The sequence below is a fragment of the Mus caroli genome, unplaced genomic scaffold (assembly GCF_978045245.1).
Source record: "Mus caroli unplaced genomic scaffold, Mus_caroli_1 scaffold_16, whole genome shotgun sequence".
In the NCBI taxonomy this organism is placed as follows: domain Eukaryota; kingdom Metazoa; phylum Chordata; class Mammalia; order Rodentia; family Muridae; genus Mus; species Mus caroli.
This window is the reverse complement of record NW_028227271.1, coordinates 64,498,228-64,772,500: the sequence shown is the minus strand read 5'-3', so window position 1 is coordinate 64,772,500 and position 274,273 is coordinate 64,498,228. Positions and strand designations below refer to the sequence as shown.

General features: G+C 42.1%; 4 protein-coding genes across 9 annotated transcripts in view; 2 read left to right on the top strand and 2 right to left on the bottom strand.

Moving 5' to 3' along the window:
• Dcstamp (dendrocyte expressed seven transmembrane protein) overlaps window positions 1-7,054 on the top strand; it is a 28,215-nt gene extending 21,161 nt beyond the window's left edge. Inside the window, exons 2-4 of one of the 4 annotated variants that reach the window (XM_085831686.1) lie at window positions 26-1,067; window positions 5,786-6,094; window positions 6,814-7,054. In XM_085831686.1, coding sequence (XP_085687812.1) covers window positions 26-1,067; window positions 5,786-6,094; window positions 6,814-6,888 — 1,426 coding nt within the window. In that variant the 3' untranslated portion in view covers window positions 6,889-7,054. Of the gene's footprint in view, window positions 1-25; window positions 1,068-5,785; window positions 6,095-6,813 lie in introns of those variants that run through there. The other 3 variants (XM_021183984.2, XM_021183983.2, XM_021183985.2) reach the window with 3 other exon arrangements.
• A 24,855-nt stretch (window positions 7,055-31,909) lies between these two features.
• Dpys (dihydropyrimidinase) lies at window positions 31,910-103,076 on the bottom strand. 2 transcript variants are annotated; one of them, XM_021184350.3, is made up of 10 exons: window positions 102,680-103,076; window positions 92,261-92,419; window positions 89,500-89,679; window positions 87,572-87,761; window positions 76,782-76,938; window positions 75,657-75,798; window positions 72,910-73,052; window positions 42,110-42,317; window positions 33,775-33,920; window positions 31,910-32,326 (listed from the first exon to the last, which is right to left on the bottom strand). In XM_021184350.3, the coding sequence occupies exons 1-9, from the start codon at window positions 102,941-102,943 to the stop codon at window positions 33,804-33,806; spliced, it is 1,560 nt and encodes a 519-aa protein (XP_021040009.1). In that variant the 5' UTR covers window positions 102,944-103,076; the 3' UTR covers window positions 31,910-32,326; window positions 33,775-33,803. The 2 variants fall into 2 exon arrangements, with proteins under 2 accessions (XP_021040009.1, XP_021040010.1); XM_021184351.3 differs by having other exon boundaries at window positions 31,910-32,187.
• Window positions 103,077-116,575: 13,499 nt separating this feature from the next.
• On the bottom strand, window positions 116,576-201,656 carry Lrp12 (LDL receptor related protein 12). 2 transcript variants are annotated; one of them, XM_029469889.2, is made up of 7 exons: window positions 201,437-201,656; window positions 162,937-162,993; window positions 136,971-137,106; window positions 132,524-132,726; window positions 130,231-131,335; window positions 128,511-128,643; window positions 116,576-118,874 (listed from the first exon to the last, which is right to left on the bottom strand). In XM_029469889.2, the coding sequence occupies exons 1-7, from the start codon at window positions 201,513-201,515 to the stop codon at window positions 118,011-118,013; spliced, it is 2,577 nt and encodes an 858-aa protein (XP_029325749.1). In that variant the 5' UTR covers window positions 201,516-201,656; the 3' UTR covers window positions 116,576-118,010. The 2 variants fall into 2 exon arrangements, with proteins under 2 accessions (XP_029325749.1, XP_021038971.1); XM_021183312.3 differs by lacking the exon at window positions 162,937-162,993 and having other exon boundaries at window positions 201,437-201,612.
• On the top strand, window positions 201,527-204,828 carry LOC115029413 (uncharacterized). The gene is made up of 2 exons (XM_085831551.1): window positions 201,527-201,967; window positions 204,640-204,828. Exons 1-2 carry the CDS (start codon window positions 201,527-201,529, stop codon window positions 204,685-204,687), a joined length of 489 nt encoding a protein of 162 aa, XP_085687677.1. The 3' UTR covers window positions 204,688-204,828.
• Window positions 204,829-274,273: the final 69,445 nt, after the last annotated feature.

The window sequence follows — 274,273 nt, the reverse complement described above, 5'->3', positions numbered from 1 at the left end:
AACTCGGTTTCTTTTTTATCTCTAGAGACACAGGGAGGATGAGGCTCTGGACCTTGGGCACCAGTATTTTCCTAAGGCTTTGGGGGAGTTATGTGTTCCCACGAAGCCCTAGCTGGGTGGACTTCATCCAACATTTGGGAGTTTGTTGCTTTGTGGCTTTCCTTTCGGTGAGCCTCTTCTCTGCAGCCTTTTACTGGATCCTGCCATCCGTTGCCCTGCTCACTTCTGTCTGGATGATCACCTGTGTTTTTCTATGCTGTTCCAAGCGCGCACGATGCTTCATTCTTCTGGCCGTTCTGTCGTGTGGCCTCCGTGAAGGTAGGAACGCTTTGATTGCGGCTGGCACTGGAGTAGTGATCTTTGGACATGTGGAAAATATTTTTTATAACTTCAGAGGTCTCCTAGACAGCATGACTTGCAACCTAAGGGCAAAGAGCTTTTCAGTACATTTCCCACTTTTAAAACGGTATACTGAAGCCATCCAGTGGATTTACGGCCTTGCCACTCCACTGAATCTATTTGATGACCTTGTTTCTTGGAACCAGACTCTGGTGGTCTCTCTTTTTAGTCCCAGCCATGCCCTGGAGGCTCATATGAATGACACTAGAGGAGAAGTTCTGGGAGTCCTGCACCATATGGTGGTCACGACGGAGCTGTTGACTTCCGTGGGCCAGACGTTGCTTGCCCTCGCCGGGCTTCTGCTCATCCTAGTCAGCACTGGCCTCTTCCTGAAGCGATTCCTGGGCCCTTGTGGCTGGAAGTATGAGAATGTCTACATCACCAGACAATTTGTTCGGTTTGATGAAAAGGAGAGGCACCAACAGCGGCCCTGTGTCCTCCCGCTGAATAAGAAGGAAAGGAAGAAATATGTCACCATCCCATCTTTGCAGCTGACTCCTAAGGAGAAGAAAGCCCTTGGGCTGTTCTTCCTTCCTGTCCTGACCTATCTCTACATGTGGGCGCTATTTGCTGCTGTGGACTATCTGCTGTATCGGCTCATCTCCTCCATGAACAAACAGTTCCAAAGCTTGCCAGGGCTGGAAGTTCACTTGAAACTACATGGAGAGGTAGGGGCTCACAAGCACTTCCCATAGGGTAATGGGGCTTTTTATTGGTGTGCCTTGCAAAAAACGCTGGGACTAAGCCAGCCAGTGTCTTCAGATTCAAGGTGCCTGGCATCCAGAAGGATTCCAATATTATGGGCTAAATTAGGTCCCAGAGTTAAAATATAATGCTATATTATTTTTCTATGGTATTATAACTAATGGACATAAGGTGGGTGTCTTAAAACAGCATACCTTATTCTCTTTCAGTTCAAAAACAAGAAGTCTAGATCAGTATCATTGGGCTGCAGTCCAAACCCTTTGGCATGGGCATCTCCTTCCAGAAAGCCATTCACGCTGCATCATCTGGTTTTATTTGGCCAGCAGTGTTACTTGGCTTGTGGTGGCAACACACGTATCTCTCTGTGTGTGGAAAAATAGCTATGTCCCTCTCAAAACAGGCTCATGGTCACATTAGGGTGCACCAAGACAATTTCTCCATCTCGAAGAGTCTGATGTAAAGTTATTGCTGAGACTTTTCTCTCAGGCAGTGACACAGGCTCCGGGAACTAGGACATTATATTGTTGGAGTCTTAGAATCAGCGAACCCTGGAGGGTAGGAACAAATTTGCTTTGATTTCACTTTGGTTGAGTCTCGAGGGGTATATATGGACATACAAAGCAGAGTTTGGGGCTTGAGTTTCTCTCACTGTTGAGACTTGAACAGACACACTCCAAACTCTTCTGACTGAGACCTTTGTTTTGTAGCCTGAGTCCTTACCAACAGGAAGGGCTTCATCCACAGCAGTGGGATGCGAAGGAGCCCATTAAAATGTTGTCCATATATACCTTAGCTTCTCCTTTTACACAACGTCTGTCAACAACATGTGTTTCTGTGGGGAGTGTGTGTGTGTGTGTGTGTTTGTGTGTGTGTGTCTGCATGTCTGTGTCTGTGTGTCTGTCTGTATGTGTATGTGTTTGTGTGTGTGTGTGTGCATGTCTGTGTGTCTGTCTGTCTTTGTGTGTGTGAGTGTATGTGTATGTCAGTGAAACTGGAGAGACAGGAATTGATGCCCCCCCCCCCCCCCCCGGCTAGAATCCTCAGAGAATCCACTTTGCTTGGATTAGAGTGAATTTTTCAGCTCCCATTCCACTGCAATGCCACTGTGCAGCCAAGGCTGAGAACCTCTTTCTAATCCTACCACCCAAAGAGCATCCAGAACTCTATCCTCAGTATCCCCCAGAAGCTTTTGTGAGACTCTTAATCACCCAAAGACTTTGTTTTCCTCGGACCCGACACTCCTGATTCCTGTGTGAGAACTCTGTCTTCCCTTTAGCTTCTCTCCCTCCCCTTGGCGGCCATGATGCTGGGATTACATCATATCTTTTCTCTTTGTCCCATTTTTGCCTGTAACATTTCACAGGATCTGGAAAATATCAGACACTTGCCTGTTTTTATAACATTGATAATTATAGAGCTGAACCAGGTGAAAGGAGGGGGAGGGGTACTTGCTGCGGTTAAGTACCTACAGGCCACTGCCGCCACATGTCTGACTTGTCTCCTCTTTATCAAGATGCTGCGGAGATGGGCCACTCTGAACCCCTCTCCCTTTCTCTGCTTCTGGGAGCCTCAAGTTCCTCTGCCCTTCCCCTTCCTCTGGTTCGGCACACCAAGTCTCAGGGCTCTTGCCCTCCAAATCCTGAGCTGCTTCTTAGAGTTGATTACTCTGAGCTCTCTGCTGCCCCTGAAGAATTCACTTAATTATCAGGTTCCCTGTTGCTCTAGATATTTGGAATGGGCAGATAATAGAAGACATGCTTCAGATGACGCTAAATAAGAAGCCCAGAAGCAAAAGGCCTCTCTCCACCTCGCTCTCCTCCCCCCTCCCCCTCACTCCCCTTCCCTCACTTCAACCCCCCCCCCATTTTAACTCTTCCCCCTCAGTCTTCCTGTTTTCTCACTCACTTGTCCCCATTTCTCTTCTCTCATGTATTTCTGTCTCTGCCAGTATAAAACATCCATGCCTGTTTGGTGAATTTTCACTGATTTAAACTGGAGTGTGCATGTGTGTGTGTGTGTGTGTGTTTATATTCATGTGTACATGTGTGTTTCTCTGTGTGTGTCTCTGTGTCTGTATATGTGTGTCTATGTATCTGTGTGTACCTGTGCATATGTGTGTGTGTGTCTATCTGTGTTTCTGTATGCACATGTGCATGTGTATGTGTCCATATGGGTGTCTGTGTGTGTGTGTGTGTGTGTGTGTGTCTGTGTCTGTGTCTCTGTGTCTGTATATATGTCTAAGTTCTATCTTCCTATAAAACTAATCTTTAAACATTGTTGAGTACCAGGGATATAATAATGTCTAGACCATGATAGTTCCACTGTAGAACTCACACACCAATGGAAGAGACCTCTGTGTACACACATAACAGCAGCTGGATGTTGAGTGCTGGGTCAGGTATGAGTCCAAGGTTTCTGTGACATCTCCTAAGTTTTCTTCTGTGGTACCCGGGAGACTGTGCCAGCAGCTCACCTCCCCCCTCCCCACGTGACTGGCAATGCCCTGCCCTTATCCCAGGATGCCCTTGAAGGCTCTTCACCTTCTCTGCTATGGCAGATTTGCGAAAAAGAAATCAGACAGGAAGAGACACAGTGGTACAAGGTTTTACCAATATTTCTAGTTTAATATTTTCCACTATTGTATAGTTTTAGACAAATGTTTTAAATAAAGAGAGTGGGAAGTGATCCAAGTTGAGTTTGGATGGATGGCAGTGTAAGTAGAAGCAGCCATAGTCCTGATTTAGTGAGGGCACCCCATGGGCCAGGTACTGGGCTGCATTTGCTTTCCAGGACAATCTGGTAGCAGAGCCTCCCACCCACTGCAAGCAATACCATCTCAGCAAGTTGTTTACTTAAGAGAGGTAAACATATTCTAAACCATTGGGTCTCATTTCGGATATTGCTTGGCATTTTGAAGGAGCAAATATGTCTTCTACATTGCCCCGAAGCAAGCCCATACAAAAGTGTTGACTCAATCTTTCTGAAGCTCTGACTCCCAGTTGCAAATCCCCAGTTAGATTTCTAGACTAAATAGCTTCTTCCCAGACCGAACACCCGCTGCTTTCTCATTGCAGGCTCGCTCATCACTGACTCGATCGATGTGTTTGTTTCTCCCACCGTATTAAAACGAGTGCATGCCTCTGCTCTAGGGACTGAAGTCTCCATGTAACTGCAGATTGAGACTGTCTTTTTAATAAAAGGAGAAGAGAGGCTGCCCAAATGTTTCCCACTGCTCTGGTACACATGTGACTTGGCATTTGCACAGAGGTCCAGGTTTGGTGGTAGGTCTAAGATGTAAGATATTCACTGGGTGTGGTTACTTCATTAATTAATTAATTAATTAATTAGATAAGTCATTTACTTCTTGGTCCTGGGGCTCTGTGGCACTAGGGTGATAATAACTTACTGAGTATTCTAGTCTGTAAGGTTAATGTCCCATCCCCAAGGTGTTTAATTTTCACTGGGAGTAGTTTATTCATGGGCAGGATCTGGTCCATTAATTCCTGCTTTACCAAATTAGAAAACAAATCCACTGGGAGATTAAATGACTTTTCCAGGTCAGAGGAGAGAAAGAGCTGAATCAGCATTCACTCTCCACCCGGGTGGCTGAGCTGGGTGGTTCAATGTCATCTTCTGTCTTTTGTCCCATTGGCTGAACAACTGGTTTGCTCTCTAGCCTTCAAACCCCTTCTAACACCCGGAGAGACCAGAAAACGCCGCCTCCAACCTCCTCTAACAAGACCATTGAGTCTCCCTCAATGATGTGGGTCAACACGTCATCCTAAAAGGAGGTATCATATTCTAAAGAGGAAAGAATTCCCCCTAACTCTAAAGATTGAGTCTATGACTCGGTGTCTTAATATCTTTTAACTTTGTGGTCTGATGAAGGGAGTTTGTCCTTACTTGAAGGCTTGAATGGCTATGTAACAAGCCAATTCTCTCTTTCATTTGAGCTGACTCCCCATCTTTCATTACCTCTGTGTGCCCTATGTAAAAAAACAACATAAAAAAATCCATTAAAAATGGGTATATGGGCCGGGTGTGGTGGCGCACGCCTTTAATCCCAGCACTCGGGAGGCAGAGGCAGGTGGATTTCTGAGTTCGAGGCCAGCCTGGTCTACAAAGTGAGTTCCAGGACAGCCAGGACTATACAGAGAAACCCTGTCTCGAAAAAAAAAAATGGGTATATGGTTACACTTGTTAAAGCATAGTTCTCTGTCTTCATGGAACCTCAGATTTCCACCAGCATCTGAACCACCAAGAAGAGACAGAGAAACTGACTCTGCTTGATAGAGTTTCTTCACAAGCCTACTTTGGACAACACTGTCACCTTTCCAGATAAAAGTCATTCTTTCTTCTCTGTTCTAATCACAGTGTATACAGGAATATTTGACGGATAGCTGCTGCTGCTGCTGCTGCTGCTGCTCCTCCTCCTCCTCCTCCTCCTTCACTGGTTTTTTTGAGACAGGTTTCTCCATGTAGCCCCGGCTGTCCTGGAAGTTACTGTGTGACTCACTACTCACAGAATTCATCACCACTGCCTGGCTACAGACAGCTACTTTAGACAAAGCTCCCTGAATATTTTCAGGAAAATAGCGTGATTCAAAGAAGTAGAAAGACAGTCAGATGAGACAGAGTAGAAGATGGCGTACATAGTGATTATTTTATTCTTTCATTTTAGAAGCAAGGAACCCAAGGAGTCGTCCATGATTCTGCGTTTAATATATCTATGTTCGAACCGAGCTGCATTACTAAACCACGTCTCAGTGTGTCTGAGACTTGGGTTCCTCTCAGTATTATTCTCTTAACACTAATAATACTAGGATTGTTGTCTTCTATGCTGATGCAGCTTAAAATTCTCGTGTCAGTCTCCTTCTACCCCAAAGTGGAGAGGGAGAGAATTGAATACCTCCATGCGAAGCTCCTTGAGAAACGATCAAAGCAGCCATTGGGAGAGGCTGATGGGAAACCGAGCCTGTACTTTAAAAAGGTAAGGCCAAGGTAGTGCTGTACTTCTAATTAAGCCAAATAAAGCTCTGTTTGAAATCAAACAACACTAGATTGCAAAGCACTCCACGACTTTACATTAGGAGCTCAAGTGCAGTATGACAGTTTACCTTTCTACACCAAAGATAAAGTAAAAACATGGAAGGAAATGGCACTTAATAAGTCTTAAAGAATTCTGTCTATCATCTATCTATCATCTATCTATCTATCTATCTATCTATCTATCTATCTATCTATCTATCATCTATCTATCATCTATCTATCTATCATCTATCTATCATCTATCTATCTATCTATCTATCTATCTATCTATCTATCTATCTATCTGCCTCTTACACACATTACTGGTTTTATTTGACTTATTAATGAGAGAAAAGTAAGAATCAGTGAGCAATTCAACGAATAGTTCAAAGCACTCTCATATTCAGATCACCAGGACAATAGCAAAGTTGCTTTATAAATGCCAAACTAAATGTCTCCTCAAGGATGCATAGGGGGAAGCACTTGTGTCTAGAGGGAGAAATTCAACTTTGTGTCAAGCACAAGAATCTTTCACATTGCCCCTTTCAGGTAACATACGCAGCTAGAAAGCAGTTCAGTCAATGAAAGACCGGGAAGGCACTAAGGATATTTTCTGTGTTTTTCGGAGTTTGTAGCAGTGGCATTTAAAGTGATTCCAGTGTTCATTTACCTAATTTTCAGATTGACTTCTGGCTTCCAGTCCTGAAAATGATTAGGAAGAAGCAGACAATCCCTGCAAATGAAGATGATCTATGAGCAACACAGTCCCTCTTTCTGGGTCAACTGCTGTTTCTGTCTACTCAACAAGAGGGGACTAACTGAGAAGGTCTACAGATGTTTGAGTTTGCAAGGCTGCCTTTCTCTCTGGTGATCCTTCAAGATACTTGTCGATCATAATGCCAGATAGCCCCTAGGTAAATAGTTTCAGAGTCTCTTCCAAACAAAACACAGTATCTAGACTGTGTCATAATTAAAGCTATGGTGATGGCGGGCATGAAAATGTCCTCCAAAGGCTTAGATGTTTGAAAACTTGGTCCCCAGTTAGTGCAACTTGGAGGAGGCTTACAAGGTGTCACGTTGCTGGACAAAGTGTGACCCCAGAGGAGTGTTTTGCAGTTTTAAAAGTCATGTTCTATTCCTGTTCACTCTACTCAGCCTGTGGCTGGAGATGTGGGCTCTCCGCTGTCCCTGCCTCCATGTCTGTCTGTAATAGAGTTCCCAACTGTGATGTTGATGGAGTCTCTCTGGAACCTTAAACCCAAATAAACCCTTCCTTCTATATGTTGCCTTGATCATGTGACTTTATCAGCGCAGTAGAAGGTAAGTAATTAGTTATGTTTGGACCCCTTCCCAAGGAGTCCCAGCACAGAGCAAATACCACTCAGAAAAATAGCATTCAGAGAAAAATTTCAAAACACAACTGTGAAGGGTCTATTTCAGTGTCATCAGCAGCTGTCAAGAGCTCATGTATATAAAGTTAGCAGTGGGTCTATTAATCTCCTGGTCTCTTTCTGCCCCCAGAATTCTTATATATAATGCCCTTCATGATGTCACCTCACAGTTGCCTCTCTCCCCATGTGCCCCTCAGTCAGAAACCCTGAAGCCTGTTTGCAGGAGCATCCAGTTTCTTCTCATTGCCTGCCCCTCCCTCACATCCCTCCAGCCTTTGACTCTTTTGTTTGTCTTTTCCAGCCCAAGTTTTAGGATGCAGATGCATACTGCACTAGCATCGTAGGACACGCTTATTAAAATACACATTTTGGACCTCTTTCACCTTTCTTATCGCAAAATACCAAGAAGGGGGAAATCTTCTTGAATAATGATCCTGTTATCTCTAAGTACCAGAATACAAAAATCTTTTTTTTTTTTTTTTTTTTTTTTTAGCTTTTTATTTTGAAAATCGTCAGGGTTAGAAAAGTTGAGGAAGTAGTATACAGTTGTGTGTGCTTGCCCTTCACCTTCATGGCCAAACATTCACAGCTTACAAAACAACCTCAAGAGCAGAACAATGACTTAGACAGAATCAGGGACTCCAATTCCAGTCTTACCAACCAAAGGATTAGCACTCCCTTCAGAGCACTCCATCCAAGCCAGAATCCCCAGTGCTGCTAATTCTTTTGTTTCTCCATCCAGGAAGATTTCCTCAATATTTCCTTTGTCCCAGGATCTTGACAGCTTTCAAGAATCATGGCCAGTTACTTTATAAAATCTCCTTCAGTTTGGATTTGCCAAGGTTCTCTCTCGGTTAAACCGAGGTGATGCATTTTCATTGAAAATATACAAAAGTGAGACTGTGTGTTTCCTGCACCACAGCAGGAGGCCTGGGTTGCTGACAAGCCACTTTTGATCGTAGGGTTAAGGCGGCATCTGGTGAATTCTTCCATCGTAATTATTGTTTTCCTTTGTAATTAATAAGCATCTGTGGAGAGATACTGTGAGACTATGCAGGCATCCCTGTTTAACGTGTTTACTCTCTGATTTTAGCATCTGTTGATGTAAAAATTATTCCTGTGGTGATAAAATAGTGTTTTTTTCTAGTTTAATAACTTCTTACCTGTATCTTACTTATAGTGCTATCACAAGTTATAATCATTCCCTCTAAGGCATGCTTTTGTGAAAGAGTAAATTTTGAGTGAGGTAGGTATTGTGCAGACAAGGAGATGACCAGCAGAGAACAGGCAAGGTAGAACACTGGTTTTCCTCTGCCTCTCAAAGGCTTTGGATCTGAATGTCTGCACATGTCTGAAGATCTGCACATGTCTGTTCTTTCATAGATGCGCCCGTCTACCTCCACCCCCACCCTCACACCTACTAGGGAGGGGTGGGAACTCTCTCAGCATTTCAATAGAAAAATGACTCTGACCTCTCTGCATGATCCAAGAGCTTCATGAGATTCCAGGAGTTGGAACAGTCAACCAATGCTTGTTGGCACTTTCCAAGGTGGTGGACGGGATCTGGTTAGGACTTCTCCACACAGCCTGTGCTGTTTGCAGGCTTTTCTGGCTATACCTCTTTCTTCTCTGTCTAAGCCAGCATTTTATCCCTGGTAGACTTTTAATGGCTCGGCAAAGCAGGTATGTTATAGAAATGGGTAAAAAGATGGTCCTCTTGGGTTGACTTTGTAGGTTATTTGTTCACCACAGGCTAAAACCCTGTATTAGTAATAGCCTGGCCATCCGTGCTAGTAGTGTTCTACGTGTTCAAACAGCTGTCTACCACTTAGAGCAGTGTTCTCAATGGACCTAGTAATGCAGCCCTTTAATACACTTCCTTATGCTCCTTTGAACCCTACCCATAAAATTATTTCTCTGTTACTTCACAGCTGTAACTTTGCTACTGTTATGAAACATAATGTAAATATCTGATATGCAGGATGCCTGGTATGTAACCCACAGAGGGGTCATGCCCCACAGGTTGAGAACTGCTCATCTAGAGGTTACCTACTTTGCATATCCATGGAAACCTCTTTCACTTCTTGCTGTCCACCAGCCAGGTACTAAGACCAGCCCTAAGACAACAGGTCCTACAAGCTTTCAAGCTGTTGACCTATACGCTCCTAGCCATGTCACCTACACGTGTAGCTGGCTCCTACTGTCCCTTCCTCTCTCCTGGGAGTGCTCAAAACTTCCCTCCTCCGGCTGGAGGCTCCCTCACTGCTCCTGTTGGTTTTGTTCTCTGAAGGACACTTGAATAAGGCTTTCTGTGTTAGTGCCTCTTAAGCTCTTATCATTTTCCCTCCTCGGCCCCAAATCTTCTATAAAATATTGTCCCTATTTTTTCTGTATTCTTTACTTCTATTTATTTATTTTACAAATATGACTTTGGTCCAACTTAGTCTAGTAGTATTGGTCTTTAGAAGTGTCATTTTCCCAGTGGCAGATGAGGTTGCATTTCTTTTCAAGGGCGTATTCACTATCTGTAAGAACTTCACATAAGCCTATTAAAATGTTTTGTCTTGTTTTTGTTTGTTTGTTTGTTTATTTGGTTGTTTTTGAGACAAGGTCCCTTCATTTAGCCATGGCTGTCCTGGAGGAGTGTGTGTGTGTGTGTGTGTGTGTGTGTGTGTGTGTGTGTGTATCAGGCTGGCCTTGAACTCACAGTGATCTACCTGCCTCAGCCTCCTGAGTGCTGGGATTAAAGGCATGCATCACAAGTCTGCTTAAAGACTTGGTCTTACTAAGTAAGGGATTGGGACACACTCTGCAGAACAGACCTAGAACTCACATCCACTTGTATCTGCCTCCAGAATGATGAATTTAAAGGCATACACAATCAGGCTTGACCTATCTCTGTTTTACAGCTATGTAAATGAGGCCTCCTAACACTGTTGGTGTTTGGTAGGCTGGGGAGGCAGATTCCATGGAGTTCACGCACTTGCATTCACCGTTTAAGAAGAGTTCACATTGTTGGTCCATGGTTCCCAGGCTGGTGGGGAGGAATAATTCCTAGGATGTGTAGCTCTAAAGCTTACGACTTCAATCCATCCTCCAAGGACCTGACTTTGCTGCCAGGGCAGGGACTCCCACACTGGCCTGTTTGAAGCTGCTTAGGGATTCTTCCAGGCAGCTGCCATTCAGAACCACACCCCATGGAATCTTACAGAATTACAACTCCTCAGTGGTGAGATTTCTTTAACAGAAGAGACCTACATTAGAAACGTATCTGATTAAGAATTTCTCCAATCAAATTACAAACACCACTAGCTCCATGGTTGCTTCATAAAAAGGGGGCTGTGGGGAATGAGCATCACGCAAAGCCTATTGGGGTAGTGAAAACACCGTGAAACTCCACAATAAAAACATTCCTGTTAACACTGGTCACCCCGAATTTCCCCTAAACTGTTAGACCACAGAACAATTATATCTCTGATTATCATAAACACAATGCACCAGTGCTATAGAGTGTGTTCTAGTGAAAGTGCCCATAATCACACACGATTGTCAGCCATAGAAGGACTTGGGAAGGCACGGATGCATTTGCAATTTTGACTTGTTTAAAACTGAAGGTTTTATGTGCTTTCATGTGCCTGTGTATAGGGATTTTTGTTTGATTTTGTTGCAAAAAGGATTGAACCTTAGATTCTTGTGGCCTTATGAATGATAGGAAAATGTTCTCTCAATGAGTCATATCTCCAAACTTGCTGTGTTTTCTAAACAAATGCATATATTAACAAATTTCTATAATGAATGATTTTATGCATATATTTTTTAGTTTATTCTCTCTACACAATAAGGATCTCACTCACATTAGCCCAGACAAAGGATCAAATGGACAGGTTTTAGAGAGAGCATGTTGCTTTTAAATATCTCCTTTCTGGTAATTATCTAGCCTATTTATATGCCTCACCGTCAGCGTCACTGATATCCGGGGCAAGCATTTGACCCAGCTACTCTCAAGGGAAGGGTGATGGTCACCTGGTCCCTTTGGTATTTTTTCAACTTAGTGAGGAAGTTTCACATATACTTATCCAAAAATAAAAGTGTGCAGTAGATTTAGGTAAGTGCTATGAGCACAGGAAACAATGTTAGACTGCCATGCTGGGTACCTCTGTCCTCCTTACCACAAATGCACAGGTCAGCTTCTTCTATGTGGGGAGGGCATCACATGCAAAAAATGTCTTAATTTCATAGAAATCAAATCCACTCCTCTTGTCTCTAGCAAGAGTCATAGGAATTGGGACTTGCTATTTCACTCTGTTGGACACAGTTATCCTGTGACTGAAGGAAGCATCTCCTGGGAAGGAGATGCTGTCACAGGAACAATTCTGATGTTGAAAACAGACTTTGGCCTGCTCATTACAGTCTAAGTTAGACATCTGATTTTTTTTTGGTTTTGTTTGTTTTTGTTTGTTTGTTTGTTTGTTTGTTTTTCAAGACAGGCTTTCTCTGTATAGCCCTGACTGTCCTGGAACTCACTTTATAGGCCAGGCTGGCCTCGAACTCAGAAATCCACCTGCCTCTGCCTTCCAAGTGCTGGGATTAAAGGCGTGCACCACCACTGCCCGGCTAAAATGTGTAGCCCAGGCTGGCCTCAAACTCGTGATCCTCCTGCCTCTGTCTCCTTCAGCAAATCCTACCGGCATGTGACACCACTACCGGCATGATTATTTAACTGTAGCTGGACCACTTTAAATGGAAATGAAGAGTGGGTTGAATTCTTGGAGGTATCTATTGTGAAATGTGCTTTCTTAATCTTGTAGAGGCAGAAAGATGCTTGTGAAGGTGACTTCACACAGTTGCCTTTCTTCCCTAGTTCTGATGGCTTATAACGTCTACTGCATCAAAGATAACATCATCCTTTCTCATGTCAAATCCCAGTTTGGTGGCAGTGCTGCATTGGAATCTTTTTGATGTCCTCACTGACGCCATATTTACTATTGTTATAGATTTATATGCAGATATAGTGATTTTAACCAATTCATAGGAATAGCCTCATCATGATTCTTCCTGTGATGTTAGACATTTTTTTTTCTTTCTCAGATTCTGGGTCTGCTGCTTTTCTCATTAGGACCTAATCAATCAAGATCACCATGCAGGATGTTTTGAAGCTCTCAGATCACCATGCAGGATGTTTGAAGCTCTCAGGTAGTTTTTGGTTTTAATTCCCCTATGACAAAGTGTCTCACATAGTTCATTCATTCTTGTTAAGAACTAGCTGTCTCACCCAAAGATAAGTAATGTGAATAATTGAGGTCAATTATTCACATTACAGAGGACAGAGGTGTTGGCTGGTAAAATGAATGGTGGGTGAATGTAGGTCCATACCATATTTGAAAATCTGTTATCTTAGCCTTAAATAGCCCTACACTGCACAGATAAGATTCAAATCAACAGTAGACTAAGCTTCCACATGTTCAGAGGTCAATTTCCCTTTTGACTCCTATATATAATAGTTTTAGTGACATTTTCAAAAGCTAGACATGAAGGAAAGATGGTAACACGATACAGGAGACAACTGCATTTTTTTAAATCTAAATTCTGAATGTCTGTGAACCTCACTTTATACTTAGAGAACAAATCAAAGTTAAGTTGGCCAGTAGACCAGTTTGTACAAATGCAAACAAGTTAAAAATCCAATGGCATAAATAAACTACAGCTAGTCACACAGTCAGTGAAGTTAGAAGAGACTCTCTGCCTTTGTGGATGATGAAGTATACAGTGTGGTGTGTGCTGCCTCAAAATCTTCCAGGCTCATTAGCAAAGGCTAGGAATGATGCTTCCTACATACATTTATTTATGGAAAAGGATAGATTCAGAGAAACCAGGGAGGTCTCTGGGGGACAGAGACAAACATGCAGCCCTTGCTGACTTGCTCTTCCATCTTAGAGTTGGCTCAGTGTCAAAGTTGCCAGCATAGGATCAGAGGCGACAGCCATGTCACCTAAGTTTGATCTCCTAAGTCCATAAAAGCCAGATGTGGTGGCTTGCATTTGCAACCCCCATACTCCTTAGGCCAGAGGGGAGACAGAGACAGGAGAATGACTGGAAGCTTGCAGGCCAGCTATCATGGAGTGTGCAAGGCTACCAAAACAAGAGAGGCAGTGCCTTGACAAGGTACAAGGAGAAAACTAACTCCTAAAAGCTGTCCTCTGACCTTTACATGTGTGTGTGTGTGTGTACATGTGCACACACACATACACACCACCACCACCACCACCAACAACAACAACAACAACAACAGCAGCAACAAAAAAGAATGAGTGCATATGCAAAAAAGGAAAAGGAAATTCCAAATTTCCCAACCTGCATTCAGGTATACTGACTTGTACTTGTGGAATACATGCCCTGGGAACATATGTGCTAAAGAAGTGAGTAATTGAGATGATTAAGCAGCCTCAGTACACACTCATCTGGAGAATTTTAGTAAGCCTTGGAGAAGAGGGATTGTTGATTAAGTAAAAGCGCATCTATGTGGTGTCTATGTAATTAACTGTGTAACTGGTTATACACATAGGACTTCCACCTACTATTGATGAGCCATTGAATTTCTTCATTAACACAAAATGCTAATTGCCTGCCAACCAATACACTGCCTCCCTCTCTGTGGTCCAATTACTTACTTGTGTGAATTCGTGAGGATAGACAGTTTTGTCTATTCTTATCTATTTTTTTTTCTTTTTTTGATTTTTTTTGAGACAGGGTTTCTCTGTGTAGCCCTGGCTGTCCTGGCACTCACTTTGTAGACCAGGCTGGCCTCGAACTCAGAAATCCGCCTGCCTCTGCCTCCCGAGTGCTGGGATTAAAGGCGTGCGCCACCACGCCCGGCCTATTCTTATCTATTTAATAAACATGACTTGCTGTATTTTGTTTAGATGATTAAACTTGATTATATTTTTTTGTTAAATTTAGGGGATGATAGATAAATTTGCTGTAAAGGTGAAGACAACCCTGTAAAACTACACAGAATGATAGAATGAACAGATTTTTAGACTGGGGAAAGCTGGATCCAAATCCCTGTGCTAAGCATTAGTGATATAAATGTAAGCAGCTTAGTGCTTGTCTCTCTGAGCCTGCTTCCATATGTATAGCTGAGACATTGCAACCCACCCCATAGACGCTGAATGAGATGACATGTGTAAAAGCTGGTGAACATCTCCCCTCCAAATTAAATAAATAAATGCAGGCCCCTCTGGTTTTCTTCTCTCTAGTTGTTACCCTCTTTTTTTCAACTTCTGGCAATAAGTCTGATACACAGAGGAAAAACAGTGGAGAAGGACTTTTGACTAGGCCTGAGAGACAGCAGACCTCTGTGACGGTCCAGGTGGCAGATAGTTGAGGCTTTGCCTTCATACAGTCTCTGGTGCAATGACTTGACTTTGTCATCATAATCACAATGGCTGCATGAGCAAGTTTGCCTTCCAGTAAACATTTACTGGAAGAGCAAGCAGTAGGCTGTGTTGAGCTCCCATGATGTAACTGAACACCTGATAGTGCAGAAAGGCATTTGAGAAGTCCCTGGATGACACAGGACATGGTATCATGGAGAGTCTTTTAAGTTAGAAACAGAGATGCTCCCAGATCCTCCTCAACATCCTGTTTTAAATGCCAGTTAGCTGGCTGACTTTACAAGTGACTCTCCCATCGCCCCCACACCCCCTACCCCCACCCCCGCTCAGAGATCAGCTCTCAAAGGGCCAAGCTCAATAATCTCCAAGGAAACTGCTACTTCTTCAAACCTAGGATCCTAGGGAGACAGCAGTCCGCTGGAGAGAACCTCAAAGGTGGCCTGAGTCTTGGCATTTGATTGGCTTCCTCTTTCATGGTTGGTCAGTGAAACGTAAAGAACAACAGGAGCTCTTGGGGCATTAGTGTGATTTATTTGCTGAAAGGGGGAAGATAACATTAGGTCAAAAGAAATGTTCTTTTTCAGAGGCAATTGGAACCGTTATTCAGTTCTAAATGTCATGTGTAATTTCATACAGTTTAAAGCCAGACTGTGGTGTCAGTGGCTGACGACCTGAAAATTGAAGTCTTGCTTTTCCACAGCAAGCGGTGCACTGGCTGTAAATGTGATATATTAATTAGAGGAGAAAGAAATCAGTCGAAATTGTTTTGAAAAGGAAAGCGTCGTAGAAAAGTGTTTATATGGGAGTAATAAGGCCCCATGTGTTGCAAATGGAGGCATTAATATGTTGAAGAAAATACATATTCTTTCAAAACGCTTGATGTAATGAATTTAAAAAAAAATGCTGAACTCAGAATTTAGAGAATGAGTCTATTATTCAGGTGCTGTTGTGATGTGGCCCAAGTACTTCTCCCTCCTGGCTCAAATCAGCTCTTCCCAGAAAACACAGTAAGTATTAGTATCCTTGCTGGGTGCCGGGCACATTACTGAGTGTAACATCTCACCAAATTTCTGATGGTATTGCAGTTTTAGGAATGAGGACACTGAAGCACAGAGAAGCTTGTTCCAGAAGCAGATTTGAACCCAGTCTTTGCTGCTATGTGACCTCCTAAAGCACAGGACATCAGCATGTTTTCTCTACTGGGCTCTTTGGATCAACCATTCTAAAGAGCTTGAAGCAGAGCTGGGTGCCTAACCCTTCCTTTCCTCCTACTATATCTTGGCTGTCTTTCAGAAACCCGAGTGATCAAAACACAAAGAGAGAAAGAGAGAGAGAGCACGACAGCTATAGATGTTTTTCCTATCTCTGAAAAGCAAATGAATGGAGACTTCCCAGATTATCCCAATTTCTGATAATGACTCATTCCTCTGTATTCAGATGTGTGGTTTTAATAATACATCACACATGGGTGAATAATTTACCTTGGCTTTCCAGCTAGATTTTTAACATTCTTATGAATAGAGAACATATGTCTTACGCCTTTGCTTATCTACCACAGTAATTAGTACAGTCAGCCTGTCAATAGCCCACAGCTTCCTGAAGAACACATCATCCCAGCTGGGTGCGCTAGGGTGTGTCTGTGATTCCTGCACTTGGAAACAAAGGCAGGAAGATGGCTGCAGGTTCAAGGCCAGCCTGGTCTACACAGGCTAGCAAGGGTTAAAGAATGAGACCTCATCATATGTGTGTGTACAAATATGCATATGTACATATGAGTGTATGTGTATACATATGTGTGTGTGCACGCGTCTGTGTGTGCATATTGAATGAGGAGATGAAGGACCTAGACCAGGAATTCCTCAAGACTAATCCAAGGCAGAACATCACAAGAGTCTCTATAGCTTCTTTGGATGAAATAATTTGCTTTCAAAGTAGAGCCAACAAACTCCGTGCGTGATGTTCCTGGTTCATTTGGGTGTCGCCTAGGTGAGTCCCTTGCAATGCCACACTTCTCCAGCTTCACTAACTTGTGTGTGACCACTGTTCTTTCTATCCTATTTACATAGGCTCTGCTGTGTCATTTACTTAAACATTCTCTGAATGAACTCAGCACTTTTACTTAGAGGATTTATTTAAATTGCTAATAATAATATCTCATGCAATACAAGCAGTGTGTATGGTGCTTGTGTCTCTGAATATTATTCAGGAAGTTAATAACAGCAACAGCAATAACAACAAAACAAATAGATGCACTGTGTTTTTTTCTGAACGCTTTCAGTCTTTGATTGCCTGTGTGGAACAGGTGAGAGAGTCAGCTACACACACACACACACACACACACACACACAAAACAAACCCCACTTTCACTTATAAGTCCTCGTTTGGCAGAACTTGCCCCCCCCCATTCTGTGTTGAAGAGCTTATGGAACTGCACTAAAGGGTCAAGGCATTTATTTATACACCAACTCCAGTGAGTGGGTAGCTGTGGGCAGCTGAGTTTGGGCACTGTCTCTTCCCTGGCACTTGAGGCTGCACCAAGAGCTTTCCCTATCTGTGAGCTTGAGTATTGGGATGGAATGGGGATGCAGTAGAGCCTCACAATATCACAATGTCCCCCCCATCAGAGAACTGTGATAGGGTACAGCCCGTAACCACCTAGCACACCGCTGTCACTAAAGTCTTGGTGTTGGCTGGGATGTAACTCCTGCCATAAAGCTCTTTGCAACCATTCTTGACTGCTTTCCTCCAATGAAATGCCTACCACTAGTGAAGGGGTATACAAGTAGAAAAATAATTTTGCCGCAAAATCTGCATACATTTTTCTATCATCTACACTAAAAAGGCAGCCCTCGTTGAATGAGGGTGGGGGTGGGGGGACCCACTGGCCATTAATTCAGCTTAAACCAATGAATGACTTCTCCTTGCATGTCTGTGTGGCTCAACCATGAAATCCTAGAGAACTTCCAGAGAGCCATGACCCGGAACACCCTGCTCCTCTTCAGAACACTATTTATAGTGTGTCCCGTGTGCAGCCGACTTTACAGTTTTCTTCTCCAATGTTCTTCAGCCTGTGTAGATGGCATTTATGCAATTCAGAAAAAGACGCTTTGACAAGATTAGTCAGCAGCAAGGTCCTCTGACGCAGCTCCATCTAGTTAAAAATAGGAAGAGGATGCTTTGCCTAAGTCATCGTGCTGTGTGGCATTAGAGAACTGACCACGGTCTTGGTTCCCACATCCTGTTCTTTTATCCAGAAATAGATGAAAACTCTGTCCCTGGATTTTCGACAAGACCTTTTGCTTCTGTGACCTTGGCTTTCTTCTCATTCTTCTTGTTCTGTGTTCTTCTGCCCACTTTCCTCCCTGCACTCTGTAATATAAAATCTCAACTGTCAGCCAGGGGCTCTAGAGTCTGTTTTGTCCTCTACCCTGTCTCCCCCACCCAACCCCTGATCCCAGGGGTTGCAAACTCTAGGCCAAATAGACAGTGTGACCTAAAGTCTGGCAGGTGTGTGAGGCAGCCCACTTATATCTCATCTGCAGGATGAGAAAGCTCTTACCGCATTTCCTACAGAGCCATTGGCTTTTTCCAGAACATTCAAAGACGCAGGTTATTATGGGAACTCATCTAATTCTTAATTTTAGAAATAAAATTGTATTTTACTGTGTTTTAAAATAAAGTAGAGCCCAGAACATGAACTTTAGTTTGTAGATTCTGCTCCACTGTTTTTGGGAGATTTTGTATGTTGAGAAAATGGGACTCTACAAAATCTAGAAGTTCTAGGTGAAACTGTCTGCCTTTTCTCATTTTTGATTTATGATACTAAAAGGGTATGAGTCTATAACAGAAGTCCTGGAATCCGATTTACCACTGGCTCTGTGTTAGCTATAGAACTTCATACTAATTGCTTCAGTGGCAATGACCTTCAGACATCTACAAACCTCCATCGGCCTGTCTTTCTCATCTTAGAGACTGACTCCCCACAGCAGTTGGTGGTCCGTTTTCTCAGATTATATGCCAGCTTAGCAGTGACGTCGACGGGGCACTCAGAAAGTCTCCTTCCCTTGGGGCAACTATCATCATCCCTAGCGACTGCTACTTCCTGTTTCCCTCTCTGCTGCAGCATCTCAGTCCTCTGACCCTTTTCTCTATAAACAAAACAACAACAACTGTAGGACTACGAAAGGCAGCCTGATTCCTGGTTGAGCTAGGTTGGAAACCTGGAGACCCTGCAGTGGATAGCCCTGCCACACACCTGGACACCAGGCTCCTGACACATGGTTGCGGCCCTCCATAATTCTGTGGCCATCAGTCACATAAGGGCAACGCCCCAAGCCTCTCCACAGGTAGAGGATGTGACCACAGATCATATAGCCTGAAGACAGATCTCCATTTTAATGAAGTACCTAAAGGCCTGGAGGCTTAGCCAATGATACTAAAACATTCCTCCCTGCAAAAAGTATTGAACCTCAAGCCTGCCCTGAGAAAGTGGGGTACAGTTTTATTCTTGGCCACTCTCAGCCAGGACAATAAATGCCTTAGACCCATGGACTGTCTCTTTTCATCAGGACTTGTTGTGAGGAAGCAATGGAACAGGCCTTGGTCTAAAGAGCTGGCCGCTAATCTATCCCAGAAGGCCTCTCAGGGCTCCCAGCCATGGCCTCCACCAAGCTAAGCCGCCCACTGACCAAGCCAAGGACTCTGCTCCCCATGGAACCTAACCGGAGCTCCCTTCTTTTCCCCTTCGGCCCTGGGCTAGATCCAGCCCACCGGGGGCCCCCACTCTGTTTTCAGCTCTTCTGTGGCTCCCAACAGCATCTAGGTGTTCAAGAGCATGAGAACCAGATGCCCGCAGCCTCCTAGCAGGTCCGGGACCCCCTCCCCCCCCCCTCCCCGCCCAGAGAAGTGTCCAGCAGCTTCTCATAGTCCAACACCTGCCCCTTACCAAAGTGAGATCAGCATAGTCAACTTCCCTAGTCCCACCTCCCGAGCAGGCGCAGGGTGGCGTTGCGGGGGGGGGGGGGGGGGGGTAACACTAACTCCAAGCAACCATATTGAAGTCATGTGGGGAAGGGTAGAGCCTCACAGCAGGACTAGGTTGGCTCTCCAGTAGCCCCTGCATTGGATGCCAGGCTTTCATACCCCAGTGGTGCTGCAAATATCCAGCTAGCCCCTAAAATACTGTGTTGAACGTCTTATGGCCAATTCTAGCACTCATTGTTGGGCATGAAAATAAACCATTCAGAAGAATAAAAGCAATGTAGCACATTCCCATCTGTCCTTTGGAGGATTTGAATGCTTAAGTTAGGAGAGTCTGGAGAATTCACACCTCTCACACTCACTCAGTGTCTCCACCTCCCTGGCCCTGCTGTAACCAGTGACCAGACACGGAATGGTTTCCCATGACTATATAGAAATCTCTGCCCTCAGAAATGTGAAGTCTAGGGCTGGTGAGATGGCTCAGTGGGTAAGAGCACCCGACTGCTCTTCCGAAGGTCAGGAGTTCAAATCCCAGCAACCACATGGTGGCTCACAACCATCTGTAACGAGATCTGGCGCCCTCTTCTGGAGTGTCTGAAGACAGCTACAGTGTACTTACATATAATAAATAAATAAATCTTAAAAAGAAAAAGAAATGTGAAGTCTAAAAGCGCAAATTAATAGGTCAGCAGGGCTGTGCTCCCTTCAAAATTTCTAGAAGCTTTTTTACCTGCCCCTTCCAACCTTTGGGTGGTTTCCAAAAGTCTTTGGCATTCTATGGTTATAGCATTGTGATTTCAATTTTTGCCCCTGTCTTGGGGAGCTTAGGAGGCAATGACTTTGTAGGAAGTGTGTCACTGGAGGTGAGCTTTGAGAGTGAAAAACCTCATCTGCTGCTACTTTGCTCTCTGAGCCCCCAGTCTCCTGCCCCTATGCCTGTCGCTTGCTGCCATGATCCACTCTGCTACCATGGACTCTTATTCCATTAGAACCATAAGCCTAAATAATCTTTCTTTCTATAAGTTGCCTTTGGTCATGGTGTTTTATCACAATAACCACAATAAGAAAGCATCTACTACAGAGCTTTACCGAGATGCAACTCTGGCCCGAATAATATTTTGAAAGGACACTTGTGCTCCTTATTGTAGCTTACAAACTATTGACACAACAAATCCCAAGAAACTGGGATTCCTCCTGGAATCTCATACTGGGGAAGAAGTAATAAAGACTGGTGCCCTCCAAAGGAGAAACTTCACCTAGGAAGGAGATTTCATACAGCATAGAGAACTTGTCAAACCATCTTGCTGGGATAGTGGGAACTCCTTAGAGATGTATATCCCTTACTTAAACTTCAATTTCAGTTCAGAACCCCAAAAATGAACTTGAAAAGTGTGATTGAATCTCTTTATCATTTTTCCAAATGTGGCCACACTGAGTAAACCCCATAGCTTTGGTTTTTACTATTTACCTGTCCATTCTAATTGTATTATTGAGGCCAGGTGGCCAAATCTGGCTTTTCAGGACATAGACTAGGAACACAAGGTCATTTATCCGCACTAATGGCCAAGGGCAAACGGTGCACAGTTCGGCTAGAAAATATGGAAATTCATTCTGAAAAGGCCAGTTGATTGTCAACCAGCATTTGTGGGCTCACATCCAAGCATCTCTTAAAAGTCTTACAGTTTTATAGCTAAAAAGCCAGAAACAAATCAAATAAAACTCAATGCAAACCTTAGTCTAGAACAATAAGATAAAGGCGAACGGCTCAGCCGATTTAGCCTCACTAAAGTGGGAAATGATGTCAGGGGACTTAGAAAACACAGAGATGGTCTGGGAAGACAACTCAGCACTTAAAGTGCTTGCCATGTGTGAAGAGAACCGGGGTTTGGATCCCTAGAAGCCAAATAAATGCCAGGTGGATGGGGCAGCTCTCCTGCAATTTTAGTTCTGGAAGTCAGAGACAGGAAGTCAAGCTGACTAATGAAACTAGTCATGTTGACAAGCCCTGGGATTGATCGACAGCTCTTGTTTCAAAGAGTAAGTGGAAAGAGCCGTGGAGGTAGGCTCCCAACACCAACCTCGGGCTTTCAAGTGTACGCACATACATGGGGAAAAAGAAACAAACTAGAAGGATTTGTTAGTCAGAAAACATACTGATGAGACAAAAATGAATTTTCCCCATGACTCTTGTTCTTGCGTGTGCTTGAGGTCAAGTCCCAGCTCGCACCACTAAGGAGGGGACACTAACAGAGTCTAATCACCGCCGAAGGTGTCAAGAAACTCTGAGAGCCAGACATTATGTTTGGAGTCTAGTGTCTCCTGGAGACGTTCTTTATGGTTGTCTTTGAAGGTCTTAGATACTGTTCTATTCTGAAGAGACACCAGACCAAAGCATTTTATGAAATAGAGCATTTAGTTGGAAGTCTGCTTACAGCTTTGTAAGGTTAGTCCATTACCACCATGTTGTGCAGTGTGGCAGCAGATGCTGGAGTAATAATGAGAGGTTGTATGTACAGACAACAACTCTGAAGCAGAGAGAAAGCAAACTAGGGCAAGGCATGGGCTTTTGAAACCTCAAAGCCCACCCCCCCAGTGACCACTTCCTCCAACAAGGCCACACCTCCTCATTCTATTCTAAGAGATCTATCCCATGGGGATCAAGCATTCCCATATATGAATCTACAAGGGCCATCCTTATTCAGACCATCACATTTGATATATCTGTAGCAAACAGCTTTGAATAAGTCAATAAAAATGACTGATAAGGCAAGTTATTCCTTGACTAGGGAGTGTGAAGAAATTATATATTTCTACTTTAAAAAAAGTCTTGCCTTCATATGTTAAATGTGCTTTAAATGAATTGTTTTAGAAGACAGTGTTCTTTTAAAAACATGTTGCATCAGGACAGGATGTTGCTGTGGTTAGAAGCTGGAATCAAGCACAGCACTATAGGCAGATTGAGAATGGCAAGATGCAGAAACAAGTTGCCATGGCAACAAGACACTAAATGGAGCGTGGCAGTTCTAAACCTCTGTATCGTATAAAGAGAAGGAGATGGGTGAGGCAGGACTTGATGACATAATCCTACAATTATAACCCTTGGGAAGCTGAGGTAGGATTGTCCCAGGTTTGAAGCTACACAGAGAGAGAGAGAGACAGAGACAGAGACAGAGACAGAGACAGAGACAGAGACAGAAACAGAAACAAACAGAAAGAGAGACAGAAAGAGAAAGAGAGACAGAAACAGAGAGAGACAGAAACAGACAGACAGAAACAGAGAGAGACAGAGACAGAGATAAAGACATAGAGAGAGATAATAATTTTCCGGAAAGAAGTTACATCTACAAAGAGGTTGGATTGTTGTGGGTCCAGAGGCTACTTCCCTACCTCAGGCTAGCTTTAGTCCCATTTCTTGCCTTTTAGAATATGTAAACATAGCAGACCACAGGCTTCCACCAACCCCAAAGCTAAGATAGTCATCAGGTAGTTTCAGAGGCCAATAGGAAACCACTTCTCTCATGTATTTTTTTTAAATCTTCATTTATGACTTTCTCTGTTCTATAAAAGTATAAGATTTCATGAAACTGCTTCTAGGTTGGAACATGGAATTTGGGTAAGCTAAATCTGGGTTCCAGGCCCATGGACAAACAAATTTGGCTCTAGTATAAACTATCTCTTACTCTGTTTTAGGTGAGAGCTGTTATTGTTTTGTTTCCAGTCAATAGTACAAAACAAAGAACAAGACAGATGACCCATTGATAACGACTGAGAAGTGTTCCCTGTTAATTATCTGCTACCAGAAAGAAATCTAACAGTTGCCTAAGCCACAAAAAGGGTTCAAATTCAGAGCCTATCAATACTTTTCAAGTTGTTAGTTTACTTCTCTTGCAGTGTTACAGTTGAACCCAGGGCCTGCCACATGCCAGGCAAGCATTTTACAGCTGAGCTACCTTTCCAAGCTAAATGACTTACATTTTTATTTTGAGATAATGGTTTCAGTAAGTTACAATCCTCCTGCCTCAGCTTTCTGAATAACTAGGGTCTCAGGCTTGGTTTGCTGAACACTTTCAATTCACCTGTTCTCTCTCCTCTGACAGTTCACTCTGACATGACTAAGGGTGCCCTCTGAATGACAGACCCTGGCACAAAGGCTACAGAGGAGCTAATATCCCAAGCAGAGTTTATCTTACTCCAGAGAACCAGCCTCACTTTACCCAGTAGTCCTGGTCCTATGGATGGTCCCTTCTAGACTTCCTTCCTTCCTACCCAACAAACTCCACTGTCACCTTGCCTAGAACTCTCATCTTCTTGGCCTTCACCCCCAGCCCAGTGGTACAACACCTTCTTTGGGGTCACCCTCCGAGTGTTCTAGCCTTGTCCTATAGAACTCCCCTATACCGCCTGTCTTACTCACCGTTCTGGTCCACCCACCTGCAGCCTCTTCTTTCTCATTTCTATGCTCAGCCCGACCTTGGCTTTGTTGTGCTTGCATCTGGCTCTGGATTGAGCATGTGACTGTTAGTATGGATTGACTCAGAAAGTGCCACATCCTGAGTTGTCACCCCAGCCCCAAGCCTCTGTAGGAATAAACAGAAGCTCTGGCTTCCTGGAGCCACCGCTCACCTTCTGGTTTTGCCCACGTTTTTCTCTCCAGCCCTTGGCATTCTCCCCGCAGAAGAGCCTCTCTGTGTGGCTGTGAGCTCATTCATCTATTTTACCACCCCCCCCACTCCTCCCCCACTGCTTTCTAATTGCTCTCATTCTATGTCTGCTCTTACTAGCAATTTCCAGAGCAGCTGACTGAGCATGACGTTCAGGTTGTCCTTCTATTGCACTCGCATTACAGTTATTGTTGTTCACAAATGTCTCCTCTTTGGGTTCTTTTAACAATGCAGTCAAGGAAGCAGAGGAAATGTTACTGTCTCCAGTTCATAGATCAAGAAACTGAGGTTCATAAAGGGGAAGTGAAGTGACATTCCCCAGACTGCATACATCCTGAGAAGTGTAGACTCCAAGTCCTCTCCAAATGGTCACCTTGCCCATGTTGTACACTCTTATTTTAGGAGGCTGTCTCGGAGTCATCACCATCCACTCTTCCTGAGTCTTTTCTTGACAGGTATTCCAGCACCCAGTAAAGAACTGCGGTACACATTAACACCAGGCCTTGTCTGTCCTCTCTCCTTAGCCTTCAGATCCAGGGCCATAACGGCACATTCTAAAGAGTCTTCAGTTGTCCTTTGTTGTCTACAATCAAAATGAAACAAGGCAACAGGCCTGTCTTTGGAGCTGTCCCTCCTTCCCTCCTCTCCGAAAGACCCTGAAGTCCCAGCCCCAAGGTCCTGCTGCACTCCGAGAGCCCTGCCAGGCATTCCCAGATACTTCCACTGCACTGTTTTGCTCCCCCAGACTCATTTTCCTGTCTCCTTAATGTGCTGTAAACTTCTCTTGTCTCCACAGACCTGTGCCGAGACGGAAATATTGATCAGAGGGGGGCATATGCGGGGTTTCTTAAGAATGGAAAACAAGCCTTCCTGCAACAAGGGTTCCCAAGACAACTGAATTATTTATAGTGAGATTGGCCCCAAGGAGTGAGGCCTCACAGAGTACTGCAAGCCACTCAAGAAAGCAGAACTTAGGGAGGTGGGGACCAGGAGTGTGAAAAACTCATAAGTCATTTATCTGAGGTGCAGAGGGACATGTGTAAGAATGGCTACAGGGACAGGGTTGAGGGAGGAGACAGGCTGAGGGTTTGGCAGTCAAGTCTGCAACAGGTCCAGCTGGAATGGCTTGGTAGCCAGGAGGTTGTGGTGATGCCTGCTTTCCTGCATTCCCTTCCCAGGGCTTTGCAGTGACAAGGGACTGGCACAGGCTGTATAATGTGCCAGGTGCTCGCTCACTCACTCCCTTCCGGCTCTGTGCATTCGCCTCTGCCTCACCACATCCCTTCGACTCTACTGCTGACTGCATCTCCACAGTGACTCAGTTCCCTGGCCATCGTCCCTGCTGATCAGTGCAGGCTATTGGAACCTAAACCACCATAAAACATGGTGTCCAGAGCTATCAGTAGCTGGACAGATATTCTCTTTCGGGTGAAAAGGATTCTGACCTCTCTGAGAATGTGGGTTCTTTGTGTGTCCTGTTTGGGCCATGGAGAACCTTCTGACTCACAACATTTGCATCACAACATTTGCATCACAACAGTTATTTACAAATAGACTGGGGTTTACATCTTGAGTCACCAAATGCCAACATGTTGGGCAATTACTAAACCTCTCTGAGTTTTGGCTTTCTCATTGTAACTAGCAGCAGTGCCTTCTCAGAAGCTTGTAGGCAGAATAAGGTGATAGAGTCCACACAGAGCTTATAACCCTGGTACAGGCACATAATATCCTAAAGGCCTAATAGAGGTTTACCATTTAGGAACTATTGAGCACATTTAAGGTTTCATTAGAGAAAAACCCAGAGGTCCTGTGTTCTTCTGGAGACTACATTCTGTTATAAGGCCAAAATAACAAAACAAACAAATAAAAACACAGTTTGAAAACACCGAGCTAATATGCTCTACCCCTCTGGCTTTTATACAAACACCCTTGTCTCAAGAGTCCTAAGGGCCTGACCCCATGCACTTTGTAGGTTTACAGGCCCCACTGATTCACCATGGATGGCTCTTACAACAGACGCAGCCCCGACCATGAACACAGATCAAGATCCTTGGTTGTGTTCACTTTCATTACGCAGCACAGCCCTCTTCTCCTTGTTCACTAAATCGTATGCCCAAGACATCTAATGCAGAGTTCCCAAGCTGCTTCCTGAAACTGCTTGGGAACTGCTCTGTGCACCTGTTCAGGGCCAAAGGGTCTGGTTCCATGCCCTGCAAACAGCAGGTGCTCAATAAACGATGGCAGGGTCTCTCTGTTTATAAGACTTGTCCACAGATTTTTTTTCCGGAAAGAAGGAAAAGGAGAGAATTGGTTTGACAAAAAGAAATCTGATTATTGTGTGCCTTCTTTGGGACCCAGCGGAGGAATTTGGAAAGGAGGAGGGGGAAAGCCAGGTGGAGGAAGGACAGGAGGGGATGCCTCTGGACTAACCCAAAGAGCTATGGCATTATACATAGTGCCTGAGTTGTGTCAACTTGACAGATGGACATTAGAGTCATCAGAGAGGAAGGAGCCTCAGGTGAGAAAATGCCTCCATGAGATCCAGCTGTAAGGCATTTTCTGAATTAGTGACCAAGGTGGGGAGGGCCCTCCATTGTGGGTGGTGCCATCCCTGGGCTGGTGGGCCTGGATTCTATAAAAGAGCAGTCTGAGCAGGCCACATGAAACAAGTCAGTAAGCAGCACCCTTCCATGGCCTCTGCACCAACTGCAAGTAGGAAGCCTAAGACATTAGTTTTTAACTGTTCTTGCATAGAAAACAATCTTAGCTACTGCATTTTATCAGTAGAAGAACTGAAACTTAGGACTTTCTACGCCTTGCTCAGCTGGTTCAAGTGCAGCTTTTGCAGCCTCCCAGCTTTTTGCAAAGCCCACAGTTCTCCCTCTTCCTACAGTGGGAGAAGAGTTCCTGCTGAGATGTAGCTACCACTCTGTTTCCATCTCCCATGCTTCAAATGTATCCCTGCTCATTCCACTCATGGTGCCCACATCCTGGCCTTCATCCACTGATGTCTCCAAGATGGCTGAATGCTCTCATCTGTGCCTGAGCTTGCACCACCTCCCTTTTCATAGCTTCCTTTCTGCCACCACTAAGGGCTTGGTACTCTCAGATGTCATGAACTTCAAGGAAAGAACAAAACGGCCTAGGCTTTCTGGGCAGCCATTTTTAATTGACTCATCACCTTGCCAGCAATGGGCGCTGGCATTTTCAGACTGTGTAGGGCTTGGGTAATGTAAGACCCAAAGAGCCTTACATCCAGGATGTCCAACTCACAGAAACACAGAGACGGAGATTGATGCAACAAGCAAGAGGTTTATTGATCCAGAACACTGGGGCTGTCCTGCAATCCGGGCAGAGGCAAGTCCAAGACTCCTAAGCACACACTTTTTATACAGTTTAAGGGTAGGCCTTGATAACAACATGAGTTGGTTTAAGCCCACTGTTTGCTGGATCTGACCTTTTCATTCCCCCTTTAGAAATGGTAGTAATTACCCTCTCCCTTCCAGGGAGGCAAGTGTTTCTCGACCTTCCCTAAGCAGCATTGATGGCCCTGGGTGAGGTGAGGTCTTAGTCAGCAGAAGAGGGAACTGAAACATTCTTGGTCATTATCGGCACCTGCCTTGCCTTCAGAGCTTCCTTGTAAAGCTTGTTTTGCTGGGTCATTCCGGGGAAGGGAGCTTTCTATGGGAAGATCACCAGGAAGGTCTTTCAGCAGTCAACTTATGTTCTTTAAGGTCACACAGTCCCACAGTATCATGGGCCTCAGGGTACCCCCATGGAGACTCTTGTTTTTTTTTTTTTTTTTTTTTTTGTCACATGAATGAAGAAACTGAGGTTTTGGAAGATCAATCAAACTTCATAAGGAAAATGAGCTTGGTCTCCCAGAACATCTGGAATATACAAAGGGAGTCTCATATGCATTTCCAAGGACTTAGCTGGAGCCCATGTTACTTCCCTCTCTCTTAGAGAGCTGCATAGCTCCAGGATTTGTGTCTGCTTCACTGAAGACTCTCTCGCTTCACTTGTATCCACTGAAGAACTGGGCAGGAATTCCTTTATTTCCTCTCTTATTTAAAAACTGTAAAGTATCCACTGAGTGCCCATAACTGACCACACACTGTGCTGGGTGTGAGGGAGGGCCAGTGAGCTAGACAAGCCCCTCCTGAATGACCTTTCAGCTTCTGGAGGGAGGAGGGAGGAGGGAGAGAAGTGAAGCTATCCTCTATCTCAGTCCCTCAGTGAGTGTGCTTGGGGGAATTGGCTTCAGCAGTGTGATTCTGAAGTCTAGGGATGCTGACCCTACTGACCTAGGATGACATCATGTTATCTACCCATGCTCACCCTCCCTTACACTTGAACCCACCTCTTGATCACTTTTATCTCCTAATGTGAAGTAAATGCCATGTAGCATCCACAGATACGAAGGATAACGGTACGCTGCAGGAGTTAAGGCATCTTATGGACTGGATGCTGGGTCCTTCCATGGAGCTGCATAAAAGAAGGACCATCCTACCTAGGAAAGCGTCCAGGAGACAGTGACAGTTCCAGTGAACAGTAAATGATGTGTGAGGATTGACTTCTGGGTAAGAAAGCAGCTTACTTACTTGCTGGTAAAGGAGTCTGTGTTCTAATGTAGAGCTGCCTTTGTCAAACAAAGTGTATGGATAAGGGGCTGGAGAGATGGCTCAGCAGTTAAGAGCACTGACTGTGAAGAAGTAAAATGTAAAAACAAAATTTTAGGCCTTTAGGCCCAGGCTTGGGAATGTGGCCTTTGTAGCTCAGTGCTCCGAGGTGTGCTGGTCATAAAACAGATAGCGACATTCCTTCCTCCACCCACCCACTTCCTGGGTTCAAAGAGTGTTCATTCAAAGAAAGTCACCCTGACCATTACCGGAACCTGCAATGCAAATGTGCTATCTTTAGGGGCTCTTAGATTGTTAGGGGCTCTTAGAAACTGTCTTGAGAGATAGCCTGACACTTGTGACTTTGTACTTCCTTGTGACTCTTAACTGGTATTTTTGGTATTTTCCAACAATGCCCTCCCCACCTCCTTGAGTTGTGGTTTCTTCCTTTAAATACCCCCTTATCCAGCTACTCGGGGCGCCACAGTCCTCTACCCCTGCGTGGTGGTGGTGTATGACCGTGGGCCCAAGAGCGCTCTTGCATAAAATTCCTCTTGCAGTTTGCAGCAAGACCGTTTCTTGTTGGTGATTTTGGGGTGTTGCCTCTCCTGAGTCAGAACGTGGGGGAGTCCTCACGTTGTGGGTCTTTCAACTGCTCTTCCAGAGGTCCTGAGTTCAATTCCCAGCAACCATGTGGTGGCTCACAACCATCGGTAAATGGGACCTGATGCCCTCTTCTGGTGTGTCTGAAGAGAGTGATGGTATACTCATATACATAAAATAAAAAAAAAAAAGATAAATAAATCTTTTTTAAAAGTGTAGGGATAAAACAATAATAAAACATTTTGCAGTGTCTTTTAACCTGAGGGAAAAAAGATTTGCAGTTTAATTGAGCTGAAGATTTTTCTTCAGGTGCAGCTTACCATCCTTTCTTCTGGGTGCTGAGATCAAATGACATTGAGCTCCAACCATCCTTCCTTAAAGGAACCACACATCCTCTCCTGGGCTCTTACACCAGAGAGTGGGTACATCCAAAGAGAAGCCCAGCTTTGTCGCACAGAGGGACCAAGGCACAAGAAAGGACTTGGTCCAATATATATAAAGAACTCAAGAAGGTGGACTCCAGAAAGTCAAATAACCCCATTAAAAAATGGGGCTCAGAACTGAACAAAGAATTCTCACCTGAGGAATACCGAATGGCAGAGAAGCACCTGAAAAAATGTTCAACATCCTTAATCATCAGGGAAATGCAAATCAAAACAACCCTGAGATTCCACCTCACACCAGTCAGAATGGCTAAGATCAAAAATTCAGGTGACAGCAGATGCTGGCGAGGATGTGGAGAAAGAGGAACACTCCTCCATTGTTGGTGGGATTGCAAGCTTGTACAACCACTCTGGAAATCAGTCTGGCGGTTCCTCAGAAAATTGGACATAGTACTACCGGAGGATCCAGCAATACCTCTCCTGGGCATATATCCAGAAGATGTCCCAACCGGTAAAAAGGACACATGCTCCACTATGTTCATAGCAGCCCTATTTATAATAGCCAGAAGCTGGAAAGAACCCAGATGTCCCTCAACAGAGGAATGGATACAGAAATTATGGTACATTTACACAATGGAGTACTACTCAGCTATTAAAAAGAATGAATTTATGAAATTCCTAGCCAAATGGATGGACCTGGAGGGCATCATCTTGAGTGAAGTAACACAATCACAAAAGAACTCACACAATATGTATTCATTGATAAGTGGATATTAGCCCAAAACTTAGGATACCCAAGATATAAGATACAATTTGATAAACGCATGAAACTCAAGAAGAATGAAGACCAAAGTGTGGACACTGTGCACCTTCTTAGAATTGGGAACAAAACACCCAGGGAAGGAGTTACAGAGACAAAGTTCGTAGCTGTGATGAAAGGATGGACCATTTAGAAACTGCTGTATCCAGGGATCCGTCCCATAATCAGCTTCTAAACGCTGACACCATTGCATACACTAGCAAGATTTTGCTGAAAGGACCCAAATATAGCTGTCTCTTGTGAGACGATGCCGGGGCCTAGCAAACACAGGAGTGGATGTTCACAGTCAGCTATTGGATGTATCACAGGGCTCCCAATGGAGAAGCTAGAGAAAGTACCCAAGCAGCTAAAGGGATCTGCAACCCTATTGTTGGAACAACATGATGTACTAACCAGAACCCTGGAGCTCTTGTCTCTAGCTGCATATGTATCGAAAGATGGCCTAGTCGGCCATCAATGGAAAGAGAGGCCCATTGGACTTGCAAACTTTATATGCCCCAATATAGGGGAATGCCAGGGCCAAAAGAATGGGAATGGGTGGGTAGGGAAGTGGGGGGCGCTATGGGGGACTTTTGGGATAGTATTGGAAATGTAATTGAGGAAAATATGTAATAAAAATATTTTTAAAAAAAAAAAAAAAAAAAAAAGAAAGGACTTGGGAGGAACAGATCAACATGACATCCTCATGCGATGCCAGTTCCATTGAATCCCCTCAACTCCTGAATCTATCCATATGATTGGATATTTTGCTTCGGACTCACTTAATGGTGGAGTACTGGATCTGATTTCTTTAGACCCATCATGGGACTTGACTTACAGGTGACACTGATACACAAGAAATCATGTTCTCTCGTCATGACCAATCCAGGGTCCTAGTCCCACCTACTAGGTAGAGGGACACAAATGGAACTCAGACACTAGAATACAGAATGAAGCTCCCAATGTTTATTAATTGTGGTGAAATGTAAAATCACAGTGATTTTTCAAACAAATATAGACATTAAAACAAAACAAATAAACAAAACCTTTAACACTGGAAAGAAATCTTTAAAGATCCAAAGAAAGAAATCTAGTGTACAGCAAGATGGCATTTGAAAGGAATCTCCAGTGAGTCTTCACGCAGACGTCCTGTCCCAGTAATGCTCATTTATATCTTCAGTCTTCCACAGCAACAAAGGCACAGTGAGGCAGACAGCTACTGCTTTTGAGAGAAAAATCAAAGAGGCCTAGAGAAATGATTTTCCTAAAGGATCTTGGGGAGTTGAAATAGCAGGTGTTTCTCCAGGGGTTGGCGGGGCATGGCGGGAAGAGGCGCCTCAGAGCCTTTGCTCTGCCTTTGCCTTTGAAGAGAATAAAAGGCACTCAGTATAACATTCTCTCTCACAAAGAGACACTGGATTCAAGCTAGTGCCAAGGAACGTTCTAATCAAAGTAAACACTAAGCCGGCTCGTACAAAAGCTCAGCTAGCACAGCACACGATCACATCCAACCCCAAAGCCTTTCTCTTGCTAATCTCCAGAATTTTAAGTATAATCTTTGTGAACCACACAAATAATTCCTGAAATGTGGAAATGACAGACAATCTGAAGCTTGAGGCTGGTGGTAGGAAAAAAATGACAATATTCAACAAAGAGAGAGCACTCTGCACGTGGGAGCCAGGTCTGTAATGTCTCGGTGCTCATTATCCAAATCCCCACAGTCACAAGGCTCAAGCAGGGATGTACAGGTCGTCAAATGGGAATGTGTGCACTGGCAGGGTATGTAGAAAACCAGACCTGTGTCCAACAGTGCTCCAACTGACACACACTATACTCCCCACCCACCCGGTCAACTTCTAACAGCAACATCTGACCCTTTGACATCGCCCTATGACATTTGTCCTCTCTAAAGTTTACACTTGAGAAATGGACAATCAAGTTCCCAAGGAAACAACTGACTTTGTGTTAGGCTGTACTAACAACCTGTGACCCACAGCTTGTAAACTGGACATGCATGCTGGTGTACGTCTCCCCCAGATTGTTACATGTTGACGCATATAAATAAATATACATCACAAGTATATAATTTTCACCATCAAATGGTGAAAATGTGCATTTTACTGAGTCAATAGAAGTGACCTCATAGAGACACTAAAACTGTAGCACTGTCCTTTAATACTGATTCGGCAGAGGAGGAACAGAAAGCAATGGAGGGAAAGAAACAGAAAAATAGAGGGAAATAGTGGGAGTTTCAAAACAGAAAGCTCTGAATGCCCAACGGCATCACAAGACTGGACAGTGTTTCCAAGTCTTCCCACACTGAGATCTACACTCCTCTAGAAACTACGTGTCAACACTGCCAAATACTTCTAGAAAAACTTTCCCAAAATTGTGTAACTTCCCTTTATTTCCTCATTTGTATTCATTTGTCCATGCATTCTAAGTCATAGAACACAGCTGCATGTACAATACAAAGATTCGTCTTTTTTTTTTCATAAAGTTTTAGTTGGTTTTCAAATATTGACCACGGGACATGCTTTTAGTACTGCAGGCAGGGTTCTCTGCTTTGCGCTCATAGAAGATTCTCTTGGGCTCTTTTGAAATATTCTCGAACATTCTACCGAATGAATCTTTAGCTCAAGGCCTGTTTCATCTAATCAAGGTGTATCTAACGTTCTGACTCTCAAGGCCTTTATCAGAGTTCCTTCTACTTTGAAGCTCTGGACTCTTCAAAAGTGTGGGAAGAGAGATACTGATTTTATGTGCTGGTCATAGGCTGGTACTCACTCCCTTGCTCCAGAACACTTACCTTGCACTTGCTTAACCCCAGCATCCAGATCAGGAGTGGACCTGCATCCTGGTTCCAGCCGTGTCATCTTCTTTTGTCTCTCTGGGTTTCAGTGTGATGACTTCTCCCTTGTAGGGGGCGCGCTTCACTGGCACAGGTGCACAGGTCTGAAAAGAATGCATTCTGTTTCTCTCCTGTGCTCGACTCACTTCCTGAATTCTGTGTTACCTTCTTGAATAGCCAAGTTAGTGTGAGTCCTGAGAGCAGTAACTCTGTGAGTGATCACACGCATCCTTTCCTCCTACTCTCTAGTCTCCCTCTGGGTTTCCTCTTAGTTGGTGATATCTGCATCACAGAAAGACCAGAGGGCTGGGGAGATGGCTCAGTGGATAAAGTGCCTGTCACTCAAGCTTGGGGATTAGAGTTGTATTCTAAGAACCCAGGTAAAAGTTAGGCAGGTAGGGAAGCTGCTTGTAATTCCAGCCCTCGGGAGGCAGAGACAAGGGCTCTCCAGGACAAGCTGGCTAGCTAGATTAGCTGATTAGTGAGTTCTGCGTTCAGCTGAGAGACCTTCCCTCATTAAATAAAAATGGAAGAGTAACAGAGGAAGGCACACAAGGTCAACCTTGGGCCTCAACATGAATGGCATGTGCACACAGGGATACATGTATGTACATACATGTGTACATACATGTGTCTACACTCACTCAAACACCAATATATACAAGCAAAAAATTCCCAGGAAAAAGAAAGAAAGCCAGGAATTGTTCCACCTGGCCTCACACTGTAAATCCCATACCATTCCCCATAGCTCTCTCTCCTATTCTTGAAGTACATTTGGAGTAGCAGTGCCCCTGCCTCTGCCTCTGCCCTACATCTGTCCTAGGTCCATCAGAGACTTTACTTGATTCCTATCATGGTTTTCCTTCATTCTGGTTCTATCATCATCTCCAGACAGCCAGGCAGTGTCAATTTCCCATATGTGTCACTCAAGTGATGCTCTGGTCACTTGGAGATGTCACATCTGAAACTTTAAACTTGCGTAACCCCGTGGTCTCTGACTACATCCTTCATCTCAGGTTTTTACCCCTCTGCTTCTCCCTCTTGAGGCTCTAGCTGCCACAGTAGGCTGATCCCTATGCAGTTATCATCCAAAGCAGGACACTTCTGAAATGGGAAAGATAACTGACATCGTAAGCTTCCATAACCCAGGCCCTGCAAGCAAACCAAGATTTCCTCGCACCTTCTTTTCACCCTCTCTTGTGGGTCTTGCCTTTCTCTCTGTTCCTCTTGGCTAACCCCATGGTGTATTTTAGCGACTGCTCTGGGGGAACTAACACAGCGGGCAGACATTTGGTCATGCATTTGTGTGTGACCTGGCACTTCCCAGATCCTGCTCCACCTTCCTCTTTCTACAGCAGTTCCTGGACCTTAGCTACTTTGCTATGTTCCCTTGTTGCCTTCCTATGTGTCCTGAGCATCTTTGGAACAGACCATTTTACCAAGTGTGCTGGGTCCTCCTCGTTCTTGGTGGGCTTGTTTTAGAGCAGTGATTCTCAACCTTCCTAATGCTGCAACCCTTTAATACAGCTCCTCATGTATTGGTGACCCCCCCCAACCATAAAATTATTTTCATTGCTACTTCATAACTGTAATTTTGCAGCTGCTATGAATCATAACGTAAGCATCTGTGGTTTCAGAGAGTCTTAGCTGGTCTCTCCAAAGGGGTTGTGACCCACAGGTTGAGAACTGCTCTTCTACAGACTGGTCAGCTGCTCTAGCATCCCTTCCATGGATCCTAGCTGCAGACTCAGGACCTACACCAGAAATCACAGTTCAGGCTTGTGCACAGACTAGCATGCTTGACCTTTTCTTTCCCTTTCATTTGTCTTTTATAGCTCAGCTCAAGTAAACACAAGACCTGAAACTGTCTCTCCCATGGGGACTCTTGGATAGACACACGAGTGTGTTCTGCAGTTGCCTTTGCCTTTACTGTCTCTCCCAGAAGACTGGGGCTTGGTAGATTACTCTGTTGTTTCCTAATGATAAATATAGGCAATATGCCAACATGAGGAAAATGATCTTTGGAGCAGGGAGTCAGGGTGTTTTTCTTCTTGTGTGAGATGTTCTGGTCCAGACTGACTCCATTTTTCCCCAAGCTCCTTTGTCGTACCCATCACCACATGTTACTTGCAGGACTGCCCTTTCTTGTTAATTAACTGCATTCAATGTCCAGGTCTCAGGTCACCTGGTATCTAATAATTGCTTTCCAACTGTCCAGTCACTGTCCCGGTCAGGCCTCTGGACAGCATGTAGCCTGGTAGTCCCCACTTTGCTCACACCATCTATGTCTCAGTCCTGCCAGCCAGGTCCAGACTGAGGTTCTACTGCTTATCCACCTCAGACACTTCAGGTAGGAAAGCCTGGTTTTCTACCAGAATGATAAAGAGATGGAGGCTGCTCTTACCACTGCCGTCTTAGAAATAAATCAACGCCTCTCAAGTGCCTTGCCACCCTACACTGCACAACCTTTCACGCAATCAGATAAGTGAGCAGGAATTCATGACAAAGAAGGTCTAGCCTCCTGCTTCCCAGAAATGTTAACCTTTTGATATTTCCCTTTCCTTAGAGGTAGTAAGCTCTGTTCTAGCTAGACCCAAATCATCTGCATCCCTTATCTGGTACATTACTCTTGGTAGATGTTCCTCCTGACATCTTGCTCTATGTGCTTCTCGGAGCCTCAAGGGATATTCACTGTGACCAAATGGCACTCACTCTGCAGCACTTCCAGGTAAACCTTTGTTTTCTAAGTAAATAGAACTTAGCATTTTTAGAAAATTGAGTCTTGATCCTCTCCTCTAGTCACAATGGCAAATATCCATGTGAAATATGAAATACCAGCATAATACAGAGCCCAGATTCCTTGGGACCAGGCATCGATGATCAGAGATTACAGTATTGGTTCACAGACTTCATCCCAATGTCTCCTGCTGAATGGATACTTAATCCCAGCAGAGTTTTGCTGAGGCATAAAGCACATGGGCCTGAATGAAGGCTAAGGTGATTTGGTGGAACATAATAAGTGAATTCAAACTCCTGCTTAGGGACTTCTGCTCTCACTTGCTCTGCCTCACAGACCAGCTTTCTCCAGCTCCCCGGGTGGTTTTGCTTTTACTTGATCTCTGAAGGTTGGGCTCCCTGAGTATCAGTAAGACCCCCCTTTTATCGCCATCCAACAGTTGCCTTGGTGAGCTTGGACTGGGGAATATAAATCTTTATTTGATGATTCTTAACTTGATCTCCAGGCTTCATCTCTCCCATTCCCGGTCCAAATAGCTAGAAAAGCATAGCAAAGAGATGTGTAAAAGTGGGCACAAAGGAGGACTTGCACACTAGGAGCTGGAGTAAAAAGAGGCAGGATGTGAGCCTTTGGGATCAATGACTGCTGCCTTCCTGGGTCCTGTATCCTAGTACCTTGAATCTTCCTGATGACCAACAGTGTTTGTGGAATGAAGGAGGGTGCTTGGATATTAGACCTCTGGGAACTGTTTATCATTCTTTTGAGAGCAACATTATATAAAATTATTCAACAGCTCTCTCAAGTTGCATCTCAAGACACTGGGGACACATCTGGTACAGGTCATGGCATCTCGCTGAGATTTGATAATCACACTTCAGCTCCGGTAGTTTCCATCTCAGGAGTACCGTGATTCAACAAGATGATTTGAAGGTAAATGCACGTGAAAGGGCGCCCTAAGTGCCATGGAAAGCAAAATTAGCCCCTCACTTAATGGAATATGGGTGGATTATTTTAGCAGATGAGAGTTCAATTTGAGTTCATCATATTTAATTATGATTGTCATTGTGCTGTGTTAATAGAAAGACAAAAATGAGAATTATATGCAGCGCCATGAATAAACATTAATTGCAATCATCATTATGTCTACATAATTACAGAAATGCTTTTTGGTTAGTTGATCAGGCGAAGAGGAACATGTAAATTGATAAAAAATGTGACTATTATCTGAGAGAGAAATGAAGGGATAGCAGATTTTCTGAAGACATCAAGAACAATGGAAAAGACCCCTTCAACCTCAATGGAATGACTGATACCATGTCACCCATGGAAAGAAGGATGACAGCTCCTTGATAAAGAAATTCAGCCCACCCCTAGTGAATTTTGGGGGTGAGGTGGGCTTTTGGCCATATTAAGCTGAGCCACCCAGTGTTTTCCCATGAGTCACTACAATGTGGGCAGCCCCTGGGTTCAACAGAAGAGGTTCAACAATAAAAACATATGTACTTTAAAATTCTTAAAATATGCGGTGAACTATTGCCCAAGGGCAGTGCAACGACATCCAACTATCTTACTTTGGGGCTGGCTTCCTCTTAAGTTTGTTAGCAGGAGGGAAAGTGAGCCCCTCCCTGCTGCAGAGGGAAGACTGCGAACCCATTGAGAGATAGGAGGCGGGGCTACACATTGAGTAAGGCTAAAACTTTGTGATTAACGTGCTTTATAGTGAGTTTCTATTTCTTAACCTATAAAATAGGACTACTACCATTTATCTCCAGGGTTGTGAGAATTAAACTATGACACCTAAGTCATGGTCAATAAATATTACTAGCAGAACGATGTTGAGTGGTTAGGTAAAGCAAAGAAAGAACACAGGTTGAGTGTTCCTCGAAATACTAGAGACAAGACATCTTTTATATTTTTAGGTGTTTTGACTGGGCATTCCTAGCTATAAAATTGGACTTTTGAAGTTCCCTGGTGTTTCAAGTCAACTCTTAAAAAGGTTTTGGACTTTGGAGGATCTCAGATCTCAGAGAAAGTACCTTTCATGCGTTAGTGGTCTGGTGAATATTAACAGCAAGCCCCCCTCTTTCTTTCCTTTCCGTCTTTAGCATTCCGGTGGTAGTGGTGCCCATTTCTGGAATGCAAGTGTACCCTCACATCTGCTTCCTGGCCACCAAACTGACATCAGTGACTGAGGACTGGACAGAGACGCACCAAGTGTCTCTTTCAGGCCAGAGGCAGCTCCAGCAGATGCTCCACCTTTGCCACTTATTAGCCATGAATCCAGCAAATCAGCACTCTATGGCAGGTGGTGACATGAGTTAAATGAGTTTCTCACACTACCACCTTGAGAGAGGCATTGACAAACTATGATGTTGAAAATGGAAAATACCCATTTCAAGGACCCAGTCAGTCATCTGCTCAATTTTCTCTTATCTAGAAGGAAAATTGGGCTTATCACTGCAAAGATTCAAGGAGTTTAAAAGCTTTGGCAGCAGTATCCTGAAACCATATATTTCTCCAGGAAGCTATTCTGATTTCTCTCTAAAGTGCAATGTGACCTTATGCTCCAGAAAAGAGCAGTTGCCTAATACCAAAAGGAGAGGGAAGGAGGGAGAGAGAGAGAGAGAGAGAGAGAGAGAGAGGCTGGCTCAAGGAAGGAGCATATTTTCAATTTTTGATGAAAATTATTATACTCTAAATACAGAAAAAAAGCCAGGGATATAATGCATTTGAAATTAAAGAGCTTTTTGTGTTTGGTAAAGAAATAATAATATGTAACTTCTTTTTCAGGAAACTTGGAATATCCAAGTTTCTACTACTTTGGTCTTTCCTTTTATTTCGTTTCTCCTTCCTTGCTGTTAAAGCTCTTCCTTGAATGGCTTTTTATGAAAAATTTAAGTACTTTTTTTTTTCGGTTTTACGAGACAGGGTTTCTCTGTGTAGCTCTGGCTGTCCTGGAACTCACTCTGTAGACCAGGCTGGCCTCGAACTCAGATCTGCCTGCCTCTGCCTCCCAAGTGCTGGGATTAAAGGTGTGTGCCACCTCGCCCGGCTTTAAGTACTTTTAATGTTTTCTTTTTTATTGAAAAACTTATGGGAAAGATTAGCTGCCTATATTCCAAAATAATAATAATTTTTTAAAAAATGCTCCCCTTCCCTTTAGATTCGTGTCTTTTATTTTGTACTTAAATTTTTAAAAAATTATTTTATGAGTATAAGTATTTTGCCTACATGTATGTCCGTGTGCTCTGTGCATGCCTGTGGCCCAGGTAAGGCAGTAGAGTGTATTAGATCCCTTGCAACTGGAACTGCGGACAGTTATGAGCTCTATAGGTGCTGAGCCATGGCCTCTAGAACAGCAGTGCCTGCTCTTAACTGCTGAGCCAGCTCTTTATTTTAATTTTTTATTGGTCACATGGGTGAAGGGACTCATGGAAGCTAGGAGGTCGCATCAGATCCCTCAGAGATGAAGGCAGGCACAGGGGACAGTCAGCCATCTTATGGAACTGCTGGGAACAGTGCTTGGGTCCTCTAGATCAGCAAATGCTCTTAATGCCTTAATGGCTTCTCTCCAATTCCTGTTCCTTAAATATTCATTCACCTCCCTGTGCTGCCACAGTCAGCCTTCAGGAATAAGCTCTCATTAAATGTTAGTACTGCTTCTTCTTAGCACACAAACCAGCAGAAAATCCCCAGGGTCCTCACAGTTACCACTTGTTACCTTCCAATGTCAACATTTCTAAATTAACCCCACAGCAAACTCAACACTATCTTAAGCACTGGCTGTGTTGACTGAGAACTGTAGGGTCAGGGTGTGGCTCAGCCCGACACAGGCCTAAGCTCACTCTAGGTGGTACCCAGAATGAAAAAAAGGTGGGGGATGGGGGAAGATAAAAATAATTTTGTGGTATTTGGGAGGAATTTAAAGTATTTAAGAGCACTGGTTTACCTAAACAAAACCTTAGGAAATTACTTTTAAAAATGGAGGTATTTTGTGTAAAGGACTCTGGGTATCCCTAAATCAAACAAACTAACAAGCCATCAAACAGCAATCAAAGAGGACATAAGAATTAAGCAAAATGAGGGCTGGAGGGATGGCTCAGTGGTTAAGAGCACTGACTGCTCTTCCAGAGGTCCTGAGTTCAATTCCCTGCAACATGGTGACTCACAACCATCTGTAATGTCAGATGCAATGCCCTCTTCTGGTGTGTCTGAAGAGAGTGACAGGGTACTCACATACATAAAATCAATCAATGAATCTTTTTTTTAAAGTTAAACAAAATGAATTGGAAAACAGCTAGAGAAACTTTGCGGGAGGGGAGTACATATTTGAAAAGTGGAAAGGGGGGAGGTTCCTGATGGAAACTGTGTGTTACAAGGGCTCTTTGTCGAGGTGGGGTGGGGGTTGGGGGATGAACATGAGCGAGGCCTGCTGGGTGGGGAACAGAAGGGCATGCTCTGTGAGGTCAGCCACTGTAGCTCTGGGCGACTTTGTTAGTGCAAACCAACACCCTCAATGCAGAGTTCTAGATTTTTCCATCTAAAAAAAATTTAAACAGTATTTTAGTCCATTTAGTGAAGTTTAAAAACAGTTTAAAACTGTATAAACTAAACATGAAAAACACAAGATAAATTAAAAACAAATACTGTTTTTATATAATCACTGGATGGTTACAAAGATTCTTAGCCTTTGTAACAGAATCCGTTATCAAAGCAAAGGGAAAACAAAGAGATGGGACTGGCATTTATTAATTCTGACATTTCAAACTCTTATTTGAGGGTTAAGATGTTTAACTTTCAGGTGGAAAGCAGACCTAAGGATGACAGGGACCTTGCTCCGGGCACACTGCCAGGACGTGGGGAGGCAAGGGAGAGTGCACATTCAGGTCTCTCCTTTCCAAACTGCACCCACTCCTGGTTACCCTCAGAAATCTCCTTGCAGATTCTTAACTAAAGGGAACACATTTCTCACTGCACAGCTGTGGCACTAAGACCCACAAAAGTGTGAGGTCAGGTAGGCCACGTCCTCCATGGCAGCTTGCAGCCAATGACTGCCACCATTAGGATCTAACCGACCAGACCCAGAGGTGGCCTAAAGATTCTCCCTAAACAGAACCCAACTTGATGTTCCCTGTATAGCTAGCCTTCTAAAACGTGTTTCTCCCGTCTCTCAGGTCATTCTTAAATTGCATTTTTGCCACTCAGTGTTTCCCCAGCTCCTTTAACTGTCTCTCACAGGTGTCTCCGACAAACCCCACTCGATCCATCTGGATGCCTGGTTCTTGGAAGACCCATACCTAATGATGAATAGGTTGCTCAAGGCCCTACCCTGAAAAAGAAAGTCAAGAAAACTATAAGAGACACATCTACAAACCTCCAACTAGGGGGTTCACTCTTTCACTGAAAGCTGGGGTGTGCCTGTCCTCTTCTGGTCAATCTTGACTCTCCAGGAGCATGTTAAATGCACTCTGACATGGTGCCACCACCGTGAACAATAAATGACGAACCTGACACCCAAGGCGTGTAGACAGCACTGGTCACTGTGTGGCCACTCACCTGGTCTCGCTGCTTGATTCGTTTGTAAATGTATTCAGCGAAGGGTTGGCGGGGAATAAACTTCCCATGTCCTGCTGTGACGTTGAAAACACCTGCTTCATACACCACTCTGCCTCTTGAAATAGTCACCAGGGGCACCCCATGACAAACCATGCCCTCGAAGATGTTGAAGTTAACGGCCTGATGATGAGTTTTGGCTGAGATCCTCCTGTGTTTGTAAAACCAGAACACTCCCAGGTTATCACTGGTGAATACAGAACATTACAAGAGAGCTGACTTGGAAGAAAACTTGAACTCCAAGTCCAGGACTCCATACCAGGAGGCTTCCAGAACTGAACAGACCACTGCCATTTTACTGCAAAGTTATCATATTCTTGAAGAGGAAAACCCAAGAGACCACTCCTTACAGTGACAGATAGACTGAGGTAGGGCAATGTCTGCCATATTGATTTTTAAAAAGCATTTCAAAGAGCACCCTCCCTATCCCTACCTTTTAGTTAAAGACATTCGAAGCACAGATGAGCCCGCTGGCTCAGTTCTACAGAACATTGACTTTGACAGATGCAGCTGAAGCTCTCTCAATAACCCGTCCCAAATCCATTCTCACTCCTGCCTTCCGGGGAAACTACTACTTGACAGTTATTAAATTGAATTTGGTAGTTATCAAGAAAAGAAATAGGTTACGAAAGATTTCCCCTGGTCAATGACAAATGAGAAATTTAAGAACAGTGGGAATAGATACGTTAAAATAACACTTAGCATTTTGTATCACGTGTTTGCACATTCATTATCAACCCCACCGGCTTAGTTTAATTTTACTTTTGACATCGAAAGATAGAACTATGTATTTGCCCTGGGCAATTTGTTATTTTGATGTAAACAGTATGGAGGGACTAAATGGCCAGTTAGCTGATACGTTACCTCACAGAGGTTTCTTTGCAAAGAATACTTTACATATACGATGTGAAAGCTTCTCTACTGGTTCCCAGCAGGGAACCAGTTGGGTTGTATGGTCTTTGCAAGCTACGACAAACGCTCTTATAGGTAAGGGAATGTGGGAAAAATCCCTGCTGAGGAAGAAGAAATACAAATATAGCCAGAACTTCACACACTGAGAAGGAGGAGAGGGCTGGCTCAAGTGTCTAGTTACTAAATAGGAAAATGAAGACATTGGCTACAGACTGAGTTACGATGAAATGTGTGTTGGTGAGAAAAGATTAAAAAGAAAGAAAAAGCCAACAAGGGGTCAACATAGAGGAAGGCCAGACTTTCAGGTTAAAATGACATCTGTGACCTTCACAGTGTGTCAAATCATCTGTGGCCCTCACAGTGTGTCAAATATTCATTCCCGCAGACTGGGTGCCACCCTCTCACAGCTCATGGCTACCATTCTGTGTTCTCACTGTAGCGTGCTGCATGAATGTTCTTAGACTGGAGCTGTCTAGTGCTCTAGGACTCCTGATGGCCCCTGCTTCTGGTGCACCTGTCAGATCAAGGCTTCTTGAAGCCTAGGAATGATGGCTAGAAGAAAAAAAAAGTCCCAAGCTTTTCCCAGTTGATAGAATCTAGCAAAATCAAGCTTAAAACCAAGCCTTTTTTTTTTTAAAGCAATTTAAGCAGCAAATCGTTCTCAAGAACAGAGGCGATGAAGGCAAGCTGTAAATGCATCATCTAAGAACCCATTTCACTGGGGGACTCAAAGGACAAACGGCTTTTTATAAAGATCACAAGGGAAGCAGACAAGCCTTGTCTTTCGATGGGGCAGATCAAAGGCTTATAATTGATGGAGGTTTTAGGACCAAGTGCATATTCTTTTCCTGTGAGCTTTTTCTTCTAGGCCTGTCTTCATTGAGTCTAAAATCATCCTACAATGTTACAAGTTGGGATCTGATTCACTTGGTGTCTTCAAAGATGTTTAAGGTGGGCATTTCTGTCAATACTGAACTCTGTTAGGTTTACATTGCAAACTAAGTAAAGTTCAGCAATAAAAAAGTTTTTGAGCTGATGCTTTGGTGAGGTGGTTTTAGGCAAAATGGTTAAAAATACTCGCTGATGATCTGAAAGACACGGACACCCCATCTCTAAGCCAGAAGCCATCTCTACTGACAACCTCTTGCAAATGAAAGTTTGGTTTTCTCTAAGGGACTCTCAGTGAGGAGACAAACTACTCTCAATGGTGGCCATGTGCCCAGCCATAGATGGCCACCAGTTAACCCACAGGCATCTTTGGAGGTGTTTTTCATCTTACAAAGTCATGTCTGGGGTTTTTTTCCTTTCAAATTTTATCTTTTTTACTTTATTTATATATGTTTCTTCTCTCTTTTTACCCTGCAGGTTCTTTGTCTGTGTACCCAGCCCTTCAGTTTAGTGGCTTTATGGGATTTCTGAATGTGGGAACTAGCCAGTCTTTACATCTGTGTTTATTCCTTGTGCCTTTTCTTGGCTTTCCCCTTCTGTTCGTTTATTTTGTCCTATTCCGACATGTTTGTTTTTGTTTTATCATAGTATAGAATAGTCCCTTAGAAGCCGGTTTCTTTTCTAATGAGAGACAGAAAGGGGGTGGTCTCAGGTGGGAGGAAATGTGGGGAGGAACGGGGAGAAGTAGAGGGAAGGGAAATCATGATCAGGGTATATTGATAAAAAAGTCTACTTTCAGTAACAAGGAAAAATTAATGCTGATGATATAATAAATTAATTTAAAAAGAAAAGAGGCCATGGATTTAAGGGAGAGTGGGGGAGATGTTTGTGGAAGGATTTAGAGGGGAGAGATGTGGTCAAATTATGATCTCAAAAAAATTTAAATCCATACTGAAATGGCGTTGTGAAGTGAAGGAATGGGAGAGAAACAAAAGTCTCTGAAACCAAGGAAAGCACGCTAACAGGGGAGTGTGTTCTATGCACGGTGACCGCCACTACAGTCTGTCTATACTACTGAGAAGCTGAAGCAAGCGAGTTCCCAGTGATTCTTCAATAGAATATGTAGCATTGTGCAAGATGAGAAGTAAGAATATTACAGAGAAGCAAAAGCATCTTATATTAGACAGAAAGAAAACAGGCCATTAACACCACTAGAAATGAAATACGTGCACATGTGGGCAATATGAAAGGCAGCTGGGGAAGTGGATGCGGAGGACCCTGTTTGTGCACTGTTTCTGTGACTTGAGTTGAGATTTTAAGAGGCGGTTGGCACGGGAAAACATCCAATCAGATTTCTCTGCTTCATACCAAATAAAGGACGTTACTTTGATTTTTCTCACCCTCAAGCTTAGCAAGAGAAAGAGAAAATTAGATAACATCCAGGAGATGCTTTCTTATAAAGCAGGCACTATATAAATGCAGTCACACTCACACATGATGTAAATTCTAGGCATTATCACCAGCAGTTAAAAGAATTGCTTCCACTTTCACAAGGAAGGTGTCTGACAGGGTGTCATCCGCACCCAGCGTTTCCCTTCCAGTCAAAGCTGCAATTCTGCTGCTCTCTGGAGCGTTCTCATGCCTGCATCTTTGTTCTTCCAGCCCTTTACCCAGAATGCCTCATCACTTCTACCCCCTCCGTCTGCCTGTGTTCTCACAAAGACATGCTTTAATTATCACATGGTACATACATGCAACTGACTGTCACACTAGATCCCATGAATAGCTACAATTGTTCCAAATGAAAGACAAAAAGGATTGTGGATCCTAGAATCCAACCCCCAAGCTCTGGCAAAACTGCCTCATTCTTCCCCTGTAGCTTCCAGTTCTCTGAGTTTTATTTTGTTTCATTTTTATCTCTACATTTCTGGGAATGGAAACCAGGGCCTCACTGTTCTGAGTCAGAACTTCACCAGAACCCAGCTCTAATCCAGGATCTCCAGAATCTTTTTGAATCTGGCTCTTTTCCTGCTGGTGTACAGTCTAAGTCACAGACCAGGTAGTTTGATGCTTGTCACATAGTACGTGCTTTTTAAATATGAAATGGTCAAATAAAAGGATTGCAAGATATTTCTCCTGTTTATTCAGGTCAGCTTTATTTTCTAACCTTGGTGACATGACGGTTCTGGAAACAGAATGTTGAATTAAATAGAAAGTGGATACACAGTCCAGGAGTTCTGGTGAGTGCCTAACTGTTCCGGTAAGTGTGCATGTTAATGAGTAATAAATAAGTGAAGGTGTTACAGCTATCGTCCTCAGTGGCATCTTATCCTTTACATGAAATGGGTTCACTGATACCCACAGTACTTGGCAGTAATAGTATTATCCACCACAGGTATAAGCTAAGTTTCATTCTGATGAGAAGCTGTTGAAAAGCTTGCCCTAAGCTCATATAGTTAGATACCTAGAGACACTGAAGGGGTTAGGAAATACTTTCACCTCTGGAGAATAGCCTGTGTGGGTATCCCTACTGGCTTCATTACTCTTCTGTCGCTGTGATAAAATACCCTGACAGAAGCAGTTTGAGGAAGGAAGCAGTTACTGTGGTCTCTGGGATTTTGACAAAAATCTTCCCTTTACAGCCATCTCAGAAATATAGACCTGAAGCTCTACTTGAATGTCAAGTCTGGAGTCACCTGAACGCTATCCCTCCAAGGAGCTCAGGACAGACACGAGTGTCATGCATGGTCTTCTGGCCTCATCCATGATTGGTGTCACAGCACCTGGAAGAAGTCCTGTCCTTCTCCAAGCAGCTCCCTGCATCTTGTCTTTATTGCACTGTCATGTGACATCTCTCATGTGACATCCCTCATTTGACTTCCCTCAGCCTTTTAGGTTTTCAAAAGAGGCTGCCTTTGCTGTGAAGGACAAGTCAGACTTAGAATCTTCTCTGTCAGTCTGTTTGGTCCCGTGTTACAGGTAAGTGGACAGTGTCCTAATAAGGACAAAGACGATGACATGCATACCTAGGCTTTGACTACAAGGGACCGAGTCTAAGGTAAGTCATGGTGAAGGTCAGCAGACCAGGAGACAGCTGGAAAGGCCATGTGTGTCTTTGTAGCCTATTCTGCTCTCAGGTGGAAGCCACCCACAGACTCAGAGCTGGGGGTTGGGCTGCTGCTGCTGTCTCACCCCGAGCAGTCTTCTCCCACAGAATTCCAAGATTCCTTTAAGAAACCTCTTTTCCTCACTGGAGAGAATCTGGTGAGGAATTCCCCCATGCGACCCTCCTGTTCCCTAACCAAGAGGTGGGAGGGCATGTCTTCTTTCCCAGTAACAGGAAACATTGAAATATTTAGAAGATATAACCCCTCCCCTAACAGACCTCACCCTGTTATAGACTTTCTTGTGATACCCTGGACTCTCTCCTTTCAAAACAGTCACTGAGCCTCAGCCTTCCCTTTGGCCTTCATAAACTATATCTTCACATCAGTAAGCATAGTTGGTTACTATAATCTGCTGTCAAAGACTGACGGAGGACATGTCCTTAGGGGAATAATTCATTTAATGCATGCTGTTTATCACAGCACAATTCACAACAGCCAAGTTACAGAATCAGCTCTAGTGCTTGTTAACACCTGAAAGGGATCCATAAGACCTGGTAAATATGCACAGTGGAGTATTATTCAGCCACAAAGAAGAACAAAATATTGTTATTTACTACCAAATGGATACAAGTAGAATGTACTATGTTAATTAAGTGGAATGAGATCACCACAAATGGCTCACATCATCTCTTAGATGTGAAGTTAAACAACCAAAATGTTGACCTGAAAATATAATAGAAATTACTAGAGATTGCAATGGTGCAGACAGGCGGACAATGAGGCTGAATTTGACCAACAAGGGCATATAGATAATGTAGGAAAATTTATACCAAATGCTATTTGTATGTACAATTAATTCATAGTAATTTTTTTAAAAGAGAGAGAGAGAGGAAATGCATGGATATTTATGAGGCAAAGTTCAAATGGCTTGAGTAGAGAAGAGAGTTACAAGCAAATCTGCCTAGGGGACAGATACAGATATGGAACAAGACTCATTCATTTGTGAGCAGAATAGAACTGCAAGACTCGCTATCGGATACTTTTCCAACCTCACGGACATTCGGAGGATCTTGTGCACATCCATCCATCTCATTACTGACCAGTAGCTGTCCCAGCAGCTCAGTGATTAACACCCTTCCTTCCCTGCAGTCAAGTGGGCTGGTCTTCTCATTAGCAGATCTTGGCCACTGACCAGGGGAAAGCTGACCTTTGTCAACTCACCCTGAACCTGTATCACGGGAGTCACAGACAGGTCTCACTATGAAGGGGGCATCACCCCTGTCTACTGAGTCCCCACTATGATTTATACTTATCTAAGGCAGATGATGTCCACGGGAAGCAGCAGCCTCAAAGCTGCTTTCTGACTCAGTCAATTGCTTTGATGCCACTCACATTACAGCTGCAGAAAAGCCATTTTGTCCCTTTGCAAATAACTTTCTATCAACCAGTCAGCCGCTTGCTTTTACAGATGAGATCATTGAAGCAAAGCTAGGCCAGGTATCAGCCCCACTTCTGAGCATCCCAAGAAAACACCCTCGAGGAAGGGTCATTCCTTAGAGCACCCTGGGTCTCCCTGACCCCAGAAAAGTAACTTGATTAGGCATTCTACTGTATTCTTTCTAACTCCTTCATTTTATTCATGGCATGATTGGATTCCTATGAGATTGCCAGGAGAACCAAAATACAGAAAGGAAGCCAATACGATCATCTCAGTGCTATTAGTGGCATCTTTAAAAGTATACTTCATTTCTCTACATTATGACACCTTGTGTACTCAGCATGAAACAGGAATAGTTCATTGTTAATTTTTTTTTCTATCGCCTAAGAAGTAGGTGCAATTATTATTCCTGTGCTATGGAGGAGGCTGAGGCTTAAAATGGATTAATACTTCACCCATGGCACATAGCCTACATTCAAGAAGCAGAGGTATGGATGTGAGTTATGAGCATATAGGATATGATCTTGTGTCTTTGGCTTCAGAAGCTGGGCTCCTACCACAAAACTGTACGGTTGCTGGGGACATTCTTCACCCCCAGACAATAAATCAGAAGTGACTCCTTTTCATCCTTTCTGGTACTTCTTGGTCTGTTTTCTGTGTGATACCAAAGGACTTCAGATGCTCATAAAATTTCCTATGCTGGAATTGGCTGGTCATTCTCAATGTGGTCACAGCACAAGAGTTTTGCTTTTCTTGACGTGTGTTGCAACTGCCTCTCTGTCAGCTCCATGGACGAGACAAGTTATGTAAATGAAGAGCAGAGCAGGCACGTCTCTGCCAATGCTAGCTGGCACTACCTCAAGTACACTGTCAGCATTTGCAGAGCTGCTCTTGCTGCTCTGGCTGCCCGCATCAATCTTGTTTCTTCTGTTCAGACTTCCACATCAGCTTCCCACAGAAAAGAAGATGGGAATCTAACTCTTCAACCACATCATTAATCTAAATCGGACAATAGCTTGGAGCCCAACTGATATTCATTGATGACAAAACATTTAACTCAGGTTCCTAAAAAAATGCTGCCCTAACATTGACTTGATGGAATTAACCAATCCTGTGCAGTCTTCTGCTTTGGACTGAAATATAGGCCACGGCTGGTGGTATAGATCACAGTGGCATAAATAGTGTTAGACACTAGAAATCTGGGGTAGGTTCAATGTCCTTCACCCCATGTACCTCACAGCACTGAACATCTAGAAGGTATTTGTATGAGTGTTCATTTATAAGAAAGTAAGTTATTAGCAAATCTCTGTATTGCTACTTAACATAAATATTGCATATTTTAATCACTAGCTTTCAGAAAATGAGAAACTAAAAATAATTTAATGTTGTGAAGAAATAGGAATTGAATGTGAGCCAGGCAAGCTAGCAGGCTACGAGGAGGCACATCCTATGAATACTGAACAGGTAAGTGCTTAGAGATGAGGGATGATTATTGGGTTTTTGAAAGGCTAGTCTACTGGCCTGGCCAGTCAGTAAGAGTTAGAAATCGCTTCCTGGGGCGGCATGTGGAAATGGCCTTATAATTTTGTGGCTTTCCTGGGGGACTGCTTCGCCTTTGATAGATGACATCTCTTGACATATTTCCCAGGCACAGCCTGAGAGGGAAAGGGTTGTCTTCTTACACAGGAGGTGGCTGGGATAAAGCCATGCAATGCCCTTCTTAAAAGTACTCCATGAGCCAGAATCCTAAGGAAACAGAAGATGGGGGCAAGAAATAGCTGAGGGGTTCAAAATTCACTATTGATTTTGATGGAAGAAGATGACCTATTTTTCCTTCATCCTTACCATAGGAGACAACCCCCAAAAAAAAGTCAAGAAGAAGGGGATGAGAGGAGGAGGAGGAGGAGGAGGAGGAGGAGGAGGAAGAAGAAGAAGAAGAAGAAGAAGAAGAAGAAGAAGAAGAAGAAGAAGAAGAAGAAGAAGAAGAAGAAGAAGAAGAAGAAGAAGTTGTTGTTGTTAATGAGCATACTTTCTGACAGAGGAATGTAAGCAAAGGGAGTGGAACAGGTGGAACCATGCAGATATCCACAACCATGCAGATATCCACAGCCATGAAGATGACCTAAGTCATGCAAATAACCACAGCCATGCAGAACCACAACTATGCAGATAACCACAGCCATGCAGATAATCACAACCATGAAGATAACCACAGCCATGCAGATAATCAGAAAGCTAAAGACTTGAAGGAAATCCACAGAGTATCTGTAGCAAAGAGAGTTGAATACTGGGCTGGAGAGAGACTATGGCCTCTTTCACTCAACTCCAAGTGCTAAACATGATCTCTTTGTTCCATTCAGGCAACGTTTGGGCAGAATTTTGGTGAAGTTACGTTAGCTGTTGGTCATCTACTAAGTAACAATGGAGTTCCAAGTCCACCTTAGATTAATAATAAAGTGTTTGAAGTAAGACTTAAAGCATTATCTCATTCCCAGTAAGCATGTGATGGCAAAACTCTTAGCATGACCATTGAGTCTGGAGAATCTCAATCAGGGAAGAGACTCCAATGACCATCTTATAAATAGCCTAGATGGGTCCTGGGAATAGAACAGGTGGTCAGGCTTAGCAGCAAGCCCGTCCACTCACTAAACCATCTAGGGAGAGTCTTACAGAACTTCCTGTGACTCCTCCTTTCACAAGGAGTCATCACAGGCCAGATATAGTGAAGGTCTTGGTGATTCCAGCTGCCATGACTTAAAATGGCAGCAGGCAATTCTAATCTGGAGCAAACAGCTTCACAAGAGTCAAACATAGAACTCTGGGTAGAAGACTGCCATTCAACAGTGAAAAGTTGCTTGCTTAAACCTCATTGCAGGCTGTGCACACTTAACTGAAAACAACCTGAGACAAAATAGTTATTCAATATGCAGGTGCCACCTTATGCTTATATACTTCTTTGTCCAGTGGTGACTATTCAAAGCCACCACTCAGCTTTAAGTTGATGATGCTACTTACAACCAACTGTCTAACAGATTTTCTGTAGACATTTCAAACATGTAACTAAGAACAAAAGAACACTTTTCTTCTTCTTCTTCTTCTTCTTCTTCTTCTTCTTCTTCTTCTTCTTCTTCTTCTTCTTCTTCTTCTTCTTCTTCTTCTTCTTCTTCTTCTTCTTCTCCTCCTCCTCCTCCTCCTCCTCCTCCTCCTCCTTCTCCTCCTTCCCCTCCTTCTCCTCCTTCTCCTCCTCCTTCTCCTCCTCCTCCTCCTCCTTCTTCCTTCTTCCTCCTCCTCCTCTTCCTCCTCCTCCTCTTCCTCCTCCTCCTCCTCCTCCTCCTCCTCCTCCTCCTCCTCCTTCTTCTTCTTCTTCTTCTTCTTCTTCTTCTTCTTCTTCTTCTTCTTCTTCTTCTTCTTCTCTCTCTCTGTCTCTCTCTGTCTCTGTCTGTCTCTGTCTCTCTCTCTCTGTCTCTCTCTCTGTCTCTCTGTCTCTCTGTCTCTCTCTCTCTCTCCTTCTTTCTTTTCTTGAATCAGGGTTTCTCTCTGCAGCCCAGAATCACCTCTAACTTGATAGGTAACCCAAGCCAGACTCTCTAATCACTGCTTCAACTGCTATCTAAACCCTGAACTGTGGAAAACAGCCCAAGAGGCACCAAAGGCTTCCTGGATGTCTCAGTGGAGATGAGGATGTCAGAGAATGGCTGTTCAGTGTGAGAAATCTGCAATCTCCAATAACTAAGGCAAGGTTGGTCAACTACAACTCCTGGTCTGCAGCCCAAAGCTGGCCTGCAGCTTGCTTCTGTCAAATAAAGTATTATTGGTATGCAGTCACTCCCATTCACTTAGATGCTATCTATGACTGCGACTACATTACAGAAGCAGAAATGAACAGCAGAGCTGCAGAGACCTGTGGTTCATGAAGCTTGCAAGAAGTATTTCAACAGTCACTAATTTAAAAAAAAAAAAAAAACTTTTCTGATGTTTTAAATGTCTCCAGGGGCAAAAGTGAAACCACATACCACTCTTCTGGGGGGTGGAGGATGAAGATTAAAGCAAAGCAAGTTGGAGAGCCACAAAAGGGGGAAATGGCAGGTAAGAATGGAAAGAGAGAAAGGAAGGGAGCAAAGAAAAGAAAGTAAATGAGGAAGAGAGCACCAAGGAAAGCAAGAGCAACAGTAGCCATGACCCAGAAGTCATGGGACTAGCTGCGTGATTAGTGGCAACTTCACGTTCTAGGCATTGGCCCAGCCCCTGTGAGGCCCTAATGCGTTCCTGCTCCGTGCTTTACTTGATTTCTCAACAGCCCACATTACTATGTCCTTGTAACCAATGGAGAAGTAGAAACTGAAGTAGAATGAGAGACTTTGAATGAGTCATCCAGGATCTAAGCAAAAGAACCAGAAGCCAAACACATGCAGGTTGCTCCTCCTGCCGCCACAGGTCCTGCTCAAAACCAAACCAACCAAATAAACAAGCAGCAACAACAAGAACCGATAGCTGAATGCTCTTCACTTCTTGGAACAAGCAGAACACTGGGGATTCTGGGATAATTAGCTATTTTCCAGCGGGATGGAAAATCAGAGGTAGGTAATCATCTCTGTCGTCTGTCTGGTGCATTCTAGCATTTCATCTACTCTCCCGATATAGAGGATCTCTGAGGGTCTCAGAACCTACGACTCAGCCTGAATCCCAACTAGCAATACACTATATGGCTTGAGCTGGACCCAGACCAAATGGCACCACTTCTAAGCATAACCAGTGAACTACTGGCTCCCAGGGCATCAGGGGAGTGTGGCTATCTCAACCAGGTACAAGGCTTCCCTGTGACGAGAAGTTGGGGGGAAAAATTAAAAAACAAATAAACAAAAAACCTGCAGAAATGCAGACTGGCAGTCTGACTCAGCCTCTCCACAGAGCAAGCCTGAGGGCAAAGTCACCCAGAGCTGAGATGGGAAGGCAGTGACACCCAGGGAGGCATGAGGAGTTATCTGTCACAGCCAGATACTCTGAGATCCGTTGACTTGAACAGGCTGGGGAAATAACAATCTCTCTCATGGGATGGCTAAAATTCTGAGCTCTGTTGGAGAGAATTCATGTCTATCAGCTCCCTGCCTCTACCAAGCAGCTGTGATAGGGCTACTACTATAATCATTCCCTTATGGCTGATGAGGACATGAGGGAAAGCGAGGCTACCGTGTTCACCTCACTCAGTAGCTGGATGGGGGTTACAAGCAGTCAACCAGCACCAGAGACCACACTTGGGGTCTGTAGCGCCCTTTCCCTGCCTGCCCTTTGGGGAAGCTGTGCCTTTACAGTGTGAAAGTACGGACACAACGAAGGCTGCTTGGCCTGCTTGGTAGCTCTTCCTTGGTCTTCTCAGCTGGGTGAACTGGGAAACACTCTCTCCATCTCTGTGCCCTCATCCTTAAGAGGGATCCTGGAAATGGATGTTCAGGTGGATGGATGTTCACGTGTTCAGTAGCACATGAAGGCAGTCATTTTGTACAGCACCTTTGTTCTATAGCTGTTTCTTCCAGATTGAAGAATTCCCTCATGGCCATAAAGGAAGGGCTTAGCTCATGAGGCTTGCAAGAAATGAATGATGCAGGAAATTCATGAAACTTGTAAACTTCAGAAGTCCCTCCCTGGAGGTGTACCTAGAAAACACTTGATGTGGAGAGAGGACTCATTTGTGTGACAGTGCCTGTAGTTACACAGGAGACTCACAATAAAACTTCGATGAGTCCTCGTCCATACTGGGACACAGAGCTTTTCAGTGATGCTGCTGTGAGTAGCCCCTCATAAGTCCTCCTATGAGAGTAGCCCCAGAAAACTCACTAGTTCACCAAGCTAGACTCGGGAGTAATCGTTTTGTTGTTCTGTCATTGGTACACTCTCTGCAATTAGAATAGGAGATGAAGTTGTCTATTAAGACATTGAGTGGTAGGAAGGTGGGGCTCAGACCTACAATGCTCATCCTGCCCTGCATCTTCCTTCATGTGCTCTAGCTCCTGGGTCATACATGTGTGCTTGGGCCCATGACCAATGGTATTACAGCACTGAAGACACATGACGTGTGCATGTCACTCTGTCTCTGAGATTCCTTATACTCTGGTTCTCCTTGTCCTGCTTTCTCCTGTCAGTCCTGTCTCTCCATGGCAGCAGCCTGCCCTCTGGACTTCAAGCTCCAGCATCAGATACAGAGAATGAAACTGTAGCCCCAGTCAGTGTGGAAGGTCAGAATTACCTGTATGTGTGAGAAGTGTATGAGTATACACAGACAGACGGATGGACAAATAGACAGACAGACAGATACACATGCACACACAAACCCTGACATATCCTAGATGGTTTACTTCTGGGACTGTTGCTCATAAGGATCTTTCTTTCTTTCTCTTTTAAAATCTCAAATGATTCGCCTTCGAAGTCACTTGTTTTCCTTGAATTTACTAATAGCACCTCAGTGGTTCAAAGTGTGGTCAAGGGTGTCTCTGATGAATGTGATGATAAGATATTTAGTTATAGCTTTGATCTATGAGACTCTGACATTAGAAGCAAGTCAAACCCTATTTTATTTAATCCTCATTACACCGAGGCTCAGGGAAAAACCGGGTCAGCCACCTCTTTCCATAAACAGGAGTCTCTGTCACTCAGACACCAAGAGGTCAGTCATAGTGTGCTGCTTCCTGCTGGAAGTGACACTTCCAACAAGTCTGGACCTAAACGTACTTCCCAAAATTCTTCCCCAGATCTTTCCAGAAATACTAGGGTGACTTAAGAAAAAACTAGGGATCAAAACATATCAAAAGCTCCGTCTTTGGAAAAGATGTTTCCAGGTGCCCATAAATTTTTTAAATAGGAAAATGTACTAATCGGCATACACTTCTATCTAACACATTTTCCCCAAAGAGGTCATCAATAGCTGTGCCACTATGAAGGCACTTCGCTGTGCTTTCCTTCAGACCTTGCATACAAAACAGTCTCACAAGGACCAGAAAAGTGATAAATTCGCATAGGAGAAGTGATGGGTTTGCCCTATATTTGGAATTAGATGCTGGTAAATTGAAAACAGAGCAACACTTTGGGTCTTTTATTAAATCACTGCAAGCTACTCTTGTATCACTAAACTTTTCTTGTCCCTTATTTCTCACACAAATGAGGTAAGGTTGCTCATTAGGCCCATGACGTTACCATAGGGGAATTAGGTTCTTAGACATGTTGAGGATTTTAAGATAACGTCTTCGTATCTCTGGCCTCTCCACCCCATCTACACCACTGTACTTATCTCTGGCTTCAAGTGAAATGAAGCATGGAATGAAGGAAGGTGGGGAGGGAGAGAGAAAGGGATGAAGGAAGAAGAAAACAAAACAAACTCCCTTTTGGTAAAAGAATGTAGCCAAGTCTTAACTGCTTATGGGTGCCCAACCACCCTCTCACTTATCAGTGCACGTACTGCCCACCTGCTGCATGCCAGACACTGTTCCGGTGCTGCGGATGGGTCAAGAAAAGATGAAAATCCCTGGCCCTTGAAGTTGACTTCCTAATCATGTTGTTTCTGAATTAACAAGGATTTCTTGGCTATAAACAGGATTCTAATGTAAGTTAATGAATGAGGTCAGCATTCAGTAATAGTGACAGGCACATGGCTCTTCACAGTTTGCCCTGAACACTCTCCAGAACTACAGCATTTATTTCTCGGAAACATTGGGCAGCTTGCAAGAAATGGGATAGAACCCTTAAATAGAAAAATAATATTATGTGACCCAAAGAAACAGTAAAAGGCATGGATTGATATTCCTCTATAAGAAAAAATGAAACCTTGTGACAAATGAAGAAAAAAGTGCTCGACTTCATTAGTGCTAAACTATCAGCAATTTGCAGCTGAAAGGTAATAATTTTCACATATAAAAGAATCCAGAAGTGGAAAGAGAGAAACCGCTTGTGCCACAGCAAGAGCGGACAGTTTGCTAGGACAAACAGTTAGTTTGTGGTTGTTATACAATGGTTGGTGGTTGATACAATGGAAACAATCAGAGTTTTTAAAAATAGCAAAACTTTAAAAACTGTGTAAGGTACTCATTACCATGAGCCCAGAAGAGGGACTTCACAGAGAAGTGTCAGATAATCTTCCCCAGGGCCGATGCTCCATGCTGGGAGGCTTCGCTCCTGAGAATCAAAGACTTCTAAGATATATTTGGATCACCCCAAAACTGTGCCTCTGCACAATGTAGCTAGCATCCAAGGGACATTCTGGTGACATTGTGGTCAAAATGGCACCCAGCAGACTTGTCAGTGAAAGTGAGGGAGAGAAGATGCATTCAGTAGGGATGGAGCCCTGAGTGACAAGCCAAACTGGGATGCTGGGACTGGGACTCTGTTGGTTTTTCTAAGTTTTGTTTGCCTCTAGGATTCCACGTGTGTGTTGTGTCTCCTGCCAGCTTCTGAACTCTAGAGCTCTCACTCTTACCCACGATGATGTCTGCATTAATGTTTCTTTCCGTTTTGCTACACACGCTGCACACCAGATTTCCTTCCAATAGTCACAAAATGATGATACTATTGTTATTGCACCTGCATTTTACCAAAGGGGAATTTTACCCTACATTTTACCAAGGTCAGGGAAAACTTGACCAAGGGCTGGTTCTTCTCTGCCCAATTAGGTCTTAAGTTAAAAATCTGCTACTGGATTTTGAATGCAGCCTGTTACTGTCACCTGGCATTTACTAAATTATGGGTCACACATAAACAACTTCTCTTTAACTTCATTTCCAGTGTTTCATCGATTTCTTGGAGAGAGTTTTCTGGAACAACAACAACAACAGCAGCAGCAGCAACAACACCCTCTAAAATAAGTTCTTTTTTCACTCTCCCCTTTTCATGGCTTCTGAGGGTGTTTGTTTACAAACTAGAGATTGAGCTAAGAGCCCCCTACACGTTATATAAACATTCAACACTGGACTACTCCCCTGCCATCTTTTCTGCTTCTGTATTTTGAGACCATCTCCTCTCACTGGCTGTGCTTGGGCTCACTCTTATGATCCAGGCAATCCTTGAACTTGAGACTTCCTACTCTCAGCATCTTGCAGACACCATGTGTAACCTGTCAGAGTTCTTACTCCCTCCATCTAAACCCCATTATCTGCCTCCTACAATTCTCCCTGACTGCAATCCATCCTACACACTTGGCTAGCTCCCTAAAATATGATTTAGTCAGACTTCCTGACTAAATGAGCTGGGCATAAGACAGAAGCTCTCAGGCCTTGGACCAAATCATTCTCATAGGGTGAGTGTTAGCATTCTGTCTAAGCTCCACCCCACAGTTACCTGGCAACAGCCAGGTAGGCATGACCCACTGTAAAAGAGGCTGCTTGCCCCCTCCTCCCTCTCTTGCTCTCTTGCTTCCCTTTTGCCCTCTTGGGTTCTTCCCTTCCTCCCCTCCCTCCCCCCTTCCCTTCCCTTTTTCTTCTCTCCACGTGCTCATCGTCATGGCTGGCCTCTATTTCTCTACTCTCTCCCTCTCTCTGCCTTTCTCTGTCTCTACTGCCCTCTTAACTCCCCTCCCCATGTCCTGAATAAACTCTATACTATACTATACCATCTTGTCTGGTCCCTCAAGGGGAAAGGGCCCACTGAGACAACCCCTCCTCCCAACACCTCACCACATAACCATAGAACATAACCCTTGTCGCTCCCTATCTTTTTATAAACACATCAGTTTGCTATCATTAACTCAGAACCTGGGGGGATTTCCAAGGACATAGGAATCTATTAAATTGGCAGTGTCCCTGGCAAAGCAGGATACAGTGTTGCCATAACACCTTCCTGGTCCCTTTTTCTTTACTATCATGTATACCCTGAAAATGTCATGTAATTATGTAGTAATATGAATGAGAAATGAATGACCCCTGCAGTCTCTGGCATTCGAGCACTTGGTTCCCAGTGGTTGCCACTGTTTGGTGAGGCTTAGGAGGTGTGGCCTTGAGAAAGGAAGGAAGGATGTCACTGGAGTTGGGTTTGAGATGTTCAGACCTCTTCCTACTCCCAATTTGCTCTATTTCATGCTTGTAGAAATGGCGGCTAAACAACTTCTGCTTTGCTTGCTGCCATGCCTCCTCAGCACAATTATCCCTCTGCAATTTCAAGCCTAAAAAAATCCTTTTTTCATCAATTGCTTTGGTCACGCTGTTTTACCGAAGCAGTAGAGAAGAAACTGATAGAGGTGGCAAAGCAGGCATTTAGCCACGTTTAGGCAACTCAAACTAGCACTTGAAAACATTCAATCACTTGAGCTGTATCCTAGAAATCCTTCTATATTTGATTCAGCATTCAAAGCCCTTGTCTGTATGAGCAAGAATAATCCTAGTTTCTCTTCCTCACCATCTGAACCTCACCTGGCAGTGTCTTTATGACTCCTTAGTGAAGGAGTCTTCTCATGGACCCATGGCTTCCGCTCCATGACAACGTGTCTGCCCTCTGTTTACAAACCCAGAGCCACCCTTGAGGATTCTCTTGATCCAGTGCCCTTTCCTAAACACAAGCCAGCCTTCTGTGGAGTCATCGCAGATGAACACAGATCAGAATTATCTTTAGATCATGTTTTTTTCTCATCAGGATTCAATCCTTCCCCATCTCTTGTACTAAGGTGAACTGTTTCATTTTTTTTCTCTGAAATATTATTTGCTTTTTCCCACATTTGTGTTTTTCCTGCCCCATTAACACACACCCTTTTAAATAACAGGTATTATTCCTTATATTTATGCACTCCATGGTGTCCAGAAATCACACATAGTAAGCATGCAGTGAATCTCTGTTTACAGCTAACTGCCAGTATTGTCTTTTCCCATGCCGTGTGGAATTTAGTAACCTCCCATACTGATAAATATTCCATTTTAAAAACCTGGACAAATTTGCCTTTTCAGATCCGTTGGAAGCTTGGCAGGAGAGTAGAGTTGAGAGCAAAAGTCAGGGTTTCCAGTTGGGAAAGAAACACCAGGGGGCGGGCAGAGAGAAAATACAATGGCAAAGTAAAGAAGCCACCTGTCAAAAACCTGGAGAGCAAAGAACGTTACAAACACAGAAAGATGTCTAGATGAAGAGATTCACGGGAGAGCAAAACTGAAGCAAATCTACCTCAGAAAACAAGCCGAGGAACTCAGACAGACATCTTCCTCCTGCCTATGAGCCACACTCTGCCCAAGAGGCGTGGCCTACTTGACCCCTCCAGAAGGTGTTTTGTGAGAGTTCTAGACAGATAGAAAGCCTCACTTCATGACCAGGGAGGCCCTATAGCCTCAATTACAGTACTAAAGGCAGGCCTGGTGAACCAATCAAAAATTCCCTTCAGGCAACATAATCACAGCATAAAAACCAGTACTGAATCTACCCTACTCTGTCTTCTTCCCAAGCTCTGTGGTGCACACAGTCACTCTTTCCTCAGGAAGACACTGAGTAGGTGCTCTGCCGGCACACGGACTCTTTTAAATTGGAAAGTCACCTGCCTTCTGGTGTCCAGAGAAGCCATGCTGGCCGCAGGATGTGCATGGCTGGGGTCCAGGCACCCTGGCAGGTTTTCAGGGATCTGTGCCTTGTCTCAGCCAAGTGAACTCTTACAGCCAAGGACAGACATGCAGTCTGGTGCCCAGGAGCATAGGGAAGAAACCTTAGTCTTACTTGAATCAAGAGTCTCAGTTTATATGTACCAAGAGTGAGGAACTAAAGGGTCAGTGTGGGTGTTTGCCCAGGATGTAAATGTCTGTAATCAAAGAACTTAGATTTACAGAAAGCAGTTTTACATGTCTTGGGTGTGAGACAATATTTTGAAGATTCACTGTGTAATTAGAACACCAAAATAGATGCAGAGTCCAGTCTAAAGGTGAATGTTTGCATCACCAGGGACAGGAGAAGGGTTTGAACTCTCCAGGTCTCCGGGTTCAGCTTCTGGCCTAATTGATAAGGGCAGGTAGGAACTACAATTCAAAAGGCAAAGATTGGCATATGTCCCCACTGTGTGCTGTAAATGCCTACTCTGTGTATGAAGTTTCTGTATCTTTATTTGTCCCCTAGTTTCTAAGCCCCTGGTGTCTGTGTTTTATTTATTTATAATTTTATCTGTACTCAGTGTGCTTGTTTGGGGCTATTTTATTTTCTTGGTGTTGCTTGGCATTGAGCCTGGGACATCATGTGTCCGAGGCAAATGCTCTACCAGGATGCCACAGCCTCTGCCCTTGTTTTTGGTTTCTTTGAAATGGGTTGGGCCCTGTTGCCCAGGTAATCTCAAACTCCTTTTATACTCAGCCTCCCAAGTAGCCTGGACCATGGCTGTTCAACACAGTTGGCTGGCTAGATGTTCTCAGAGACCATGAAGCACAGCTCCTGGCCATGTGCTGTGCAAAGGCTAGACACAATGACGACAAGGATGGTGTCTTAAGTTAATGGGTGTCTTTTTGTCTGTCTCTGTCTTCCCTCCACCATTAAGCATTGCCTTTTCTCCTTTAGCTATAGAGACTCTTTATCTTGCTCTATATTAACTGTGAGATGTGAGCTTTTGGTATATTTTCTCATTTCAATTCAGCACAGATAGGCGCCAGACATTCACATGGGTTTAGAAGCCATGAATCATGGTTTGAATCTGAAATTTCCTCTACAAGCTCATGTCTTGAATATTTGTTTCCGATGTTTGAATGGTGGCACTATTTGGGGGAGATGGGGGAACCTTTGGGTGGTAGGACCTGGCTCACAGCAGTAGGCCAATAGGGGCTCAGCCCTTAAGTGTTACAGCCTGGCTGCTGGTTCTTTTCTTTCTGTTCCACAGTGATGTAGACAGTCTATGGCAGACATTGCTGCTTCTGGGAGCTGGGCTGCTTGGCCATGTCTTCCTCTCCATGACAAGGACTCCCTAAAACTGTGAGCCAAAATAAATTCTCTCACCCCTGTTTCCATCTTGCGTTCTGGTCACGGAGATTTAAAAAGCTAACTAATATGCTATGCCTTGGTGTTTCTTATTGAACCATCACAGTTATTCTTAACCTCATTCTTCCAGTTTTGAATGAAGAGAAATTTAGAAAACTTTAAAAAGAAACAAAACAGGGGCTGAGGCAAAAACCAGAAGGTTCAACTTCTTTGCCGATCCTGATTTTACAACTTGGCTATAAAAAATGGGGTTGGGCCTCATGACTTTGCCCTTCTGCTTAGTGTGTCGACCATTGGAAAGGCCAATCTATTGGCCAACATGATGGAATGAGTGAGCAAAGGACACATGACAATAGAGGAGAAGGAAATGTCTGTGTTCAGACAGCACTGGGTTTTCAAGGACTAAACAAGCAAAGATGGGTGAGGCCTTCTGCCTCTAGGGCCAACTGTGCTACAGTCTCTTTGAGTCTAAACCAGAATTTCTCAAACCTCAGTGTGTCTCTGAACCCCTGTAGGTCATGTTAAAATATGACTGTTGCATGAAGAAGCTGGTGTGGGATAGGACTTGAGAATTCACACTTGGAATAAATCCCCAGTGATGGCATGGTTAGTCAAGGGACCTCTCCTCTGTTAAAAAAAAAAAAAAAAACAGGAAAAAAAATAAACAAAGCAAACAAAAATCCTAAATTGTGAATTTTGGCGTCTTGTTCAAGCCATTGGGAAAACAAGCAAGCAAACAAACAAAAGCCCTTTCCCTACAATACTTAATCTCCAACTCTCACTGCCATGTAACCATTTCCTAGAGGGAGTGGTCTGTGTTTGCTGGGCTTTCTCCAAAGCCCCTTGTAGGCAGCCATGACTCATCCTGCACACTGCCATTAAGTACTGACATCAAATTTCCCTCAGTTCCTTTGAACTCCTTTTTGTTTCCTCTATAACCTAGAACCTGTGTTGTCAAGGTGACTAGCTAGAACTAAGAGTGCAATAAGCCGCCATTATGCACAGGCTGGTGATGACTCTGTAGCCCTTGACTGTAGAACATGGCTTTTATCAGGGCAGCCTTAGGGATGACGACAGAAACGCCTGGGATTCATTTCTTCTTCTTCTTCTTCTTTTTAACTCAAAGGGAAAAACTATAAAATGTAGACCTTGAGATGGGTCCAAGAGCTGGTAAACAATGTTCAGAAGGAGAGCACACACACACACACCCACACACACACACACACACACACACACACCCCATACATCTAAAAGCACATATTTACTTTTAGTAGTCCAAGGCCCGGTTCATTCACTCAGCAAATAATTACTGATTATTTCCCTGGAACTGTCCTGGCATCGAGGCCAATAGGAAGCCCTGAAAACACCAGTGTGCACTGGGTGGGAAGGAAACGAGACAGTAGCTTAGCTGAGCTTGTGCCTCTTACACAGCTTCTCTTGGGCCTTATGCTTTGGCCTGGTTTTAATGCTGAACACAAACCCTGCTTGCTCTGGCAAAGAGACCCACTCAGGATTGGCTGGTCCCTGAAAGTCACCTCTGACCTGCTTCACTTTTTCCATCTCGTGGAGAACAGTCCAGCCGTTGCTAAGGAGGTCCTCAGAAATCATTTCTAGTTCCCTTGAAAGGTTCAGTTGCATAAGAACAGGTTTAAATAAATAACATGCACTAAATGGTGGTTAATATCTCACCCCTGTGTGTTATCAAAGAGCTAGACTTTCTCTTCATGAACCGTCCAAACTTAATAAGCAACTGTCTGACAAAGGCCATAAAATAATCTTAGGTGGCTTGTTTGAGTAGCTTCTCTCCAAATCATTTTTAAGGGGTATCAACTCTAGGGAGCACCTGATTCCATTAGGCTGTCTTAGCCAGAAAGAACCCGGAGAGTGTCTCAGTTTCTGTCTTTCTTGGTGAAAACTGGGCGTGTCTATGAAACAGGAGATGCCTTAAGTGAAGTATCATTCTCTTACACTGCCTCCAGTTCTTGCCTGAATGAAGCCATTATACAATGAGCTCTGATTGACAGCTATGGCTAGCCACAGCTCCCTCCCATTCCACACAGTGGCCCCTGCTGGTGCGTGGGCACTGCTGTGTACCAAGTACTGTGATCATTACTTATACGCTGAGGATTTGTGTACAGCATCCTTATGACAGCAATGTTGCAAAACAACAACAACAAAAAATAATGCTGTTCTTTTTAACCAAGTAGCACTCTCAAAGCCACAACCAGCTCAGAAAAGACAAAGTTGTTAGCCTCAAACCTTTTCAAAGAAAAGTTTTAATTAAAAGGTTTCTTCTCCCACCAGGGTATTACTACCCCAATGCCTGAATAACGGACTGGGTTTTGTGTGGATTAATAACAATAAAAACTAACGTTCACACCTCAACATCTCTATAATTATCATCCACCAAGAAATTGTCCTGGGATCATACACATCTGTAGTAAGAACTGTGTGGAGGATGCTCCTCAGCTGTGCAGACCCACCTGTGGTTCCCAACACCATGCTGCATCATGACAACGCAGCAAGGACATCATGGTGTAACCATCTTGTTTCTACGTAGGCACCTGCACAAGCCCTGAGTGCACGCTGCTCTTCTCTACCACATGAACTGGGACAACTGAGCTTTGGGGCCTGGGAGAACAGTTCTTGACAGAGTCTGTCATCACTGGTGTGAAAAGCTAATCTTTATGCTGACCAGCTTTTCAAAACAATCACAGACTCTGTGTGTTTGTGTGTGTGTGTGTGTGTGTTTGTGTGTGTGTGTGGTATGTGTGTGGTGTGTATGTGTGGTATGTGTGTGTGTGGTGTGTGTATGCTTGTGTGAGTACTTGTGTGTATGTGCTTGTGTGTGTGTGCTTATGTGTGTGGTGTATGTGTGTGTGTGCTTGTGTGTGTGCTTGTGTGTGTGGTATGTGTGCTTGTGTGTGTGCTTGTATGTGTGCTGTGTGTGTGCTTGTGTGTGTGTGTGTGCTTATGTGTGTGGTATATGTGGTGTGTGTGTGTGTGGTATGTGTATGCTTGTGTGTCTGCTTGTCTGTGTTTGGTGTGTGTGTGCTTGTGTGTGTGGTGTGTGTGTGCTTGTGTGTGTATTTAGGTGTGCTTATGTATGTGCTTGTGCATGTGTGTGTGTGGTGTGTGTGCACTCTCGTGTGCATGCATATACCTCTTTGGAGGAAGAAGAGAAGAATTACGGTTCAGAAATTGGATAACACACAATGAGTTATCTAGTTATCTGCAAGGAAAATGCCAAGAAGTCTCTTTGAAGCTATCCCTGATGATATGACACTCTGTCCACACCCTGTTTCTTCACTGTTTGGTTCATGATGCTTTTTACTCCCTATTGCTCCATGCCCCTTAGAGAACCATCCCTCTCCTGCTCAATTTCATACAAAGGTTCCTAGGCAGAAGCCAGGGGCACATTGATAATCTCCAAGTCATTACTCTTCACTGAATACAAAGTTAAATTCGTTTATCTCTATCTAAACTGAGAAAAGGACGGAAATTAAGCAGGAGAGGCAGCACAATGCCTTCCAAAATGGTGTATGCAATGTCAAAGCTTGCTGTAATTGAGTTTAAAAAAAAATAAACCCCAAATAACTGGAAACAAAAATATGCCTCCTCTGCAGAATACAGACCGGCCAGAAGTCTTCATCAAATGTTTCAGTGCACACAGTAGTCAGCTGTGCTGGTGTGCTAGAGATGCTGTGAGATGCCCTGTAGCTCATAAATACAGAAAAGGGACAGTTTCCATAGTAACTAAGTGCTCTTTAATGAATACCAAAGAACCAGAGCTCAAAGGAGAGCCTTAAATTGCCAGACCACGAGTTGCTGCTGCTCCTGCAGACCTGCAGGCAGCTCACATTCCCCTTTCTCTGATCAGAGTTTTAACAGGTTGGCCATTTTGACTGATCTCTGTTTCAACCATATGACACCTTAAAATTCTGTTTCAATATCACATGAAACCCACACTCTTGATTTCTTCCCTATAAGCTAAGTACCAGAATATTCTACCCCCAAAAAAGGCCAAACAACTAGCTAAAGGGCTATGTCCTTAGCTCTAAAGCTTTGACCGGAGCAGTGAAGCACAGGGCACACACTTCTGTCACAAGAGATAGACACTGGCTCAATGAGCTGTCAAACTGAATACAGGGGACTCTTCATTTCCAAAGCAGAAAAAAAAGTTGATAATGTTCTCTTTGCACTAAATGCAGCCTTTAAAAAAAACTGCAATGACACAGAAGAGGTATTGCAGTTGATTTTGCAGGGACTTTTTCTTTACAGGCTTCTTATGTCTAAGGTCATCTTCCATCAGGATTTCCTACCCCTCCCCTTATACACCCACTCCCAGTCCTCTCTCTCGATCCATCAGCACACTGACGTCAGTGCCTCACTCTTGGAACCATGCAGCTTCTATAGATTTACAAAACAAGCAACAGAAGGAGAGAAGTGTGGATGCCCGGCTTTTCTTTCTCCTGATCTCCTTTGGTGACATTAATGAAACCCGGTTTTAGGGCAGCAGGTTATGTGGCTAGCACACTGTTTTCTACATGCCGTTAATAACCAACAGGAATAACAAACACGCAGAAACATCTAGGTACCATGTAGCCCCCAGAGTGTTAGCAATCGCTTCCTCTCTCGGGAGGCTGCCTCCTTACATAACCAGCAGATCGGGCAGCCCAGTGCGGGTTGTGGGCGCCCCCTTCAGGATATGGGATTCAATGCACATTGCCGTCTTCTGTAATAACTCATCAAAGCAGGCTATCATTTTTGAGGAATTTTGCAGTAAAACATCTAGTGTCTAATTATATGCTAAAACAGAAATCATATATAACACTGGACTGTAATTAATGTTAAAATCACCATCGTAGGATAAATCCATTTCTTCCCTTGATTAAATAATTCTTTTCCACAAGGCTAACTTTGTGAACATTCAGCTCAGTCTATGACAACACAATTCACGTTGGAGGCCATCTGGCTGCCTTCTCTTCCTTCTCCAGGCAGCCTGGAAGCCTGTTCTCTCACACAACCCTCAGCTTTAACGGCTTTGCTCCGGACTCCTCCCCCGTGCTTGAGTTTACTCTGCCTCTGCTTCAGTTTGACTCTCGGGTACCGATGCTCTGCCCACTCTCATCCCATGTGACGTGACACTACACCTCTCTCTGGCCTCATGCAGGACCGCTCTGCTCTGAACCTCTCAAACAGTATTTTTTTTTTTGAGCCAGGGTTTCTCTGTATAGCCCTGGCTGTCCTGGAACTTACTTTGTAGACCAGGCTGGCCTCGAACTCAGAAATCCTCTTGCCTCTGCCTCCCGAGTGCTGGGATTAAAGTTGTGCCCCACCATGCCCGGCTTCATTTTTTTAAATTTTTTATTAGATATTTTCTTCATTTATATTTCAAATGCTATCCCAAAAGTCCCCTATACCCCCCTGCCCTGCTCCCCTACCCACTCACTCCCACTTCTTGGCCCTGGCGTTCCCCTGTACTGGGGCATATAAAGTTTGCAAGACCAAGGGGCCTCTCTTCCCAATGATGGCCAATTAGGCCATCTTCTTCTACATATGCAACTAGAGACACAACAATGAGAGGTACTGGTTAGTTCATATTGTTGTTCCTCCTATAGGGTTTCAGACCCCTTCAGCTCCTTGGGTACTTCCTCTAGCTCCTCCATTGGGGGTCCTGTGTTCCATCCAATAGATGACTATGAGCATCCACTTCTGTATTTGCCAGGCACTGGCGTAGCCTCACAGGAGACAGCTATACCAGGGTCCCTTCAGCAAAATCTTGCTGGCATATGCAATAGTGTCTGGGTTTGGTAGCTGTCAAACGGTATTTTTAACACATCCCTTCTGAGAGTAAACTATCTCATCTTATATTCCCTCTCCTCTTCCTGGACTGATAGTTTCCCAAAGGAAGGACCAGTGCAACCTGGACTCTCAGAACCTGTCTCCAAGATGAAACAGCCCAGAGTGCGTTTGGGAGCACAGGAGAGCAGTTCTCTTCACGCTCCAGCTACTTCTTCTTGAGAAACAGCTCTCAACCTCAAAAGTCAAAGTCTGCTTCAAGAGAACGAAAGGAGTCCAGCAGGGCATCCTTTTTCCCACTTGGAAAATCTCATTTTTACTGATATATCTCTGCATCTTTTCGTTCTGTTAATATTGAAGGATCCTGTACAATAATTAAGAGCAGAGTGAGGGGATGCCCTCCTTGACTTCCTCCGAAGCACAGCTGTCGCTGAAGGCAATCTTCCCAGTGTCCCCCAGCCACTGCCAAATCCCTCCTGCCTCCTGTGCCATGTGGAAGGCCGCTCTCTTCCACTTTGCTCAACCACATTCTCTGACATTCTACTGTGCTGTGCTGAGCTTGACCAAGCTCAAATTCCAAAGTACCATTTCAAACATAGGCCTAGGGCATAGCACCTCACTTCTTAAGTTTGCCTTGTGTGCAGCAACTTCCTCTCCAAAAGTGCCATACAGAAGGAGCAGATGCTGGGGTATAGCTATGCCTGGCAAAGAATGCACCAGCCAGGTACCCAGCACAGCATCAACTGTGTGCCACCACATCTGCCACATTGACTCTTCATGACTAATGCAAAGTGAGGCTTTTGTATTATTTGTTTCTGAAACCTGTGGCTAGGAAGGAGAAAAACCATCAGAAAGAAAAGCACAGTAACAACATTCTCCAAAAGACTTGAATATGATTCCTTAACATTGGCAGAAATGAATGCTGGGTAAGATCTAAGCAAACCTGAATGAAGAATGGGCTCTAGCTACTGATATAGCAATATTAGTTCATTGACTCTGACAGTAGTGGCACTTTATCAGTTGATAATAGTGGGAAAGGGCTGTGGGGACCAAGGGGGTTTTCTCTGCCATCATCAGAACCCTTATTCCTTTTTAAAAAATGCACCTCAACATTATAACCAGGAGTCAGAAAGTAAAGGAAGACTATGCCACGGCACTGTGAGCCGGTGTGCAGAACTCACTAGGATTCAGTGTGCAGGGTAGGAAGAGGTAGGAGGTGATGATGGAGAGCATTCTCCATCTCTAAGGACAGTAGAGAGCTGAGGATGGTGTGTGCAGCCAGGCTAAAAATATTGTAGTGCATCAGAAATGTCCCAGCTAGGTCATCTGCATACATTTTGACTGGGAATAGAGAGTCCAACTGAGTACCTTTCTCATAATAAGCAGGCCAAGAATAGAGAACGCGGGTGTTGGGATCAACCTAAATACTCCTGTTTCTCCTTTTGTATGTGGACTATGCAAAACATTCTTTCTCATTGTTTAAATGTTCATCCAATCCCTTATTCTGCGAAGCCTCCTCTCCAACAACCCCCTCTCTCTTTTCTCCATAGTCTACAAATTTTGCATGTTAGTGCAAAATTTGAATGGTGTATGAGAGAAAAAATTCACACAGAATTTAAAATGTCAAATAAAAGTTCCAAAGAGGACTGGGCCTGGTCATTAGCTTGATAATATTTTTTCTGCCTTCAATGGGATAACAAAAGCAGAGAAAATGGAAAGATCTGTGGGTTTCTGAGAAGCTGTGGGAGTCAGCACAGCAGAATCCCTGTGTACTTGCCTGCCTGCTCAACACAGGGGAAGGAACTGAGCATAACCTGAAGTGCAAATACTCAGCAAAGCCCAACAGCAGCCAAACTAGAAGGATAAGGTTATCATAGCAACGCATCTTAACCGCCCCCCATCCAAACCATGTTTCCTAGCAAGCTCTTTTTAAACTCACTATATATCCAAAGACAGTCTTGAATTTCTGATTCTCCTGCCTCTACCTCCCAAATTCTGAAATTACAGGTATGGGACATTGCATCTAGTATAGGCAGCAACGTTGTATCTAGTGTATGCAGCAACATTGTATCTAGTGTATGCAGTGCTGTGGTTTGAACATGGGGCTTCCTACAAAAAGCAAAGGCTATCAACAGGATTAGTTTAGCTTATAAAATATGTCCACATAAGTTGCTTCATGGTAATCTTGTGGTAGACATAGGAATGATCACTTTGTTATAAAAGAGGAGTCAGTATACAACGACCTAATTTCCTTTATTCTTTATGTTGTGTGCATGGTACCAGGGACTGAGCACAAAACTTCAACAAGTCCAACAAGCTCTCTGCCTCTAAGCTCTGCAGAGACTAAGTGGCCTTTGGTAGAGCCCAGGTCAGAACCTAGTACCAGTCACTCAGGCCTGTGTTGCATTCCATTGCTTCGGGCACTGGGGTATTCATGATAAGCAGACCTGGACTGAAAGCAGGGGAGTGATCAGGAGGACTTGGTAGTGCTAACACATATGTGTCATAGTAACGAAGACTTAGCTCTCACAAGGCTGAATACATATATTCACCAAAAACAACTTTAAATATTTAACTTTTTTAGTCATTATTATATAAAGAACGGTTGTTATGTAAAAGATAGGTGAAAAACAAATAAAAGAGATGAACAACTGAATAAATGCCTAACATGATGAATAAGATGCCTATGGAGAACAGAAGCATGAGTTTGACCTTAAGTCAGTTATTCTTGGACTAAACTGGAGGAAACTTAAGTAATATATAGATCACTTAAAAACTTAACTACACATCTGGACCATTATGCACCATTCTGAAGCAAGTGATGAGGACAGGAGGGACAAAACAATGTTACAGAGATTAGTAACTGGAGCTTGTGAGAAAGTGATCTAAATTTGTATAGCCTCGGGCATGACTCAGGGAGACATAATCACAACCTATAAATACCCTCCGAGCAGCAGAGGGTGGGGAAAGAAGTGAGTGAATTATTCACAGCCTTGCATTCCGGTCATTTCTCTTTGTCCAGTTGTCTGAGAAAGACAACGCTTTGTTCCTGAGCTGGTGTGATTCCCAGAACTCAAACCAGCCAAGGACTCTCACCATGGGTCCTGCTCAGACACCCAGGTGGAAGGTTAAAAAGCAGAGCCCAGCAACTCAAATCCACTCAATAGTGTTTTTTAGAGGTGCCTCGTCTCATAATGCTCTGTCTGAGTATACTCTTCCTTCCTTCCTTTCTTCCTTCCATCCATCTTTCCTTCTGTCTTTCATTTCTTCTGTTCTTCCTTCCTTGCTCCCTCCCCCTTACAGGTCTTTTACATATATCATATTTGCATATATTGTATTTTGTGTGTATGTCTCTGTATCTGTATGTGTTTCTTGTGCTTTTTTTTTTTTTTTTTGGTTTTTCGAGACAGGATTTCTCTCTGTAGCCCTGGCTGTCCTGGAACTCACTCTGTAGACCAGGCTGGCCTCGAACTCAGAAATCCGCCTGCCTCTGCCTCTCCCTAGTGCTGGGATTAAAGGCGTGCGCCACCATGCCCGGCTTCTTGTGCTTTTTTTAAAGCTCTTTTTCTTCTGCTAGTTTGTTTTCTCCTTCCTATTCCAGCTTCTTTGCTTTTATTTTATCTTATGTTAGTTTATTGCCATTATTTAGATAGCTGTAGCCTAATGAAAGAGTGAAAGAAAGGCTATAGATCTGAATGGGTGGAGAATCGGGAGGGGGAGGCATCTGGAAAGAGCTAGGGAAGATGAAACCATAGTTAGAATATATATGGCAAAATCTACTTTCAATTAAAAAGTGAAATGAGTTGCAAAAACTAGTAAATAAATAATTGAAGGAGAGGAGGAGGAGGAGGAGCAGGAGGAGGAGGAGGAGGAGGAGGGACCATGGAACCAGTCTCCCAGGGCTCTCCCTGGGGTTAGAACTAGACTGGAGAGTTCCATAGTTCAAAAGAGTTTTTTATTTTCTTTCCACTTTGATACAGGAAAGCATAGAATAGAATTAAACTCCCCACCCCAATGGGATAAGAATAGAACAGGAAAAATGAAGTATAATTCTTACACATTTTGTTCATAGTTACAGTTTTCTCATTACTTTAGATTTAGCTTTCTTGGTCTTACCTGATGAACACCATCTTAGATATAAAGTACTTTCTGCCCCACTGACTTGCACACAGTGTTACTAATTATTATTCCCATGACTCAAACAGAAGGCTTCACAAGTTACAGCTTTTCACATATTCCTTCCAGGAGAGAGGAACTTTGAGAATTTCTGGGTTTTCTAATTAAACCCTGTAATCTTCATAAGCCACAAGATATTTGAAAAGATATACCTGGTTCCAGCCTTGGAGCAATGGCTTAAATTACTTGCATTGCACCAAGAGGACTATTGTACAGTGGTAGAGCCTGCAGAGTGGAACTTACAGAGTGGAGCACAGATCATCTGGAGTCTGTAAAGCCAAGCAATTGTTCTGCATTATACTTCCTAGACTAGTAGAAAGTCTGTCTACATTAGCTTTATCGGGCATCAATTCTTTAAACATAACTTTCTCTCTCAATATAAGGACAAAGGCCTTGGGTTGTGACTGGCTGCGATCCCAGGATGTCTCCTGACTTGAGGCTCTCACACAGCTTTTTACTGCTTGGCATGAATTTTACAGCAGCAATGAGGTGATGCACTGGAGTGCTGGCCAAAGGCCACCTGCCATGACCATGGCCTGCCAATCCCACGAACTGATCCCTAGTGAGTGTCCTGAGGAAAGTGCCAACCACAAAAAGACCATCTGGGGCCTGTTTCTAGGCTCTCGGCCATAGGCACATCCTTCATGTTCCAAATTCCAAAATGGCCATCTTTTTCCCAGAGGGTGGCCCAAGGGCACTTCTGTATCTGTGTAACAATATCACTTCCTAGAAACTATGCACTTTTGCTAACTACAATAGAAACAAACATACTGGACCTTGAATAAATCCCATATAGTGAAGGCAGAAGGACCATCAAATTTCCATGTACACACACTGTGCACACAACATGTTTGTGTGCAGAATTTCCTCCTTAGCAGTGTTGACCCCAAGGACATGAGCAAATAAGCACTGCTGGGGGCACAGCCTATAAGAAGAATCTAGCAGAAATTCAACATCCATCAATGCTCTTTTGAATTGGTGGAGTTTGCCAGACCCACAATATTAACAGAGAATTATGGACATTGAGAAGAAAGGGCTTAAGCCTACAGGAACAGCAGGCTGAGGCTGAGTTCATCTGGAAAGTTTGGCTAACTAAAAGTGATGTCTTTTGTGCTGGAATCTTTTTTATCTAAAAGCTTTTAAAAGGCTGTAATTATTTTGAGTTTCCAATTCAGTTCTTTTTCAAATTAAGCCTTTTCTTTTCTTCAGGGCTCTGCACTTTCCCCCCATGTGAATTCGGGCCTTTGCCAGGCACAGGGATAGCAAACTCATATTGGTTTTCTATACATATCCATTCCCAGCGAGTTCTAAACAACGTTGGCATCCTCTGTGCCAAGAAAAACAAAGAAACATTTGTCCATCCACACCTTTATCTTCTGCACAGGCTTAGAATTCCTGAGCACAGAGAAGGAAATTACCTAGCACACATGCTGGGAAAGGCCTAGGTGAGATTGCTTTGCAACTTAAATGCTTTTCTTCAAGGGTAAAACCTGGTGACACAAAAATCTCAGACTTACCTTGTTGCTTCTGGGTCCCAGATCACAATGTCAGCATCTGAGCCTACAGCTATTCTTCCTTTTTTCGGATAAAGATTAAAGATTTTGGCTGCGTTTGTGCTGGTAACTGCCACAAATCTGTTTTCATCCATTTTACCACTGTGCTGTAAAACAATTCAAAGAAGATGCATTTGTTATGATGATCAAACACTAACCCCTCTCTGAGGATAAAAGTGAAGGATGTACAGCTATTAATCCAAACAGAACTGTACCTCATAGCCGGGCAGTGGTGGCACATGCCTTTAATCCCAGCACTTGGGAGGCAGAGGCAGGCGGATTTCTGAGTTTGAGGCCAGCCTGGTCTACAGAGTGAGTCCCAGGACAGTCAGGGCTACACAGAGAAACCCTGTCTCAAAAAAACCACACACAAAAAAGAGAACTGTACCTCATTCCCTACATCAAGGAACTACATCTGTGCATGCGAGGTATAAGCCAGCCTCAGCACCACTGACAAGGATGAGGGTGTACAGAAGCCTGAAGGTCGCTTTCCAAAACTCCTATCAGAGTAAAAGACAACCCTACTATTTCTTTCCCATCTGTCCTCAAATCATCCAAGATTACTACACACGATAGCTACAAGCTGATAATGGCATTTTCCATTCCCCTTTAAAGTTCTCACTGCCATAACAATATTTATTATCTACTTCATGTATTGCAGACTTATTCTCAACTCTGTGAGATGATCATGTGGATATTAGGTAAAACACTACTTAGTCGAAATAAGATGGTTATGATGCTTTTAAATGATGTGGCAGTGCCTTTACAAGATAAAAGATAAACACAAGAAGCACAATTTTATATAATTTAAATTTATGTGAAGCAAAAAATCATGGAAAGTCTGCTTAAACAATTTTTAACATAGAATCCTTATAGGGCTTATATATGTATATGGCAAGACTGCCTTTAAAGATTTATTATTTCTAGTTGTCCCAGAAGTAAATCATCTTACTGTTTCAGAAAATTATACAGCTTCATGCATGTTATTGGAAAATACTCAATTACTTTTTTAATTAATTCATTTTCTACACTCCATATTCCATTCCCGCCCCCCATTCACCCTCTGACTGCTCACATCCCACACCTCCTCCCCACCCCATCCCATCTCCAACTGGATGAATACTCAATTATTTTCAAGACCATATTTAAAGATGTATATAAATATAGTGGGAACTAGAATAGATTATGAAAATCTATTTACTGTAATAGCACAAGTGTAAGGAGGAAATTTGCATTATAATTTAGAATATTTAATCAAGGAGAAGGAGAGGGAGAATCATGAGAGATGGTTAGTTTAGAGTGGAGAGGAGAGGTCAGACGGAAGATCAGCAGAAGCTAGAACTGGAGAGATGTTTTGAAGACCCTTGTATGAAACTGATTGCTTAAACACTCCTGGTAATAGACAGCGCTAATGTATTTTTGAGAAGGAGTTAATGTGCGCAGAGCTTCACTTACAGAGCAGGATGGAACAGTGGAGCAAGTGATCCCTGAAAATAGGGAAATCTGCCTTGAGACTCTGGGAATGGTTGGAACAAAATTGGAGCCTCCAATTTACAGTAGTCATGAATATGGAAACAAGGAGGCATTCTGAAAAATAAAATCAATAGGACTCAGTACATAATGGATGTGCTGGCTTCTTGACACAAGCTACAGTTATCTGAAAGGAGAGAACCTCAATTGAGAAAATGCCTCCACCAGATCGGAATGTAGGGCATTTTCTTAATCAGTGATTGATGGTGGAAGAGCCCAGCCCAAGTTGGGTGATTCCATCAGGTCCTGGATTCTGTAAGAAATCAGGCTGAACAAGCCCTCATGAGCACACCAGGGAGCAATGCCACTTAGAGCATCTGCATCAGCTCCAGCCTCCAGGTTCCTGCCCTGTTTGAGTCCCTGTCCAGACTTCCTTCAATGATGAACTAGGATGTGGAAGTGTAAGCCAGAAAGGCCCTTTTCTTCCCTAACTTGCTTTTGGTCATCATGTTTAATCACAGCAATTGAAACTCCAAGAAGAACAATGAGAGTTAGAAATGGCACTGGATGTAGGAGAAACAATCAAGGAGAATTCTCAAGTGTGAAATATGGTAAATGTATCACCTAAGAGAGGGATCTTTGAAAAACATGACAGGGAGAATCTTGGGTCTACCTAGTCTTGCTGTAGATCTTTGTACAGTGGCACCTGGATAGCTGCGTTCCCACCTGACTTCTGCCTATGGGATTTTGCTCCATCCTTAGGAAGAAACTTTTTTTTCTCATTTATTATTAGTTTAAAAATCACTTTGCCCACAGATTTCATTATCTATGTAACTTTGACAGCAAATTTAATATCATTCATATATTTTCCTATCAGTTCAAATATTTACATTAATGACACATGAAGAATAAGCCTATCTGGATCCAGTCTAAACTGGTCCCTGATGTCGCTGCACAAAAGACAGAACACTTCTTCTGAGATGAGCTGTGTAGAAAAACCAATTGCTTGTTTGCTGATAATGCCCTGAAGGAGCATGGGGTGGAGTTTATGGTGACTGCGGTGATTCCCAGTTTGTGTGTGTGTGTTTGTGTGTGTGTGTTTGTGTGTGTGTGCACATGAGAGAGAGACAGACAGAGACAGAGACAGAGACAGAGACAGAGACAGAGACAGAGACAGAGACAGAGAGATCTCCAAATAACCTAACCCCGAGTGAACCCAGACTCGTTCCCATGAAACTCACCACACCCTTTTCCCATATCACTGACATCCTGTCCTCGACGCCATTCACCCCATTGGGAATCTTAGTGAAGTCATCCTTCCCTAGAGCTTTTTGGCAGGTGTTAAAAGTGCAGTTGTCACTCCCTGTTGTGGTCAAATCGCCACTGTGGAGAATGAACAAGAAAGAAAGGCAGTGATGAGGTGAGAAGAAAACACACAGGGCAGGATACCCTTGGTGTTTCTTAGCCTCCTGTCTCCTCCATGGGATGCCAAGCAGTGGGAGGGGTGTGAGTAGAATTTCTAGGTACACAATTCACCTCTCTTCAGTATATCTTTAGAAGCAATTTTTGAAAACTCACTCGTAAGTGTTATGGTGCAGAATCCTTCACAAGTCTGGCTTTTACTGTTTCTCAATTCCCTAACCTAATAGGAAGAAGCTGGCTAGTTTGAGGAAGAAATGATCTGTGAGATGATAGGGTGCCTACTAGACTCTGCACCAAGACTTGTGAGCCCATGGCTTTGAGCTTGTCCTAGCTAGAAACTGATAGTTGTATGGCCCTGGCAATACAAACAGCAGGCTCACTAGGAGCATGTCGGTAGATATTTCGTGTGAGTAGAATACCCCAGAGATATCCTCATGGCGACCTATGACAATGGAGATAGGTCCTCCAGAGCAGTAAGTGACCAATGTCCATATTGTCATGAACACTGATGTAAGACTGGCTGAGAACAGCTCTGTCACCAAGAATAAAAGTCCCAATTTGGCTGATAAATAATCTCTGGGACATAGAAGTGTGAAGGAAGGGGGAAGTTAAAGGAAAGGGGACAAGGTAGTTCTTGTCCAGTCTACTGTGAAATGTTCCCTATCAATTGAAATCTGGGGACATGTGGCCAAGGCATGCTAAAATGTTCAGAATGAAGAGAAAGGGAAATCACCTATGCAACAAACTAGTCCCTAGACCATATTAGCTTAAACATTCTAAGTCCAGTGTATTCTGCTTCTCCTATACCATGGCTCAAACAGAGCAGAAGACCAGAAGGACTTTGGATCTACAGATTTAGGACAAGCTTTCCTCCATTCAAAGATAAGACTGATAAAGAATTATCTCCCATCCAAATACTTTACAGTCATCTGAAAAACTATTACTTAGCCAACAGATTCATGAGAAAGCCAGGTGTTAAAGGATCGGGTCTCAGTGGGGGACCCATGACATGGTGGGCTGCATGGCTCCATTCTTCACTCCAGTACTGTCTGCCATCAGTGCCGAGACCTGCTGCAATTGGTTCTCCATAGACCACATTTCCTGGAAGGTTCAAAGGCAGGATTAAGAAAACCATCTGACAAACACACAGAGTCTTCTCTGTCTCAGGAGAGGGTGATACCATAACTTAAAAGAATCCCACCCCACACCTCACTTTTGTGAACCAGACAATGGCTGATAATTACCGAGCATTTAGTGTATTCAGGTCATTTGCATTGTAAGGCATAGATCATTCTCCCAGCTATGGGATTTGTTTGGGTCAATTAGATTGAATGCAAATGGCATGCTCTCCTTCCAAGTGAGGTTATTAAAACCATCTTGGATTATTCTCCACTGTTACTGAAGCAAAACCCAGAGGATGCTGGGGGTTACATTTGTAATTCAATCTTAAAATCCTATTGGGTAAATGCTATCACTCTTTTAATTAAAAGATAAAGCTACAGGATTACGTAATTTCTCTACAGATACTTTATACACATTTTGTATTTGTAGACTGAAGGAGGTAGGATTTGAACCCAGGAATTTTGAGTCAGTGGTCTCAATTTTTACGCCATCTAGCCAGATGATAAACTACTGTTAATACTGCCATATGGACTCCAACCATGGTACATCTTTGCTGTTGATTGATTGATAACCTTTTCACACTCTCAAAAAGAACTTTCTGAGAAGACTTATATTCAATAAAAGAACACTCAGATAATAAAATTGTAGCCTGAAATGCACACTTAAAAATCATGCAAATGAGGACATCCAAAGCATGCGATGTTGGAAAACTTAATAGTGCACAGTGAATTTGAATTTAAAATCAGGCTCCTATCTGATTAGCATTTGTCAGAATAATAGATACACTGGCATCAACCTCATCACATGCAAGCAATCAAAAGAGAGAGGAGGAGGGAGAGAGACAGGGGGAGAGAGACAGGGAGAGAGAGACAGGGAGAGAGAGAGAGAGAGAGAATGGTGAGGAGATTCTAGCATGCCAAATGAGCTCACTTTAGTTGACCAGATGCTGAATTTTAGTTACGATGCAGATACATAACTGAAATTAACTTATTTCCTTAGAGAGTACATGCAGTGGATGGCCACCAGCTGCCACCGTCCTCAAAATGGAAATGGAGCACCCTATTATCTCACAAATTATCCTTCCTCCAAACCAGCCTCTTCCTCCAGCTAGCCTAGGAAATGGAGGAACAGTTAAAGCCAGGCTTGCTGAAGCCTAGGAGCTTGACTTGAGTGCCACGTATGCAAGAAAGGGGTCCCTCAGGACCCAGCCACTGCGGATCTGCTACGATTCCATGATATACTCAATGCCACACCACCCCAGGTCCTTACTGGCTTATTCCTAGAAAAGAGAAGCAACTTTAGTATCTCTCTGTAGCAGGCAGGATAAACATGGGTCATGTGTAGTGAGCTAAGAGGTAGCAGTCTCTACCTGGAGGGAGTAAGACAGGCGCGGTCTCCATTTGCAGCTCCAAAGAGAAATTTGCTGTTTCAAGAGCGCATCTCCCAGTTGCTTGGGCAACGAGACTCTGACTTGATTTGCAGTCGCTCCATGAGATGCCAACTCAGGATTTTCCTTGGTGCTTCATCACCAAGGAAAGGTCCTGTCACATGTTCTGTTCAGTCACTTGGCACATCGAAATGATATGGGAATGCAGTTTCCAGATTTCTACCATCTTAATAGCTCTCAGGAAAAATTAAATGTCAACATCTACCAGAGTCTGCCAGGGCTGCTTCAAACTTGGATGACAGGTAATTTCCTTAGAAGGCCTTAGCCCCTTTCAAATGTGACAAGCTACCTTTTTAGCATGCACAAGCTCTTCATTAAGGAGTGTATTTTCAACTTTATTCTCATTACATATTTGTGAATATAAAAATTAAAAATAAGCCGGGCATGGTGGTGCATGCCTTTAATCCCAGCACTCAGGAGGCAGAGGCAGGCGGATTTCTGAGTTCAAGGCCAGCCTGGTCTACAAAGTGAGTTCCAGGACAGCCAGGGCTATACAGAGAAAACCTGTCTCGAAAAGCCAAAGATAAATAAATAAATAAATTAATTAATTAATTAAAAATAAAAATTCCTAATGGCTCATTGCTCCCTTCCACAACTTTTAAAAGAGCAAACCTTATGCAAAAAGTGTAAAGAAGGAAAATAGAGTCCAGGAGTCCATAAGCTGAAGTATGAAACCACAAAACTTCAACCTAATTGCACATCTAAAAATACGGCAAGTGCGATCAAGACCACAGGTATGGACTGTAGAACTTTCGTATCTCTTCACTTGATGTCACAGCAACACCTCACGATGCTTTGACAAAGAAGAAATTGATGCTCAATGAAAGGAACTGATCTGCCACACATGGGCAGTGACGTAACCAGACTTAAAGCCGTCCTCCTCTGATATAGGACCATACACACACTGTTACAAGAAAAGCAACACTTTCATTCTCTGGGGAAGAGCATACATTCCTAAACATTTTCAGTCAAGCACAAGCTATCTTTGGTGTGACCAAGTGATAACCCACTTTCCCTTCCTGGTTTCCTTTGCTCTGCACTGCAGGTGGCTGTGAACAGCATTTGTGTCTGGCTTCCATCTGGTCCTCTTCTAATTGTGTTTGCATCCTCGTGGTTCTAATAACTCTTGTGTCTTTATCGCCTGTTTCTTCCCTAGCACCTTTTGTTAGGTTGTTCCCTCTCTATCCACATTTACTCTCCATTGTCTTTCTCTATCCTTGGACATGGGACCAAATGCAAAGACTCTATCATCCTGTTGCAATCTCCCACTTAATGGCATTTATATCTCTGAAAGATCCTAAAGATCTCTGAGTTATGAGGCATTTTGAATGCGTAGGACTCTCTCGATCACCAGACAGCCTTATTAGTGGGAAGTGACAGAGTGGGCGCTCTTGTGTGGAGCCTTGCATCCTGAGAGCTATGAGTGAAAGTTGTAAGGGGAGGAGAATGAACTGCAGGTGTCAGGGAAGACACTTGAACTACAGCTTGAAGATAGCTATGCTTTTCAAAATAACTTTCCTAGTAAATAACAGGGTGAAGCTCTGCTGAGCTACACTGATTCAAAATATTATTTTTTCAAAAGAAGACACCATTTGAGAAGAAAATTAAACAGAGACAGGATGGTAGTAAATGCAGGCTTGAGTTCAAATCCTGATGTTGTATATCTGTGCTTTGCATATGATGAATCAATGTTCTTTGTCTTAGTTTTCTTATCTAGGAAATTGGATTGCAATATGATTCTAGTATGGTTAAAAAACAAATGAACCATCCCCATAATACAAACAAACAAAAAATAAATAAAACCAACAACCATGATGGATACAAAAGTACATAGCGTGCCCTGGAAGCCTGGGGTCTCTTCATGTTTATAAATTGACCATGGAATAAGTCACTTTTCTATCTCTGTGATTAAAACACCATGACTGAGGAAACTCTTAGAAGAAAGCATTTATTTGGGCTTACAGTGGGAAAGGATTAGAGTCCATGATGGAGGAGGAAAGGCATGACAACAGGAACAGCTCACATCTTGAACCACAGGCAGGAAGGAGAGAGTCCATTGGGCACAGCAATGATCATTTGAAACTTCAGAACCTACCTCTAGTGCATGCCTTCTCCAACAAGACCACACTTTCTGATCCTTCCCAAAGAGTTCTACCAACTGGGGCCTGAGTATTGAAATATATGAGCCTCTGGGGACCATTCCCATTCAAGCCACCACACATCAGAATTCAGCTCTTGAAGGCTTCAAAGATATTAAATAAGATCTTTACTTAGATAGTGAGGCCTTTGGGGTGGAGCCTAATCTAGTATGACTGGCATCGAAAAGAAGAGGGAGCTGGAATATAGACACCAACAAAAGGAACACATTGAAAGCCAAGGAGAAAAGCCTCCTGATGAACCAAGAAGAGAGGTTTGGGACATGGTCTGGGACATCACCCTGGGATACCTGGGACATGGCCGGGGACATTGCCGGGAACATCACCCTGGGACATTCCCTGGGATATAGCCTGGAACATCACCCTGGGACATTCCCTGGGAGATGGCCTGGAATATGGCCTGGGATTTAGCTTCCTCCACAGCTCCAAAAACACTGGTGCTATTAACACTGCCCTCTCAGGTTTCTCATCTCCAGTACTCTGGAAAAACAGGACCTTACTGCTTGCACTATGGCTGACGTACTTTGTGTGTCAGGAACCTTAAGAAATCTACACCTTCTATCAATGCTGTTTCCCTCAGAGCCACACAATTCCAGATTTTGAAATGTTCTTAAATGGCCAGTTTTCAACTGCTTTGAAGTATATCTTTTTCTAAATGTAAAAGGCAATGAGGTAATCAGATGCATAAGACCAAGAAAGAAAAGAGACAAGGTGACATTCAAATTCTCCTGAAGTCAACCACACATCAGCCTCCCCTACCCTGGCCACTGAGAGTCAGTGCACTGAAGTATAGAAGAAACAAGACTTGGCTTGCTGCTGTTCATCAATAAAGAGCATGAGAGGATGTGGCCTTTTATGAATCTCTCTTTGGTCTTCTAAAAACAAGAATATGTGGAGAACGGAGTTGAAAAGTGGGAACTACCCCAACCTCTGTGTGAGAACTTTATGTCCTGCAACAGAAAGCTTGGATAGATATGGATCTTTGTGCTATAGGAAAACCAAGACCAGTTCAAAAAACTACAAGCAAACAAATAAACAGCAAACCAACCCCAAGGCCCAGCTCATAATGTGTGTCTGAGGAACTATTGGGGCCTCCCTCTAATTTACAAATCCAACCCAGAGTAGGGACAACACATTTGCATCCTTTAACTTGGTTTTTATGAAAAGCAAAAATAAATGTTTAATCAATATGTTCAAACAAGATGTGTACTTGCCCCGTAAAGATGGGAGCTTGGGTATAAAATTAGGTTGAATTTTAATAAGATATGTTAAAGACAGGTTAAGGGTAGACTTCTATCTCAGTTAGAGTTCTATGGTTGTGAAGAGACACCATAATCAAGGCAGCTTTTATAAAGGAAAAGATTTAATTGGGGCTGGCTTACAGTTCACAGATTTAGTCCATTATTGTCATGACAGAAAACAGAGTGGCACATAGACAGCCATGGTGCTAGAGAAGGAGCTGGGTGCTCAACAAACGGACCAACAGGAAACAGGAAGAGAACTAACTTGAGCTTCTGAGACCTCAAATCCTGCCCCCACAGGGACATACTTCCTCCAGCAAGGTCACACCTACTCTAGGAAAGCCACTTCTCCTAGCTGTGCCACTCCCTATGACAAAGCATTTAGTCATGGGAGTCTGTGGGGACATTCCTAACCAAACCACCACCACAGGCGGGCTATAGTTGACTTTTCAATCACAGAGGAGAAACAATAACAGGCAGATTAAGCTCCTGAGAGACTACACCTCTACTCTAAACAAAACAACAGAATCCATGGCATCCAAGCTCTGGTGGCAGACTGGGGAGATGAGCACAGCGTGCTTTCTAAAGGGCCATTGAGAACCCCGTGTGCAGCAAAGTGGCTAGAAAGGTACGTGCATGGTGAAAGCTAGTGAGACGAGAATAATCAGGGATGTCAATGGCTCATATCAGCACATGCACTGTTTGGCTAGAGACTAGACCATCGCTTGTACCTGTAATCCAAGAACTCTAGAGGCTGAAGCAGGAGGATCTTGAAATCAAGGCTAACCAACCAAGAAGCATACACTAGCTGGTATGAGGCTCCTGACACATATACAGCAGAGGACTGGCCTGGTCTGGCCTCAGTGAGAGAAGATGCACCTGACCCTTGAGAGACTTGAGGCCCCAAGGAGTGGAGAGGACTGAGGGGTGGGGGTAAGCATCCTCTTGGAGACAGGGGGAAGAGGAATGGGATGAGGATCTGTCAGAGGGGGGCAGTCAGCCTTCATAATATGTTCAGACCACTGAGTAAAGACCTTATACCTGTATACTGTAGCTCACCAAAGGCGTTTCCTATTCACAGAGCTCATTCAGGAGACAGATCTACTCAGAGAAGAAATGCATGTCTGCTCCTCACACTGTGCACTTGAACTGCACATGGGTGCAGTGACAGCCAAGAGCCACCAGATGTTTACAGAACACATAATCATGGGCAGACTCTGCAGGTAAAGGCACTTGCAGAACAAGATGGTGGTCTAAGTTTGATCCCCAAAGACTCACACAAATGTGTAAGAAGAGAGCCCACAAAGTTATCCTCTGACAAACAAGACAGAACAAAAACTTGAGTTTTTTTTAAAAGGTGAAAAGAGAAGAAAAACTGGAAGGAGATGAAGATGCTGGAGGAGTTAATACTGGGAATGTAAACAAAGAAAATAAATATGGAAGAAACGACAGAAGAAAAGTTCAGAACCTAAGATCAGCCTTCAGATTAAACATGAAGGGAGGTTATTTCAATCTTATGACCCAATGTGGGCTTCATGAAATTTCTGTATCTCTATGATGAAGAAAAAAATGAGAATATTCCAGATGGTAAAATCAGTCAGAGAGAAAAAGAAAACAATTGTGCTGTGTTGGTAACAAAGATAATCATAATGCAATTGTAATGACAGCCCCCAAGTTCCTTCTGCAGCCTCAGAGAGGAGAAGGGGCTGGCAGAGACATTCCTGGAGTGTCACTAAAAGCACTAGCCAGGCACAAAAAATTGTTATTTGAAGTGACAATTATTAACAAAACTCTGGTGGCAGGTAGCATTCACACGAGCTAAGTTACTCATTTTTCATGGTTGGGAAATAATTGATACTGTTCCAAATTGTAAGTCACTACTACCTACTCTTACAGTCTAGAATTGTGAAGAAAGCTTCGTAGAAGTGAAAGTAAATGTGGCCAAAGCCACGAAGCCCAAAGAAGGACTGACAGACAGAAATGAGAGCTAGCCAACTCTCCAGTGAAGGCTTTAGCAAATCCAGTCTTGCCATTTCCATCCTTTCAATAACGCCAAGATGCTAAGATAATGATAGTGGCTTAAAAAAAAAAACCTTTCTTTTTTAAAAAAGATTTATTTATTTTATGTCTATGAGTACACTGTAGCTGTCTTCAGACACACCAGAAGAGGGCATTGGATCCCATTACAGATGGTTGTGAGCCACCATGTGGTTGCAGTGCTCTTAACCCCTAAGGCCATCTCTCCAGATCCCTCAATATAACTTTCAAACATAATTACAACCTTCCTTAACCAGCTAATTTTTTAAATGTCAAATCAATGAATTAGGAAAGATGGCATCCACACACCCCCACCTCCAGAGGGCACGCTTCAGTAGAACTAGTCATTGAGATGGTTAGGCTTTAGGTTGGTGGCCTTGGGCTGGACCAGTAGACCTAGCACTTGCCATTGAAGTCATGTTGAGCTTTGCCCGCCAATTGTCCCCAGGCCTTGATGTCATCCATCACAAAACAGTTTTAAAGTTGAACTTGAAGTATTCTGATGATAATTCAGGGCAACAATATATTAAAATAAAATGAGGAATAAAACCTGAAGGGATAAATGATCTCATAGTCCTACTCTGAAGCATGGATAGTGTTAGCTGTTACGACTTCAGTCCACCTCATCTGGGTATAGAGTTGTCAACTGAGGTATAAAATCAAATTTAACAGCATCATATCCCTAAGTCACAATAGACAGACAATCAATACTTTGACGACAACTTTGTGGCTGGATTCTGATTTTAATAATCATATGAACCACCTAAGTTTCAGTTAAGTACCTTAGATTCAGTGGGTCTGGGAGGGGAATCGGGGTTCTCTGTGCTGCTCCTAGCAACATCAGCACTAGCTGTGTTCTAGGGGTTCACTGTTTGTATCAGGGCCCAGGGAGAAAGAAGTGGGTGAGAAAAGTATTTATAGATTTCCATATTATACTTCCATAAGAATAAAGTGTTTCTTACTTAAATAAGGTTACAAATAGCAGGCTTTTATTGCACTTTTGTGTTCAGAAATGATGTGAGAGGAAATGGTGTTAGAAGATACAGGCGGAGTGGGTACCTCAGTCCTTCAGACAGTACATGTGGTCCATGGGCTCTTAGCCATCACCATACCAGGTTTACTGATGTAGTCACCATGGGAACAGTTTGGGTCTGTTAATCTATCTTCTCTTCCTTTTGGTTCCTCTTTGATCACATGACCTCTCCACCCAAGAGATGTTACATTCACAGAGTGGGCTATCTCATGCTGGATCATTCTGGAGTTCTGATGTCTCTTTGACAATTGGCCACTTGGGTATTTTTACAAGTGTTGTTACTGTAAATCCAACTTCGTCAGCATGCTTAAGTGGCATTTAAATTATCTCATGCTTACAGCTCCTTTGGAAATGAATCTAGCAGTATCCAAACAGCTGCATGTCTATTTAATCTTTGAACCAGCAATTCTTCATCTAGAAGATACCCTTTTATGTTAGGCACAGAATGGAACCATAATGATGTCTACATGTCAATCGATAGTTTGTTCATACGTTACACAATGTAGCAAAGGGGACCTTGCAGATGTGGTTAAAAGCCTTGAGATGGGAAAGTCTTATACATTAATGGAATTGGCTCGATGTTATACAAGGATCCTTAAAGTGGGAGATGCACGAGGCCATTCAGAATAAGCTGACACCAGCACGCAGCCCAGCATTGTTGCCTTTGAAGATTCAGGAAGTGGAGGTGAAGGTGGGCATGAGCTGAGGAAAGTGGGCAGGTGCAGGCTCTGGGAAAGTTAAAGAAGGGGCAGGGCACTCCAGACACCTGGATACTCTGTTGTCTAGAACAACCAGATAGCAAGATCATGTTAAGTCACTAAACTTGTAGCAATTTCTTACAAAGGCAATAGAAAAGCCACACAGCTTCTACAAATACCAAATAGTCTCTGCAGAAGGTGAGGCTCTGGTGTTCATTTGTAAGAGCCGAGGGCTGCCACAGACCAAGTGCCCACCATTGGAGGGTTGTTTGAATAAACATAGCAGAACATTCTAGACCTACAAGTGAGAATGATAAAACCTACCTTCTGAGAGCTTACCTCAAGGATCTATTTCAACAGAAAAACCAGAAAGGGGCAAAATACTAGCAAGGTGGTGTTTTGTTTTGTTTTGCTTTGCTTTGCTTTGCTTTGCTTTGCTTTGCTTTGCTTTGCTTTGCTTTGCTTTGCTTTGTTTTGTTTTGTTTTGTTTTGCTTTGTTTTGTTTTGCTTTGCTTTGTTTTGTTTTATGAAGTAACAGAAAATAAAGATATTTTTTTATGTGGTATGACAAGGACTCAGAAGGGATAAACTTCTTTGAACATTTCTTGAGGGCATATAATTTTGAAACTGGGATTAATGTAAAATTGTAAACATTTCCCACATTCAAGAAGGAAAATTGTGCCTAAAACTAACTTAAAATCAAAATCAAACTGCCTGTACTTAAGATTACTTAAGATTAACAGTTGTCTGTGATCCTTCGGTTTGTGTAAGCCGGCTTTGATCGAATGTTGTCCACATATAGAATAAATGCTATCAAGAAGAAGCTTCCAGCCTTAACTTTCGAAATTGTAGCGTGATGGTGGGTGACAATGGGCATTTCTGCAGATTTTACAGATTCTAACATTGTGTACCTGGTGTGCCCATAAAAGGGAAACCTTGCCGGTTCCATAGAGCTGGCAACATCACCATCTGGCGGGAGAAAGCTAGAACTGCAGCTTGAGATTTTCAGCTACTTCTGTTTAGGTGAGAGGAGGGAGCTGCTTCACGCAGGCAAGCCCACACAGGGAATGTGGGAGTTTATAATAGTTGCTAGTAAGACCTTATGAGCTCATTTTAAATTAACCTTATTCCTAACTCATGATATAGTGGCTAACATTTCAAAAGTGAGCACAGCTCACAAAATCTTTACTAAACCTTGCAACGCACAGTTTTGACAAAATTTATTTTGGTGTCAATTAGAAGCATACTAAATCCATTTTGTGGTTTTTTTAATGAGGTACATTGACCATTGGCTGTCGTTCTCAGAAGTGGTGTTAAAAGGACCACCTCCCCTGCTGCAGGATTACCTGGGTCTCTACCAGTGAGATGGGGGCTCCAGGGAGATGCACATATGTGGCTTCTTTGCCCAGAACTCACAATCTAATGTCTTTTCCCTTTGCTCAGGAGCACATTTCCTTTTGCATGACTACATTTAGACTGAACTACAGAGCTTCGGGAACAGTCAATTTGAAGTTAAAAAATAACCTTTGAAACAGCAATCATTAAAATGCTCTGGGAGCTACTGCTCCAGTTGACCCGAGATCCAAGGTGCTGTCAGACAAGTCGATTCTGTTCAAACGTAAGTTTTTGAGCATGAACTCTGCCCCGGCCTCATCAGGTCCTAGCAAGGGAAGCTTGATGATCAGGGAAGGTGGGAGTCGCTGCAAAATTAGCTTTAAAATTAAAATTTACTACCATGTTTTTAACTAAAAACTTGCTGCTTATGATGTTAAGAGATGGATTATGAGCTTGAAATAGTTTGAGGCCCTACGTAGAAGGAAGAAGTAACCGGAAGGAAGAGAATAGGCCCTGAAGATGATAGAAGAGAAGAACGAAGTAGACCTGTGTAAGGATGAGGGAGGCAGCCCTCCTCCTCCTTGCACACTAAAGTGGCAAAGGAAACATGGGAGCTCTGCCCGGTTGTTAACCTGAGACAACCACCGGGGTCCCCTGAGGGTCACCTGCTCTCCTCGCATCGGCTACCACCTTCGCTGCAGATTTGCTCATCACATGCACGACGTATAAAGGGCAGTTCACAGCGCTGGCTATGGTGATGGCTCTCAGGGTGGCCTCTGCCTCCACTGCTTCTGGACGGCACAGCTCGTGCCCCTCAGGGCCTGTTATCCCCAGTGCCAGCATCTTCTTTGCTCCCTAAAAGGCAGCGAGAATGTGAAAGGGAGAGCAGGAAAGATTGCTAATGGCAAATAGGACTTTATTGGAAATTAAAGGTTCTGATAGGCTTTTAGATGTGCTCACTATAGGTATGGGGGCGGGGCAGAGTGAAATACGCTGATAGCGTAGATTCATAGTGCCCCTATGCATCATTTTATCAATAGCTTCTTTGGGTTGGAGGGAGAGGCCGGGGGAGTGCTCAGTTGGTAAAGTGCTTGCTGTTCAACCATGGCAGCCCGAGTTCAGTCTACAGAACCCGTGTGGAAAAGCCAAACAAGATGGGAGATGCCCTTGTGATGCTGAGTCAGTAGAGACAAGCAGCTCCATGGGACCACTGGCCAGCCAGGTTGGCCTGACTGGTGAATTCCCAGCCAGTGAGAGACAGACTCTGTCTCTAAAATACAGTAGACTGGATCCTGAAGAATGACGTTTGAGTTTGTCCTCTGGTCTCTACCGTCTGCGTGTCTGTCTGTCTATCCCAGCCCCGAAAAAGATGAGGATGGTTGTTGTACTCACGCTCAGTCCGGAGCCCTGTCCAGCACTGTTCGTGTTTGAGACTTTAGTATATTAGTTCAGTGAAGCAAAATAGAACAACTCGAGAGCCTTGCTGAAGTCACTCGCTTAATATATTGTTTAAGGAGTTGTATTTTTCTACCGAATCAGTCGCCACTGTTCCTCAACTCATTACATTAGTTAGATCCATTATTTCTTCAAATTTTTGCTTCTTTCTTTCACAAAAGAACTGCAAGTCAAGATTTGGAGGACTGACAGGACCCACCGGTCTCACACAGTGAGGAAGTCACACTTAAACTCTGGCCTGTTTGAGTTTAGAGCTTACATCCCCTTCTCTTTCTTCCCAGGGCCTCCTGGCTACTGAGCTGCAATCTTACTTTAATGGGAGCTAAGCCTGAAAGGGGAGTGGTGAATCAGCTAATATAAAGGGTTAGAGACAGCTCTTTAAATCTTGCAGATGGCATACCCTTTGGGCACTAGTAATGGAGCTAACATGAGAAATAAATATCTTCTACATTCCTCCAGAGCACATTTTGATTCCCTGTCTCTGAAAAGTGTGAGGCTTTAAAATACTGTCTTACTCACCGCTCAGGCCCTCAGCTCACACCCATGTCCGCACATTAGCATTCCATACCAGCAGCCCGAGTCTCAGAAAACCCAGGAAACAAACCAGTGCTGAGGGACATACAGGAGCTGCCTTACAGTCTGGAGAGACTGCTTGGGAGTTAAGAGCGCTGGCTGCTCTTCCAGAGGACCTGGGTTCAGTTCCCAGCGTCCACTTGGCAGCTCATTACTGCCTGTAACTCCAGTTCCGGGGGATCCAACTAACTTCTTCTGGGCTCTGCAAGTACTGCATGCACCTGGCTTACTGGTGCGGGCACACACGCACTCATGCAGGCACACATGTACACATAAATGATAAATAAATAAATCTAAAAAAAACCCTCACATTTTTATAACAGCACATTTAAAAAAAAATGAACGTATGTAGCTGGTTGGCAAAGGAGAACTCTTCATCCCACTGTGTAGAATAAAATCAAAGGCAGTGGCAAACAAGCCAGCCTGTGACTTATGGGCACAGACAATGAGTGACTTAGTTCCTGCCCTTCCATGAGCTGAGTCCACCTCCATAGAGCTGGATGTCTCTGCGTTAAGTTACAGACTTTTTTCCTGCCTATGGGAGGGTTGGATTGGAAATGCTCACCTCTGCAATCAAATCTCCATTCTCAGCGTGCACCTGAGCAATTGCTCCTATCTCCTTGCACTGAGAGAAGGCCGCATACAGTTGCTCGTCTTGCACCATGTACAGACCTTTGTAGGCCATAAACATCTTGAAAGAGTTAACGCCTTTATCTCGGGCAAGGGTTTTCATTTCTTCTTTTACCTGGGGGGGGGGGGGGCGACAGGTACACCAATATGTTTCTCGTTAATTTAAATGATAATTTCGTCATTCCTCAAAGATTATATTCAGAAAAGATATATGTAACATAGGGGTAGCAATTTACCTCAGAAACAAGCAGTTAAGCCCCATGTCATATCCCGTTTTACCTGTTGCTGTTAAATTCTTAAATGGATTTAACATGTGTGTTAAGAGAAGACAAACATGGAAAAGTTACTAGCTTTCCCTAAAGAACTTAATTTCTATTCTTGAACACAGAATTCTCTGCATCTACCTTCCAATTTGAGGAGATCGTTCTAGAAAAGAAGATGAAGCCACACAGCAGCAGCAGTAACAGCCATTAAAAAAGCACAAAGCTGCTTTAATCCCAGTACTTGGGAGGCAGATGCAGACAGATTTCTGTGAGTTCCAGGCTAGCCTTGTCTATATAATAAGTTTCAGGACTATGCAGAGAGATCGTGTCTCAAAGAAATATACAATGAAAAAAGCACAAAGCCAGGCCTGTCAACACACTCTGAAATCTCACCTCTCAAAGGTATAGGTAGGAGGGCAAGTTCAAGGGGACTACATAGCAAGTCCCTCTCTAAATCACCATGAACAGAGCTCATAGGAACTCATAGAGATTGAAGGAAGCAGCACAGGCAGGGCCTGCACAGAGCTGCCCCAGGCTGCGGGTTTACTGTTTCCATGGGATTCCTTCCAGTGTGCAAACCGGTGGGGCTTTGTTTCTGGTGCCTTCTCTTGGGCTCTTTTCCTAATGTTGGTTTGTCTTGTCCAACTTAATTGTGATCGTTTTTGTTTTAGGTTATTATATTTTATTATTATCTCTTAGCATCCTGTTCTTTTCAAATGAAAGACAGAAGAGGAGTGGATCTGGACAGAAGGGGAGGTATGGAGGAACTTGGAGAAGCAGAGAGTGGGGAAACTGTAATCAGAATATATTATGTGAGGGGGAAATCTATTTTCAAAAAACGAGGGAGAAGAAGACTACAAAAAAGATCTTCGTAAAAGGGGGAAAAGTTCTAACAAATTGACTTGAGGTAAAGTCTTAAGCCCTTATTTAGAAGCTGGCTTACTACAGATGTGATTGGTTTTAATGATGTCATTGGTGTACATTCTAACCCCTGATGATTGGTGGCCTTCAAAAAGAGGAACCCGAGATGCAGGCATGTATGAGGAGATGAGCACAGGAGTTAGAATGATCCTTCTTCAAGGCAAGGGTCACAGAAGATTACCACAGATAGCTTATAGAAAACCATGGGATAGCCCTTAGGACAAACCAACCAAGTAGATTCCCTGGCCTTCTAACCTTCAGGACTGACAATAAGTTTTCTGTTATTGGAGTCTTTATTGAGCTCTTGGTTATAGTAACACAATAGAATCTATATTTGGGGGGTCTATTTACTTGTTAAAGTGTGAAAAGGACTGGTAAAAGCTAACAATGTTGTCTCTGCTGTCTCTGTAAAATAAGAGAGGGAGGGGAAGGGTGGGGAAGGAAAGAAGGAAGGAGGGAGGGAAGGAAGGGAGAAGAAGGAAAGAGGAAGGAAAGGAAGAAAGAAAGGAGAGGATGGAAGAAAGAAAGGGTTGGCCTTTACAGGTCTAAAGCAGACCAAACTCATCATTTAAATATCATTGTAGGAGAAAAGTCAATTTGGGCAATGGACTATAACCTTTGAAATGATGTCTGCTGGGTGCTTGTTACAGACTGATCATTTGTTTTATATCCACTTAATGCCTGGAACAAGTTTTGGAAGGGATGCTGGTGCATAAACTTCTTGAATCGTATCACCGTGGGCCACCCTTCCCCACCCCTAACGTTTCTGATGGAAGCGCAATATGAAGAGATGAGTTAGGACTTAAAACCCAAGGAGAACTGCTCCCAAGGCACACGCACAGAAGTTCAAGAGAAAAATCAGCATATTTGAATGGCTCTCAAAATCATCATCTTCTCTGTCTGAATCTTTCCACTTCTTCATGACCTGAATAACTATCAGGCCTAAGGAAGCGTTCTGAGGTCTCCCATAAAAGATTTTCAGGGGGAAGTAGCTGTGTAGTGTTGGGAGATCCCACATAACAGCTGGACACAGCTGGGAGAGGCCTTGGAACAGAGCCTAGCTGGTCTCCTCTGTCAGGAGTGGGAACGGAGGCTTCAGATGGGAAGGAATTCTAAGTGTAGAACTTCTTTGATGTTTTTCTGATAAATTAAAATTTTCTAATATGGTTTAAAAGATTCTAGACATGCTGACGTTGAGAATAAGAGGAATGGGTCCTATGGAAATTGGAGGAAACGTTGACAACTCCTGAATTAAATACAGGACAATGCTAATGTGAACAAGCATAATGGAAACCCATTGTGTGCTTGCTCTGGTGGTTTTACAGTTTAGTGTTTTTAACTCAGAAGAATGCTCAATGAAGATTTGTCCTCCCAGCCCCCAGTCACCCTGAGACAGCAACACCACCAACATCACGGGAGGTTGTTTCCTGTTTGACAAGGCCAGTTTCTTGCTCTCCTACAGATCAAGGACAAAGGGACTAAATGGAACACACTGGGAGCCAGTTGCCTTACCTTGTCACTCCACCATGTCACTGCCACATGCAGGCTATAGTCACAGCAGACTTTCGGGTCTGCCCAGTTGCGCCAAGTCTCAAAGGCCTCGATGAGGGAGCTGCCTTTCTGAGGAATGGCAAAATCAATGATCATGGTGGTGCCTCCTGCCAAAGCAGCCTGCAATCACAGGAGGGTTTGGTCAATTGTCATCCTCCCAGGTTAGGTCAGAGGTCATGCACGCCGTGAAAGCTGCACATCTGTTAGCCCCTCGGCCCAGCTGATGTGTCCAGGGAATGTCAAAGATGCTACTTTTTAAAAGGCCTGAGAGGCATGAATAGACTCCCCTAAAACTAAAGTTCGGAGTCTTAAAATACCTGGAGCTGCTTCTGAAAAAGAAAGCATGACTGTAAAGAAAAACTGAAGTGGGTGGATGTGTTGGCTGTTTCCAGTTGTCAGTTGTTACACTGACTATATATGGAATGAACTACAATCCAGAAATGGAGGGCACACCTGGGACCCAGATCTTGAGGCCATACCTTCTGCTGGAGGCCTACGTAAGGACAATGGAGGAAGGAAGACTTTCTTCTTCATCATCTGCTTGCACTTACTTGCTAGCACATCTGTTGGAGCCTACTTCAGGATTCCAGCTTACACAGAAGATCAGGTGAAACACTCAGCCTCATGGGACTGAGCAACTACTAGATTCTTGGACTTCCCATTCACAGTTGCCCACTGTTGGGTTAGTTGGACTGCAGACTGTAAGTCATTCCAATAAATTCCCTTACTATATAGGGACATTCCATACGTTCTGTGACTCCAGAGAACCCTGACTCCAGAGGTTGTGCTGGCTCATGCCTGCAGTCCTAACACTTGGGCGGCTGAAGCAGAAAGTTTGCTGTGAGTGGGTGTCCAGCCTCGTCTACAGAGTGAGACCTTTGCCCGAGAAACCCTCAGATGGGAAAAGGAGAAAAGATACAAACCATTTTGAAAACAAACAAACGAAAAGTCCCAAACTATACATGCGATTGTAAAATCCCACTTCCTTGGGATTCATTTTAGGGATTACATCGTCAGCAGCCCTGTGCTCCACCCAGAGAATCCTGGAACTTCCAGCACTAACCAATGCCTCCTCACCCTGGGATGCTGGTGATGTCTATCTGTGATTTACATCCGTGGTTACCGCCTATTCCCACTGCTTGGTTTTAGCTCAGAACCTTTTCATCTCTAGTTGACTCCTGGTTGGGTATTTTCACTTCAGTTCTGCCCTAAGATCAAGCCACAGACCCTCGGTGCAGAGGGCATTTCCAACCCACTGCTGAGCCACTTGGATCAACAGGTTAAGGAAGGAGGAGGATCAAAGGCACAGTTCTCCTGCGAAGGGAATGCATTCTGGTTTCAATAGCACAATGCTATCATTAGCAGTTGTGCTGTGTGTGCCTCATGAACTAGAAGAGAAGATTTGCAATGTCCTCACAGCAAAGAGATGCTAAATGTCCAAGGCAATGGATTTGCTAATTGCCCAGTTTTGATCACTACACAGTGTTTACACAGGTAAAACGCTGCACTCTGTAAATCCCTGGTTACTCTGTGCCAACTGAAAATTTTAGAAAGTTAATGCTTCTTGTTGCCTCTGGGATGAAGTTTCATCTTCATAAACTTGGTCTCTGAGTCCCTGCATCCTGCCTCAACCCTCGATAGACCTAGTGGCATATTACACCACATTACAAGTAATTTAAAAACTATTACAAAAACAAATGCCTTTGGCTCATTATTTAAATTGATTTAATTTAAACGAAAATCACAAGGTGGTTAATGCATTTTTAATTGCTGTACTCAAACAATGTAGGTGAAGAAAGCAAACAGAATCCTGGACGAGAAGTGGCCCGGGAGTGAGAGCGGGAATGGCTCTGGAGCACACCGTTCAGATTCGGCACCTAGCTAGGTCTCCTGAACAGTTTCTTATCCCCTGTATTCTTTGATTCCTCATCTGAGAAGTGAGGACAGTACCTGCATCTGGACCCTCAGTGAGCAAGGTGGCGTCTCTCTGGAGCAGGCTATGCTGCCTCCTGAAAACTGCTCTCTAACCCATCATGAGCCTTGGTGCCATTTGCATATAATTAGGGATCATTCCACTTTTACACCCATCATATCTCACTTCCTGGTCATATCTCACTTCCTGAGATGTAGCTTCGAGGTAATCAGGAGGGACAGCATCTTTCTAGTCTCACTCCTACCCCATGCTGTGCCCTGGGTGCAGCTGCTGCTCTCATGGCCTGGAATGTAGGCTCTGTTCTCCCCTGTCCCTCTGTCTCCCCTGTCCCCTGTCCCTCTTGAATGTAGGCTCTGTCTCTCTCCCTGTCCTTCTCCTCTGTCCCTCTCTCACTTTAGAATATATTTTTATTCTTCCTTAAGTCACTTGGTATCTCTCCAATTCTCTCCACTTTTAACTGCCTTACTTTTTTACATAAGATTCAACACTCTGTTACCACCTTTAAATAACATTGTCCTTATTCATGCAGAAAATACTATTTGCATTTCCTAAGAAACTCCTAGCAGTGCAATGTCAAGAGGTGGAAAAAAGAATTTGGGGATTGTATATTTTTTATTGGAATAGCGATTAATCTTGTCACCTTCTTCTGTTTTCAAGTTCCTTTTCAATAGAAGGAGTCCCTCAGGAGTGGGGTGTATTTCTTTTTCTAGTAAAAAACTGGTAATTAAAGTGTTAGAAAAAAGTTTTATAGGTCTACAGATTTAGAACATTCCACAACATGTAGGATATAGAGAACTTAGATACAATGGTCCCTCAGAACATGAGAAATTGATGCCATATCTTCTGGCAGATAAAAAAAAAGAGAAACCTGTGTTCAAGTCCTTTATATAGGACGGCCTAGTCATTGCACAGACTGGAGGCACAGTCTCCTGTGTTTACCCCTAGATTGCTCACATATGCAAATGTTTTATAAATAATTGTTATCCTGTATTATCTGGAAAGAATGACAAGAAGTATGTCAGAACCTGTTCATCATAAATCGATTAAAAATTATTGTCAGGATGTATATGCTAGGTGACAGAGAAAGAGCCACCTCTCCTGGTAAGCAGGAAGAATGACGCAGACGCCTTGGAAATCAGTCTGGAGTTTCTCAGAATGTTAGAAGATGAAGCACGACCCAGGGGTCTACTCTCTGGTATGTACTCAAGGTCAGCGCCAATATGTTTACTGTAAGACTTGTGCGCCAAGATTCTAGTCGGCACTTGCTACTGTGCTCAAGAAGTAGAAACTTTCCGCTAGCTGATGGGTAGGCAGCAATGGGGCAGCATTCAACCTACAGAAGGAATGGAACCTTCACTCCTGCCAAGCACAGATAAACCTTAAAAAACGTGGTGCCCAACTGAGAGGAGCCAGTCATGAAAGGGCACACATTGCACAACTTATGGAAAATGTTCCAGAGAGGGAAATCCGAGGTGACAGAAAGTAGAATGGAGATTAACTAGGGCTAAAGGAGATGGCAGAATGGTACCTCGGATACAATTTGGCAGGAGGAGGGACAAGGCTGAACAAAATGTCTAACACTGTAGTGATGTCTCCATGATTCTGTCAACAGTCCAGAAACTATGAAACTGCACAGTGACATGGCCAAGTTTCATTGCATGTGACTTATTTCCTGATAAAAATCTTATAAATTCACCACACATAGCCATTACATGGAACACGCAAGCCTGGAAGGACCACACATAATTATGAATTCTTTCTATTTCCCTTGGGGTGTGGGTGCTCTAGAGCAATGGTTCTCAACCTTCCTAATGACGCAACACTTTAATACATTTCCTCATGTCATGGGGACCCCCAACCACAAAATAACTAACTTTGTTACTGCCATGAAATGTAATATAAATATTTTTGGAGCTAGAAGGTTGCCAAAGGGGTCTCAACCCACAAGTTGAGAACCACTGGTCCAGAGGGAGTGCCTAAAACGCAAGTAAGTAGTTGTAATACAATGCTGGGACAACAGACAGAAGAACCATGTCTACCCTCATAGTACTATAGAAAATGCTACTTGTGGGGAAATCTTACTAAACTGCCTGATGTAGAAAAGGCTACTAAGAATTCAGAGAGAGAGAGAGAGACAGAGACAGAGACAGAGACAGAGACAGAGAGAGGCAAATTAGAGATCTTAGGAAGTTTGGATTCAAATTAAAAGTAGGATGTAAATGACCTTTCCCCCAGCCTTGAGTAGGCTAAACAAACCCCTGAAGGTTTTACAACCTGGCCAGAGTAGGTGCCCCACCTGCCACACTTGCCACTTTCTACAGGAGCTTTGAGGAGTTGACCTTGAGGAGCTGAGCTTGCTTTGCAACTCAATCCAGCTGAAACAAAGGACAGGTCTGTGGGTTTTCCCTATATAAACGCAGAGCTGAAAATTAAACTTTGAGCCTTTATCAGAAACCTTTATCTTGGTTTCATCCTTTTCCCACCCATCCTTTTTCATTTCCAGCCTCCCTTTCATGTATCCAGTTCAACCAAAGCTGCTGCACAGCTACAGATGTACCTATGGAAACTGTCAATAATTAGGATCGTAAATAACACAGCACATGCTTGCTCATCCTGCAAAGTCTAACTTGGTTCACTAAAATTTATCACAGAATTCAAATAAAGAAAACAACAACAACAACAACAACAAAAACAACCTCATAGTACGGTTGGGCCTTGGGGAGAAAAGCTCTGGGCTGAACTGGTTGCTTTCTGGTAGTCACGAAGATATGTTGAAAACAGACTTTACAAACTCAACCTAAGTCCCATTCCCATACATATAATATTTGGGGTTTGGAAGGTGTCCTGTGCATGCTTGCCTTCCAAAGCCATGGTTTGAAACATTGAGGACACTATCTATCCAGTTTTGCACTAGATTCTGAAGTGTCCCACTTCAGACCTTCTATTTTCTTTCCTTCCCAAAATTCTCATACCCAGTCCCTATACAAAACTCCTTGAGGCCACCTCTGATCGATCCCAGGAGACCCTCCAACTTCTGCATTGTCACCTTTTGTGCTCTATGTCACTTTTTTCTTAGGTTAATTGGATAAATGATCCGGGAAAATAGAAGAAGCAAGAGGGGAAAGGAAAGAGGAAAGAGAAGAGCAACACACAGGCTATGGGAGCGGGGAGTAGAACTCTTTCCCCAGGGAGTGTTCAAGACAACAGACACTCAACTGAGAGGAAGGGGGGCCACAGGCCATACCCCTGCCCGAGACATGAGCCTTCTAGTCTTCCTTTGTTTATGCTCTGATTTTAAGATGAAAGAGCAGCTGTTATACAGCTCCAGAGGTCCTGGTGGACCTCACCTCATACCTGATTCCTCAGCTTTCTGTTGTCATCTCTTGCCAACCTCTTCATGCCTCTCTAACAGTGTTGTCCTTTCTTTGGGGTTCAGCCTTTCTCCTCTCAGAGAGAGAGAGATGCCAGTCATTTTCTTCCCTCCCTTGACCCCTTCTCTGACTAGTGATTGATTCTTCACTTTGGTCACACAATAGAGTCCTCCAGGGAATCTTGACCCTATCCTTCAGATTTATTGATATTGCTTCATTTCTGTATGCCCTGTGCCCTTGATTCGACCAGCTTTGTTGAACATTGGGCATACTTCAGTCAGACAAATGAGGGAGAAATGATGGAATTAATAATACGGAGTGTTTGAGTCTGAACAGCAAAAGGAAGGCAAGTCCTGGACTTAGAGGGGTCCTAACACACAACACCCCCAAGAAGCCACTGCCCTATTTAACATCAGAGCTCCAAATTCATCTTTAAGATGTTATTCTCCTTCTGAGTAGTCTAACTGCAGCTTTATGAGCATTAACTAGACATTTTTTTTAAAAGCATGCAAAGACTCAAGCTCAGTGCTAGAACAACCAACACAGTATGAAGGCTTAGCCTGGCTAGTAATTTTAAAAATGAGGTGATTTTTAAAATAAGATTTTTTTCTATTAAATTGACACAGCTTTTTGTTTAAAGCCAACATGCACCAATGTCCAGGATGTTGTGAAATGTGGGTTATAAAAGAGCACAAAGGGCAAGCAGTCTAAATGTATCAAACTCCTTAAAAAAATGGCTAACATTTGTTTATCCTGGCGTGGAATTCTGGGAATGATGTCCCGGGATATTAGCAAGCATGTGAACAATGGTTGATCTGTCTGGCTAGCTGTTTTGCAGTGCCCTGATTTTGAGGTGTTTCCCGAACATCCAGTTGTGATGTCTGAAGATTGGTAGACATACACTTGGCTACTCAAGAGACATAGAAGTTAAAAAAAGATTAAGACATTCTGAATAGGAATGATAGGGCACACAGTTGTATATATCTGTGACATTTAATGACACAGGCAAGCATTTAAGGAACATGGCTAACTTTGTAGTAAGAAACCCATGATTGTATGTCTATACAAAACTATAAATGGATAGGTAGAAAATCTTAAGACTGTAGGTTATCTAAATATTATTTTTCTTTATTCTATTGCATATTTTTATTTTAAAATGCAATTTACGGGCTGGAGAGATGGCTCAGCCGTTAAAGGCTAGGCTCACAACCAAAAATATAAAATGCAATTTACTATGCTAATACATATTGAATGCCTATAAAAGATCTAACACAATTGACATGTTTTATTAATTGAATTAATTAATTAATTATATCCAATGAGTTATTTATTCAATGAATGCTGACAAACCCCAGGCAGGAAGTGATGTGCAGAGGTCACTGGGTCAGAGGTCACTGGGTCAGGCACCCAGCTCTTTAGCTAAGTCTAGTCTGACAGCAATAGAAAAGGGGATTTCAAGGTTTCTTCTACAAGGTGAGAAAGCTCTATAAATACAACTGCAAAAATGCTTAGTCATGTACCTTGGAAGTAATCGCCCGCATGGCATTTCACCAAGACGGTCCAAAGCAAAGCTTAATTTCCTTTCTCTATAATTGTGAGAACTTTCTGTCCTTTAAAAAAAGAAGATGAAAGAAAGAAAAGAAAAAGGGAAAGACAGAAGAAAACAAAAAGGTAGGAAAAGAATAAAAGCATGCTAGGCTGTTTCCCCAGATTCTTAGTAAGCTGGGCCCTCTGTGAGCTGCTTAGCCTGTCATCTTTTAAATTCATGTCCACCTACCCAACCTGGGCCTTTGTCTCACTATAAAACACATATTTTAAAATATGCAGAACTCTTATAATTCATGCTTTTATCATAGAATGTATAGTTAAGATGTAATTCTATGGGTTTATTTAATTTACAATATCTACTGTTTTCTTTTTTCTTTTTCTTTTTCTAAAAAATCACATGTTTTTTCTCTGTGGCTACTGAACTCTTGGAAGATCACTTTACATCCAGTGTAGGACAAACTGAGAGAAGGGTTCTTCAAAGCAGAGCAGTTTCCATTACTTACATCAGACAGAAAGCTTTTACCTGTAATTAAGTAAATCCATTATAGGCTTTAAACCAATGCCTGACATGAATTAGAGTTACAAAATACATAACCTTTGGTTGATCTATATTTCATTCTTCAAACTGGGCCCCATCACTGTGATCAGTAAAAAGAACACTACTAACAATTTCCTTCTATGTGTCAGATGTTATTGATCATCCTTGTGGCTGCAGAGAACAAGTAGCTTTGCTCTAACCTTTTGGGCCCATCTCCTGAAAGCATAATATATCATATTTACATTGTGACTTTCTGAGCCCAAGGCACCCCTTCCTGTGTCCTGTGGCTGTAAGTGCCCTATGGATGCAATAGCTGTGACAGGCATTCAGTTTGATAACTTTAACCTCCACGGCCTTGGGGAGGTGGATTGCAGAGCAACTGTATTTCCTGAGGATGCCCAGTGCTTTGTTCCTGAGAATTCCGTCTTACATTACCACATAAGTTACACAGCTCTCTCATCCATCACTGGCCACTCCCATAGACCAGAATGCTGGATGTTTTCCCAAAAGCTCTCGAGCCTGATAGATGTGAGCTCCAGAGAGTCAAGCTGTGCTGAATTTTGAAAGCTGTTAACTTGGACATTTCCTAGGTGTGCCCCCTCAGGCAGGTAAGTTGTTCTAATTCCTTTTTCAGTTGTTAAAAATATAGATGAAGACACCCACTATTGTAAGGGGCGATGCATGATTTAGCCCAATTGGTATACAGCATGTTCTCTGTGGGATAATTGTCAGTGAACAGCATTAAAATGGTGTTTCTCTAGGCATTGAAATATGCAATATATTCATTCTCTACACAGGGTCTCTTTAGCCTTAATTTCACAAACCAAGGGCTCATTCATCAAGTCTGCCTGGAGAACTGTTGTGAAGACTATGAAAGAAGACTCAGGCTGGTGAGCAAGTGTTTGGGTGCATCTGGGTCTTCCTCACCCCTTCTCTTAGGGAGTCTCCTTTCTGGACCTTTCTGAACTGTTATCTTGGGGTCCATTTTTTAGATCAACATCAGCAATTCAGCCCCATTGTGAATACTCTTTAGTATTTAGCAGACACTGTGTGTGTTTTCAAAGCCTTCGACCTTACTCTCTCTGCTCATACCATTTCCTGTTCAGCACACTCTGCTCATTAAGAGCATGTTTTGTTTTACATTCTGACAATCTTTAAAAAATAGAAATACCCAAAGAGACCGCTGGTGGCTGGTAGTACTCTGTTACATGTTTCAGGGAGATACCTTCTCAGGGAAGAACTATAAATCTCTCCTTGCTATAAAAGTTTCAGAATGTCTAAGAAGAGAAAGAACCAGCTGCCTGTACCTCAGGACGCCCATGGCTACTCCTAAGAAAGGGACGCCATGCCCCTGGTGGATGCCCGGCAAGTGGTAGACAGGACCGCTGCTCTCCAGTCTGCAGGTGGAGTTTCTCAAAGTCATACCCTGACACCAGCAATCTATTGCCAAGGATAGGTCCGCAGTGACAAAAATGGCTCACACTGAAAATGATAACAGCTGGTCACACAGCTTCATATGCAAGCTTACATTTCCAGTCCTACACACGTATGCCCCAACTGATGTCAAGAATGTACAGTATTCAAAATTAAGAAGCGTGAGGGAACAGACCAAACGACTGGTGTGTGTGTGTGGAGAAGGTGCTTGGCGAGACTTTTCTTCTTTCTACAATTGTGAATTGTTCCAATCACTGACAGATTTATCCCAAATACAAAAATGTGTTCCTAACATTTTGTAAAAAAGAGATAGATTCATAGCACAGTACTTTAGTTTTGAAAGGGATAAGAGTTTGTCCTGCAGACGATGATGTTTATTAGCACAAGGATAGACATTGGTAATGAGTAACTAGGAAGAAGCATTCCAAATGCTGCACGAGGCAGCGTGTCCTGGACCCTTCTCTCTGGGTCAAATCTGCCTGCCTTTCTCCTTTCTGTTAACTGTTCTGTATGGTCGTGGAGGACTGGGGCAGTTGGCAGGGCGGGTGTGAGGAGGGTGGAGGGTTTGAAACCAGGTAAATAAGTGAAATAAACAACGTGTGGACTGCTCTGAGAGCCTGTTGGTCTTTATCAGGCCTCTGCGGCTGGATGCATTTAGACACAGTCCTGAGAGGAATCCCATGAAGAACCTTGGCCTTGAAATCAGTGTATCTCCTCCGCTTTGCAAGAAGCCTCTTCTCTCAAAGCGGCTTAGAGGCAAGACTAAAAAATGTTGTGGATTTGACATCTTCAGCCTAGGCTTGGGGGATACTTTTTCAGTTTCCTATAAAGCTGCCTTGACAATCCCATGGTGGGTTCAGACGCTCCAAGGAAACCTTGGCCAAAACTTTCATTGGTCTTCGCTTAGACAAAGACCAGGAGATCGTCTTCTGCAGTCCAGATCTGGCTGCTTCCTGCACATCACTAAAAGCGGGCAGGTACTGTTGCCTGGAGCAAGCAGGTAGCAAAAGGGCTTGGAGAGGTCACCTTGGTGTGAGTGAAGGCTGGAGGGAACTCCTGGACAGGCTATCTTACTTCTACAGGGCTGGGCTCCGTCCAGTGTGGACTATCTCTGTGTGGCTTCCACTCACCCAGGCCTCACTAGTCACAGCAGTATCCTCTAGGTGAATGGAGTTTTCGCTTGTTGGCTGGAGAACTGGGAGAAAAGGCTGCAAAGGCCAATTTTGAAAAACAAACAAGCCAATTGTGTAGACAGTATAGCGGCTTTGCAACCCCCCACGGATTATCATGACAAAAGAGAATTACAGACACCAGGAGGTGGTGCCTAGAGAAAAGAAGGCAAAGGGAAGAGATGGCCTCCAGAGTGCCAAACAACCCAAAAGGAAGAGTAGAGGGGCCACAGAGCAAGGCATACAGAATCTTCACCCGAGATGGGCGTCCTTTTGTGCCCACAGCTAGCTCAAGTGTCTCATTCCACCTCAGTCCCTACTACTGCGCAGGAGCGGACGAGGTGGAGCCGCTAGAGACCCCAGATTATAGGTCTGTGGTTTGGGTACCTTGGTGCCCTGGTAGAAGTCGTCGACTGACTGTGAGCCCATGAACGGGAACTGCATGTGCGTGTGCGTGTCGATGCCCCCGGGCAGGACGAGCTTGCCCGCTGCATCTAGGATCCGCAGCCCCGGAGACGCGTCCCCAGGAGGCAGCAGGTCCCGTCCCAGCGCCCGCACCACGCCGTCCTCCACTAGCACGTCGGCCACCTGTGAGAAGTCATCATTGACAACGCGACCACCGCGGATGAGAAGTCGTCCCTGTGGTGCCATGGTCCAGGGTGCTGGGGACTGCGAGCAAAGTTGGCTTTCCTTTAAGCTCTCCACGAACTGTGCCCGAACTCCCTCTCCCGCTGGGCTGAAGGAGGGCAGATCCCTGGTGGCAGGTGAGGTACAAGGGTTTATTTAAAAGCAGGACAAAGATGTAGCTCCACCTCAGGGCAGGGCTGTCCTGCCGCAGACCTGGACAAACCCTTAAGCACAACCCCTAGCATCCAGTTACAATAAGTCGGTGTGTCCGCTGAGTTTATGAGTCCACAGAGGGGAGGGGTCTTGGAATTTTAAAGCTGCAGCCAGGGGCTTGCCTCCCTAGAGGCAAAGATACTTAAGTGAAAGAAAGAAACTCACTTGGTTCCTTGGTGAACAATGTCTACACCAAAAGACAGAAGGAACCTGCACAGCACCAGCAACAATAACACATCAAAACAAACACACTTGACCTGGCTTCCCCTTCACAAACCACTGCAGTCTCTGTGATTGGCAGGTCGTGCTGGCATGTGTGGGATTCTGGTCTCCAGATGGATAAGCAAAGGAGAAGATGTGCTGAGCAGGGAGACAGGCTCTTACAAGGGAAGCTGGCAGACAGGGAGCTGCCGGAGAGAAGGCTTGAGGGGTAATCAAGGGCGGCATGATGGCTAATCTTCATTCTCAATTTGATGTGATGTAGCATCACGTGAGAGATGCTTGTGTCGAATTTCCTGATGCGAGAGACTATCCACACCTCAAAACGATTAAAAATTAGAACGCACCGATAATCTAAAGACCCATAGGTTTGGCTGTCAGGCCAGGAAGAAAAACACCAAAACCTCAGGAAGGTTATATAATTATTGTCAAGGGACCTTTGTGCAACTGTGAAAGGGGTAACTATATACACAATGAAACTCCTACAAGCTGTGCAAGTCAACACCACCAGGAGCGTGAGATTGGATGTCCCCGCTGCCACTGGGGCGCTCTCTGAAACTGCCCGGATGAGCGACTGCAAAGGTTTCTTTATCTTGGGCACTTTATATCATGACACAACACAGAACAAACTTCCCACATTTAATTAACTCAAAGTTCTATCAGAAGAGGGGCTTGCCGGGTATCTACAAAGGGGAAGGAAATGGCTCACTGAGATCCGCAGGCAGAAATAGAGCAGAAAAGAGAGCAAGCTTTAAGAAAAGTGCTGGCTACCAGACTAGCAAGACTGTCCCCTGGTGGAGTCACTGTCCCCACTCAGCACCTTCGGGTCAGAAGCCTGAACAAGCATGCTCACTGGGGAGCTTGGCCTCCAAACGCCATTGTTTCTGCAGATACTCTAGGTCCCCGGGGGGCCCTGTGGTGGGAAAGAACACTCCAGCCTGCTAATGAGCTTCTGCCTGGATGGGTGATGGTTGTGGAGTTTGGGGGAACAGGCAGAACTGAGAGGTGGAAGGAAAACAGATGAGGACTTGGGATTGGAAGTCAAACTCTGGCTTTGGCATGAACTCTATGAAGCTTGGGCAGGACACTTCAGGGCCCCGTCCTCCCCATCCTCCCCATCCTCCCCATCCTCCCCATCCTCCCTGTCCTCCCCGTCCTCCCCATCCTCCTCATCCTCCCCGTCCTCCCCATCCTCCACATCCTCCCTGTCCTCCCCATCCTCCCCATCCTCCCCGTCCTCCCCGTCCTCCCCATCCTCCCCATCCTCCCTGTCCTCCCTGTCCTCCCTGTCCTCCCTGTCCTCCCCATCCTCCTCATCCTCCCTGTCCTCCCCATCCTCCCCATCCTCCCCATCCTCCCCATCCTCCCTGTCCTCCCCGTCCTCCCCATCCTCCTCATCCTCCCCGTCCTCCCCATCCTCCACATCCTCCCTGTCCTCCCCATCCTCCCCATCCTCCCTGTCCTCCCCGTCCTCCCCGTCCTCCCCGTCCTCCCCGTCCTCCCTGTCCTCCCTGTCCTCCCTGTCCTCCCTGTCCTCCCCATCCTCCTCATCCTCCCTGTCCTCCCCATCCTCCCCATCCTCCTCGTCCTCCCCATGTGGAGACTTAGGCTGACACATGTTTGCAAGCCCATCCTTCCTTGATCTTTTACATCCTGATAGACTTGAGAGACTGCTGGTGTGTTTCTAGAATTAAACTCTCCTGAAGTCTGGAGCAGTGAGCTGACGCCTAGATAGGGTTTGTTTTCTAGACTCTTGACCATTGTATCCCTGGCTCCTCCTCCTAGGTCAAGAAGTTCAGCTTGGGAAGGAGTTGTATGTAAAAGTGTTTAAAAGTAGTGTGTAATGTTGTGTGAGGCGAGGCATGTGTCAGACAAGAGTCATGGCTGAATATTTGTGTTACTTGCTTTGGATGTGGAATATCATTCACAGGTTCCTCAGCTTGGACATTTGGTATCCAGCTCATGGTAGAGTCTGGATCAGATACAGCCTCACTTGAGAGTCACTTGAGGTATACCTCAAGGTTCGGTGGTGTCCTACTTCCTCTGTCTCTTTGCTTGGTGACTGCAGATACAGTGTGACCCCTTGACTGTGAGACAGAACAAGTCCTTCCTGCAGTTGCTCCTGGTCAGGCACTTGGTACAAAAGAAAGGTCACTTTCTAATTCATGTTGACACAATCCATGCAATGACATTAAGAAGCACACTGGCCTTACCTTTGTCCTTCTATCCCTTCTGCTATGTGAGGAGGACACACACATTTGTCCTGACTGGGGTTAGAGCAACAAGATGCCATCTTGGGAGCAGAGGTCACCAGAATAGCCGACAACTCGACTTTGCATTTCCCAGCCTCTAGCACGGTGAGAACTGTGAGAACCTGCCACTTAGTAACGACCCAGTCTCCTGCGTTTTGTTACAGTCACAGCTGGACTGAGAAATCAGGACTGCTCTTAAAGTTCTTGCACTGGAGCTGGGACATTTTTATCACCGCTCAGTGATAAAGAGCAAGCCAGAATGGTCACAGGGCTCTGTAGAGTTGCTGCGACTGGTCTAATACAATACCAGGAGGCACCCAGCCCCAAAGCACCACTTTGGAGAGTTGCCTTGAGGAAGGGTTGCATCAGCAGTAGGGAAGGTGTATCAAGCACATTTTGTCAGGACTCGGCTAGATTTGGCACCTGCATAGTTGTGTATTCTCCTCCTGGCAGTTCTTCAAGGTAAGCACTATTCTGCCCTTTAACCCATGACCGCTTTGAGGTCAAATGCTTTTGGTCACAAGGCAGCAAATATTGAAGGCAAGGTTCATTCAGGAACGTTCAACTCTTCCATCATGTGACCCCCCACACTCTAGGGCCAGTTTGCCAGGTCTAGTTTTATTTTAAAAGCCGTCTGCAACTTAGGCTAGAAATGCAGCTCAGTAAGTAGTAGGTCCCTTGCTTACCATGGGGAGAATTTAAAACTTTGTGGCTACACATGGCTGTAGCCCAGGAACTCTTAAAGGCTGCAGAATCAGGTTATCCTTAGCTGCACAATGTTCAAAGTCAGCCTGGGTTCCACAGTAGGTGCTACAGAAAAAAAAGGGGGGGGGGGGTGGGGGCGGGAAAAAAAGGAAAAGAAAAGAAATCGCTTCTCGGCCTTTTGGCTCAGATCATGTGTAGGAAAAGGGAAGGGAAGGGAAGGGAAGGGAAGGGAAGGGAAGGGAAGGGAAGGGAAGGGAAGGGAAGGGAAGGGAAGGGAAGGGAAGGGAAGGGAAGGGAAGGGAAGGGAAGGGAAGGGAAGGGAAGGGAAGGGAAGGGAAGAAGGGAAGGGAAGGGAAGGGAAGGGAAGGGAAGGGAAGGGAAGGGAAGGGAAGGGAAGGGAAGGGAAGGGAAGGGAAGGGAAGGGAAGAAGGGAAGGGAAGGGAAGGGAAGGGAAGGGAAGAAGGGAAGGGAAGGGAAGGGAAGGGAAGGGAAGGGAAGGGAAGGGAAGGGAAGGGAAGGGAAGGGAAGGGAAGGGAAGGGAAGGGAAGAAGGGAAGGGAAGGGAAGGGAAGGGAAGGGAAGGGAAGGGAAGGGAAGGGAAGGGAAGGGAAGGGAAGGGAAGGGAAGGGAAGGGAAGGGAAGGGAAGGGAAGGGAAGGGAAGGGAAGGGAAGGGAAGGGAAGGGAAGGGAAGGGAAGGGAAGGGAAGGGAAGGGACTCTTGGCATCAAGGTCTTAAAGCCAAACACAGAATGCACTGGAATTTATTGCAAATTTTAGGGGAAGTGAGAGAGTGTCTGTCAAGAGTCAGTGGAGCAGGCTCCATTTCAGTCACTACAAGGCTATACTATGTTTATAAAGACAATAGCATTGGTAAAACTGGTGAAGTGGATGTGAATCAGACAGAAGCCCTGGACAGATAAGGAATGACCCCTCTGCCTGAAGATAAAGCAAGGGTGATGGGGTGAGGTTGTAGCTCTCACTCATTAGACACTTAATTGACTTTAAATATATAAATTATATATAATTTATATATTTACTTGAATAAAATTACTCATGCTGTACTATTGCAAACATAGTAACTGTTGTCGTAGGGGAAAATAATAACCAAATTGTCTATATATTAACTTACAAGTTATTCAGGGTCACTAATCTATGATGTTCTGGCAAGCAGAAGCCTTGTCATATGTCATTTGGGATGCAAAGGTCTATTTCAGAGTGCTGTGTAAGATGAACTCATGAATATTCCATTTTACCTTGGTACAGTGGGACTCTATGGGGGCATTTATTCTGAATTAAGGATGTAATTAAGAGTGTCCTTTAAACTTTTTGGAGTTCAAAACTCAACTTTAGCATCTTTTCTGTTGGCTTCAAAGTAGCCAAATTAAGTTTGAAAAGTTATTAAACAAAATGCCTTGCAAAGTACCTGCAATTCTGATATACACCACTAGGTGGCTCTGTCCTCTTGTAGGCTTGGCATGTTAGGTAAATAGGCCACTACTGACCCAGACTACAGGCATAGATGGCTTCTTGAAACCACTTGTGTGTTTGGTTGGCTCTTGCTATCACAAATGTCACTCCTAGGACTTGAGTGTCTACATTGATACTTAACTTGTTAGTCTTTCCTTAGCTATGACTAATACATTTTTTGTGGGCACCTGTAAGGTCAGTTTAATAAAATACTGACATTCTAGATTTACACTTCCCTTTTCATTGAGAAAAATCGTCCATGTTATACTAAAGAGAAATATACTAAAGGTAGTTATTCACCTAAATGAGATTAGCAATGGGACTCTTTCTGTCTTGCATTTCCAACATTGTCCAACTCACCTACATTTGATTTTCATAACATTTTTAGGATTTAGCTTTCACACCAGCTACAGTGTTTATACCAAATATAGCTGATGTATATTTGAGCTTTCGTGGAAGGGCAAGGTGCTGACACTACCTGCCGTATGAAGGGGAAAAGAGTAATGAGGTCGACTCCAGCAATCTGCAATATATCTGAAAATGTTTTTATCTTGTAGTCATTATTTCCAATTCCTTAGGATCTATTTTTCCTATCAACACTGATATTTTTCTTTGGGAACATATCATATCAGGGTATATGATAAATGAAGAATCTTCAGAATTGGCTTTTGGGAAAATATTTTTTATTGTCATAATCTAAAAATTTGCAAGGGAACAAAAGCATATTAATTATAAAGGAAGTATAAGTACACAACTTCTCAAGGCATTGACTCTTCATATAGTATTAAATTATATAAATTAAGAATTTAATATAAATAATATAAATATAATATAAATTAAGAATTTATATAATTTAACTATAAAAAGATAAAATATAAAACTATAAAATATTAAAAATATAAAATTTAAAAAATGTTTTAAATGCAAGCAGCCTTCTTGGGGAGTGGCAGAGAGGTTTCAGATTCGTAGCTATGCACTTAGGAAAGAGGAAAAACATGAAGGCAAATGGATTGTAACTCTTCTAACTAGAAGCAATGAGTAGTGCTTTTCACAAGATTCACATGTGTCTTGTATACTCGTCCACCTCCAGTGACGGAACCAGACTAGGGAAGACTTATGGATGGTGAGCCCTTCTCTTCCAACCCAACCTGTCCTGCCCTAGGAGAGACTGTGTGTGTGTGTGTGTGTGTGTGTGTGTAGGCCTGTGTACACTTTATCTAGCTTCAGGAAAGAAAGATCAAGAAAAGAGAACAACCAGTTTGTGTTAGTATCAACCATTTTGACAGAAGATTCTGGGATTCTAGGTGACAAACATTTGGTCTACAGTTGAGGGAGGTGGGTCTCTGTCCCCATATGTTCCTTGTCTTTCAGGGAAGCCTGTGGGGAATATCAAAGGAAGGCTGACCCAAGGCCTGCAGGGTTCATGGTGTCAGACAAGGGTAGGACTAGTTAGAACAACACCTGATTGTCAAGTGTTTATTTTCTATTCTTTTTGAATACAACAGAATATTTCATTATGTGACTATTCAAATCTAGTAGGAAAATGGCTCTCCATAAGTATCTGTTAACTGTTAGGTAAAATTGAGAATTTGAGGCATGGACGTAAGCCTTTTTTTCTATGTTCTTTCATTTCTACAAGAGCCCCTCTGGGTGGTGGCAGCTAGGGGATGGCTCAGTGCTTGAGATACAAGGCCAAAGATCAGGATTTGCATCCCCAGTATTTACAGAAATGCCCAAGTAGGCATTCCAGCAAGGTATTCCCCAGAACAAATGGGCTGGATAGATTAGTCCACCCATGAGCTCTGGGTTCAGTTGAATGACTGTCTTAATAAATACAGAATAGAAAGATCAAGGACGACTCCTGACATCAGTTCAGCTTCAGGCCTCCAGAGACAGGTGCATGTCCATGCCCAACACACACTTGCACATATATGTACATGTGTACACACATATGAGAGAGAGAGAGAGAGAGAGAGAGAGAGAGAGAGAGAGAGAGAGAGAGAGAGAGAGAGAGAGAGAGAGAAGGAGGGAAAGAAAGGGGTTGGGAAAGAGAGAAGGAGAGAGATAGACAGGAAGGAGGAAGAGAAGGAGGAAAAGGATGAGGAGGAGGAGGGAGAGGAGGAGGAAGAGGAGGAGGGGGAGAAAGAGGAGGAAGAGGAGGAGGAGGAAGAGGAGGAGGAGGAAGAGGAGGAGAAGGACTGAATCAGGTATGAAACACCACTTTCTCTTTACAGGTGAGCTGCTACTCAGAGGCTACAGCCAAAGTAACTTGCTGCTCCGATCTGATTTTAAGGCCACAGGGCCCACAATCACTACATGAAATCCACCAAATAGTGACAGTATTAGTGCTTTTAATTTGATAAAGCAACTACTTTTCTCCTCCAGGATAAGAAAAGTCATTTTTAAAATAGCTTGTAAAAAAAAAAAGGACATTATCTGTATCTATACATCAGTATACATGTATGATCACACACAAATATGGATAATTCTTTGTTGTCTTAAAGTCTGTTGTGATTTAATTGAAGTACCATAAAGTTGACGCACTTATAGTCAATGGCATTTAGTGTATTTACAGAGGTTTGCAAGCCTCTCCTAACCAGATTTTAGGAGAGTGTCATCTCCTAGAGAAGCCTATCGGCCAAGAAAACCTTAGGGTGTCTTACCCTGTGATGTTCACTCGGCCCAGTCCTCCCTTAGAGCATTGTAACTGTAAAATCTTTGTCAGGTTAAATGAGGATGTAACTTTTTACAGCCCTTTTGGCAACTATGTAACTGGGGATTACTTCCTCCAGGGCCTGGAGCTGCCCCTTTAAATGTATTCATAAAGGAACACGGTTTTCCAATCCCCTAGGCTGTGTGGAAGGGACATAACCCAACTTCAGTACATACATACAGTGATCAAATGCAGGTAAGCATGAGACTCCCTAGTGCCCTTCAGCGTGTTTCTGCTAGCTCTCTGTGACTTTACATCTGAAGGTATGGATTACCTGTCCTCTATGGCATCAGTCTGTCTTGCTTGTCTCTGTCTTCTGTAGATTTTGACATCTCCCAACTCATCTCCCTTTCCTGAGCCCTGAGGAAAGACCCGTTGACTCTCCATGAACCTGGTCCTTGTGAATGTTTTCGATCAGTGGGACCACACACATTTGGGAGGCTGTTCATTAATTTGTGAAGTAGGTGGGATTTTAGATTTTTCCACTTTTGGCTGTTAGAAGTAACGTTGGTCTTTGTGGATACATTTTATAAGGACAAGCTTTCACTTGTATCTAGGAATAGCATTTCTGGCTCATGTGGTGGCTCTGTTCTTTTTGAGGCACTTCCAGGCTGTATTTACAAAGCAGTGGCATAATTTTACATCCCTACCATGCATCTGTGATGTGTCCAATTCCAAACCCTTTCCAGTACCACTCACTGCTCCCTCTCAGCACAGCCATCCTACCGATTGTCAAGTGTTTGTTTCCTAATCTTTTGTAATACAACAGAATATTTCATTATGTGACTATTCAAACCTAAGTAGGAAATATATCTATTGATCTCTAAGTGAAAATGCAGCATAGGAAGAATTAATTTGAGTTCTAAAGTTATCCTGCATCTGATACCAGTGGCAAAGTCACTTGCTGATGTTCATGCTGATGCATGGATGCATAATGTTGATAAATCTAATAAATCATATAATGGGCCTAAACAACAAACTCCATGATCATCTCAACAGATGCAGAAAAAGCCTTTGGCGACATCCAACATGCTTTCTCAGTGGTGAAGTGTCATTAGGTTATAAGGGGAGGGAAAAGATTACAGTCTAGGCAATTTGACTCCGGACTTTCAGAGGCTATATTGCTGCTTCCAATAAAATTTGAACTATCATGTAGAGACAGAAGTTATTTTAAATGTAGTTGAAAAAAGCCCTGTGCATCATTTGTATTTACAACATGCCAAAGTGTTTCTCTTAAGTTGTATACCAGTGTGTGTGTGTGTGTGTGTGTGTGTGTGTGTGTGTGTGTGTGTGTGTGATTGCTAGGAAATAGAACTCAGGACATTGAAGCTGTAATAAGTTAACCACTTTAAACTCCCTGGAGGGTTTGTGTGTGCTCCTTGCTTCCTGACCCAATGTTGTGGATTACCCCAAAAAAGACACACATACACAACCTTGTATTTTAAATACCTTAAACAGCTCAATTGGTGGGTCACTCCCAAACTCCATGCGGCTAACACACACTCCCCTCTGATATTCCTGAGTTAATACTTACTAAGTCTATATTTTATCTTTGCTGTCCTGGCCTCTGCTGGGCAGCCCTCCTGGAGCTGCCTCCCCCCACCCCATTGACATATCTGCAGTCTCTCCCTCCTGCACTTTGCTGCATGGTCTGCCTCCTACACCCTTGTCATGCCAGAACCCCCTCTTCCTCTTTCCTTGATTCTTTCTTGGGAATCCTAAATGTCCTGCCCTGTGTTTCTGCCAGCCATTGGCTGCTGGTAGCTTTATTGACCAGTCAAAAACCAACTGGGGACAAGCTGCTTTTAGTCCTATGTGCAGGACACTGCAAACAGTTTTTTTTTTTTTTTGCAACATAACTAGCATGAGAACACAATGCTATAGGACCTAAAACATGTCAGGCAAGAATTATGACACTTAGCTACATTCCTATCCAATGCTGGGATTTAAAAAAAAAGTTTATATAATAAATAAAAACAGGATGCAATCAATATGCTTAGTAGATGAGAGTGGAGATGATTTGATATTCTTTTAGCAAACAAGCTTCTTTTGGAGACAATAAAACTGTCTTTCTACTTATAATAACATTATTATAACGTTATAATAGCATTTCATTACTTTTTAATGTATGTCACAAACCGTTTGCTGCTTCTGTTACTGACTGTGGAGTTGATCTCTTTCTCTATGGCATCTTGATTGACCTTAACAATGTAAGAAAGTGAATGTGGAGGAGTATGCTAGGAAGTCTGTAACTCAGATCTAGGAGACCTGCAGCTTCTGCAGAGGTTCACTATTTCTAGATCTCAGCTTCTATGCTGTAGGAAGCACAAAGACCCTGGGATAGCTTCACTCACAAGATTGCAAGCTTTCTGAGTTCCCAGCCAGCAGCCAGCAGCCAGCAGCCAGCAGCCAGCAGCCAGCAGCCAGCAGCCAGCAGCCAGCAGCCAGCAGCCAGCAGCCAGCAGCCAGCAGCCAGCAGCCAGCAGCCAGCAGCCAGCAGCCAGCAGCCAGCAGCCAGCAGCCAGCAGCCAGCAGCCAGCAGCCAGCAACCAGATCTTTCTGATTTGCAAGATGGTAGTTGCTGTAAACAGGTTTGGGACAGTCTGCCACACAGCAGTAGATGGGCTGAGGCCTTTACAAGTGTCTGTACTCACAAGGTAGTGCTGATCAGTTAGGATGAGCCTGGCCCTCTGAGCCGCCCTCATGATGATCTGGGACCAGTGCTTCTCTCAACTGATAAACTTCTCTTGTGATTCATCTTTCAACTGTTGAGTCAGACATGAGTAAGGTTGAATCTTAATCTTGCCACTATTGCTAATCAATACTTGTTTATTCATCATAGGATTGTAAAGTTGATAGGACTGGACCAATGATAGGTACTTAAAAATAGGTTAATTTGCCTAGAAAATTCTATCCCATAAGGAAAAAGCAAAAATAAATAAAACAAAATAACAATTAAAACAAACAAAATGTCTCAAAAATGTTCTTTGATAGTGTGACCATGTGATTCACATCACATTTAGAGGCTGGCACATGTCTTTTTCTAGTATCTTTGAAAAGAGGCTTATTTATGTATATGAGTGATCTATCTGCATGTATACCTGCATACCAGAAGAGGGCACCAGATCATATCACAGATGGCTGTGAGCCATCATGTGAGTGCTGAGAATCAAACTCAAGACTCTGCAAGAACAGATGGTTCTATTAACCTCTCTAGCATTTGTACAAGAAAACATCACATACATGACTGCGGCCAACCACCATGCACACGTGGCTTACGATTTCATGTATGTGACAGCATGAGGATATCAGATGTGAGGGCAGGACAGCTCTTTCTTGTGTTTACACAGACTCCACTCAGCTCTAAAGCCCCGTAAAACATCCTTGACCCTTTACCACCTCGGAGGGAATCCAAGCCAATGCTCACTTGTGATCCTTTGAGAATTCAAGGAATCCAATAAAAGGCTGCTCTCCGCGCTGTCTCCCACTGGCCTGTAAACAGGGCCCTGAACAAAGCAGGAGGCACTGTACTAGAACTGAGAGAGCAGAGAGGCTGGAGGGTTAAGACATGAACACTTGTGACTGTGGTGGGCACTCAGAAAGCAGCAAGCAAACTGGATGTACTTTCGTTTATTCCTTTTCATTTCCAACTTAGGTCAGTGATGGGGAAATGATAGTAGAACTCAAACCCCAAAAGCTGCTGGTACGGTGAGACCCTTGGGTATGCTCCACCCTGGAGCGCGGGCAGGGGGAGCCCATAGAACCCTTCCTTCCTTCAGTTACATCCATTTTGTTTCTGTTCTTTGCCAACAGTTGGTGCTTGATGATAAACTGGTAAGACCAAGTGTTGTATAAAAATTCAAACAACAAATGTACTATCCATTCAAATGTGTGTTATGTAAAAAGAGAATATTTTTTAAAAGTACTCAGAATATTTAGAGGACGTAGAGAGAGGTAGGTTTCCTAAAGACTGCCTTTGATGTCTTAAAAGATGAATATTCACAAGACCAAGAAAAAAAACCAAAAGAAAAAATTCTATCAAAATCCCTACTACCTCTGAAAAAAGCCAAGTGAACAGTGAAACATTATCTTTAACTCTCTTATGTTGAAGAGGAACCAAAGTGAGCGGTTAGGGATGGGCAAAGTTGAGTGGTACAGTGTTTGCTGGAACAAACCCAGCAACTCCAGAACCAATGGGCGCCTGCTATGCATCAGCAGCTGCGACATTGGTGCTTCTAAGACACTCAGCCTGAGAGGTGCTCAGAGCTAACTCCAGGCTCGCTCTTACACATATATGCACATTAATAACCAAAGAAAGGGAGTCGAGGGATATGGAAAGGGTTGGAGGGAGGAAAGAGAGAGGAGATGAGTGAAATATTTAAATTGAAATATATTTTAAAAATTAAACAACTAAATAAATGAATCACTAACCCAGGGAATTAGGGAAGCGTAACAAACATATTGAAGTACGAATAACTAAAAAGCAAACTACATCACAGAATATACACACAGAGCATAGCATACAAAATGGGACAGGCCCACTTTCTAACTCCTGTATTCCTCCCGGAAAGGCAGGAGTTTACACTGCTCAGGTCGACTCACACTTCTGAACTCCAGGGTAGCAGGGTAGCAGGGTAGCCATGCCACACGACCTAGACGAAGGAATTTACTCTGTATGGCTTAAAGTTATAGAACACTAAAGGAGTCAGATTGCATTGAGGGCGAGGAATTGGATGTGCTTCCCCCATGGCCGTCCAAAGGGCATGTGATAAAGCTCAGCATGTGTTCTTCAAAACCGGTTTAAAATCAGGCTCAATGGACACTTTCCCACAGGATTAGCCTTCCCTTAACCAAGCTCAGGATAGCCCTGGCATTTAATGTTATTTTAGAGGCATAAGACCATTCAGTTAAAGCAGAGAGCTGCATAAACTGGGGCAAAAACTGCTTACCAATGTTTGTAGATAGAATGATTGAAATGATTCTGCTGCTGAAATAGAGGTGTGCGCGAGTGCACACACACACACACACACACACACACACACACACACACAAACTGAATTACTAATGTGAACTGTGAGTAAATGAAGACTAGTGGCTGGTACAAGATTGCCCTAACAGATCATCAGCTAATTTGTATATGAATAGGTTAAATGCAGAGATGGACAGACCTTTGCTGATAATGGTAGCAAAGGGATAAAATTTGTTAAGATTTCCTAACAATGTTCCTGTAAAGTAAAACAAAACACACCAGAATGACTTGACAGAAAGACTTAAATAAATGGCCGAGATGGCACTGATTTAGGCAAACAATTTAACACAACAGTGTTCAATTTAAGTTAGTTATAAACTAAACTTGTCTAAGAAAAAAAGTTAAAAAGAAACAAGTTAAAATAAGCAAAGATAGCTGAACACAGGAAATTCTCAAACTTTAAAAACTTTTTTTTCCTTTTAAAGAAACTAGAACAGATAGGTACTGAATGTATAGCAGGTAGTATTTCTGGAGAGATGTACAAGAGAGCAGTACTGGTATGTATCTCTTTAAATAGAACTAAATGATGGGTGTCAGGGCGAGAGACGAAATGTTTACTGACTGAATCTGGAATGTAAGTCAATGAAAAACTAATTAAAACCTTTGGCAGCAGCATGGATGAGGCTTGAGCCCCAGAACCAACACAAAACAAGCAAGCAAGCAAGCAAGCAAGCAAGCAAGCAAGCAAGCAAGCAAGCAAGCAAGCAAGCAAGCAGGCAAGCAAGCAGGCAAGCAAGCAACCAAGCAAGCAAGCAAGCAAGCAAGCACACCCAAACAAAGCCCGAAGCACAAAGCAAACCAGGAAACCAAATCCAAGATCACAGCCAGCCACCAGAGGCATTGTTAGGACCAAGAAGGTTAATCTGGCATTTGAATTCTTCCATCATCAGACAAGGTTTATCACTTCAGAGGCACCGCTGGGGAGTTTGACTGGAGTACTGGTGTGAGCCACTACTCACTACAGTAGCCACGGTGACTACCGTCTTCCATAGCTTCTGCTGTATTACACACGGCCTGCATCTGTATATGAATTGAAGTTCAACAAAAATAAAGAACAACTTTGATTTAAAAAGTACCTCAAGGCAATAAAAAAAATTATTTTAATTTTTGATACATATTAAAACATTTTAGTCAGGTCTTCCTGACAGCATAACAGGACAGATACACAAGACCTCAAACATGCTTTAAAATGACATTCAGCAAAGTACTGAAGGTGTAATAAATAGCGATAATCACACACAAACACATTTCATACCCAGTCATTAAGCTGCTAAAACAGACAGCTAAGGAATAAATAAACAAGAATTAACAATTAAAGAAAAATAAGTGGGGTTTGTAATTCCCTCTACTTAAAGAGGGGGGCAATCTGAACACTTTAATTTGCTTTTCTTCAAGATTATAGCACTGACCCCTCCCCCAAGAATAAAATATCCTGGGGGGTGGGAAATCACTCTCACAATAATGCAGTTTTTAAATACAAGAAATAAATATGAAACCAGCAAAGCAATTTCAAGTTGTAATAAAAATGGTCCCCCAGCCCCAAAGCTATGGAAATATAGCGTCACTGTGGTAGCAATGACAGTACCTGCTGTGACAGTGCCTATGCGCTAAACTCATCTGAGACCTTGACAGGACTGTAGTGCAAATCCCTAGGGTCCAACTCAGGCAAACCCCCGTGTCAGGGAAAGACATTACCCCGTGGAGCTGAGCGGGCACAATTTCTGTATGTATTTTATAAAGTTCAAAATGTAATGCATAGTAGAGAATCTTCATCCGCTTCCTTCTGTCCCTAAATTGATGAAAACAGAAATGTGTTGGGATTTCACCATTTGGTCTGAACCACACCAGAGTAGTAAAGTCAGCATTAGAAAATCTATAAAAGAGTTTTGCTTCCCGACAGCAATTTTCTCTAACGCTATGGAACTTTTACATCACTGTGTGTTGAATGAAAGAGCAGATTCTTTTCCTGCGACAGGTCCATATGATGAAATCTACTAGCAGACAATGTTATGCAAACAAAGAGGTGACTCTAAGGCTCTGTCTCCTTTTTTGTACATTAACAACCTCAGCATCTAGTATAATAATAAGTTACATGATGGCAAAGAGCATCCAAGAGTCAATGGAAAGAAGGTACCGCTTTGTACAAACCAACCTTTTAACATAAGATAGATAAAATGGCAGTTACATGAATAAAGCAGCCATATTTCTACTATTAAACTTAAGTACCAGGATTTAAAAAAACAAAAACAAAACCAGGTATAAGCAAACAGAAGAACATGACTGAAGAATACGAATACATAATGCATTTTTAGCTGCTAAAACAGCAAACTCTAGCTCTTAGAGTTACACATTGTTAAATTTAACCATGCAGGCTAACATATAATAAGAAATCACCCTGCATCTTTTCATTTTAAACTAAAACTAGTTTAATTGTAAAGTTACAAAACAGTGAGTGGATATTGCTCCAGCTTGCATACAGTCTGGCGATTCTGTCCTAACACAGCAGCAAAGCCTCGTCATCACTTGTTTCCATTTTCACTGTGGCTTCTAAGCAAGTGTCTGGTATCTGGGCTGTGTGCACAATGCCACAGCGCTCGCAGGGGCCGTCCCGGTTACTTGTTCTCACTCCAGGGTTTCCTGCACTGTGTGGCTGTCTAAACCCTTGTACTTGGTCTGAGGCAAGATCAAGAAGAGGTCTGGAGCAGTCATTGGCATCAATGTCCGAAGCTCCGTCTGAAACTGGAATTAGCATTTCGACGTCATCGTCGTCTTCTCGTCCACTCACCGCGGTGTCCAGCTGTCTCAAAGGACTCCGGTTCTGGGTAGTGGAGCTCGATCGACCTAGTGTAAAGCGGACCCAGCGCAGGCCCTGAGTCATCCGACTTAAAGCACTTGTGAGCTGGTGACGTGCTGGGCTCACACTCGGGGCTTCCACACTTGACACTTCCCTTCCATCTGCATGGCCACCTCGGGTGCTCTGAGCTGAGGAATTCCCACCTGATCCCACTGTGGCCTCCACGGCGGTCGTGGGAGGGACCTTCTGGGGCAAAGGTGCTGCAACGCCACCCGATGCTCCCGCCGTATCCCTTCTCTCATTTTCTGTGTCAGTGTCATCGGACTCCACGGAGAATAAGCTTCTGTGAGGGCGACTCCTTTCAGTTTCTCTGCTGCTGCTCTGGCTAGGGACAACCTCATCTCCATCTCCTGAGACCAAAGCCAATGACCCTGAATGACGTGATCTCGCAAAATTAAAAATACGGTTCCAAATGTTGCTAGATCTGCCTGTCATAGGAAGCCTGATTGAAGTAAATCCCAGCTGAGATCGGACAGCTAGCCTCAGGTTTTCTAAAACGGAAGCCTGCAAGAGTAAGGAAAGAAAGAAGACAGTGAATAATTAGGTATTAAGCTGAAAAACATTCTTTGACTCACTGTTACTAGGAACAGCAATGAGCTAAGTTAAATTCACTTACTTCTACAGGTCTACTCATAGAGAATCTAATCTGTACCTTAAATCTTAACATTACAGTGACAGTGTTGTCAATTACAGCAATTATAAATCACAATCATATTCCAATCCTACAACTGTACCAAGTCTGGAAAATAAATAGATACACTGAAAATTTCTACCGGACTTCACTACGTGACTTGTTTATGATTGTGCTCCTTTATTCTCCTAAAAACTTACAGTTAGACTTGAGTCACAAGGCTGAACTGTCCTGTCAATATGGGAATCCCATTTTACAGAGCTAGATTCCAAGGATGGAGTGAATGAATCCTGAGGACGCCGTTTTACTGTTTCAAATAAAGGCCTGAACATACTTGTAATACAGACTAGAAATCAAAAGTATATATTTGGATGCCTTCTCAAGTTTTAAGAAATAAGCTTTTATTTTTCAGTTTAGGATTAAATATGAACCATGTTAGTATTTAAAAATTGATAATTTAAAATTTTACAGACTTTAAAAATATGGAATGCTTCACAACTCAATTAGCACACAATGAAAGTATCTCTCGAGACATCCGGCACCCTCCCAGTCGGAGGACAGTGACCTGCCCTGCAAGGAGCGCCATCTTGGCTCCGGGACACCCCGAGCTTAGTCTGTACAGGTCAGAGTGGGGACCACAGAGGCAGACGGCTTCTGGGACAGGCGGGAGCCACAGAGCCGCTGAGGCAGCACCCTTTTGGGGCCGCAGACTTCCGGCACCCTCCCAGCCGGAGGACAGAGACCTGCCCTGCAGAGAGCACCATCTTGGCTCCGGGACTCCGCCGAACTTAGTCTACAGGTTAGAGTGAGGACCACAGAGGCAGACAGCTTCTGGGACAGGCGGGAGCCACAGAGCCGCTGAGGCAGCACCCTTTTGGGGCCGCAGACATCCAGCACCCTCCTAGCTGGAAGACAGTGGTCTGCCCTGCACAGGAGCCCTCTGCCTCAGGAGCAGGGAGCACATCTTGGATCCAGGACTCCACTGAACTTAGGAACTTAGTCTGCACAGCTGAGAGTGTGTACCACAGAAGCCTACAGCTTCTGTGACCTGCCAAAGCAACACAGCATCTGGGAAAGGTCCTGTTTTCCGCCTTCTTCTTCGGCCAGGAGGAGGTCCAAACCCCAGATATCTGTACACCTTCCCTTTAAGAGGAAAGCTTGTCAGCAGGGAGTGCTCTAACCACTGAAACTCAGAGGAGAGAGCCTGTCTCCCAGGTCTGCTGACAGAGGATACTCAGAATCCCCAGAAGAACAACCTCTGAACAGAGACAACTATAACAACTCCAGAGATTACCAGATGGCGAGAGGTAAAGGTAAGAATCTTACTAACAGAAACCAAGACCACTCACCATCATCAGGACCCAGCACTCCCACTTCGCCCAGTCCAGGGCACCCCAACACACCTGAAAAACTAGACCTGGATTTAAAAGCATATCTCATGAAGATGGTAGAGGACATCAAGAAGGACTTTAAAGAACTACAGGAGAACATGGCTAAAGAGTTACAAGTCCTTAAAGAAAAACAGGAAAACACAACCAAACTGGTAGAAGTCCTTAAAGAGAAACAGGAAAACACATCCAATCAGATGATGGAAATGAACAAAACCATACTAGACCTAAAAAGGGAAGTAGACACAATAAAGAAAACCCAAAATGAGGCAACACTGGAGATAGAAACCCTAGGAAAGAAATCTGGAACCATAGATGCAAGCATCAGCAACAGAATACAAGAGATGGAAGAGAGAATCTCAGGTGCAGAAGATTCCATAGAGAACATGGGCACAACAATCAAGGAAAATGGAAAATGCAAAAAGATCCTAACTCAAAACATCCAAGAAATACAGGACACAATGAGAAGACCAAACCTACGGATAATAGGAGTGGATGAGAATGAAGATTTTCAACTCAAAGGACCAGCAAACATCTTCAACAAAATTATAGAAGAAAACTTCCCAAATCTAAAGAAAGAGATGCCCATGAACATACAAGAAGCCTACAGAACTCCAAATAGGCTGGACCAGAAAAGAAATACCTCCCGACACATAATAATCAGAACAACAAATGCACTAAATAAAGATAGAATACTAAAAGCAGTAAGAGAAAAAGGCCAAGTAACATATAAAGGCAAGCCTATCAGAATTACACCAGATTTTTCACCAGAGACTATGAAAGCCAGAAGATCCTGGACAGATGTTATACAGACACTAAAAGAACACAAATTCCAGCCCAGGCTACTATACCCAGCCAAACTCTCAATTAACATAGATGGAGAAACCAAAGTATTCCACGACAAAACCAAATTCACACATTATCTCTCCACGAATCCAGCCCTTCAAAGGATAATAACAGAAAAAAACCAATACAAGGACAGGAACCAAGCCCTAGAAACAACAAGAAGGTAATCCCTCAACAAACCCAAAAGAAGACAGCCACAAGAACAGAATGCCAACTTTAACAACAAAAATAACAGGAAACAACAATTACTTTTCCTTAATATCTCTTAATATCAATGGACTCAACTCCCTGATAAAAAGACATAGACTAACAAACTGGCTACACAAACAAGACCCAACATTTTGCTGCTTACAAGAAACTCATCTCAGAGAAAAAGATAGACACTACCTCAGAATGAAAGGCTGGAAAACAATTTTCCAAGCAAATGGTCTGAAGAAACAAGCTGGAGTAGCCATTCTAATATCAGATAAGATTGACTTCCAACCCAAAGTCATCAAAAAAGACAGGGAGGGGCACTTCATACTCATCAAAGGTAAAATCCTCCAAGAGGAACTATCAATCCTGAATATCTATGCTCCAAATACAAAGGCAGCCTCATTCATTAAAGAAACTTTAGTAAATCTCAAAGCACACATTGCACCTCATACAATAATAGTGGGAGACTTCAACACACCACTTTCACCAATGGACAGATCATGGAAACAGAAACTAAACAGGGACACAGTGAAACTAACAGAAGTTATGGATCAAATGGATCTGGCAGATATCTACAGAACATTTTACCCTAAAACAAAAGGATACACCTTCTTCTCAGCACCTCATGGTACCTTCTCCAAAATTGACCACGTAATTGGGCACAAAACAGGACTCAACAGATACAAAAACATTGAAATTGTCCCATGCATCCTATCAGATCACCATGGACTAAAGCTGATCTTCAATAACAAAATAAATAATAGAAAGCCAACCTTCACGTGGAAACTGAACAACACTCTTCTCAATGATACCTTGGTCAAGGAAGGAATAAAGAAAGAAATTAAGGACTTTTTAGAGTTCAATGAAAATGAAGCCACAACATACCCAAACTTATGGGACGCAATGAAAGCATTTCTAAGAGGAAAACTCATAGCTCTGAGTGCCTCCAAAAGGAAACTAGAGAGAGCACACATTAGCAGCTTGACAACACACCTAAAAGCACTAGAACAAAAGGAAGCAAATTCACCCAAGAGGAGTAGACGGCAGGAAATAATCAAACTCAGGGGTGAAATCAACCAAGTGGAAACAAGAAAAACTATTCAAAGAATCAACCAATCAAGGAGCTGGTTCTTTGAGAAAATCAACAAGATAGATAAACCCTTAGCCAGACTCACTAGAGGGCACAGGGAAAGCATCCTAATTAACAAAATCAGAAATGAAAAAGGAGACATAACAACAGATCCTGAAGACATCCAAAACACCATCAGATCCTTCTACCAAAGGCTATACTCAACAAAACTGGAGAACCTGGATGAAATGGAGAAGTTCCTAGACAGATACCAGGTACCAAAGTTGAATCAATATCAGGTTAATGATCTAAACAGCCCTATATCCCCCAAAGAAATAGAAGCAGTCATTAATAGTCTCCCAACCAAAAAAAGCCCAGGACCAGATGGGTTTAGTGCAGAGTTCTATCAGACCTTCAAAGAAGATCTAATCCCAGTTCTTCACAAACTATTCCACAAAATAGAAACAGAAGGTACTCTACCCAACTCATTCTATGAAGCCACAATTACTCTGATACCTAAACCACAAAAAGACCCAACAAAGATAGAAAACTTCATACCAATATCCCTTATGAATATTGATGCAAAAATCCTCAATAAAATTCTTGCTAACCGAATCCAAGAACACATCAAAACAATCATCCATCCTGACCAAGTAGGTTTCATCCCAGGGATGCAGGGATGGTTCAATATACGGAAATCCATCAACGTAATCCAGTATATAAACAAACTCAAAGACAAAAACCACATGGTCATCTCGTTAGATGCGGAAAAAGCATTTGACAAGATCCAACACCCATTCATGATAAAAGTCTTGGAAAGATCAGGAATTCAAGGCCCATACCTAAACATGATAAAAGCAATCTACAGCAAACCAGTAGCCAACATCAAAGTAAATGGTGAGAAGCTTGAAGCAATCCCTCTAAAATCAGGGACTAGACAAGGCTGTCCACTTTCTCCATACCTATTCAACATTGTACTTGAAGTCCTAGCCAGAGCAATTCGACAACAAAAGGAGATCAAAGGGATACAAATTGGAAAAGATGAAGTCAAAATATCACTTTTTGCAGATGATATGATAGTATATATAAGTGACCCTAAAAATTCCAACAGAGAACTCCTAAGCCTGATAAACAGCTTCGGTGAAGTAGCTGGATATAAAATTAACTCAAACAAATCAATGGCCTTTCTCTACACAAAGAATAAACAGGCTGAGAAAGAAATTAGGGAAACAACACCCTTCTCAATAGTCACAAATAATATAAAATATCTTGGCGTGACTCTAACTAAGGAAGTGAAAGATCTGTATGATAAAAACTTCAAGTCTCTGAAGAAAGAAATTATAGAAGATCTCAGAAGATGGAAAGATCTCCCATGCTCATGGATTGGCAGGATCAACATTGTAAAAATGGCTATCTTGCCAAAAGCAATCTACAGATTCAATGCAATCCCCATCAAAATTCCAAATCAATTCTTCAACGAATTAGAAAGTGCAATCTGCAAATTCATCTGGAATAACAAAAAACCTAGGATAGCAAAAACTCTTCTCAAGGATAAAAGAACCTCTGGTGGAATCACCATGCCGGACCTAAAGCTCTACTACAGAGCAATTGTGATAAAAACTGCATGGTACTGGTATAGTGACAGACAAATAGACCAATGGAATAGAATTGAAGACCCAGAAATGAACCCACACACCTATGGTCACTTGATCTTCGACAAGGGAGCTAAAAACATCCAGTGGAAGAAAGACAGCATTTTCAACAAATGGTGCTGGCACAACTGGTTGTTAACATGTAGAAGAATGCGAATCGATCCATTCCTATCTCCTTGTACTAAGGTCAAGTCTAAGTGGATCAAGGAACTTCACATAAAACCAGAGACACTGAAACTTATAGAGGAGAAAGTGGGGAAAAGCCTTGAAGATATGGGCACAGGGGAAAAATTCCTGAATAGAACAGTAATGGCTTGTGCTGTAAGATCGAGAATTGACAAGTGGGACCTCATGAAACTACAAAGCTTCTGCAAGGCTAAAGACACCATCAATAAGACAAAAAAACCACCAACAGTTTGGGAAAGGATCTTCACCTATCCTAAATCAGATAAGGGACTAATATCCAATATATATAAAGAACTCAAGAAGGTGGACTCCAGAAAGTCAAATAACCCCATTAAAAAATGGGGCTCAGAACTGAACAAAGAATTCTCACCTGAGGAATACCGAATGGCAGAGAAACACCTGAAAAAATGTTCAACATCCTTAATCATCAGGGAAATGCAAATCAAAACAACCCTGAGATTCCACCTCACACCAGTCAGAATGGCTAAGATCAAAAATTCAGGTGACAGCAGTTGCTGGCGAGGATGTGGAGAAAGAGGAACACTCCTCCATTGTTGGTGGGATTGCAAGCTTGTACAACCACTCTGGAAATCAGTCTGGCGGTTCCTCAGAAAATTGGACATAGTACTACCGGAGGATCCAGCAATACCTCTCCTGGGCATATATCCAGAAGATGTCCCAACCGGTAAAAAGGACACATGTTCCACTATGTTCATAGCAGCCCTATTTATAATAGCCAGAAGCTGGAAAGAACCCAGATGTCCCTCAACAGAGGAATGGATACAGAAATTATGGTACATTTACACAATGGAGTACTACTCAGCTATTAAAAAGAATGAATTTATGAAATTCCTAGCCAAATGGATGGACCTGGAGGGCATCATCTTGAGTGAAGTAACACAATCACAAAAGAACTCACACAATATGTATTCACTGATAAGTGGATATTAGCCCAAAACTTAGGATACCCAAGATTTAAGATACAATTTGCTAAACGCATGAAACTCAAGAAGAATGAAGACCAAAGTGTGGACACTGTGCACCTTCTCAGAATTGGGAACAAAACACCCAGGGAAAGAGTTACAGAGACAAAGTTCGTAGTGGTGATGAAAGGATGGACCATTTAGAGACTGCCGTATCCAGGGATCCATCCCATAATCAACTTCTAAACGCTGACACCATTGCATACACTAGCAAGATTTTGCTGAAAGGACCCAAATATAACTGTCTCTTGTGAGACGATGCTGGGGCCTAGCAAACACAGGAGTGGATGTTCACAGTCAGCTATTGGATGTATCACAGGGCTCCCAATGGAGAAGCTAGAGAAAGTACCCAAGGAGCTAAAGGGATCTGCAACCCTATTGTTGGAACAACATGATGTACTAACCAGAACCCCGGAGCTCTTGTCTCTAGCTGCATATGTATCGAAAGATGGCCTAGTCAGCCATCAATGGAAAGAGAGGCCCATTGGACTTGCAAACTTTATATGCCCCAATATAGGGGAATGCCAGGGCCAAAAGAATGGGAATGGGTGGGTAGGGAAGTGGGGGGCGCTATGGGGGACTTTTGGGATAGCATTGGAAACGTAATTGAGGAAAATATGTAATAAAAATATTAAAAAAAAAAAAAAAAAGAAAGTATCTCTCGCAACTAGAAGAAAACCTAGGGGCCAGGGAGACAGCTGAACAGGCAGAGGTAGGCGCTTGCCTGCACGTCTGACCACCTGCGCTCGACACCTGGAGCCCACAAGGAGGAGGACAGAGAACAGACTCTTGGCAAGTTGTCTTCTGACCTCCACTGGATGGCACCATGACAGGCAGCCTCTTCCAAACACAATGATAAATAGGTTAATTAAAAGATAAATCATTTTGTCTAGATGAAAGTGTCAGGTGAGTTTTAAATCGTCTTCAAGCTCCACCTAGTGGCTGTAGACTTAGGGCAAGCATAGCTTTAATGAACCTCACACTGAGCATTTAAAACTAAGCAAGCAAAGGTTGGTGATGCAGTGCTCAAGGCCCAGCCTCTCACAGAAGCAAGAAGGAAGAAAATAGGCCAGCACCCTAGCCAGTGCTCTTCCCGTTTGCCATGTGCATACAGTCATGCCTGTACAGTCTGAAACAATTCAGCAAACAGAGGCTATCACTGCAGGAATATTTTCTAGCCAGCTTTAGTAAAATACACATCACCAGTAAGAAATGTGAAAGGTCTTTTTCTTTTGCCTATTAAGAAGAATCTAAATACAAAATTAAAAACAAATAGTAGTTCAAATTTAGAATGAACATCTCCCTCGACCACTCCTAGTGCTCAGTATTCAAACCACTGTCACGTGAGCCCGAGCTTCTGACAGACCCTCACCTCGCACACTTCCTACCGACATTCTCATTACCGTCAGTCACAAGCAGCAGGCAATCTCTGCTTAGCTGAGAGCCTGTTAACTGAGAAGCTGCAGATTTAACACTAGATTCTGTGTGTGTGTGTGGGGGGGTGTCACCGTAGCTTGGTGGGTAACTGTCTATGGTTCACTTGTGAAGCAGTAAGAGCTGACCAGAAAGGATTTCTACTTTGTACTAGGAGCAAATTACAAAATTATTTTCTTTTAAAAACTTACGGAAAGTTGATAATTTGTTACCAGAAATTTCAAATGTGAGAATTTGGCCTCATTAAACAAAGTTCAACAACTTATGTTATTTAAAATGCTGTTTAAATGGAATTCTTAATACTTTGTGGCTCTAGAGAATGAAGCAGTATGAAATAGACTTCAAAGTTACCTTGGCTTTTGGGACAGAATCTCTATACACTTGGAGTGCCATGACTGACAGAAAGTAAGCTGTCTCCATTGGGAGACTGGCAGGCAGCTACAATCCTGTGACCTAGGGTGGGGCTCTGGTGATTCACGGTAAGGGGACAGTTTCAGCAGGGCTATAGACAGACGTACACTAGCCATGTCCAACTGATCACAACTGTATATGTGAGTCTGGATGGGGGCTTGGGTGAGCATCCTTAGTGGGTAACAGCTATGGAATGTTGTCCCACAGCAGTGTTCTGCATGGGGCTGTCTGAACTCTGCCCCATGAGCCTCTTCCCTCAGTGGTTTTTAATTCATTCATATCCTCTCATAGCAACGGAGTACAGCCATGGGCAAACAGCTCCAAGTGAGCCCTTCAAATTCTTTTAGTGAGCTGGAAAACCAGAGGGAGCTGGAGAAGCCAGCTTGCAAATGGTCCTAGCAGTGAGCAGTCACATGATTTGTGCTCCTACTAGCTTTCCAGGGCACAGTGGGAAGGAGGTGATGGTAGCCAATGGAGGTAACCATGCTCTGTCACTTATCTTCAAAGAAACCGATGGTGGCAGTGCCAATGACAGAAACTATAATCGAGTTTTTTCTATTTTTTTTATATCTAACAATTTGACCAGCATAAATTCTGAATTAGAAATTACATCTGAAAAAATTAGAAATGACCATCTACAAATTCTCACTGAGGATTTGAAAGAATATCCAGCTAAGGTGACATGTGTCAGAAGTGAAAGGATGTTCAATTTAAAAGTGTTAAGGCACTAAAAAACTAATTTTTCCTAGTTCTAATTCTGAGTCATTTTTATAAATGTTTGTGAATATATTTAAAATTTAAATGCACACAAATGCTTATGACTAAAATAAGCTGCGGTACATTTTTATAGCTTGAAATGTTTTGAAAACTTCCTGAGAACTTTGAAGAACCAAAGAGTATTAGTTACAACCAAAAGAAAACGGACCCAATTCTTAAACTCTAAAACCCGGCTTCAAGTTCTCCCTTAAATTAGGGGCAAATATTCACTCCTCTTCAATTACTTTCACTTAAAATGGGTTGATATGCCATAAGTAATGTGTTAGTACATTAATTTTACCATTCATTCTTAAATCTCTAGATGTTCAATCAGAAAATTGGCCAAAGGCTTTAAATTTCAGTTCACCTGCTCACTTATCTCCAAAAGGAAAATGTCTCAGAATGACAGTTTTATAATTATAAAAATCAGAATTGTATAGATTCTGTGAAAATGTAATACAATTTATAAATTCAGTTGTCCATATATTTAATATTTGCATGATTGTGAAAATTCCTAAAGTTAAGAATCCCTGCTTTACTACTTGTAGACTTTAAAAGAGGATGAAACAGATTAGAATTCTCATTATACCTGATTGGGTGAACAGACAGGAAAATCTTCTACGGGTGGGATTAGTCCCTGAGCGATCAACTGTCCGTATGAGGGAGGAGCCTCTCTTCGGAGAAGTTCTGCTTCCACTCGTGACAACTGGGTCTCAAATGATCTTGGAGTAAAGAGAAGAAAAGGTTCAAAAGAAGGCAAGCAGCAATGTTCTGCCATCAGAACTGAAGCACTTGAATCTTTCAACTGGCTCACGCCACTGAACCACTTCTACTCTGGGAATGTAAAGCTGATGTGAAAGGTTGTCCAGAGGTGTTTATGCTAGTAAGAGCATAAATTACTATGTTTTAATAGACAGAAACGTCTGCTAAAGGAAATATCTGTACATGGTAAAATAACAGACTTTAAAGCCCCAAACCCCTACACTCTAGGAGATAATTGGTGACAGGTCTCAGCAGACACTTTGTCCATCAATTCCAACACAGGTGGACTGAAGTGATGTAATCGGAGCCCCAACTCTCCATTGGTAAAGTTTCCTAGCCATTTATATTTGCTCAGAGAAAAGATGCACAATGGCTCTTGTGGCCCCATGCATCTGTGCACCATCTGTGCTCTCTAGCTGTTCAGCATGGCTTTGCTAATTGATCATTTGTAGCTGTTAGGACTGAAGGCAGCTGTCCCCACAATGCCCTCTAGGGAGATGCCCCTGCCATTAACATCTCTCAATTTATCTTAAACCACACTGGAAGCTGCTCTCCTGAAGTCCATTCTCCCTGCCTAGCTTGTTACTCAACTGAGAACATGGCTCTCACTGAACTGCACATAGCCAGGCCGAGCTCCACTGTCATGTCATGTCAGTCCCTCATGTGTTTCCAAGGCTCCAGACTAAATGAATTACATGTGTATTCTTGGAGCAATGCTGGACATTCTTCTATATACTCCCCAGAGAAGACCCCTCCAGGATCTCCTCTCTACACCCTACTCACCTATTTCAAATGGCAGCTCCTGGAATAAGGACTGTCACATGCCCCTATCATGAGGACATCTATGCTACTTTGTCTTGGAGACTTTAGACCACTCACTGTGCTCAGCTTACTCACCCAACAAGTCTCTCCTCATCATGAGCCTGCTTGTGAGACTGGCTCATTCATTTCCTTCTCACTTGTAGAATGGTATAAACATTGGACTCTCAGATATACGGCACTACTGAATATTTATGAAAACAAGATAAAACTGTAACGGAGAATAACAGCTTACACTAAGTTAGTAAATATAACATTGACTCTTCTCGCCTGATAAAGCTAAATAATACTTTGTACTATGTTTATCTTTGACCATTGGGCTTTTCATTCTAATTTTATGTATCCTAAATTTATATATCTCTAAGCCACATCAAAAGGAATAACGGCAAACATTTGGGGCACACTTTGAAATCTTCCCTGTTTTTGTGTGTGCATGAGTGCATGAGTGTGCTTTCCTGTTGAATCTGACCTTGGGTGTCAATCTTCAGTAACCATCCACCTTTCCCTGAGACCTGGAGATTTCTAATCAGGTTAGACTGGCTGGCTGGCAAAGCCCAGGGACCCAAACATCTCTGCTGGAACTAACATGTGTCCACCAGCACGTCCAACTGTGTGTGGGTACTCAAGCTTGTGTGGCAAGCACTTGACCAACTAAGCTGCCCCATACCCAGCCCCTGGGCCACACTTTATTGCAGAAATTGTAAACTAAAGTCTGTCTTGATACTGACCTCCGTTCAAACATTCTCAGAGAATAAAGCTTGCAAGTGCACCCCAATGCAATGACGAGCAGCAGGCCACAGATGAGGCTCCCGATGACTGCTGCTGTTATGACTCTGGTAGGCACAATGACTGGGCAGTTCTCCTCGTCACTGCCATCACCGCAGTCATCCTGGGAATCACACACCCAGCTTTCAAACACACAGCGGTTGTTTTTACAGTGGAAATTCCCTGGCTGGCAAAAGAAGCAGTTTTTTTCATCAGAGCCGTTCGGACAATGGTTTTGGTAGTTGCAGCGATCAGAACGAGGGTAGCAGACACCATTTCGAGAACATGGAAATTCTTCCTTTTGGCACATGGTACAATTGATTTCATCCCTTCCGTTTGGGCAATGCCAGTACCCATCACAGCGCTGCTGCTCTGTGTAGCATCCCCAGTTGCCCCCACAGGGTATTTCCCATGGCAAACAGAAGCCATCGACTTGGTAAGTAGCGTTGAACCCTCTTGCAGCATTCACTTTATCAGCACAGAAATGTACTCTTATCTGTCCGGAGGAAGAAACGACCGTCAGAGGAGCGTGAGAATCAAAAGCAGTTAGCACCCGCAAGAGCTTGCGAGGATTCTCCTCCAGTCCATCATATATTTTGACATAATCACCATACCCGGTACCATCAAGTTTAAAGTCAGTGAACCGTAAGATGACTTTCCGATGGTCACCAGTGTCTATCAGCCAGGTGCAGTTACTTCCAGGAGGATAAAAGTCGGGGTAGTTGGGAGAATTGAAGGTGCCATAGAAGTATTTTAACCACTGTCCGCATGTCGGCATGTCACAGTCTATCTCGTCTCCTAGGTCCAGGCAGTCAATGTTCCCATCACACTTTAAGGACTCAGGGAGACACGTGTAAACTTTGGTGAAGCGGGACAGACACTGGAACTGGTTGTAGGCACAGGGTTGGAAAGCAGTCGTTGTTGGGGGGTGAGCATCGTTGGCACAGACCTCCTCGTCAGAACTATCTCCACACTCGTCCATGCTGTTACACTTCCAGGCTTCTGGAATACACTTTCCATTACCACAGCGGAACTGATCACAGGCACAGTTTGGCTCCTCAGATCTCCCTGGAGAGGTGGCAAGGAAAGAAGAACACAAGTAAAGCTCACCCAGAACTTGAACAGACAGTGCACACCTTACAATGATGGTGACTGAGCTCCTGTGATACATACGGCTGTTAGAAACCGTGTCCGCAGCCGGGCGGTGGGGGCGCACACCCTTAATCCTAACTTTTGGGAGGCAGAGGCCAGCATATTTCTGAGTTGCAGGCCAGCCTGGTCTACAAAGTGAGTTCCAGGACAGCCAGGACTACACAGAGAAGCCCTGTCTCGAAAAACCAAAAAAAAAAAAAAAGAAACCGTGTCCGTGTTAAGAGTATGTTTGGTTCTCCTGGGAGACTAGCACGGGCACCACATATCAACAATCCCATCTATTAAATGTTGTTTGTTCCTTTCCCACAGAGTTCCTTGCACTTTAACCTAATATAGAAGGGTCAATTCTATTTGGTAGAGAGCTATTTCACTGTAGAACATTTAGTGAAATGATTTAAGACACATGAGCCGAAGAACACACTGTGTGAAGAATGTAACCCTTTACAACATAGAGCACAGTGAGAGAGGTTTAAAGAAGGAAATCACTCTAGTAACTGCTTTCAAGTATCTTTCTTGTCTCTGTATGCAAACACGGCAGTAACTTACTGTGTTCACTATGCTGTGTCTACAATTTAGGTCTGCTTTGGATACACTGTCATTTCAACTTTAAATTGCTTACAGTTCATGTAATCATGATCAAAGACTTCCCCATGTGCATGACTTTGTCATGTTTGGAAATGGTTTCAGAAAAGCAAAAATGTAAAAGTCTGAGACTATACACTACGCTGGTGGGGTGGGTTCAGTCTTTTGTTTAAGGTGTAATGAAAACAGGAATTCATACACCAAAACCTATGCTCTGATGTCATGTTTGAGATATGGACAAATGCTTGAAAGAGGCTTGGAGAAAAGTGTACTTTCAAGGCAAATAATAAGATGTTTTTTAAAAAAGACTTTAGTTCATGAAATTAATAATTTTATTATGGTTATACAAAACGTCAAACTGGAATCTCAAATTTGAAGGCATCTGACTCAAGCTTCTAATCTTCATCTCAGCTGCCTGAGGGTCAATCATGATTGACTGGATACTGCTCAGAAAGTTAACCACAAAGTAACTGAGTGGTAACACCACAACATATGGTGCAGCATTTCCTTTTAAAAACACACCTGAAAAATACGCCAGCCTGAAGCCTTTCCTGGACACGCTGTCATCTGAGTGGAACCGGATCCAAACGTGGTCTTGGGAAGAGATATATGGTGGCGGAATTGTGGACCCACAAGCTCTGTAACTTTCAATATTCTTGTATGTTTCTATTGTCAGCCAGTCCAAAGTGCATCTTCTGGACCCCTGGATATCAAAATCCTGAAAACTATAACAAGAGAGAGAGTAGGAAGGGACTTTAAAAACAATTGACAAGAACGTCCATAAAGATGCCATGTAACTGAAGACAAAACTCCAAGTCCCTGCTTCTTCTGCCCTAGCAGCAGTTGCACCCCAGCAACACATACCTGCTTCTACATTCCTCCTGCATGCATCTCCCTACACTTCCAGAATGGTCTTTCTCTTCATAAGGGCAAGACCAGATTCCAAACCAAGCTGACCACCAGCTGACAGCACATAGTCCTTTTGTTTACATAGTTAAGAAAATATATTTCCAATCCCTATCGTCCTACATTTCTTCATGTTTGAGCCAGAAACTCGAGCATGAAGAAATGTGCTTAGAGAGGCTCCTCTCTCTCTTCCATTAGACTCCATCACCTACCTCCTTAAAGCAGCGTCGCTAGCATTTTCTGGACAGCAAATCAGAACGATGGGGGTGAGAAGTTAAGGGGGGCAATCAAAAGAGTAACATTTGTTTGAGAAGTCCCTGAGTTTAAGAATACTCTTTCATATAAATCACTTTATAGTTGAGCATTATCATGTAGTTCTTAAAATACGGGCACAAGTAAATGACAGAAAATCAAACAAGAACATGAAAGCAGTCACTGCTTGTAGAAATGAGAAATACAATTTTGCTTGCAACATCTGAATATGGCTCGCTAACAAATGAAAATCTGACTTTAACTCTGCTTCTGATTTAAATCAAGTTAAGGAAGTTAATTGGAAGGATTATGTCAAGCTGTTTTCTTGTTCAATGCTCTGAGCAACTCTAACTCAGGCTGTTTGTCTCTGGCCTTCCATTATTACGTACGGTGCTTTCAGAGATCTCTACACATAGGCATCTCTCTCTTACACATGAGGAGTCAGATTTTCATAGTACATTTACGTTTTTAACAGTCTAAAAATACTACTTACATGGAAAAGTTATTAGAACTGTGATTTGTCTTAGTCAACATGCCAATAGGTATATATTACTATAAGTATTCAAATATATCCACTAGCTACATTTAAATGCACTTATATCTTGTAAGGCTATTTGTTTTTATTAATTAAGAAACATTTTGGTAATTAGTTCATATGTCTTACTAGACCACCAAGTACTGAGTGGACAAAAAAGGCTATGAAGAACCCCTGATGTCATCCACACTTCAGTGTCTGAGAAGCGTCTGTTACAGGTTGACGTCATTCGCTCTATCTTAGCATTTGCTTCTTTCACACAGTCTGGAGTTTGGGGCATGAGCTTACGCTGGGGAAGGGTCTGTAGATGGACTTCCCCTTCTGCCTTATCTCCTGTGTCCCCTCTCTAGATTTCTACTTTACAACTAGTCTTGTGTATCCTGCCATGGGGCCAGCTTGTTGCAAACTCATTCATATTTGCCAGGAGGCACTGTTTTCTTCACATGCTTTCTTAAACAAACAGCCAGACCCTGGTCCTTGGCTCTGACTCCATATTCTATGTGTATGGCTGAGGGAGAAGGGTGAACCGGTTTATGTCTTCAGTTCTAAAGTGTACACTGGGAGCTCTCACTTGTGCATTCTAGGGTCTTCCGCCCTACTTCAAATTAGACCGCTTAAAGAGGCAGGATGATCCAGGTCACTGGCTACACATCCAGGTCTGGTCCTTAAAATATTAAACAAACAAAAACTAGCATACTGTATACCATATTCCTGTATATTTCATCTTATTGAGGATTTTAATTTCATCTTAAATTTAAAGGTGAATGCTCATTTTATCCTTACTTAAATAGATATTTTAAATCATCTACCTGGAAGTGATATGCCTTTTGTTTTACTTATTAAAAAGTAAATCAATATAAAGTTTCCTATCATGAGCTCACTTGAACATCTGGATGGGTTACATATGATCATGCATAGGACTCTTTGAATAACTTAAAACCATATTTTAATAACCGCACATGAAATGCTTGTCTCTATGTACATCCATTGTTATTTTTTCTAAAAAAATTGGCTATTGTTACAATAAAGACTTTATTACTAAAGTCATCATTTATCTGTGTAAATCTAAATTCATTAACTCCTTCCTAAGTATGGAAAAACCCCCGTAAGTGTGGGATTCACTTCCGGCTTTGTTCTGCATTTCAGCAATACCCTATGTTTTCAGTGTATTTTGCTTTGTGAAGTCTCCACGATGCAACACACAATGAAATTCTCACAGCAGTTTTCCAGAGCATTCGGTGCTGCAAGAATTTCCAAGTTTTACATGAGCGCGCTGGGAAGCTACAATTTCTAAAAAGCTTTATTTTTTACATTATGCACATGGCATATGTAGGGTGTGTGTGTGTGTGTGTGTGTTGTCTGGATATATTTAAATAAACCACATGTGTATAGTGCCCTGGAGGCTAGGATGGTGTCAGAGTCCCTAGAACAGACCGCACAGACAGCTAGGAGTCTCCAGGGGAGTGGGGTCTGGCAACAGAGCTCTGCTCTTCTGTAAGACCAGGAAGTACTCTGAGCTGCTGAGCTACAATTTTAACTTTTAGGTTCAGATACAACTTCCTATTATTTCTAGTTTTATAGTAACAGCCCCATTTGGTAAAAATATTATTCTGTTAGTATATTCATGCTTAGTCATATTACAAATTACAGAAAGCAGCCGAACAGTCAGACTCCAGCTTGGGTGGTGTTTCTGCAGACATACATACTGTCAATCAGGGGAGACACTCACATTTGTCACTTCTTAAGTTCCAGGAACTAAGGGAAAATACCATACAGCTGTGGCTTACAGCTTCCACAGAGGAGGCATGGGAAGGAAGATGGTTATTTCTCAAGGGACTGGTTGTCTCGTTACGTGGAAATACACAAAAAGTAAACTAAGTTACATACTTTATTGTAAAAATGTAAAAGGGGTTTGAGGCAATGTCCCCCAGACCACCTTGTAAGTCTAAAGCTTCGATCCCACCCCTAACACTCAAAGGGAGTGAGTGCCTCCTGCTCTGGTCTCGCTGCCCACTGCACTCCTTTGATTAGGCCCATTATTTCCCCTAACAATCTTGACATATGACTGTAAGAAATCATCAGCAGGTTACTAAATAACCACTTTTTAATCTTACTCTCACAGTATTTATCTCTAGAAAGTTATATACTTTACAATTTAACCTTTTCATACAACATTTATATTAGAATCTGAAGCTGATGGTGAGTTTTCATAGAAATGCCATATATGGGGGCCTTAGAAGTGGTTCATGGGAGTTAAGAGTGCATGTGTATGTATGCACATGTTCCTGTGGGAACAGACATGTACATGTGGCCAGAGGTCACGTCAGCTGGTTCTTGTTCCTCAGACTCCACTAACCAATGTTTTCTGAGAGTTTTTCTAGCTGCACTGGAATTTGTCAAATGGGAGGTTTGGCTGTTCAAACTCAGGTTTTCATGTGACACTTTTGTGACTCAATAGTCTCCCCAGCCTTCACTTTATATTCTTAAACAATGTTATTTTGCTTCTAAGTTATAAAAAGAGGGCAGAGGAGAAGGCTTTGTGGACAGGTGCTTGCTACTCGCCCACACAAGGCCCTGACTTGGATGTCAAGAACCCATGTGGCATGGTGGTACATGTTTCTAAGCCCAGTGCTTAGAGGGGTCAGGGGGTACAGGCTCATAACCAGAGCTCACTGGCCACCAGTCCAGCTAAAAGACAGCTCCAGCTTCAGTAAGAGACCCTTCTGAAAAGGAAAGGCGCAGAGGAAGAGAGGACTGCACGTCAGCACGTGAAGACATGGTGAACATCCTGCACACGCAAACATCAGCCTCCAGCCTCCATGTGCAGACATGGTGAACACCCTGCACATGCAAACACACAGCAAAGAAATACAAAACATTGCAAGATATCCTTAATAGCATGGTTAAAGCTTTACGAGCACACACCTCTGCAATCCCATTTTAACTCCCTTAACTAATAAGACGAAGGTTATGGAATGGGTCTCTGAGCTGCATAGTGAGTTTTGTTTGTCTACACATTGCTAAAGACTTCTCTGGATTCTCATAAGCTACTTAGACAATTATACTTTTGTTAAGAAGCAGTTGCAATGTCTGCGTGTAGTGATGTCCTCGTAATGTGCTGAAAGAACGCTGACTAGATCACTACTCACTTTTTAAATGGCACTGATAGCCATAGCTTACTTTTGGTCTGTAAAACATTGCATATTGCTGTACCTATAGAAATCGTATTCATATCTCTAAATAAAAGAATAATAATATGAAAGGTATCAGGGTTACCTTATAGTAATGATCTCCCCTGGGTTTGCCCTTATGAGCCAGCTGCAGTTGACTTGGGCAGGATAGTCTGAAGGCCAGCCTGGACTCGTGATTATGCCACTCGGTGCTCGAATTTGTTCTGGAGTCTCCCCACAAGCTGGAAGAGAGCCACAGCAACCTTAGCTAGTCATGACACCTTAAATTAAAACAGCATTTCTCTGAAAATCCAAACCACTTCAGACATCAAATCACATGCAGGAAGACCTGCTTCAGCAGGCTCAGAAAGCCTCTCTTGTCTACGGTGGCATTTTATTTTCTTCTCTAGAGGAACCTTCTCCTTATTTGGATATTCCTAGCAAACAAGGAGCTTTTCCAGTGAGATCATGCAGACATCAGAGCTTTAAAGTCTAAGCATAAAAATCAGTCAATTCCCCAATCCACATTTTTCAAATTGATTTTTAAAATTTATTTTGTTGTGAGCTACCTAGTTCAATATTTATTCAATAAATGTGCTTAGATCTTTAGGATCATCAAGTTGTTTTTAGTGAGCTTTAAATAACCATATGATACTGAGCTATAGTTTTTGATACAAAGGAGACTGGATAAAGACAGTAAGATATTAAAACACCATTGCTGCATTACTCTAGAAGAGCATCAGGCATAAATACAGGGTTGTGATCTGAATGAAAAGCCCCCATAGGCTCACACGTTCCAATACCTGGTCCCTGGTTTGTGGCAATATTTGGGTAGGTTTAGGAGGTGTGGCCTTGCTGAAAGAAGTATGTCACTGTGAGAGGGACTTTGAGGTTTCAAAAGCTACTGTCATTCCTAGTTCACATTTCCTGTTTGTGAGCTCTTTCAGGTGGCTCAGCAACCACACACTCTGGTTCCTGGCCACAGCCTCTGGAAGAGCCTCTGATTCCCCCTGGAATCACAACCACCCCTTCTTCTATAAGTTGCCTGGGTCATGGAGTTTTATCACAGTAAGAAAAAAAATAACTAAGACAGGGCTCTTGAAAGATCCTAAACTATTAAAAACTAAACTTCTGAAGTGATACTTAAAATACCACTGTCATTAAATATGTGTATACCACTAAAGAAAACATTTAGGCTTACCCTGTTTTCATTTATCTAGAACCCTGCTGATAACCTGACAATGTGTTCTCCCTCAATACAAATAAAAACGCTTGGCCAGACAGGAAAGAAAAGGAGAAAGAAACCAAAGAAAGAAAGCAGGAAAGAAAACAGATGAGGAACAAGAAAAAATAAAGTTAGCTAAAGGTTTTAGTAGAACATAAACCCTGGTAAACTATCATTTCATACAATTTTAATGAGCTCTGTTGGCCGACTTCTAAGGTAATGGCTGACTAGAAGAAGCTGCACACTAGTAGTGAAGAGAACAGCTGCTAAGGGTACAGAAAGAATTACTGGAGATCCTGAGACAACTTTCAGAAAAATGAAAAAGTTGTATATCAAAGTAAAAAAACAAAACAAAACAAAGCAAACTGATGTGCTCATCAATGTCCCAATTAATTAACTAATTAGCATCTGTACTTTAAAGAGCACTGCAGAAGGAGAAAATGAGTTAGTATGAGCAATGTACTCAGCCGCACATATTGCCTGAACTCTGACACTAAGTTTAAAAAATCCGACGACCAGACTTGAAGGCAGACAAATATCCTCATTGCAATTTATAACAGGCAAACTCTTCCTTTTAAACAGAGGTTGATGCTACTCAGTTTAGGCTAAGAGCAACAGGAAATAAACTGCATAGTTTAAGAAATGTCATTGATGGTGTTCAAAATAAAGCAAGCCAAATTGTCTCCAGTCAATTTTTGGATCTACAGAACAAGTGACTGTCTGTAGAAAATCCACTATTGATGTTTTAAAATATGTCCTACTCAGAGAGCAAGCCTAAGAAGGAGTCAGGATGCACTGCCAAAGGGCTCAGATGCGAACCACTGTTAGATCATGGAGAGCCATGGCTGAGAATACAGGACACACATACCATATTTCACTGCCCAATCTTAATCACTTAGTAATTGATTGTGGCTGTCTGTCTGGCTATGTATATGCATTTAAGTATTTATTGTTGTCCTTAAGTTTCATTGCTAGTAAATGTCTTGAGCTGGGCATGGTGGAACCCTCTCCAGTCCCAGCACTTGGGAGGCAGAGAAGGAAGATCAGGAATCTGAGGTCATCTCTGACTACACCTACACCACAGAGTAAATTCCCTCCTTTGCAAGGAAAATGATTGATTGTGATGAATGATGGTTCAAAAAGAATCAGTTTCTCCAAGTGTAATTCCATTATACAAGCTCAGGGACAATGGAGTACAATTTTGCTTCCGTTCACTGATGCAGCCACGGTAATCTCAGGAGATAATATTCTAAAGACCTTCTTGTTACTTTTTACCAAAGCAACCAGGACCCTGGATGCAGGAGAGTCTGACACAGCAGAAAACCTCCAACTGTTAAATGAATACTAGACTAACTCTAAGGGGAAACTAGAAAGATTATTATTGTATTACTAGTTTTTTAAATTAGGTTTTAAGAAAAAAATCCAAGTGAAGCCAATAGGTGGTGCTCACATCAAAAAAAAGGTAAAACTTTTGTGTGATACACAGGACAGATGAATGCACATATACATGCATAAGCACACATGAACATGAGCAAGTACACACAAATACACATGAACACATGTATACAAGTGCACAGGGCTGAGACATTCTGCCACAGATTGGGTTAAGGCTTAATACACTTATAATTTCACCTGTATTCATAGTGACATACATCATTCCCCTTAGTAAATACAAAACTAAACTACAGTATTAAGGATTGTCCTTAGATTCATACTCCCACTTTGTTTTGCACATTCATAGAATGGCAGAATTTGGCATTTTGATCCTGTGGATTTAAAAGAGGCCTCAACTGATCTATAAACTCATTAAAACTGTGTGTTAATATGATTTCACACAAGTACATATATCATTGTATAAATTTTAAATCAGGGTTAACATAACAATCTCCTAAAATATTATTTATCATTGTTTATGGTGATCTATTTCATTTTAGTCAATACACCCAAGTATAATGTATTGGGTTTATAGCACAATCATAACATTGTCTCATATACCTAGGAAAAATGCATTAAATTCCCAAAACAAACTTAAACTGTCCTTTTTCTGTTTTGGGTAAGAGTTTGTCTGTACTATGCTGATCAACTGGGATGGGAAGGCCCACAGGCTCTCTCTTCCATCTGCCATTACTGCCTTTCCTGCAGTATAAACTATTTAAACTTACCTAGTTGTAATTTCTTCATGTTAGACAAGTAGTAACTGCTTGACTACCTCCAACTTCTACTTCAGCTTTCTGGCCCCTTATCACTTTTGTCTGTGGTGCATTTCTGAAAGCTCGCCAGGATAAGCAAGATATTTCTTTCTTTTCATACTTTGCATTCATTTGATCCACTAAAATCACTTTCAATTCTAACCTTAGCCATAGAAACTACACACACACCCACACCCACACACACCTCACTACCAAATCCAGTGACCCCCAGTTTTCGAGGTACTTATCTTTTCAGAGCACCTGGCATTAACCTTTTTTGCCTCTTGATGGGGTCCACCATGTATCTGTGGCTCTCCTCCGTCTGCCCTCTTGGATTAGTGCCCTCCTCTGGCTCTCTGGTTGGGTGTATCCATGGCGTGTCCTGGAGTCTCTGCTCCACTGTCAGCACACTTCACACATGTGCAAGCTCAACTACAGCCTACAGGATATGTGTTTAATTAAGCTCTAGTCAGAGAGTCTGCATGGTCAGATGCTCACTGGACTAACATGGCCAGAGCCTTGTGCTTCCCAAACCCTTCTCTCTGTTCTACATTCCATTTTCACTGGTGCCAGCATCATCTGGTCAATAAAAGGAAATTTATGTCAAGAATATCACAGGGTGCCTCCGAAATTCACAAACTAGATTTGGTAATGAGGAAAACTGGAAGCTTCATCTGGAAACCAAGTTTGCTTTCACTACAAAAGTTACCAAGGCCCAACCTTTGAATTAGTGCCTTTCAACCCGCATTTCTTTCATGATATTAGTGCTCTATACATGGCACCATCCCATCTCACCCCAACACTTCAGCTCTGATGCTTAATTGCAACTGTAATGTGAAGTAGTTTACTGTGTTTAATGTGACTAAATCTAAGCCGATTTTTTTCTTGCTTTTAAGTGGGTATTCAAATGGTGAAGACTAAGCAAAGGGTATTGAAGGTATAAATGCAATTACTTTGATAAAGAAATTATCTGCTTTGATTGACTGAAGTATGGTCAGTAAATAATATCACATATACCAAGTCAGACTGGTAACTGGTAAAGCCTGGCTTGCTTCAGGGAAGCCCAGGCTCAGTTCAGCAGGAAGGGAAGCAGAAGAAAGGTCATCTATGCTCCAGAGTGAAAAAGAATCACACAGAGTGAGTTGCTGGATGAAACCAGGGTGAGGATGGGGGTAGGCCACATGCTCACCAAACTTTTTAAAAGAAGCAGTTTTGTTTGCTTTAATCTCATGTGCACTTGTGTCTTACGTGCCTGTGTGTCTAGGTGAGGGAGTCAGATCCAGAACTGGAGTTACAGTTGTGAGCTGCCAAGTGGGTGATGGGAATTGAACCCAGGTCTTCTGGAAGAGCAAAGCCATCTCTCCAGATCTCACATTTAGAACGTTTTGTTTTAGAACAAAACGCTTGCATCTTCAGCCCCTTTAAACCCCACCTTTCTAGACTTTAACAGAAATCCTAATTTACAGTATTTCAATTTTGACCTTCTTTTACATACATTCATTCAATCCAGGCCTTCTCTATTGATTACACATAATTATAAGGTCTAGTTAATTCTTTACAAGAGTTTTAATTTACATGCACTTGGCAAAGGGAGGAATTTTGTTAGTATAATATAAAGTTGTATGGAAAGTTTCTTAGCATGCTAATGACTTAAGGTAGGAGTTAAGGGGGAAAGCCCGGGAAAACCTTCCTTCATCACAAGCAGTGGCGACTTAGGGCTAAAGAGCTGCCTGCTTTCTTGGATGCTCTTGGGAAGCTGCAAGTGCTGAAGGATTTGGGAAGCTACCACACACCTTGTTAAAACAAAGCACCTTCCTAGGGAAGGATTTGTCTGCAATCAATTGGTTTCGCGTTGTTTTGGTTATGTTGGTCCCTGTTGGAAATGAATGCCTTGAAGAAACAAGCATGAACCCAGGCCTATGTGGCCGTGCAATACAAACCAACTGTAAATTCAAAAAAGTCTATGGATATCTGACGACATAAGTATTGTGACTAGTATTTTTTTCTACAGTTACAAAGTTCAACAGCTATAAGAGATATATCAGCATCACTTTTCTGAAAAGTCTTGTTTTAGTGTAAGCACAAGGTTTCCAAGAAAACACACATACACACACACACACTCTCACACACACGCTCGTGTGTATACTTGCACACATGGTATATATACATATACACATGCACCCATGCATGTACCCATGGCATGTCAAAATTGCTAGATTCTTTGTTCATTTTGCTTAATAAATTTCATAGTTAGCATCATAAATTGTTTATTTTTTTAACACAAACATCACCACTCCCCCCTAAAAAATACCCCACCAAATCTACTTAATTTTCTTTGGTGGATACCTTTAGACATAAACAAAAACTCACGCATGAATGATGACACACATCTAAGATTTTATAAATTCTCCATTAACTCCAGGAATACAACCACAACAATCAAATTGTTAACTCAAAAGACAGAACTTGCTGTGGTTGGTGGCATCTGCACTTGGGAGATGAAGGCAGGAAGACTGGGACATTGAAGCCTACTTAGGGTAGAGAGCAAGACCCATCTTGGCAAACCTTAGTCAATTAAACAAGGAGAAAACCAGCAACAAGAGTGAACAATGGCAGCTTCTAAGGTGCAGGCCCAGGCATATGCCCCTGATGAGCGGAGAGCACCTCAAAGTCCATCACTCACTCACAGGCATTTGCAGGGACTTAGAGAAAACAATGACATTGTTACAACCCTAAGGAGGCTAAGCCACTCAAAGGGCTTAACTAAATACTGTTCTCCTGTTATTTAGGAGAAAATTATCTCAAGAATGAAGGGGTTGAGGTCCTTTGATGGATTTCTTAGTAAGAATTTTTATTTAGTTTACTAGTTTAAAATAGTTGTCATTTGTAAGACTTAAAAATTAAGCAAAACTAATAAAATACAAAGCTTCAAGTTTATATTGATATATCAATAATATTACAGTAAAAGCAGAGAGTTGTGGTTGTAAAAGTAGATTAATATACCAGGCTTTTCTCTCTAAACAGTCATTTTTACAGCAGTCATTTAAAACTGGAGGCTTCGGATGACCTCTATTAAGATGAGGATGGGAGAGATGAGATCATGTCAAAGTCATGTCAAATAAATCCTGCAATTTCAGACTTCATGGGTTTTAAAGCTTAGAAAAAGGAGTTAGCAATGAAATTTATGATTTGACCCAAACTACTTGTAAAAGAAAATGTACAATTTCCTGTTCAAAGGATGAAAACCCAGGTTGCTTTTGAAAACTGACAAGGGTGGACATTTTATAGCAACAAGTGGCTGAGACCAAGAGGCACATAAATTGTGCGCAAGTTTTGGTTGTACAAATCACAGAACTTAGATACAAGTTAGTAACTACACTCACTGACTACTGAATTTCACAAGGCAAACATGAAGGGCATGAAAAAAAAAAAACCCTGATATTCCACAGAAATAAGACCTGTGGAAGGATGTACAACCATCAGTTGAATCTAAAAAATGCAAGTTATTATAAGAACTATGTAATGAGTACAAGGATAAATTACACCACACATATACTTAAGGTAACTTTTTAAATGCTATACTTAACATAATCTCTACAAGATAACCTGAGCCCTGTCCTTTCTCATCTGTGAGTTTCTCCTGGCTACTGTCAATGACCCCGAGTCACTGCCTTCTGAACATGCTGCTTCAGAACACGCTTTCTTTTTTCTTTCTTTTTTTTTTTTTTATGATTATACTTGGGTACTTTAATGAAATCAATGTGTGGGGAGGTTTTTTTTTAATTGGGTATTTATTTCATTTACATTTCCAATGCTATCTCAAAAGTCCCCCACATGCTCCCCCACCCACTCCCCCACCCACCCACTCCCACTTCTTGGCCCTGTCGTTCCCCTGTACTGAGGCATATAAAGTTTGCAAGACCAATGGGCCTCTCTTTCCACTGATGGCCGACTAGGCCATTTTCTGATTCATATGCAGCTAGAGACACGAGCTCCGGAGGGTACTGTTTAGTTCATATTGTGGTTCCACCTATAGGATTGCGGATCCCTTTAGCTCCTTGGGTGCTATCTCTAGCTCCTCCATTGGGGGCCCTATGATCCATCCAAGAGCTGACTGTGAGCATCCACTTCTGTGTTTGCTAGGCCCCGGCATAGTCTCACAAGAGACAGCTATATCAGGGTCCTTTCAGCAAAATCTTGCTAGTGTATGCAATGGTGTCAGCATTGGGAAGTTGATTATGGGATGGATCCCTGGATATGGCAGTCTCTAGATGGTCCATCCTTTCGTCTCAGCTCTAAACTTTCTCTCTGTAACTCCTTCCATGGGTGTTTTGTTCCCAATTCTAAGAAGGGGCAAAGTGTCCATACTTTGAGTTTCATGCGTTAAGCAAGTTGTATCTTATATCTTGGGTATTCTAAGTTTCTGGGCTAATATTCATTTATCAGTGAGTACATATTGTGTGAGTTCATTTGTGATGGGGTTACCTCACTCAGCATGATGCCCTCTAGGTTCGTCCATTTGCCTAGGAATTTCATAAATTCATTCTTTTTAATAGCTGAATAGTACTCCATTGTGTAAATGTACCACATTTTCTGTATCCATTCCTCAGTTGAGGGGCATCTGGGTCTTTGCAGCTTCTGGCTATTATAAATAAGGCTGCTATGAACATAGTGGAGCATGTGTCCTTCATACAAGTTGGAACATCTACAGGATATATGCCCAGGAGAGGTATTTCGGAATCCTCCCGTAGTACTATGTCCAATTTTCTGAGGAACCGCCAGACTGATTTCCACACACAATGGAGGAGTGTTCCTCTTTCTCCACATCCTCCCCAGCATCTGCTGTCACTGGAATTTTTGATCTTAGCCATTCTGACTGGTGTGAGATGGAATCTCAGGGTTGTTTTGATTTGTATTTCCCTGATGATTAAGGATGTTGAACATTTTTTCAGGTGCTTCTCGGCCATTCGGTATCCCTCAGGAGAGAATTCTTTGTTCAGCTCTGAGCCCCATTTTTTAATGGGGTTATTTGATTTTCTGGAGTCCACCTTCTTGAGTTCTTTATATATATTGGATATTAGTCCCCTATCTGATTTAGGATAGGTAAAGATCCTTTCTCAATCTGTTGGTGGTCTTTTTGTCTTATTGATGGTGTCTTTTGCCTTGCAGAAGCTGTGCAACTTTACGAGGTCCCATTTATCTATTCTTGATCTTACAGCACAAGCCATTGCTGTTCTATTCAGGAATTTTTCCCCTGTACCCATATCTTCGAGGCTTTTCCCTACTTTCTCCTCTATAAGTTTCAGTATCTCTGGTCTTATGTGGAGTTCCTTAATCCACTTAGATTTGACCTTAGTACAAGGTGATAGGAATGGATCAATTCACATTCTTCTACATGATAACCGCCAGTTGTGCCAGCACCATTTGTTGAAAATGCTGTCTCTTTTCCACTGGATGGTTTTATCTCCCTTGTCAAAGATCAAGTGACCATAGGTGTGTGGGTTCATCTCTGGGTCTTCAATTCTGTTCCTATGGTCTACTTGTCTGTCGCTATACCAGTACCATGCAGTTTTTATCACAGTTGCTCTGTAGTAAAGCATGGTGATTCCACCAGAGGTTCTTTTATCCTTGAGAAGAGTTTTTGCTATCCTAGGTTTTTTGTTATTCCAGATAAATTTGCAGATTGCCCTTTCTAATTCATTGAAGAATTGAGTTGGAATTTTGATGGGGATTGCGTTGAATTTGTAGATTGCTTTTGGCAAGATAGCCATTTTTACTATATTGATCCTGCCAATCCATGAGCATGGGAGATCTTTCCATCTTCTGAGTTCTTCATTAATTTCTTTCTTCAGAGACTTGAAGTTTTTATCATACAGATCTTTCACTTCCTTAGTTAGAGTCACGCCAAGATATTTTATATTATTTGTGACTATTGAGAAGGGTGTTGTTTCCCTAATTTCTTTCTCAGCCGGTTTATCCTTTGTGTACAGAAAGGCCATTGACTTGTTTGAGTTAATTTTATATTCAGCTATTTCATTGAAGCTGTTTATCAGGCTAAGGAGTTCTCTGGTGAAATTTTTAGGGTCATTTATATATACTATCATATCATCTGCAAAAAGTGATATTTTGACTTCTTCCTTTCCAATTTGTATCCCCTTGATTTCCCTTTGTTGTCAAATTGCTCTGGCTAGGACTTCAAGTACAATGTTGAACAGGTAGGGAGAAAGTGGGCAGCCTTGTCTAGTCCCTGATTTTAGTGGGATTGCTTCCAGCTTCTTACCATTTACTTTGATGTTGGCTACTGGTTTGCTGTAGATTGCTTTTATCATGTTTAGGTATGGGCCTTGAATTCCTGATTGTTCCAAGACTTTTATCATGAATGGGTGTTGGATTTTGTCAAATGCTTTCTCTGCATCTAACGAGATGATCATGTGGTTTTTGTCTTTGAGTTTGTTTATATAGTGGATTACGTTGATGGATTTCCATATATTGAACCATCCCTGCATCCCTGGGATGAAACCTACTTGGTCAGGATGATGATTGCTTTGATGTGTTCTTGGATTCGGTTAGCGAGAACTTTATTAAGGATTTTTGCTTCCATATTCATAAGGGAAATTGATCTGAAGTTCTCTTTGTTGGGTCTTTTTGTGGTTTAGGTATCAGAGTAATTGTGGCTTCATAGAATGAGATGGGTAGGGTACCTTCTGTTTGTATTTTGTGGAATAGTTTGTGAAGAACTGGGATTAGATCTTCTTTGAAGGTCTGATAGAACTCTGCACTAAACCCATCTGGTCCTGGGCTTCTTTTGGTTGGGAGACTATTAATGACTGCTTCTATTTCTTTAGGGGATATAGGCATGTTTTGATCATTAATCTGATCTTGATTTAGCTTTGGTACCTGGTATCTGTCTAGAAACTTGTCCATTTCATCCAGGTTCAAGTTTTGTTGAGTATAGCCCTTTGTAGAAGGATCTGATGGTGTTTTGGATTTCTTCAGGATCTGTTGTTATGTTTCCCTTTTCATTTCTGATTTTGTTAATTAGGATGCTTTCCCTGTGCCCTCTAGTGAGTCTGGCTAAGGGTTTATCTATCCTGTTGATTTTCTCAAAGAACCAGCTCCTCATTTGGTTGATTCTTTGAATAGTTTTTCTTGTTTCCACTTGGTTGATTTCGCCCCCGAGTTTGATTATTTCCTGCCATGTACTCCTCTTGGGTGAATTTGCTTCCTTTTGTTCTAGAGCTTTTAGGTGTGTTGTCAAGCTGCTAATGTGTGCTCTCTCTAGTTTCTTTTTGGAGGCACTCAGAGCTATGAGTTTTCCTCTTAGAAATGCTTTCATTGTGTCCCATAAGTTTGGGTATGTTGTGGCTTCATTTTCATTAAACTCCAAAAAGTCCTTAATTACTTTCTTTATTCCTTCCTTGACCAAGGTATCATTGAGAAGAGTGTTGTTCAGTATCCACGTGAATGCTGGCTTTCTATTATTTATGTTGTTTTTGAAGATCAGCCTTAGTCCATGGTGATCTGATAGGATGCATGGGACAATTTCAATATTTTTGTATATGCTGAGGCTTGTTTTGTGACCAATTATGTGGTCTATTTTGGAGAAGGTACCATGAGGTGCTGAGAAGAAGGTATATCCTTTTGTTTTAGGATAAAATGTTCTGTAGATATCTTAGACCCATTTGTTTCATAACTTCTGTTAGTTTCATTGTGTCTCTGTTTAGTTTCTGTTTCCATGATCTGCCCATTGGTGAAAGTGGTGTGTTGAAGTCTCCCAGTATTATTGTGTGAGGTGCAATGTGTGCTTTGAGCTTTACTAAAGTTTCTTTAATGAATGTGGCTGCCCTTGTATTTGGAGCATAGATATTCAGAATTGAGAGTTCCTCTTGGAAGATTTATCTTTGATGAGAATGAAGTGTCCCCTCCTTGTCTTTTTTGATGACTTTGGGTTGGAAGTCGATTTTATTCAATATTAGAATGGCTACTCCAGCTTGTTTCTTCATACCATTTGCTTGGAAAATTGTTTTCCAGCCTTTCATTCTGAGGTAGTGCCTATCTTTTTCCCTGAGATGAGTTTCCTGTAAGCAGCAAAATGTTGGGTCCTGTTTGTGTAGCCAGTCTGTTAGTCTATGTCTTTTTATTGGGGAGTTGAGTCCATTGATATTAAGGAAAAGTAATTGTTGCTTCCTATTATTTTTGTTGTTAAAGTTGGCATTCTGTTTTTGTGGCTGTCTTCTTTTAGGTTTGTTGAGGGATTACCTTTTTGCTTTTTCTAGGAAGTGGTTTCTGTCCTTGTATTGTTTTTTTTTTTTTTTTTTTTCCTTTTTCTGTTATTATTCTTTGAAGGGCGTGATTCATGGAAAGATAAAATGTGAATGTGGTTTTGTTGTGGAATACTTTCGTTTCTCCGTCTAAGTTAATTCAAAGTTTGGCTGGGCATAGTAGCCTGGGCTGGCATTTGTGTTCTCTTAGTGTCTGTATAACATCTGTCCAGGCTCTTCTGGTTTTCATAGTCTCTGGTGAAAAATCTGATGTAATTCTGATAGGCTTGCCTTTATTATGTTACTTGACCCTTTTCCCTTACTGCTTTTAATATTCTATCTTTATTTAGTGCATTTGGTGTTCTGATTATTATGTGTCAGGAGGAATTTCTTTTCTGGTCCAGTCTATTTGGAGTTCTGTAGGCTTCTTGTATGTTCATGGGCATCTCTTTCTTTAGGTTTGGGAAGTTTTCTTCTATAATTTTGTTGAAGATATTCGCTGGCCCTTTGAGTTGAAAATATTCATTCTTATATACTCCTATTATCCTTAGGTTTGGTCTTCTCATTGTGTCCTGGATTTCCTGGATGTTTTGAGTTAGGATCTTTTTGCATTTTCCATTTTCTTTGATTGTTGTGCTGATGTTCTCTATGGAATCTTCTGCACCTGAGATTCTCTCTTCCATCTCTTGTATTCTGTTGCTGATTCTCGCATCTATGGTTCCAGATTTCTTTCCTAGGGTTTCTATCTCCAGTGTTGCCTCACTTTGGGTTTTCTTTATTGTGTCTACTTCCCTTTTTAGGTCTTGGATGGTTTTACTCAATTCCATCACCTGTTTGGTCATGTTTTCCTGCAATTCTTTAAGGGATTTTTGTGCTTCCTCTTTAAGGTCTTCTACCTGTTTAGCAGTGTTCTCCTGTATTTCTTTAAGTGAGTTATTAAAGTCCTTCTTAATGTCCTCTACCATCATCATGAGATATGCTTTTAAATCCGGATCTAGCTTTTCGGGTGTGTTGGGGTGCCCTGGACTGGGCGAGGTGGGAGTGCTGGGTTCTGATGATGGTGAGTGGTCTTGGTTTCTGTTAGTAATATTTTAGTTTACCTTTCGCCATCTGGTAATCTCTGGAGTTACTTGCTATAGTTGTCTCTTGTTAGAGATTGTTCTTCTGGTGATTCTGTTAGCCTCTATCAGCAGACCTGGGAGACAGGCTCTCTCCTCTGAATTTCAGTGGTCAGTGCACTCTCTGCAGGCAAGCTCTCCTCTCACAGGGAAGGTGCACAGATATCTGGTGTTCGGACCTCCCTCCTTGCCGAAGATGAAGGCCCAAAACAGGACCTGTCCCAGAAGCTGTGTTGCTTAGGTCTATGACAGAAGCTGTTAGCTTCTGTAGTCCACACTCTCACCTGCACAGACTAGTCTCGGAGCGTTCCAGGAACCAAGATGGCTCCCCTAGGTGCTCCTGCAAAAGCCCTCCCAGGCTGGGCAGACACCTATCCTCTGGCCAGGAAGGTGCCCAGTTGTATGGAGCCCGAAAAGGGGGCTGCCTCAGAAACTCTGTGGCTCCCGCCTGTCCCAGAAGCTGTTAGCTTCTGTAGTCCACACTCTCACCTGTGCAGACTACTTTCAGCGGAGTCTCGGATCCAAGATGTCTCCTGCTGATGCTGAGGCAAAGCCCTCGAACATGCTTTTTTATATACCTATACTTGCATACATATTAAAGAAAGACTGCCTTTGTTCTCAGTCTGTTGTAGTTCCCTTTTCTATACTTACATAATTCAGGAGGGTTTGTAAATTTCCCCCCGCTCAATAATACCATGTACTTACCTCCACTTGTGGGAAGAAAAATTACAGAGGCAAAGAGATCAGCTTAAAAGAAAACATGTAAGAAAGTGCTATTATAAGTGTAATTAAAGAGATTATTTTTTTGCGGGGGGGGGGCGGGGGAGGGGGGAGGAAGCCATTGCTGGGGCTAAGAAGACAGCCCAGTTGGTAAAGTACTTGCTTTGAAGCAGAAGTACCAGTGTCTATGTGAAAACAGAAGTGGTGTATGGTCTCTGCCATCCCACTGTGGGGGAGGCGGAGACACATGCACCCCTGGGGTTCGCTGGCTGGCCATTCAGTCTATGCTTCCCTACAGACTCCAGGGCAATCACAGATCCTGTCTCAAAAACCCAAGTTAATTATGGTGGTGTGCTTGGTGCTTAGTGTGACACCTGCGTCACAGTCCACCAAGGTTCAAGGAACATCATGGAGAGGGCCAGGGAGCCTGCAGGAGCCAAAGGCTGTGTGGGTTGCAGTGAAACAGTGTCTTCTGGACAGGACAGAGCTGCTGCACTCATGAATCCTAATAGTTGTGGCTGCTGCGTGCAGAAGAGCTGCACAAGGTCAGGCCAGCAGACATTGCAGCATAGGTCAGGAGAGGCCCAGGAGACCTCAGGCCTCACTGGTGACGCTGCGGGGAAGGGCAGATTTCTTTAGGGGTGTAGCTTCCTATAGAGTGCCATGCTCCATGGGTAATTTAAAGAAAGCTTGAAGTTGAAAGGGGAAACAGTGGGTTCTGGGAAGAGAAGAAGGCAGACAATAGGGGGCAGATTAAAATACACTGAACGCATGGATGAATTCACACACACTTTTCAAAAAATAAATTAATAAAATTCAAAAAACAAACCAGTAATCCCCCAAACCAAAGTGGGTGACTCCCACTAAGGATGGCCTACCCAAGGTAACTTCTGGCTTCTAAGCACAGGCATGTGCAAGTGGGTATATCATTAAACATATGGGAAACACTGTAGCCATGGAAGTCAAAGGCAGTAAATGTTGAAAAACAGACCAGCTTGTTAAATAATTTATATGAAAATCCACTACCTGCTGGCCCACTGCCGATTCAGAAGAGTGTAATTCACATGCATATTCTCCTGCATTAGCACAGATACGTAAGGCTGGATATAGCAACAGAATTATTCCCATTACTCTAAGTGGCATTCCTTAAGAACCAAATTATTTTGCTTGCACATTAATTTTAATCAAAGCTGGTAATTCCATGGTTTCTTGAAGACCACAATGTTCATAACAAATAATGAGAAAATGATGTTAAATGGTGGTAAAATAAAACACCCAATAAAGTCAGAAGCGACACCATATTGAAGAGGAACTGGAGACTGTAGTAAGCTGTGATCTGCGGAAGGCACTGAAGCTGAGTGTAATTACACTGTAAGAAACTAACCATTCCCTGGGAAGGCTCTAAGCATGATGAGCAATTCTGAAGTTGCTGGCAAAGCACAAGATAAGATGAATTGGGAGGATTCAACCTTTTACACATTTTTTTTTTTAAGTCATGAGGGCATTCTTTTTTCCCTGCAAGGGCATAAAAATTATTGTTATGGTGCCTACATTTTCTAATTTATACACTAGAGAATTAAATGCTGAACAAGGGATTATTTCTATCTCCTGGATGGGGAAAACTATTAATTTCCAAAGCTTGAGTTGACTCTTGCAGGAAGCACTTGCATTGAAGTAGAAGAGACGAGGCAGGAGCGATACTTGGAAACAAGCTGGTCTCAGAGTCCATGATATCCAAGCCATCTCTATCAGCTATTGAGACAATGTATATTATATATCTAAGTCATTATGTCCTTTGTGTGCTGAAGTGGGGGTAATAAAAACTATCATCTCCTTTATTAAGGACACTGAAGATCAAAAAACTCCCTTATTTATAAGGGAGCTACATTAGCAAGCTGATATCAAAAGTCCAGTTCGCCCACCTGCAGCTAGTTTCTTGCAAGCATAACAGAGATAATCAAATTAAAAGAGAGGTCCTTTGGGCTCACAGCTTCAGAAGGTTGGTCTTTGGTGAGATGACTCGTCAGAGTTGGTGCCTGTGATGCCTTATGCTAAGTCAGAAAGCCAGAGAGTAAGAAGGGGCCAGGGTCCTGCAATCAGCACTGGGGGCAAGCTGATCACAAGACTACCCACGGTCTTCACCTCTGAAATGTCCACCGCCTCCAAGTGTCATCTCGGGGACTAAGCTTTCACACGTGGACCTTATAGAAATGTCCAAACTAAAATACCCACTAAGTGAGTGGCTTTGTACAACAGAAGATTTTGCAAAATTACAGATAATTAATATGCAATCACACTTTGAAGAATTATTCTCAAAGTGTCAGAGATAAGATTCCACATGTGAACACGTTTGTTTGATACCTTCAGGGGGTCTTGCCCACTCCGAGCAGCGGACGGCTCATCTGGATGCTCTGTACTCTCATCATCATCTACGCATGATACTCTCATAACATACAGCACGCTTTGACTGTATTCTAGGTGCTCACTCCAACGGTTCCAATGCTGAGTTTATTCACTGTTCCAAGTGATAATACATTGTAATCTTATTAAAACAGCCATTTAATAGATACTTGATACCATATAAAACATGATTATATAACAGATTAATAAGCACATTTTTGTATAGTAAAATATTAACAAGATTAAGTTACACAGCATATAATATAAAAGTTATGGTATCCCCGCTACCTCCCTCAAGCTCACAGAGGCGCTGAGCTCTAATACAGCATCTGGAACATTCCATGGCCAGGCTCTGGAGAGGTAGGCAATTCACAGTATCCTCTATTGATGTGAGTTACTTTCCTTAAGAATGTAGTACCTTGCATCCCCACCCCCTTTCTTTGTCTGAAGGAGTTTCTTGGGTTCACACTAAGTTCTATTTTATATTCTCTAATCTTAAAAAGCCTAGTGGGCTCATTATCAACTAGAACATGGCACCTTCTTATGTATGTCTTTCTTCATTTGACACATGGATAAAAGCACTGGTCAATGAAAAAGTGAAATTCTTTTTGGTCGCTTCAGCAAAAGATCAAGGTATTTGATTGAAAAACTAAAATATCATTGAAATCCCCCAGAAAGGTACAAAAGACCACTCCTCATTCATGTAACTTTCTATGTTACAATTATCCACATAGCACTATTAAATAATTGGCATTTAAGTTTTTCTTTCAGATTCCTTACTTACAAGTCCTTAAGAATTCTAGAATTAATATTTCATCAGTGAAACTTTTAAAACTACCTTATAGTGTTTAAAATTAAAGCAATAGCTAAAAACAAACCATTTAACCACAATGCTAGATACATCACAAATTGTTAACTCTTGCATAAGTAAAGCAACTGCAATTCAGACAGCAGTAAGTCCCCCCACCCCCACCCGGTAAGGAAGTCCCCCACCTGCCTTTCTTAAGGCTACAACTGAACCCTCAGTTGTAAATGGCTCTGGGGATGAGCAGGGGGCTGGGTCTCTAAGTATCAGAATAGGCAGCTATAAAATGCAAACACAGAAAGGTGACAAACGAGGACCATTCTGAAAGAGTCAATTCTGACAAGTAGAAAATAACGCTTGACAACCGTCTCAGGTCCACACTTTGCTAAGTTAATTAATATTAACAAGAAGTAAAGAAGTTTGAAGGCAATATTTTTTTCTTAGCTCTCTATGCTCACTCTGCCTGATAAAAGATTCCACATCAAATGTAGAATAGATTCCAGACAAACTAACCTCATTTAGCACATTCAACTCTTGATATTAAAAGGGAGGAACATAGAGCTGTCTCATTGTTGAATGAGTATGACATGCCAGTCCTAACATTAAAATAAAATGTAAAACAAACAAAACTTTCCAGGTGAGAAAGGATTAAGCCCCCAAATCTCTTCTAACAATCATAATAATAATAAGCATAATTTTTTTCTAATTATAGACAGAGTCAATCTTATTTTGTTTACAATATTACATTTCTAGAACACAAATAAAAAAAGCAATTAATTTCTTATTTATTTTCATTTAAAAAAAAAAACAGTCAGAAAAGTAAAAGGTTGGGTCCTGACAGAATTACCACAAGGAAAAATATTAAGAAATGATGATCATATCTAATGTAAATACTCATATATGCTACAAATACTTGTGTCAACTGGCACAACCTCTTTTGATACAATACTTCTATTAGGATTTTACACTACGAATACAGTCTTAGAAATAAAAATGTTAGTTACATATTAACATCCTGCAGCATGATCCACACTAGAGGGAAATCACTGAGTATAGCTCCAAACATTAAATATAAATCCCACAGGATGGGAATTTTATGCAAGCATTAAAGTAATGAACATGAACACGAACACAAATAAAAATATAAAATATAAAATTTTAAACAGAAAGGGCAGGAGATAAGATTAGTCATAATACAAGTGAAAAATGTAATTTAAAGGTATGCACAGAAAAGGCACAAATGAGATAAATTAAAATATTATATATACTGTGATAAAAATATCTCCTGTGTTCTCATAGACTGGAACTTCTGCTGAACTTCACAGCCAGAGTTATCACTACATCTGGAGGTCACTGGAGAGACAAGAGTGCTAGCCTACTGTGTATTCAGCCAGTTTGTTTAACTTGCTTTTAAGAGGACGGTGTAACAACCAGCCTTGCTTCTCCTGGATTGCAAGGTAATCCAATTTTTTAGAGCTGATGAATAGATGCAATCTTAAATTATGGAGTCTTCCATACCCTGGCCATGTATTTGTATCATTTGCTAAAAGCAGCAACTACAAAGGTTGAAAGTGATCGGAGCGAGTCTCCACCATGCATGCTGGACACAACATCTGGAGACTAGTTGATCAACAATGGTTTTGCTATCTGGGTGAGTTGAAGTAAGTGGCTTAATTCCTTGTATAAAACTTCATTAAAGACTTCTGTAATGGATTCCTCGTTCTTTCCCTGTGGGAAGTCCTTGGTTAGGGACAGACTGACACACAAGATAGACACACAAGGACAGGCACCTGAATAGACACAGGAACAGATTCCCAAGATAGCCTTCAGACTTCAGACACCCAAGCAGGCACAGACTCATACAGCAGGCAGAGAGCAGAGAGAGTGAGGTAGAAAATCCAGATCTGGATTTGTTCTTGGTTAAATGGTCCCAAGGGTTAAGTGCTTTTATTTCTTTTCTTAATGCAACACATCTGCTGCTCTACTGGTGACCCAGAGTTAATCACTAATGTGCTTAGTACCTGCGATATACTAGGAGGCTAAGTGTAATAGGCTATTTTCTTTATCTTTTTGCTTTTTCATTTTTTGAAGAAGTTTAATGAAACTATAATTCAATGAATAAATAAAATTTCTGAAAACCAACCTGATTTAGAAACAATAAAAAGTAAGAAAAAAATAATCAGAGATTGGTTGTTTGATTTAATTCAAACTCATAAGTTAGAGTAAAACTTAGTTTAAACACCTCTTCAAAAATCAGATATGTTTGTTTAACAAGTACAAATGGCTTGTTATTAACCTGACCTAAAACATGTTCCATTCCAGTGGAGTTAAGAAGCTACAATTTAGCTATTTTTTTTAATTAAAAAAATTTAAATGAACAATTTAACTTAAATAAAAATTTAGATTTAATATTTAAAACTAAACTGAGATAGCCTTTCTGTTCATCTATAACAATTAAATTACTTGGTACTGTTCTATATAATTTTATAATGATTACAACACATTATTAGATTCACAAAACACTTGTCTTTTCTCCTGCTTATAAATAAGGAGAAATTTTAAAATCTAGCTCATGAAAAGCTCTTAATTAAAAAAGTAAAGATATTTAATAATTTTTATATTCACAATTATGACTTTATAATTCAATATTTGACATGCCAATCAGTAGTTATGAAAAGAGCAAAAGGACAAGTACATATCTCTTGGAAGTTTTTGAGGAAGAACGGAACAGAAATGAAGACTCAGAAGCAAAGTGTTGCAAGCCTGGGTACCAGAGCCACACGAGTCATAAAGTAACAACTCCCTCCATTATGGTGTGAGTGAAAAGTCCTACTATTCTCACTCAGTAAAGTCACGAAAGTCAAGTCATTTACTATTCACTAAACATCATTTCTAGGTCTTTTGTAAATGTATTTTCTGGCCTACAATGCTAATGGCTTACCACAGGACCTACTGTGATAAGACCCTGCACATGTGCAGCCTGCACATCACAGATCTACGGTGATAAGTAGATCTGCACATGGTCATGTCTCCCACTGAGTAGGTTCCTTGAGACTGTTACCTACTGTGAGGGTTTGTGTTAACTTCGACTTGACAAAATCTATGATCACCTGGAGATGGGCCTTTGGACATGTCTGCGGGGACGATAAACATTACACTAACTGATGTGACAAGAGTCATCTTAATTGTGGGAGGGGCCATTCCCTGGGCAGAGGACCTTTGACTGCACGTGACAGAGAAAGCAGGCTGAGTTCACATTCCTCCTTTGCCAGACCGTCTCAAGCTCCTGCTGCCTAGACTTCCCTACCACGATGGACTGCACCTTTAACTGTGAGCTAAAAATAATCACTTTCTCTCGTATTTTTCTTTTATCAGGGTATTTTATAAAGCAATAGAAAAGTAAGACACTCCCACTATCTGGGCACAAGGTCTGTATCTGTGCTTTAATGTATGCAGAATAAAACAAACTCATTACAGATCGGCTGAACATGCATTTGAAGGGTCCTAGATTTTCCTGTTGTAGAAATGTATATTTTTCATTTTCAAAGTGACTGTACTTACAGGATAAATTAGGACCTAATTAAACATTTTGAGTAGACGTTCTGCAGTGCAGACAGCTGGAGCAGGAGACTGCAGGACCTAAGGGGCAGAGGCTTAAGGTGAAGTCTTAGCGCAGACTGGGCGGCAGCACAACTGATGAGCCTTCCTCTTCCAGGGAGGCTATCTTACAGGTCATCAGCTCAGGGAGCAGACACCCTTGTGATCAGCACCAAAGGGACCGAATTCTCCTGGATGCAAGGAGTTCAGAAACCTTATGCAGCATGTACTTTGCTAACCTCCAAATCTAAAATCCAAAATGCTCTAAAATCTGAAAGGTTTTTGTTACAATAATAGAATTGGAGCATTCTGGATTTCAGATTTTTGAATTAACGATGTCTAATGAATAAAGACTACATAAATATTCCAGTCCCAACATTCCAATCTGAAATATTTCACACAAGGAAAACGATGTATGAATAGTTCCTTACTGGCCAAAGTCTTTGAGAAAACATCCACTTATTCTTTTAATATGTAACAGGAATAGGTCTTACATGCTGTTCTTCACAGAAGGACGATTTTTATAAGACTAACCTTTAGAAAAAAAATTCACATTAATAATGTTTTACTGTCTTCTGAAATGGAGTATTTTATTGATTTATAAATCCACTTAATCAAAATACACATTGTTATGGATGAATTGTATTATCCTCAAAATACATTTATTAAAGTCCTAACACCAGTACTTCCGAGTGTCACTGTGACTTCAGGGAGACTCTTTGATGAGGCACTAAGTTTAAATGATATCACACGGGTGGGATATTATGGTGCAGCTTCAGGAGCCATTAGAACAGATCTAGGGCAGGACACAGTAAGAAGGCATCTCAGAGCCACAGAGAGAACACTGAAGAAACTGTCCCTCCCCCGTCTTGGTTTTGGGCTTCTGTCTCTAGACTCACAAGTGTGGTGCTTTGATAGGCAGACACGGTAAACAATAAGTACATCTAAACCTATCTGAAACTCCTAAGTAGAGAAAGGCTAATAGAGAGAACACATTTTGCTCCTTTCACAGTGTGACTTTCTGCTGATGCTTCTCATATAGGAACTTACTTAAGAGCAAAGGCAGTACTACAAAACAGCCTAGCAGCCTATCTCAGACGAACAGACAAAAGAAGACATCTAATCCTGATCAGGTGATGTCAAATCTACAATTTGATACTGGATATGTCCAAATTCCTGTAGCTTTCCTTACTGCATATTAATCTGCTCAAGTCAGCAACCAGTATTAAGTGACTGATATACTATAAAATCTTCCCGTTAATGAAAATACACTCAAAGGCCAAAGCCGACCATCCTGCAGTGTCACAGCTCACAAAAAGCTCACACATAAACTCAGATTCCAACTGCAGCTACTCCTTTAGAAGTTACCACTCGTTGGATTTTTGTAATAAAGAATATTTACAATTGTCTGAAAAAGATTGTTAAAACACTCCTATACATTTTTAGTTATATATCAATTAACATATCTTCATGTGTCAAATAAAATATTATGTTGCAAAAGAATGAATGCAGAAGTAAATGTTGAGAAACCAGCTACTTTAAATCCATCGATAAAAGCTTATAATAAAATATGATACTGTTGACATGTTTGTTTTAAAAATACATTTTAATAAAACTATGGTAGAGACACAGCTTGCGATAAACTCATTTTTTTGTTATTTTAAATTGAATTTCCAAGTTTTAAGGCAATTTCTCATCTTTAATTCCTAGTATAGTGAATACTGATAGTGATCAAACACATAAACTTTTATTGGACATGATGCTGTGCAGTAATAATTCCAGTAACAGTCTCACTAAGGCAGGAAGATTGGTTTTAGGATAGCTTGGGCTACACAATAAGATCCTGTCTCAAAAACTACCACCACAACGGAATAGGTGGGTAACACACATCAACAGTCCTGTAACAGCAGCATGTGAGAGGTGGGGCTGGACGATGAGTCACCTAGTCACAGCTCGTTAAAGAAAGTGTGGGCAACAGAAACCGGGTCTTAACTGACCCATCTACAACAGCAACAGCAATAGCAACAGCAATAGAGCGAGAGCTGTAGTTCAGCTCGATTAGAGACACAAGGACCCGACATGCTCAAGGCCCTCCCTGGGTTTAATACCCAGAACTGCTAACAAAACAAGACTCCACCTTTTCAATTTTTTTTTTTTTTTTTTTTGTGAACTGTAATTCATTCTTCCCTTAAAACTCACATGCCAAACCCTGCTCCCAATATTTGAAGACCGAATCATTTAAAACTTTTTTTTTTCCTCACACTGACTTATTTTGTGGGTGGGAAGGGGCACCGGAGCTAAGAGAACACGTGCAGTGCAGGGGAAGGGCACACGCAGGGCTGGTTCCCTGCTTCCACCTTACGGGATCTTGGGACAGAAGTTGGTGGTGAGTGCATTTACCCAACAACCATGCCAGTGTCCCAGCAACAGTCTTAGAAGAGGTAACTGAGATAAAATGAGGATGGCTTCAAGCCAATAATGAGTCAGCCAGAAGGAACCAGCTTTCACTAAGGATAGGCTAGGTGCTAAGCTTCGAAACAGTTTAAAAACAAGTAATGGTCTCAGGCTAGGCTTGGCAAAGACCTCCTGAGAACAATGTCACTGCCTCCATGGCTCCTGATTCCCGTGGGGTTATGGGTAATACTGCTTTTGCTCCTGAAGGTTTATCAGGAGGACAACATTTCATTATCTGTCCTGCCATTTTCACCAGAGTCATGGCGGCTGTTCCTCCATGGTTCTTTATGCTCTTTTGATGACCTCCTACAGTTCAAAGAAAGTCAGTCCCAACAGATGATGACAGGTGGTGACTTCAGAGCAAGCACTAATGCCTGAAGAGACTGATTATGGCCTCGAGAATCCTTGCTGTTGACATGGCCATGGCTTTGCTTAAGGAGACTTGGCTGTGCCAGCTCCAATGACAGACCCTGAGATGACGCCACCTGTATCTACTTCCGATGACGATGACCTTACACATAACCTCTGACTTCCAGGTCTTCCCAGAGCACGTCTCTGACCCATAACAGTCATGTAATATAGGCAGCATCCTCTCGCTATCCCAGGGAGCCTCTGTCCTGCACACTAGACCCCTTCGTGTTACAGCCTACACCTCACACAGGTTTTATTATCTGTGATCTGTATCAAGGGAGGGCAGGGTGAACTGGTTTTACAGAGAAACAACTCCACTGACTGCTAGCCTCTGGCACAAGCAGAAGCACTAGCCAAAGAGTTTAAGGATCTACCAGGAGCAGAGTGCAGGGAGAAAAAGACTACAGGAGAGTGGCCAGACCCAGTCACAGGAGTAGTTCCAGGAAGCCACTGGGAATTATTACCTCTATTTGTTGTCTATCAGGTTTCCCCCAATTCTACCCTGTAAGTGAGTTCTGAAACAGAAGGTGGACAACTCAAAATACCTTCAGGAAGTTGGTGAAGCTGAGCAGACTCACAAAGAGTGAATAATAAGATGGCTGGGGGTCACTCTCAGACAACTCTTTTTTTTTTTTTTTTAAGATTTATTTATTTATTATATGTAAGTACACTGTAGCTGTCTTCAGACACTCCAGAAGAGGGAGCCAGATCTCCTTACGGATGGTTGTGAGCCACCATGTGGTTGCTGGGATTTGAACTCTGGACCTTCGGAAGAGCAGTCGGGTGCTCTTACCCACTGAGCCATCTCACCAGCCCTCAGACAACTCTTAAGACAACTAAAAAGAAAAACGAACAACTCCACAATGAATGAGTCTGCAAAGACGCTGAGCACTGCTCAGTCGCCTCAAAGAGACACAAAGCAGCGCAGGTGTTTGGAAGAGGTTTAGAAAAACGGAACCATCTGGAAAGGACACTCTGCACCCTGAGCAGCTGCCTGCAGGCTGTGTGCAGTGTGCTCCAGGTTCCCAGTTTTGTGAGCTGTCACCCAGGCTGGGGTGGGCTTTGGTGATGCAGCTGTCTTTGAGTCATTTCTGCTCCTGTAAGTGACCCTTCAATCAGAACCCTGTAAGAAACACCAATAAGACTCAATGGCTCCCCAAGGTGGACTTTGGTGGCATCTGTGCTTTGGTCTGTCATGGGCTCCCTGTCTGGGGTGAGTAGACGGTGTGTGTTCATCTCCCCTGAAGTCCGTCACACAACACTAACAAGGGCTCCTAATACAGAGAGTTGAGGGTCCCCACAACCAAGGCTCGCAGTTGCTGACACTAAAGGAGTTTTAGTCTGCATGTTCATGACTTCCATCAAACAGAGTGGCATAGAGCTCACTATAATATTAGATTGAGTGTACTTATAAAAGGAAAAGAGACTTTGTCTTTTCCTCTAGGCAGTCTCAGAAGAACAGTCAGATGCACCAGGAATCAAACTTGCTAGCACCCAGCTTTGGACTTCCAGCTTACCACAGAACTTTGAGGAAACTGCTGTTACTTAAACCATCTGCTTAACTCAAACTGCTATGGCAGGCTGAAAGAACCAGGATTTGAAAAGAATCCTAAGATAATGGTTTTTAAAAACTTCTGAAACAAAAAGTCTTTGTTTATGGAGATTAAAGTATTTATTAACAATACTATTTCCTTTTGTGAATTGGGAATGTAATCACAATTCTCATTAGCTGTTAAAAAATGGGACACAGGGACACACACGATCACTTTTAGAACTTAGCTTTACTGAGCCAGTTGTTACTCAAGTGAAGCCCTAGGTTCCGAGCTAGTGCCCACTGTGGAAGAGAACCAACTCCAGTCTGTCTTTTCACCTCTTCACAGGGGCTGTGTCATACAATAATAAATAAGATGAAATAGAAATCTTTGGTTTTAGTTGAGGTAGGGTCAATACACAATTAAAAGCCTATGAAGAAGTGAAATAAATAACCAAACAATGCTATTTTGATTTCTGGGAGACCAGGCATATTTGTGAGTTTACTGAGCACACAGACAAACCCAGAACTGGTGATTAACTTCCTGAATACGAAGTCAGAGACACAAAACAAACAGCAAGCTTCTAAATTTGCTTTATGGGAGAAAAGAAACAGATAAAAGAATCACAAAATTTATAATAAAAAATCAGTAGGCTGATAAATATTGCTGTGTAATTTTTAACCACCTAAATCTTGACAATAATACAGGCAAATGGATAATTATTAGCAATTATTAGTAGTCAGAAACTATTTCAATACATGAAAAATAAATTGTTTTTGATATGCTCATAACTACAGTTAGCAGAGCAATACAGTAACAAGCTGGAAGTCATTCAGAGCTGTGCACTCATGGCCTTTGGTAACTAAGCTGTGGCTCAGATGGATGAAAACTCAGGTTCTCTCCCTGACTTGTGAGGCGCACAGACACAAGTATGCTAATGGCTTGCTACTGGTAACACACTGTGCACTCAAGTAAACAGCTTTGCGTGGAATATCGCTCTAATCTAAAGTGTCTAACAAGATACTTCATTTCTAAGTCCGTAAATTTTAGGGACAACATTCAAAATTAATTTCGTCTTTACCCAAGTTTGCATAGAGAGAAACACTAATTTTACTTGAGCTTTCGGCTTAACTTACACATGAAGATAATTATGTCGTCTGTTTGGGAAAGTATAATCAACCCTTAGGCATGCAATATCACTGTATCTTATGAGAATTTCTCCATGTTCCAGTTCCTTCTTTCCTTATTACATGCTGCAAAAGCAGCAATAATTTTTATAGCCAAATATCACCCCATAAGGTTTTCAATATTTACCATATAAGTCATGCATGAAATTTAAACATTACAAAAGATGACTTACCAGTTGACACTCCTGAAATATGCACATTTTCAGAAAGTTCTGCAAGAGCACCATTTCCTAAAATTAAACATAATGAATAAACTAATTTCCAAGGCACAAGTCATAACGTTTTCACATTCTTCTTAAAGGAAGACTACACATAATGACTCTCAATTATCAGAAACTAAATTTTTATAATAATGTTAGAAGAGTAAGACAAAACATTTTGGAAATTATAATACACTGCAAATAGAGATCTCACAAATATATAGAGAGCTGATTAACACTGACAAGAACAGCCAACCACTGATCAACAGGAACGGAATGAACTGTGGCGCAGAGAGACCACTTACTTCAAGGCATCCTGGTCAGAGCCTGTCCCATCAGCCACTGGTTATTGTGGGAGTTCTAGCTAAAGCTCCACTTTAACAGAGGTCTTTCATTGTCATGTATCTTCCAACCTTTCCTGCTCCCTCAAATAAATGCCAAAGGAACCCCATCAGGTATTTGTTTTGTAGAATATATTTTAATATGAATGATTTTCCATCAAATATTACCCCCTCAGCACTCTTGCTTGTGTGGGAGACCAGTGCAGGATCTTGAACACACAGAGCAAATGCTCTACAGTAAGGCACATCCCCCGTTCTTCCTGGGATAGACTGCACGTTGGTTTTCAAGTTTTGTCTTTCTTCTCTTACTGTCTACATCTGAACCACAACAGTCAGGAAGGGCAGAGGAAGGATTATCTGCAACGGAGGCGGATCAGGGTGAGCTACCTGAGCGACAATCAGAAAGTGAAAGCAGAGTTCTTTCTGGTTGAATAAGGAGAAAACTGCAACATTATAACTAACCACTTTTCTTTCTCCAGCTACAGAACACTTTTTCTCAGACCCTAGAGCAATAGCTGCTCATACCATGATAGTTGAATAAATGAGATGTGTCAAGGCATGTAGCACTAAACAGCCATTCAGTTTTTTCCAACTGTATAAAGTGAAGAATTACTACTGAATAAGACAATACTAAGAAAAGCACACTTAGTCAACTATAGCTCTATTAGTCACATGAAAAGAGCTGCTATGTTGCCTCAGAAACAATACAGCAGGAGTGAATGCAAATCTGGCTCACTTATTTTACACTGTGGGGCAACACCATACATGCTCTATTTCTTTTGCCCAGCAAAGTAAATCGTAGGGCCACTAGCAAGTGCGCATCCACTGTTTTACCACATACAACTTACTTATTTTAAAAAAGAAGAAGCAAAATGAGAAAGGCATTCAATAAAGCAACTACCATAGTTTGTCAAAGGCAGCGTCCACTTCCCGAACCTCTGCACTCCACGCCCCGAGAACCCGAATGCGCAGAAAGCTGGAGCAGCAAGGCCAGGTCTGGCTTAGGCCTTCTATGATGCACAGCTACTACTTACAGCTGTGCTTCTGACATCCTTATGGGCAAATATAAAACTGTGGATTTTAGTGTTAGACATACATTCTGTTAAACCTTTTCCCAGGACAGTAAACAAGAACAGGCTAAGGAAGAGAAGTGGGTGCCATGGGCTCTGGACTAGATGGCCATGCCCCCAACACCAGCACTGTCACCTGCTGCGCAGGTGAGCACAAGTGCCTTGATTCACCCCTAAGACAGGGAAACACATCACAGGGCTTAATGGAATCCTAAAAAGGAAAAAAAAAAACTGTCTAAATCTATCAATGTACAAACGTGTAAACTGATAAAGCCTTATAATAAAGTGTTTAAGAAACTGAAATAAGTAGCCAGATGTAGTAAAGTTTTGAAAAAAAGTCTCAAAATATTAGACTATGATCTAATTTTAACTTTAAAATCATGTACATATAGCTTACAACATTCATATTTATATAGCCATGTTACATACATACATGTGTATGTAAACCCTGGTAAGTCTAGGGGTATGTAAAACTGTAAACTCCAGGAACAGGTCAGACAGATAAATTCTGTACACTTAAACAAGGACTGAATTTGTTATACATAGGCACAGAGTTCTTGAAAAATATTATTCATATTATATAAAAAATAGAAAATGAGAGAACAAATATTGCTAATTCCTTATCATTCTGGGGGAATAAAAATGTGTGTATGTACAGCAGTTAGTTATTAGACTTACATGCACACGCGCGCACATACACATACACACACACACACACACACACACACCACTAGGTCCTATTCTTGGGAGTGGGGAGCTGGAGGAAGAAGCTGGGGGCAGCAGTGGGATAAAGCTGGGTTCAGCTATTTTGAACCCTGGGGACTAGCACAGAACATGACATAAATAGAGATATCCAGTCTCTAGCTGCTCAAATAAAGAGTACTTGACATGTAAGTAAGAAGTATGCAAAGTCCTGGCTCCCAAAGGGCTGGCACTCTCTTGAGAAAATAATGCAAGTGTCCTACTCAGGAGGGAATGAGAGACTTTCTATCAAAAGACAGAATGGTGTGCCTACTAGTTTCCCATATCAGCCAATTCCATTGGAAACCACAGACATTGAGAATTGCATAAGAAATGTGACCCTATACATGATGTAATCACAGATCTATTTGAAAAAAATGCAAGAGAGAAAACAGAGAATTGGTGGAAGGTGGGATGTGAAGGGACCATGTACCCAGAAGAAAATAAACAAAACTAAGATGCTCACACAGAGCTCCTCCTACAGGTCAGTACAGGAACTGCAACATGCCAGTAAGTTGATGTTGCACAGTTAAAAAAGCTGGGGGTAAAGGTTAACTAACTCAGGGATGAGATGTCAGTCTGTGATGTAAGTTGGAGATTGCCTAGACAAGAGGAACAAATCAGGTGAGCACTGCTACTGCACAGGATTTCTGCCTGGAGACTTCCTGGTCCATGAACACCCAGCAGAGCAGGGACACCTTGCTAGGCCAGGGGAACAGAAACTGGACTAGAGAGGCAACAGCACTATTCCGAGCATCATAGAGTGAAACCTTGTAAAAATATTACCCCCAAATGTGCATCAGGGTCCCCCTCTTAGACTAATCTGCATATGTGTATGGTGAGTCTTCCCAAGGGACAGATCAAGAGCTGCTACAAGGTAAAAGTTAAAACACTTCTAGATCACCCACTGAAGAAGTTCTTCTCTTGAGTGTGGAAGAGGTCTCAGGTGGAGCGTTCCAGATAAAGGTCCAGGTATTCCCAGCAACCTGCATAGCCACAGCGGTAGGGCCGACTGCTTTAACTAAAGTTGACAGCAAGCCAGCACATTTTCCCCAGTGGCTTGCTGTTAGGTAAGCAAGTAAGTTCTATCCCTGGCAACCAATCAGGGAGAGAGAACTGACGCCTGCAAGTTGTCTTCTGAACTCTACACTTGAGTTGTGTGTGAGCCCAAACCGCTCTAATCCTGCTGGCCACACACTGCTGCCTTAAATCAGCCTAACTAAGCAGCTGCAGCAGTTCCATCACGCCCACAGGACTGCAGAAAGCCAGCCCCACCATTCTGTTTACAGATGTTAAAGTCACATGACCAGCCTTTCACAGCAAAATGGAATGGCAGGACAGTTCTGGACTGAGGGGTGAGGTGTTAATTTCTCTAAAGCATACTGGGGTGTGGTTAAGTAGAGAAAAGGGATCGCCAGATGGCTGACAGAGGTCAGGCTACAAACTGCAGCATTTTTCTTTCAGCTGGAATCCCATCCCTTCCCCTTACCTTAGGATTCACATAGCTGAGGCTCACTTTCAATTTAACTTCCTCTAGTCCTTTATGCATTTACCGAAGTTTTGCAAAATGGCACGGCCTGATTAAATTAATGCAGCAGTGAAGCTTTGGGGATCATGCTAGTGACTTTAAAACTGTGGTCAGTATTCTGCATCCTTTAGTGACATAACAGACTTGGGCATTAGCCACAAAAGTCAGAAAAAAGAGGCAAACACTGGCTCCCAATAGTTGAACTCCAACAAGGAAAGTGAGTTTGAGCAAGCCTTTACTTAACAGAACCATGACACAGAACTTTCTACAAAGATGAACACACACCAGAGACATTATCTAACTCTGGCAGCCATTTGGCACATGTGGCTATTGGTCATTTGAAATATGGGCACTGTATCATAACAAGTAAGTTAATTTGATTTAATTGTAGTTAATTCCACTTTAAATTTAAAATAGCCCCTGTGGCTAGTGGCTATGTAGCCTTGGTTCTAAATCCGATTATCAATTTATAGAGAAGGCAGAGGACACGGAGCATCTTTAATTACATTACTGAGATACACTTGGCAAACTCCAGGATGAAAATTGTAAAAACAATTTCTTTAGAAAATATTTGGTGGTTTACAAAAACACCATTCAAAAGGCTGTGATTTGAACTTACAGACTGGAAAAAGTTTTAATGAATGTAAATTTGAACCTAGCTGGATCTTTTAATAAAACTGAGGGAGTTTTATTTAAAACTAACAATAAACTAAGAGGATTAATACTTATTAAGAATGAAAGCACTTTGTCCTTTAGAGGTGAATTTTAAAATATTAAAATCAGAATAGACATTGCCTCAGGGTAAAAGGATGGAAAAGGATATTCCAAGGAAATGGACCTAAGAAGCAAGCTGGTGTAGCCATTTTAATATCTGACAAAATAGACTTGAATGCAAAACTAACCAGAAGAGAGAGAAGGATGTTACATACTCAGCAAAGGAAAAAATCCACCAAGAGGACAATGAAATTCTTAACATCTGGTACTAAAAACAAGAGCATTCAAGTTTGTAAAAGAAACACAACTACAGCTAGTACCACATACTAAACTTCACACAGGGATAGTGGGAGGCCTCAGTACTGACTCTCACCATGGACCAATCATCCAGAGAGGAGCTAAACAGAGAGAGGCTGAAGCTAACTTATACCATAAACCAAACAGACCTGCGAGATATTTACAGAACTTTTGATCCAACCACAAGAATACACCATCTTCTTAGCACCTTATGGAACTTTCTCCAAAATTGATCACATACTCAGACACAAAGTAAGTCTTAACAGATATAAAAAAAAAAAAAAATTGAAATAACCCCCTGAATCCTATCTGGCCACCATGCATTAAAGCTGGATAGCAACAGAAACTACAGAATGCATGGATACTCTTTGTGCACTATGTAAAAGAGTCATCTGTTAATAAAAAGCTGATGGCCTATTAGCAAAAGGCAGGAAGTAGAAAGTGGAAGTTCCAATAGAGAGACTGGAACTCTAGGAGATAGTCAGGTGCAGAAAGACTCACCCCAGACATGGAATAAATCTGACATATGAAACTGAGGAGAGGTGAACTAACCAGCCAGGTGGCAGACATGGAATAATATAAAATTCTCAATAGAAAACTTCAAACGGATTATCCAAGAACACTTTCAAAAGGCCATCTACCATGATCAAGTAGGCTTCTTCCCAGAGATGCATGGATGGTTCAACATACATAAAGTGATAAATGTAATCTACCATATAAGCAAACTGAAAGACAAAAACCACATGATCTCATTAAATAAAGAAAAAGCCTTTGACAAAATCCAACACCCCTTCATGATAAAAGTCCTAGAGAGATTAGCAATACATCAGGCATTCTTAAACATAAAGATAATTTCCAGCAAGCCTATATATATAGCCTACATCAACTTAAATGGGGAAAACTTTAAAGCAATTCCACTAAAATCACAAAAAGACAAGGCTGTCCATTCTCCATACCTATTCAATATAGTAACAAGTCTTAACTAGAACAAAACTACAACTGAAGAGCAAGGGAACACACACTGGAATGAAGTCTATTACCTTCATTTGCTTGCAGATGACATGACTCTATACATAAGTGACCCTAACATTTCCACTGGAAAAATCCCGTAGCTGATAGCACTTTCAGCAGCTGGATACAAAATGAACTCACAGAAATTAGAGTGTTCCTATATACAAATGACAGACTGAGGAAACACCCTTTATGATACCCACAAACATTATACAATGTCTTGGGGTAACACTAACCAAGCAAGTGAAAGAATTGTATGACAAGAATTTTAAGTCTTTGAAAAAGAAACTGAAGAACATTTGAGAAGATGGAAAGATCTCCCATGCTCATGGATTAGTAGGATCAAAAAAATGTCCATCTGACCAAAAGTAATCTATAGACTCAGTGCAATCCCCATCAAAATTCCAACAGAATTCTTTACAAATTTTGAAACAATTTCAGCTTCATATGGAAACACACACACACACACACACACACAAACAGACAAGAACACCATGATAGTTAGAATAATCCTGAAAAAAAACCCCATAAATATACACTGGAAAAAAGACATCTTCAATAAATGTGCTATTCAAACTGACTGTTTGCATGTAGAAGAATCCAAATAGATCCATACTTATCACCCTGCAAAAACCTCAAGTCCATATGGATCAAAGACCTTAGCATAAAACAGACTGAAGAGAAAGTTGGGAGTAGCCTTGAACTCATTTGGCACAGGAAAAGACTTTATGAACAGAACACCAATAGCAGAGGCATTAAGATCAACTTTTCATGAAACTAAAAGACTTCTACACGATAAAAGACACCATCATTCAAAGTGGCAGGCTAAATTGGAAAATTTTTACCAGCTACAAATCTGATAAAGGGCTTACATCCAAAATATATAAAGAACTTCAAAAATTAGATATTAAGAAAACAAATAACACAACTAAACAGTGGAGAGCTGATGGACATAGAATTCTCAAGAGGAAACCTAAATGGCTGAAAAACATTTCAATATTTAACATACTTAGCCATCTGGGAAATGCCAATCAACACTACCTTGAGATTTTATCTTACACCAATAGGAATGGCTAAGAGCAGTTATAAAAATTGGCAGCCTATGGTGGTGAGGATGTGGAGCAAAGGGAACACCCATGCACTGCTGGTGGGACTGCAAACTTGTGCAGCCACGACGGAAACCAGTGTGGTGGTTCCTTTGAAAGGTGGGAACTGGTCTACCTCAAGATGCAGCAATACCACTTGTGGTGGTTTGAATAGGTTTGTGCCCCATACACTCATATGTTTGAATGCTTGGTCCACAGGCAGTGGCACTATTAGGAGGTATGGCCTTATTGGAGGATGTGTGACATTGTTAGAGGAAGTGTGTCACTGTAGAGGCAGGGCTCTGAGGTCTTAAATGCTCAAGCCATGCCCAGTATGAAATAAAACTCTATCCTCCTGCTATCTTTGGATCTGGATATAGAACTCTCTGCTTCTTCAGCACCATGTCTGCCTGCAGGATGCCATGCTCCCCACCATGATGATAACGACTAAACCTCTGAAACTGTGAGCTAGCCCCAATTAAATGTTTTATTTTATAAGAATTGCTGTGGTCAAAATGTTTCTTTAGAGCAATGGAAATCCTAGCTAAGATACCAGTCTTGGGCATACAGGATGCTTCATCCTACCATAGAGGTACTTGCTCAATCATGTTCATTGCTTTTTTACACATAATAGCCTGAAATATAAACAATCTAGATGTCCCTCAACAGAAGGATGGATAAAGAAAATGTGGTGTAATTATACTTAGCTGTTAAAAAAAAAAAAAAGAAAGAAAGAAATCAAGAAATTTGCAGGTAAATGGATAGAACTAGAAAAAAAATTCATCCTGAGTAAGGTATCCCAGACTCAGAAAGACAAATACGTTATATATTTGTATTTATTTTTATTAGCTGATAAGTCAATGATACTGCCAAGCTACAATCCATAGGACCATGGAGATTATATATAGATTAAGGGAACCAGGGAAGAGATAGATCTCCCTAGAAAAGGCAAATGGAATCGTAATGGATGGATGGTGAGGAGGAATTGGACAGGAAGGATCAGGTGGGAAGTGGAAGGGAAGAGGGAGATGAGGGAGACAGCTAAAATTAAGGGGCATTTAAGGGGTAATATGGAAACCTAATATAGTAGATGTTTCCTAAAATACATACATATAAAAAGGTGATCTAAATGAAATCACCAAACAATAGGGGAGAGAGAGTCCCAACTGGCAATCTCTTGTCACCAAATGAGGCTTCCAGTACCAGGAATTGTTTACATCTAATAGAATTGTTGGCTAAAAGAGTCCCATGGGAATCCACAAACACGTTAATGGTGGATACAAAGACAAATAATTAGCATCTAGTTTGGGATTATACTGGTTTAGTAAAGTAGTGATTGTTGGTTCTCTTCCAAGAACCGTGACTTCCCCAGCCCTGGGTAGTTGGCTACGTTTGCCCATTGCTGCACCCTCAGAACAGCCATGCCATGTTGGTCAGCACTGTGGTTCACAGACACTACAACTGGGAAGGACTGGTGGGTGCTTCCCTGCTTTGGAAGTATACATGGCACCTGCTGGTCCCATAGAAGCTAGTTCTTAGGGAGGAGACTTTCAGGTCAGCTGTAGCTCAGGAATGCCTGGGCTGTGAGTCAGAAGTGCATGGGATTAGAAGTCTCTTGAACAACCCTGACAAACAACCCAACAGGGTTGGTGGGGTTTTGTTGTTGCTATTATTGTTGTTGTTTTAATGTTAGATGATATTTTGTACTTGGAGGGTACACTGTCAGCCTAGATGTGAAACTTTCATTAAACTATTTGTATGCTTATCCACCAGCATATACTTATTATAGGTACTTTTAGATAGATAGTTAACAGTATGATCCTTGTGACGTTTATGTCTAAGCCCCGTAATGAATTATGTTAACCTCTGTGAGAAGACATGCAGCCTCAGGGAGAAGCACTCAAACCCTGGCCCTGGAGTGCTCAACTCCGATGTGCTGCAGACTGACCCAGAACATTTGGGAAAGAAAAGGCAAATGCGTACTTATCTTTGCACTACCAATGAGTCTTTCACACTGAACCCTTCTGTGGTCTGCCAGCTTGATGGGGAAATGGTCTTTTTGCCTGTGTCATACAGAACAGTACTAGGATGTGTGCAAAGTGGTCATATCATTTCTCAGAACCACCCTGAACCCTGGCTTTCTGCTAAATGAAGTTCTATAGTCTGAGTCCTAATCTGGGCATCCTCTTAAGAGAAAAAAAGTATCAGAGAGTTTTCTCTTAACGTGCACACAGAGAAGATATGCGAGAGGACACAGGAAGTTTTCGATGCTCCAGCAGAATCTTTCATCTGGCATCGTCTAAACCTCAAACTTCCACCATCCACAACTGCAGAAAAACAAACAACTGTTACGTACAGCTGGTGACAATTTGATGTGGTGGTTTAAACAAACTAATACATACACTTTACCCAGATATAAATTGATCTGTTTATGGCTTCGCTAAAAATGTGTAAAGAATTCAGTGCAATATTCTGGGGAAAGGCTTCCAAGTATCTTTTAAAAAAAAATGTTGGGGCTGAAGAGATGGCTCAGTGGTTAAGAGCAAAGGCTGCTCTTCCTGAGAATCCAGGTTCAACCCCTAGGACCCACATGGCAGCTCACAACTGTCTGTAATTCCAGTTCCTGGACATCCAACCTTTCCACACAGAGACACATACAGGCAAATTACCAATAATTGTATTTTTAAAATGCCTACCCCCTCCAAAAAGTTAAGATTAGATTTTTTACTTCATGTACTTACTAGTAGTCTACAATTATTTAACCTCTACAATCTTCTAATTTAAGTCATCAACGACAGATTTTTATGAACTGGCCAGAATATATCTGCCACTTAAAATAATAGTAATGCTTATTTATAATATTACTTTTATAGAAAAGATACTTTAGGTATTCTACTATACTATCTTAGTAAGATTTTGTAAGATTTTGTTTGAAATACCTCAAAAAGAAGATCTGGGGCTGGAGAGAGAGCTCAGCAGTTAGTGCCAGGTGCCCTTCTTGCAGGGAGCTTAAGTTCAAGTCCCAGCAGCCATGCTGGTGGCTCACAGCTGCCTGTAAGTCTAGCTCCAGGAGGATCAGATCCTCTGGCTACCACAGGCTTGTACAGGTACCCACATTGACTAGCACACATGAGCATACACACACAGGCACCTGCATTAATTAGCACACATGAGCATGTACACACAGGCACCCACATGTACACACACACACACCACATCTTTCTGATGACAACAGATTATGTGAAGTGAAAAGGCTAAGCACTGCAAGCTCCCAGTTTCCACGAATGAATCACACCCCAGAGAGAACACAAAAAGGCTTTGTGACTTCTCTTGCTAAGCATCTTGGTGAGTGTTCATGCAGATAGAAATAATTGTCATTCTAAAATTAGCTTCAACCACTGGTATAAGAACTCGTAATAAATAAGAAAAGGAATTTAAGATGATCCAAGTTCAATGACTCCTATGTGTCACTCCTATGATTTACAAACAGTAAGGTATTAGGGGGAGTCAGAATTCCAAGAAAGTCTTATAAAATATACATTCACATTACTTCCATTAACAGCTCTAATGGAACACATTTCATATATCATAAAATGATTTAGAAGTATATAGTCAATGATTTTTTTGATTTATTTATTTATTATATGTAAGTACACACCAGAAGAGGGAGTCATATCTCGTTACGGATGGTTGTGAGCTACCATGTGGTTGCTGGGATTTGAACTCGGGACCTTCCAAAGAGCAGTCAGCACTCTTAACCACTGAGCCATCTCACCAGCCCCGTCAATGATTTTCTTAAGTATATTTAGTAAGGTATGTAACCAAAACCATTTTCTAAGGTCTGAATATTTTCATCATTCCCTAAAGAAAGCTGGCCTCCCCTCCTCTGTCCTGTGCTGAGTCCCTAACAACATCCCATCTGTCCTCTAACTCTATCGACTATGTACTCTAGTCAAACTCACGGAAACTACACATTCCTTCTCTACTTCCTTCCCTCTTATGTCTCAGCAATAGTCTGATATTGGACATATACATGTTCACCAACTGGAAGATGGGGCAGTCTCTCCTTTTCTTCTTTGCTGCACGGAGTCAGGCTCTCCTACTAAAGCAGAGGGTTGCCATTTTAGATGGTAGCTCTCAGAACTCTCAGTCCTTGCCTGTCTGTCCCTCAATGCTAGTGACTGACCTGCACAGCCATGCCTTGCTTTTTATGTGGGTGCCAGGAACTTAAACTTAGATCCTTCTGCTTGCAAAACAAGTGCTCTCACCCCGGAGCCTTCTCCTCAGCCTTCCCCTGATCTGCCTTTTAAAGTCATCCTCCTGAGTGTAAAGTGGTGTCCTCTCACTTGGCGTTGCATTTCTCTAATGAATAATCAACCAGTCAGTCAGTCACTCAGTCAATCAACCAACCAATCAACCACCCCTCACCCCACTGGCTCTCCTTCTAACCTAAGAAAAGCCTAGTGAGATAGTTCTGGGAAGGAACTTTTACAAACTATTTACTTATGAAACTGAAGTGCAGAGAAAAGGTAAGACATGTTTTAGAAATCAGCTGGGTTAATGTGTAATTTATTTGAAGAAAACTTTCCATGGATTTCAAGAGGACTCCTGGTCTGTTGTGACAGGTAAGTATGAGCTGCAGCCAGCACTACAACCAAGACAGAACATTTCCAGGACCCTGCTTGCCCTCTGCAGCCAGTTCCCAGCCCATACACCTGAACTTAAAAGCTACTGACCACCAACATTTAAGCAGCACTATGCACTGTACTGAACTGTTAAATCTCCTGAAGTTATGAGGATAATATTACCCTCATATTACAGATGAAGAAAAGAATCCAAGGTGAGTAACTCACCCAAGATGCTCAGCTGCTAAGTGGTAGGGCAGTTCTCAGCTACTTAATCTCACTTCTTTTTAACCCTCCCTTCACACCTAATGTCAAGGTAGGGGCAGACACGTTGGCTTTTATTCACAATATGTTTCTATGTTTGGCTTGTTAAAACATATATTACAGCCGGGTGTGGTGGCACACGCCTTTAATCCCAGCACTTGGGAGGCAGAGGCAGGCAGATTTCTGAGTTCAAGGCCAGCCTGGTCTACAGAGTGAGTTCCAGGACAACCAGGGCTACACAGAGAAACCCTGTCTCGAAAAACCAAAAAAAAAAAAAAAAAACCCAAAAAAAAAAACAAAAACAAAAACAAGCAAACATATATTACTTTCCTAACTAGTCTGTTGACTACATGAACTTGAATGCTATTTTTCCAAAGATAAAATTCTGTTGTTATACAGTTGTAAGTTTTTCTTTAAGACATCCAGTGATTTTTACAACTTCAACAGCTAGACTAGCAGGTGGCTATAACCTTCCTATGTTTGCTGATATCACTAATAACATTTGACATTTACATATAATTAATGAAAAACTAGAAAAAGTGCCGTCTTTGTAATAAAGATATGATTTATAATATATTAGGATGTAGAAAACATAACTTTAAAAGACAGAATGATCCTTAAAAATCACTACTTTGAAGTATACTTTTTAACACAAAAGAAACTACCAAATTATTAAAAATAATCAATAACATTTGCATATTTATTTTTTTTCTGGCATGCTCAAAAGCCTCATTTTGTTCCTAGTACCTACATACCCCTAACGAGGAGGTCCACACAGAGTGAAACAGACAGGATTGCCAGTAACACATATATCCAACACTTCATATTCAACACAGCCACTTCTGATCAGTTTCTGGTGGCTGGGGAAGCTTATCCACAGTAGTTCCTAGTTTCTTTCTGGATACTCAGTGCTGCTGTCTAATCTTTTAATGATGCCAAACTCAATTCTATCTCCCGTTCCTTGAAAACCACATTAGTCTTTTATTATTTTCTTCAATGTTTCAACCAACTGTCTTAACCAAAACTCTTAGTAAATTATTAATACTCTTGCCAACTAGTCAGGGATCTTTAGGCAGACTATATTGTTCTTTCCTTTTCCAGAAACTCTTTTTGATAGATTTGTTGCTATGGTTTGAATGCGAAACATCCCCATGTTCTGAGCATTTAGTCCCTGGGTTACCGTGGTTTTAAAGGATGTCATGTCGCCTAGCTCTCTGCTTTCTGGTGTAGCGAACAGCCACTGTTCACATTCCTGCTGCCACAAATGGAGACACTCTGTCAAGTCTTCCCTGCTATGATGGACTCAAACCTCTGAAACCCCAAGGGAAGATAAGTATTTTCCCCACTAAGTCATTCCTGTTAGGTTGTTTTGTCAGTGATGAGAAGCAACCAGCACACACACACACACACACACACACACACACACACACACACACACACACACAAAAGGCACCAAAAAATGGGAGTGCTACAGCAATGAACTGAATGGTATGATTCTTAGACCATTTGCAGGATTGCAGGATGAATATGAAAGAGTCTGGAGATGTAGATTAAAGAAGCTTTACAAAACTATACCTTCCTAAGTGGAAGACCAGAGAACCAGGAAATACTGTGCTCATGAGGTTTCATGAATTGAAATGAAAAGAAATGACTGAAAGGAATGAGAACTGATCTGTGCTACTCTGGCAAAGAGTCTGGCTACATTTTTCTCCCTGTGTGACAGCCGACCTTCAACATAAAGTAATGGAAACATCAAGGCACTGTACACTGAAGCTGTGGAGTAGTTACTGCTTGCTGCTTTTGGCCACTTTTACAGTGGGAATCACATACCAAAAAACAGAGCGGAAAACATGCTGTTTGGGCAGAAAAGGAGTGTAAATAACTTTTAAAGTTGTTAACAAAGCAAGTTTGGAGAAAGTAGCAGTAGGAAAAAAACCTAAAACCATACCAGGGGCTCATAACTGAGTCTCAACTGAGACAACTGGAAAGGTTCCTTAATCAAAACTCTTCCCATCAAAAGCTCCAGGTGTAAAAACACAAACTCACTTGCGAGAAATCTGAAAAGAGAGCACTGAAGGCGTCTTGCTGGTGGAGAGCCACACAGGAAGTCATCCTCTTATCCAAGGCCAACTGCCCAGACACTCAGACACCACCATTCTTATGGCTATTCTCAGGTTGGCAGCAGAGCTTGGCCTTGCTCACAATATGCTAGCTTTGAAGAAGTGTAGACTGTAGGAGTTATAGAGTTATTATGTTTACACTAAGGTTCCAGAAAGACCAGACAAGTGTGTAATAGGGTCGGATTCTCCTAAAAGATCCCCTAGAAAGCTATGTGGGAAGCTTAGCGGGTGAATATTAAGTTGTAGTGAAGACCCCAGCAGGTTGGAGATTCCAGAAATAAGAACTCTTACACTTTCTAAGGTTGAAGGCAAACCAAGAGAGAAGCCATGCCAGCTCCAGGTAGCCAGGCCTGGGCAGGACTCAGCGATGCCCCATGCACCTGAGATGACGGACATGGGTTGTAGGATTTAATGTTTGCCCTTACCCTACTAGGTTTCGGACTTGCTTTGCTCTCATCTTTTCTTGCTATGCCCCCATTTTCTCCCTTCAGAATGGGCAGTTTTCCTCTGTGCCATTGTATATTATATTGCATATTATATTTTATATATAACTTTCTTTTGATTTTATTGGGGTTCACAGATAAAAGTTTGCTTCCACTCTCAGAGATATTTCAGAGTTTTAAACAATGTTGAAACTCTTGAGACCATGGGACGTTTGATGCAGGTCTAGATACATTTTGCATTATGAGATAGATAGCCATAAGTCTTTGGGCCCTCCAGACAGGATGTTAGGTCTAACTCTAAAATATCCTCGTGTTTAAACACTTGGTCCCCAGCTTCTGACAGTACTTAAGGGTTGTGGAATCATCTGCAGATGGGGCCTGGCTGGTGGAGGTGGGGCAGGTGGCTAAGAGTGAGATCCCCAAGGGTAGAGCCACTCTGCCTCCAGTGTAGCTGTTTCTCCTTCCTGGCCCACTGTGACCAGCTGCACAATCTCATTTCCACTGCCAGAGCCAGAGCCACTGCCATCTGACTCAGAGCTCAAAGCAAACTCTTCCTTCCTGTCTGAAGCTGCTCCTCGTTTGTCACAGTAAGAAAAATAACGCCTATGTTTGAAGGTTCAAGGTCTCCATGTTAAGAGTTCCTAAGTCTCACCACGACAGGACCCTTTCATGAGATGGTAGCTCTCATGAACACTTTCATTGACTCCCAGCACTCACTGGGTGCTTGTATCATACAAATCAGTGTACTTGGTGCTCTGTGCTCACTGTTCTAATGTTTACAGCACCCTCAGGAAGCAGGTACTACCCTTGGTTCTATAACTGCTGAGAAACTGACACTCAGAAACGTTTAGAGTTCTTCACAGCTGCCCCAGGATGGGCTACAATGACTATTTATGAGGTTTTTGTTTGTTTTTTAACACTTATTGACCATAGTAAAGGGCTTTATTATGATAATTGTAGTAATCCAATTTAAACTTATTCCAGACTAGCTTACAAATAAATGAGACCCAGACTATGGTTATTTTATTTAGCTTTGACAATTACTGGGGGTAACCCCTAATCTACTTTTCTTTTTTTTTTTCTTCTTTTATATTTTATTGAAAATAGATTGTTTTTTTATTAGATATTTTCTTCATTTACATTTCAAATGCTATCCCAAAAGTCCCCTATACCCTCCCGGCGCCCTATATCCTCCCTATGCCCTCCCCAACCCACCCACTCCCACTTCCTGGCCCTAGCATTCCCCTGTACTGGGGCATATAATCTACTTTTCTAATTGCTGGTCTGGCTACCTCTCCAGTAGTATACACCAAATACTCGCTGTTTCTCCTGGCCACATGCTCATTGTCCTTCTCCCTGCATGGCAGCTTCCTCCTCCTTCTCCTGGTCTCTTCTCTCCACCACCAACCAGGTAACTCAAAACCCACCTACCTCTAATCCTTCCAGTAATTGGCTATAGCCAATTTTATTTAACCAATAGTTTTAAATTTAAACAAGGTATACACAACAAAAAACATTCCGCACAAAATTTAGCATTACAATGCAAACGGAGCAAACCACAATAATAATCCCACACATACATAATGACACACATACACTAGTTGTGCCCACCTCTTCTGTTACCCTGTGTTATCCTCTTCCTCTCCTTCCTCTTCCCGCCTGCTACATATCCCTAGACTTGTTCCCTTGGATTTTCATACTCTTAAATTTCTTCCATCAGAGAAAATAGCATTATGTGTCTGGAACTGACTTTCAATTAATGTGATCATTTCTAGTTCCATCTCCCTGTGAAGAACATAATTTTGTTCTTTATAGATGAATAAAAATGCTGTCTGTTATTCATCTATTCATCTGCTCACGGACTTCTAGGCTAATAATGCAAGGATAAGCAGAGATCTACAGGACATGGTTGGAAGGGATTGATTCTAATGCTTTGTTTTAATTTGGCTCCCCAAATCACATGGGAATCACATGTGTCCAGATGCTAAGGGTTCATGTCCCCACCTGGCTTTTGACTGATCAGTAAAAAGTCAGTGGCCAATGAAAGGTGATCAGGGTAAAAGAGGTGGGACTTTTAGATTTCCCTGACAAAGGATGAGGGGGAGAAGAGGAGAGGCTGCTGTGAGAGGGGCATAGGGAGGACCATGACAGGGAAGCAGAAAGATCAGAAAGGTCCACTGATATGCAAGAATCTAAGAAAGTGGCCAGGATGAGGGGGAGAAGAGGAGAGGCTGCTGTGAGAGGGGCATAGGGAGGACCATGACAGGGAAGCAGAAAGATCAGAAAGGTCCACTGATATGCAAGAATCTAAGAAAGTGGCCCCAGGGGCCACTCCCCTGATTGGGTCTGGGATAGCAAAGATATAAGTATTAATTCAAGATATGTGCTAGGAGAGTGTAACTGCATTATGCTGTTAGCTTGCTTTTCAATTGTATGAGTAATGAATTCCACACTCATGTCTCTGGTGACTGGATGGACTTACATCTCCACCAAGTGTCTAATGTTCCTTTCCCTAGCATCCTTGCCATAAGTCCTCTCTGGAGCCGCTGATGGCAGCCATCCTGACTGGTGAGATGGAATCTCCTTGCACTTTGTTTTGTATTTCCCTCATGGCTTAAGAGGTTGCATTTATTGGCTACTTGTACTTTTTCATTTTCAAATCATCTGTGGTTAATTTGTGACTGTGCTAACTCCCGCCAAAGGGTGTGTTTTCTTCTTACATTGTGAATATTGCTCCTCTCACTGACCAGCTGATGAGATCCTCATTCTTTCCCCAGGTCTTTTCACTAAGCTCTTCCTCCTTGGCTTGGAGAAGATTATCAATTCATGCAACTGTGTGCCAATTCTAGTTATTTCCCGAGGTACTCGGGTCCTTCTCAGAAAGTCCTTGCTTATAAGACTACAGCCTGGAGTATTTCTTTTAAGTTTCCTTTAGTTGTTTCTAATCAGGTTTTATATTGATGTCTTGGGTACAGCTTGAGTTGACTTTTGTGCACGGTGAAGGCTAAGAATCCAGTTTCAGTCAACATATGGATAATTAGCTTCCCCAGCATCACTTATTATAGAGACTATTGTCCCCCATGTATGCTTCTGTCAAGACCCATACACGTGCTGCATGGGTCTGATTTGGGTTTTCTATTCTATTTCAATGTCTCCATGTCTGCGTTGTTGCCAGCACCATACTGTTATTTTTAGTTTTACCCTAAAGACTCCTTATTTTGCTATTGCACCACTTTGCCTTATCTTACCTACACAGATCAAGCTCGAGACTGAAATTCTCCACATGCCCTCAAACCTTCCTCTTACATCTCCTACTTGTCCAAACCCAAAAGTCAGTCTTCTTCTATCATCCCCCCTTCTCCTCAGGTATACATTAAGTTCTCTTGATTCTTCGCACTCTTCATCTATTTCGCATCCCTATTACATTTACGCAAGTTTCTGCATTGAATATTAGTTCCACACGGATAAAACACAGAACAGTACCTGTTCTAATTAGACAGAAGAGGGACACTTGCTAAGTGTGGGGGTAACTTAGTCAGCCCCTAAGCTGGCTTCCTGCTTCTGATCTTTCTGCTCTCTGACCCCTGGCACTGTTCTCACCTTCTCCTTCTCTGGACTGCTACAGACATTTTTAGAGGCCCATCTCATATTAATCTTTAAAAAAAGTTTCAACTTCTTTATGTATGAGAATTCAAATGCCCCATGGCTTGGCTCATCTCCATCTTTTAACCTTTAGCATTAGCTTACCTGTAGTTGTTTGTACTACACACATACATATTCTACATTCAGTTTCTGGAACTCTGATGTTCTCAGCATGATGCTCCCTCTGCCTCTAACAGTCCACTGAACTACCGTCAGTTGTCTGTTAAGCCCTCTCACCTAGGATTTCTGTGTCTATGTTTAGGACAAAGAAGACACATCAGATTAGTACTGACTTCTGAAGACACACTCCAGTCCTTATCATCTCCAGGAGTAGACAATTCAACTGCCATAATTTTCTGTAATTAAACCAGCTAATTAAATTCAACTGAAGTCTGAGTATCTTGGGCACTTTTCTGCTAGCCCTGTCATCACCCAGAGCACCCGATTTAACTGTTCAAATTATCAGGTTTTGAAATAAGGCATAAAATACCCTCAGTGTAATGAAAAAATTGGTTTTATGTTACAGTTGTTAAGAAAGTAAACAAAGATAAGGAAAGGAATAGAAAAGCCTAAAAAGAAAGGAGGACAGGTATCCCTCATGGATGAATGTGTAACAACAATATGAACTACCAGTACCCCCAGAGCTGTGTCTCTAGCTGCAGATGTAGCAGAGGATGGCCTAATCAGCCATCAGTGGGATGAGAGGCCCTTGGTCTTGTGAAGATTCTATGCCCCGATACAGGGGAATGCCAGGGCCAGGAAGCGGGAGTGGGTGGGTTGGGAAGCAGGGTGGGGTGGGGAGCGGGTATAGGAGACTTTGGGCATAGCATTTGAAATGTAAATGAAGAAAATATCTAAGAAAAAAAAAAGAAAAAAAAGGAAATTCACAAAGAGGAAAAAAATTCAGATTACTTGCCACTCTGAATAGATGCTTTAGAGACCATTGCTTAGCAGTGGCCTTCTTTTGGAATATAAACTACTTGAGAAAGGACTTTTAAAGTTGCTGGGAAGCCTCACACTTGAAGGAAAAGCTCTGTCTCTGTTAGTGCTAATGACCTGCTGGGATGGAGCAAGGAAGAGGAGGAGACACTGAGGAAAAAGCAAGTTGCCACCATTTTCAATTTCATGACTCCTGCCTGGGCTCTTATTTAGCGTGCAGACTATACGCTTAATAAATATGACTAATTCTCATTCTTTCTTTGTGAACAGCTAGCTTCCCAGTTACCTCTAAAGCTTATCTCACAACTTACTTACTCCACAAGACTAAAGCATTTATCATCTATGGTCAGCAAGATGACCCAGTGGATAGTGGGGCATGAGGCAGGCCTGACAACCTACATTCAGCCCTAGGATTCCTCAAGGTGGCATAAGAGCATCAACTCCTGAGTGTCACCTTCTGATTGTGACTTGAGTGCTGTGGCACTGAGTTTGCCTGTACTGCCGCATATGTGTATGAGCCCACACATACACACACACAATATAATCCTACAGAGATACCCACGTGGACTTATCCTTTGTGTAACTTTTAAAAATGATTCAGGTAAACATACCTACCTGTTGTGCATGTGTGCTTCCTTAAGTGAAAGAGAAAATATCTTATGAGTATATACAGGGGTGTGTGTGTGTGTGTGTGTGTGTGTGTGTGTGTGTGTGTGTGTACACGCTCCTTTGTCAGTTTGTCTGTCTGTCTCTAGCTCCCTTGAGTCTGGATTACAAATGTGCACTGCTACACCTGACTTTTTGTTACATGGATTTTTGGGATCCAACTCAGGCCCAAGATAGATACTTTACCAACTGAGGTACCATCTCAGCCCCACAAATATCTTCACTGATTTCAATTTACTTAACTATCATGGAAGTATCTGAAATAGGTATTGTGTCCAGCATATACAAACAAAAAAGTTAAATGTTAAGGATAATAATAACTTACTTGTTCATGGTAACACAACTAAAAATCATAATATCCAAGCTGAGGTGTATCTTATTACAAAAATCCTGCACTTAATTGTCTCACGATACCTCCCAAAATATAAATGTGTCTCACTGCAGCTACAAGTGTCATCATTTGCCTAACTCTTTCCTTTCAGAAGCACCTCAGGAACAACTGAAACAGCCCCATCTGAGGAACAGGAGGCTCAAGGGCAGTGATTAAACTGACAACATGCATCTCCTTACTGAATAGAAACAGGTATGAAACCAGGATGATGTGGACTCATGCTGGACTGCTGCTCTGTAACTGACGGCTGGATTCAGTGAATCGAGAGAACTACTTTGCTTACACTGACATGGAATCCAAGGGATGAAGGAATTTTCAAAACAAAGCAAGCGACCTGAAAGCCTGCCACACTTAGGGAAAAGTGTAGGACTTGGTGGCCTAAGAGTTTGGCATTGATTACCGATTACCTTCTCCACTGGCTTTTAGGAGATATACTAAATGTGAATGCTAATTATCAGTCCACCATGTGTCTCAAAGTGCAACTCTATTTATCCATAATGCTATTAAGAAATATCCTAAAGAGTTCTCAATATCATCTAATATAACCAGACTATAATCTGACTTGCCTGATTCTCGCTTATGTATCTTTTCAGTGTCTTCGCTGAAATAGTCTCAGTGTTACATTTGGTAACTGTTTTAGTAACTCTGAACTTGGACTGATCTGATGCATGTCCATAGACTAACTTGTTACAAAAAGGAGACTACCTGCTTCATGTCCACATTCTGTGGCATCACTTCCTTTTTAGCTCATTTAATTTTGCCCACCTAGTTCAAGGATCAGCAAACAGTTTCTGTAAAAAGAGATCTTCAAACAGTTTAGGATTTGCTGGTCAAAGTCTGCTGCAAGCTCTGTCCTACAGCACAAAAGCAACAGAGTATATGCACACAAACCAGTGGCTGTGGTTCAATAAAAACTTTCCCTTTAAGGCATTTGCTTACCCTGATACATTGTTTCATAAAGAGAAACACATAAATGTTTAATTCTTTTCTCACAGGTGCTTATTTTCAGAGGCTACAGTGTGCCAGCCATTTGTCTTCACTGGTATCAACTCGTGTGTTTGTTACAACAGCGTGTGTTCTATTGTAAGTGAACAGGAGGAGTGCATTGCAATCACCTGTCTTCATTAATAGTTTGATGCTTAAGTTTTTTCACCATCAGCTAACGGACCTATTATATCAGCAGATGCCTTTTGACATGAACTGCTAGTCTTTGGTAGTTTCCCTGCTTTGTGAGGCAGAATAACCCAGTCATCTGTTGTGTTTTCTGCACCACAGTGGAACTAATCATCCACCCCATGACCCCTGAGTCCTTTCTGTGACAAATGGTATTTAGTGACCATAATTATGGCTCTGGCTGTGCTCACTGCTTTGGTGTTATTATTGTAATAGTTCACTGGGAAGGCATTAAAAGACACATAATCTTAACATCTATGAGCAAAGGCTTACTGTACTCAAATTCTTTTAGAAAAAAAATCTTGGCTGCAAATGCATAAAAAATTTCCTCGCAGCTTATGTATGGAGCTAAAATATGATCCATTTGAGTTCGGGAAAAATAAAATTACATATAAATAAATTACATATAAAGCATTCAAAGTAATAATTAGTAAAAGAGAATTATTCAATACAAATTGGGCATTATTTTTATTGAGAACTTTAAAAGTGTTCCAGCCTTTGATGTAGTAACTGTACTTTTATGACTCATAGAAATACAAAAAAGCAAAGAAAAATTAACAAAAGCTTATCAATTATAGCATTAGTTTTGAATGTGAGCAAAATATAATCTAATGATCAACATAAAGTTTATGGAGAAAAGATTTGTCCAAGTTATGTCAAATAATACCCAAAACACATGAGTTAAAGATTAGCGTTTGTTAGCAAAGCATGAATGGACATTTCATTGAGCCCTAACCAGTCTTGTTTTATCCTTATTAATGATTCTGAACAATTGATAGAATAGTTTGATTTTTACTTATTTGCTAAATTGGTTGGTGGTATTTTAAAATGCTTCTGAAGTTAATCTTTCTAACTTTATTAACTATCCAATTACGGTTCCTATATGTTGTCATTTGTATATCTACTAAAGAAAAAAGAAAATTAACATTTGATGTAGACAGTATATGTGTAAGTCATTTAATAGCCTTGCAACAAACCCTGAGGGGAGGTAGTATAAAAATCCAATAAGCAACCATCTTGCCACTTAGAAATTTCAATTAAGAGCAAACTGGAATACATTCAGAAAACATTAATAATCCAGCATCCCTGGCTCATCTATCAGTAGACTCACAACCAGATAAGTTCAAGTAATAAATTAAAAACGATAAATGCAAGAAGAATTAAATCAGCTTGTTTACAAAGAGGCGTTGAGTTAAGGAAGGTCTCCAAGCAGCACAGCAAAAGCTGCAGCATAGTCTTAGAGCCCAGGTCCTCCCACTGCACCAGAGGCTAGATCTTGCCAGACCAGCTGTTACTACAGCTTTCAGGGTTCACAGCTGGGGAGGCTGATGAAGACTTCTCTTCTCCAGCAGTGTAAAAAGAACCTTCCAGCATGGGGATGAAACTCCCAGGTTGGTAACAGCTTGATTCCTCCATGTTCTATGACCTAACTACACGCTATCTTCAGCATTAGGGTCTTACCACCGAATTCTGGAAGATCACCAAAAGCAATAATGGCCTGTAATGTTTGGGGGGAGTGTTTATGGGACCCAGTGACCAACAACTTGTAAAGAAATAACTCATAGCCTATGGTATATGGCTGAGGGAGGCACTGTTTCTCTTATAGCCTGGCCCCATTTAAATCCCTTATAAATGTGTATACATAGATTTTAGGAAGCTTCATTTCCTTTCCAAATTATTAAGTAAAAAAACAAAAACAACAAAAAAAAACTATGTGAAAATGGGGAGGGCATCACAGATTGTGCAACTAAACTGTCTAGGTTCAAACCCTAGCCTCCTCTATTTGTGATTATTGCCAAAACCACCTTGAAAAGGATGAACAACTGCAGAATTCATCCTTCTTAATTTGAAAACTTAATAGAAAGGTGAGCCATTACAGGGCACTGGCATAGGAGTTAACTGTCATTTGACAGACTCTGGACTCATCAGGGAGATGGCTCTATGCCCTGTGGGAATGCCACTGCAGGTATGCGTTTGCCGGCTACGCCAGGCCCTCCTAAGTGGAGACGGTCTGCTGGGCAGCAGGATGCACTATCAGGTCCTCTGCACTCTGACAGTGGATGCAACGTGCCCGCTGCTTCTGCTATCTGCCTTGGCTTCTTCAGCAGGATGGACACACTGTGCCCCTTGGACTGTGAGATCAAACAAACCCTTCTCTCTCAAGTGACATTCCTCAGAGGATTTTCTCACAGCAATAGGAAAAGAAATGAAGATAGGGATGAACAGATAAATGTGACATGATTAAGAACAGCTGACCTGTGACAGAGGTGTCAAGAAAATTAAATGTGGAAAAAGTTTTTTCAACAAACGATCCTAAACAGAAACTCGAATGCACAGAGAATGAGTTGATCTACCTCACATTAGATTAAAAGATGAGCCAAAATGGACCAGAGACCTTAAGATAAGGGCCAAATGACACAATTCCACAAAAACCACATGGAAAGCCCAAGAGTGAACCTTGACCTTAGACTAGAGGATGAATTGTTAACCACAACAGGAGCCTACAAAACAAAAGGAAACAGAATTTTTTAAAACTGGAAACACTTGTATACGGAAGCAGACTTTACTGATAACCTACAGACCAGGAGAAATGCTTTCGAGCCATGCAGCAAAGGGTCTAAGTCTCACACACCACAACCATAGGCAAGTTAGTCAACACACTAGAAATGGTCACAGGATTTGAAGGACATTTCTCCACAGAACATATAATACATACACAGTCATCAAATACAGGGAAAAACAAGAACAAAACCAAAAAACCCAACATCACTATTTTAACTGAAACAACGTCCGCTTCATCCCCATTAGGGTGGCTTCAGTTAGAAAGACAGGCAGCAAAGCATGAGTAAGGAGTAGGGTCTTCACTGCTGGAAGGAGCACAGAACAGCACTGCCGTCTGGAGAGCAGCTTGGAGTTCTTTACAAAGACAAACAGAGTTCTAATATGAGTCATGAATATCACTCCTCTCTAAATATACAGGAAAATACAAAAAGTGACAACTACTGAAATGCCACACAATAGGAATAAATGAAATGTGACAGAGCCATAGAACAGGGAGTTTTCTGGACAACACTGGGAATAAAGTGCTGAGTCATGCACTGCGTGGCTAAGTCATGGAAACAACATTTGCTAGGTAAAAGCCAGGCACAAAGGATCACATAGCGTATGATTATATTTAATGCAGCATCCAGAACAGATAAATCTGCGGTGACAGAGTTGACTCATGGTTGCCAGGTTGGAAAGAGTGCTCAACAGGCAATGGTCACTGACAGGTTTTTCCTGGAGGGTAGCAAATTTTCTCAAGCTAGGCAAGAATGATGGGTGCCAGTCTGTGAATATACTAAAAGCTATGGAATTGTACTCTAAAGGGTGAACTGTAAAAAGGATGATGCCCACAGTACATATCTGGAAATTAATAACAAAGAGGCGGGCACAGTGGCTTACACCTCTAGTGCCATCACGCTGGAAAGCCGAGGCAGGCAGACTGCCATGAGTGCAAAGACACAGTGAGTTCCTGAACAGGCCGAGCTCAAACACCCAGCAAACATGAACTGTAACATACAATGACTGGCTGGATTATTCTAGGCTTATTCTAGGAATGAAAGGCTAGTGAAATATTTAAAAACTGTTTGCCAGGTATGGTGCATGCATGTAACTCTAGCATTTCAGAAGCAGAAATAGGTGGGTCATAAGTTCAAGGACAGTGAGACCCTGTTCCAACTTTATACAGTTGGAAAAAATGTAACACAGTCTTTATTAACAAAATTAAAATGTGTAAGAAAGTCCAGAAAAATATACAGAAATATCCCTAAAACTAGTAACTGAGCTTATTCACTATAACCACTTTATACATGAAAAGTTACACAGAAGTCAGACTTAGAAATATTGTCACTTTCACGTTTAATTAAGTTACTTCTGTGCACATCTGTTTGCATGTGTGTGTGTGTGCAGATGCAAACCTGTATACAAGTGCACAGGTCAGAGGAAGACATCAGGTGTCCTGACCTATCAGTGTCTTACTCCCTTGAGACAGAATCTTTCATTGAACCTAGAGTTAGGCTGGTGTCCAGCAACACCCAGCAATCCTCCTGTCTGCTTCCCAATAGTGCTGTGGTTATAGGCTCACGCACAGTCATTCCTAACTTTTGACATGAGCACTGGAGATTTGTACTCAGGTCCTCATGCTTGAGTTGAGTTTCACACTTCCTGAGCCATCTTCCTGACTAACATTGTCATTTTCAATAAGTCTCCTCAAATGAAATAGTAAAAAAAATCTATCAAAACAAAAATCTAGTACCAATAAAAGAAATTAATGACTTAAATAAATGGAAAGATTCCATATATGTAGAGTAGAAATTAAGAATGATGATGTCAATTTTTTTTCCAAAGTGGTCTAGAAGTTTAAAACTATATGATTAAAAAAAAATCTCATCAGGATATTTTCTAGACAAAATGAGCTAACTTGACAACATACTGGAAAGGAATGGGAATCAAAAAATCAGGAAATTTTGATGGAGAATAAAAGTAAAGGACTATGCCATCCCACTCATGACAAAGCCACGGCAATCAGGTCAGTGCGAAAGATGAAGTGTGCAGGCATGAGAGCAAACAGACTCTGTAACTGGCCCAGGGATGTGCTCACTTAACCCTCCACAGAGGAGCAACGCAAAAGGGGCAGGGGTATTTCCAACAAATAGTGTTGAAACCATTTGTGAAAACCAAACTCTTTACAAACTTAATTCTTATAAAATGATAAATCAAAATGGATCTTAGGTTACATGTACAACAATTAGGTTTTAGAAAAAGAGAAAGACCCTTCCTGATCTGTAGTTGAGTAAAAGCATTGTAACCTAAGCTGTAAAATACTGATAGGATGGATCAACTTCATCAGATGTAAAGGGTCTGCTCTGTCAATGGCACTTTCTCGAAGATAAACTGCACACACAAGAGGGAAATACATATAAGACCTAAACAACAACAGTAAATGAAAAATGATGCAAATGAATAATGAACTTTACCACTTCATCCAAGATAGAAAAACAAAAACCCAAAGCACTCCAAAAAAAAAAAACCCATGTGAAAAGATGTTCAACCCACACACCTATGGCCACTTGATCTTTGACAAAGGAGCTAAAACCATCCAACGGAAAAAAGACAGCATTTCCAACAAATGGTGCTGGCACAACTGGCAGTTATCATGTAGAAGAATGCGAATTGATCCATTCCTATGTCCTTGTACAAAGCTCAAGCCTAAGTGGATCAAGGAACTCCACATAAAATCAGAGACTCTGAAACTTATAGAGGAGAAAGTGGGGAAAAGCCTTGAAGATATGGGCACAGGGGAAAAATTCCTGAACAGAACAGCAATGGCTTGTGCTGTAAGATCGAGAATCAACAAATGGGACCTCATAAAATTGCAAAGCTTCTGTAAGGCAAAAGATACTGTCAATAAGACAAAAAGACCACCAACAGATTGGGAAAGGATCTTTACCTATCCTAAATCAGATAGGGGACTAATATCCAATATATACAAAGAACTCAAGAAGGTGGACTCCAGAAAATCAAATAACCCTATCAAAAAATGGGGTACAGAACTAAACAAAGAATTCTCAACTAAGGAATACCAAATGGCTGAGAAGCACCTGAAAAAAATGTTCAACATTCTCAATCATCAGGGAAATGCAAATCAAAACAACCCTGAGACTCCACCTCACACCAGTCAGAATGGCTAAGATCAAAAATTCAGGTGACAGCAGATGCTGGCGAGGATGTGGAGAAAGAGGAACACTCCTCCATTGTTGGTGGGATTGCAAGCTTGTACAACCACTCTGGAAATCCATCTGGCTCAGAAAATTGGACATAGTACTACAGCAAGATCCAGCAATACCTCTCCTGGGCATATACCCAGAAGAAGTTCCAACTGGTAATAAGGACACATGCTCCACTATGTTCATAGCAGCCTTATTTATAATAGTCAGAAGCTGGAAAGAACCCAGATGTCCCTCAACAGAAGAATGGATACAGAAAATGTGGTACATTTACACAATGGAGTACTATTCAGCTATTAAAAAACAATGGGTTTATGAAGTTCTTGGACAAATGGATGTATCTGGAGGATATTATCCTTAGTGAGGTAACCCAATCACAAAAGAAGTCATTAGATATGCACTCAATGATAAGTGGATATTAGCCCAGAAACTTAGAACACCCAAGATACAACTTGCAAAACACATAAAACTCCAGAAGGTCAACCAAAGTGTGGATACTTCATTCCTCCTTAGAATGGGGAACAAAATACCCATGGAAAGAGTTACAGAGATAAAGTTTGGAGCTGAGGCAGAAGGAAGGACTATCTAGAGACTGCTCCACCCGGGGATCCATCCCATAAACAACTACCAAACCCAGACAATATTGCATACGCCAGCAAGCTTTTACTGACAGGACCCTGATATAGTGTCTCCTGTGAGGCTATGCCAGTGCCTGGCAAATACAGAAGTGGATGCTCACAGTCACCTATTGGATGGAACACAGGGCCCCCAATGGAGGAGCTAGAGAAAGTACCCAAGGAGCTAATGGGGTCGCAACCCTATAGGAGGAACAAACATATGAACTAACCAGTAACCCCCAGAACTGTGTCTCTAGTTGCATATATAGCAGAGGATGGCCTAGTCGACCATCAATGGGAAGAGAGGCCCTTGGTCTTGCAAAGATTATATGCCCCAGTACAGGGGAATGCCAGGGCCAGGAAGTGGGTGGGTTGGAGAGCAGGGTGGGGGGAGGGTATAGGGAGCTTTGGAGATAGCATTTGAAATGTAAATGAAGAAAACATCTAATAAAAAAATTAGAAAAAAAGAGAAAAGATGTTCAAGACTATTAACCACTTAAAAATGTATAATAAAATCAGGAGCTACAGCTACATAAACTTTAGATTAAAAACAGCTATGGAGATGACCAAAACTTCACCAAGCTATACAGCTGTCACATATACTGGTCAGCATGCAAATTGTTAAACACTGGAAGACAGCCTGGTGTTTCCTCCTATATTTGAATACATGTATGAAACTTAGAACACAGGAGCCAGGAACCCCACCCTTAAATATTCGCTCTAGAGAAATTAAAGTTCACATCCAAACAAAACCTATCAATGGATGTTTACCATTACAACAGATGAAGTGAGGTTCATCCACACAATGGCATACTGCCTACCAATAAAAAGGAACAGAACACTGACTAGTGACAAAGGTGATGATGGGAGGACTCTCTGCTACGCTAACTAAAGGAACTTGACAGTCTCCATGTCCACAGCTGGTGATGACCACATCAGTGGTCATCAAGGTCAGCACTGTAGGCAGCAGGCACAGCCATCGCAGAATAGCAGGGGAAGTCCAAAGTGATGCACCAGTTCTGTGTCCAGAATTCAGTACCATGTGCCCAAATCTGCAGTTATGCTAACATTCACAAAACCTTACAGCAGAGAAAACAAGGCCAATTTGTCCCATAGTTTTAAGGGTAAGATTAAAAGGTAGTCATCTCAAAAGTTAGACCACATGGAAGTCAGTATACCATAAAAGCAAGCAAGGGCTGGAAAGAGCAACCACAGTGCAGACTCATGTGTGGTGAGGTTGTTCAGGAAAACTGGGGCCAAGCAGAGCCAGATGGGAATTAAGAATGACAGGAGTGACAACCACAAATGTAGAAATGATTTAAGAGAAAATCATTTTTAGTTTAAAGTAAAATATAGATGAAATACTATATTCTCGGAAACTATAAATCAGCCAACTGTGACACAGGAAGAAATTGGGAAAAAAACAAACAAAAAGGCAAGGAGTTATCCCTCTAAAGGTGTCATGTGCACACACTCCTAAGAGCACTAATAAATATTTAGAAATGTAAAGTCTGTGTGTCGGAGCTAACTCCCTCCTGAGAGCAGACATTTCTTTGTGTGTTTGGTTTTTGGCAGGTGTCAGGCTGGCCCTGAACTCTTGGATCTTCCTGCCTCCACCAATTATGTGCTAGGATTACAGGTCTGTACCACCACAGTTGTCAAGATTAGAGATTAAAAATAAAATAATGAGGCAAAACCAGGGGCACATCCTGTGTTCTAATTTCAAATCTCTTCCATATCCACACATAAGCACACATGCCAACTACAGTTCACAATTTATTACATATTTTACAACAAGTCAAAAGGGTTTAAAGTTTCCTAGCACAAAAAGGAGAGACAAAGTGGTAGTCTAATTTGATCATTACACAGAATATATACATATATATGTATATATATTATGATGCTACACCCCATAAATATGTACAGTGTATGTCAATAAAGTGGTAGGAAAGTAATGTGGGCTTAAAGTTAACTTAATTATGTTTTTCATGTGGTCCACAACTCTTTTAGCTAGTACTCAGACAAAGTCCAATAGTAGCACTAAGAGAACAGGCTGTTTTGTGCTTCCAACTGTTATTCGGTGGTATATAAACAGGCACACTGTGCCTTATGGTGATTCACGGGACTCTCAACCCCTGCTTGAGTCCAATTCACATGTCCTATGCTGGCAGCCCCCGTGGCTCCCACCTTTCAGATGGGAGCTTCAGTTCTCCTCAGGCCTTTCCATTTCTTCTAGTCCAAACAGAAATCTACCACTTCTTACAGGCTCAGCTCTATTTTCTTGTTCAGTGAAATAAAGTTTAAGCACAGCAGGGACAGCAGCATTCTCTTCAGCCGTTCTTATAAAGACAAAACCATTCATTTCCACTCTTATCACAGGACCAAGCAGAAACACACCTCACTTTTCCAATCTTAAAAGACCCCAACTCGAACACTGAAAACTTGCACCCTGCTCCATCTACTAAAACCAGCAATGGAAAGAACGGATGAGCAGATATGAAAATCAGGCAGGGGTAGGGGCAGGGCAGGTAACAAGAGTGAGGAGGGATGAAGGGAAAAAGAAAGCAAAACCTTGGTGGCTACAGACTGTCTCACAAATGCAAAGTTAGCAGTAGATTATTCCAGTATAAAATGCTATCATTACCAACCTGCTACAGCACTCTACGAATGTGAAAATACTTCAACATTAGAAATACCATGAATGTAATTTGCCTTAGTAACAGACAAATGAATTCATTTATTCAACAAGCATTGTCTGCTATTATATCAAGTATGTTCCACACACAACCAGAACTCTACAATAATGTACACAAATGTAAAATAATTTCAGTCTTCTTGTTGGATTTGTTGTTGTAGAAAATATGTCATTTAACATATCTTAATTATCAATGAATGCATGGTAATAAAAGGTGACATGTTTCTTACTACCATTTTCAGTCGATTAATATTAACCCTTTAATTTCTATTACAGGCCTATGCAAATATGTAGCCCCAATTTAAAAGTATTCTTTGGCTTCCAAAACTGACAATTCCTGAAGCTGAGAGCCGCTGCTGTACTGTGTGCCACACTCTATTCTAGCTGACATTACTCACCTTCTCACTGGCGCTGTCAGTATGGGAAGTGTGCAGGCTGGAACTGAAACCAGGAAGGATGCTACCCACCCTTGTGCGTGCCTTTGGGCACACATTGCACATTGTGCTGAGTATATACCTAAACTAAAGCTGCTGGACTATGAGACATTTTATTCAATGCTATTAGACACTGACTTTTTCTAAGTCTAGTGAGCAGTTCAAGCATGGTTAGTTGAACTGAAATCAGTCCTCAATATGAAATTTACACTGTCCTTGAAGATTTTTTTCATGAAAACATAATCCAGAATATATCAATAATTATTTGCTATTGATTTTACATACAACCATTTTAGGCATACTGGGTTAAATATATTTACATTAATTTTCTTGTCTTCTCTTTTAGCATGATCACTGGAGTGTGTGTGTGCATGTGCACATGTGTGTGCATGAGTGTGTGTTTGTGTGTACATTTTTAAGTTCTATATTAGGCTTATATATTTGAGACACAAACACTCTCTCTAGGTAACAGCCCCTAAATGAAAGTTGAAGGACAGGTAAGTAGCAGCCTAGTGCAGACTGTGGATGAGGAAAGATGCAGCAGGCAGAAGAACCAGTGTGTGTACAGGCCAGGAGACAAAGGAAGCACAAGGGATGGCAGGAACACTGCAGAAGAAGGGCAGGGATGAGAGCGTGGCCAGGGTTTCTCTGCTTGATGTATTTATATGTGTAGGCATGGACATGTGCACGTGTGCATGTGTGTACCACCCCGGCATATGTGTACACGTCAGAGGACAACTTGTGGGAATTAATTCTATTCTTCTATCATGTGGGTCTTAGAAAGTAAACTCAGGTGTTAGTTTTGGTGGCAAGGCCTTTACTAGCTAAACCAACTCTCAAGCTCTACTGCTAGATTTTATGCAAGAATGTTAAATAAAAAAAAAAACACAAACCTGCATTTATTTAAGAAAGGTCACCCAGATTTGTACATGTGGCATGACTGAATCACTTCTGGACTAGTTAGCAGCTGTTACAACAATGTGAAAATATTATTAACATTAATAATAAAGCAACAGGCCTCTACACATAGAAAGCATGGAGTGAAAAGAACTAGACAAAAATTACTGTAGTCTGAGTCTGTCTTCCCTGAGGAGGCCACTTTACACTGACCTTACAATTAATCATGGCATTTTAAAAATAAAGCTGTTTTGTACTCTATCCGTGAGAAAGGTTTTAGTGTCATGAGAAAAAAAGCAACAAAAATCTTGAATATCTGAGTCATACTTCAGAATGCATCAGGTATATGCATTCACTTTGCATTTTCCCCCTATCTGAAAGGGGTAAGTCCTAACTGCTGAACATCCATGTGCTCACTTAAGCCTACGACGGAAGTGGAACACCATTTTTATTCCCTAAGAACTGAAGAGTTTAGGTGAATTGAAGGAAGTGTCAAGTCGGACTCCTTCACTAGTGAGAGCAACAGTTTAAAACAACTTTACTTCATCATACTACTTCCAGGCAGGACACTGAGTTATAAAACATTTGGGAAGAAAATAGAGAATTATTCTGTCAGAGTCATCCACGTCGATGTTCTGGAACCTGCCAAAACTGTATCATCTATAAATAAGTTATATAAGATCCAGTAAAAAGGTCGTTTATTCTTCCAAATTTCTTCTGAAATTCACCAGTCTACTAATACTTTGTCTTTTCCAATGACATAAAGCCATTTTATTGATCACTTACTTCAAAGCATTGAATTTGGGTAAAAGGGTACATGACATCTCACTTCCACACTAACTCTTGGATTCTTGCCTGTTCTACTCCCAAGACTGCATAAAGCTATGCTCCATGCTTAGTGGGGAAAAGATGAGCCTGGGAGCAGAGTGCTCCATGAGAGCCTTAAGCTTCTCCTGCAGTCCATCTCCTTTGCCGTTCTTGTCATCTGTTGTACAAGCTTTTCATCACAGAGTCCTGCCTGGTATATAGCATGGACAGCGACTTGCACACACTGAATGTCCTTACTATTGTCTTTTCTAGAAGGAGTGACAGGAATTCCCCAAGAGTCCAAACTGTTAGGCTGAATGGAAGGAACAGAAATCACCCTTCGTATCCTTCTCCTCTTCAGTCTTATCTCATGATTCAGGTTACATGACTTCAAGAAAATACACAGTAACAATCAGATGTGATTACATCATCCCATCCAAACTTCTGTGCCCAAGTGCACAATGATGCTCCCTCTCCTCTTTCCTCTCCCAGACAGAAAAAGAAACCCCCTGTTTATCAACAGGACGATACCCATCCACCTCCCCTACCACCAGCTTGTTCCAACCACTTGTGCCTCTCAAGCTGGCTGACAGCTAATTTCCTGACTACCCTGACTACTTCAGATGTCCCACACTGTATAGAAAAAGCGACTGAGTCAAAATAAAAACTCTATCATGCCATTTCAACCTCTCCAATAGTTAACTTTTAAAATAAACCTCAAATTTACCACGGTCTTCAAACGTGTACTCACCGTGGTACTCCTCCCCTAATGCTCTGCAGCAAGTGTGTCCACACAGCTGCAGGGTCCAGCTCACCCTCATCCTAGGCCTTTCAATATATTGTTCCCACATACAAAGCGCTCTGACTATAACTCTCATGGTCACCTATCATTTGGGCCTTATAAATGTGCCCTGTGAAAGACATCTATCCCTAATCACTTCATTATTTATTATCTCCATGCTTGTTAGTTTCTGCTGGAGAACTTGCAACAATTTGTTGACTAGAGTCTGAGAACCACAAGGGCAGAGACTGCCCACAGGGCAGAGACTGCCCACGAGGCAGAACCTAACAGTGACAGGGAAAGTATCCTACAGATGCAGGAAGGAGGGAAGAGGATTAGGCAATCATTCCTCCGACTTTCTAGTGATACGATCTCAAGGCAATTCTCAGAACTTCAATTTCCTCTCTGATTAAAAAACAATGTTGAATATGATTGCTAGGTGGGACTGACTGAAACTGTCAATGAATAATGTTCAAGAACAGCACCCCATAACAGTAAGTGCTGGACACTTAATATAGCAAATGTCCTTTCTTTCTCTCTCTTTTAATGATTAGATGGTGAGACCTCACTAAGCTAATTCATTATTGAATTTATATATGTATGTGTGTGTGTGTGTGCATGTATGTATATATGCATGCATGCATGTATGGAATGGTAATAAAAGTATACACCTATCACCTTATCTCAAAAAAAAGGAGGGAATATGTAGGAGTGCAGTGAGGAGGAGGATCTAGATAGAACCTTAGCAGTTAGATAGGTCAATGCAACCCCCGAGTGCTCATAAAGATTTGCAGCAAGAACAGATTAATGCTCATTTTGCAATTTCAAAGTCCAAGCATTTTCTATTTTCTATTTCTGTATCCATCTCCTGTTTAAAATTCACTCTCTGGTGAATATTGCTAATAATATATTTTTTAAGAAAAGACACCAATTATGTAAAACAAAATACCTAAGATCAGAAAGAGAAATTCCCTTTACTTTTTCATAAGCTTTAAACTTTCTATTCTGCAGAAAAACATCTTGACCCAGGCCTGGCACTTAAACATGTACTCTTGGGACTGAGGAGTCTGGAGCAGGAGGATTGCTGTGAGTTGGAGGCCAGCTTGGGCCACAGCCCCTGGCTTTAACATCTACATTTTAACAGTTCCTTCTACCTGCGGCTCACGTTTCTCTTTGGTTCTCTTCAGTGGAGACCAGACTTTCTAGGAAGCGTCTAAATCGTTTATGACACATCATTCAAACCTCTTCCAAGCTCCTGGAATGTAGACAGCTACCCTTCAAAATGTTGTCACTGAACCCAAGCCCTGGGGATTGGGAGGAATCTGCTGCCTGTCTTCAATCTCCCTACAATATAGATATAATTTAGATTCTGAACTCAAAGAAGGGTTTATATTAAGCAATTAATTCAGTTTTATTCAATATATTTTATGTAATCAAGCTTGACTTTCTCAGAAGTAATTGGTATCTGCTTAAAAAATTTTCCCTCTGTTCCAGTTATTTCTACCACTTTTCTAAAATTGGAACTTCCAGTTTATCCTTACACTGAAAAAAAATTTTTAATACTGCTGAGTGTTCCATATAATTCATGGGGAAAAGATTTATCCATTAGATATAAAGTAAAGAGTAAGGAGAATATTATACCCAGCCACAACATCCATAACAGCAGGTGCACAATAAAGCCTCTTGCCATAATCAGATGATAGTTCAAACAGGAATGTTATCTATCACAGGTCAGAGAGCATACATACATCAGGATGAGTTTTTACTGACACTGAATGCTTTAGCAGGAAGTAACCTGAAATTCTCCAAGGCAATTATAAGATCATAAACAAGCAAAACAAATGCTCTAAATCATTCTCTAAGGCTTCCTCTAGGGCAGTGTTCAACAAATGAAACAGTGGCCCAAAAGCTAGAGTCAAGATGAGCAAATGAGGGTCAGGAAAGCAGGGAAGGGGGAGAGTGGATGACAGGCAGCACGCCTGAGTGTGTCCCAAACATAAGGACACCACCTCATGAACTTTGTTTCTTTCTCCAGATACATCCAGAAAGCAAGGTAACAGCCTGCTAAGCTCTGGGATACCACACTCCTTCAAGCTTCCAAAGAAAGCCAGTGTCAATTCAACCTTCACTTTCTCCTGTTCTCCTGCATATTCAAAGCTATTCAGACAAAAAGAAAGACTGAAAGGTAATACTGGCCCTAGGACAACCTCAGAAAGCATTAACTGTAGGCTGATGTATAATCTAAATTAATTGTATACTTTTACACAATTTAAAGTTCAAGCAAGACTTTGGCATCTAGAAAGATAACCTGCAGCTATAATAGTCACATATCACAGTTCACCAACAAATAAAAGGTTATGTAAAGAATGTAAACACCAAATAAGACGTTTTAAATCTATATAAAAGGTTTTCAAGGTTCATATTTTGGTCAATAGCCAAGAGTAACTGGAAAAAACAAAACAAACAAACAAAACAAACAAATAAACAACAACAACAACAAACAACCTACCAAGCAAAGAAATAAACAAAACTGCTGGAATTCCCGAAATACTGGCTCAGAACCTTTCCTTATCAGGTCTATGTCAAATTATTCAGAATATTCACTTGTTTTAGTGGAACTTCCTAATTTTATTTATTGATTCCATTATTTACATTAATTTGTGTATGTGTAGGACCTGTGTGTGAAACAGGGTATGTTTGTCGGGGTCAGAGGACAGCTTTGTGAAGTTTATTATCTCGTCTACCTTATGTGGGTTCCAGAAATTGAACTCAAGTCACCAGGCTCTATAGAAAATACCTTTACCTACTGAGCTATCTCAATAGTCCTTTATTTTTTAAGCCATACTTGTGTGTGTGCAAGAACATGTATATATGGAGATCAGAGGGCAACCATACATGTTCGTCCTCAGGTGCTGTCCATCTTTCTCAGACAAGGGTCTGGAGCTTGCCAAGAAGATTATACTAACTAATGAGTCCCAGGGAATCTGGCTGTCTCTGCCTTCCGGGGAACATGTTATACTGCCCATTTTTACATGAACTAGGGATGGAATTCAGGACTTCAAGAATTGTACTGAGATATCTCCATAGTGTACGTATGTATGTATGTATGTATGTTCTATGTTCACGCAAATGGTTCTGTTGGGTATATCCACTATCCATCACAACTTTAACACAGACCACACAAACTCTAATATACCAATTCCAGTACAGTTTAGCTATTGCTACAGTTGTTTGTTTTTCTTTTCCTAATAATATAAACCCAAATCTGGGTGAGGAAACAGAAACACATGGGTGTGCACGAACTCGAGCACACCCCCTCCCACCCCCACCCAACACACACTCGTGCACTCTCGGGCACAGCTGTATAGAGAATGCCCCTGGTTTCAGGACGAAGAGTTTCTTTTAGCTCTGTCAGTACAGTTCAATGTTTTGCCCATCTCACTGCCTCTTATTTCCTTATCATTTGAAACTCAAGTGGTTGGAGACATCAACCTTTGGAATTATCACCTGACAGCTTTATAACCATGATCCCACAATGGTGGAAAAAGGAGTTTTGGCCTTTGACTTCAATTCCTCACTGAAGACAAACACCTTTGTAAAGTATCTACGAGAAGTCCACCGTGTATTATAAATGAATACACCAGGACCAATACTGCTTTACAGCCTCTTTATCTCTGAAGGCAAAGGATCTTTATTTCAAACACCAATGGCATGAGTTTTCCTGAAGACTCAACTTATTTATTTAGTCTGATCAGACATCACATAAACTCAATTCTGATTACAGTGCAGAGCATACACAACTGGACATTCCTAATCACCCTAGATTAAAAATTCCTCTCACTCTCCTTTCTCCTGGGCCATTATACCAAACCTAGAGCAGGACTTACTCACCTCCAGGCTAGGAAAAAAAACCAACATAATAGCTTATTGATCTCTGGTGTAGACCCAAACCCACAAGTCATCAGCCAAGCAGGGATGGCACTAACAGTGAACAGTCAGGTCCCACACAAACACATCATTGACAGTTACTACATCAAATGTGGATAAGCCCATCCTCCTGCTCAGAACAAAATAACACACCACGTGTGAACTACACTGAAAATATTACTATTTCTTAGCTATCATGAAATGCCAATTTACATTCATTATATTTTTCATATAATGAGAATTCTCGAGGTTTGTAAGTTACCATCATATTTAATTCCACAGATAAATACTTTCGAGACAGGGTTTCTCTGTATAGCCCTGGCTGTCCTAGAACTCACTCTGTAGACCAGGCCTGCCTCTGCCTCCCAAATGCTGGGATTAAAGATAAATACTTTCAAAAGAGATGCTACCATATGCTGGGGAATTATATGCTACAGAAACCACCGCCATTATACTACTGAATCAGTATTTGTGGCAAATGAAGTGGACTTTTTATAAGTAAAAATACCGCCACCGTCCCCTCCCCCCCAGTAGCTTCTGTTTGTTTTTTCTGGAGAAATCAAACCATTACTCCAAAATGGAAATGTTAATTGTGTTCTCTGCAATACCCATTCAAGGAATTAACTCATGAGAACTAAGAATGGTGAAGTCAGAGCCCAAGCTGAGGTCTCAAGTGGTGAGCAGTCAGTCCTCTTAATTCCCTTTAGTTCTAGTTCATACAAAGCACGGTCGTGACACACAATCAGCCTGCAATCCGTAAAGTAGTGTCCCTAACCAGATCGCAGACCGGAATGAGGCAAGAGTCACAACAGCATCAGAGGGCACAGATGAAATGACAAGTGAACTGGGAGTCAGGGCAGACTTGTACGTCCCAATAGAGAAAGACTGAGGTGGGGCTGGAAACTATTTTCTGGCCTTCTCTCCAGTGCAGCTACTGGGGAACGAGATCCTACACGCCCGAGACCCACAGAGCCCCAGGCGCAGAGGTGGAGGGGTGGGAAGGAAGCAATCGGGGTGCTTTTGGAGGGAATGGGGACCAAGAGAGATGGGCACGGACAGCAATTTCACTGAGAAGAGAACTTCCTGCCTCGGGAAGGATCTGGGACAGGACCGTCCCGGAGGCGACCTCCCCTTCGTAGTCTCACGGTCACATCTTTGTGCGCGAGGACTGTACACCCGGCAGCGAGCGCTAGAGGAGCGAGCCGCTGGGGCCCTCGCGCCGGGCTGGGGAGTCCTCCCGCACGCCGTCGCTCCGCAGGGACCCCTGGCTCGGACCGGCCCGCCTCCTTCTCTCCGAAGGGTCAGCGGAGGCCAGCGGACCCCAGCATCCCCGCGGGCAGACAACCCTCCCCGCACCATCCCGCGTGGGTCTTTGTCCCGTCGGCAACCCGGGTCTCCCCGGGTCGCCCAAGCACAGCCGGTCCTGGAGGCCTGGGGGGCCCCCGGGGTCGCCCCAGCTTTGTTCGGTCAGAGGGGCGCAGGGAGGTGGACACTTACCGTACACCCCAGCGAGGAAAAGCAAGAGCCACGCCGACCCCCGCCGCGGAGACTCTTTTGTGCTCCAGCGACGGGCCATACCCACGGCAGATGGAGGGAGCGAGGAGATGGAGGAGGAGGAGCTGGGGCCAGACGCCGCCGCCGCCGCCGAGCCCCTGGCTGCTCCCTGCGCGCTCCGCGGCGGCGGAGGGGGAGGGGCGGGGCCGCCCGCGCGCGCTCCCTCCCGCCGGCCCTGCGTCGGTCGCGCGAGCCCCTAGCGGGCCGGCCTTCCCGGGAGCAGGGACGCGCAGCGCGCGCGCCAGCGGCAGGCGACAGGGCCGGCAACTGCGGGGCTCGGGCCTCGCGCCGCACAACCAGCCGGCACCGCCACCCGCCAGACTGAGCGCGAGCCGGCACCGGCGCTCATCCGTGCACTCGGCAATCCCCTGGCCCGCCTGTCCTGGTTCCCGCCCCGCGCTTCCCTGGACTCGGCCGAGCTCGAGCGGATTTCGCCGCGCCTGGAGCCGGAGGAGCGAGGCAGTGCCAATCGATGTGCGAGCACGCGAACGCCGGCCGCTGGGTTCTAGGGGCTCGAGGGCTGGAGTGGGGAGTAGGGAGGGGGGAGCGGGACGGCGGGGGTGTGCTCTGACCGAGCTCCGCCGCAGTCCCCGGCCTTGGTGTTGTGCCCTTCCCGGAGATCCTCGAGGCTGATGAGCTATGCGTGGAGGGAAGAGGGGTAGGAACTTAGAAGTCCGGTGCTAAGACCCCCCGACCTTGCCGGCTCCGCTTGAATTGGGCTCTGAAAGAGTGAGTGGGTCGTAGGTCCCTGTGGATAACCTGATGTAGAATCTCAGCCAAAGGATCTGGGGATACATCCGGCCGGGCTACAGGGTCTGTGCTTCTAATCTGGCAGGGAAGACGCGGGGGACCCTTTTGACACTCGGGTGGGGTAGAGTGGACCTGGGGCGTGGAAAGAGGGATATCCCTGACTCCTTCTCCCCCCCCCCCCCTCCGCCCTAAGTCTCTTCTCAGCTCCTAACAAGTATGACACTTCTTTCCCTTTCCCTTAAGTACCCATAGCGATTCTGTCTGTAGTGACACACTGGGCACTTCCACCCTTGCCATTTACAGGCACTGTCCACTATTCGCTGAAGATCAGCAGTGCCCTATGCTGCACTGTTAACACAGGCTATCTTTGTTTCCCGACAATCTTGTGAGATGAATATCCATGTTTTAGCTAAGTTAATGAGACTCAAAGAGGTTAAATTATCCCAAAGGAGTTATCAAGTAGATCTACGGACTTTGTTTCCCCCATCCCAAAGTCAAGCACTTTCACAGTAACAGGAAACTCAAGCAAAATGCTTAGTACCCATCAGTTACATTACATTTTAGTATATGCCTGGGGAGGTACACTAGATTTTTCCTGTATCTCTTGCTTATTTGACCCTTTAATGACCCCTGAAATTATATGTCAGAAGAGAAAAGTTAATGCTTAAGAAATCTTTTACAAGCCGGGCGTGGTGGTGCACGCCTTTAATCCCAGCACTCGGGAGGCAGGGGCAGGAGGATTTCTGAGTTCGAGGTCAGCCTGGTCTACAGAGTGAGTTCCAGGACAGCCAGGGCTACACAGAGAAACCCTGTCTCGAAAAACCAAAAAAAAAAAAAAAAAAATCTTTTACAAGATGGCAATAAACAAAAATCCTGAACTGGGATTTTTTTTTTCCATTCTTTTTTGAGAACACAGCAATTTTGTTGTTCCTCATTCTGCAATCAGCAGATATGATTCCTTGTTTTATGACACTACACTCTGATCGCTGTTTTTTTTTTTTTTTCCCAGAGCTCTTTCTGTTCATTGAATTTGTGATAGGCCACAAACACAATGAAAACGTAGACTGTACTGCATTCGTCTCCCACCCCATCACTTTCAGTACCATTCAAGGAACTCTGTCCCAAGAGGAGACACATGGTGCCCCCCCCCAGGACCCTTTCACCTGCACACCTCCACAAACACTTGTTCATCTACTGAGTGGCCTCTTCGACTGTCAAATAATCAATCTTTTGTTTTCTAAGCCCCTTTAGCCTTCTTAAATTTTAATGAGGACTCTGGAGAACTTCTACTTAGAAATTAAAATGGAAGCTTTAACTATTTTTAGTTCTTTTCAAATAAAACATAAGAATCCATGTTACCATCTCCAAAACAAATAGGAAAGTGGTGTAGTTTCTCTCTTTGCAGATCTTCCTTGTGCCTGGCTGGCTGAAAACATCTGGATTCCCATATCTGTTTCTGAAGCCAATCTGTTACAGCATGTTGTTTTGGTTGAAGTATATTAAGAAATTTAGACAAACAAACAAAAAAACGGGCAGTGGTGGCATACACCTTTAATCCCAACACGTGGGAGGCAGAGGCAAGCAAACTTCTGAATTTGAGGCCAGCCTGGTCTACAGAGTGAGTTCCAGGACAGCCAGGGCTATACAGAGAAACTCTGTCTCGAACCCCCCACCCACAAAAAAAAAAAAAAAAAAAAAGAAAGAAAGAAATTTAGAGTCATAGAGATCTGCAAATTGAAACAAAAACAAAAAACAAAACAAAAAAACTTCCTTGAAATAGTCTCAAGGACACCACTACCAAATACAGGCTATGCATCGCCAATCCATAAACTGCTCCAAAGCACTGAGCACTGAAACTCACAAGCAAAAAAAAAAAAAAAAAAAAAAAAAAAACAAGCATATAACCTCAACTGCCCCACACATAAGATTGTGAAGTTTCAAGCATTTTGGATGAAAGAACACACAACTTCTGAAACTTTAAAAACCATCACTCTAGCCGGGGCGTGGTGGCACACACCTTTAATCCCAGCACTTGGGAGGCAGAGGCAGGCAGATTTCTGAGTTCGAGGCCAGCCTGGTCTACAAAGTGAGTTCCAGGACAGCCAGGGCTACACAGAGAAACCCTGTCTCGAAAAAACAAAACAAAACAAAAACAAAACAAAACAAAAACAAAACAAAACACCGATCATTCTTAGCTGTCTATCTTAGACAGCTCAAAGAAAGGGGCCCTGTGAGTAGTTCTAACGATATGTCTTACAAGGGAACATTTTTCCTTAAAATAATTCTAATAGACTATCAAATGTTGTTACAAACGTGTTATAGAGTAGGCATGTTATCAGGCACTGGGCAGGATAATCACTCCTTATGTTGTCCACCCTACCTTCCTGGCTCTCTAGGCTCTACATCAACTGGGTCGTATGAAGAAGCCCTTTGAAATCCATTAAAACTCTGGCTATAAAGAGGTTTGTATTAGTAACCATTCCATTGAGTGGAGTATTTATTATGCTTGGACAGTTCAGATTTGTAGTCTATAAAGCATAAATCATGCCTTTAAGAAGCAGCTGCTGCTTCTTCTGGGTCCTTATATCCATAAAAGGTCTTTAAGTGATCTTTTATGCCTGCTGAGACGGTTTGAAGTTTTGTGTTCATGTACTTCTCATAGGGAGATTATTTCCACAGACTCTGAAAGAACTCTGTCAACCATTAAAGTTTAAGAAAATTTCATTAAAAGCACTCTGAGTTGCTGCTTAATGCCTTTCCAAGTGAGTCTCATGCTTCTCAAGAATATACAATGAGGAGTGGAGAGGTGTGTGGACTTCTTTTCCGTTAGCGTGTTCTGAAAAGGACTACTCTATTCACCTTATGGCAATATGCCCTTAAATACTCAAATTACTTTAAAAAAATGATCCCAAATATCTTTCTCGTTTATTATCCCATATGGTTTAATTTTTACTTATGTCATGAATAAAAAGGTCTGTCTCAAGGATTGTAAATTGTGCTCTCATTTGAGGATCTCAACACTGAGGTTAGTCTGGGAATTTAAATGTCCCACTTTGAGCATCATCTTCTATTTGAACGAAAATTGATGATGTGTGGGTTTTCTTCTTGGCACACTTCCAAACAAAAGACAAACCATCTCCCCACCACTGAATTATTAGTTTTTCAAAAGAAAAACAAACATAATACAAATAAATAACAGGAAAATATTAAAGATGGTAATTAAATAAATGAGAACTCTTCCTAAGAAAATTGTTTTATTGGAATGCAGTAATACAAGGTTGCAATCCTGGCAACTTGAATACTCGTTCCTCAGCACATTTGTTGTGGTTATTTATTCTGTTCTGTGCTCTAACATCCTAGCACTGTAACTACAGTCGAAGCATAATACTGGTTCCACACCACATAGCAAATCCTCGTGTGTTTGTCCTTGTACCATTGTATCTGCTGCATGAACTTGTAAGTAGTAATCACATGTTTTTTTGTAGACATTTTAAATCATTGCCTCCATCAAGAAAAATGAAGGAAAATAAGCAGCTACACATTTTGTCAGAAATAAATACTCTTAGGATTTTGTTGTTGAACTGCAAGTTTCTAAATGCATATCTTTGTCTTCACATTTAAATATTTCTCATGATTAATTAAGGATATAAACTGGTATTCTTGTTAGATGGGAGCGCATTCCAAGTCCCTCTCAGCCCATTAGCAGTGAATCTGGAAACTATGATGTCAAATGAATGATTCTTTATTGGGGTCTATTGCTAATTGCAGGTACATACAATGTATTTATTTGAATCCTGCTCAAAGCAAATAGAATTTGTACCAATGCAGCATACTGTAGCAGATAAAAGCGGAGATCTGAAGCGTTTTGAAAGGTTGATTTTGATCTAGGTGGTTAGCTTTGATTAAACCCTAAATTCTTATATCTTATGTTCTCTCCATTAAAATGGAAGTGAAGTGTGGCCTCTTTGATTACATGTCATCAGTGAAATAATAGTATTTCTAGTGTGAGTATGTGTGTGTGTACGTGTGCGTGTGCCAGCGGATGGCATGGTTTTCATTTAATCTTTAAACAATCCTCTGACGTCAATACTGTTATTATCCTCAGTGTTCAAATGAACAGACAGGCAGAGGTTCTGTAGTTTGTTGAGACCACACAGATGGTAAATGGTGGGCATTTAAAACAGTCACTAGTGCCTGCACGTCATCGGTCCACTGTGTTGTATGTAAAGCAGTTAGGCAGCTGCCGATATTTAAAATGTAAATGATTTAATCTAGGCAGTCCATATTCTCTTATATACAATTTAAAATAAAATCTATGCCATTGTTTTTAATCTTTTTTTCCCAGCAAAACAATTAACATTACCTTGTGCTCAGTTTAAGTTAGATAGACACCTGCCTTTTTAGATTTATTTTGAAAAAGAAAAGTCACTTTTTAAAGCTTTTTTTCCCCTTCAATTTTGGAAAGTAGTAAGAATCAATAAGATGAAGGATCTGGCTTTTTTTTTTTCCTGCTTGTGCTAATTTCTTCCTGGTGACCTTGGAATCCTTATTTATAGCTCTCTTTGAAGATCAGAGAAACCTAGGTTGCTTATTGCCCTAATCTTCAGAAAAGATCTATTGACAGATATTTCTGATCTCAAAAGGATACATCAACTCATATGAAACTGTTCAGTTATAAGTTCATGGAAACAGAGGTCATTTCTACTGAAGAATAGATTACTCCAGCTTCCTCATGAAAAGAATATTCTCCTTGGAAATACCCAGGCAGGTTTGCATTTTGAATATACACCAGCTGTGATGGAAAAGAACAGTCTAAGCCTTTGGATTCCCGTAGTCCGCAGGCCTCGCTCACACAGCAGGGAATGGGAAAGAAATTGTATCACAAGTATTTCAGCATAAAAATTTTATTCTTGTATTCAGTGAAATAGATTAAGTAACCAAAAAAGAATGTTAAGCACTTTGGAGCGTTAGGTCGGATGAGTCTAGTCACCATACCCACCCAACCCATGTTATTGCCAGCCCTTCTGAGGTCCAAACACTCCTGACATGGTAACTCCAATCTATAAACTCATAGATAGAAGACACCCTTTCCTTGAAATGGGAGGTTTAAGGCAATCAGTGGTAATTAGTAGGAAGAAACCCAGAGGCTTCATCAGCTGGGGGAAAGAGCTGTTCTGAGTCTTCTGGGATTTGAGTTCCCACAGCTCTGCCCCTTTGTTCTCTTGGGCACGACTTCAGGACACATTGGCCTTTTTTCATAGCCCCACACAGGCAGAGAGCCAGGCTGCCCACCGTGCGTATCCATGCTACTCCACTCCTGCACAGCTCTCCTTTCCTGTGGATGATGGTTCTGAAAAAATCCCTTCTCAACTGTTATCCATCCTTCTCAAGATGGTTAATGATTTCACCAGGAACCTCCTATGGACAACTACCGACCCGTTCAGGCTAGCCCCATAGCGCTAAAAATTGAGGCCTAGCTCACTCTCCAAGCAGGAACAGGCCTCTGTCAGCTATGACTGGTGCCTTTCCCTGACCTGGGGAATAGAATCAAACTTTGGGTTCTCCATTTTCCATTCTGGAAGAATGGTAAAGTTCCAGGTGCTTAGGGACCTTTATCTTTTATTTACTACTGAATCTTTCTAAATATGCATTTTCAGGCAAGAGGATATGATGGATTAATGATCTTGGCCATCAAATGTTCCCCCCTGGAGAAAATGGAAAGCAAAGGTGTTAGCCAGGATAAATAGAAAGGAAAGATGGGGGCTGGGAATCTTTCCATTTGGTCTTAGGAAGAGCCAATAAAGATCACTGCAAGACAAAATCCACATATCCCTGCATGATATTCAAGACGTTACTTAGTGGAGTTTTTGTTGGTGGTTTTTTGTTTTTGTTTGTTTGTTTTTTAAATCATTCTGGCATTGAAGACAGCTTTTTTTATGATTTTATTATCAACATTTAGTATTTCCACTATACTAAGTAAAATGAACTTTGTATAGCCTCAGTTAGTTCTATACAATCTATAGGTTGTGCATCATTATATTGGCTGTTAAAATGCACATGACCATTGTTCTCTAACTCAGCAGAGACTCTTTAGCAGAACACCTTCAAAGCATCCTCCTTCTGCTTCACTCGGGGAGAACAATTCTGATCCTTCTGTCGATGGCATTCAGCTCTTCCTTGTGTCAGTTTCAGAGGTGGTGAAATTAGTGTCCAGAATAAAGTCGGGCGTGAAGGAGCAGAGAAGGCACCCCAGATGGGTAGATCCCTGGAGTGCATATTCAAGCTATGTTCAACATATCATGACTCTGAACCTTCAGTCTCCATCACAAATGCTAAATAAACAGAGCAATTTCCAATTTGAAAACTCTAAGTGAATTATCTTTATGAGCCACCATTTTCTATTATTAATATTGCTTTTCTTTCTCCACAATTGCTAAAGTTGATTGTTAAGCAAAATAGGATCAGCCCTTTAAAAGCCGGCTAGAATTTTGAGTGTTTATTTTTGAATATGGAAATATGTTAAAGACGGTGAAGACTGGAGCAGCTGAAGGCATTCCCTGCCATGATCACTCAGCAGTGCAAGCTCTAGTTGATCAGGCAAGCTATTGTGAGTACAAAGAACCTTGCAGTCCAGTGGAGAGAGATACCAGTACATACACACAACTTCCATTCATGCAGAAAGTATTTACTGTGGAAGGGAGTTTTTGGGTGCTGTAATTGTTCAGTGAACAAATGTAAATGCCACAGTGGATATACACACAGATGATACACTGGAACCTTTAGAAAGAATTAGAGAAGGCCTTTTAGAGTAAAAGCTCTATTTGAGAACTGAATGGGAGATTGCCACTATAAGCACAGGAGATATAAAATTATTTCAGCCCCAGAAATATCAACTGGAGGCCAGAAAGGGGAACAGAGCTGTTTTGAGATCTTACAGCACTTTGATGTTAAAGATTCAAGTGTGTGTGTGTGTGTGTGTTGTGTATAAGTGTATGTATCTGTATGTGTGTGTATTTGTTCTGTGTGTATGTGTGTTTATGTGTATAGCAGTGTGTGGGGGAGTGTGTGTGTGAACCTGATGATCTAAAGAACAGAAAATCGAGAATAAAAGACGAAGAGAAGGAAGAAGGATGGATGGAAAGCACAAGAGGGAAAAGGAAGGAAAAGCAGAGGGAGGTGAGAGAGAACAAGAGGGTGGGGTCACGAAGGCACAGTGTACACATGTGTGGAAGTGACAGAGAGAAACCCATTATGACTTTCAACTACTATGAACAATAATAAAAATTTAAAAATAGTTGTATTAAAGAGAGAATTCAGGTCTCTTGATGTCTAGGCTGAGCTGTCTGTCCTTTCTCCTCACTCCTGACAGGGACTACAGAAGAGGACTGAAGGTGGAGGAGAGGCAGAAATGGCAAACATCACTGTACGCCAGCACAGTCAAGGTGGGTGAAGAGGCTGGCCACAGAACAGCTCGGGCACCGTAGCACGGAGAAACAAAGTTGGCTCCCAGTTGAAAATGGCTGACAGTATTGTGGCTTCTGAAGGGCATGGAGTTTTCCTCAGGAAATATGAAAATCAGGGCATTCCAGGGACGAGAGGTAGTATGGAAAGAGGAAGCTAAACAAAGAGCGAGTGACCAGTTTGTAGGAAGAAAGTGGAGTGGGAAAGCGAGGGACCGTAGAAACCAAGCAAAGAGAATTTTGAGAAGAGAGAAATAAATCAAGCCACCCTCAGAGAGCTCAAATAAAAAGGTAAAGACATGGCAACCAACAATTCTTTTCAAGGAAACCTGACGCATGTGTCTCTCCAAAAGCTACTGCAGAGATCTGCTTGGCCTTTAATTCATAGCAGAATGAAATTCTGGGTGATCTGTGTGTCATTTCTCTTTGTCACGTTCTCCTTCCCTGCCCCTCTCTTCCCTCTCATGTTACAGCATTGTCCATTTTGAGTTAACCATCTCTATTTTTAAGTTTTGGGATGGACCCTCGATATAAAGTTGGAAGTCTATAAACTTTCTCTCCCATCCCAATGGTTCCTTTCAGTCCTGCCCCCAGCCTTGTTTACATCCTCCCGCTCCGAATGTAGCCACTGATATGTTCGCATTTTTTCTCATCTTCAACTCTCCATCCTCAGCAATGACTTTCAGGGGAAAAGAATCTTCAGAGCGGATCCATATTGGAACCAACTGACTCTCTCCTCAAGCATTCATCAATGAGCAAGTGCATAACGGTTCGGAGTGGAACTTTAGCCTGTGTGTGGAAAGTGGCGGGATCACAGAAGGCTTCCCCACTGATCCTCTAAGATGGTCCTCTTACTATATAGCGCAGTCCTTGCCTGAGGGAGAAAGCAAATCCATGTAAAGATGTCTGCCCCCCTAACTCTGCATTGACATACTAAGTCTTTGGAAGACTTAAAGGTCACAAACATTTATTATATTGATAATGTTCCTTTTGGAAAGTATATTTTTGGCAAATTTTAATGTACTTAGTTGTTAACACAATAGCCAAAGAACACATATCCTCTATCTTGTTTAATGCCAATTATTCTGTCACAATTTTGCTTGGAGCTATTGGAATACCTTCAATGTGTGGCTCAGGACAGACAAGTTCAACTCTACCAAGGCTGTATATCTCTATGCCTACTGAATCAGCTGTTCCCTATTAAATTTTTAAGCAATATTAATGACTGACTTCTCTGCAGCCAAGTGGTTTGATTATGCTTTTGATTTAATTCAGCTTAGGAAAAGGAAAACAATCTCATTAATCATTTTTGAAGACCCAGTTTATGTATGCGGTATAGATATGTTATTTCCTAAAACACTCTCTGCTGAAGTTCTCTGATTTAAACAGAAAGACAGGCTCATTGGCAAGAAAAAAAATGTTGCAAACTATAGTTTTAAAAGCAAGAGTAAATGACAAGAGGATTTGTCTATTCTAATAAACAATTGAAAAACATTAATTTTTGTTCACTGTATCATTTATAATATGCCATGCTTTATGAATATGTTTTGTATCTCATGTAAATTAGTTATGCTCATAATCCTCTATTTACATATAAGCCTCAGGGAGCAGAGTTCCTAATAAATGCATTGTGAAAAAAAGATATTTTCATCAAAAGAGGGGGGAGGAGGTGCATCAGTCCCAAGGTATCCTAACAGCAGAGACCCAGGAACAGAGGCCTGCTTGGGTCCTGGCCAAAGACCTCAGTGATAAGAGGTTCCTGAGAGACAGGAAGCTATCATTTAGCAAAGCTCTTCCTTTAAGTTCAATTTGTGTGGTATAATAAATGCAGAAGACAAGCCTCTTAAGTGGTTTGACTAGAAAAATAAGGAGAACTGACAATAACTATGATATTTGAAGGAAAGTCCTCCTCCAAAGGAGTCAAAGCATTACTCCAAAGTCATGATGACAAAGTTATCAGAAAAAAAAAACCCTAAGCACAGAAATGGTGGCATCGAATTCTCTGCTCCAGGCTTGGTATGATTTCATTTTCACTGAGGTACCGTCAAGGCTCATTAAGTAGAAGAGGCATTTATAGAATCATAAGACTGTCAGAGCAGAAAGGGTCATCTATAGTCCAACCTCCTAATTTTACAAGGGACAGAATCCAGGCCCATGTATATAAGCTAACATCACTGGGTGGATTCTGGCACAAGGACAGTATTCTGAGAGAAATGGACGCCTAGAACTAGACCTATAGGCGCCAGTGGAGATGGTGGACTTTGCATGGCCTCATAGGAAAAACATGGCACATAGTGGGCCGATGCGGCTGGAGTAGTAATCTAAAAGAGGTGACACAAAGCTGACAGTTGTCAACCAGTTAGCTAGGACAATCTAGGTAAACAGTGAGTCCTGAGAGAGAAATAGTTACTTATCTTCTCTCCAGTTATAGCTATGCTGTCTGTAGAAAGAATGGAACTCTAACAAAAGCCTCACAGGGCTTCAATCTCAGATGCTCATTAGGTAAAAACTAGATACTCAGTGCTAAGTGAGAATGAATGTTTGAGGTGGACATTGCAGCTTTAAAGGAATGGACAATATTGTAGCCCAGCACAGAGTCAGAGCTGCTGGAGGCAGAAGAACAACGCATACAGTCTGCTCAGCTAGAACACCTGTATTCCTCTGAAGGGAAAGATTTTTCTGAGACACTCCAGTCTGTGAAAAGTTACAATTTTATCTGTGAGGACAAAAGGGCTTCACATCTCATGAAAACACACTAAGTCACTTCTAGCATCCTGGACTCAACTTGCTATAAAACAGCTCTGTGCACTATCAGGTACCTTCTCATAGGACAGTTGTCTTGGTCTACTTGAGGTGCAGTCATAAAAACTGTACAGAAAAAAACCTTAAAATCAACTTATTTCTCAAAGTTACAGACCCTTGGAAGCTCAAGACCAATTGGCTAGCAGATTCAGTGCTTGCTGAATTTGAAGACAGCCATATTTTTCTTCTGTAACCTCTATAGGGTAAGAGTGATCTCTGGGGCCCCTATTTTTATGGGCATTAATTCTTTGTGACGACATTGCCTCCCTTATTAATTACTTTTCTCGTTCCTGTAAGAAAAACAGTGTAAAGGAATGAAGGGCTTTTTTGGTTCACAGTTTGAGCATACAGTCCATTGCTGTGGGGAATCCTGAACACAGGTCAGTCTGTCTGTCTGGCATCCACAGTCAGGAAGCTGGGAGGTGAGAACTGAAGCTCAGCTTGCTTTAGCCTTTTAATTCAGGCTGGGAACCACCAACCTATGGAATGGTGCTAGGTACATCTTCCTACTTCAATTGATGTAATCAGAAACCCCCTCATAGACATGTCCAGAGGTTGGTCTCATGGGTAGTTCCAGATCCTGTCAACTTGATAATCAATATTAACCATTCACTTTCCCAAAGGCCCCACCTTCAAATAGAATCACAGGGGCATCAGTATGATTTTGAGAAAACAGATGTATTTTATCTGTAGCAGTAGCTGAACCGAGCGAGTCTAGGGATTTCCTAGCAATCCTTCAACATCACCACATCATCTACATAAGGATAGAGCAAGAAATAGACGAGAATTTGCCCTTTCTTTCCACATTAGTGGGACTCTTGTTCTCATGAGTTCTTACACATTGCAATGCATGACTGTAATAAGAGATCTTAGCATCATTTCTAGAAAAGAGAGAAAACTGAAGAACAATGAAAATATTATTGGAAAATACCACAATTTTTTAAATATGTGGGATGATTTGGAAATTAATATTAATCCACTTGGCATGTAGTGAAGCCGTCCAAAGCACCTTTGCCATGACGGCCAATGTGATGTGATGCAGGTTACATGACGGCCAATGTGATGTGATGCAGGTTACATGACGGCCAATGTGATGTGATGCAGGTTACAGGTGAGCTTGACCAGATTGCTGTGCCTGTGTGCTTGACTGAAGGCCAGACCAGCATAGACGTTCTCTCTCTCTCTCTCTCTCTCTCTCTCTCTCTCTCTCTCTCTCTCTCTCTCCCTCTCCCTCTCCCTCTCCCTCTCCCTCTCCCTCTCCCTCTCTCTCTCTCTGTGTGTGTGTGTGTGTATGTGTGTGTGCATGTGCAAATATGAATACACACATATGTGTAACTAACACTTAGAGTGAAGCTGAAGAAGTAGACCTTCATAATGTGATGAGCCTTGTCCTAAAGAAGGTAGTCAAATAGTGTAGCTACGAAACCCTGCTTGAGTTTCCATCCTGCTTTGTGGAATCTGTAATTGAGATGGCAAAAGTCTACATTTCCAGGTTGCTGATCTGTCCTACAAATTGTAGACTAGCCAGACCCACACTTGCCCCAAGAGATAACTCCTTAAAAGAAATTGCTCTTATCTATTATGTCTATCCTACCTATCTGTCTGTCCATCGTGTATCTATTATTTATCTATCATCTATATTTCTATCAATCATTTATCTCGTTATCATCCATCATATCTATCATCTATTTCTATCATCTATCTATCACCATCATATATCTATCATCTATCCACCATCATTTATTTATCTTTTCAGTTCCTGAGAATTTTCACACCATACCAGTCCAGTGCAGGAATATCTTTAGTGTTTGAAGCAGTTTTGCCTAGGTGGGCCAGTAGTAACTAGCACTTGGATTTCTGGTGTGAGTGCTGTCAGGGAAACACGCCTCAGTACATTGCACTCAGCTTCTAATACCAGTGCTTGATTAATTTTGCTCAGATTTGATTCACAATGAATTTTGCCTCCGTTGAATTCCTTCCTTTCAGAAGCTCTTCAAGCCACATTGTCGTGTGAATGTGTGGAAAGTAGGGGGCTGTGGCAACTCGCAGAATTTGAACGTTTGAAAGACTGCTGATGAATGGTATTCTAGACCATCACAAAGTTTCACCAAGCACATTCAGTGTTTCAAAAACAGCCAAACAACTGATTCGTCATAAACTATAAGATATTTAATTAAACTAGAAGCTTTTAAGAAATCTTCTCCACTCTTATTTTTATGATTTCTTAAGAGCTGCCTGCAGCACACAAAATGATCTCTAAAATAACTTAGAAGTTTTACAAATAAGGGAGAGAAATTAAATAATTTTGAGTACTGGTTCCAGTCATCTAGCAGACTGAAGTATTGAAAGAAAAAAAAAAAACATGTCAAGTTGTGTCACACCTATTCAAAAGTGTCCAAGGGCTTCTGAACTTGCTCTGAGAGCTCTCTCAAGTTATACACGGAAAGCCACTTGATCAGCACTTGCACCTATTTCTCCTGCTTAGCACTTAAGCTATCCTCAGATAGTATTCTCTTAGCATGTTTTCCACCCTGCTTTTGTGTGTGTGTGTGTGTTTGAGAGAGAGAGACAGAGAGAGAGAGAGACAGAGACACAGAGAGAGACAGAGACAGAGAGAGAGAGAGAGACAGACAGAGACAAAGACAGAGAGAAAGAGGAGAGGGGAGGGGAGAGGAGAGGAGGGGAATTGAAGAATTGGTCTGTGCAGTTGTGGCTAGCAAGTCTGTGATCTGCAGGGCAGGCTGCAAGGCTAGGGGCCAGGGAAGAGGTGGTATTTCTGCCTAACAGTTGGGAGACCGTGTTATGCCCACCTTGTTACTTTAGTTTCTAACTCTGTACCAAATGAGTCCACGTGGACTCCTGTCTTTGCTTTTAAAGCTTTCAATTGATTGGATAAGGCCTCTTCATACTATATTGGATAACCTGCTTTAAACCAAATCTATGTATCTAAAGGCTAACCACATCCAAGAAATACCTTAAAAGTGGCACCGAGGCCGGTAATTGACCACAGAACTAGATACCATGGCCTAGTAAAGTTAACATACAAAGTTAACAATCAAGTTGGTATAGTTTGAAGAAATAAGCATCTGTCTAAAGAGATAATGGTATAAAGGAGAAAAGGATAGTGTAGCAATAGCAACAAAGAGGAAGGAAGGCCTCTCCTCATGGTTAGTCTGACCTAATGCTGATAGGAACTTTATTCTCTGAAAACAGAAGCGGGTAGCTTCCTGGAATCCGGAAGCAAGGAGATGAGTTGGCAGAGCACAGCACTGAGCAGTCAAAACAACCAAGAAATGGCCGCTGAACTAGTTATGTATGTGGAATATACAATCAGCCCCTTATCAGCTATTCAGGGTCTGTGGATTCCACCCACAATGGGATGAGAAGTTTTTAAAAATGACATCCAGGCCAGGTAGATAGACCTTTTCATTGTTATTAGTCCCTAAGTAATATTGTGTAGCAGCTACTTCCATGGCCTCTAATTAATTGTATTAGGTAATCTAAAATGCAATCTAAAAATGATTGGAAGTATAGAGGAGACTGTGTGAAGTCATGTGGAAATATCAATCCATTTTATAGAAGATACTTCTGTACTTGTGGATTTTGCACTCTGGAAGAAGTCTGTGATTCTCTTTCCTCGGATACCGAAGGGTGACTGGGCTTACTTAATGGTTAAAACAACCGTTTCTTCTCAGACCAGTGAATATGTATTCTATGTGCTTATGTTTATTTAACATTATTTGTCTTTTCCTGACTTTTTGATATTATAAACAACTTTAGAAAAATGTCATGAGATAGTTGATACTGTTTAGTGAGTGTGTGTGTGTGTGTGTGTGTGTGTGTGTGTGTGTGTGTGTGTGTAGGTGTGTGTAATAAAAAGGACTGGTACATGCCATGCCATGTGTATGGAGATCAATGAGAAATTTGCATGAGGTAATTAATGCCAATTATGTGGGTTCTGAGGATCACATTTAGGTTGTCCAGCTTGGTAACAATGTCCAGATGAAGAGCTGTCTTTTCATGGAGTCAGGAATACCATCCAGACTGACCACATGTGGTTTCTAAAGTGAGATCCAAGGTCCCTCAGGCCTGCTGTAGCATTTGGAAGAGTCCATGTCACCTTGTATCTCTGTAACAGCCTGGCATGTCAGAGGAGATCAGCAAGAAGTTACCCTCCTTCCTTCCTGATTCGGAATTATATTAGACACATGCATTGCCTTCTATGTATCACAGCCATTATATTTACTTATATACAAATTTCTTTTCCCCTTTTAACTCTACATAGTGAATATGTTTGTCATGATAATTATCAAGGCCAATTATGGGCAAGGCCTGGTTTTCTGAGAAGGAATTCTGTGTATTTCTTTTTTAACCAACAGTTGCTCTTTGACTATCTATGGAACAAAGGATACAATGAACGTGAACTTTCCCTTTACTTTGTGAGATGCCTCCATCCATCCTAATGGATGTATACATTAGGATGTTTTGTTATAGCAGTGTAGCTAGTCTGCTTCATTGTTGTTATTTTTCTTGTTTATCTAGCATATGCTTTCTTCTTGTTTCTCCTAATGAAGTCTGAGATAGAAACTTCTGAAAGATACGGATTTTTTGAGTGATTTTTGAATGATACTAAAAATTACCATGCTATATTGAATTCCTACTCTGCTCTTCATGCATGCTATTTTTAATATTGGTAAATTTGAGTTAAATGCAGTTTAAGTGACTAAGTCTCCGAGAACTTGTTCTGTCACTTACATAAGAAATCTAACCCATAGATAGCAGAGCATAATTTGAACTCAAATCATTAGATGCTGGGCTATTTATACTCTGTCGTGTTAATTATACCAGCTCATCTTGTCCTTTTAGCAATAACAGCAGAAGACGTTTTAGAAATGTACTTGTTATATACATTTAACACAGACTATAACATTCAGCTTCAATACCCGTACAAAGCAGACACAACTGGCACTTTACTCTATAAAAAAGGAAAAGTGTTCAGGAATACAGCAAAGTTAAACAACCAATGAGACTGAATCCATAAGAGGACATTAGAGTGATTCCTATCTGATGGAGAGCCAGATTCACAGAGACCCACTGATGTGCTGATGTTTGCTCAGTGGCTAAGTGTCCAACTGGGTCTCACCAGTCTTCTGATGGCAATCTTCATGGCCTTAACAAGAGTAGCGTAACATTATTTTTAAATATGGAGTTATTAATGGCTCTTGAAAGATGCAAGAGCTGTGTAATAAGAACCCTAAGCATTTACTCTGTGTGAAACTTAAAAGTGAATGCAAGAGATGCAGAAGAAACATATTAAGAACACTAAGTAACCATTTCACACCATGAAGAATGACTGTGGACCCCTGAGAAACTGCACTAAAAGACAATCCAACCAAGCATGTAGAAATCAGAAATTGGATCGCTCTGTGGAAACAAATGCCAAGGTATTATTTAATCTGTGCAATAAGTGTACCCTTTTAAGTCAACTTGCTTTCTATTCCTTTTCCTCCGTGTGTGATAGCTAATTCTCTTAGGCCACCTTCCCTATCATTTTAAATGCAAGCAATCATGACCTTATTAATAGAATACCATGGCTTTCTAATCTAAAGATTAAGCACCTAAGAGAGTCCATTTCTAAATTTCAAATTATTCCTGGATCTTTCCTTATTTTTCTTTAGCAGTGAGTAGTGAGTAGAAGCATTTACTACCAACAATATGTGCTTTTTATTGTTCAAGTAGAATGTGGCACCCATCCTGGCTGCCCATGCAAAGTGCTACAGTCTCTTATAGCCATTGTCTCGTCTGGCAGAAATCCCACTTCCTCGTGTCCACATCATGTGGAGCAGTCCACTTTGAGACAAAGGAACAATAATAAAGAAATTAAGTTTACATTCTTATGGAAGGTCAAATTTCATTATTTTGTAAAAGGGGGCACTATTGGTCTGATGGTGCTCTAATATAGTTACCTATCCAAAGAAATCTGTATTGCTAACTTTATATTGGGTATTACTGATCAGCTCTGCATGCTATGGGGTGTATTTTAAAATTGCTAATCTTTCTGGTTCTGTATGGAATTAATTGGTTAAAATGAAAATGTATAGGCATGCCAAAAATGAAGGCAGTTCTCTGTGTGGGTCTCCTCGGAAGTTCTTTGAGATGCACATGTTTTTCTTTGGTGTTAATGTAATCACATTTCAAAGTATGCTCTGTTTCCTTGTTACCTCTTGCAAGACATTTATTTTTGTAACAGATAATTGATCCCGTGGTTTGGATGTAAACGGTCCCCATAAGTCCATAGGCAGTGGCACTGTTAGGAGGTGTGGTCTTGGTGGAATAGGTGTGGCCTTGAGAGAGTAAGTATGGCCTTGAAGGAGGAGGTGGGCATTAGGAGGAGGGCTTTGAGGTCTCTCTCAGAAGCTCAAGCCTGGACAATGTGTAACTGATACTTCTTGCTGTCTTTGGATCAAGATGTAGAACTCTCACCTATCTCTTTAGCCATTATGCCTGCCTATACACCACCATGCTTCCTACCATGATGATAATGGATGAAACCTCTGAACTGTAAGCCAGCCCCAATTAAATATTTTCCTTTATAAATGTTGCCATGGCTCTTCCGGTCAGAAAAGCACCGGGGTAGCTAGGGCGCAGGGTCGGCTGACACTCGCCAGCTACCCACAACACCCGCCACAGGATCTTAAGACTTCTGGTGAGTGGAACACAGCTTCTGCTCCAATCCAATTGCGCGCGGGACCTGAGACTGCATTAGTTAGGGAAGCAGAAAACCGGCCTGAGTAGGACCACAGGCCTCTTCCGACTGGACCAGCACCGGGATACTGCCAGCTACCCACGACCCCCGCCACAGGATTTTGAGACTGCTGGTGAGTGGAACACAGCTTCTGCTTACAGGAAACTCATCTCAGAGAAAAGGATAGACACTACCTCAGAATGAAAGGCTGGAAAACAATTTTCCAAGCAAATGGCATGAAGAAACAAGCTGGAGTAGCCATTCTAATATCTGATAAGATTGACTTCCAACCCAAAGTCATTAAAAAAGACAGGGAGGGACACTTCATACTCATCAAAGGTAAAATCCTCCAAGAGGAACTATCAATCCTGAATATCTATGCTCCAAATACAAAGGCAGCCACATTCATTAAAGAAACTTTAGTAAATCTCAAAGCACACATTGCACCTCATACAATAATAGTGGGAGACTTCAACACACCACTTTCACCAATGGACAGATCATGGAAACAGAAACTAAACAGGGACACAGAGAAACTAAGAGAAATTATGAATCAAATGGATCTGGCAGATATCTACAGAACATTCTATCCTAAAACAAAAGGATATACCTTCTTCTCAGCACCTCATGGTACCTTCTCCAAAATTGACCACATAATTGGTCACAAAACAGGCCTCAACAGATACAAAAATATGGAAATTGTCCCATGCATCCTATCAGATCACCATGGACTAAGGCTGATCTTCAATAACAAAATAAATAATAGAAAGCCAACCTTCACGTGGAAACTGAACAACACTCTTCTCAATGATACCTTGGTCAAGGAAGGAATAAAGAAAGAAATTAAGGACTTTTTAGAGTTCAATGAAAATGAAGCCACAACATACCCAAACTTATGGGACGCAATGAAAGCATTTCTAAGAGGAAAACTCATAGCTTTGAGTGCCTCCAAAAGGAAACTAGAGAGAGCACACATTAGCAGCTTGACAACACACCTAAAAGCACTAGAACAAAAGGAAGCAAATTCACCCAAGAGGAGTAGACAGCAGGAAATAATCAAACTCAGGGGTGAAATCAACCAAGTGGAAACAAGAAAAACTATTCAAAGAATCAACCAATCAAGGAGCTGGTTCTTTGAGAAAATCAACAAGATAGATAAACCCTTAGCCAGACTCACTAGAGGGCACAGGGAAAGCATCCTAATTAACAAAATCAGAAATGAAAAAGGAGACATAACAACAGATCCTGAAGACATCCAAAACACCATCAGATCCTTCTACCAAAGGCTATACTCAACAAAACTGGAGAACCTGGATGAAATGGAGAAGTTCCTAGACAGATACCAGGTACCAAAGTTGAATCAAGATCAGGTTAATGATCTAAACAGCCCTATATCCCCCAAAGAAATAGAAGCAGTCATTAATAGTCTCCCAACTAAAAAAAGCCCAGGACCAGATGGGTTTAGTGCAGAGTTCTATCAGACCTTCAAAGAAGATCTAATCCCAGTTCTTCACAAACTATTCCACAAAATAGAAACAGAAGGTACTCTACCCAACTCATTCTATGAAGCCACAATTACTCTGATACCTAAACCACAAAAAGACCCAACAAAGATAGAAAATTTCAGACCAATATCCCTTATGAATATTGATGCAAAAATCCTCAATAAAGTTCTTGCTAACCGAATCCAAGAACACATCAAAACAATCATCCATCCTGACCAAGTAGGTTTCATCCCAGGGATGCAGGGATGGTTCAATATACGGAAATCCATCAACGTAATCCAGTATATAAACAAACTCAAAGACAAAAACCACATGGTCATCTCGTTAGATGCGGAAAAAGCATTTGACAAGATCCAACACCCATTCATGATAAAAGTCTTGGAAAGATCAGGAATTCAAGGCCCATACCTAAACATGATAAAAGCAATCTACAGCAAACCAGTAGCCAACATCAAAGTAAATGGTCAGAAGCTTGAAGCAATCCCTCTAAAATCAGGGACTAGACAAGGCTGTTCACTTTCTCCATACCTATTCAACATTGTACTTGAAGTCCTAGCCAGAGCAATTCGACAACAAAAGGAGATCAAAGGGATACAAATTGGAAAAGATGAAGTCAAAATATCACTCTTTGCAGATGATATGATAGTATATATAAGTTACCCTAAAAATTCCACCAGAGAACTCCTAAGCCTGATAAACAGCTTCGGTGAAGTAGCTGGATATAAAATTAACTCAAACAAATCAATGGCCTTTCTCTACACAAAGAATAAACAGGCTGAGAAAGAAATTAGGGAAACAACACCCTTCTCAATAGTCACAAATAATATTAAATATCTTGGCGTGACTCTAACTAAGGAAGTGAAAGATCTGTATAATAAAAACTTCAAGTCTCTGAAGAAAGAAATTATAGAAGATCTCAGAAGATGGAAAGATCTCCCATGCTCATGCATTGGCAGGATCAACATTGTAAAAATGGCTATCTTGCCAAAAGCAATCTACAGATTCAATGCAATCCCCATCAAAATTCCAACTCAATTCTTCAACGAATTAGAAAGTGCAATCTGCAAATTCATGTGGAATAACAAAAAACCTAGGATAGCAAAAACTCTTCTCAAGGATAAAAGAACCTCTGGTGGAATCACCATGCCGGACCTAAAGCTCTACTACAGAGCAATTGTGATAAAAACTGCATGGTACTGGTATAGTGACAGACAAATAGACCAATGGAATAGAATTGAAGACCCAGAAATGAACCCACACACCTACGGTCACTTGATCTTCGACAAGGGAGCTAAAAACATCCAGTGGAAGAAAGACAGCATTTTCAACAAATGGTGCTGGCACAACTGGTTGTTAACATGTAGAAGAATGCGAATCGATCCATTCCTATCTCCTTGTACTAAGGTCAAGTCTAAGTGGATCAAGGAACTTCACATAAAACCAGAGACACTGAAACTTATAGAGGAGAAAGTGGGGAAAAGCCTTGAAGATATGGGCACAGGGGAAAAATTCCTGAATAGAACAGTAATGGCTTGTGCTGTAAGATCGAGAATTGACAAGTGGGACCTCATGAAACTGCAAAGCTTCTGCAAGGCTAAAGACACCATCAATAAGACAAAAAAACCACCAACAGATTGGGAAAGGATCTTCACCTATCCTAAATCAGATAAGGGACTAATATCCAATATATATAAAGAATTCAAGAAGGTGGACTCCAGAAAGTCAAATAACCCCATTAAAAAATGGGGCTCAGAACTGAACAAAGAATTCTCACCTGAGGAATACCGAATGGCAGAGAAGCACCTGAAAAAATGTTCAACATCCTTAATCATCAGGGAAATGCAAATCAAAACAACCCTGAGATTCCACCTCACACCAGTCAGAATGGCTAAGATCAAAAATTCAGGTGACAGCAGATGCTGGGGAGGATGTGGAGAAAGAGGAACACTCCTCCATTGTTGGTGGGATTGTAAGCTTGTACAACCACTCTGGAAATCAGTCTGGCGATTCCTCAGAAAATTGGACATAGTACTACCGGAGGATCCAGCAATACCTCTCCTGGGCATATATCCAGAAGATGTCCCAACCGGTAAAAAGGACACATGCTCCACTATGTTCATAGCAGCCCTATTTATAATAGCCAGAAGCTGGAAAGAACCCAGATGTCCCTCAACAGAGGAATGGATACAGAAATTATGGTACATTTACACAATGGAGTACTACTCAGCTATTAAAAAGAATGAATTTATGAAATTCCTAGCCAAATGGATGGACCTGGAGGGCATCATCTTGAGTGAAGTAACACAATCACAAAAGAACTCACACAATATGTATTCACTGATAAGTGGACATTAGCCCAAAACTTAGGATACCCAAGATATAAGATACAATTTGCTAAAGGCATGAAACTCAAGAAGAATGAAGACCAAAGTGTGGACACTGTGCACCTTCTTAGAATTGGGAACAAAACACCCAGGGAAGGAGTTACAGAGACAAAGTTCGTAGCTGTGATGAAAGGATGGACCATTTAGAGACTGCCGTATCCAGGGATCCATCCCATAATCAGCTTCTAAACGCTGACACCATTGCATACACTAGCAAGATTTTGCTGAAAGGACCCAAATATAGCTGTCTCTTGTGAGACGATGCCGGGGCCTAGCAAACACAGAAGTGGATGTTCACAGTCAGCTATTGGATGTATCACAGGGCTCCCAATGGAGAAGCTAGAGAAAGTACCCAAGGAGCTAAAGGGATCTGCAACCCTATTGTTGGGAACAACATGATGTACTAACCAGAACCCCGGAGCTCTTGTCTCTAGTTGCATATGTATCGAAAGATGGCCTAGTCGGCCATCAATGGAAAGAGAGGCCCATTGGACTTGCAAACTTTATATGCCCCAATATAGGGGAATGCCAGGGCCAAAAGAATGGGAATGGGTGGGTAGGGAAGTGGGGGGTGCTATGGGGGACTTTTGGGATAGCATTGGAAATGTAATTGAGGAAAATATGTAATAAAAATATTAAAAATTAAAAAAAATAAATGTTGCCATGATCATGGTGTCTCTTCATAGCAATAAACCATAACTAGAACATTCTGTAAATATACTTCTTTGTTTTAGTGAATGCACTAATAAATACTTTTAAAGATTTATTTGTTTTCATCTTATATATTTGCCTGCATGGATATAATGTGTACTATGTGTGAATTTTGTGTTTGTAGAGGCCAGAAGTAGGTGTCGGATCCCCTGGGTCCCCATAACTAGAACAGTTATGAGTGACCATGTAGATGCTAAGAATGAAAACCAAGTCCACTGTGATAGCAGCCAGTTCTCTTAGGTGCTGAGACATCTCTTCAGCCTATACAATATATTTAATGTGTTCTGTTTGTGTGAATGTATGGGGGATACAGCATACCTATAATTGCATCAGTATGTTAGTGGGAAAACTGTTAAAATGTATCTATTCTGAGCACTTAGCAATTGGAGGAGAAATAATATTTAGGAAGTTGATTAAGTCGTTCATGAGATATTATACCCCAAGTCAGAGTGTAGAGAAGATGAGTGTTGGAATTCTAAGAGTTGACAATCAAGTGAAGAAAGAGAAGCCTGTTTCAGACACTGGAGATGTATAGCCAGACAATTTACTCCAGGAACTAACTCTGATAAAGATCTAAAGGTGATTGTAAGTCAAGGTCAGATTCAGATGCTAAGTGAATTTGGGAAGCAAGATATTAAGTAAGGCAAAGTCAGAAGTGCTGGGTAACAGCTTCAGTAGGATACCCATGTGGACGTGTCTCAGACTGGAATCCTATGTAAAACACAGACCCCTGTAACGTAGCATGACTCCCGGTCTTTTCTCATGGCACTGTTAGGCAGCAGGAGCACACAGATGGTTCAGGGCTCAGGTTTGTAAATGTAGTATGGGAAACAAAATCAGCAGCGCATGCAACTCTACAGAGGCCCTGCAGTGACTGGTGAGTGGAAGGTCTAGGTTATGCATCAAATCTCTAGGCAATCCTGAACATCTATACTTCTGCCTGTATAGAAAGTATTATTCAATAAATATTTAATATTCCATCACAGTTACAGGCAAGATTGTCATTTAAAGGCAAAACCAGATTTTGAGGTAAAGTGGAATGTTGAGGCAGTAAATGTTTAATGTGCTGTATGACTGCTCCCAGACAAAAGGGAGTGCCTTTCGTGATGGCGTTTTTTTTGTCCCTTTGACAGTATAAAGGCTCCCTTTGCTTGTTCTGCAAGCTTCTGAGACTGTCAACAGCGAGCTTCACACTGCACTTGCGCAGAGAGCAGAAAGACTAGTAAGTCCCAGTTCTCAAAATCAAGGAAGCGAAAATGGAGCAAAGGAAGCCTAGAATATAGTGGGACTATTTTTAGGCACCACAAAGTGTTTGCCGTGGCCTGATGGATGCCTGTGTGTGATGTAGGGAGAGAAGAGGGATGGCATATCCATTTCACGGGGCTGGGAGGTTTACTAAGTCTCCACAGAGTTTAACCTTGAAACGTGACTGGAAATCCAGCCAACACTCTGAGAGTCAAAGAAGACTAAAACTCCAGGCCAAGGATGTGGGTGAGTACACAAAGGAGTGTGAGAAAGGGCATGGAGAAAGAACCTCAATGTAAGGAGGAGCGCCTGGCCACTACAGGGTAGGAGGATGTTAAATTAGGAGGCAGGGGAAGCTTTGGAAGGTGGTCATCACAAGACTGACAAGAAAGAGACAGGTTGGAAAAATGATTTGAAAACAGGACTTGGTTGTGCATTGGAATTAAGAGGGTGAGTCTGGTGGATCTGAAGAATCTTGTCTCAGATGATGGGCAAAGTGCTAGCCCATCAGTGAAGATATGGAATGTTTAGGAGAAGCTCGATACAGAGATCGGATATGGCTTTAGATCCCTGCAAATGATGCAGGTTGTAGAGTTGGTACTTGTAGAAGAGTTGTTTGACTTAGTGACATAGTTCTGGGTGCTAATGGCTGTCAACCGAAGCTGCAGGAATGGGTAAGATCAGTTAGGAAGACATTACAAATGGAAAGAAATACAGACATGATTCCTGTCTGTCCCTAACAAATAACCACAGAGGAAAAGGATCTAGCCAAAAGTTCTAGAAGAACTGGCAATATCAGCATGAGACTCAGAGAATTGTTCCAAGATGAGAGGTGACAGGATGGTCAGATGATGCAAAGGGGTCAAGATGTCCACTGAAGAAGGACCAGAGAGTTAGGATGTAAAACCTGACATTTGCCTGCAGTGTCAAGGAGATAGAAAGAGTGGAACCCTCAAGGCAATTCACTAAGGATGTAAAGACTGTTCTGCAGAAGAGCATGCTAGGAAGGAACAGAGACTGCTTGCAGAGAATTAAAAACTGTATATTATTATATATTATATATTATACATCATACATCATATATCATATATTACATATTACATGTTACATATTGCACATTACATATTATATATGATATATTACATATTGCACATTACATATTATATATTGTATATTATATATATTATTATATTATACAGTTGTCCCTTAGTATCCACAGCAAGCTTGGCTCCAGGAACACTTATTAACCTTTGCAGGCTCCAGACAGAGTGTGTATACGTGACCTGCACACCTCCTCCTATGGACTCACTCTGCCATAGGTCACTAATAACAGCCAACACAGAGTACATAATGGAGAGGAAGGAAGTATGTGTCCCCATGTATTCTCTTTCTGACACTGTTGAATTGAGGCTATTGAAGCCACTGGAATGGAGGACCAATTGAGTTCTGAATAGGAAGCTGAAATTGTTCAGGTGACAGAGAAGGAACGGGTGGAGAGATCCTGATGTTGACATGCAGGGTGTGTTCAACATTGCCTTTGCAGCAGGGTGCTGGAACAAAGAGAGAGAAACAGACTGTGGTGGAGAGGTTGGCCTGGGGTAAGAAGGATTCTCCCTCCCTTGAGTCACTGAGGGGATCACAGACCTCCGGACATGTAAGCCTTCTTGAATGCATTCTGGCCCACGGTTTCCTTCCTGTTACACCATGATGTGCTGAACATTGGAATGTTTTCTTCAGGGCTTTCTTCTTCCTCCGATAGTTAATCAAACAGCGGGTGCTTGTTTATTAGTTATGTTTTCATGTTTTCTCCTTTTTTGAAGATGCAGTCTTTCTGGCACAAGCATTTGCAAATTAAGGGTTATTAAATCCAGAAGAGCTGAAAAACCCTGATTGCCAGCCTTAATTACCAGCTTTAATTCTCTCAGTTGTCTGTGTGTTGGTGTCACAAGGCAAATCCCAAATGTCTGCTTACAGAAGCTCTATGGGTACTGTGTTTAAACAACAAAAGCTAAAGTTACTGTCCCTAGTAAGAGACTCTAAAGTTTGTAACAACTAAACTCCCTTCATCTCCACTCTTTCCCTCACTTCTCCCTATTCCTCTTTCTCTTTTCCTTCTCCTCTATATTTTCTTCCTTCCTGCCTGCCTCCCTTTCTCCTTCCCTCCTTTCCTTCCCTCCTTTCTTTTCCTTCCCTCCTTTCTTTTCCTTCCTTCCTTCCTTCCTTCCTTCCTTCCTTCCTTCCTTCCTTCCTTCCTTCCTTCCTTCCTTCCTCCCTCCCTCCCTCCCTCCCTGCCTCCCTGACTCCCTGCCTCCCTCCCTGCCTGCCTGCCTGCCTGCTTCCCTCCCTCTCCTCCCTCCCTTCCTTTCTCCCTCCCTCCCTTCTTCCCTCCCTCCTTTCCTTTCTTCCTGTCTGCCTTTCCACTGATATTTCATTTGTTGTTACCACGTGCCAGGCTCTATGCTTCGTACTAAAACCAGCAAAGGACAATCAGACATGGCTATTATCCTAGAGGAGCATAGAATCTAATGGAAGAGATGAAGAGCCAACATGTAAACACACACAGGCACATGTAAAGGATTATAACATGCTATAAAATAAAGATGGTGTGTGATAAAGTGAAATGTGTGTGTAAAGGGGAGAGTTCCTTTAGATAGGATGTCTGGGTAAATGCCTCTCTAAAGAAGCTAGGTTTACAATCTAACAGAATAAAACTATTTTTATAATAAGGAACAGGAGACTGCGACTGGGCCAAGAGGTAATAGGAAGGCTAATGTGTCTGTAGACCAGGGAGTCAGGGTTGAGTGGACTAAGGTTGTGAGTCATGTTGGGGTTTGGAGAGTTTGGATTAATGCCAAAAGGCCCTGAAAAATACAAGTTGTGTTTGCTTTTATTTTCTTTTTTAGTATAGGGAGTTACATTGTGTCTTTCTGTGTGTCTCTGTGTGTCTCTCGGTGTGTCTCTAAACAGCTGACTTATTGAGAAGACCCTCTTCCTGTTTTATAGAGAGCATTCTTTACATTGAACATATCCTCACATAATGGAGAGACCCCATACATACATGTATGTACTTAAAGAATGCTTGACTGCTAGAAGGAAGAATAGATTGGAAAGAGATGTATCAAAAATCAGAATTGCTGGTATGGTGGTGCATGCCTTTAATGCCAGCATTTGGGAAGCAGAAGCAGGCAGATCTGAGTTCAAGGCCAGCCTGGTCTGCATACTGATTTACAAAACAAAACAAAACAGCAACAAAACAGATGTTAAAGGAATTCACCCTCCTTCTCCTCCCTCCCCGCACCCCCCCACCACTCTCTCTTTTCCTCCCCACCTCTCTCTGTCTCCTGTTTATAGACTTAATGTAAGCTCTCAGTCATTGCTCCAGCACCATGCCTACCTGCTGCCATGCTTCCATCAAGATGATCATGGGGCAGGTGGGCAGAAGTCAACCAGAGGCCCACATAGGTGGCCAGGTGCCACTTTGAGTGATTATGTGAATAGAGAGATGGGAGAGAAAGAGAAGAAGAGCACTTTGTGCACTGTGAAGAGAGACAGAGCTGGAGATGTAAGATAAAGGACTGTGAGATATAGCACAATGTGAGTGACCTGTGCTGTCACTGAAGGCCATGTGTGTGTCTGTGACTCTACTGCAGCAGGGATCTGTGTCATAATGTCTGTGGCCCAAGTTGCCGCCAATGGCCATTAGGATGTCCATTGTCTGGGATGTTGCCTGGAACCATGTTGATGTTTGAAGGCTTAGCTGAGCCTGCTCTGCCCCTCACTTGCTGCTGTAGTCCAAGGGTGGAAGAGCTGGCCTTGAAGGTGTGAGCAGGGGAGAGCGGTCCTCCTCCAGCTGTGGTACTCAGAAGAGCTGGCTTCACACCTTGCCTGGACATTGCAGGAGAGCTGGCCCTGGTGGCTTGGGCATGGGAGAGCTGGTAGTTGACCAACACGGCTAACGTGCAGGCCCAGGTCCAGGGCATTGAATTGGTCCATCCCAGCATCTACCTCATTTGTGAGCTACTGGAGTGTATGAACCAAAGCTGCAGGATCTCCACAACACAGGGAACAACAGGATATCCAAGAGGAGTCCTGTTGAGGATCCAGTATTGACAGTGTAGCAGAAGCCAGAGGCTTCAAAGCAGACTAGTGACTCACTGCGATGGACATTTGCAAGCAAAGCTGTGTGGGCAAACGGGTACACTGTGTGACACACTGTGACACACCACAGTTTCCACAGTGAGATTTTAAATTTAAAAAATTTTTTTTTGTTTTCTTATATGAGGAGGTTGCAAGGGCAGAGGGCAGACATTGAGGAACTGAGAGATGAGTGGGATTGGGTTGTATGATTTGAAATTCTTAAAGAATCAATAAAAAGTTAAAAATAAAACAGACGCTCATGGATTCATTCTCTGAAACTGTGAGCCACCAATAAATGATTTCTTCCAGAAGTTTCTTTGGCCATAGCATCTTTTCATAGTCATAAAAACGTAACTAAGACAGTGGGTGAGGAAAAGACTGAGTTTGACTTGGATATTTCTAGATCATATGATTGAATTTTTCTTACGTGCCAGTGCTCCATGGAAAGGTTGATGTAGGGAGCTGGGGACAGGGAAGGGGTAAAAGATTTGCATTGGGTATATTAGATCTGAGGTGCCTAAGATTCTGACAAATGGAGATGTCAGGTAATAGAGGGATATGTATGGCAGGTTCTTGGGTCCTTCAGATGTAAATCTGAATGTCATAAAGAACTGGGAACCTGAAATCACGTGGGTGGCTTGGAGAAACTACATGCTCTAAAATCTAGGTCTGAAGACAGACATTGAGTGGAAGTCAAGCACTGGAGAAGGAACTGGTCATGGAGATTAACAGGGAGTAGCCAGGGAGACAGAAGGCAAGCCAGGCTAGGCAAGAAGAGTGTGACAAGAAAAAGAAGCACTCTCTATGGGAATCTAGAAGTGTTTGCCTAAGATGAGGGTGGAAGGTGCTCTCTGACAGTGCAACACAAGCAGTTGGAGACCCTGACAAAATGGTTTCCAAGGGACAGTGGCAGTAGAAGCCATACTGGTAGGCTGGTTGATACTATATACTCCCCCATTTAAAGTTCATTTGTCTTTTCAAAGATCACAGGCAGCCATATACCAAGAGTATGAAAACATGTGTTTTTACTATTGATCATCATCACAAGAGACTATGACATAGTAGTATTCACCATCTCCACTCTGACCACAGTGAGTAGTCCTGACGAGGCCATTAACCACTGGGCCCTGGCTCAGGACCAAACTCTATAAATGACTCAAGTAAATTAGGCGATAATAACAGACAGGCGAAAGAAAGTTAGATAGGGACATACAATTCTTAAGAACGGGGTGCATTCTGAGAAATGAATCATTAGGTAGTTTCATTGTGTGAACACAACGTATACAAACCTTTGTGGTAAATGTAAAAATAAAATAGTCATATTTTTGTAAGTGGGTTAGGAGTATACTCTAAATTAGTGATTAAACAGTTGAGTATAACTAATGCATAAAGCAGTGAAGTAGCCAGTGATAGTGATTCTCAACTGTTACATAGGGTACATAATTCATGTGACTGGTCATGCTCGTTACTATGCTGTAAGATCAGCAGATGACAGCAGTTTTTCAACTGCGTTCTAGTCTTATGACTATAAAGTCTGCACATAGTATGGCTATCATGTGATCGTATCTCTGAGCACACAGGTTAGAAGAAGAATGAGATTCACATGGAAGACCAATGACAGACAAGTTCAGAAAATCTTTAGGTCTGTGGCTCAAACCTGTTTCTTACTTCTAAACACCGTGCATGGTTCTGCTTTGAACTGGCGTCCCAGGTGACCCAGAATCAACTCAAAATGACCCTGGAAATCATCCTGTGATGAGCCAAATTGGGAACTGCAAAATGATCCTCACTGAGGCCCGTAGACCTTTCCCTTTTCTGTGTGCAAATCATTCTATTAAGCAATGTACAGTTGCCAGTCGCTTCTCTCTGTTCCCGTCAGTTCTTGTGACACTGTTGTCACAGTCTTGGACTTTTCCCATCAGCTTTTTTTTTTTTTTTTTTTTTTTTTTACCCATCTGTGATGGTTTGTATATCCTTGGACCAGGGAGTGGCACCATCTGAAGGTGTGGCCTTGTTGGAATAGGTGTGGCCTGGTTGGAATGGGTGTGTACTATGGGTGTGGGTATAAGACCCTACCCTAGTTGCCTGGAAGTCAGTCTTCCACTAGCAGCCTTTGGATGAAGACATAGAACTCTCAGCTCCTCCTGCGCCGTGCCTGCCTTGCTCCCACCTTGATGATAATGGACTGAACCTTTGAACCTGTAAGCCAGCCCCAATTAAATGTTGTTTTTTTTTATATAAGACTTGCCTTGGTCATGGTGTCTGTTCACAGCAGTAAAACCCTAACTAAGACAGAAGTTGGTACCAGGAGTGGGGTATTGCTGTGATAGGCCTGACCATGCTTTTATTTGAAAGAATGTGGATTTTGGGACTTTGGATTTGGAAAGCAGTGGAATGCTTTAAATGGGGCTTAATGGGTCATCCTAGTAGGAATATGGAAGACTTTGTTGCTGGGAGTAATTTGAACTGTGTTGACCTGGCCCAAGAGATTTCAAAGGAGAAGAATTTCAGAAAGTGGCATAAAGACTGGTTTTGTGGTATTTTGGTGAAGAATGGGGCTACTTTTTGCCCTTGTCTGAAAAGTTTTCCTGAGGCTAAGGTAAAGAGACTTGGATTAATTGCATTGACAAAAGAAGTTTCAAAAAAGCCCAGCAGAGACTTTGTTCTCTGGTTAAGTCTTATGAAGAAAAGTTTGAACAAGCATAGCAAGCTTAGAAAGGAAAAATATAAAATATATGGTTTGAGTATTAAAGGAGTACCAGGAAGTGAAATGGAGCAAAATCTTGTGTTCTAGGAGATAAAGATTAAGGGAGTGGGACCTTGGGGCAAGATCCTACCCTGCTAAATTAGATCCAGGCCTGGTGGTACACACCTTTAATCCCATGAGACAAGCATGCTGATCTCTACATTCAAGGTCAATCTACAGAGCAAGAACCAGGATAGCCAAGCTTAGGCAGTGAAGGATTTAGAAAACATAAGCTAGTGATAATGTAATAATACAAGGGGATCATGTTCTAGTTCCTGTAAGCACCAGAACTCGGCAGCTTCAGCCATGTGCCTCTGGCTCTAGAGTTAAGAATGGAAGGAACTACTGGGAAAATTGATGCTGGTTAGCTGGAGCTAAGGAATTAGCGGTGATTAAGAAGAGACCAGCATCGTTGAGGTGAAATCTTCTGGAAATTGTTTTCTGGGAGCACAAAGAAGCTGTGTTCCAGAGATACCCAAGATTGTACGGCATGCTGCGGCTGGACTTGGTAATGTGTAAGAGTCACTCAGGTGGTACTGCTTGTGAAGGAATGAAGGGATCATGTAGAGAAGCTGGGGCTTAGCACTGTGAGAGGCCAGGGAAGCCCATTGGAGAAGGTGAAGCCTCAGCTGTAGTTGATGGCCCAGGATTGAAGGGGTCATGCAAAGGATTTGAGGCTTGGCACCCTGAAGAGAGCCTATGAGAGGCTATTGGTGAAGCCTAGTTGGAGTGGAACACCCCAGTGTATTGGAGATGTCAGTACCATGGGATGATCACCAAGAACAGCAGCCGTAATGGAGTGGATCAACCTGAGCATAGAGTGCTACAGAGGACAGAGATGGAGAAGTGATGCCAGTCCTTAGGAGAAGTCCAAAAGATCAAGTGGAATCCCAGACACTGAAAGAAGAAGCTGTAAAATTGAAATTGCATTGGAGACTCAAAGATGTTAAAGATGCCAGAGCCATGGGATACATGCTGAGGAAAGCTGCTAACAGGGAGTGGAACCAGCCCAGGAGGAAGCAGTTTGTTGCAGTCAAAAAAGATGAAAAAGGAGTGGAGATCTGAAGACCACTTTGACATCAGCCATGGAGATGCAGAGTTTGGAGTTTGCCCAGCTGGTTTCCTGCCTTGCTTTGGGGATTACAGTTAATTAAGTTGAATGAATCTCAGAAGAGACCTTGAACTTTGGACTTTTAACATTGTTGCAACTGCTATAGACTATGAGGACTTTGAAAGTTGCACTAAATGCATTTTGCATTATGCTATGTTTAAGTATGGCCCCCACAGACTCATGTTTTTGAACAAGTCTATGGGGACCAGGGAGTGGAATGTGATGGTTTGTATATCCTTGGACCAGGGAGTGGCACCATCTGAAGGTGTGGCCTTGTTGGAATAGGTGTGGCCTGGTTGGAATGGGTGTGTACTATGGGTGTGGGTATATGACCCTACCCTAGTTGCCTGGAAGTCAGTCTTCCACTAGCAGCCTTTGGATGAAGACATAGAACTCTCAGCTCCTCCTGCGCCGTGCCTGCCTTGCTCCCACCTTGATGATAATGGACTGAACCTTTGAACCTGTAAGCCAGCCCCAATTAAATGTTGTTTTTTTTTATATAAGACTTGCCTTGGTCATGGTGTCTGTTCACAGCAGTAAAACCCTAACTAAGACACCATCCTAGCATTAGCTTTTAAAAGCACTTACCTTTAACATGGAGATTGTTTAGGGTCTTAACAAGAATAGTGTAATGACATGGTGCAAGTGAGACACAGAATGGACCGGGCTGTCTCACACAGTCACCGTAGAACTCAATATGACCCTTGTGGGCAGTACACAGACCACGGGAATTCTGCACTCCAGCTCTGACTTAACTTTTCCCATGTTTGTTTATAATTGAAATTTGACTTTTACCAAAGCACTTCCTTTTTCCAGGGCATTCTGTGTTCTCACAACACATTCCACTTCGCTGGAGTAGTTCTGTAGGTTTTTTTTTTCTTCCTGTATTAAAAGATGAGCTACTTGTGTTTAAGAGCAGAGTTTGAATATCCTCTCCTCTACAGACACCCCTATCACCCACCGCAACACTTCTCATCCCACTGGGCTGTCTTCACAGTTACTGCTTCAAGCTCCTCTCCTCACCAACCTGCACAGTTCTCACCTCTCTGCTCTCTGCCACTGTAAGTCAGGTAAACACGGTGCACGAAAGCTACACCACAGTCTGAGTATTACACTCTCTTGAAATCTCCGTCATCACACAAATTAGTCCATTACCTTTCAATTCAGCTGCGTTCAAGTGTTCAGGATATGGACAACGGAGGAGAGATGATTTGCCAGAATGGGATGTGAACGACCCTTCCTGCTTTTGAGCAGAATTTCTGTTCTTTTCTGAAGCTTCATGAGCTTAGTCTGCATTCCCATTATCACTTTTGCCAGTCCAGTCTTCCACCTTCCCACCAGAATACCTCATTAAAGGACCATTTACCTAATTCCAGGGTTTTCTTAGCCCATAGCTCCAAACTCTTGACATTCATACCATAGACATTTTCAAAAACTTAAGAACCATGCCAATAGGTTTATTATATCAATGACCTTACATGTTGTTTTCAATATTCTTTTTATTTTTTCGAGATAGGGTTTCTCTGTGTAGCCCTGGCTGTCCTGGAACTCTGTAGACTAGGCTGGCCTCGAACTCAGAGATCCGCCTGCCTCTGCCTCCCAAATGCTGGGATTAAAGGCAGCGTGCACCACCACGCCCGGCGAGTGTTTTCAATATTCTATACTGATTGCTTTTTTCATCTCTGTGTGGAAATTTCTGCAAGAAGCAAGAGATTTGTTTTAGATTTTGGTTTGAGGGTATATACAGCCTCATTATACAGCCTACCATGGAGGGGACAGCATAGCAGTAGAGGCAGCTTGTGGCTACAGCAGAAGGAGCATGAAGTAGTTACTCACATCTGGGTAAGCCAGGAAGCAGTGACAGAGTAAGAAATGGGGCCGGGCTATTGACCTCAAGTCCCACCATCAGACCTCTCAACGAATCCATATTCTCTGCAAAGAGTGTAGCTACTCCTAGCCTTTCCCAGCTTGTGCTGGCCACCGGTCTTTATCAGCTTGTGGGTACAACATTCCTATAAAGACACTTGAGATGGCATTTAGGTCCTGCCTTGATAATTCAGGGTACTCTTCCCTTCTCAAGTTATTTAATTAAATCATATTTACAGCTCCCCTTCTAATCCATAAGAAGACACAAATTTCCATAGATGTTGACTTGGATATATTTGGGCACCATTGGTTTAATCTACATCAAAGCATTCGCATGAATCCTGTCACATGACTTGTACACAGCCACGTGTAAGTTGTTAGAGAGGCGACAGAAATCCAGCACATTGAACTTGAACTTCCAGAGCTTAGGGTCTTATGGGAAAGCTAGAAGACAACTCTACAATTGAAGTTCATAATGAGGAGAAAGCCAACAGTGCAAAGGGAATCTGCCTTTTATGAATGCCAGGGGAGGGGACAGTAATATGACATTCTAAGTGTAGTGACAAGAGGGAATTGGCTGAGAATTCATGACTAGGACAAAGTAGCTACCATACTCATACTTGAGTTTTCCTTATGCACATTCCACTCTAAGTTTTGGATCTTTTGTTCCTCCTGTACTATCTCGCCTTTTGGAATAACTTGCCAACCCTTTTCAGGTTAATCCCTTTGGAGAAGATAGATATTCTTCTTTGTTTTAGAACTTCTAAGTCCTTTGTGCTGCCACAGCCCCTTCTACTTTGTTGTTACAACACTTCGTGTCTGCCCTAACTGCTTGTTTGCTGCTGTCCTGTCCTGTTGACTCTCAAGTCCTGGTGAGCACCTGGACTATTCATCATTGCAGTCTTGGTTTCCTGCATTTGAGTGGAACATCTGGCACAGGGTTGACACCAATGAGGACGTGTGATTAAGCAACAAAATGGAGAAGCTGAAATTTCCAATGGAGTAAAATTCATTTTCTACTGACCTTTTATTAAATATGAAATTTTTGAAGGTAGAACACACACACACACACACACACACACACACACACACACACACACGAACACAAGCACAGACTTTCACATAGGCCAGGCAGAAGCAGGCTAATGGCTTGTTTATCCCTCCTAGTTGTGTGACTCTGTGTCTCTGAACATGCTTTGGTCTTGCCTGTGTTTGTTTGCTTGCTTTGGTTTTGTAAAACCCATGGTTTGAATGAAAGTATTTCTGGACTCCCCATCTATCTGTTTTTCCATGATGCTTGCTATTCCCAAGTCAAACTGTTGCATTGTTTCTGCATCTCTATCTGTTGGCACCGTCCTTCCTTTCCTTGCATTGTCTGGAGACTGCCTAGGAACCCCTTAAGCCACAGCTCAGATATCTATAGCTCCCATGTCTACCCCAAAGCTGCAGGACTCCTCATTGCTCTTCTATCTTTCCACATCACATGAAAATATCCACCTCAGTGTGTCATGACTGTCAGTGTGTTTCCTACTCTGCCTCCCATCTCACCTGTTCTCTCTCTCTTGCTTTCATACTTTACATTTCTTTACATTGTTAGTATTAAAGTACAATTCTATCAATTAACAGTGAATACAATTGAATTAATTATCCCCACATCTCTATTGCATGTAAGCATTTTGGGATATGGATGAGAAGAGTGTTGTCAACATGACAGTGAATCAGTTATTACTAGTATGAGCATATCACCTCGCCTTTAGAGTTTACAAGACTATAAACTGCAACGTTCTTCAGCTATATAAATTAAACCCAAATAACCATCCAAACACAAGCCTCTGTTAGCTACAGATGGATTTGTCTGGAAAGGGAGGTATAGCTCACCTCTTAGTGGGAAGTAACAGGTGTTAACCTTTTTGAGCTACCTGGACCATTTGGTAATTTACTCTTAGTAAACTGCTTAAATAGAACCATAGTGGCCCAGAAAGTTAGCGCATCTTCCCAAAGGTAAGCAATTTCCTCTCCTCTCCCTTATTGGATTAGTCCTTAATGGCCTCTTTAAATCTTAATGACTTCCCCAGAATGTGGAATGGTCTAGGCTTTCATGGTAGTCTAAGCATTTCAAATCAAATCACATTTATTTATTGAGCTCTGTGCAAAGCATGGTACTTAGCTGCGGGGCAAACAAAGATGAGTAAGACATAGTTGCTGTCTTCAAAAGGGTCTGCTTTACTAAGCATACAAGGCAGGCGCGTGATAAATTAAATAATAATACATGATTTAAATAACAATTCAAGAGACCGCTGAAAAGATTTTACTAAGTGATTAATTGACATATTAATTATTTAGACTTCATATAGTAGGCAGAACAGAGAGAATTATGAAGGAGGAAGTATTTGAATTGGGCCTTCAAAAACAGCTGGTGAGGGAGAAGAAATTGCCTTTAGCTGGGGACATGAGTGCTGCTTACTAGTTACCAAGTGAGTTGGGTAGCACTAGAAGAGAGTGCAGATGATGGGGCAATACACATCAGAACTGAGGGAGTCTCATTACTGGGAAGGAAGCTACAGCCAATATAGCATGGGACATGGTCTGGGTGGGCAGTCAGCATCAAGAGATCCAGCATAGTGCTCGCTTTGGCAGCACATACACTTAAAAAAGAGAGAGAGAGAGAGAGAGAGAGAAAGAGAGAGAGAGAGAGAGAGAGAGAGAGAGAGAGAGAGAGAGAGAGAGAGAGAGAGAGAGAGAGATCCAGCATAAAGGAGAAAGATGTCAACATAATCGCTTTGACCAGAAGTAATGATAAATCGTCGCAACAATGATGTACAGTGGCTGCCTTGGTAGTGGCAGCAACCAAGAACTTTTGAGTGCTTATTAACTGCCAGGCACTTACAGAGTATTTTATTTTACATATCGATATTTCTAATCTTGTTAATTTGTGGATTAGATATTATAATTCACATTTTGCAGAAAAGGATATCCAGACATCAGTTCACAAGTCAAGAGTATCTCCTAGTTCAATGGCATGGGGGGGGGGTTCTAACCACAATTACCACAGCATCTAGGCAGAGGCCTTTTGCCAACTTCCCATCCTCTAAGATTCTAAGAATTAGACAGGAGTTGGTAGAAGAGGAACTTTTAAGCTGACATGCACCTCTCATCCACCATGTACTCACCAGCTCATGACCTTAAGCTGAAACCACTAAATGGCATTTGTACCACTTGATGGATATAGTAGGATACCTTTTCACTTGGACTCTGTTTTTGCCTGCTCTATCCTTCTAGCTCTGAAATCTTGATCCTGATTCCCGGCCCCAGCCTCTGCACTGATTGTTGGATTGGTTTTCTCCTGTCTTAAAGCTTGATATTCACCAGTAGACCTTGTTTTGGATCTTGTTTGGTCTATCTCTAATGAGTTCCAGTTTACATGCCCACCCCTAACCCAGGCTTGTAGGACCCAACAGTGTCGTCACCCAATGGTCCTATACACAAACCTGCTTTGGAGCTCTTTCTTCCCTAGTCCCCAGGTAAAGTTGCACAGGTGGATATGTATTTGTCTAGCCCCAGTGATACATTTCCTCCAGCAAGGCTCCAACTCCTGAAGGGTCCAGAGGCTCCCCAAACAGCATCATCAAGTGAGGACCAAATGTTCAATACATGAGCCTGTGAGGAACATTTCTCACTCAAAACACCACAGGATGGATGGGTGGGCTCAGAAACAAACATAATTAGCCCATTTGGTAACTAATGAGTTCAGCTGGAGCAGTAGCAAGAAGATAAGCTTGCTATATTTCACTGGGATCAGGATACAGAAGGAAATATCTAAAGTATTTGGTATCATGAAATGTCTGAAGTATGCCATTTCTAAAAAATCATGTTTAATAGACACACAATTTAAAAACCATTTCAGCCACGTGTCTTGGATGGTCCACGCCTGGGCCATGTATGCATGGAATCTATATTGGGTAGATTTTTCGTTCTAGTTTTAAAGGATACATAAGAACTGCGGGATATTTTAGAACAGTGTTTTGTAAGAGACAATTTGGGGTTGGGGATGCCTATGAAGCTCAGATGGATGAGCTGAAGGTTCCTAGGGCATACCTCAGATTTGCCAAACTGGAAACCCTGCCACTGCAGGTCATTTACTTTGAATTCAAATCTCAGGTTTCATCCTCACACCAAAATTTTAAAGAGAGGAAGACTTTGGATTTAGTCATTTAGTCATCTTTCAAAATCATAAGGACCCTTGTGATTCACTTGGTTATAATAATAGTTTTGGTTTTGTTAGCATTATTATTAACATGATTTTAACACCCCATGATTATATAATGACTTTTTAAAATTCTAGGTTACAACCTCTTTAGGTCATAACTGTCGCTCTCTCCCCTTCTGTTTTCTGCCACCTGATATTTGCTTTTCTCTGGCTACACAGATTCTGTCGCCATGTGGCTTCTACTGACTTCCCTTTCTCCATTTCTGCCTTCTCTGTGATTTTATTGTCTGCATAGCAGCTGGTGCATGAGGTTTTAAATCAAAGATTAGTAGATTGCTGCATAAGATAATTCTCATAGCTTTTATTTGTTTTTATTTCCCAGCCTCATGAATAATTTTAATATTTGTAGGATTACAGAAGAAATAAAACTGTGATTTGTATATCCTGAGCTTTATAGTTAAAACCACATGTTCTATCATGTATCCTTTACGCTCGCCCACTTTCTCCCTTTAATGCGGTTTGTGTCCTGCATTTAGACTCCCTATGGGAGATAACTCACTCAGTAACTTTCTGATTGGAACAACCTTGGCAGCTGTGTGGCCACACAAGCCGTTGCTAGATTTGAGTCAGACTCTCATCCCAGGTCCAGTTAACTGTGGTCAAGTTGGTAGAGTCACCTGCCCAGAATACCCCAAAACAGGAAACCATGGTCCAGTCAAGAGGTTGAAACATTGACCATCTGCATCCAATCTGTTAGTGCTCAGTGGTTTGGGGCTTTGGGAAGTGGTCTATCATGAATTATAGTTTAATATATCATTGCCTGCGTCAAATATTTAGATTCACTGTGGGGGTTGTTCTTGTTCCTGCAAGGAAGTGACTTCAAACTCCATGACTGGGTGTTTGTCACTGTGACCTTCCTGTTGAGGTGCAATGACAGGACTCAGCATATTCCTAGAGTCATGCACAACTGTTTTTTATTCTACAGAGGCTGGATGCAAAATAAAATTTCATGTATATTTATTCCAAGTGCTAGCTTGAAATATTTATTCCAAGTGCAAGACAATAAAGTTGGCTGGAGGAATCTATAGCTATCAAACAATCACAGGCCCGAGTTTCTTCAGACTAGAGCATCAATTCCGAACTAGGTTCCTAGAGAAACAGTGCATTATTATCTATAGCAGGCATGTCAATCGATTGTTATGGACTCTGCTTGAAATGACAAGAAGTCTTTATTTACAGGGACCTGTTTTCTCACACGGGATAGGCAGTGTTAGTGCTCCCCATGTTCACGAGGCAGGAAAATTTATTCTACCTGTGTATCACAATACAGAATAATTTAAATGATAATTATTTTTGAATACTAACTGTTAAACATATGTCATGGGTCAGGAAAGTTCTCTTCAAAAAGTATTGTTCCTTTCAATAGGATATTTCAAATTTATATTCTGTGACATCTTTTCTACTGGCATTATTGTAACATCTACAGCAGTCATTCAACAAATATTTGTCAGGAGCCTATTGTGTTCCAGATGAGCTCCTTGTCTTGGTCAAAAGGGTGTTCCTGCTTGCTTGGGTCTTGCCTTCAGTTGCAGGAGGAGCACAAGAACAAACAGCATGATATCAAATAGCAATAAAGAAACTTGTTAAGAGCAGCAGACAAGACAGCGCAGAAAGAAGAGTGCTGCCTGTGTGTACGTTAAATGGGATGCCCAGAGTCATAACATTTGCGTTGTGACCTGGTGCTGGATGAACAACAATGAAGAACTTATTTCTCTATTGTTATATGTCATGGTATATGATAATACTATGCCCTGGTATGATTTATGGACAATTGAGGCTACATGTATCTTGTGACTGAAATTTCTCATCCAGGTATATACTCAACAGATGTGTGCAGAGGGCATGCCACCAGACACGTTATATTATGCATAAAAATATCATATGCATATTCATAATGATGATGCTAATATTTGCAATGTCATCAGGGTGCTCAATACCAGCAGAATGGAATTTTGACTTGTACAATATCTCCAACTGACACTGGTTTATTGCTCTGAAAACCTACACTGTTCCAGTATTGTAAATCTCAAATTGTAAACTGTCCAAATGTCCAAAAACAAACAAACAAAAATAGAATACATGTATAGCTTTTGTTAGGTCACATTATAGAATTCACCAATTACAAAGAACAACATACATCCGTATGCTAATCATGGATGCATATTTAAGATAAAATGCAAAGTAAAAAATGTCAGATGCAGCAGGATACCTGGTATTTATGTAAAGTCCAAGGAAGAGGCACCAAGTTGAGGGGATGCAAACAAAATGGTACACTGAAGACAAGTGAGGTGGTGACGGGCTCCCCGTGTCTCCATGTTCCACATCGGGAGATTCAACTGAATGTTGATTGAAGGTACTCAGAAAAAATTGCACAAAATCTATAGACTTTGCCTCTTGTCATTAGACCCTAAACAATGCAGTATAGCAACTATGCCACATTTGTACTCCATGCATTGTAACCTAGAGACTGTCTGAAACACATAGGGAGATGATGAAAGAAGCTGGAGTCTGGCTTTAGAGGCTCTGGGATTCTTTTGCTAAATCTAGGGACAACTCTTTAGTGTTTGACACAAACAGAAGAAAGGGCTTGGGAGTGTGGGCAGTGTCTCTTCATCTACAGAGAAGTTCACATCCCTTTAGTCTCCGAATTACACCTGTGATTCTTCATTGAGACCACATTGTTATTCCATGCATTTAAGTGTCTGTTATAGTTTCCAGAAGAAAAACTTATACCAGCATGGAGACATACACCCACCAGTACACCTAGGGTTGGAAAAGTTGAAGTAGGAGGATCATGAATTCTCAAAGTAGCCTTGTTTATGTAATAAAACTTTCGTAAGAAGAAAATTTCTCAAGAGCTCAATCCATTTCTAAACTGTGGGACTTTGCAATATAACGAAAACATCAAAGCTTATACCGGGGAATTTAAAAATATGAATAAAAACAGCTATAAAGAAGATATTTTAAAAATTAATGATATCATTATATGTCTATTAAACACAAATGTGATTCTTATATAGTTAGGAAAAGGTGTTTCATTATCTTTCTTTTTATTCACTTCTATTTTTATTTAGTTTCTATTTTGTTTACTTGTGAAAGATATTGGTGAATAATTTTATTTATCTTAAAGTATATCCAGGGGTGATCTATATATAATAGTAATAGGAATAGCCTTTATACTGAACATGACTTAAGGCACTTTACAGAATAAATACTGGTAGTGAATAACTCTGAGCAAATTTTGTATTGGTATTCATTTAAAACTCTATACATATCAAATAAGGGAACACTGACCAGAATGTAAGTTTTCTGTCATTATTATTAATATGTAATTTCTAAGTGAACTACTTATGCATATATAATAGAATACCATGCTGAAATAATAAAGGTCACCGGCCATAAAAAAGATTTACCTGTCTACTCACCTACCTGTGATTATAATCCCATTTATGCTAATATTGGAGTGCTCATTTCTAAGGACGGGGGGGTTGGAGATTTGTTGCATGCTATGACTGACAGCCATTGATTTACTGAGTGACTTAATACCCACTCTACTGTTAGGCAGGAAGCTGCACAGCAATCTCACTGCAAAGGAAAAACTCTTATTGTACCTTTTTTTTTTTTTTTCTGTTGGAGAACTTGTAATTTTGTTTTTCCTATGTGTGGGTCTGTGTGCTCACAAGTACACATTTGTTCACATGCTCTGCACCTGTTAATCAGAGCTCATCACCCAAAGTGACACAATCTCCTCATAGCCCTTAGTCACACTTGGTCTCCTTATGGCATCACAACTGTAGGACTTGAAGGTTGCTAAGAGAAAGGGGAAATTTTGCATTTGGAATCTGGGGAGTCTGTAGAGCAGAAGAGACTATGATACTCTCAAATCAAATTTTAGACACATTTACTGGGGCATGTACCATGGTCTTGAGTAAGGCCAAATCTAGGATAGGCATAAAAAAATTCAATGATTAAAAATCACAATATAAATTACTATAAAGGGAAAACATACCTAAAAGCAGAGGACTTGCTTGAACAGAATTTGGGTGGTTAAAGGACAGGGGGTTTTCTTTGGTAGCAGACATGAGTACTGGGTACACAAAGCAAAGGCAAGAACTGCAAGCCAGATAACTCTTTCCTCGGCTGATCATGGACCTGCACTTCCTCCCACAGCAGTGGTTCTGATCAGCTCTCTTATTTGGGATTGGGTGTGTGGGCTCTATTTGTGCCTTAGAATAGCAGCACAAAGAATCAAATGGGACATTTCTTCACACACAAAGAAATAGAAAGGGCCTTTTCTTAGGCTGCTGCTCTGGTGAGACTCAGCCCCGGGAACTGTGGAGACATGTTCTTACAGACACTGCATTACATCTCTGCTAGGGAGGGCAAGCATTTGTATTTCAATAGGTCTGCAGACTACTGTTCTAGATCCACCATAGAGATAATGATAGATGGTTGTATTTTAACTGTCTATCAACAAAGCGAGAACCATTAATACTTAAACTCTAGTACTAATGGCTGAAGCAGTGTCTTACCTTTCTAATGCTATGGTGAGACACTATGATCGAGACAACTTTTAGAGAAAAAGAGTCTATTGAGAGCTTACAGTCTCAGATGGCAGCAAGAAGTCAGGCATGGTGCTGGAGCAGGAGCTGAGAGCTTGCATCCTGAGACACAGGCACAGGAAAGGAAGGAGGGAAAGAGGGAGGAAGGGAGGGAGGGAGGGAGGGAGGGAGGGAGGGAGGGAGGGAGGGAGGGAGGGAGGGAGGGAGGGAGAGCGAGAGACAGAGTGAGTTAAGAATGCCTTGGGCTTTTCAAACCTCAAAGCCCACCCAGTGACTCCAAGGACACATCTCCTAATGCTTCCCAAAGAGTTTCTACAACTGAGGGCCAAGCATTTTAGATATTCAAGCCTCTTAGAGCCATTTTCATTCAGACCACAACAAGTAGAAATTAGTCATAAATCAGGGATCAGTGGATGGTTTCATGAGGTAGTAGTAAATGTAGATAGTAGTAAATGTAGATGTAACATCTGGAGAAACTCAACATTCATTACTGCTAGGATTCCATCAGCTTTAAAGGAGCAGTTGTAAGTACTAATTTCAGTATGATTTGAAAGTAGACGAAGTAGGATTTTGGAATCCAGAAAGCCATGGGAGCTTCGTAAACATTCAAAAGACATAGACCTCAGAAGAGATTCTTCAGCCTTTCTTGTTAGTGATGATGGGGCCATTAGGTTGCCTAGAAAAGCATGGCAAGTTGTCATATCTCTAGAAGAATGTAAGAAGTATGAAGCAGGTTTGTAATTTCTATATTTATTGAGCTTGGATTTGGATATAAAAACCTTAAATATTTTTATAGTCTATTCAAGGAGCAGCATCTTGACTAGTGGTGACCCTGAAGTCACGTTGGTGTCCCTAGGATGATTTTTCTGTCCAGTAGATCTGCCAAGGAAGTAACTGGTCCTTCTACTAGTTGGAGGCAGCCAACTGCAGCCTCAATTGAAGCACACTGCTTTTATTATCTTATAAAAAAAAAAACCTAAAGTCAATGTCATCTTTAGAAAGGAGCCTAGTCATGCTTAGGCATGGCATATACTAGGGCCTAACATTCTGGAAAAAGTGGTGCATCTTAAGGACATTTTTAAGATCTGATATAAAACAGTGAAAGTTTAGACCAGGAAAGATTGAAGAAATGAGATGTGTTTATAGAAAGTTTCAATTACCTTTGTTTTTTTTTTAATTTTTTTATTTCTTAAATACTTTTTAAAATTTCTTTCTTTTCTAGGGGAAAACTGAAGAGCAAAAATTAATTCTCATACTTCAATTATAAAGTCTTAACAGATGTTAAAGAAAATGTTTCTGTGAAGGCTGGCACAGTTATATTGTGTTTTGCATTCTCCTTAATTTCTCACCCTCCCCCAGCCCCGTTGAAGAATACATTACATCATCTCCATGTTAAAGGACCGGGGGAAGATATAGAATTCTCAATAAAGTTTTTGAAACAGTGGAAGCAGCTATACTCATAAATCCATGGTGCTTAAAATGGTCGTGAGCTGTAAAATCCCCCTTTAATGTTTCTGAGCATGCAAATGAGAGCAGAATTTGTTTGAAGCCAGTTATTGCTCCACTGGCACCTCCTCAGCGGGGCTGTTGAACATCCTGGCCATCTACAAGTGCCTGCATGCCATAGTGCAGAATAAGTTAACCACTTGCTTCTTTATTAAAAATCTAAATTACCTTATAGGTGCTAATATTAGTCTTAATCAGAGCCACAGAAGTACTAGGCCACACAGCATATCACTGAATAATTTTGATTTTAAATATGATTGGGATCCCAAGTCAAGCCAATTTAAAAAATAATATGGGAAAAATCTTGCATACCTTTTTGTATATATTGCCACCCCTAGAAATTTTGATTTGGTACGTCTATGAAGAAATCTAAAAATATAAATTTTAACAACATCCCCAGATGTTTCTATTGTTAACCAGGCTTGACAACCACTGATGTCTTTTCCTTGTTCTATTTATTGATTCGTTGGTTGGTTCATGTGTGTATATAGTTATATGTAGAAATTAGATAATATGTACATTCTGAGGTTAATATATGAGCTCTACAATATTTATCAAGGAAAGCAGGAATATGTTAAGGACAAATTACTTAAGTGAAAAAAAAAGTCAAAAGCTGAGGGTGTTTGGGGTTGCAGTTGGTAGGAACAGGAGCCAACTTGAATCTTCTCAGTTTAGATCTGTACCCTTCAAGCTGGACCACGGAAAAGTTTGTCAGCTGTCCAGCGGGGTCTTTCTTCTTCCTCAGAGTGTAACAACCAATCGCTTTAGTCTGAGGCCAGTGAGAGTGGGAGAAGCAAACTCCCCTTCCCATTCCCTCCTTCCTTCTGTCTTCTCTCCCTTTCCTTCTTCCTTCCCTTTTCGATAATAACCCAGTAACCTGACATTTGGTGAAATGATAGCCAAGCGTATACAGTGGTTATGTCTAGACTAGGTGTTCTGGGCCTGGTGGTGAGTAGGAGCCCAAGAAGGTACATGTGTGGGATTCAGAGAGCCTGTGAAGCCCTTCATTCTAACATTTGCACCAGTGATTAAGTTCCCTACATTTGTTTCTGGCAGAAATATATAAACCACAACAAGATCCTGATTTTTTTTTTTCTGAGGCAGGATAAGCGTACTCAAATTACCAAGCACAATATACTTTTTGTCTTTTAATTTAATTTAATTTAACTTTTTTTTTTTACTTATTCACTTTACATCCCATTCACTGTCTCCCCTCCTGGCCACCCCTCCCACAATCCTTTCTTCTCTCTCCCCTCCCTTCTCCTCTGGGAATCCTCCCTACCCTGGCATTTCAAGTCTCTGGGAGACTAGGTGGTTGCTCTTCCACTGAGGCCAGGCAAACTGATTCAAATATGATTCAAATATCAGCCCCACCCAACAAGACAAAGCAAGAACAAAAAACACATCCACAAGGCATCTAGAACAGTGCCTGCATATAGTGCGTAAGACATCTAGAAATAATGCCTACATATACTGACCCAGGGAAGATGCCAGAAAAAAAAAAACATTGCATTCTCGACCTGCTTTCTTAATTATTTTTCATTGGTCTAAACTAAAAATGATACTGTAGCTTGCAACCGAAGAGCTCCAGAGAGTGTGGCAATACTTTTGGGGAAAAGATTCAAATACTCAAGTCAATGATCCTGAGTGTACTGGCTGGTTTTGTGTCAACTTGACAGCTGGAGTGATCACTGAGAAAGGAGCTTCAGTTGAGGAAGTGCCTCCATGAGATCCAACTGGAAGGCATTTTCTCAATTAGTGATCAAGAGGGAAAGGCTCCTTGTGGGTGGAACCATCCCTGGGCTGGTAGTCTTGGTTCTATAAGAGAGCAGGCTGAGCAAGCCAGGGGAAGCAAGCCAGTAAGAAATATCCCTCCATGGCTTCTGCATCAGCTCCTGCTCCCTGACCTGCTTGAGTTCCAGTCTTGACTTCCTTGGTGATGTACAGCAGTATGGAAGTATAAGCCGAATAAACCCTTTCCTCCCCAACTTGCTTCTTGGTCATGATGTTTGTGCAGGAATAGAAACCCTGACTAAGACACTGAGTCTTCGCTGGCATCAAGAAACTGGGGTGAGGTCTGGCAGTCTAGGGAGCCACTGGTGAGCAGAGAGTGGAAGCATGATCAGGAGGGCTTAGAACGGCTCCCCACTGTCTCTCCTTTCTTCTACCCTATGTATCCACTGTAAGGTGATGCTGATGGCCGGTGGTCCCCATTCCTTCCCATCCCTTATGTCATGTTTGCTCATGAATGAATCTCTTATCTTTCTCATATAAGACATTTTTTCATTTAAACTAGCCTCTTAAAACACGTGGTTAAGGGTTTATCAGCAACAGATCACTTAAACTGTGCATGAAAAACCCATCTGTCTACCCTTTCCTATCTGTTACCCTGGGTGAACTAGCCTCATTTCTACTGAGGCAACTCATTCTCAGTTCTAAAGGGCAGAAGTAAATTGGCCTCACGAGTGCAACACTGAATGGTGTTATAATAAGATAACTCCAGCACCGTGTTCCATAGCCTTTCACTTGATGAAAAAGTTCACACCGCTGTTTTCCCACCCTCCTCCTTGGCACCGTCAAACTACCTCTGTTGGTTCATTCACTTCAAGCATACAAAATGTCCTCATATTTCTACTTTTTAAAAAAGATTTATTTATTTATTATTTATTACACTTTAGCTGTCTTCAGACACTCCAGAAGAGGGACCCAGATCTCATTACAGATGGTTGTGAGCCACCATGTGGTTGCTGGGATTTGAACTCCGGACCTTTGGAAGAGCAGTCGGGTGCTCTTACCCACTGACCCATCTCACCAGCCCATATTTCTACTCTTAAAATGTCTTTAGAACCCTTAATCCCAGGTAGCGGTTGTCTTCACATTTCAGTTCCATTTTCAGCAAAATGCAAACCGTTTGTGCTCTCCTCTTTACATTCTTCCCCTGGTCAGCCTCTAATTCTTTTGTTTCCACAATCAGAGAAACTTACTTTACCGTGACAGAGATGACAGACAGCCTCAGTTTTTGTCAAGGTCAATGACCAACTCCTCTGATCCCAGCAATCCTTTAGTAAGATGGTCATTTTTTATTTTCTGAAAACTGTTCCCTAAAGCTGTTGCCTGCCTGTGGATGCCATTCCTCTAACTGGGCTGCCTTGTCTGGCCTCAGTGGGAGAGGTTACACCTACCCGTGCCAGAGTAGGGGTATACCTTGTGGGGAGGCTCCACTCTCTCAGAAGAGAGGGGAATGGGGAGATGGGGGGAGGGACTGTGTGAGGGAGCACTGGGAGGGGGCCAACGATCAGGATGTAATACATTAATTAAAGGGAAAAAGAGAAAATGTTCTCAATAAACTTTCAAATGTCAAAAAGAAAAAAAAAAGGCCTACTTGTCTTTAAAGAAAGCATAGCATTTTTTTGTTCCTGTTGGAGAAGTTATTGTTTCTCATGACCCCAACCTTCATTCCTACCTGCAGACTTTAGAGAACCAGAGGGCTAATTTTCTCACTTTTAATAATCTATTCTCCTTTGCCAGGAGAACAAATATTTGCTAGTTCATCCCCTTGCTGTTTTCCCCCACAGCATCTACATTCTTTCAATAACCTCACAACTTAGTCACTGGACTATAGAGTATGCACTTCAAACTTAACTCATGTCTGAAGCATCCTTGAAGCGTACTCGTCAGTGAGCTCCAGTAACTAAAGTGTGTGTGTGTGTGTGTGTGTGTGTGTGTGTGTGTGTCTGTGTGTGTGTGATATTTCTCAGGTTCAGAACCATAGAGTCTTCTTTAACTTGTCCCTCTTGTTTTATTCACCATACTTACTCCATCAGCAAAGCTCCTGGCCTCTCCTTTCAGACCATTGCTCATCTCCAGTCTCCACTCCCATGGCCTATTCCTGCCTAGACTACTGAAATCCTCCTGACTGTTCTTGTTGCTTGCCATTTGCCCTCTCTTTCAGCTTCCATATAGTAACTAGAGCAGCCATTTCTGAAGCCTGTCAGTGGCTATATGACTCAAAATCTTTCAATACTTCCCATCAAACTTAAAATTCAAACTCCATATGTTATGGTTTGGTATAAAATGCCCCATGTAGTCTTCTGTGCTTTAACAGTTGGTCCCCAATTGATGGCAATGCTTAGAAAGGCTGTGGAATTGAGGCCTCACTGGAGAAACTGGGTTGCTGGGGGAAGGGCTGGGTCACAGCGGAATCCAGGTCCTAGCTCTCTGCTTCCTGGTGGACCAGTCAGAATCTGAGAGAACAAATTTAGACTCAGGAGCAGCTATCGATAGGAACTGTTCTCAACATAACCTTACCTTCCTCACCTCCTGTAAGTTGGTTTTTCGGTTATTCTATCATGGTGATGACCTGCTCTGCGCCTGTGTGACCTCCTCTTCATCCACAGTGTAACTTGTCTCTATCCCTCTGGGTCTTGTAACAGATAAGACTTCCCATTTTAGAGATTCTACATGATCACCTTTTTTGTCTAGAATGCTATGGGATTTTTTTTTCCCAGTTTTCAAACACTGTATACAAAAGCACAGTGTCAGAACTTGTAGAAAATGGGATGGGAAGAATCGGGTGGAGTGTCAGCTCAGATCTATCCATTGTTTCACTTTTTAAGCCCCTTGAAGAGGAAGGCATCCTGGTATCCCTTCATGCACTGAACTGAGTGGGATTCATGCAGGAGGATGACATCACTTAACGTCATCTATCAGAACCACCGAGCCCCTTTGCTTCCCCATAATTCAGGCTGGTTGCTGTGATGAGCTGTATGGCGTTGCACAGGGAGGTCTCCATCCCAGTGTGGGTCAGCACTGTGTAGACATCCTTGCTCATCTCTATTTCTTCCTCCTCACAGTGGATGAACAGGACCTATGGTAATGTTGACACAATGAGCAAGTGGTCAATTTGGATGCTACAGGGGACTGTGGTAACTGGTGAGTTGCATCTGGGTGACACCTCAGTTGGTGGCCATGGTGAGGACAGGGGCTATGCCACTCTCTAGGGCCTGGTTGAGGAAAGAGAAACTCCACAGGTAGAGGACATGACCACAGATCACGTAGCCTCAAGACAGATCTCCATTTTAATAAGGTACCTAAAGGCCTGAAGGGCTTAGCCAATTAAGCTCTCCTTCCCAGACACTCCTCCCTGCAAAAGGTATTTAACCTCAGGCCTACCCTGAGAAAGTGGGGTGCGATTTTACTCATCACAACTCTTTTCCATGACAATAAATGCCTTAAAGCCATGGACTGTCTCTTCTCATCAGGATCTGCCATGGGGAGGGCTGTGGACTGGACTCAGTGGGTCCCTCAACCCTGGGGAGAATCAGGGTCCCTCTACTCAGGTGGGCAAGGATTCTGCGGGGTGACAAACAGACACAAACACCAGAATATTGAATCTGAGTGTAATTTCTCAAAGCGAGCATCAAACTTATATTCCAGAAGAAGACAAGGAAGTTAAGGTATACATTAAGGTTATCCAAGGTACATTGAGGTTACCCAATGTAAAATGACTCTTTACATAAAACAGAGAAATGCATACATAAAAGCTAACAGGAACCAGGCAGTGTTTACAACTGGGATAAAAAAAATCAGTGTTTACAACTGGGATAAAAAGCAGCCCCACCAAAGGTCAGCTTATTCTTAGAAGTCAGGGGCAAGGGCTTCATGCCCTTGCCATAGTTAATCCATCTTCTCCCTATGCCGTTGTAAATTCCTGTATATGGGAGTGACTCAGCTGTTATCCTATGTATTTACTCTAGTTCCTTTTTAGACCACAACCCACCTTCCTCCTAGGCCATTGTAAACTCCTGTGTATGGGAGTTACTTAGTTGTTATTTTAAATATCCATAGAGAACCTCCATTAAACAGAGGAACCCACCAATTTTCTATTAATATGTAATGTAGTCTGCCATACATGACTGTAATGAGAATTCTAAGTTTACTTTGTTGAACTAGTCCTGAGATTTCTAGCTCTTGTCCAGTAAACCACAAAGCCTGATTTCTTTCAATATCTCTCTGTCAACACTGGAGGCTTTTTGTCTGAATGAGTAGCATTCTTACAAATTCAAAGTCTAAGGTTGGCTCAACGATTTCCTAGGATATTGGAACACTGGTGGAGGCTAATCTAACTTAGCTATATGTCAAATCATTCCTTGGAGGCACTTATAATAAAACAATATTGAAGGAAAGCACACATATCCATTCACCGACTGACGTAGGGACAAGTCTGGAGCATACGTGCTACGGGATGCCAAGATTTCAGGAGACTAAGTTTTTGTGAAACTTTTTACCTCAGAAGTGTGTCCAAGATTTTTGGCCCGTCACTTGGACTTCACTGGAGTGGGTGTGGTACGGGAGCAATAGAGCAGGCCCTCACCTAAAGAGCAGTCTAGAGGAGGCCTCTCTGTGCTTCCAGCCACGGTCTCTACCAAGCCAAGCTACCCACCAAGGACTCTCTCGTCCCATCGAGACCCAACCAGAGCTCTCCTCCCCACTTTTCCCTTCAGCACCAGGTTAGATCCAGTCCACTGGCCCCCACTCTGTTCTCAGATCTTCCGTGGCATCCAGCAGCATCTGGAGTGCCCAAGAGTCTGAAAACCTGATGTCCCTAGCCTCCATGCAGGATTGGGACCTCTTGCCCCCCCCCCCAAGCAACTCTGCAGTCCACGGAGACCTCAGACTGAACTTCCCCACCGCTGGAGTAGGTTCTCAGATCCCAGAGCTTCTCGTAGCTCAACACCTGCCTGGTGCACCAGCGTGGGGCACACACAGTCAAAACTGCCTGGGTGGCCCAAGTACCGAGAAAATGTGGGCTACCTTTTAACCTACACAGTTCTAGTTCTTTACATAAGCAGACCCTAAAGAGATTGCTACTTTCTAAACATGTTTTATGGTTTTCATTATGCTCCATAGTAAACATGTATGTAAGGAAGGTTTTAGTGGCTAAGGGTTTATTTCAGTGGCAACAGAATTTCCTATCATCTCCAAATGTTATTGAAATTAACAACAACAAAAGAGCTTTAAAAAAAAAAGATGTTATGTGATAAAATAAATGATAAATATTTAGGTAGATACAAATGATTCTTACAACAATTTTGTCATTACACATTTATCAAATATAGGTATATGGAAATCTTACATTATTAATTAAAAGTGTTATATTTTTTAAATCTGGTCACAAATTTCTAGATTGGGAGAGTTGAGAGGGAAACTTGCCAAGACCCTACAAAGGCACAGCATTCAAACCCAGATGTGACCAGAGCAGATGCAGAGCCAGCAAGGGAGCTCTGGTGGATGAGGAGTGCACCAGTGGGCCAGCTAGCCAAGCGATTCTGCTCTGTACTGACTCTTAATTCCTGTCCTGTTGGTTTCCCATCAGGTTCTCCACAATTGTCAATCAACATTCTCCTTCCCCCTAGAACTCTTCGTAATTTCCTATCAGCTCTGAGGACAGGATTCTTTATTAGAGTGAGGAAGCTGAGGGACTCCCGTGAACGACTTCCTTCAAACTGTGTCTACTGCTCCCGTGACCCTGGTTTTTCCCATTCCGTCCTTGGCATAACATTTCTTTGCTTTTATTTCTAATAGATATTTCCACTATGAATTCCATTTGTATATCATCACTTCTTGACCCAGATTTAGACAGCAGTCCCTCCTGATTCATTACAGCTTGACACTATATTTATTCCTTCAGCTTGTGGTACACAGATTGTCCAAATTAGAAGATGGTCCAGATGTTGGACCAGTGGTTGGAATATAGTAGGTGCTCAATAAATATCTGTTAAATGACTATACGAGGGACGTTCTCTGTACAGTATTGTACAAGGTGTTGTTGCGTAGGAGAATTGGCATAATTTAATCATTCTTTCTCTCTAGGGACTCTATTTTTCATTTTACACCATGGTATAATTTTTTTCCTGTAGGGATGCCACATTTTGAATAAACAGTGATGAGTCTTCTGCCTGAAATAAGTAATACAGTATATCACAGTATTATCTATGCTTACTCAGAGTCAACTTTCTATTTCTTTCTTGCTTGTTTGCTTGCTTTCTGTCTATGTCCTTTCTTCCTTCCTTCCTTCCTTCCTTCCTTCCTTCCTTCCTTCCTTCCTTCCTTCCCTCCCTCCCTCCCTTCCTTCCTTCCTTCTTTCCTTCTTTTAAGTGCTGGGGATTGAACTCAAGGCTTATATATGATAGTCAAATGCTTTACCACAAACTTACACCCTCGGACCTTAGAATGTTTCCTTTTCAATTATAGGACTTCTTTGTATGAAACAATGTTTATTTACTATGTGTTCCCTTGTCTGCTTCTGTCTCTGGACGACACAGAGTTCTTCTCAAAGCAGTTTATTCAGGAGCCTTTCAACATGCAAGCAGGAATCTCTCTCTAGCCCCCAATCGCAATCCCTTATATAACCCCTCAACCATGCCCCATCAGCCCAGTTCACATAAATCTCAGTTCATTGGTCTTCGTCAAATGGCCTGATCTTGCGTCATGGTGCGCCTGCGCAGCTCTCACAATGGACGTGGCTTATTTTTGGGTGTATGAGGAAGTCAGGTGTAAGTCATAAGACTTGCTGCAGTCCTGGGCGCCATCTTGGGGCTACCGCCACACCCACTCCCCACATTTCCTTGTCTGAAATGTCAGCTCTGTAGGTAGAGGCTGTATCTTATTTAAAGGTGCATCTTTTGTGCCTAGGACAATGATAAGCTCATAAAAAATGAGCTCATTAACTTCAGTTTACTCCCCAAACCTACTGCTCCATTGAAATCCTTCTGGTGTGAGACCCAAGAATCTGCATATTTAAATGAGCTCTATGGATGATTTTTATGGGGTTAAAATTTTAAACTATTTGTTGAAATGATCACTCTTAGGTTAGTGATTATAGGGTTATCAAACATTGCCCCCAGGAACAGTCCTCAATGCTATTCTTTTACCCTAAGCTGTCTTAATGGAGAAGAGGTAGAGAAATCAGGCGATCTATAAAGGAGTGAGAATGTAGATGCTTCCTTCTTATCTCCCAGTTGTAGGTTCAATCCATGCAGACAGAGAGGCTCCTCCCCTCTGCATGGAGAGCTGCTGTTTCCCTGTGCTCTGATCAGGGTTTAGAAAACCGCCACATAGATACTGTAAATGACATTGTTCTAAACTAGTTGTAAGCTGTGTGAATTTCAAATACTCTTCCTCTTATACGATAGATGTGAAAAAGCACATCACACCAAGACAGAAATAAAACTTGTTAAAAGAACTCTTCCATGAAGGTTTTTGTTTAGTTTTGTTACCCCTGGATCCAGGGATCCATAGCTGATTATGTTTCTTATCACCTTTGAAGGTGTAAATGATCTATTTTAAATGATCCCACTCATAGTCTGTGATGGCAACCATTTACAACTCTATGTAGATTTCACAACCAGTCCTCAGACTCTTCTTGTTTTGTAAACTGACTGTCCCATCGAGCTGAGGGCAGAGTAGTCCTGTGCCCCTGTCTGACCTCCAAGAGATTTGCTTCTTTGGAAGGAATCTTATGGCCAGTGTTTGCATAGAAATGTATTCTTCAGTCACTTTAAGAACTGAATTTTCATCAGAGAATAGAGATGGGAAGTTTTATAACCGTTTGATATATTCTACAAGTTGTTAGCTATAGTGGTTTATTTGCCGCTTCCTGCTTCCTGTACCAAAATGGTCATAAACATGAAAGATTCTGCCAGTTCCTAAAGAAGTCTGCTTTTCTTTCTTTTTCCTTCTTCTTCTTCTTCTTCTTCTTCTTCTTCTTCTTCTTCTTCTTCTTCTTCTTCTTCTTCTTCTTCTTCTTCTTCTTCTTCTTCTTCCTCCTCCTCCTCTTCCTCCTCCTCCTCTCCCTCCTCCTCCTCTCCCTCCTCCTCCTCTCCCTCCTCCTCCTCCTCTCCCTCCTCCTCCTCTCCCTCCTCCTCCTCTCCCTCCTCCTCCTCCTCTCCCTCCTCCTCCTCTCCCTCCTCCTCCTCTCCCTCCTCCTCCTCTCCCTCCTCCTCCTCTCCCTCCTCCTCCTCTCCCTCCTCCTCCTCCTCCTCCTCCTCCTCCTCCTCCTCTTCTTCTTCTTCTTCTTCTTCTTCTTCTTCTTCTTCTTCTTCTTCTTCTTCTTCTACCTCCTCCTCCTCCTCCTCCTCTCCCTCCTCTCCCTCCTCTACCTCCTCCTCCTCCTCCTCCTTCTTCTTGACATTTTTCATCACCAAATATGGACTCTAACTCTCTTGTCTTTTTTCTTTAACAAGCCAGCCAGATATTGGTCTTTCACAGCTCACCCACTATAGAATCCCACACTGTGCCCTGAGAAAACCAAGACAACACAGGGGTTTATTTGAGAACACATACTGAGGTCCCAACCAGCAGACAGCAATTGCCACCTTGTGTGCCATCAGAGCGGCTTTTGGGATGTTCCACATCCAGCCACAGCATGAGAGACCAGAACCACATAGTTGAATCTATTCAACACTTCAACAGTCGCTGAAGTTTGATACATGTTAATGGTGGTTTATAAGGTATACAGTGTGTAAGCTCCACAGCAGTGTATTGCCTTAAAGTCTCACTGGCTATCAGATTTTGCTTTGCTAAGTTTTATTTTCATTTTTTCCCTTAAGCTTATTTTACAAAATGATAACTCATGTTTACTCATTAAAGAAGAAAAAGAAGGAGGAGGAGGAGGAGGAGGAGGAGGAGGAGGAGAAGGAGAAGAAGAAGGAGACCTAAAAGAGATTTATGGGTCAAGAGACAGCAGAATGTCGCCATTTTATTTTTATTTTTTTTTAGAAAGAGAAGTCATTTGGCAACTACAAAGAATAATTAAGATGTGCCAAGACCTCTGGAGTGAGTCTTTATGGGTGGAGACTTGGGCTTCTTAAGCTGAAGTCATTGTCACAGGATTTTCTACCTCTTTCTCAATCCTACTGTAACACAGGTATGTGTGCCTGAATACCTAGAGGATGGCAGCCCAGTTAGTGGCTCATGGTGACAATTATGTGTGACCTCTGATGAATAAATAAGGGTAGTTAGTGACTTGGTAAGCTTTTCAGTGAGCAGGAGGATAGTGCTCTTATTGTACTTAATATCTTCCTTCTGTCTGATGATGTCAGAGTCTGCAGTGAAGTGATGTGGGTGAGGTCTGAGAGAGAAACAGCTTTGGGGCAGACTCCAGATGGCAATAGGAACAAGGAATGAACTGATTGTAAAATCAACTTTCTCACAGTAAAATAGTATGAATTCATTCTTTTTCACTTATCACTTTTTGTTCTTTCTGTGCCATATATTATTATAACTGCACACATAGTTTAAAAGTGATTTTAACTAATTTTTATACTCCATGTAATTATAAACATGCAGATATATAAAAGTGTTTTTGTGAAATTATGAAGCCATGAGTTACTAAAGATGCTCACATGGTTTTATAAAAGCAGATGGTTACATTTTGAGGAATTTTATAAGCTGAGTATTAAACATGGCTTAGCACTGTCTGGAGTGGAGTTCTTACACCACAGGAAGTGGCAGATGCCTAGGCTGTATACTTTACCCCGGTGCTCAGTGGACTGCAAATATTTACTGCCAGATCACAGTCTTTTAGCTCAGAAGAATTTTTGTGCCAAAGACTCTTCAAACTGTAATGTCTTTCAAAACTTGATGAGAGATGGAAGGTGATCTTCAGGGGACTCTGCCGGGCATGGGATTTGATAACTGTGAGAACCAGACAGCCTCCTTGGGAAATGTCTAAAACTGGAAGCTTTCAAACATAGCAGAAGCATCATCCTGGATTTGTGGCATAAACTTGCTCTGTATATATATGTCAATTTTGCTTTGGCTTTTTTTTTTCAAATCTCATTTCATCTCAGCTGTTTGAAAAAAAAAAAAGCTATGATTTCCTGAAGTGAAACTCCTGTTACTACAACAATCAAAGCAGTATTTTCTTCTTTTGTTATATTAAATCTGCAGAAAATGCTGAACGATTCAGAAATAAGCTTATTGTGAACAATCTTATTTACTCAATTATTTTCCCATTCTGTAAGCATTTCCTAAAAGTCTATGAATTATACCAGAGGCCACAGGCATGAGCTTGACAAATCCAGGCCTGCCCCCAAGAAGCTCACGAATTGAGTGATGAGAAACGATGACTTAATCTTACTGCATTCTACGAAGGGGCTCAGGAGGAGAAGGAGGAGGTTAATGTAAAGCTGTTGAAGCCCAAGTTTCTGGATACAGTTCCTATACAGCTCTTATTTGTCGAGCAAAGACCACCAAGCAAAACGTATGTTATCATTTGGAGATGCTTAGAAGTAGCTATGACTTCTAGGGTAGAAAATTTAATAGAAGTCAGGGCAACCAAGACCATGGGGTCAGGTTAGGACAAGCTCACTGAAAGGTCTCTGGTATGAATTAGCAATTATGGACTTTCTTCTCAGTCTGATGGGAGGATAGTTAGACACTGAGGAATGATGCATTAGGAAGAGTCTACACTGCTGTGTGGGGAACAGGTTGGGAAGAGAACAAAGGCACATAAACTATAATGAAAGATGGTCCTGTTTTAAACTGAGCAAGGAAGAGGTTTTGTATCAGAATGTCAGTTGTGTTATTATGATGAGACTACTTACAGTGGATATCCTTTTTAATGACCTGGAAGAAGTGATAAAAATAATTTGATTACCCTTGCATGCAGCAATAGGGAATTATTCATGAAAGTAGAAAAAGACATAATTTTAAAAGGTCTGGAGGTATTTTGTCATGAAGAAATACAACCACAACAATCCTGAAAATTCTGTGTGTGTCTCTTGGGTCTCATTCTTGTGTGGGAGAACACGTTAGCAGCAGAAGTGCATCTTGTCCACTCTTGCTTCCATTCTGAACGCCGTGTATTGTTTGGTTCAGCAAGGCAGCTGTTTGCAGTTAGCACCTAATGCTTTTAGGTTCCATTTCTGCTGGAATGCTACTAAACTGTTCATTTTGAGAGCTTGCAGGATGACCACTCTTGCTAAATACCCGTGGAAGCTTTAGTCCGCTATGAAAGAATCAAGGAATCCTTTAAAGATTCTGCAGCTGGAAGCTCTATAAACGAGATGCCATCAATAGTCTGTGCACCCAGAATGCAAAAATAATCATTGAATAACCTAATTGGCCTTGAAATCTTTGCATGATGTTTGTAGCTTCTTCTCACAGATGAAGCATGGAAGAGTAATGATAAAATGAAACAATTTGATGTTGGAGCTGTGGAGTTGTGTAAACATTTAGCACCTATTAAGTCCATCGAAGGCAAAAGCATCCAAATGAGATTTCAACTTGAAGTGTTATAGAATGAGACTTAATTTAAGGAATATTCTTAGAAGTGATTCTGTTCATTTTCTCCACTGAAAGATCGTTCACCTTCTGCTGTCTAAGTTTAAGTTGCACTGACTATAAACTTGCCGTTTCCTGTCTTAGCTCCATCATCAAATGAAAGAGAACAGATGGTTGTCTTAATACAGCCTATTTCATCCAGAGTCACCAATGAGTAAACAGCGTCGCTGACTCTACACAGAGGGAAATTAATGTGCTGATGACTAGTCGTTAGATGTGCAACTACAGTTTATTAATTTTGAATTTTACGATTATTGCATTTGCTCCTGGGTGGCTTAGTCAGCTGGGGCTGCTATAACAAAATGTCATGGAATGGGCAGTTTAAACAACAAGCCTTCATTCCCCACAGTTCTGCCTATAGACCGCCGTCTTCTTGGTATGTTCTTCCTCGGCTTTTTCTTGGTTGTGCATGGGGTTGAGCAGAAGGGGATGGTGGAGGGGTGGATTCTACTTCATCTTCTGAAGACATTAACCTTTATGTGAAGGGCCGACCTTCATGATCAAATCTAAATCCAATGACTTCCTAAAGGCCTCATATCCAAATGCATAGCATTGGGAGTGAATGTTTCATTCCATGAATTTGTAGGGGGTGGGGAGTGGGGGTGGGGTGGCCAAGATAAACATGAGCTCTCATAATGCTGTAGAGTAGAGCAATTGCCCTGGCGAACACAGTCCATCTCAGCTTCATCCAAATTAAAAATGTTGTGGATGCTGCTACATTTTCTGTTCCCCAAGCAAAAGATGTGGAATATTAAATGGGGATTTTAAACTGGACTTGTCTATCAAGATAGCACTGTAAGTAATTTGTGATGCTGGTGGTTTGCATGTGATAAAGTTTCATTAGCTGCTTGATTAGAAACATGTCTATTCCTGTGCAGTCACATGATTTACAAATGGAGGTGAGTGGTAGGTTTTTCAAGTGGCATAGTGAATTAACTATGTATTTATTTATGAATGTATTTATATTTATGCATTTATATTTATATTTATAAATGGAACTGTGTAGTTTAAAATGGCCTTGATGCCATGACTTTCCATGGCCCATCTTCTAAGGGATGGAAGTAGAGACATGTGCCACCTTCCCCAGCTATGGATTAATTTCTCTTAAGAAGCGGTTTTATTCAGGCTCTGTGGATGAGAGGCCATGAAATGACTCAGTTGCCTCAGCCCACCTTGGTTGGTACTATAGGGGTTAGCTATCAGGAATTACTCAGTCTGAATTCCTGATGTTCCCTGGGTAATGTGTCTGAAGGACTGAAGTGGGGCTAGAGATAGACAGAAGGACAGTGAGGCTAGAAGGCAGGGTGGGAGAATTCCGTGCAACAGCAGCAGCTGACAACTTTGCAAAGTGGATGTTAAAGGAGGATGAAGTGGCTTTAAAGCATGTCCTACTGAGGTCTGAGTGGCTGCAGATAGATAAAAAGGTAAGGCTATGAAAATAATATGGAGATAGTGAATGAAAGTGCACACAAGAAATGAGCAAGTCACGTAAATGTAAACAGAGACCAAGGAAGTCCCATAAAAGTGGGATGATCGACAACTAAGAGACCGGCGTCTTTATTGCCACCAAGCCCAAGACTCATTGAGTTATGACATATTTTAAGAGACAATTGGAGCTAAAAGAAAAAAATGATCCTATAAAACACACTGCAGTTGATTTGTGTCGCATAAGGTACCGTGCTTAAATTTTGAACTTTGTGCTGTCACATGCAGGGAGAGAATTTCCCACTATGACTGGAAAAGCCCTGAAATGCCTCTTTCTAATGGAGACAAGGAAGATACAAGACATATACCTCAGAATTATACCTTAAAAGTAGGCGTGACTAAGGGTCCCCAACACTAACTCCCCAAGTGTGGAGGGATTAAAATAAACACTAAAACTTAAATTTATGTGGATTTTTGTTTTATGTGTTTTGAGGTATAAATTTGCTTAAGGTAGCAACTTCATGCAACCCAGTTTTAAAAATAGAATTAGCCATTGTCAATTCAACTAATTTTTTTAATGTAGTTTCTTCATTTGTCTCTGACCTGATCCCTTGTAACTTTGCTCTCACTCTATGTCCACCACCCTCCACCTCCACGGCTTTTACTATTTCTAACATCTTTACTAATTGTTTTCTTGGGAAGGGACTTGAAGTTGGTAGTGGAGGGTGGGTATGAAGTATTAGAAGGACCAGCATTGACTTTCTTGTCCAAGGTCACACACACACACACACACACACACACACACACACACACACACACACTTACAGTTTGGGGATGCACCAGGAATTTGAGAATGGTAGCTGCAGTATACTGGATGGCACTCACCTGTCAGTTGGCTGGCAGCTGCATTGTGCTTCCATTTGCTATTGTTAACATGGGCTTCCTCCTTTCAAATGAACACATTTAGAATTTACATACGACTCCCATTGCTTATTGTAATGCTCTCTAGTATTGAGTTAGAAGGTCCTCTTGTGTTGTGATTAATGAGGTTGTGCAAGCACGTTTTGGTCTGACTCATGTACTTTATTGCTTATGATAAAATATTGAAGCTTATGAAGATTTATTTTCTGTATAAATTAGAGTAGATTGATTCTCCTATTCATACCTTGTCAGTCTTTATGTTTGAGATGCTCTCTTCATTAAAAATGAAAGGTGCAGCATTGCAAATACTTCTTGGGGAGTGGCTTATAACTTGAGGCTTATTTTAGAAATACCGAAATCCTTTGAGAACTCCCGCCATTCCTGATGTGCTGATAGCTACTATGAAAAGGTGATAATGGATTATAGCGCCGGTGGGCTTTACCAACCTGTGGCGGTGTGCCCACTGAACAGTATTGTGAACAATACTATCTGTCATGTCTCTGCTGCAGGGAAATATGTTGAGATCTGCAGGTGAAATCCATGCCAACGTATATGAGCTGTTGCTTATCACCCCATCTATGCATCCCCCTTCCAGGTGTGGCAGACTCTTTAGACTGCCACAGAGTCACCTCCCACGCTTTATCTTTGATAATCTTTTTCTTTTTGCAAGAAGAGGTGTATATGAGGCTGCTGGGCTGTTTAACCCCAGACAGCAGCATTCACAGTACAGTCTTGAGTTGCTCTGGAAGGAGATAGGAGGAAGATGACAGTTATACTGCACTGATGTCTCTGACTGACTAGTAAACAAACAAGCCAGGATGGCTAGTGTACATTCCCTGCTGACTCTGTTCTAGCTCTACCATGCTCTAACTCCCTAAGTTATGGCCTTCCTTTAATTTTACCATTGGTTTGTGTGACCATTGATACTAGTCATTCTATGAAACAATGTTTTCACCATTGTGCTTGCCTCCAGGGGCATATGTATGGAAACTTTTTCCTGTAAAAGTTTTTTTTTTTTTTTTTAAATTAAAATCCTCCCCTAAAATTATACCATTGGCCCGGAGAGCTGTTTCAATCAATAAAGGGCTTCACTGCCAAAGCTGATGACCTGAGTTTGATCCCTGGAACCTACACGGTGGAAAGAAAGAATGGGTTCCCCACATGTTGTCCTCGGAGCTCCACACAGGGACACCCACATGCACAAACACACAAAATAAAATAAATATGAAAACTTAAAAATAAATAAAATTATTGTAGTGTTCGTGGTGACTTCAATATAGAAATAATCCAAAGGCTTCATAGCTTTTAAGTATCTGTTTATTTAAATATAGCAAAGTACCATCAGCCTGCCTCTGTTCCCATTCTAATTATCTTATGTTGTCAATAAAAACTGTTCGGTGAAAGAAAAAAAATCAACAATCTTATGCAAATTATATAAATACGAGTCTTTATAGCTTTATCTACCTGATTGTTGGACATCATTTATTTTAAAAAGAGAGCATCCGATTATATAATTTCTCTACAAAACTCTGGACCTTGCTGTACTCGTATCCACTGAGAGAGAACACATTCTTTTAAAGGGCTTCACTGGGCAGCACTGGAGTTTTAGAATGACTAGTATCAAAGGTCACAAGAACCAATCTTAAACTTAAAGGAAGGCGATAACTTAGGGGTTTAGAGGATGGTGAGCTAGCACAGGGTCAGTGGGGAATGTACACTGCCCTCCTGGCTTCTTTGTTTACTGGACAGTGAGTATGTGCATGGTGAGGGGAGTGTCAGATGGGCCCAAAGGAGCAGGCATTCTCATAGGTTATTATTGATCCAGCTTAGTCTTCTGAAGGCAGCATTCTTTGCTTGACTGCACAGAGATTTGTTCAAGCCCTCTGTCAGAGGTAGCTCTTGCCAAGTTCTCCAGTGCTATAGCAAACATATGTGCACTCTTAAGCTCTGTAACTTTTGTGTCTTAGGATCCCAAAAACAGATCTGTGAGGTTTGAATTCATATAGATAGAAATAATTCTGTTTAATTCCCAGAGTAGCTGCAAGAATTCTTATGCCTTGGAGATTTTCTCAATTGCAGATTTTTTTTTAAATTAAATTTATACAGGTCACAAACTCATCTTTTATGTTACACTAATTTTTGGAGTTTGTGGGTCAAATGAAAATTCAAGTGGAAGATTTTACTGGAAGATATCCTAAATATCCCCCCCCCCCCGTTTTACAAATCTCATAAGTAACAGAGATGGTCATTGGAACTTGGCAAAGTTTAGTTTTATTAATTTCAGCCAAACAGAGTCAAGAGACGTTAGAACCTGAGAAAAGTGAGGAAGAAATTGTACCAACTTGTCCAGGTGATGGGTCATAGAAAGGAGGAGGCTCATTCGATAGAACAGTTGAAGGTAGGGCAGACTGCGCCAAAGGTGTCTCTGGCTGAAGTCCACAAAGAACAGGACACAGGCTGGTGAGATGGCTTAGCAGATGGATACGCTTGCCCCCAAGCCTGGTGAGCGACCCGAGTTAATACCGCCAGCCCCACGTGGTTTAAGGAGAGAATAGATTCCTACAAGTTGTCCTGACTTCCTCACTCACTCTATGGCATCAGGCCCTTCCCATAAACAAACAAATGTGATTATTTTTCAAAGGAAGCATAAAATACTCAAGGCTTCGGAAGGTTGTGAACAGAGGTTGGCATCAGTAAAATTTGCTGGAAAGCAATAAAGAGACAACCCCAGACTGCGCAGGAAGGAATCGCGGCTGCCGGGGAGCGAGCAACCCCGGCTTTTGGAATGACACAGACCTGTTTTCAAAGTCTGGCCATAATGCCTGCACATCGTTGGCCTTCAGCAAACTATTTAGACTTCCAGGGCCTCGTTGTTTTTGCTGTGTTCATGCCAAGGATGTATCTCAGTGTATAGCACAGTGCTTGCTGTTGTACAAATGACTTCGACGGTTTCTACAGCTGCAGAAGCTGTCCTACCGTAAAGCAAGCTCAGCAGGTCAAGTATGGGAAAAGCTGACGGCTGTAAATCTGCTCTTCGCTTTCCAAGCTTGCCGCGTCTTCTTGAATGGCACTTTAAGTGGCCCGGGGAATTAGAGTTATTTCCTAGCCTTCTTTTCTAGAACCTTCTATGTGTTGTTAGGAAAACAGTAGAATACATTGAGATGGCCACTGGCTGGACATCATGGAACATCAGGAGACAGAATGCCCTAGTGGTGGCCTGACTTTCTGGATTGTCTAATTTTGGGTGACTATATGAGTCTCCTTATCTTCTGGGCATTAGCATTGATTTATTCCTTGACTATTAATGTGCTGTCACAAAATTTAGAATACTTGTTAAAGATATAGAACAGAAAGAAGTCAAGGCCAAAATTAGACTCTGGTGCTTAACATCAGAGTATTGCCCTCAGATTCCAGGCTTCTCTTTTGATGGTCTTGCTTGGCTCTTATGGTCTTATTGGTTGGAACTTTCACTTAATGGTTAGCAGTGCTATGTCTCACACCCCAGACAATGGTTGAGATGCCCATTTAACATATCAGATACTGTCTACCAGTCTCTCTCAGCATTGCCAGTGCCTGGCACACCCCACCCCCTACCCTAAACTCTCCAACACAGGGTCTGGTCTGGGTTGCCCCTTCTCCAGCTTCACTGACTTCTATATAACCCAGCCATATTGGCTACACCAGTTCTTAGCCTTTTGGTATAGTCTCTTGGACTTTTGGCTTCTGGCTCTCCTCTCTCTCCTTCTCCTCTCCTCACTTGGCACTGTTCAGTTTGCCAGGCATGTGCAGCCTGGACTCTTCCAGAGGCTTCTGCTGTGTTCTCTTTGCATCTATTATAAAAACCTGAACCCCTTTGGAGCAGTCTTTCCTCCTCTTAGTTCTTCCCACTCTATTAGGAACCACTCAGAGCTTGGCAACAGCAGTGTTAAAAACAGGGAGTTTATTGCCTGAAGGTATGTTATGCATCAAATGTTTCTTTAACTGGGTTGATGTCACTGTCTTGAAGAGTGAGAAGACACCTTTCAGGGAAGTATTTTAAGTTTCTCTGACTTGTTATGTTAATAGCAAGCATACATGCACAAAAACAGTATCTTAACAGACATTAAAAGTAAGAACTTTGTAGGATGCCTGCCTGCTAATTATATCTCAAGACTTTTTTTTTTTTTCAGACTTTTGCTTACCCCAATTGTGAATCTAGCCTACTGCAAGTGCAGTTAGCCAGCATGCTCGGTGGCTAGGCACGGCACACAGATCAACAGAGATTTGAACTAGTCAAGTTCAATTGCAAGCATTCTGATGGAACCCAAAGAATGACGTTGTCCTGTTGACAGTCTCTAGGTTGTTACAAAATAAACATGGAAGGGCTTGTGGGCTTCTTGACAATATATTGGAAAACTCATTTAGAGCCAAGTTGTCCCTAAAGTCACATAGCCTCTGACTATGGACTCACACGAATGACTGCATTTATTGTTTTGCTTAATTTGGTTTCAGTTGCTAATTATAAGAAAAAAATCTCTAATTTTGCTGGGCTCCTGGAAATTTTAAATCTAATGCTGAATCTACTGCCATCGAAATGAGGTCTTTCATGAATTATGGAGACTCTAAATAGCAGATCTGTGATGGCCACATGTAGTTCTTGTTCAAAATGGAGATGAGAAGAATTCTAAAAATATCATCATGGTCAAACATTGGTACACTGTGCAGCAAATAAAAACAAAAAAAAAGAAAAGAAAACAAAAACAAAGAATGAATTTATGAAATTCCTAGCCAAATGGATGGACCTGGAGGGCATCATCTTGAGTGAAGTAACACAATCACAAAAGAACTCACACAATATGTATTCACTGATAAGTGGATATTAGCCCAAAACTTAGGATACCCAAGATATAAGATACAATTTGCTAAATGCATGAAACTCAAGAAGAATGAAGACCAAAGTGTGGACACTGTGCCCCTTCTTAGAATTGGGAACAAATCACCCAGGGAAGGAGTTACAGAGACAAAGTTTGTAGCTGTGATGAAAGGATGGACCATTTAGAGACTGCCGTATCCAGGGATCCATCCCATAATCAGCTTCTAAAGGCTGACACCATTGCATACACTAGCAAGATTTTGCTGAAAGGACCCAAATATAGCTGTCTCTTGTGAGACAATGCCGGGGCCTAGCAAACACAGGAGTGGATGTTCACAGTCAGCTATTGGATGTATCACAGGGCTCCCAATGGAGAAGCTAGAGAAAGTACCCAAGGAGCTAAAGGGATCTGCAACCCTATAGTTGGAACAACATGATGAACTAACCAGTACCCCGGAGCTCTTGTCTCTAGCTGCATATGTATCGAAAGATGGCCTAGTCGGCCATCACTGGAAAGAGAGGCCCATTGGACTTGCAAACTTTATATGCCCCAATATAGGGGAATGCCAGGGCCAAAAGAATGGGAATGGGTGGGTAGGGAAGTGGGGGGCGGTATGGGGAACTTTTGGGATAGCATTGGAAATGTAATTGAGGAAAATATGTAATAAAAATATTAAAAATTAAAAAAAAGAAAACAAAAACAAACAAACAACCAAACAACCTCCCCCCCCCCAAGCTGTACAGTGATTTGACTATCACTTATGAGCCTTCTAGGTAAATGATGTAGGTTCATTGGAGATGAGAATGTTAGTCATATCATTTCTGGAATCCCTTCCAACTCTTCAGTCATGTAGAGACTGTAGAAAATCAAGCATCTTTGGGATTTTCCTGCAGTGTTGTTTCAGGGGGAAACTGCATCCTTCTGGCTCCAGTCGAGAGTCCAGTCATCACGAGCATTTGACATGTAGACACAGCCACCAGGAGGAAGGCTGAGGCTCTTGTAAAGCATAGTATTATGGTGTATGCTATGCTGATTTTACTACTAGTGGGTGTTTTGTGTTTTTAAATGTAATGTGAATTACAGATGATAGCAAGAATTTGCTAGGTCACTACTAACATTTGTTTCTTTCCATTTGACTCTAAGTTTTGTTTAAAAAAAAGTTTGTTTTGACTTTAAAGTCATCAAATTTTCTCAGTTGTGCTGCTAGTTTTAATAAGCAGCAGCCAGGGCTGGCTTCTTTGCACAGATGTGTAATGCTACACAGCTCTGGATAGAGTGATGGATGGCTGATCACTTGTCAGAGTTCCTCAGGAAGCTGCAGACTTCTCACTTTCCTCTCCACGTTCCAAAAGGAGTGCACGGATTCTCCACTAGCTTCATAGCAATGGCTTAACATTCCCTTTCTTCTAATCCACAATTCACTCAAGGACTTGAGTACAAGCTCCGTGAAAGCTGGGCTCAGTTCATCAGGAATTCACACTAAGCAGCAATGCCTAGACATGCTGAGAGCTGGGGTGAAAGGGAGTGGCCAGGTCTCTGGAACCCCAGGGCCCCTGCACTTCAAGGCAACATCAAGAGGCTCAGTGTAGGCTTGTGAGTAAAATGAAAGAGAAGATAATTGTCTGCCTCAGTGTTTCTGTTCACAACGTGTCTTCTAAATCAATATAACCTGAGGGAGATTGAAAACAATGCTAGGTATGAGAAAACATGATCCAGGTCTGCTCGTTGTTCTGAAGTCTTGAAGGACTTTTAAGGAGCAGGTTTCCTGGGACTCTAAACTCAGCAGCAGGGACATTTCCCTGGACAGTGAGATGGCAGTGAGCTACCCCCCACCCCCGAGACTAGACTTGACTATACTCCATGCTATTTCCAGTTTTTGGCTGTTTTTCTGTTTTTCTGCCTTCCTCGAATCCAGTGGTTCTCACACTTTTCTTAGCTCAAAAACTCAGGTATTTAAATTTTCATGGGAAGTCCCATAAGGATGCATTAAAAAACATGATGCCGAGCCTCCTTCACATCTGTGCAGTTGTGTGGACTTGGCATTCATTTTCAGATGGGTTGGAAGCGTGTGCTCTGTGGATGGCTGCTATTGTTGACAGGCTTACTTTGTATTAGGTTGTTTGTGTGACTTGTTGTTTCCATTAGTATAGATATGTAGTCCATCCATTTAAGTACAAAGGAAACTATCAATAAAGAGGAGGCAGAATAATCTACCCAGGCAAAATATTTAGTACTGGGCAGGACCCACTTTTATGGTCAGATTTCCTTTTAATCATTTAAGGTGTTATATTATGAATATGATACAGTGCATTTGTTTTAGTATCATACAAGTGTTTAGTCTGTGTATGTGTACATGTATGTGGGGGAATAGCTGGTTCTCTTTTTCTGTCATGCTCCTGGGGATGAAATTGGGTACTCAGGCTTGACAGCAAGCACCTTTATCTGCTAAGCCATCTTACCAGCCTTGTATTTGATCTTTCAATGGCTGTCTCTTCATTTTGACTCCATTTTTAATTTGTAGACCTGACTAGAATGGGAGCTACTTAGGAGAACTGTCCTGGTTTGTGTCATTTGGGTACAGCTTCCCAATCCTCAGAGCACTGTTTGGATAAACTACTGTACATTTGCCTAGATGCAGACTAAGATAAATGGGTGGGCCTGGATTCTTAAATCCCAAGGAGACTGTCAAGGACAAATGGCCAGTGGATTTGGTGGCAGGTACATGGGAGGTGCACGGGAGCCCTCGCTTTGCCAGTTGCTGTTGCTTCTTCCCCAGGTCAGTGAATATGAAGGCACAATGAATTGTACCCTGTCCAAACAAATGCCCAAGTCCCTGTAAAAAGCAATCTCTGTCTGGGTTCTTATTGTCATTACTGGGTTGTACAAAACCAGAAATACCTCAGCAAGTACTCACAGTGCCCCTAATCTTGGATGATTCTGCTTATGCTGAGGCCTTCTATTTCAGTGTAGGATGTACACAGACAGCTTTGTAAATGTCCTAACTCCAGATGTTTGTGTGTTACTGAGCTTTGGCTTTTTCAAAGTTGATACTTACCCACAGATATGTGATGTCGTACTCTACAGTCTATGCACGACCTTTGAGAAATTTATGTTAACCTGCTGTGAGTGAATAGTCACATGTGGGGGCAGACTAAGAAACAATGACGAAAACTTTGTTTGAAAGCTACCAAAGAACTCAATTTAAAGTATTCTATTTAAGTCTTGAAAACAAGAAAAAGTCTTATGTGAACAAAGTTTTGAAAAGTTAATCTTTATTTGTGAATATTTATATTCGTACAATACAGAGACACACCACCATACTTTGGAAACAGAGTAGGGTTTGAAGCTCAACAGTTATTTAATAGCTATGTAGCCTTCAGCACATTTGTTATCTTATCCATACTTCATGTGGATCTTAACACCGGTCTTACAAAGTATGTGCAAGGAGAACAGCTAATTCAGTCTTGGCACACAGGACGAGCACAAAACATTGCTCCTGTTTAATTACTACAGTTGGAGGTCTTTTAGTATGTTCTCACAGTCGCAGTAGCATTTTATTTCTGTTCTCTTTTATCCCTTGCCTCTGGTACAGTTTAAAGGTCTTAATTCAGTTCCTCTGATTTGTGCTTCACTGCTCTAGAAAATCTCTTGGCCTTGGCTGGTAAGACCCAATATTTTCCTTCCGTGAATCCTCCTAGACTTCACCCCTGACAGAGCCTTTTGTTTAATGGCTTACACATACCTGGGTTAACTGTTTATGGAGCATATAGCACAGCTTCTTTTGACACTGTTCTAAAATGTTGCTTTACAGCTTTTGGGGCACAGAACCATCAGAGACCATTATCATTAGAAGAGAGGTATTTCTGGTTCCTGATGTTACATTGGGAAGAATATGTTTCTTTGAATAGTTTTATGGCTATAAAATTGTAGAAAGATGAAAAAAAAAGATAAAACAAAACCAACAATGAAGTGTCTTATCCATAGACTATACTCACAAGCAGGCAGTATCAAATCAGTTGGAAGATATGGATCCCAGAGTTATATTATTCAGATAATATGACCAACTTTACAGATTTAAACAAAGCCAGAAACTACCTCCAACAAGAGAGGGACAATGCAAAAAAGTAAAATGGGAGTTGTTAGATAATTGCCAACACCTTTTTCTGGAACAAGAGCAGCTTCTTTACACTTGACAGGCTGCGTCGTCGGTAAGCCTTTCTCTGTTCCAAAGGTAGAGCACTCTCACAGATGTCTGTCTTTCCCTTCTTCCTGAAAGCACCTCGGCTTCTAGGTCCCCTGCTCAGGGTCTTCCTCACTTAGAAGAGACAAAAGGCTGTCATCACTGCTGGAGGCCAAGGACTACCATCCTAGTTCTTAGAGTTTTATTTCTCACCAGCTCCCTCTGTGCTCCTGTCTTGGTACTGTTGTAGTTGAAGCTGGCTCGGAGTCCAACCCAGTGAAAACACAGAACTACCACAAAGCAATTCTACCTTCCTACTGGTGGTGGGTTATACAGGAGGGAACTGAAACCCAGAGATGTTGAGTAAATTACTCTGAGGCGGTGAGTCACACTGTTGGATGGTACAGTGTCAGTACAATTGTAATCATCGGTCAAAAAGCTTCAAACCAACACAGGATGGCAGCTGTGCCAGTTTGTATAGGACTGGGGACTCTCTTGGGATGGAAGATTTTCAGAGCTAAAACTAAGGCAGTCCCAGGCAAGTCAGGATGGTTGGTTACCGTAAGGATCCCTCTTCAGAGTGCATACAGTTTTATATTATCTCTCTATACTATAAAACATGCAGCAGCCTAAAATATGTAGGCAGCCATACTCCCCAGTCACTCTCACCCCTTTTTACCATGGCTTCAATCAAACCTGAAGATGTACTCACTGAAGCATTTGCTGTGAGATTGTCACAGGAGATTGGAGGCTGTTGATTCTCTTTTCTCGGCCACAGGAAATCGAAAGGCTGACAACTCCATGTCTCTATGGTTTTCTGGGCTCCAACCCCATTGGATTTCTGGACAGAAAATTGTTACTCTTCATCCTTGGTGACAATTGTGCTGAAAATTCACCAATTCCTCCTGATTTAAAGAACGACAAGGTCTATGATGGGGAAGAAAGGTCAGGCCTCTGGGCATTTAAGTTCCTCCACCCACGCATTCTGTCTGTTGCTCTAATGATGGTTCTTGTTAGCTTCCAGTCATCTGCCACGGATGTCTCAGATAGTGTGGGTGGTTTCTCACAGGAGAAAAAGGACCCTGATGGGACAGACTCCTAGCACATGCTCTTACAGGCCCCTCCCTCCTTTTTAGCAAGTCCCCCTTTCATTAGGTTCCTCCCTTTGATTGCTTCCATTATCTATAATGAATTTGAGCAATAGTCATTGTGTCTACTGGATTCTATTGGTTTCTTTTACCCCCCCCCCCTGACAACCAGCTCTTCCAAGACTTCACAGGGCACTTTGGCTTCTTCAGAAAACCCCGTGTTTCCTTTGCAGACAACAGCTGAGTTTGATGCTTGGCAGGTGATAATGTTCTTATTAAGCCCTGTTGTGACAAGCCAGGCCACTTTATTTTGGTCTGGTATGGCAGCCTTTTTCACACTATAAGACCATATACATATTAGTGGATTGTAAGTCAATGTAGTTAGTCAAATCAGTTATTTTGAAAGGAACATTTGAGAAGATTAAATCAGACTAGGATAAAAGGAGTACATTGAATATATTAAGCATTAATATTGATTCATGAAACATGCATGTTATATTATATATTATATATTCATATCCAAGTGTATGAATAATAAGCAAGCATATGAATTCAATGAGTATGCTTTCATTTTTCAAATTAAGATTAGGATTAGAGATTGGAGTGGAAAGTTCTTTTCTGTCTAAGCTATCTTACCTGCCCTTAATATATTCCTTATTGACTGTTGTATAATTGTTTTCTCTTAAAAAAAATTGAAATATTCCTCCCTGAAGGAAGAAAAGTAGTTCAAAAAAAGGCCCAGAAAGCTAACCAAACTCACAAGGTCCATGGAGTTTAGAAAGTCATAAGACTCTGGAGGCCCCCCTCCAAGGTCATGTGAACAGCAATAATTTCTGGGAGGGGGTGATGCTCTTTGGTGGAGCTGAGCTGCCTACAAATTGGGCAAGGAGCTCTTGGGGTGTGGTTTTTGTGACTCATCACCTATGCAAGGATGGCTTTTTTTGGTAGAAGCAGCTGTCTAAGGGTCTCCCATGCTTTTGTTAGTAACCCCCTGATCCATGCTCCTTGCCAGTAATTCCAATAGCCTCATTGGGCTCCCCAAGATAAACTTGGGTGGAATCATTTCTTTGGTCTATTTATTGACCTAGGATGAAGGAATATTTGTTCAAATCTCCCCAGGAAATGTCATGCATAACACTCACATACACTACACTTACTAAAATGTGTCTGTAAGGGAACTTATAGATTGATACTCACTGGACTGCTTTGTAAATAGCAAAAGATGGCAAGCCACCTAAAGGTCCTTCTTCCAATGGGTATCCTAAGATTTAGAAGTCCCATATCTACAGTACTCACCTATCTCTCCAGGACTCAGTATGATGAGTGCTTCATATTGTTTCCTGACTGGTAAAAGTGTTAAGAGATTAACATACCTTTCAATGGAATTTAATATGATTGTTGAAATGTCTTCAATAACTTTGGAGAAATGGGCAATATTAAGAGTATGTTAGATAAGTATTTAGGTAGTCATGCTTATGCATATCTGTAAAAAGTTGTAAGTAAAAATATCAATTATTAACTATGTCTGGCTAATGAGATTATAAATTACTTAAAAATTCCTAACTTCTTAAATTTTTCTTTTATCGGCCACAGGAAATCGAAGGCCAGCAGGCCTTACTTGGATGGTAAAAATCTCTTAGTTTTTATGTGTGTATGTGTGTGCTTGCATGAGTTCATATATGCAAGCATGCAGGGACCTGGGGAAGCCATAAGAGGGCATCATATTCCCTGGAACTGCAGTTGTAGATTGCTGCATGGGTGCTGGCAACCAAAGGCAGATCCCCTGCAAAAGCAGAGAGCACTGCTGAGCCATCTCTCCAGTCCTTTTAGCTTAAAACTTATTTATTACTTTGGCATTGCATTAAAGGAGAAAACTTACTCAAAATCATTTAATCTTGCAGTGTTAATTGATCTGCCCCTCGTTTCTTATGGCCTTCTATGAAGTTTTCTATCTATACTGACCCTTCATGGTCCAAACCCATCAAACTCCACGGGAGCCACTTAGAGACAGGCTTTCCCAGTCTGAGACTCCTCTATAGACCAGGTTGATCTCAAACTCAAAGATCCACTTGCCTCTGCCTTCTGAGTGCTGCGATTAGAGGTATGCGCTAGCTGCCTGGCTGAAGCAAGAGATTCTTATTTTAACATAGGGGATAAAGATACAAGGATGTCAAACACAAATTGGGATCCAATGACTCACTTTTTACAATAACTCTTTTAGAGGTTTGGAAAACATTTTACATTTCTTTCTGGAGAGATGCAGACATTTCCTCCTGTGTTGAGGGGAGCCTTATAAATGAAGTCTTAGTAGCAAATGTGTCCACCGTCCCAGAGTTCCGCAGACATGGCAGTTCACTGGTAAAAATGGGGTGGGGTGGCGGGAATGGGGGTGGGGTGAGGTGTGTGTGTGGGGGTTGGCCTCACTCTGCAGAGATGGCGATTATCTTTCCCCTGTGAGTGAGTCAGTACACAAACTGGAGTTTCATTTTTCATGTCTGGATAACCTCTTAAAGTTGTCAACTCTTTAGAGTGTTAGAATTAAAACATTTAGTGTGGTTCCTAGCACATAGCAGGGGCCATCATATGTTCAAATTGATTTTTAGGAGGCATTTCTAAAGCCTCAATTGTTGTCAGGGCATAGAAATTAAATTGATGCTTATTTTTTGAGAACTTGCTAAATACAGGTACCATAAAAGTTCACATTTCTTATGAATTACTTTACTTTTTAATGTTCTAAATGGATTTTACCAGGAGGCTGCATAGATTAATCAATTGAGGATCAAGAAAAATTATAAACAAGAAACTCAAAGTTGAAAAAAAAAGTCTTGTATCTGTACTAGTAAACATAGTAGGGTTCTTGGGGAGAAATTGATTAGCTGTGATCTTTCTTGGTGGATACAAAGATGGGGGAATGCTGAGACACAGCCACTTTGAAAGACCAAGGACCTTGACAGCATACCTCCATTGAATCATTAGCCACCTGTTTCTTTCTGAAGGCTCCAGCATCTGGCACCTTTTCAGGTTCTGATGTCTGGGTTTTGTAGTTCTGATCTTGCAAGAGACGGTTTATATTTATAGAACACTTCAAAACAATGGAAAGAATCTTAACCAGTCTATAGAACTGGCAACTTTGCTTTTTCCAAGGAGATTTTTCATTCTTTAAATATTT

Coding starts and splice junctions, on each gene's coding strand:
- Dpys (XM_021184350.3), bottom strand. CDS start 102,943: ATGGCACCACAGGGACGACTTCTCATCCGCGGTGGTCGCGTTGTCAAT. Junction 89,680..92,260: donor TGACATGGTGGAGTGACAAG/GTAAGGCAACTG, acceptor CCCCCCCCCCAG/GTAAAAGAAGAAATGAAAAC. Junction 75,799..76,781: donor CTCATGAATCTGTTGGCTAA/GTAATAGTTTTT, acceptor CATTCTCCACAG/TGGCGATTTGACCACAACAG.
- Lrp12 (XM_029469889.2), bottom strand. CDS start 201,515: ATGGCCCGTCGCTGGAGCACAAAAGAGTCTCCGCGGCGGGGGTCGGCG. Junction 137,107..162,936: donor TATTTCAGGAGTGTCAACTG/GTAAGTCATCTT, acceptor GCTCTCTTCCAG/CTTGTGGGGAGACTCCAGAA. Junction 132,727..136,970: donor GGGGAGATCATTACTATAAG/GTAACCCTGATA, acceptor CTCTTGTTATAG/TTTTCAGGATTTTGATATCC.
- LOC115029413 (XM_085831551.1), top strand. CDS start 201,527: ATGGAGGGAGCGAGGAGATGGAGGAGGAGGAGCTGGGGCCAGACGCCG. Junction 201,968..204,639: donor GCGAGGCAGTGCCAATCGAT/GTGCGAGCACGC, acceptor CTGGCTCTCTAG/GCTCTACATCAACTGGGTCG.